At 38.9% G+C, this 250357-nt stretch overlaps 13 protein-coding genes and 1 long non-coding RNA gene across 21 annotated transcripts; 8 read left to right on the forward strand and 6 right to left on the reverse strand.

Moving 5' to 3' along the window:
• The first annotated feature begins 17930 nt into the window (after positions 1-17930).
• Positions 17931-26631, forward strand: LOC148907117 (solute carrier family 23 member 1-like). Its single transcript, XM_089036386.1, has 13 exons — positions 17931-18026; positions 18188-18256; positions 20789-20872; positions 21411-21568; positions 22170-22264; positions 22352-22425; positions 22864-23020; positions 23422-23446; positions 23788-23908; positions 24163-24304; positions 24637-24890; positions 25200-25473; positions 25798-26631. The coding sequence occupies exons 2-13, from the start codon at positions 18200-18202 to the stop codon at positions 26091-26093; spliced, it is 1737 nt and encodes a 578-aa protein (XP_088892512.1). The 5' UTR covers positions 17931-18026; positions 18188-18199; the 3' UTR covers positions 26094-26631.
• A 770-nt stretch (positions 26632-27401) lies between these two features.
• Positions 27402-29894, reverse strand: LOC116292045 (vitamin K epoxide reductase complex subunit 1-like protein 1). Its single transcript, XM_031699285.2, has 4 exons — positions 29709-29894; positions 29169-29369; positions 28393-28502; positions 27402-28153 (listed from the first exon to the last, which is right to left on the reverse strand). The coding sequence occupies exons 2-4, from the start codon at positions 29348-29350 to the stop codon at positions 27957-27959; spliced, it is 489 nt and encodes a 162-aa protein (XP_031555145.1). The 5' UTR covers positions 29351-29369; positions 29709-29894; the 3' UTR covers positions 27402-27956.
• Positions 29895-30384: 490 nt separating this feature from the next.
• Positions 30385-33140, reverse strand: LOC116292048 (uncharacterized). The gene is made up of 3 exons (XR_004196630.2): positions 33118-33140; positions 32813-33037; positions 30385-30608 (listed from the first exon to the last, which is right to left on the reverse strand). It is a non-coding gene; the product is annotated as an uncharacterized LOC116292048 (long non-coding RNA).
• Positions 31931-35892, forward strand: LOC116292046 (uncharacterized). Of its 2 annotated transcripts, none has more exons than XM_089037132.1 (2): positions 31931-32111; positions 34287-35892. In XM_089037132.1, the coding sequence occupies exon 2, from the start codon at positions 34287-34289 to the stop codon at positions 34971-34973; it is 687 nt and encodes a 228-aa protein (XP_088893258.1). In that variant the 5' UTR covers positions 31931-32111; the 3' UTR covers positions 34974-35892. The 2 variants fall into 2 exon arrangements, with proteins under 2 accessions (XP_088893258.1, XP_031555146.1); XM_031699286.2 differs by lacking the exon at positions 31931-32111 and adding an exon at positions 32413-32575.
• A 4661-nt stretch (positions 35893-40553) lies between these two features.
• LOC116292060 (sugar transporter SWEET1) lies at positions 40554-48550 on the reverse strand. Its single transcript, XM_031699299.2, has 6 exons — positions 48414-48550; positions 44102-44179; positions 42979-43108; positions 42069-42230; positions 41654-41773; positions 40554-41215 (listed from the first exon to the last, which is right to left on the reverse strand). Exons 1-6 carry the CDS (start codon positions 48479-48481, stop codon positions 41090-41092), a joined length of 684 nt encoding a protein of 227 aa, XP_031555159.1. The 5' UTR covers positions 48482-48550; the 3' UTR covers positions 40554-41089.
• A 268-nt stretch (positions 48551-48818) lies between these two features.
• LOC116292055 (5-formyltetrahydrofolate cyclo-ligase) lies at positions 48819-55590 on the forward strand. Its single transcript, XM_031699294.2, has 8 exons — positions 48819-49046; positions 50015-50104; positions 50356-50375; positions 50901-51013; positions 51981-52057; positions 53189-53215; positions 54321-54384; positions 54901-55590. The coding sequence occupies exons 1-8, from the start codon at positions 48930-48932 to the stop codon at positions 54999-55001; spliced, it is 609 nt and encodes a 202-aa protein (XP_031555154.1). The 5' UTR covers positions 48819-48929; the 3' UTR covers positions 55002-55590.
• Positions 55591-55924: 334 nt separating this feature from the next.
• Positions 55925-61294, reverse strand: LOC116292054 (cathepsin L-like peptidase). Its single transcript, XM_031699293.2, has 6 exons — positions 61192-61294; positions 59830-60084; positions 58760-58957; positions 58042-58233; positions 57134-57405; positions 55925-56397 (listed from the first exon to the last, which is right to left on the reverse strand). Exons 2-6 carry the CDS (start codon positions 60064-60066, stop codon positions 56298-56300), a joined length of 999 nt encoding a protein of 332 aa, XP_031555153.2. The 5' UTR covers positions 60067-60084; positions 61192-61294; the 3' UTR covers positions 55925-56297.
• Positions 61295-62395: 1101 nt separating this feature from the next.
• LOC116292063 (tensin-3) lies at positions 62396-109868 on the forward strand. Its single transcript, XM_031699302.2, has 35 exons — positions 62396-62668; positions 65221-65332; positions 65892-65929; positions 66243-66302; positions 66588-66635; positions 66796-66851; positions 67007-67074; positions 67764-67861; positions 68143-68193; positions 68273-68328; positions 69106-69172; positions 69496-69560; positions 69960-70043; positions 70232-70285; positions 70370-70428; positions 70854-70914; positions 71452-71524; positions 71706-71835; positions 72256-72321; positions 72636-72809; positions 92180-92251; positions 94918-96222; positions 98071-98185; positions 98824-99039; positions 99712-99846; positions 100791-100975; positions 101889-101981; positions 102758-102886; positions 103490-103588; positions 104199-104276; positions 105897-105965; positions 106300-106468; positions 107224-107292; positions 108044-108082; positions 108983-109868. Exons 1-35 carry the CDS (start codon positions 62507-62509, stop codon positions 109104-109106), a joined length of 4479 nt encoding a protein of 1492 aa, XP_031555162.1. The 5' UTR covers positions 62396-62506; the 3' UTR covers positions 109107-109868.
• A 1507-nt stretch (positions 109869-111375) lies between these two features.
• Positions 111376-116323, reverse strand: LOC116292064 (uncharacterized). Its single transcript, XM_031699303.2, has 4 exons — positions 116188-116323; positions 114747-114998; positions 113904-113966; positions 111376-113026 (listed from the first exon to the last, which is right to left on the reverse strand). Exons 1-4 carry the CDS (start codon positions 116272-116274, stop codon positions 113000-113002), a joined length of 429 nt encoding a protein of 142 aa, XP_031555163.1. The 5' UTR covers positions 116275-116323; the 3' UTR covers positions 111376-112999.
• Positions 116324-116639: 316 nt separating this feature from the next.
• LOC116292061 (uncharacterized) lies at positions 116640-121238 on the forward strand. The gene is made up of 4 exons (XM_031699301.1): positions 116640-116882; positions 118036-118250; positions 120052-120193; positions 121028-121238. The coding sequence occupies exons 1-4, from the start codon at positions 116702-116704 to the stop codon at positions 121183-121185; spliced, it is 696 nt and encodes a 231-aa protein (XP_031555161.1). The 5' UTR covers positions 116640-116701; the 3' UTR covers positions 121186-121238.
• Positions 121239-124949: 3711 nt separating this feature from the next.
• LOC116292065 (frizzled-5) lies at positions 124950-153230 on the forward strand. Of its 4 annotated transcripts, none has more exons than XR_004196632.2 (3): positions 124968-125056; positions 147116-147183; positions 153093-153230. XR_004196632.2 is itself a non-coding variant. In XM_031699304.2 (2 exons), the coding sequence occupies exon 2, from the start codon at positions 134072-134074 to the stop codon at positions 135689-135691; it is 1620 nt and encodes a 539-aa protein (XP_031555164.2). In that variant the 5' UTR covers positions 124950-125056; positions 133784-134071; the 3' UTR covers positions 135692-136512. The 4 variants fall into 4 exon arrangements, 2 of the variants coding, with proteins under 2 accessions (XP_031555164.2, XP_031555165.2); XR_004196633.2 differs by lacking the exon at positions 124968-125056 and adding an exon at positions 128938-129090; XM_031699304.2 differs by lacking the exons at positions 147116-147183; positions 153093-153230 and adding an exon at positions 133784-136512 and having other exon boundaries at positions 124950-125056.
• On the reverse strand, positions 144459-180345 carry LOC116292066 (alsin). The gene is made up of 29 exons (XM_089036322.1): positions 178161-180345; positions 176868-176964; positions 168394-168471; positions 167566-167678; positions 166252-166509; positions 165679-165791; positions 165095-165284; positions 164393-164516; positions 164116-164223; positions 163504-163635; positions 162820-162948; positions 162011-162151; positions 161515-161579; positions 160695-160838; positions 160158-160223; positions 159782-159878; positions 159019-159185; positions 158553-158664; positions 156704-156781; positions 155762-155886; positions 154824-155100; positions 153946-154103; positions 153075-153335; positions 152289-152337; positions 151944-152008; positions 148447-148510; positions 148114-148202; positions 147422-147518; positions 144459-147036 (listed from the first exon to the last, which is right to left on the reverse strand). Exons 1-29 carry the CDS (start codon positions 180239-180241, stop codon positions 147001-147003), a joined length of 5514 nt encoding a protein of 1837 aa, XP_088892448.1. The 5' UTR covers positions 180242-180345; the 3' UTR covers positions 144459-147000.
• Positions 180346-180841: 496 nt separating this feature from the next.
• LOC116292044 (uncharacterized) lies at positions 180842-183727 on the forward strand. Of its 4 annotated transcripts, none has more exons than XR_004196629.2 (2): positions 180842-181531; positions 182815-183271. XR_004196629.2 is itself a non-coding variant. In XM_089037041.1 (2 exons), the coding sequence occupies exon 2, from the start codon at positions 182986-182988 to the stop codon at positions 183520-183522; it is 537 nt and encodes a 178-aa protein (XP_088893167.1). In that variant the 5' UTR covers positions 180844-181531; positions 182933-182985; the 3' UTR covers positions 183523-183727. The 4 variants fall into 4 exon arrangements, 1 of the variants encoding a protein (XP_088893167.1); XR_016121163.1 differs by having other exon boundaries at positions 182933-183271; XR_016121164.1 differs by lacking the exon at positions 182815-183271 and adding an exon at positions 181741-182482.
• A 6580-nt stretch (positions 183728-190307) lies between these two features.
• Positions 190308-243081, forward strand: LOC148907118 (uncharacterized). The gene is made up of 2 exons (XM_089036621.1): positions 190308-190553; positions 233695-243081. Exon 2 carries the CDS (start codon positions 233695-233697, stop codon positions 236566-236568), a length of 2874 nt encoding a protein of 957 aa, XP_088892747.1. The 5' UTR covers positions 190308-190553; the 3' UTR covers positions 236569-243081.
• The last annotated feature ends 7276 nt before the right edge of the window (positions 243082-250357 follow it).

Here is a 250357-nt window from a genome sequence, read left to right on the forward strand (position 1 = left end):
GTTTTGGCATTGTCAGGACTGTGAGTACGACTACGACGACCTAAAAAGTGCTTGGTATTAGGTATAAAATATTTCCTATTATATAGATGGAATCCCAAAGCAACTTCAGCACGGTGCCAATACCCGGTAACGGTGAGATTGACGTTAGACAGTTTTGGCGTCAGTCAGAAAGGAAGGTTAAAAGGACTCTCCGAAAAGGTATAGAAGAATTAGGAGCCCTGAAAGCGAGCATAATGGTAGAAGTAAGTTTGTCAAAAGACGAGGTAATGACGACAGCAATGTTGCGATCAAAGTCGTTAGTGATATTAGAATCCACGAATCTGGATAGGTCACTCAGTGAAGCCTTAGAAGCAATAATGGAGTCGCTGTCTAACTACACGAAAGAAGGATCGGGTTGGACAGTAGAGGAGGTTGAAGGAATAGAGATAAGTATGGCCAGGTACGTACCCATACGAGGGGGGAGTTACGTACCGCTACCAACGTGGGTAGAAAGGAAGAAGGCTATTGTAAACGTGAAGAATGAAGACAATCGATGCTTTATGTGGGCAATCAGGTCTGCACTGTATCCAGCAGAGAAGGATCCCTGTAGGACAAGTAAGTATCCCACAGACGATTTAGAGTGGGATGGTGTGGAATTTCCCATGCAGTTGATAGACATCCCCATATTTGAGGAAATAAACGATCTAGCAATTAACGTTTACGGAGTCAGAGAGCAGACGATAGTACCGTTAGTTCTGTCAAAAAGTAAAGGAGAGCGCGTACATTTATTCTACCACGGCGGACACTACTCATGGGTTAAACACATTAGCAGACTATTCTACAGACATACTAAGCACAAAGGCAAAAAGTACTTCTGTGACTGCTGCTTGCTGTCATTTACATCCTTAAATACCCTAAAGAAACACGATGAGATCTGCCGCGGAGTCGAAGAAGTGGCGCAACGGATCCAGATGCCCACCAACAAAGAGCTTTCATACGCAGACCATCAAAAGCAGATGCAAGTGCCTTACGTGATATATGCAGACTTCGAAGCGTTGATAACTAAGGAAGAGCAGAAACGTGGTGCCACGAATAAGGTAGGATTACACGAGATCTGCTCCTTTGGTTACATAGTAGTCAGATCAGACGGTAAAGCAAACCCTCCTGTGATTTACCGAGGTAAGAACGCAGCTAATGAGTTTCTAGAAGCATTGCGAGAAGAGGAGGGAGAGATTAGAGAACAATTAAGACGTCCAAAGAAGATGGAATTTACCAAAGAGAACCAGGAGGCTTTTAACAAGGCAAAAAAATGCCGCATTTGCCAACATACGCTTCTTCAGTTTGGAAGACGAGCCAAGAAAGCGTGGGATGAAGATGGAAAGTATCTAGGAGAAGCTCATTTTAAATGCGGGAAGTATGCTAAGAAAGGTGAGAAGCCGGGAAAGCCCTCCACGCACTGCATTCACTGCCACAAAGCATTTGTTGAGGATTTCTATGTGGATAAGGTTAGGGATCACTGCCACATCACGGGTAAATACAGAGGAGCGGCTCATTGGAAATGCAATATAAACTTCAAAGTAAATCCAGACATGGAGATTCCGGTGTTCTTTCACAACCTCCGCGGTTACGACTCCCATTTGCTACTACAAGGAACAGACGGCTCCGACGTCAAGTGCATACCCAACAACAAAGAGCGCTACATGTCCGTAACTGTGGGTAAGCTAAAGTTCTTAGATTCGCAGCAGTTTATGGCGGACTCCTTAGCAAACCTCGTAAAGTATAACACCAACTTTCCCATTTCCAGTCAATAGGGCGCGGAAAGGAAAGGAGTCTACCCATACGAATACATGGACTCCTGGGATCGATTCAAAGAACCCCTACCACCCAAAGATCGCTTCTACAGCACCCTAAACGAGTCTGGTATAAAGGATGAGGAGTACCAGCATGCGTTAGACGTGTGGGAAAAGTACTCCTGTGAGAACATGGGAGACTACCACGACATCTACCTAAGGTCTGACGTAGTGCTGCTCGCAGATGTTTTCCAAAGCTTCAGAAAGATGGCTATGGAATATTACGGATTGGATCCCGCTAATTTCTACACGGCTCCTGGGCTCAGCTGGAGTGCTTTGTTAAAGAAGACAAATGCGCAGTTGGATCTCCTAACGGAGTACGACATGTATCGGTTTATGGAAGACGGTATTCGTGGCGGCGTATGCGGACCCAGCCGACGTTACGCCCGCGCAAACAACCCCTTAGTAGAGCACGACCCAGAGAAACCAACCACATACATTTACTACCTGGATGCGAATAACCTTTATGGTTGGGCAATGTCACAGTACCTACCTGTGAGAGACTTCGAATGGGATCCAGTGAAGCCGATAGACTTCTACATGCAGGTAGGAAAGGAGGAAGACAAGGGTTACGTCTTAGAAGTGGATCTGGAGTACCCAGAGCACCTGCACGACGAACACAATGAGTTCCCCTTAGCACCAGAAGCGATAGAGATACCATTTAAGCAGCTAAGTCCACTGCAAAAGCAAATGTGCCCTGGTTACAAACCGTACAGGAAACTAACTATGAACCTGATGGATAAGAAGAAGTATGTGGTACATTACCGCAACCTGCAGTTCTACGTGCGACACGGAATGCGCGTAGAGAAGATCCACAGAGTCCTAAAATTCACGCAGGAACCCTGGATGCGCCCCTACATTGACTTTAACACGCAAAAGCGTACCGCAGCGAAAAATGACTTCGAGAAAAACCTCTTCAAACTGATGAACAACAGCGTGTTCGGAAAGACAATGGAGAACATCCGCAAGCGCGTAAGCGTAAAAATAGTCAGCACCAAAGAGGAAGCAGAAGCATACGTGTCACAGCCAGGCTTCGTTAGATACGTAGAAATGCTGAACTTCTACGTGATTCACATGAAAAAGGCAAACCTCTTACTAAACAAGCCCGTTTACACAGGCTTTACGGTGCTGGATCTATCGAAGCTGCTTATGTACGAGTTCTACTACGATAAGCTTAAGCCAAAGTACGGAGACCGCTGTCGCCTCCTGTACACAGACACCGACTCCCTAATTCTAGAAGTGCAAACGGAAGACGTTTACAAAGACTGCCTCCCCGACATAGACGAGTACGACACCAGCGGTTACCCGAAGGAGCACTTCCTTTACTCTGCGAAGAATAAGAAGGTAATTGGGAAGATGAAAGACGAAATGTTAGGAAAACCCATCGTGGAATACGTGGGGCTGAAACCCAAGATGTACAGCGTGCTAAAGCTGGACGGTGTAGAAAAGAAAGCTAAAGGCGTAAAAAGATACGTGGTTAAGAAGGACATAACCCACGATTCCTACTTAAAGGTCCTGCGTACGCGTAAGGAACAGCGACATAAAATGAACAGCCTGCGCAGCTACGGACATCAAATACACAACGTTACACAGGAGAAGGTGTCACTGTCTGCATTTGACGGTAAGCGATGGATGTGTGATGACGGAGTGCATACGATAGCATTCGGACATCACACGATAAGCAGTTCTTCTTTGACGAACCCACGCGTGGGACCATCATGAAGATAATACAAGATGGGCTGACCCTTCTTAGCTATCGCACTTCGGATCTGGTAAGTTTCCAAAGACCAATTAGGATCCGTAGCTCTTTTGGATCCTCCTTCTAATTCACCCGGCTCATAGAGATATCGAACCGTGACATTACCTAATTTTTTTTCATGGGGGAAGACCGCCCTCGAACTTCTGACGAAGGACTTGTGTTCCACGTGTTTCTTTTTTATGGCATCCTTGGGTTTTATCCCCGTAGCCCTGGCCACCTCGTTGTTCAAAGCCGCGACGACCTGGGGGAGCCTCTGAGTCCATTCCCTATTGCGTTTGGAGGGATCTTCCAGCTCTTTCCAATACTGGTATCCAAAGAGACGCTCGGCCAGGGTCTTATTGAATCTTTCAACGATGCTCTGACCCCTGTGGTACTCAGCTTCAGCTCTCCTAATCTTAGTGTCGTGGTCTTTCAGGGTTTTGGTAACCACGCCCATAAACTCTGTCCCCGCATCCACTTGCAGCAGCTTAGGCCATTTCAAGACGCGCTTATAAACCCTACCTAGGGCTTCTGCGACTTCCCCAGAATCCTTGCTGGTTATGGGTTCGGCGTCCTTGTATCTGCTTGCGATATCAACTACGGTCAAAGCGTACCTATAGGTCTTCTTTCTCACCTTATCGTGCGGCAAGAAAAGCAAATCCGCCTGATGAACTTCATTGGGGGTATTTACGGTAAAGCTGGGCCTGGGAATGTACTTGGGCACGGGAAGATAAACCTGCCAGAGGGTTTGTTTTTTCAACCAGTTCTTAGCCGTTTCGTCTGATACCCTGGCCGCGGTCGCGAGTTTCTTGATAGCTGACGCTCCTTTCCAATAGCCTTCAGGCCCATAGTAAATCCTTTTGAGTTTGTCCTCTACGCGGCCCATTATATGAATTCCAAAACAAGATTGATTTGACGTCCGTTAAAATCCACCGTCTTTCCGTCCACTTTAATGGTGATGTTTATGCTTTCTACCAAATTAGACAAGTCATAGCTCAAAGAAATGGGAGTGTATTCCACTGGGTCAAATGGATTACCTTTGGGTAGAAACTTGGACATAAGAGAAGACTTTTCTCCATTGTTGTAACTATGGACCAAGTCGCAATAGACTTCATAAGAGGATGCGACTTTCCATTTCACATCATATGTACTGCCGCTATTTATCGTGGTACTAGTAAGACCTAGGAGTTCTACCAATGGACTGCCCATTAAATTAGCGCTCCCATTATTTTTCTTAAATGTCATTTCATGGGGTAATCCTGTGGTAAGAGTATATCCATGCTTTGCTAGCTCCTTAGCCAGTGTTATGGGGGTGTAATGGGAATCTGGTATTTTTGGTTTGGTGCCGGAAGTCACGATGACAAAGCCATTAATTAAATTATACCAAGAATTGTACAAAGAGCAACTAACCAACCGAACCCTTTCCGCGCGGATGGGAGGATTCAGATAAGTGGTAAAGTTATTCTTGTCGCTTTCCAAAAAGACGATCATTATATTAGATACGCCAAGGCCACGCCTCCTGCCAGCCCTGCGACTCCTACAAAGACCAATTCATTGTCTTTTTGTTTCTTAGAAGGCTGGTAGTAATTCTTGAACTGAGGCTTTCTTAACCTAAAGTCGGGGTGCGCCTGTGCATAAAGTCTAAAGGCGTAGTCTGTGTTTTCGAAGTTCTTATCCGCCTGCATTTTGTCTTGGTAGTTCTTGTCCAACCAATCCCTGTAAGCTTGTCTTTTTTCATTCCAAGCTGCCACGTCCCGCTGATATTTCTCCAGCGCTAAGTCGTGTCTTTTCCTTTCGGCGTTAGATTCTGCGTTTCTATCACCGCTAACTAATTTATCCAGATATCTACCACCATAATTAGCCCCTGTAAATGCTAAAGCTGCAATAACTCCACCTGCGACTAAGCTAACCATTATATGTTAGGCAGGTACTTTTCCTTTCGTAGGTAATCCTTTAGCATGATAGCCCCGCCAACGGCAGCGGTCATCTTAGCAAAATTAGCGAAGCTCTTGCTTGGGTCTTCAGTAAAGTCTTCTTTGAGCACTTTCTTACCTACCCAACCAATACCCGCAACAATAGAAGTAATGATAGCTGCCTCTTCAACAGTTTTCAACAACGCGGTCGACATTATATTACAAAGCGAGAAGGTTATTACTCCATTTCAGGGACCTTACTCTTTTTCGTCTCTACAGGTGTGTGATATGTTGCGGCCTCCCACTTTACTTTTGGCTTCGTAGCCCGCCATTGTAAGTAGAGGCTGCCTGCTGCTATAGCGACTCCTAACGCGCCAATGACGTACCCAGGATTGATAAAGGATTCCTCTTCCTCCACCTTTTCCTCCTTCTTTGCTTTGTTCTTTTTATTCATCTCCGCGAGCTTCTTTCCGGCAGCGACTCTGCCCGGAGATTTAGCCTTGGTAATCTTGGTATCTTCTACGGGTGGTTGTTCTTCGGTGTCACTCATCTTATATTAAGGGACTTGAAGGACTTGACAAGTAACTTGATGACGACTTGACAATGACTTGGCAATGACTTGACAACGACTTGACTAAGTACTTGAGAATGACTTAAGGACGACTTGACTAAGTACTTGAGGTGACTTGACAACGACTTGACTAAGTACTTGAGGTGACTTGACAACGACTTGACTAAGTACTTGACTAGGTACTTGAGGCGACTTGATCAGGTACCTCAGCAAGTGCCGCCTGGAAGACCTTTTCGACTTCTCTGTCCTTCTTGAAGTCCTTCCAAGATGTTCCGAAGGAACCTAGTACCTCCTTCAAGTCGACGTGCTGAGCTACGTGCAAAGCCGCAGAGGCGACTGCCATTAACTTACCGCACTTCAAGGACAACCAGCCGCAGGTTATCTTAAGTTCTTGGGATATGACATAGTCCTCGCTTATGTCCTTCCGCAGTTGCTCCACGTCGTCTATGGGCAGTGCAAGTCCAAGCAATTTAGTCGCGAACTTAATAGCGGAGGCTGCTACGGCGTCCGTGGTCTTACTTGCAAGGGCAGCCTCGTACCTCTTATGGAACTTCTTAACTTCCTCTTCCGACAACTTATTAACCTGCTCATGGGTAAGTTCCTTGCCTATCATTTCCTTACACTTCCCCGAGGAAACAAGGATGTTAAGTTGTTCCTTAAGGTTACTTTCGTCTAACTGTGTGGGGACTTCATCTATCAGCTGCTCAATCTCCATATATGTAAACGTCATACGGAAACCTCAAAGAGAAGATCATCTTGGAATGTTGGTGCGTTTTTAAATGCCGCATGTATTCGTGTAACTGTTCCTTGGATATCTCACCGCCGTAGTCGCTTAAGATGGTTTCCAGGTCAGACTTACTTGGAGTGTAGAAGACAACTAGGGAGCCTATGTTTTCCCTAAAGGGCTTAGAGACGCTGGTAAGCTGCTGGGAAAGCAACCAAACGCTAATGTTGTCATGTCTGCCGCTAAAGGCGAGCTTCACTAATTCGGAGGTGCGCCTTTTTACGTCGTCCCCACAGGCAATGTCATCCAGTATGAGTAAAGTCTGCGTACTCGCTCGTCGAGCCTCGTGAGATGAGAACTGCTTGTGCCAGAACTTCAAATGGCTGGATAACTCGTTAGGATCTAAGATATCTACGAAGAAGTCGTCATCTTTCACTCCTATACCCGTCCAGGTGCGGTTGTTCACGTAGGTGGGGCATAATAGCACGATGTAGTCGAAACGGTATCTAAAGGGTCCTAATAGCTGCTCCACGATGAACTGGGTCTTTCCGCAGCCGGTGGGTCCTACTATCAGAGCGTTACAAGGCATGTGATCTGGGTTCATATATAGATGGAACCAGTGGAAGCAGTGCAAAAGATCATCGCCGACGCAAAGGATAAAAGAGACACCATAGAAATACAAAGGGAAGAGATAGACCGGTTAAAAGAGCGCGTACAGGAATTGTACGATGAAATGTGTGGTCTGAAGCGTGCAGAACGGTTTGGCGCGCTTTTGACAATGGCGGGCTGGGCTAAGGAGTCCATTAAGGACTTCATTCGATATCCCCCATAGATATATGGACTGCATTACGTGCGAACTACCTGCTGACTGCATCATCGTTACCCCTCCAACGCCTCGTAAGAAACACAGCTGCTGTCACTGTAATAAGGTATTCTCTGAAGAAGACTTCGTTGGACATTGGTGTCCCGCGGATACTAAAGCACAAAGGACTTTAGACGACGTTCGAGAAGAGTAAGAGGTCGCAAAGAAGATCTTACTAAGCCCCAGCAAGAGGAATTAGCATAGGTCTTTCTTTTTTATTGTTATTTTGTTAAATGCTGCAAAGAGGTCTCAAGTAAGGACCTATTTTTTATTGTTATTTTGTTAAATCATCGTAATCGAAGAATGGTTAACATGATTATCTTTTTGCTGGTTTCAACAATGAGAAAGAATGATACCTCATCTTTTAATGGGGGTTTAACAAAATAACAAGAAATAATAGACCCTATCCTAAAACCCTCTTACAGGGTTTAACAATTTAACAATAAAAAATAAGACCTATATAATGAAGTGTATGCAATGTGATAGAACTTTCAGCTCCAAGCAACGATTACAATACCATCTTTCCAAGAAAGTCTGTCAGAAGACAATCAGCACTGTTTGCGGTGACTGCGGTAAGGAACTCTCCACTGTACAGACCCTACGATATCACCGCGAGCATAGAGTCTGCCTTAAAGGCCATTGCCACCGATGCGATGAACCCCTCTTTGAAGAGAACTGGCATAAATACCGCTGCCGGCGTTACCACCTCGAAGAAGTTGTCTGTGAAACCCACGGCGATTTAGCAGGGCGATGTTGCCCCCTTGAAACCAGCCGGGCGCTCACGCGACGTAAGAAGGAAATAGACCAAGATTTCGTATGCTTTGACGACTACGAAGGAGTAAAATGGGAGAACCGAGAACACTGGGACGGCATCTGCGATAAATGTGGCTGTCAACGCAGCGGTCAACATATTTGGTGCTGCCTGTACGACGGACCCAAGCCTTTAGACCATTACCTGGCGGTACGAAAGGCTTGGAAAAATGAGAAAGATATATGATTCCTCAAATCGCAGCGTTCATAGGAGGAGCCTTGATTACCGTATCCGCTTACCAGATAACAGAAAAAATGAGGTCCGCCGAAGCAGACCAATATCTAATCAATCACATAATGGATTAGCTTCCGGGCGACGTTCGATGTCAAACTTCCATCGACCGTTAACCTTACCATAGCTACGTATGTGAGTGTACTCTTCGCCTTGCAGTACGTACCGTACGCAGTCGGGAGCCCATAAACTGTACTCTTGGCTGCCGTCTAAGAGGACCAACCTTAAACGGTTAATGTCCTCGAAGACGACGTAATTTTTTATTTCGTATGAAATGCCATGTAGCAAGTCGCGCCAGTGAGTTTGTTCAAGAATCATTATATCTATGAAATATCTTTTGGTGCGTTCGTAAGGTCTCATGCGATTTGAAAGCCTTAACACACCAAGGGCAAGGTATGCGAATGCCGTCGACGTAACGGTCGATTTCCCTACAGATCAGATCGTAATCGTTGCTTACCATCGTTAAGTATCCATTCATTTCATATTGCGCCAATACCGCTTTTTGTTTGTCGGACAATACGCCGTTACCCTTTGGCGTCTTCAGTTCCAGACAGAACCCATTGTATTTCTTATGGGAGTTAAGGATTAGGATGTCGGGTTGACCTGCCTGGTAGCCCTTTTGCCAGCACTTTATCCTTTTACTGCTGGTATCTTGCAACTCCCCGAGTCCAGGTGCTAATATCAGCGTAGGGTAAAACCTGCGTATCTTATCGATGACCTTCTTATGTAAGCCGAACTCATCCTCGATCTTGATGACCAACTTATTTGGGCCATCCAACGAGTATTTCCCCTTTTTCCTTAATGTAGGTAGAACGTCTTCAAAGACCCAATCTTGGAACGACTCTGCCGTTGGCAGTTTGGAGCTGAATATCAATTGATACAAACCAGCCTCCGTCACATACAGGGATTGCGGGTGTAAACCAGAAGGGAGGCGATTCACCTCCAACTCGTTAAGTCTCTTCTTATGCTTGTCCCGCACGTGGACTTTAATAGCATCTTTGGTGTCTGCATAACCTAATGCCTTTGCTACCTCCTTTGCTTTAAAGTACAGCTCATCGCCTTGCACTATGCATTGCAGTTTAGTTTCGTTGTTTTCGAATACGCGGAGCATATTATACGTAAGGGATATTTTTTTATCCTTTCGCGAGCCTAGTAGGCAACGCTCTTTAGCTGATTCATTTCTACGCTCAGTTGCGCGTCAGACACGACGAAGATATATGCGTTGATCTTAGTAGTGTCGCTGGCGTCTTTGGTGCGCTTGATCTCCAACGTAATACCGTCCTGGGTATTTACCAGCCGCAATCCCTGTCCATGTAGGTCTTCGTCGTTCGTCGTGCGCATGTCGATCCACAGCGCGTACTTATCCTTAAAGAATTTCTTTGGGTCAATTTGGTCGCCAAACTTACGTGCGACTTCCCGGTACATATCCGCGGGCTTTATCCCTTGTGAGTAAACCTTATTAGGCACTCCGTTGATGCTAACACCTACGTTGGTAATGTTAGGATTAAAGAACGCCTCGGAGTCACGCAATCCTGCCGTGTATGTCTTTGCGAACAGCAACATTATCCCTGTAAGGCTGCGCCTGGGAAGGTTAATGCTTTGGTTGATGACCTCTTCGACGTTATTTGTAAAGCTGAACGTCTTGTACATCACGACGTGATCGTAAAGGAAAGCCTTCCCGGAGCTGTATTCCATACCGGCGCTACGTGCTAAGTCTTCGCTGTATACCGTTTCATACTGCAGCTCTAAGTTAGTAACGGAGTATGGGTGGACGGCTGAGGAACTTACGTCCTTTCCCTGTAGGATGTTCGTAGTGTCTGCTAGGGTTACTTCGAACTGTAGTTCGCTTAGCTGCCTTGGGTAGTATGCACCGTGGTTCGTAATAACTTCGAAATCTAATGGAACGACATATTTAGTGCCATAAGCCGTCTTTATTTCGTCTTCTCCTGAGGCGCTGTCGGTTGCGCTTCTTACCTTGCGCATGGCTTCGCTGGCGATTCCCTGCTCTATCCTTTGCGCGCGGTCAAAGGCTGTCAACCATAAGTCTTTGTACGTGGTGTACAGATCGTACCTGTTTAAGTCCAGCAAGGATTCCCCGGCGAACTTTACGCGCATCTTTGAGACGATGTTCCTGCCTGCGTTATTGACGACGTAACGCGCGTCTGCAGTGCTTGGTTGTATTGCTAGGTCAAACCTTAGCGCCAGGGTGCCAGGAACTAAGACTAGGTTATCCGTTAGGCGGGGCACGCCTACGTACAGGGTTTCCCCTGGCTTAGCGCTGCTGGGGGTAAAGGTGACACGGTGAAAGGTGCGTTCCGCCTTTAGTCCGCCAACCTGCTTAGGTAATACGTTGGGATTTAACTTTGAGCTTATCATATATAATGGAAGTAGAAGGAACAGACTTCGATCCCCTTACCGAAGAAGGTCAAGCAGATATTAACGACGACGAATTCGACGCATGGACTAAAGGCGCGGATACCGACCCCCTAGTTTACGACGCAGCCTTAAGAGACAAGTTTGGTAGTAGGTGGAGGAGGGTCAAGGCCACATTAAATCGTATGTTCACACAAAAAAATCCATATAAACCCATTCCAGAATTTTTGCAGATGGATTACGTAGTAGGTCCAGGCGGCGACATTCCTGAAGCCCCCAGCGCTGCATGGCTTAGTAAGGTTCAGGAACAAATGAACGAATCCATGGAAGAAACCCCGGACGACTTTGATAGGATCAAGGAAGAATTCCCAAACTGGGATCCAAACAAAGTCCAAGTAATGTTTGACACGGATAATGAATGGGGCAGGGAAGTCGTAGTAGCAAGGTTAAATAGGTCTAATGCTCATCCATATGTCATCAGGGACATAAATGGTAAATACTACGCAGATAAAAATATTCCTCCAACCCTTAGAAAGGCATTAGGAGAGCCCAACTTACCCGAAAGAATGAGAGAAAATAGTGAGAATATTGACGAAGCCGTCGAAAGAGTTAAGACCCTAATGCAGCGGCAACAAAAAGGCCTTGAGGCGATAAGGGAAGTAGAAGAGCTAAAGCAAGCGATGGAGGAAAGGGAAGCAGATTGCATGCGGCAAAACCGACTACTCCTTGATGCTCAAAAGAGAGAACTCGACGACAAGGATCAACGCATATTAGAACTTAGAGAACAAAGAGACATTTCTCTTCGCGAAAAAGACAGCGTCCAAAGGGCATTCAATCTCGCCCTGCAAGACCTGGATACTAGTAATGAGGAAGCTAAGAACTTACGAACCACCATAGCTGGTTCTTTGGAGGAACGGCGGCAGTTGATTGCCGAAATCAACACTAAAGAGGAGCAAATCCGGCAAAGAGATCAGGCCATCGAAGACCTGGAGGGGCAAATAGAGCGGCAGCAAGAAGTAATCGAGGACCAAACTCGTACCGAGGAAGAAAGGGAAGCAGCTCAAAAGGAAGTGGAGGCCCTCAAAATACGCCTTGCGGAATTGCGGGCTCAAAAGGAAAACCTGGAAAAGGAGCTGGGGCTTACCACCAAGGAAAAGGTAAAAAGAGCCCTTTTGAAGTATGGCATTCCGCTGGCATTCGCGGTCGCTATTTCAAGCGTAGTAGGAGTTATCCTATCCGCGCTTAAGGCTACAGGTGCAGGCGTAAAGAAATTAGGCAATGGACTAACGGACTTGGGAAAAAAGATGGCAGCCGGTCTTCCTGGGCTGCTGGGTTCAGTTGTTTCCTTGGCGCTGAAGGCCGGCGGCGAACTGTTGAAGTTCGTGGGTAACAACATTTGGATCTTGGTTGTAGCTATTGGGGTGGTCCTCCTGAAGAAGATGAAGGCTTGATCTTATCCTTCTCATCGGGCGGTGCCCTGCTTTGAGGATAATGAAAGACAGTATTAGCACCACCCTGGTAATTTGGAACCAACGGCAACACACTCATGGTAGAAATGGGCTTATGACTCCAGGCTGCATTAGCAGGCCTGCGACCTATGCGATTTATCCCAAACTTGCCGTCATCAGAAGTGACTTGCAACTTAGCATATTTACAATTGGCTAGCATATGAAAAGTCACTGGCGTTAGGTCTTCAGTGGATCTAGTGTAGGGCTCCATCGAAAAATGGGTAACTTTCCTGGTGTTCGTTGAAGTTCGATAAGGAAGCAGGGGCTTATTATTCTCATCGATAAGCCTAAACCCCACATTCGCATGCGTATTTGCATTAATGCTAATAGTGCAAATGACCAATGCAGTGCCCCCAACCTCAACCCACAGTCCAACGTCATGCCAAGCGCCGTTGTCATATCCCTCTTCATCTAAGCGGTGGGTATAACGCGTTTCCCTCGCGTATGGATTCATATATTTAAAGGCTCATTACCGTCAAAGTGCTGATGGTCATGTGGTTATAGACAGTATTCCTTTGATTTTCTATGCTATTTATGCAAACACTCCCGGTGTCATCTACTCTTATCTGCAGCTTTACCTTCCCGTGGCAATCAGCAACCATGTGGAAAGTCCAAACGGAAAGATTCTCAGAGCTATTCGTTGGCGGCTCTACTGAGAAATGCGTAGGCTCCCTGTTGTTTGTCTTCGCGCGCATGGGCTGTAATACTCCATTGTCGTCACAGAAACGAAATCCTACATTCGCACTGCTAACGGCCCCCAAAGAAATGCTGCATAATATCAATTTCTTTCCTGAGTAGTTCAAATTCACGGACATGCCCGTGACATCAACCCAAGATGCCTGGGTGTATTTTTTCTCGCCTGTGTAAGTCGTATAAACGCAATCTACTCCAGTTACGTAGGGGTTGTTCATCGCCATATATAATAGCTCAGACCAATGCTTGCAGCTGCTAGGCCGGCTTTTAATAAGTTATGGTCATATTCCTCAGGTATCGCAGGTAGGACCTTCTTTGATGGTTTCTTAACTGTGGGTAGCTTCGTTTCGTGTGACTTTTTTGGCTTCTCTACGAAGTGAGGAATGTTCCTAAGAGTGTCAGAGTTCACGTCGTTCACCCCAAACTTCATATCCTTAGTAGCTCGCTGCAGTTTGTTGTTGTATCCTACTACAGAACCAGTATTTATAGATAAATTACTAGGCATTAACCAACAACCCGGGGCTACTGCATAGTCCAACCTCGCCTTAGAATTTTGTATGGCTAGTTGGTAACGCTGTACGCCCTTGCTAATGTCGCCCTCCAAGATTGAACTTTCAAATAAGATCAAGGCTTCGGCTCGCGTTTCTTCTGCGGCGCCAGTATTTCCGATTATGCTGGATCGGGTGTTTACCTGAGCTCCAAGGATAGAATACACGTAAGCTTCTATGCTGCGGTTTAAACGGGCAAGGCCGGCTTTGGTTAGTCCTTTACCTTCTGGGGGTATGAAATTAAGATATTGCTTTGTTTGCTCGTCGTTGGTAATTTTGATAATCAGTGGATTAGCCCCTGCATACTTACCGCCCTCGTCTTTGAACAAAGGTCCGTCTCTAACTTCCTTAGTGGTCTTAGCGTTTGGTTCAAAGAAGGTGCTACTGTCGTGAGTTTCTTTGTGATACCCAGTGTTCCATCGTAGATTCAACGCATGAACTTCCTTATCACTTAGCTCGTGTCCACCAATCCCCCAATAAGCCCAAATATGCCCCAGACCATTGTTAGCGCCGGCAGTGCATCGGAAATCCTTCCCTACAACGTCAAACTCCTTACAAAGTCTGTCATAAGCCGGCACGCTGTATTTGTTATCTCTTGGATAAAACGCAGCATCTCCCGGCAGCGCAGTAACGCCCATCTCATGTAGTATTCTCCTAACCGTGAAGTGAAAATGAAACATGAATATCGAATTCTTCATCAAGTTCGCACTTACACCGCAGCCGCTAGTGGCGCACCAAACCGCAAAGTTTAGTTGCTGCGGCCAATAACGCATGTTAGGACCACTTAACCATTCATGAGATTCCTTAGCGGTGGTATGAATAATGGGTACGTCTTTGAAGATATCCCGCACCTTTAACGGAAAGGAATGCTTGTTAGAAATCCGCATGTTCAGCGTTAGGTCCAAGCTTGGGTGTTTATCAAATGAAACTGCGGGTATCGGATAAGTACTGGTACCCAGCAATAATTCCTTTGACCAACCTTGCACGGGCTTATGTTCAACATATGTTGGCTTAGGCTTATGTTCAACATAACCAGAATTCTTCAGTTGATCGTCTATCTGATTAACCAGCGTAGGTTTCAAATCCTCATTACTGTACATTCTGGAGCCGTTATAGTAAATACCATCGGGCCTTCTTTCGAACTTACTAGCATCCGCGTGCGGAAACATCTTCCTAAATGCTCTCCAATTCCAGTAATCTCGATTATCGTGATGTGGCTGCTCCTCTACGTTATTTCCAAAAGCGTCGTACATTAGTATATATAATGGATGTTATACCATCAGCACCTCCACTCTATCCTGATTTACCTACAAAACCCAATGAATTGAATGCCGAGAACTTCCGCTTGAATAAGGCAAATCTAATCCTCGCTTACTTAGAGGGTCAAACGAAGCACTATGAGGAGGTCAGGAAAAAGTATGCTAGAGCCCGAAGCATATTACATAAAATCGCGATAACTTCCGGCTCCATGTCCGTGGCGTTAACAGGCTCTGGCGTTGCTACTTCGCTTACTGGGCCGGGAATAATCGTTGGCGTTCCTTTGGCCAGCGTTGGGGCAGCCTGTGGTATTATTTCGGCTGTTGCTACGGGCATTATGAAACAGTTGTCAAGCAAAATATCAAAACACGACACGACAATAGCTCTGTCAAGGGCTAAAGTAAATACGATCACTGACCTTGTCTCAAAGGCTTTGCGTGACAGAAAGATAGACGACGTAGAATTCTCGCTTATCTTAGCCGAAGAGGAAAAGTACGAGAAATTAAAGACGGACATAAGGAATAAAAAAACAGTCGTAAGAGATCTTTCCGAGGAATCTCGCAAAAAGATCTACCAGGAGGCAAAAGAAGAGCTTCAAAGAAAGCTTGCTCAGTAAACATCTGCTTTGAAAAAAGCAAGACAGGATTCTATTTGCATATTGAACGCCGGCTGTCTGGTTCATATGCAAATTAATTTCACAAATCTATTTCACAAATGTGAAACGTTTTCACAAATGTGAAAGAAAATTGTGAAGGTTTTGATTGGCTGAAAACATATGACGTAATCGTTCACTATCTTCTTGGAATCCATCCTAACAGGGGGTGGTTGGGGTCTATCTTGTAAAATATTTCGTAAATTACGTCAGGGTAATAAGGAATATCCTTATCCAGCCGACAAAACATCCACTCGGCTTTTGTCATATCAGAAACCTCGGGAATAGACTTACCGGTAATTTCAGACAAAAGATAGGGAATAGCTTTGTAATATTTCCCTAGTTTTAATTTTTTCAATGTCTTCCGTAGACTTTGTGGGGTTGGCTCTTCTAAATGGTCTATGATTTTCTTCTTTACTTCGTTGTCTAAATATACCGGTCGATAACCTTGGATATGACTCATCCAGTCCCTAAAGTATTTTATTCTTTTGTATGGCGTCTTCTTACGACCTCCGTTGGAATAATATTGTTCCCTGGTAGCACAAGGCACGGCATTACGAATATTTTTACCGCACTCGTAACACTGTGCTGACGTGTCGTCTTCTATTTGCATTTTCTTACCACAACAAATATACTTATTTGGTTTAGTAGGTACAAACTTGGGTTTCAAGCACTTTACACAGAAATCATAAACAAACTCTTTACAATCTTCGCACTCCATATATAGACTAACATATTTGCGCTGTTGCCCCCAACCACACTTGGAGTGGGGATTGTCCGTAGGTGGATTTTTGACACGGGTCTTGCCCGTGTTGAGATTGCGCTGGAACCCCCATTCCCTATACTACTATCTGAAATGGAATCCTCATGTCCAAGAGATTATTCCCAAAGTCTCGACAAGATTGTACTTCCTGCGACAACTAAAACGATCTAATCTGGACTTTAAAGATCTTTTACTATTCTATATCACCTGTATCCACCCAGTGACTGAATACGCATGCCAAGTGTTCCACAATTCTCTACCAAAATACCTATGTGAAGACCTTGAAAGACTCAAAAAACGTGCCTTACGCATAATCTATCCTGGAACATCGTACTCACTATCACTCGTAATCTCAGGCCTCATTTCTCTAGAACAAAGACGACAACAACTAAGAGAAAACCTCTTTAAAGAAATCATCAATGACAATGACCACAAATTTTCTATGCTTTTACCAAGCAAAGTTTCTAACGATTATATTCTGAGAAACAAACATACTTTCCAGCTGAAGTACAAGACAAGTCGTTGCCAAAACAGCTTATTAATGCTAATAGCGTGAACTTTTACTCCTAATGAACTCTTAAACATGTATACAATTAAATTTTCTAGATTTTATAATGTCCAAATTTTAATACATTTTATTGTCTTGTCTTGACATATAATTTTAAAAATAAATTTTTTGTACATTTTTTGTACATTTATACATATTACACATTAATTTTTTTTGTAAGCTATAATGTATTTCAGTCCTTAGGCTGCAAGGTTTTATTGAGCAATAAAGTATCGATCTATAATCGAGACCTCCCTACGCCCCTGTATCTTAACCAGAGGTAAACGCATCTACGTAATGAGTGTTTCTAATCAAATCCAGTCTCGACTTCATTGTTTTTTGTCAATACGTTCAAAGGGACTATTCGGCCTTCTCTGGGTGAAGTGTGGAATACAATTTACAAATTAATTATACAGCTTCTCATTAATCCCATATAGGTAACTGTCCAATTATTTTCTTAATTGGACAGGTCTTGTTGATATGGGATTAATCAGGCAGCTATATAATTAATAGGTAATGGGATTTCATGCTCCCCAATAAAGAAATAATTAGACTCGAAAAGTTCCTCTGACTACCAAATAGGACTCGGCCTACGGCCTCGTCCAATTTTGTCAGTCCTCGGAATTTTCCTCGTCCAATTATTTCTTAATTGGACAGCATGGAGTCCTATTACATATACCAATTATGTATTGCCCAGAGAAGGAAGTCGTGACGTCAATAGAAAGTTAAAGTTTGAAGATGCATTGATCCTATGTACCATGTTCAAGATATTTTTTTGCGTTTTTCTTTATCTTGTCTTCCCTCAATATACCGGTTTTTCGTTACTAGTCCTGTTATCAAAACCCCCTCCCCCTACCCCTCCTGCTCGCGCCTCGCCTCCACACCCCTCCCCCCTCTGGCGTCAGTGCAATGTACAAGCACAATACAAGTACAAGTACAAGCACGCACGAGGTCGCGAAGCTACAGCCAAAGACAGTGAAAGAAAGTATATTGTTAGGAGCTAAACGTAAGTGACTGTCTCGTTACAAATTTATGGATTCTTTTTATGATATGTTTGGAAAGCCTAACAGCAACAAAGCTGAGCAAAACTACGGGAAACTACGAAATTCTATCTGTGCATGTCTTACTCCAACTGATTTTGACCAAGGAGGTTCTTTTAATTGACAGTAAACTAGAGACATGGCTGACTACGAATTGAAAGAAGACAACGCGTATAAAAAAGACTCACCAGCTCAGGTAATTATGTGAAGTCATAACCTTATTAGATTATTGAGTGCACGCTGTGACTAACTCCTTAATATCAGTAAATAAAATGCTATAAAAAGAACCGACCTACTTAACCAATACTTGTTTTAAAAGTAAGATAATCAAGGCTTGAGATATCGATGCTGTTATTCTAGATCTGATATGAGATGCTATATACATTCCTACAAGGAACATTCCATCAACTTCAGGCGTAGCGAAGCTGTCAATATTCAAATCAATTCGTGTATATTCGGACTTTGGTGTTTATTTAGTTTATCAAACTTAGTTTAGCGAAGTTTATTTTTATACAGAAGTTGTCATTTGAAAGCGAAAAATCTCAAATAACTAAAAAGGCCGTGTGGTCCGTGTACCTTCCGGCCATTTGATTTTTAAAAATAAGAAAATTGAATTTCGTTCACCAATTTTTTTGATTTTGTTGTTTTGAGAGTAAGAAATTACCAAAAATAGCATTTTTTTAATTTTTGATAATAAGAAATTAGCTTTTTTTGATTGAAATCTAAAAACTGAAATCAATTTTCAATTTTCAAAAAAACAAAAATTGAATCGTACAAAATTTACTCTAACGGGGGAGGGGTAAGACAAGTCGTGACTCTGTCCCAGGACCTTATCTGACAATGCATAATGTGCATTCTGATTAAAAATGGCCGCACTGTCGTCAAACAGAGGTGTCATTCGTATGTTTTACTATTTGGCATTAATCTTGGAAAGTTTTTCGTGGATTTTAAACACAGCTGGAACCGAAATAGTTGGCACAATGTAATTCAACGCTGGAACCTGAATATTCTGCCAAACGTTATAATCGTCTCGATGGTTCGGTGAAAGGAAAGGCTTGGTTTTTAACAGATTTTTGTATTATATGTCATTGGCCGGCGAGATACAGCATTGGAGATGCTTCAAGCAAGAATCAAAGCATTTTTTAAAGAGTATAATCGTTGGATTTGGCTTTTTTTGTGTGGGTTTATTTGGAGTATTAGCCAATTTTCAAATCACATAGTACATCAACATTATAATACCCTTAGCCATGAAGCAGGATTTCGTTTTCATGAATCCCTTTGAGTCTTGGTAGATTGATTAGGATGTACTGCATAAAGTTGTAGTACTACTGTAGTAAATGCTAATGAATTTTTTTAAGCATTTTGATATATACCTGTTGCGTTCTTGCCTTGTAAGCTTATATTTCCACACAGTTAATCCAAAATTATTAGCAATAAAAAGGAAATTGTTGTTGTTATAATTTGTCTTGTCTTGTCTTGCGTAAGCTTACTCCAAATAAACCCACACAAAAAAAAGCCAAATCCAACGATTATACTCTTTAAAAAATGCTTTGATTCTTGCTTGAAGCATCTCCAAATTATGCTGCATCTCGCCGGCCAATGACATATAATACAAAAATCTGTTAAAAACCAAGCCTTTCCTTTCACCGAACCATCGAGACGATTATAACGTTTGGCAGAATATTCAGGTTCCAGCGTTGAATTACATTGTGCCAACTATTTCGGTTCCAGCTGTGTTTAAAATCCACGAAAAACTTTCCAAGATTAATGCCAAATAGTAAAACATACGAATGACACCTCTGTTTGACAACAGTGCGGCCATTTTTAATCAGAATGCACATTATGCATTGTCAGATAAGGTCCTGGGACAGAGTCACGACTTGTCTTACCCCTCCCCCGTTAGAGTAAATTTTGTACGATTCAATTTTTGTTTTTTTGAAAATTGAAAATTGATTTCAGTTTTTAGATTTCAATCAAAAAAAGCTAATTTCTTATTATCAAAAATTAAAAAAATGCTATTTTTGGTAATTTCTTACTCTCAAAACAATAAAATCAAAAAAATTGGTGAACGAAATTCAATTTTCTTATTTTTAAAAATCAAATGGCCGGAAGGTACACGGACCCCGTGTGATTAAAAAAAAAATGTACAAAACTTGAACGCAAACTAAAACGTAAAATCATTGAAGTGGGAGATGTGTAATTGAAACGTGCTGACAACGTGCTCATATTATTATTTGACCTTAAAATACGATTTGACGTGTTATACATAGTATATGCACAAAAGTTTAAAATATTATAGGATTTATAGTTCTTCGTTAAATGTGGTCTAGGTGATCCTTAAACGCGAGTAATTAATCCGATTCTTCTTGAGTGATTTAACACACGGGCCATTTCAAGCGGCGTTGTCACACTCTTTGCTTTGCACACAATCGTAAGGCACGATTACGCGGAGCAATTTTCTCTGCAACTTGTCTCGCACTGTTGCGACACAAGTTGCATGAGCGTTTACACGGTTTACACAATTTGCTGCAACTTGTCGTAACTCGGTTGCGAGACAAGTTGCAGAAAAAATGTATCCGTGTAATCGCGCCTTAAGGAGCAACGAAAAAAAATCATAAGTAGCTACAAAAAAACTTCCAATCTTTCATTTTGATAATAAAAAATGGCAGTAAGTACCCAGAAATGGTTTCAGTCTTGTATCTACTAGTATTTGTCAAATATTTTATAGGAAAAGGATGGCAAAGGGTTTGGAATCATGTACAAAATAAATGATAATCCTTCATGGTATCTATGCATCCTTCTGGGATTTCAGGTATGTTTTTGAATATACTAATAATAATAATGAAGGTTTTTGTAAAGGGAATAACAAATTATAAAGATAAACAAAGAAGAAAAATAAAGGAAAAAGTGGATTAGTCCAGAGCAATAACTTTCTAACTGCTCTCTAGCCAATCAGATTGGATCAGGGCTTGCGTAGTGGTAGTAGACGCGCTCCCCACCTCTGAGATCTTGGGTTTACTGTAAGCACACACTAAACCAGGACCACTTGAACAAAATTTAAGATAAAAAAGACCTCAGCTAATCAGGAGAGAGCAAAATTATTATCATATTGACCTCAGCCAATAACAATCACTCATTGGTTGTTGATAAGTTTTTTCTCTGACACCTAGACATCAAGATCATTGCTTGCTCCTGATTGGTTCAAGTTTGACTTAAATTAGATTCCTTTGTTTTCACTCTATGTCTTGATTAACTTTCTTCAAGTGGTCCCGGTTAGTGATACAGATATATGAGGGAGAAGTAGATTGGATGGCCTTGGGGTTAAAATTGTTTTTTGTGTTATTTGATAGCACTACCTAACGATGTTTGGTTCAACTGTGGCTGTCCCGTTTGTCCTTGCTTCACCCATGTGTTTTGCTGACAATCCACTTGTTTTAAGTGAAGTGATCAGCACTATATTCTTTGTTTCTGGACTGTGTACATTATTACAAACTTTCTTTGGGACAAGGTAATTATAATATATATTTTAAATAATTTATATATTTTATTAATGAATAATGAATAACATTAAAAACTCCATATTTCATTATAACCTGAAAAAACTCTGGACTGATCAAATTAAGGGTACAGCTAACCCATAGATTGAACCTGCTCTGGGATGGTCAAAATCAGGGCATGGCTAATTCTGACTGACATATCAAATCCTGGAACAACCTTTGGGCTGATCTAGGTCTGGGCATCGCTGACTCACAGATGGCTCCCTAAAACACCTCTGGGTTGATCTAAGTCGGGGCATGACTAACTGACAGATCCAACTCTGAAACAACCTCTGGGTTGATTAAAGTCAGGGCACAGATAACTCACTGATCCAACCCTGAAACGACCTCTGGGTTGATTAAAGTCAGGGCACAGCTAACTCACTGATCCAACCCTGAAACGACCTCTGGGTTGATTAAAGTCAAGAATTTAGATTCAGATAAAAAAAGAACTTAAATCAAGGTAAATACCCAATGACTCTAGATCTGCTCAGTATTTTATACCTTTTTTTAAATCAGTATAATTGTTGTCAAATATTTAAAAGTTGTTAATAAGGTAAAAAAATATTTCAGGTTGCCAATAGTTCAGGGAGCAACTTTTGCATTCCTTGGTCCAACCTTTGCAATCCTGCAACTTGACAAATGGCAATGCCCAGCAACAGCACAAGGTTTGAATCCATTCAGTAACCAAATTCAACCAAAATGTAATTACATGAAGTCATAATCAAATGAATTAAAAACCATTCATCTTTCAGCAAGTGCCAACTCATCAGTTGCTATGAACTCTTCTAAACATGATCCAGATGTCTGGAAGTCAAGAATGAATGAGGCAGGTTGAAGATTTTCTTAAGTTTGTAGTCTGATTAATCAAGCACTACCTCCAAAATTTAAAAAATGAACTGTACCAGCTTCTTATTTTACATTGTGATTGCACACAGGGTGAGATTGTGCAGTGTCCTGTTCAATCCAGAGTCTAGAATATGAAAGTGAAGATACAAGATTGAAACATAGCTGAGATTTAAATTGTAAAAATAAAAATACGATACTAGGCTGAGAAAATAATATGCAAATCCCCCATGATGAAAAACAATCTCCTTGTAAAATATAAATCCACTCGGAAATTCCAAATTTGTGTGGGGGATCGGAATTTCTGGAACTACGTATTCATAATAGCTTTATAGAACTTTTGCAATCAAACAAAATCCTCCACCAATTGAGACTAGACCACAAAGAGTAAAAATAAATTAATGCTGTATTTTATCAACAGATTCAGGGTGCCATCATGGTAGCCTCTCTCTTCCAGATAATTATTGGGTTTACTGGTCTAATTGGATTCTTGCTCCGGTTTATTGGTCCTCTTACAATTGCACCTACAGTGACGTTGGTGGGTCTGGCTCTATTTAAAGCTGCTGCTGACTTCTCTGGTATGTATTGAATGCTTACTTTGGCTGATATCTTGCTGTGATGCTTAGATCAAAGAATTTTGATACTTTACAGTATTTGTTGCTCAATATGGATCTTTCTCATGTGTCAGTCATCTTGTCTTGGATGATACATCTTTTTCCTACATAGCCTTGCATTGAAGTGCTTCTGCTTCTTCTGGATATAGGTTACAGATATCAAGGTTTTCATTTTCATTTTAATTAACATACTGTGTTATCAAGCAAGGAGACATACATCCCGCACCAGCAAACTGAACCTTTCACAGCAGGCATCAATTCTAACTTTGCCTGAATTACATTTAGCTACATTTTAATTATTCAAGATATTTTTTTCCTATAAATCATTCCACATAAATAAAAGCTATTATTTTTTTCTTTTCTAGGTACACATTGGGGGATATCAGTTTTGTAAGTACATTGCAAATTGTATAGTACTTGGTCCTTTCTGGAAAATGCTACATCAATCTGTAATTTTAAGAGCTTTAGTCTAGTCATTTCAGATTGAATCATTTGAATATTTGAAAATTAAAGGCCCTCTTATTCTATACTCCTACGCTCTGACAATGGCATGAGCAAAGTTGAAACGTGTCTTGGAATAAACCTTTAAGGTTGAAATTACATAATGTTGTCTTGATTCTAAGATTGCTGTCTTCTCTGCTGATACATAAATCATTTGAATATGAAATATATCTTTAGTGGTTATTATTTAATCATAGTAAATATAAATTATTATTATCTGGTTGTTACAGGACTATGGTACTCATCATCCTCTTCTCCCAGTACCTCAGAGGCTTTGAAGTGCCTGTATTTGTTTACCAAAGAAATAGTGGATGTTCCAGGAAGAAGTTTGCTGTCTTCAGACTTTTTCCAGTAAGTAAAATTATTAGACTCTTGGACTGAATGTACTGTGAGCCATCGACTCTTCCTTTGAACCTTATGTCGCCAATAGCTGCCATGTTGTTGGTGTTAAACTTTCTCATTAGAATCCTTTGTAAATACCACCAATATGGCTGCCATGTCTCTTGGGAATGACGTCTGAAAACCAAAAATAATGTATCCCCTTTTCTCTTTTCAGACTATTTTTGAGTACATAATTTATCCCGCTCATTTTTCCTATTTTTTAGATTATCCTTGCGATTATAATCTCTTGGATTGTATGTGTGATCATCACAGCTGCAGATGGATTTCCAAAGGGTTCCAAAGCCAGAACAGATGCAAGAATCTCAGTGCTGCAGCAAGCTGATTGGTTTCGATTCCCTTATCCAGGCAAGTGCAGTGACTATACTTACTGTAATTTTAAAAACAACCAAAAGGTATTTGTCTGGTTGAGTGAAGTCTCGATAAAGACTGTTTTTGTTGGTGACGGACGTTTCCACAACCTGAGCTGAAGTCATCTTCAGTTCCAGTGTGAAAAGGAAAGACAGTATTGTACATCTACCAGTAACGAATATTACAAAAATACCAGCTGTCATCTGCATGCAGTTAGCTTTTGGTGGTGAGCAGCTCTCCATGCGTACATTTGACCAGTAATATCTCCACCCAAATCTCCATTATATTAAGTTAGCTCAATGTGACCTTCTTATCACTGTTACCATTAGGTCAATGGGGCACTCCCACAGTAAGTCTTGCAGGAATATTTGGCATGCTGGCTGGAGTCCTTGCCTCTATGATTGAGTCCATTGGTGACTACTTTGCCTGTGCACGGCTCAGTGGAGCACCACCTCCACCTACTCATGCTGTTAACCGTGGCATTGGAATGGAGGGGGTAGGTTGTCTACTTGCAGGTGCCTGGGGCAGTGGCAATGGTACAACATCTTACAGTGAGAATATTGGTGCCATTGGAATCACTAAGGTATTTAATGATAATGTACTCTTACCATTTCACATTAAAATTCCTTAAAATTTGTCGATATGCTGAAACAATCTCTAGCTGGGCTGATATTAGACAGGCCATGTCTGAACTCACAGATCAAATTGGAATTTAAAATGTTTTGCTGGGGGACAAAAACCTTTGAATCAAGGAATACACCTAACAAACTCTATTCATGTGATGAACACCATCGGCCAGAGGCATGAGTATCATTACCATGCCATCTTGTTCTAGATCTCCTTTCTATTAACCTCAGTGGGTTAAAATTTTCATTGTGCCCTGTCTATTTAGGTTGGGAGTAGGCGAGTGATACAAGTTGCAGCTTTGCTTATGTTGTTGCTGGGTTTATTTGGCAAATTTGGAGCACTTTTCACGACAATTCCAGACCCCATAGTGGGAGGAGTCTTCATGGTCATGTTTGGTATGATCACAGCTGTGGGAATATCAAACCTGCAGTTTGTCGACATGAACTCCTCAAGGAATCTCTTTGTGTTGGGCTTCTCTTTGATGCTTGGAATGGCTGTGCCTTACTGGGTTGAGAAGAACAAGACCGCCATTCAAACAGGTGAGTTTAAAGATTTGACAAGGCACTTTTATTGATGCTTGAAGCCAAAACTTATTCTTACAGACATGGATGTCCTTACTATGTACATATTAATTAGAAATGACTACAGCTATTCAAAAGTTAAGTTTGTGAAGGTTTTGTTGAATGTTTATGTAAAATTACTATGCTTATCACTTGAGTAATAAACGAGACAGTTTTGAAATGTACATTTTGGCATCAAAAATACTATTTTTTAATAGCAGATATTTCATAGATCTGAAAGGACTACGAACCCTGAACTTTACAAAATATTTTATTGATTCATTTTTAAAAATTCCTATGTAGGTAGCAAAGAGCTTGACCAGATTATCATTGTTCTCCTGACCACCAACATGTTTGTGGCTGGTCTTTTTGGGTGCATTTTTGATAACACTGTTCCTGGAACAAAAGAGGAGAGAGGAATGCTTGCCTGGAAGAAACAGAAGGAGGATGATGACGATGGAGAGAGCTTTGACCATGATATCTACAATCTTCCTTTCTGTCTGAGTCGAGTTTCACAATGTGAGTTTGCAAAATATGTGCCATTTCTGCCTTATTATCCAGTACCTAACCCTAAGCCAGCCATTACAACAAAATTTTAGAAAATTTCTTTAAGAAATTCTTAATTCTTAAAAAAACTCACTGTTTTTGATTCGATACATGCTTGTATAATTAACGAATGTAAATTCGGAAATTAATTTTTCTGAATTTATTTCCAAGGGTCTTTCGCCCGGAATAACCTCGTTCCCAAGCACTATATATAACTTATCTATATTTCTATACCTTGTATTTCATAAGTGCTACGGGGTCTACATATTCTCGTCTTTGCATCATAATTACTGCGAACCAACATTTATTTCACCCCGGCCTGCTCTCAGTCTGACCTCTAGCTCAGCCGGTAGTACAATTCTGAAGGTCGTGGGTTCGTTTCCCAGCGAAGTCGGAAATTAATTTTTCCGAATTTATTTCCAAGGGTCTTTTGCCCGGAATAACCTCATTCCCAAGCACTATAACTTATCTATATTTCTATATCTAATGTTTGTAATAGTTGTGCTTGTGAGAAAGATATGTATAAGAAGTGTGTTAGATAATTGTTTGTTCGAGATGTATAATGAAGTTTAATAAAACCTTTAATATGAATCCTAAACTGTGCTCTAATTGGTTGGAATACCATTTAAGATGTCATGGAGTACCTAAATTCATTGAACAAGCAAGCGTGATTGCATGCCAATTTCCCAAAATAAATCCTAAAGATATAAAATATCGGATTTTTCATTTAATGTCTTTTCTCCTCATGGTTGACAAAATAAGCTGGAAAATTGCCTTCTTACTAATATGGAGAATTACAGTAGGTGCTCTTTTCGTTTCTGATTTTCATTTTGATAAAACTTGTCAATTTAAAATTGGTAGAGTCACACAACCAGTTGGTACAAATAGCCTTGTGAGCCAGTCCCCTCAATGGGCTTAATACAAGCTCTAATGTTCTATACACTTAGCTATATCAAGTGTTTCTCATAAGCTAGATAGATTCGAATAAATACGCTTTTCTTTCCTTCAACATGTACGTAATACACAATCGGCACTGGTCTAGAAATTTTATCACGAAAGATTACTGCCGCTCACGGACGTGAAATCAACTCAAACTAGTTTTGTAGCAAACACATGTTGAATACAGTTTGCTATTTCGATGTCTTGTATGGCATATTGATTTAATACTACACTCGTAAGGCTAGCAAGTGGCGAGCAACAAGTCAAAGCGAGTGTCATTGTTTTGGAGAAACTCATTATGCCTTATTTTCACTCGCCACTCGCGATTAATGAGTTGGAAGTGGATGGTACTTTACTCGGTTCCTGTACTGTATGTTCTTGGGGCAAACTAAAATATGAGAGTCTACAAATGGCATATAATATTATTATTCAATTCAATAGTTTATTTTGCACTAAATTTTTTTTTTGTAATTTACAATATATTAAAGAGAAAGGTTTGATGGTACTAAAGGATGACTTTCACTATCAGGTAACCCCGGGGGGGGGTACTCTGCCAGAATTTGGGTAGGGGTGTTCTGCTGGGATTCTGAAAGGGGTACCCTGTCTATGACAAAAAAACTCAAATTTGTAGACCCTGTTTATGACAAAAGATATAATTTATTGCACTGAGTTCCTGTTTCAATTATCATGTCATCTCGCATATCATTTTCTTAACGGCCATAATAACCAGTTTTGGTCAATACAAAAGTAGAAACCCTGAATATGACAGGAAGCTCAGGAAGAACTTGGAACTTTAGTGAAATTGCATACCCTGTTTATGACAAGAAGCTCAAAAAACCATACCCTGTTCAGCGGATCATCCCTGTATAGTCCATATGGGAGTACCCCCCCCCCCCCCAGGAGGTAACCTGATCTTACATACATGAGAGTTTATTTCATTATCAATATATTCTGCTAAATGAATGTGAATAATTTCCCTATGAGGATGTAGCATACATGTATTGTTGGTAGTTCAAAAACAATAAAATACCATTGATGATGTAAGTAGCCATGCACACAAGACACACATCTTTGAGGATGACAAAAAGAACAATGGCAAGATATACAGACCCAAGACATGACAGGATGGAAGTGAAAAACAAGAGGTTGACTGCAAGGCTTGAGTGAATCATGCCTAGAGGGAAGAAAAGATGTGAAAAAATTGCTGTAAGACAACAGCTTGATTTAAAACCATTCTCCTTGAAGGTAGTTTTATCATAATTGTAATATCTTTAGGATGCAAAACCTTATAAGCTCAAATCTAATTCAATCTGAGAGTAAGCAATGCCTTGACTTTCATCAACCCGAAGGTTTTTTTGGGTTCCATTACATTTAAGAAAGCCTCTGGTAACGAGGGTATAAAATTATACCAACCTAATAATAGTTGAAGCGAGTAGAACACAATTCCAAGTATACAATTAGGCAAGTTCAAAAAATGTTCCTTTCCAAGCAGCAACTCAACCATCCCAAAGCCTTTGCTATACCTGCAATAAGTAAAATGTTTAAATAATAATAAGTTTTAAAAGATTACTGTTCCCTACATGAATAAAGGGTGGTGATAGTACACTTGCCTCACCTAGCCTAGGGTCTCCAGTTTCATTCCTGGACTCATTACTATCACTTGTTGATTCAAGTGTTTTTCTCCAGTTTTCCTCCCTCCGCAAAATTCCAATTTGTGAGTAAGCTGTGCCCTGACTTAGATCAGCCAAGAGGTTGCTTTAGGGTTCCATGTGTGAGTTGACCATGTACTGACTTTGATCAGCCCAGAGGTTGTTAATAGGGTGTGATCTGTGAGTTAGCCGTGCCCTGACTTAGATCAGCCCAGAGGCTGTTTTAGGGTTTGATCTGTAAGTTAACCATATGTACTGACTTTGATCAGCCTAGAGGTTGTTTCAGGGTTCCATCTGGGGGTTAGCTGTGCCCTGACTTTTATCAGCTGAGAGGTTGTTTAAGGGTTCAATCTGTGAGTTTATTAAGTGCCCTAACTTAGATTAGCCCAGAGGTTGTAAGGGGTACTAGCTATCAAACCCTGGAGTCCACCTTTACATGGATGTCCTTGGCATTGTGTTTGCTATTATTCATGACTTATGAGTGCACACATTTATTCATTCACATATCTATATTATATTATTCGTATATCTACCACATACTTAGATGTGAGCACTCTGGAACAGCTCATACTCTCACTTAGGTCACAAGCTGCCTTGTAATTCTTGTCCTTTGATTTCCTGACCTCAATATACAATGCGTAAAGAGAAACACTGATGCCTAACACGCTGAACAAAACATGATCCACTGATGGGGAAAGCAACAGGCCAAGGCTGGACTTCATGCTCTTAAGCTAGGTGTGCCTTGAAGAAAAACGAGAGAAGACGTGTTATAGTCCTTTCTCTTTCTGTATTAACCACTAGGAAACGATAATTTTCAAAAAACAAATAAAGAGGGATAGATGGATTCCCATTAATTTTCTTTCGCTTTAAACCTTCAAAATCTTAATTGATAAACTTTAATAGCTAAAATGGCTTCCTTTTTCAATTCATGTTGTGAGCAAAGTAGAAAAGGGACGATCATTAAAGCGTAAGAAAAGTAGAAAAGAGACAATCATCAAAGCGTAAAACTTGAACAAAAATAAACCAATTACAAAATAATAAGGTTACCGCGGTAAATTAAATATGCTCTCAGAAACTCACCTTCAAATAAGCTTTAAGATGAAGGAAAATGTAGGAGTTTTACCACTGAATTGGTTAGCGTTTAGTTGCCTACGTGTCCCTATCTCTTCTTTGTTCTTATCATGGTAATATTCCACTTTACTTAAACCGGAAAATCTTTATTAAAAAATAAATAAAAGGTATCATAATTCATCCAGGCGCCATCTTGAAAAAAGAGAAGGACTGGACGTTTGTAACACAGGAAACCCAACTTCCAGAAAAAGTTTTGAATGCATTCGAGGCGGTAAACTTCTTGATATTTTAAAGCAGTAAGAATTAGATTCTATAAGGGAAATGTTTTGCACACTTTTTTCACTAGTAAAACCCAAGAGTCGATAGAGAGGTTTTTGTCACGCAGATGCAGCCGCCCAATCAATGGTCCTGCGCTGTCATACTATATGTGCATGCCCTGCTCATGCTAGCAATCTTACTGATTGTAGTGAATGATGGGCTACTGACAAGTTGAATAACACTTCTAAACGAATTTATATAGAATATCCGCTTATTTCACGGTGTAAGTAAGTAATTTCTGAGTGAATATATGCACACGACAAAGTCAGATGAAATTAATCAGATCTGAATTTATTACATAATGCACATCCCACATGGAAAGGAAAGCCGAGAGTTGATATCAATTCTGGAAAGAGTGTGCATTTAAAGGAATCAGCGTCACAATTGAAATTTCGAGTTTGCTCTGGTGGGTTAATCATCTTTGGTTTAGGGGCCGACTAACCTCTCCCTTAGGCTTCGGTCGAGCTTCCTGATCAGTCTGTAAATCTTCGGATAGCGAATCTCCGCCATAGCTGTAAATGCTTCGCGCTGCCATACGACGGTTCAGCACTTGATGTCTGGAATTATGGTCTTGGTTTAATGAACTGAAAACTAAATATTCAATTCTGGGCTGTAGCCAGGGGTCTTGCAGGTAGGGTGCACAGGGAATGGAAAATAAGCTATGTCTAAACAAGAGAATATTCATATTCTCTTGGTCTAAACCAACATGGAATTGGTATAATATTCCAAGGATTTGCAGAACAAAAAAAGATATATAAATAAATTAAAAACAAGAAAGAAAAAGTTGAATGATCGACCTAATGACCAAACTACAATTTGAATTGCAGAAGGAAAAAATTTGGAATAATGGGCGAGCGATAATTAAAATGCTACTATTGCAGATGGAAAAAGGGTGAAAAAATCATACAAAACCTTTCATTTCACTGTTTATGAAGACCAAAGGAAAGCTATATATGACGAATAGTATTGGTGAATTGTTTGAAAATAAAGTCTACTTACTCAGCTTTACTTTTGCACGGTAATATGAGATTTGTTTTTTGAGCGATAATTGGTTCCGAAGTTTATTTATTGTCCGAGAAAGAGCGGTCTCTGCGTGACTGCTTATTCATGTTAATCATACATTAGGAATTTTTGGGCTTCCTGTGTAGTGTTCCGCGATGACAAGGGATAGTGGCTAAGCCTGCATTAGGAGGCAGTCTCATTATCACGTCTCAGTGATTAAGTTATGGGGCGAGATCCGCGACTGTAGTGGGGACTGTAGAGGGACACCACCGCCACTAGACTTACGGTACTGTATGAAGTTCATTTATACTGCGCTCCGTGCTAATTAATTTTTAAGTGAGAATAGCCACAAAAACGAATTCGGTGACCTCCCAAGTTTTTATTTAAGGTTTTGAACAAGAATATGAGTTTTAATCTTTGCAAGTTCATTTATACTGCGCTCCGTGCTAATTAATTTTTAAGTGAGAATAGCCACAAAAACGAATTCGGTGACCTCCCAAGTTTTTTTTAAAGGTTTTGAACAAGAATATGTTTTTAATCTTTGAAGAATATGTTTGCTTTAATCATGCACGAACTGAATTTTAATCCCCTTTTTCATTCATTCATTTATTTATTTTTGATAAAAAAGACAACTATTGACTATGCAAATTTGAATGAATTAAATTTTATCGCAAAAGAAAAAGCTGTTTAAACTTGTCACACATCATCACCGATCACTGCAGCGATACCGGTTTAGAAAATGGAAGTTGGATAGTGAAATCAGATAGCTTAAATTAGCTGTTTACCTGAACCGGGGAGTTGGAGCGATATTATTAATAATTTGTTTTCATGATGAATGAAACCGCAGCGGTAGCATAACTTGAACAGCTTGTGCTAAATATTACAATTCATCTCTCATTCATACAGACAGATCCGGGGATTTTCATTAGTAGGCCGGACAAAAGAATAATAACTCCGTAAAAACGCTCCAAACTGGTTTCAAAAAAGTCAAAAGATACAGCAAGTTATCAAGGTGGGAAGAAAAAATAATAACTCGGTAAAAACGCTCCAAACTGGCTTCAATAAAGTCAAAAGACACAACAAGTTATCAAGGTAAGTCCATTTTTTACGAATACTAATTTTACAGAACAAGAAATTGGGTTTCCTGTGGTATTCATTGAGTGGACTCTGAGAAGATTCAGCTTCTACTTGTTATTGCTTTTATGCAAATGCCTAAAAATATAGGAAGTACAGTAACCAAGGAGAAAGAACGAAAAGAAATGGAATGTATATCTTCTTTCTTAATATGTCTATTTATGCAATATTAATTTGTTTTCATGACGAAACCGCAATGGTAGCGTACCTTAACATCTTGTACATAATAAATATAATTCGTCTAGTATTCATAGTCGAAAGGAAACGTTTAGATTTTATCGAATACAAACGTTATGAAAATATAGGCTTACAGTAACCAAGGAGAAAGAAAAAAACGAAAGGAATTTCTTAATATGTCTACTCTTGTGAAGGAAAAGTTGTTGACTTTCTTTGATTGCAGTCGTCCAACTTTTCGCAGCAAGGTAAGAGTAAGGCAGATAGGATTAACTTTATCGACATTTCGCATAATACATGATTACGAGCTCTTTCCAAGGTTGATATTTTCAACCTAAAAGCAAGCTCCGTTAAGCTAATAATCTGTAGGACATACCACAAACCCGAAATAAAAACAAAGTCTTTGGTGGAGCTCAGTTACAAAAAAATCACTAAGCAACCTGTATTAGTCAGGGTAATTTTTTTTACGGTTTCGTCGTACTTACGTTGAGTTTTACTTGGACTGATGATTTGTACCATTGGCCTTCTTCAGGGCTACGCAGCAAGCATGGTATCTTGAGGAAATACTCTTCGCTTTCAAAAGTCTACTACAGGAACGCCTTTTTCAGATCCAGGGGTAAAATTTTGTCGCTCGTTTCTAAGAAGCGAGAAACGAGTGATAGAATGTTAACCCCGGGTTCCAGAGGATGGTGTTTTGTTCGCTCATTCCACTGAAAAAAGTTTTTAAATACAAATAATGACTGCCGAACATATATCGCCACTTTTGTCAAATGAATCTCAACAAACTTACATTTGATGTATTTTCGAATATTTCTTTGAAATTTATTTCGATGAATTTGAATGCACAAATTACGATTCTTGAGATTACACATACAATATCCTTTTTAATCTTATAATTACTAGATTCATTGACAAATCTAGACGAGCTAATTCCTTAACACAAAATATCGCTCCAGTCACTATTCTTCATTCTCGATTCGTTCACGTGCGAATATGCAAATCATTGTCTGTTACGTATATTATAAATTTGTAAGACGGAACTCTCAATTCGGGTCATTAAGCTTGAATTTTTGTCGGCGCATGCAGTTTGATAATACGAGTTTCATTCATTTAGTGTTTTTGATGTTTATATGATTTTTTTCTTTTTTTGTGTGTGTGGCTATCGCATCGTGAATTTTGTATCACGTGGACAAATTTTTAACATCACGTGATCGAATGCAGTTAAATTGTCCACGTGGTACAACATTGGCATCACGTGGTCAATTTAATATACGAAGGCGATTAAAAAAAAAAACACGACTGCCTCGGTCTACTGGGAAGAATAGTATGATCACCAAACGACTTTTATCAGTAATGTCTGAATAGCATTCAAATAAATAGAATCTTCTAGTTCTGTAAGGATTCGAACGGATTGTTACGGTGGCTTGTAAGCCTTTTATCGCGCGATAAAGCGTCTCTGATTATCGCGCGATAAAACAACTTATCGCGCGATAAATCAACTTATCGCGCGATAAAAGGCAAGTTTTTTTTGTATGTGGTTGGCCCTTACAAGCCACCATAGATTGTTTCGGTCTGTCCTTCCCCTTTTAAACCCAACTAAAACTTTTCGTGATTGATGAATACTTCCAGTAATAAATTAATAAACTGACGTTCGACATTTTTGAAGAATAATACGTAGCAACAATGTACTTTTATAGCATTTAAAAAGAACAATAAATCCGGGAATAAACATTGTTTGCAGACAAATGCAATGTTGAGAAATAGCGGGTATCCGGTATATTTTCATTTTTTATCAGACTTAAAAGGTTATTTCTCAATCCTTAGTGAATGGTAAAGTATCCTCTTGCGCTCGTGAGTAATTTATCAATAAAATGTCAGGCAGACGTAACGGGGAAAGCAATTTGAAAACAAAGCAATTTAACACTAAAATAAATTCTTGTGATGCTTCACCCATTTCAGATGATAACCACCTTCAGAAAAGATAAAACAAGTTTGATTGCCAGCCGTGTAAAGCTTTGTGGAACGATTCTTTGGGCTGGAAGCGTCTTTATTGGATTTCTTCTCTTCGTTTCTTTAGTACTGCCATCGCTCGAAAACAATGGATATGTATATTCTATGTGTAACGTCACTAAGTTTCTGGTATTAACAGACTCTTACAATAGACTAAGCTGCAAATGCCCTGTACCGGACAAGAGAGATGTTACTAAATGTGTCATTTATTATCCGTGTTTACAAATCTTTGCGTCCTTCGTGGATTCTTTGGGAGAGCTACGCCAAGGCTTGGTAGTTAAATGCAGAAGACATGTTGGAGAAAACTGTTCTCAAAGAATACCATACTATGACTGCTCGACTGAAAATGCTGTCTACAAAAGGCTAAAAGAATTAAAAGACAAATATGGAAGGCCTGGGACCTCCTTTTCTTGCTATTACAAAGCAAATCAACCTGGTTATATCTTATTAACGAGCAAGCAGTTGTTAAAAACACAGGTGTTGAATTTAATACTGTGGCCTTGTTTGGGGGCAATGGTTGGATTCATGTTGATGATGTACAACAGGGTCCTATCAATGTATTATTGTGGATATAAGCAGAAACGAACAAACGACGCTGAAGATCTGCTACCTTTAGCTGATAACATGGATACGTGATGCCGGTTTCATTTTCGTGTTTTGTTTTCCCGTGAAAAGCCAACAGGGCCCGGTTGTACGAATCCTGGTGGATAGTGCTATCCGGCGGATAAATCCTTATCCAGTGGATAAGTCGATGCTGTTATACAATAAATTTATTCACTGGATAAGATTTATCCGTCGGATAGCGCTATCCTATCCAGGCTTCGTACAACCGGGCCCTGAACTCTAAACTTTATATTTTAAAGAGTTTTAAAATAATACCTAAAAAGCGACCCACAGATCACCATCATTCGCTATGCTATGCAGGCTCGTTTAACTATCGACCGCTGAAAAATCGCTGGCGCATGCTGATAGCTATCGTGAGAATTATCTAGCTGAAGGTTCTCGACCATTGGGAATTCATATAGTGTCTACGATGTATAATAGTGCAGGATATTTGTCTCACCGAAATCAAATTTTCTTCCAAATAAAATGGTCGTTTGTGTGGCCATCAACTCCATATCCTCATTTGGAAGTGAAAAAATATATTTTTGGTGACCTCCCCCCTCCCATTTTTAAATTTTCAAAAAGCTTCAAAAAGACATTTGAAATGTTGAAAATATGAACAAAATCTCCACCTCGTACCTAGGGTCTTCTCGGCCGAGTCCAATTCAACATGACCGCCATGATTTGGAATCGGCTGAGATTACCATGGGTACGATGACAGTCGGGGACGAGGTTGCCTTTTTTTGTCTTGAATCTAGCATAGAAACTGGCCTTTCACAATGGAAGCCCAAAAATCTTGATGAGAAAAACTAACAATCGAAGCTAAAACCTTCTAAAGCAATAAGATAAAAAGATGTATATTGGAATATATGTTTCTGCCATTTCGTTACTAAACATATACAACATTGAGATGATGAGATTCGATAAATAAAGCAACTGATTTTTATAACTATTAGACATTCATTTTGATACCTTTTTTAAAAGAAAATATAACTAGCTAAAAACTAGTGTGAGCTGCGTCGGTGTTTCTAATGAAACAGTAATGATAAAAAGGTAAATTATACACCGTGAAAAGATGAAAAAACTTACTGACGTTTCGGACGCTAGTCCTTCGTCGGAGTAAAATGCGGCTTATTCACCTATTGGGCACTCTTAGTCCCAACGGGATTAATGAACGCTTTGCTTCAGTTTCAACTAACCCTTTCTTTTGTCTTTTGAGTGTTTGTTTTTGTTTCCTTGCCTACCTTGCTCTCATTGGTTTCTTTTGTCTTATTCTATCATATATACACTGGCCTTTCTACCACCTCTTTCTCTTTTACTCCGACGAAGGACTAGCGTCCGAAACGTCAGTAAGTTTTTTCATCTTTTGACGGTGTATAATTTACCTTTTTATCATTACCTTTTTTAAAAGTTACCCTGCCGCTTTGCGCGGGTTTGACGCGCGTGTTGTCTAAAGAATGAGTATTTCTTTCGCTTTATCAAAAATTATGCATCAATATAGGATGGGAATTTTAATTTCTTCTTTAACTAGTGAGAAAACACGAGAAAACTCACTTAGTAAACATTACTGAATATTTTGAAGTGTCTATGACACCTAAATCAATATTTTCAGCATTGATTATACACGAAGAAAATAGTTGAATGGTAAAATATTTTTACATGATTTGAGTGAGCATGGTTTAAATCCAATATGTCAAAGAGTGTGAAATCATAGAAGGCATTTGAGTTTATTTGTCATAATTATTAAATTGAATCACTGATTTCTACATGAGAAAACAAATTTGCAATGTGACTTTTCTATTCTCTACTTTCACATCCCCATAATACTTTGCGTCTTTGGGGGGTAACCAGAGGGTAAACACCCACTTATTTTGCTGAAGCCTGATCAGGCAATGTTGAAAATACCTTGTTTGGTATCCAAAAATAAAATGAAGGAGTAAAAAACAGAAAAAGATAGAAGCTTGAAGACGTTTCAGGTATATTTTAAACATTTTTTCGTAAGTCAATACATTTTCTGTAAGACCAAAACTCTTGATAATCTGTACACGCAAAAATAACTTGGATAAACTGATAATCAGTATTGTACGGATAAAAGCAGGTATACTATAAATTCAATCAAGAAACCTTTCAATTTGGGACAGTTTTTTGATTGGTTACCCCCAAAAGACGCAAAGCATTATGGGGATGTGAAAGTAGAGAATGAACCCTTAGTAAACCTGAGACTAGACGATGATGTTTTATACAGGATGTTTTACTGCCCCAGAAAAGTTTTATAATGGTGCCTCATACATATGACATCACACCCAGGTGTCATGGGCACTTTAAAATATGCACATCAAAGTATATAAGGTATTTTTATGTTATCATGGTTTAACCTTGAGCTTAACATAATCATAACCGGCTATTCCCGTGAAAAGAAATCCAACTGCTTTATACACTACTGTGATATATCCCGCAGTCAGTACATAATGAGAATCAGCCCTCGACCATTTTGACAGTGCTTCTTATTGCATGATCTCGAGTTTTTCTGCGACAGCTATTTGGAATGGACTTCCCTTAATCCACTTCCCATCCCATTTCGCTATCATCCTGTATTCTCCAGTAGACTGTGGACAGAATGATATTTCATGTACATTTTCCTGCTTGCAGCGGAATGAAACTTCCATCTCATTCTGTGAAGAATCCAGCACAGAGATGCTTAGATAAAGTAAATCAGCTGTTGGTGTACGAATCATAAAGGCTACATCCTCGCCAAGATGGATTTCCCTTGGCGTTTTCCCCTCTTCGGCCCAAATTTCACAGCCAGATGCAAAGTCACTTTGCGTTGTTTCTGCTGCGCCTTTGGTTGACGTTTTGTGGAGCTTTATCAGAACGATTTTTCTGTGTAACTCAGAGTTTAGAATATCCATAGTCACTAGATAATCAATCTACAGTGTGTAGAGCTGGGGCTTTTTCAGAAAAAAGAGATCAATACGTGTCTTCCTTTGACCGTCAACAGAAGTGAATGATATACTTTCAAACAAGAAATGTCAACTGGATGAAGAGTTACAACTGACAGACCAATGATGAATACTAGCTCTTTGCAATCGATCATTCACATCACCTCCAAATGTTAATCCGTTCTGCTGTTGTGGTGTCTGTCGTTCAGTGATATTGCGATTAAAACTGATGACCTTTTCTTGAAAGATTCATTACTGAACCTCCACAACTGCATGTACAATATGGCTACGGCATCTTCAGAACGTGACCTCGTAAACCTCTCTTTGTCCTGCCTCATTTGAATGACTGATTTCTTTTCCTTTTCCAATTTTGTGTAAACCAACTTTAATTTTAACTGAGTTTACGAGAAGATTGGATTTATTTTTGTCTTTCATGCAGAATACGCACCTAGTGTGAGCTCATTATTTATGTTCCAAATCTTTTCGACAAATCTATTCTCCTCCCATTACAACACTTATCTTATTACCTTTTACACAAGCCGCCATGTGCATACGATAATAATAATGGTCAGACGCGCGATGATCAACCTGAACGATGATGATATTATTAAATCTACCCGCAGAAACGACAAATACTATCAAACGGAGTTGCTATCTTACAAAAATTCTCATAAATCATCTATTCAGTTCTAGTGTGAAATTAACGATTATAACTTTTAGGAGAAAAGCAATTCGCATAACAGAAATACGTACGATCTTTGATCTAGGTTTTAAATCATTCAATATTGACGTCTTCTCGGCACGTACTTACTGATTATCGTCATATGTTTTGATATAAGTGAAAAATTCCTCCAAAAGCTATATAAGACTATAAGATACCCAGACTGAATGTCCCTTGCTTGGTCTAATATCATCCCATATATTAGTCTTTACAGTATTTAGGAGACAGAAATGCGTTGCCTTGTAGACATAATTCTGTTCATCTTATATAGTACACAATCGATTAGGACAAAGTACTGTGGCCACTATATCTGAGTTTTAAATAGGTTCCGGTAAAAGTATATGGTTTTAACTGTATTAACGCCGGGTGATACTGTTGCGCGCAGCCATACAATAAAATTGCACCATGATTAATTTTTAGTAGTCACGTGATATTATCGGCCAATGAAAACATTTTCGTGTCCCGCTATCCTTCATTCCGACTGGGAGTCATGCAAGGGTGGTATAGTGGTACTGCCCTTGCCTCTCGTCTCTGGGGTTTAGGGTTTAATTACAAGACTCGGCCGGCATCATATTTGAGTACATTGAGTGTGTTTCGGGTTTAATAGATCTCCTCGGCTTGGACGTAATGTTGTCCCATTTCAGACCACGTGTCATTTCCTTGAGAATGAGATTCTTTGTTTGGGTTGTATCCATATTCATGTGTCTTCTCCTATGCAGCCGTTAAACAAAGAAATGATACTCTAGGGAATGATACGTGGTCTGAAATGGGACAACATCACGTCCGAGCCGAGGAGGTCCATTCCAAGACTCGGCATCATATTTGATAGAGTAGACTGAGTGTGTTTGATCCTTCTCCCCCTTGTTCGAAGGATTCTTCTCTGGGTTCTCTGGTTTTCCTTCCACCGCAAAACTTAGCACGCTAATTATGATTCAATCTGTGAGTTACAACCGTGCCCTGTTTTGGTTCAGCACAGAGTTTTTCAGAGAATCGCACGAGATTTAAAGGTTGATGTTCCTATTGATGGTCTTCACGGCGGCCATGTAGGAGGAACTTAACAAAAGAATTGTCAATGAATTATTTTGTTATATCCTCCGACATGGCCGCCGTGTCTTTTGTTATTTAATTCTCTTGGGAATGGTTGAAAACCATCAATACGGTGCTCAATAATTCATTATTATCTTAATGACTGTTAGTGCTGGAGTGACAATGCAAATTTCATTATTATTATTATTATTATTTCCCACACACACAAAATAACTATAGTACATAAAGCCAAATGGAAGGTACAAAAGGATACAAATCGACGTCACATTATGTCTAGTACAGTACGTTTCTAACTCAATAATACTAAATGCGTGCTGTGAGATATTTGATCTTTAAAAATGTTTAGGCCCCATCCACATGTATCCGGAATTTTTTGTATCCGCAAATCATTTTTTGCGGATACGGGTTGCGTCCACACGTGTCCGGAAATTTTTGTATCCGTATCCGGAAATTTTCGAAAACGGTCTCCAGAGTGGAAATGTTCGAATACGCTCCGAATACGGATTTACGTGTGGACGGTCGTATCCGCAAATTTTTGAATACGCTGACGTAAACACGATTTTGCGCATGCTCAATAAGGAAAACTATCTGTCAAAGGGACTAGGCATTAGCGTGCATCAGGGCGGATCAAGAAATTTCCGGATACGTGTGGACAGTGAAAACGATTCGAAAACGATTCGAATACGCTGCGTGTGGACGCAAACATATTCGTATCCGCAAAAAATAATTTGCGGATACAAAAATTTCCGGATACGTGTAGACGAGGCCTTAGACGAAATAAACTGTTCTCGAGGTTGAGTACCAAAAATAAGATAGGATTCAAACTATGGACCTATGGCATAAAAGATAGCGTACCGACCATCAAAGCCATGCTCGTATCGTTCCTTAGTAGTTTTAAACAACAACAACAACAACAAGTATCTTTATTACCAATAATAATAACATATATATGTGTATACACCTGCTTGCAAGAACGTTGACATACGAATACAGAACATTAGTGATTTAGTGGGATAGGAATTACATTAAGAAACAAAAGAAGATCACTGAAGCTGAACATTTTCTTTTGTCTTTTAATGTATTCCTTTTTCACTAAATTACTGTTCTAATATCGTATGACAACGTTCTTGCAAGTAGGTGTATATCAAATTATGCTTTACAACATTAATGTTTATAGCCAAGATTCAGGTAATAGCTGCTCAGTATAGCAAACTAATCGAGCTGAGCAGCCGTTAACTGTTTTTTTCTTCACATTTTATAAGTGCAAAATAACTTCACTCTTTTTTGACTCTTTCTTTTTCACCTGATATATTGATCAACCCTAAGGAAACGAGAAAACCGCGTTTTTTTGTTAAAGCGAGAGCCACAATCAGTTATTTCTGACGTCGTCTCTTAGCATTTTGTCTGATTAGTGATCTCGAGTCCAATCTTGATCGTTTTATTTATATTTCTAGTTTGGAGGGCTTGGTGCCAGGAGTATATGTGATAGTTTTTTGAGGTTTTGATGGATAGCAGATAAAAAGTGATACTTGGATTGTGCTCAGTAGTACTCCCACTCCATTTGGTATCTGAAAGAGTTAAAATATAATGAGTAAGTTTTTTCCCTCCGAAGAGATTTAGGTAAAAAATCAGGAAATGACTCCCTCATGAAGTGGATTGCACCGATGCCAATTTGACCTTATTCGTCGTGGAGTAATGTTGTCCATTTCAGACCACCTCTCATTCCCAAGAGTATCATTTCACATGAATATGGATACAACTCAAACAAAGAATCTTATTTTCAAGAGAGAGACACGTGGTCTGAAACGGGAAAACATTACGCCCAAGCTAAAAAAAAGTCTATTAACAACTTCCACTTTGTAGGCTTGAGTCGGTCGATGACAACGCTGAATGGACTGCTTCGAAGATACGGCGGCCATATTGTCAGGACGCCCCATAACGTCTTGCGATCCAAGATGGCCACCGTATCATCGACGTTCCAATTGACTGTACTCAAATCTACTTACTTTAATAAAGTTATCTTGTACAATCTGTCCGTACATTAGCCATTGCAGGGACACAATAAAGTTTGCAATACAAAGAGAAAATGTTAAGCATTCTGTGCTCTTCTTTCGAATAACTGTTGCCTGAAAAATGAGGAGGACTTGATAAGCAAATGTTTAGGTTAGAGAAAAATTGAAATGAATGGGTGGATAAAATGAATGAATGTATTGATGCATGAATAGACGGATGGATGGATGGATGGGTAGATGTATGGAGTGAATGAATGGATGGAAAGATGGATGAAAGGATTGATGGAAGAATAGATTGATGTATAAATAGCTGGGTGAATTAATGGCTGGATGGGTAGATGGATGGATGGACGGACGGACGGACGGACGGACGGACGGACAAATGCATGGATATACGAACGAATCATACCAGAGATACAAGAGGAGAACCATATACTGCAACAGAGAATCCACTGCATACAAATCCAAGATGCATTGAAGCTGTTTCCACATCTTCAACATAATATTTTATGTAACTTAAAATTGACGTCACTGTCAAGAAGGCCAACAGTAGCTTGACACTGATATTTTTCTGTAGTTAAAATTAAAAAACAAAAGTTATTCTAATGACATAACAATATTGGGTCTTCCTTTTTAATAGTTTCAATATGTATGTATTCTTTGATGCCGTTTTTTGTATTGCAGGGTATTGTTGAGCTTCAAACTTGTTGTTCTTGGCTATTGTTTTATTGTATTCCGAGCTCAGATGCCCTGCAATACCAAGAAAGAGCATGATCAATGAATTAACGAATCAAGTATTCCATTGAATTCTTAACTTTTGATTATCACTTAATTAAATGATTAATGCTACACGTCAAAAGAAAAAAAAGAAATGAAAATCGAATAGACTGCAAGGAAAATCAAAGTTTGAAAAGAGGAAACCATGGCAAGGAAAGTAGAATAAAATAAAGTAATGACAGGGACGGCGGAACTGGGGGGGCTGGGGGGGTTTTTAGCTCCCCCACTTTTTGTGAAATTTTAATACATTTTCACTAAACTTAGCCCCCCCACCTTGCCATACAATGTCACTATTGAGCCCCCCCCCCCCCCCCCAATCAAAAACCTGCTCCGCCTTCCCTGAATAAAAAAAGGGAAAAGATAAAAATTAGGGGAAGTTAGGGAAACTGCAGGGTTAAGGTAGCAATCAAGGTAGAGAAAGGAAATAAGAGAAACAAAGAGCAGAAGAAAAGAAAAATGATTGGATAGACAAAGAGACAAGAGAGAAGATATTAAATGACTGCATGGTCTTTTATGACTAAAATATCTGCTGATATCATTACCTTATCTCTTGCGTTGACATTGGTATAATAAATTAAAATATAAATACTCTGTGAAATCATTCCTGCACAACTAATTAATGTGATTGGGAAATCTTCTTGTAATAGACCATATTTTGTCCATAGGACAGAACTGTTTAAAACAAACCAAAAATATAACATCAAACCCCCGTATTAGTGACTAGTCATTATTCATGCAAAGGGAGGGGGCTGGGAGAAGACTATATTTTCTTGTGCCTGCATGACCCTCTTGGTTCAAGGAATAACCACATAATAAAACCGAGTTTTGTGTTTGATGCATACCACAGATTCATTTGCACAAGCCTCATTTATGCACCTATCAGCGGCTTCCCCTTGGGTCGACCCCTGGGCTGACCAGGGAGATGGTTGGGAGAATATAGGAGGATCCAGTTACTCCCCCTGGGGTTGGAAAAATTTGCGACATTGGTTTTGTGGTTAAAAACTGAGGTGGGGGATTGTAATGGAATTATTTTCATTGCAGAGGTTACCAGGGGGATTGATTTTCCTCTCTAGTTAAAGAAATAGCTCCTGATTTTAAAAATTTTGAGACGTTTTTGGTTGGGCTGGGTAACCTAATGTTTGCCAATACCCAGATGCCTCTTGTCAAGATGGCTAACAACGAGGTGAGAATTCCACTGTAAAGCAGAGACTGTGAAGTATGTTTTTTGACATTCTTTGTTGTTTCACACATACGAATTCGAAGGTAACTTGATTTTTTTTACTTTAATGATGTGATTTCTTCAATTCATGAGAGTTTTCCCCCCAATCTTTTCAATGAAAAAGTACTTGAAATATCGAGCAAACCACATGGTTATGTGTTGAGTTCAGATTTTCAAACTACAATAATAATTTCAACCAATTCAAAATGAGGGAGATTGTAGATTTACTGAATGCCTCGGCCAGGGGACATTGAAAAGAACAACTTCCCTACCCCTGTTGAAAATGATCAACATTGTTTAGGAATTTTTACAATCTCCCTGGTCAGTCGGGGGTCGACCCCACAAAGCCACTTATAGGTGCACTATAAGTCACCTATTAACAGATCTACCATTAAACGTCTGTGGGAGTTCAAAACATTGGCGTGAATCCAACCAAATTTACTAACCTTAAGCAACAGGCAAGGAATGGGAATAATGCCACTTCTCCAGTGCTTCCATTACGTATTATTCTTAAACATGTTTGACTAAATTCAGAAAAGAAAAAAAAAAAAAAATTCTAATAACAGGGTATTCAAAGTTGGGCTCCCTGTGGTAATTGTATGGACTAGAATAGAAATAGAATAGAATAGAAATCCAACTTTACCCCAAAAACAGTGGAAACAAAGAAAGAGAAGAAAATAGGGAATTTTCGACAATTTCTAGCTTAAAGTGGCATACTGGAAATATCGATAAATTACAAAACATTTTAAGCACTACAGAAATGCAAGCAACGCTACGCGAATCAATAGAAAACGCAGATAATGTAGACTCAATGGTTAAGGCATTTACTGAAACCCTAACAAGCATAGGAACAGAAGCAGGTCTTTGTTCCCTAACTAAACAAACTAAAGCATTTAAAGAAAATACAGATTCACAAAAGTGGTTTGATTCAGAATGTGAAAACGAAAAGAAAAATCTTCGATCTCTTGGAAAACAAATTTGTAGGAATCCAAATAATGAACAACTTCGTAGGAATCTACATACCCATAAAAGGTCCTTTCGAAGCATGTGTAGACGTAAGAAAAACAAATATTTCAATTCAAAATTAATGAACCTTGACCTCAAAGATTCGAAATCCACCTGGAAGTCTTTGAAACAACTTTTTAATGTAGGCAAAGCAAAAAATGCAAACTCCTGTCGAGCAAACGAAAAGGACTTATTTAATCACTTCAAGACGCTTAATAGCTCCCAGACATCTGCAGTAAATACTACGGAGACCTTAGAACAGTCGCAAAGTCAAGGGGAATTAGATTTTTCCATTACAGATCAAGAAGTATATGAAGTTCTAAGTAACCTAAAGAAACATAAAGCTCCCGGCCCTGATAATATTCCAAATGAGCTATTGATAACGGGAAAGGAAGCACTAAAAGGACACCTAACGGTAATTTTCAATGAAATCCTAGACAACGGAAAGTTTCCCTCTTCATGGAATCTAGGATATATTGTTCCATTGCATAAAAAGGACGATCCAACGAAAGCTGAAAATTACCGTGGAATAACACTCCTTTCTGCAATTGGCAAAGTTTTTACGGCAATACTTAACAAACGGCTCTATGATTACCTAACTACGAATAATATAATTAAACAGGAACAGGGTGGGTTTAGAAAAAAGCACGGAACAACAGATAGTATTTTTATTCTGAAATCCGTAATCGATAAATATGTTAAAAGTAAGCCACGGAAGAAAAATAATTTCCTTTTTTCCTGCTTTGTAGATTTTCAAAAAGCGTTTGACTGCATCCCAAGGAAAAAATTAATGGCAAAACTTGAAAATGTTGGTATAAATGGAAATTTTCTAAGAGTGATACAATCGATGTACTCCACTGATCAATCAGCAATCAAAGTAAATGGACACATTTCTCCGACATTTTCCTGTTATATGGGTGTTAAACAAGGCTGTATGCTGAGCCCTACGTTATTTAATTTATATCTTCACGATCTGCCTGACTCATTAAATTCGTGTAACAACAATGATGTAATGTTGAATGGCAAACCGATTAGTACTCTTTTATATGCAGATGACCTGGTTCTGTTCTCTAAATCTGCTAAAGGGCTTCAGAAATATCTCGACAAGCTAGAGGCATTTTGTGAACAATCAGGCTTAACAGTTAATATAACAAAGACAAAAGTGATGGTTTTCAATAATACAGGGAAGACAATGAATAACTTCCAATTCTATTTGAACAAATCTAAACTAGAAAACGTTAAATCATATAAATATTTAGGATTAAATTTTACAACCTTTGGAAACTTTAAGTTTGCAAAACAAGAATTAAAAAAAGCTGCATTAAAGGCACTATTTCAGATGAAAAAACAAATGGGTGAATTTTTCACATCCAATATCAAATTAACTATAAAACTGTTTGACTCGCTTGTTACACCAATACTTCTATACGCAAGTGAGATATGGGGTATCGAAACATTAAGCACCAAAGACCAAGAGCCCATGGAACTTGTTCATTTGAAATTTTGCAAAATGCTCCTCAAGGTGACAAAGAATGCTAGTAACCTTGCATGCAGAGCTGAGTTAGGAAGGTTTCCGCTAAAATGCAAAGCATGCAGTAAAAGCTTTAAATTCTGGCATAAAATTATAAAGTCGGAACTACACCCAAAAAAACTTTCAGCCGAAGTCTACCAAGATATTAAAAATGAAACTAAAAAAGCCTTTTGGAGCATAAAAATTAAAACTACTTTAGAACAACTCGGATTGGGGATAATTTGGATGAAACAAAATGAACTTTCTCCAAGATGGTATGAATATGGAAAAATAATAACCCAAAGAATATATGACATTGAGAGGCAAATTTTATGGAGTAATCTCCACAATGATGAAAGGAAAGACGACAGACATAAAAATAAACTCAGAGTCTTTCGTCAGTTCAAAACGGATTATAACTTTGAAGAATATTTAAGTCAAGTCACCAATATTAAGCACAGAGTGGCGCTTACAAAATTAAGAATTAGTAACCATAAGCTTGAAGTAGAAACGGGGAGGCATAAGAGGCCTTATCTCATTTACGATGAAAGGATTTGCCCAGTGTGTAAGTCGGGAGTAGAAAACGAAAAACACTTTCTAGTTTGGTGTCCACTATATGACTCTCATAGAAACGACTTAAGAGAGTTCATAGAAAAAAACACCAGCATTAATTTCAACAATATGAGCGCTGACAGTCGTTTTATGTTCTTAATCAATTCAAAATCAGCGTCTCTACAAAGAGCCATATCAGCATACATTCATCAATGTATGCTGATACGTGAAAATGAATTAAGAAAATTACTTAATACATAGTATATATATATACCTATAATATATTTGGAATCAAACACTCATGTACTATTAGTATAAGGTGCCAAATAAAATTGTATTGTATTGTATTGTATTGGACTGCAGACGGGGGGGGGGGGGGGGGGGGTACTCCAATATATGGACAATACGGGGATGATCCGCTGAACAGGGTATGGTTTTTCGAGCTTCTTTTCATAAACAGGGTATGCAATTTCACTAAAGTTCCAAGTTCTTCCTGAGTTTCCTGACGTATTCAGGGTTTCTACTTTCGTATTGACCGAAACTGGTTATTATGGTCGTAAAAAAAACGATACGCGAGATGACACGATAATTGAAACGGGAACTCAGTGCAATTAATTATATCTTTTGTCATGAACATGGTCTACAAATTTGTTTTTTTTTGTCATAAATAGGGTACCCCTTTCAGAATCCCAGCGGAACACCCCTACCCAAATTCTGGCGGAGTACCCCCCCCCCCCCCCCCCCGGGACTGCAGACCATGAGCCCAGGACAAAACAACCATTTATTAGCAGTTTTCATGCCATATGTCTGCCTTGCCATGACCATGATATTTTCTAGAATTTTGATCGACTGATTTTATTCTCGCTGCAATTTGATTGGTCTGGCAAATGAAAATCTCATGGCACAAATACAATCATGACATGGCAATGGATACGTCAGACTAATCATATTGCTGGAGAAAAAGATCAGTCAATAGCCCTTTCTTGAATTCGCTTGGATGACCACTAAACAATGGTTTGAAATTGAGACTGAACTCGATTCTTTTATTCATCAAGTTCAACCTCAACTTGAAACCATTGTTTTGTTATTCGTCAAGCAAATTCGGGAAAGGTTATATTGTATTTCTAGAAAGCATCACAGTCACAGCACCACACGCTTATGGAATTGTGCCTTTCACAGTCAAGCAAAATCTGCTCTGGCTAGTAATATGGTTCATGGATATATATGATGTGCATTAAAATGAAACGATCAAAATGATACAATATATATAAAAATATACGATCTACAAACTTATGACTTAAAAATCATCTGTATGAAAGTTTGTTTAGTAAAGGTCAGAAAGAAATAAACATATCAAAATTGAAAACAAGTATAAATATCTAAAGTATAAATTTCCCTTTTTTACTGATCTTTCGTAATCTTAATAATCTGTTTTAATAGACGTCAAATAAAATGCAGGACGACCGAAAAAACCTGCTTTAAAACAACAAAATTTGTTTTTAAGGTAATAAATAAATAAGTAAATAAATATAAAACGCTGATCTTTACTGAAAAACGTCTAAATAGAAGTATAGTGTTATTTACGTTGTTATCGATCGAACGTCTCTACAACAAAGGTACACGTAAGCATACATTTGTCGAACGGAAGTACAGTTTTAAAAACATAGTGACAAAAACTCTTGTCTACTTACGCTCCAGTAAGAAGTAGACCAGCCTGTGAAAGGGTTGCTGTCCAGGATATCATAAGTTTTGAATCCATTAGATTAAAGTTATTTTAAAATGTTTGTTAGTGTGAGTTTTCGTTGCTACTGAATCAATCGCATTTTGTATTGTGACCGTGTGTCGAAACGAAGACTAAGTTCTAGTCTGGCCCACTAAAGTAAAAATCATATATCACAGCATCTCAAAATGTTTGTATAAAATAAAAAATATAGTATAAAATAGATGCATGTACTATGATTTCTATTTTTTGAGATAAATAACTGTATTTTAGTCGTTTTGTGGTGCGTTTGGTTTTGCAGTGGGGTTTGGGCAAGGTTTGGGCTACCTTTGGTTTTTAGCAGATACGAATAACGCCTGTCGGTTATTGAATTTCTTACCTAAAATAGCTTGTGGTATGGTTGAGTGGTGAGATTGTTTTTTTTTTTGCATTTTTTTTAGAGTATTTGTTATACTTTCCTTCAGTAATACGGCTACCACACACCAAGATGTCACAAGCAGTCGTTTTTGAAGCCAAGAAGCTACTTCGCCGTGAAATTAAGAAGCGTCTTTCTGCAATGTCTGCAGAGTCAAGAGCTCGGGAGTCGAAGCTAATTTGTGAAAAGGTATTGTGACGAGGGATTAATTTATGATTGCTTTGCCGGCTAGCTGCATGCATGGGTTCAGTGGTATTTTTACATGCAAAAAAGAAAAGAATACGAAAAATTCGGACTGCGTTTCATTTGATTAAAGAGTGAAAGAGAGTTTGGTAAAATACACCCTTTAATTGATAGCATGGATTCCAAAGAGAGTCAAAAGACAAAAATATGGTGGTCATGCATCTTGTTGAAGTTAACAAAAATAATGGATGCTTATGTGAAATATTTTGTTGATTGGCACCGACATGGTCGCAACAATGTAAAAAAATAAAAAATAAAAAATAAATAAAGAAAATACAGAAAAAAGAAAAAAGAAAAACTAGCAATGTGTTCAGCAATAGCAAAAAAATATTAAATTTAATAAAAAACATCACTATTTTTTTCTCTTTTTTTTCCTCAATAGATGTATATTAAATACAAAGTATCATAGTAAGGAAAGAACATATCATACGGAAAACATTAAAAAAACATTCAAATGTCATGTAAATAGTAAAGGAGGAGAGGTCTGTAAAAAAAAAAAAAAAAAGAAGAAGAAAAGAAAAACTAGTAACAGGCAATAACAACAACAACAACAATTAATGAATGCATGTTATTGATTGTAAATTCAAATTGAAAAAAAACCATTAAAACAAACCAGTTTTATGGTTAAGAAATGACTTTGTCTTGATAGATCTCCCCGACCGCCCCACCCCACCCCTCACATGCCCACGCTATAGTTACACATTTTTGAGAAATAGAACAAGTTTCTTTAATCCAAACATGATTAACAGACCAGTTACACATTTATAACATGCCTACTATTCTTTGTATTTGTAAATTTGTAACATGCAACATGTTTATGGTTTTGAAATGACTTTGACTAATCTCCCTGCCCACCCCTCTACATGCCCACACTATACACATTTATAACATGCCTCCTGTTCTTTGTATTTTAGCTTCTCTCTACAGAAGAGTATAAATCAAGTAGCAGGATCTCAGTTTACCTGAGCATGCCATCAGAAGTCAACACTGACTTGATTTTAAAGGTCAGTCCACCTACTGTGTTGGGACTTCAACAACACTTCCCTCAACTTTCAGGGACATTAATTTTAATCACTAAACACCCACAGGTCATGCTATTACTTATGATTATTAAATATTATATACCAACAGGGCACACTGCCATAATAGGGCCTGTCAATAGAAAAACAAATAGTTTCCATGTGCACTGGGACTGAACAAAACATCTTTATGCAATGTAAATAGTGCAGTAATTAAATATGTTTTTGTCTTCCAGGACATATTTGATTCTAAGAGGTGTGTATCAAAATGATCAGTTACCATGATGCTAACAACTGACTGTCTCAATAAGAATTTTCCCTGCTTCTGATCCATTGAATGAAAATAATAGTAAGAGTAAAAGACGACAAGTGATCCTCCCTTTGATTGACAGCAGCAAGAGCGCTGATTCCAGTGTCCAAACTCAGCATTTTAAAAATTGCAGGAATTATCTATTGTTGTTTATAAAATATTTGAGATATAACGTGCGCGCTGATTGGCTGGCTACCATGTTTATATCAGAGGACAGAGACACACTCGCACGAAATCATTCAAAAATATTTCATAAAAGCGATATAAAACGTCCGCTTGTGTCTATATACTGTGATATAAACACTCTAGGAGCTTTAGAGCACTCAAGAAGTCAAAGAAACACAATTGGCTATGCCTCGTGTTTCTCTATGACTTCTCTCTTGCTCTACAGCTCCCATCGTGTTTATATCACAGTATATAGAGAGTCGCGCACCATTTTATGTATGAATATATATTAATTAATGCCCACAGGAAATGTTTTATTCCTCGATATGTTGGTTCTAATATGGATATGTTGCGACTAAATTCCTTTGAAGAGGTGTCCACTTTGCCAATTACACCTTGGAATATTCCTCAGCATGCAGGTCAGTATTTCTGCAACACTTAATAAATTAATATAACAAGAAGCAAAAAAGTATTATTGGTTAAACCAATTTTTTCAAGGTCTATTTTTGTGGAGACACTGTAAGTGACACCAGTTTCAGAAAGTTGACAAATTACGATGTAATTTGAAAACTCAAGCCAATATTGGACAGAGCAGAATAAGAAGCAATTATTGACTTCAGTCAATGTTTTATTGCCAATGTCAGCAATTGATGATAACATCTAAATTGTTTTATAGATGTAGTATTCAGATCTTGATTTTATTGTTTCATATAGCCTGCTGATTGGCTGAAACCTGGTTGCTTTGTTTTCAGTCTACCTTATGAATGATTGTCTAATTTGTTAGAGAGAGTCAGGTCCCAGTTGGAGATTCTGCATGATAAGTTTTTGGATTTTTATGATTTTCAACAGGGCCGGGTTGTTCAAAGCTGGATTAGTGCTAATCCAGGATTAACTCTATAGGTCTTGTTAAGAATTAGCCCACGATTAGCACTAATCAGGCTTTGAACAACTGGGCCCTGGGATATAAAAATTTGATGAATGGACAATTGTCTGTTCAAAAATATACTTTTTTGACTAAGGCATGTTTTCCCATTTCAGACCATGTTATTCCTTTTATAGAGTATGATTCCTATGTTTAATGGTTGCACATATATGAGAAGACACATGATTATGGATACAAATCAAACAATAAAAGAATCTTTATATAATTTCTCAAGAGAATAACACATGGTTTGAAATGGAAAAACATTATGCCCACTCTCAAAAAGTCTATTGGCACTTGTTTGTCCAAAAGTCTCTTCGGCATTGGCTAGCAGTTCTCTCGATAGATTACATTGACTGGTCACATGCATGTCGTTCAGTTTGATGTGACTGTCCATCATGCCCAGCCATAAAGCAGGAGCTCTGTTAACAGTAACTTCTAATGCCAATTTATCATTCAACCAGATGATGATGATAGGGAAGAAGCTTTGTTAACTGGTGGACTTGATCTGATTGTTGTACCTGGACTAGGATTCACTAGGGTAATGCACAAAGTTTATATTTATTTATCTCTATTGGTTTTGAGTCCAGTTGTAAAAACAGATGTATTAAACTATTGCACCCTGCAAATGAAGCCTGGGGTGCCTGGGGGGTACTTTTGCCCGTTTAGGGTAGGGATGTGCCGCTGAGCCCTCTGAACCCTGACCCTGTTCCAGAGTAAATTCGCTGAAATTCAAACCCTGTTCCAGCGTAAGATCACTACCAAAAACCATACCCTGTTTCTGTATTGCAAAAATAGATACCCTGTTCCAGAGAGGAGAGAGCGTGATTTCATTTACCCTGTCCCAGTGCAAGCGCAATTTTATATACCCTGTTCCAGAGCAGAATCGCTGAAAACCATACCCTGTTTGGTGGCACGTACCCATATAGCGAAGATAGGAGAGTACCCCCTCCCCCCCACCCCCCCTGGGCTGGGGTGGGGGGTAAGGGACTCAAAAACACCCCTAAGAGATACCGCAAGTCTTTTCAAAAGAGGGTGGGGGTGATTGGAGGATCTTCCCAAGACTTACAATGAGCATACCTGATACTTTTACTACCTTAGAATAACCCTCACCCCCAAGGACTTGAAGACATAGTTTGAATGGAGATATAACAAGTTAACCCTAAAGAGATTATTTCCAAAGATTGAATTGAAATTTTGAATGAAATCGATTTTTGTGGAGGGAGGAAAACCAACAAACAATGTAAATATATTTTATTACACATTTTAGCCTGCACTATTTTGTAGAGCCCTTCAGGGCAATACAAAATACAAAGACAAGTGTAAAATTTAATATCCAATTGTATGGCAACCTAAGATGTCTAATTAGTTATTTATTATCTAATGGAGTTCACTTTTTCCAAAAAGGAGGCTTTAAAAAGAATATTTTTCTTTGACCTAGTTTTTAAAAACCAGTTTTAACTATACAATGCAAAATAAAATGTAATAAGGTACAAATATGATTGCAGGATATGTAGTTGTACTCACTGCAGGCTTCCTAGTATGATATTTGAACTCTACTGAGTATAATTGGATACTGTAACTATCATGTAGCATAGTTATAAATACTGTGATGACCAAAATGACTATTCGACCAATAACTAAAAAGATTATTTTTTGCTTTTCTACACAGGATGGTCACAGGCTTGGCAGGGGAAAGGTAACTATTTTTTTGGATGTTCAAGATATTTCCTGAGATTGTTCACAAGTTGATCAATATTACATTATTTGATATGTTCTCTATTTCAACATTTTTGTACTTGATTTTATGACAATTAAGGACCTGTTGATAACAGCAGCTGAGGGTCAATGACCTGTATATGTAGCAGCCCTCTGTGGGATGGTCTCGAAGGGGGTCTTGGTAGGAGAGGGTGCAGTCAAGGGCGGATCCAGCCAAAATTTTAAGGGGGGGCTAATTGAGTTTGGGGGGGGGGGGGGGGCTAATTGAGTTTCTTCCATCAACACAATGAAAAACAATAAAAAAAGCATCTAATTCTTCAGTTTTGTTTTGTTTTTCTGCTGAGGGGGGCTTCAGCCTCCCTTTGCCCCCCCTGGATCCACCCTTGGCAGTGGTGTAGCTAAGGGGTAACCACCCCCTCCCCCCCAAAACAAAACCCCTAAGCCTGTGGATATGGCAGGAAACCTATAAAGATGAAATTTGTATGCAAGTGTATTGGTGGGCAAACCAAGACCTTGCTCCTCCCCTGAGGTGCATTACTGTCTTTCCCATTCCCCTTCAGCTTCCAGACCCTACCACACCAAGGGTAGCTCTACATGCTACTGTATAAATGACAAAGTATATACTTACTTCTCATACTCATTAATAATTCATGAGTAATCCAGCCAATCAATGGGCTATCTTTTGGGTCACATGATGTTACTTGAAACCTTATCATGTTATCATGTTAACCTTATCATGTTAAACCTTATATGATGTTACTTACATGAAAAGACTGAATTAATTTTATTCATGACCTTGGACTGGATCAAAATTAATTCAGTTCAGGGACATATCTGTTCCTTAAGTCTTTCAATCCTAAACAAATAACTTCCTGAATAATCAATGAATATGAGAAGCCATTTCAAAGCCTCCAAATCGGACTGGATGGGATATCAAGTCCTTGGAATTAGTTCGAGTACTTGGCTGCGCCTCGGACTGGAACTAATATGTGAGGACTTGAAATCCTTTCCAGTCCTCATTGTCAGCTTTGAAATATTACATGTGTTACTAAGGTATTTCATGCTTTGGTCATGTTTGTTTGCAGGGATACTATGATAAATATATATTGAAATGCATTGAAATGTCCCACCAAAAACCTTACCTTATAGGTAATTATAAATAATGCCTTTTAAACATCTACACTTGGAGCATGAAAAAGGATAGAAACTAGTTATTGCATACTACAGATTCTTTTTTTTTTTTATCAATGATACATCTGTTTGTCCATTGAGTCATTCTCTAGTCTAGGAACAGTTCACTAAATCCTTCCATTTGTCCTTCTTCTATCCAGCTTCATGACCTTCCATCAATTGGTTAATCAATTCAACCATCTATGTATCCACCAACCCATCTGTCCATCCACTTATCCATCCGTCTGCCCATCCATCCGTTTGTAAGTCCACCCACCCACCAAATCATTCTTTTTTAAATCAGCTTCTAAACAACTCATAACCTGTCCTTTTGCTTCTTTAACTATTTATCCATCCATCCTAATCTTTCCTCTATCTATGCATGTTTGCATTCCTATCTTAATAAATCCATCTAGATCTATCCACTTTATCCAATTATTCTTTCTTTTCCTCATCATTTTTGATCAATCTTATCTTTTGTATTTCAATGAACAGGCCTTGGCTTCAGCTGCCAGATCAATGACTCTATTCCAATCACAGACACAGACATGACCATGGACAAAGTCTTATTCTGTCAACCTGATTCATCCACTTAAGACACATCTGTGCTTTATATTTTATAATCTGAATGATATAAAAACATTAGGAAATTGGTTGATTTTATCATTTCAAAACACTCAAGATAAAAAATATTAGCTTGAAATAGTGTTTAGATTTTTCGTATTGTACTGATATATAAAGGTTTTGTCGCCTTCAGAGGTCATTAATTAGAGGTATTTTCAGCAGTGTGAGTTCTCTCATAATAAAAAAAAGGACATGACACTCAGAGAAAGATATTTTTAATTATTTTACATACGCATACAAGTAAATATAGCAATTTTAGCCTCATATTCTTTCCTATTATAAAATACCTTTTGTCAACAATGACAAAATTTTTAGACTTTTTTTTCAATAATATTACTAGAATAAATAAAGAAAAAATGTAATATTGTACAAGAAGATATTCCTTGTGATGGGTTACACTCAAATAATAATCTAATTATCATAAGAGAATAAAACCTGTATCAATCCACGAAGAGAAGTAGAATAGCCAGCAAACGCTCAGAATATTTTTTAGTACATATTAAGACATATTATATCTGAAAACCAGGCCATTTTAGATTAAACTGTTTCGCTAGGAGCAAATTTTGTTGAATTTTCTATTGGATTTGGCAATTCTATCCCCCACATGAAAAAGCAGTGACGTCATAGTGAAATAGGGCAATTCATTTCAAAAAACCGATTTCAAAACCAGATTTTTTGTCCACAACCATGGACTGTGGTTAGATCAAAGGATTAGGGGCAAAGGCTTCTTTTTTTCTCCCTCTCCCCAAAAAAAGGAAAGAAAAATGGTTTTACTACTTATATAATGTGAAACTGCATGTGAAATATCTTTCAACAAACTTCACCAGGGCTCGACATAGAAAACTTTTTTTAGCCTGTCATAGTAAAGGAGCATGGTAAAAGGAGGTCATTCCAGTAAATTTTGCATGCCATTTTATTATTCATTTGGTAGTGCATCGTTATTTTCACCTGGCGAACCTGAAATTTGTCTTATCATTTGGCCATTGGCAGGCCTCTATTTCAAGCCCTGCTTCACATGCATGTGAAAATGCTTTTACAACTACTTACACCATGTGAAACTGCATGTAAAATATCTTATATCAAGTGAGACTGAATGTTAAATAACTTTCAACAAATTTCACATGCAACTGACTGCATGTCAAATACTTGCAGAGAAATTTTTTAATTTATCAAAAAAGAGAAGTCCAAAATGCACAAAAAAAACTTGATACACTAGCATTTATAAACAAAAATATTCAATTAATTAAGAACAGTATTGCAAGAAAGAACTAAACAAGAGGATAACTGGCTTTGCTAGCAACGCCGCACATGTTCTTGTCGTTTCTTGCTATTTTTATGTAACCTTCTTCTCCCCAGCTTGTTCCCCAGCTGCAAGAAAAGAAAAGAAAAGAAAAACAATGACTTAGTTTTAGTAGATTTTTTCATAGGCTTTCTCATTAGGCTATTCATAATAAAAAGAGATTACAGTTTTCACACATTTAAAAATTCTCTTTTTTACATTTTATTTTGTATCAGAATATTCAGGTAGAGTAACGTTTGTTGGTTCTCTCCTGTGTTTCAAGGTTTTTCATCTCGGTTCTGCGGTATTTCCTCCCTCCACAAAAATCAACTTCTAAATTGCCCTATTTCACTATGACGTCACTGCTTGTTTACGTGGGGGATAGAATCGCCAAATCCAATAGAAAATTCAACAAAATTTGCTCCTAGTGAAACAGTTTAATCTAAAATGGCCTGGTTTTCAGATATAATGTGCGTTCCGTTAATATGTACTAAAAATTTTCTGAGTGTTTGCTAGCTCTACTTCTCTACGTGGATTTATACGGGTTTTAGATTATTTTTGGTGAATTTGTGTTGATTTGACCCCCTCCAACAACCATCATCCTTTGCGTTTAAACAATAGATTGTTTTGATGTGACGTCATAGTGAATTAGGGCAATTCTAATTTGATCTATCGGCTGTCATCAACTGTGTTGCAAAACCTGTACTGTTGGGCATTATGCCCTCCACCCAGGATCGGTTAGCATTAGTTGTGGTTTCTCATGCCAGTTGTGCTGAATTTTTCTAAATAATCAATTTATCTATCTATCCTGGTCTGAGTCCTTACCTGTTTTTGACAAGCCAGAAATCCTTTCCATCCTCATTCCCATAACCAACAGCCAGAACACCATGATCTAGTTGAACACTACTACATTTGGGATCGCTGTAGACACCCTTGCTGTAAAAATGAAATGAGCTTTGACTGGCATCAATGGCAATAGACACAGGTCCAACTGAGGCAACAGCAGCTCGGAGTGCAGATTCGTCACCTTCAGGTATGTCAGAAAAACCTGCGTCTTTTGCTCCGATGTCGGAGGAGTTGAAGTGGCAGGTGCCATCCTGTGGAAGCCGACATAAACAGGTATAACCCCTTAGTATTAAGCATTATTAAAATTCTAGACTTGAATATAGAGTTTTGTGGGCTGTGATTGTTCAAGGGACCACTGATTCTGAGACGATAATCAACGCTGGAGCAGTGATTATGAGGTTTTTCAAATTTTCCAAAGCAGAAGTAAATTATACTAAAAGGTTTTTTTTAATCCTGAATTTTGTCTTTTCTCTTATATTCCGAGAATAAAATTATACTAAAACAATTATTCCCTTCAGGCTTAGTGATTATGGTGAATATTTACCTTGCCACTCAAAGACTCGCGGCTTGGAATATTTAACTGTTAATCACTTCCCCTTTGGCAACTAATTGTTAAATATGATTAAGTATATTACAAAACATATACAGTACTGAATCGAATTTGGTTTCTGCATGATATGTGAAACAAAATTATCCAAAAAAATTTTTGTTTATAATAAATGCACATTTTTTCAACCAATAACGACCTTAAATGCAGAAAAATCTACAGATAATTCATTTATCATGTCTTGTAAACAGGAATTGGTCGATCGTTCTTGGCCAATCACAGGAGAGACGAGAGAGGAAGAAAATGTTTAATAATAAGTCTTATCAGATCATGAACTGACCGCAGCTTTGTATGGATAGCTCTGCTCAGTATCAATTCCACCATTAGCCTTGATATATTTGAATGCATTATCCATCAGTCCGCCTTCACAGCCATTGTTACCAAATTTGTGGGAACAGTCCACAAGATTCTGTTCACTCAGAGACACCAGTTTTCCTGTTTTTCTGAAGTGTTGTCCTTCTAGTGCACCAGTCTAGGATAATCCAGACAGAAATTCATTAATTCATTCATGTTTGAGATATTAACTATCCTTGTCCTTATTTTGCAATAAGGGTAGCACTTGATAGCCAAATTACTCGGACTACATTTAATAATAAGGAAGTTCTTTAGAAATGCATCATACAAATGTCTCAATGCTTTTCACAATAGGACAGTAGTTATTTATTCCTGGTAAATTTATGCTAAATTTTGATGGCAACCAATTTGAATTTTACTATTGTTCTGCGGACTGACTAGCCTAGTTAGGTCTTTCCCTTGATTCAAGGATTTTTTGTTTTGCGATGGACATAAACTAATGTCAATCACTAAAATTCAAAAGCATCTCAAACATATATATTTGAAACAACCATGATGTCATTGAGTTCATGAAACTGTACATCCCTAGTCACTTTTACTTTGAAACCCAACCAAATTACAGTCTAAAAAGGAACATTTTCACCATGAATAAGAAATAAGAGTAAAGTGCAAATTATAAAACTTTTAACTCGTATGATACTTACAGAGCTGAATGCCCAACATGAACCACAATGGCCCTGATTCTTGACTGGCGTAACATAGCCCTTGGTTCTCCAATCTATTGACTTCACATCCTTTAAGTTGGAGGGAGCGAGAAACGTAACCACTTTGGGACCATTACTTCCTTGGAGGTTTGGGCTTGCTTTGAAGCCAAGTAACATGTGCTTGACTTCTTTTGATGTCTGAAATACAATGACCATATTAATTTTATTAATAAAAAAATCATGAATTGTACATGGATATATATATAATAAATATTGTAATAAATATTGATTGATTGATTGATTGATTGATATAGTGAAGATAATACAATGGTTTAGAAGATGAGGGATTGTCAATGAATCTTGCTAACTGACAAACCTTTGTCACATGGCAGACAGGTTTATTTGTATGAGAATATACTTGCTTATGTATGCTCGTTCAAACTCATTCCAAAGCACTTCAATACGAGGCTAGCCAGGTAAAAATATATTGTGCCACCCAACATGGCTGCCTCTTGAGGAAGGTCTATTGGTTACTATGAACAAACAGATTTGAATAGGTGGAAGGATTGAAGGGATAATAATTGGACAGAAAGATGAATAACTAGATGTAAAATTGGTACATTGTAGAATAGAGTGATTGAATAATGTAAATAGATCAGTGTCTGGATGAAAGAAGAAATGCATGACAGATACAGCAGTAGGTGGTCAATAAATGGGTGAGATGGATGGAGAGATGTATTAAGGATAACTAATTAAATAGTAGAGAGAGAGATGGACAGCCCTGTATGGGATGGGTTGAAGGGGGAGGGAGGTTGATGGTTGTAAAATATATTGAAGAAATAAGAAACTTGCTTGCTACATTGTGTGCAGTTATAAAGCACTTGGGGATTGGCAGAACACTCCAGAAGTGTTGAAAAGCATGATGAGTAATAAAAATACTAATTACAACAACACTGTAATTTAGATACTGTAGGCATGATGCTACTAAAAGTGCGTTTGCATGCTGTGTGCTCTCATATAGCACACGCTCCCAATCAATCCGTTATTTTATAATATTGTTTTATACATACCAGATCTCCTAAATGATTCATTGCAAGTTTAAAGCTGTGATGTTTTTCATTGTGAGTAACTATCTTCTTAAGATTACTTTTCCATATCATATTTCGCAGTTTCTCCTCCTCATCATTCTTGTATGACTTCTCATGGAATGATTTCCATGCTTTCCAGTTCGCATCTTCAAGAGGATTTGGTGTGGGGAGGCTGTATACAACCACAGCCAATGACAGCACCAAAATAATGCTTTTCATTTTTTCTCTATATAGATTCTAGATGTTAAAAATAAAATTGCAAGTTAATTGCAAATGTACAGTACACTTCACAGATATATAAGGAAATTTAGAGTAGTCTGAAGAGCTAAAGATCATCAGTGATAGATAAATAATTTTAAAATAAACAAGCAATCAAATGAATGAATGAATAAAAGAATAAATTAATGAATGATCAACGAATGAAAGAGCGAATGAGTGAATGAATGAATGAATAAATTAATGAATGGTGAACGAATGAATAAGTGTATGAGTGAGTGAATGAATGAATGAGCGTATGAATGAATGAATGAGTGTATAAATGGATAATTCAGTGAATTTATGAACAAATGGAATGATTTTCTCATATTTTCAAATATACGATTGCTTGATGTTTGGAAAATGAAATTTGAAACAAAAAAGGTGTGGTTGGTGTTAAGAAAAAAATTAAGATTCAATTTTCATTTTTCCTAGAAAAAATGTTGATCCTTATGAAGAATTCTAATCTAAATTCATTTGTTTTTTAAAAGATTCAAAACCATGGAATATGTACAACCTACGCGTGTAGTCGTGTTCATGCAGCACGTGATGTTTATCATGTCCTAAACACACACGTTACTCTAAAAAAATCCTGACTGATGCAATGCTTCAAAATATTTCTTAAAAATTTGGAAAATCAATCTTTTTAAGTTAATAAATGGTCTCAAATTTATTAGTGGAAAAAAATTAAGATTTAGCTCGTTGCGAGACAAGTTGGAGAGAAAATTGTTCCGTGTAAATCGCGCCCTAAGGTTTTCTTTCAACATTTCGGTTTCGTACTGGAACTTTGAAGTTATGATTAATAAAGTCAAAATAAAACACAATGTTATATAAATGAAAAATTATGTCAATAAAACACAGTAAAACTAGTTTTGTGTTTTCGTTTTCTCGATACAGAAAATCTTATAGTAAATTTAAATTAAATGTTTTTGGTTGTTCAATGTTTTGCCGAAAAAAGCCGGTTTTCGCGCGTGAATTTTGATCTTCAAAATATTGACGAAATGTTATAGTTTTGATAAAAATTAATACAATTGTGGTTTATCTTTACAACTAGTAGCCCGTAGGATACTTTTATGTCATAAAACTTACCCTTTTAAGGAGTAATTTTGGCTCAAAAACTACGTTTTCTGCGGATAAACTGAATAAAGTTGAAGAAAATGCACGTTGTTATGTTCGTAACCTTGGATGTGATTGGTTGATTTTGACAAAGCGTTCGCTTATTGGTTAATAAATGTTGCATACAAGATCACGAGACTTTCATCTGACTGCAGGAAATGACGTAACAGGAACCTTGACTACTACAACACCTGACCTGACTACATGACTAGGGAGCTACAACCGCCAACTTTTTAAAGGAATTTCCTAATTTTTTTCGCTTTCTGCTCAAAATAGGTTTCAGAATTAAACTTTAGTAAAGAAGATGGACGCAAAAGAAGAGTAAGTGTTTTTTAAAAAAAAATTATAAGGAACGGGGGGGGGGGGGGGGGGGGGGGTGGTGGAAACGTTTTTAACCCAACTTTTAGCTTTTGGTAATTTTTTTTTTTTGCATTCGTTTTTCTAGACTGATTCCATAAGTCGTAGTTTTCGCTCCTCTGGTTGGGTCGCTGTGTAATCAGTCTATCGTTTTTCACTTCTCTCTCCTTTAACTTGTTTTTATTTTTCCCTTTCCTCTCCTTATTTCATTTTTTAATTTCAAACACCACGTTTGATATCTATCTGATTAAACAATATTTTTTTAATTTCCTACTTTCCAAGTTATTTTTTAGTTACTTTTTTCGCGGACGAAAAAATGCACGAGTGGGCTACCTGTGCTAATTCCTTATTTTCCAAATATCATTAGACAAATAATCAATATGCGCCTACTTGCAAGAACATTGTCATACAAAAGAACAAAAGAACATCTCTGAAGCTGAACTCTAGCGTTTCGTATGTTCCAAAATCCAAGATTCTTAGGTTACTTACGTGCATGCTACGTGCATAGTTTTAACAAGTCGATACTTCCGGGAGATTTTACTTCCTGTGGAACAAAATATCTTTGCCAAGGGGAGGTAAAAAATCAATCTTTTTAGCCTTGAATAAAAATACATTATAGACAAATACTTTAACTAAGAAAATAATATCTGTAATCCTTTTCTTAAAAAAAATTCAATTGTAATTCATTTAAGTAGATTTTATAAGTTAGAAGTATTCTTTATTGTAAAAGATAATGTGTATTATCACCCCTCCCCTGGTGGTGGTTTCTGTCATGAATATTCAAGACAGAGGATGACATACTATATGACATTGAATTAGATGCAGAACATGGATGCAGAATATGGCAATAGGTTTACCGAAGGATTTCCCCTAGCGATGGCAGCCGATTATGATTTCTTCTAGTTTATCCAAATAACAGAATCTTTATGGGATGAGCCAAGTCAATAAAGAACCAGTCTCGCGACTGGAAGGTTTTATTTGTCCTGATTGCTTAGTTGACTTCGCGAGCGCCTCTCAAGTCCATGAACACTGGGTCAACTTTCACTCGACTACCAGCCGGGACAAGCCAAATTCTGCTCCAAATGTTACAAAGGTATAACTTCTTACTATTTATTTCTTTAGGTATTACTATATTTTAGTTATAGGCTTTTGATTTCTAATTTTTCTCGCCTTGCGGCGATTAATTATCATCAAGCTTCAACTCCACTGTTATCATTCAAACTGTGTACACATAAATAGGTGACCAATTTCGAAGCTAAAAACTATTTTTCTCTACTAATATAAGGATTACATATCCTGTAGATTCTCTAAGACTATGCCAGGTTATCTTTTATCATTAATACTGGGATTTCAGACATTCATAATTTAACGTTTCATTCCCAGGTTGGAAGCATGACACAAAATAGGAATTTGTATAAACATTCCTCAGCCATTGTCTAAATAAACTGTTTATTTTTGTATTGTTCTTCAAGTATTTCAAACCTTCTAGTTTAGTTATGAGGGTTTTTCATTGTCAAAAATCATTGTCTCTTAATAGCAGATTCACAGATTGTAATTGAACGTACTATAATATAACTAATATTTACTTGTGTTCAGCACTTCTCAAAGCAGCTCATATTTATCTCTTTATTATCATCGGAAAAATTACGATTCCTCTTTAGTCGTAGACTAATCTTATTCACACATTCTAGAGGAATTATGCTTGTCATTTTAAAGTGTTTTAATTTCCGTATGAATTTGTAAACCTTACTCGCGTCCTCGCAACCAAAGGTCATTCAAGATAAAGAGTACTGTACCGCAAATATATGTATCAGTTAGGTGTTGAAACGTGTCAAATTTGTCGATCTTTTACTGTATTTTTTTTCCAAACTTGTGAGGAATAGATCCTTCCAGAGAAGTCCTACTTATCCTTATTTCTTTCTCCAATGAGAGTTCTCGGAGCATACTGTAGTTTTTGCTAATTTTGTTAGTGACGATTAGTACTATTCTGCACTAAAAGGGTACTTACGTAATTTATACAGCAAATACAACGCGCCAATGGATATATGGTGAATATTGGTTATGAGCCGGTAGCATGAAACATAAACACAGAGTGATTATCACTCTTTCATGTGACAGTATAGTATAAATAAGCCGTCTATATTTATAGGGAGCGTTCATATAAATGTATGTGGTAGGTGCATGGGTCTGCATGCATGGGCGGAAGAGGGGAGAGCCCACATAGGTAGCGCGCAAGCAGTCGATGTAAAGTATCCATAAAAAGTACAATGAATCACACCTAATACATTACTGTACACCACTTTGTTAATGGCAGTTGTTGAGTTTTACAAAGTAGAGGTTCGTATATGATTTTTCTGCTGAGTCCTAACATGTCTTGTATCTTTTTAACTTGAAGAAATTATTGATGCTTTTCTTATGCTGAAATCATGAAGAACTTATGAAAATTAGCGGTGGCAATTTATGAAAGTGGTCTTTATATACAATAAATAGGATGACAATAGAATGCAATAGATTTTTTTAATCCCTATTGACATGAACTGAGTTATATTATATTATTTTATATTATACATGGATTTATATTATATTATTATAGCCATTTTCTGTAGTAACAAGTAGCGGGACTATCAAAAATATTTCTCAAATGTTTGTACCATACCCCACCATGGAGGAAATTGGAAATTCTGGAAGGGAAGAGAGTCAGAGAAAGAACAAAATTACAGAGTTTGTATGGAAGAAAGTTGGTAGTTACTCGGGGTAGGGGGTCCTTTTACAAATTCTAGAACTACATAATTTAAAGATTTGTATAGGGTCTACTAAAAGTCTTTAGTTTGGAGGGTCATTAAAAAATATGAGGGGCAGGGGGAGGGGGCACTTAAATATTATTTCAAAGTGTTAAAGCCCCACTTATCCCCACCCCACCCCACCACCTAACCCCATAGATTATGAAGGCTCCCTTATAACATACTGTTACATTTAACTCTAACTTTCAATGGAGTGGATATAATGTTTCTGTTATTGTTTCCACTTATCTGCAAAACTAGAAAATGTAAAATATCTCAGTCATGATTGGTAGTCTTTAGTTTAAGAGGATACATGTATGTAACATATCATACTGTATGTGATAAGTGAAGTGGCCTATTAACTACTTTACTCCAAACAGAACACCATCAAATTATATATAATTTAAGTATAGCACTGCAACTTAAAGACATGAGTACAAGTTTTAAAATTGGTCCTGTGCGTGTGGTTAACACTAAATGTGAATCGTAGTTAGTTATCAATTTCAATTATCATTTTTTTGCAATCTAAAATTTCAATCTACCTAGCTACACGACCATGACATGAAATAATAGTATCAATCTTTCAAAGATAAAGACTCCTACTCGTTCTTGTACTCTTCCTTGGATCTAAAGGTCTTGAGGGTACCCAGCATGAGGAATGAGACAAGCATACTGATGAATAATGACTACAGCATATTTGCTACATAGTTAGAGTATAAAATTACTTAAGAATTATCCTGAATGGGTAACCATATCATGCAAGCATCACTACCATAATCCTCTAGTTAAGAAATATATCAAGCAATTTACTATACTTTTGGGCTTTGTAATAAGATTTATTTAGACTGGAGTTTATCATTTCCAGGTTCAACGAGCAGAAGCAATTCAACATAATTTCAAGGCTAGATTATTTGAGCTCCCTAAAAAATGTGGTGTTTGCCAAGAGGTAATAGAAAACAAAGGTTTATTCTGTGATGGTAAGTATGCAGAATGAGATATATTCAACAATAAATTATTCGAATATAGGGGAATATTTACCAAGCTGAGATTCTCAACCTGATATGATAAAGATGTGATTATCGTCTCATAATTCACTGGTGGTTTGACCAATCACAGCAAACAAAACTCTATATTCAAGTATAAAAATATGCTAAAATGCTATATATCCAAGTATAGATGATTCAGCACATGTATAATGTGCATAGGAGGTGCCTGAATTCTATTAAATGCATGTATAAATTAGGGTCAAATATTTGCCTCAGGAGATTACTAGGGGTGGTTCAGTGATAGAGACATGCGGCTGTCACTGATTTGCTGTCGCTGATTTGCTGTTTAAAGGTGGACAGGATGTTCAACAATATTGCTGGAGTTTGTTGCATGTGATTTGGCCTTCAGTTTTCCTTTTCCCTTTGGAGTTGGGATTAAGAAGAGTACACATCAAATATTGAATGTGGTGACATAGAGCTTAAATTTGACACCTTACTCTGCATGTACATATCTCACTTTAAACTTGTTTTTTCCTTGTCGTGGTATTAGGTTGTAATTCCGTCTGCCACAAAAAGTGTGAAACAATGGTAAGAAACCTGAATAAGCAGCATTTATCTATGCATTCGTGCATACCTCAAACCTCCAAAATTAAGCCCCTTTGAATTTAAGACCTCCTCAATATAAGCCCATAGGCCTATTTCTAAAATTTTGCTCTAAATACTCTGGTTGTCCTTTTTTCATAAGATTTGAAATCTTTTTTGGTGATATTATTCTATTCTTCTAACTAAAAACATGTTATCAAACCCTTGTCTTCCGTAGCTTCAAAAAATTGTATTTGGATAAAAACCTTGAAGATTGAATTTGTTTCGATTGTGATAATTCTAACTCTTATTTATTTAGGTTAAAGCAAGCTGTGTAAAGCCTTTGGCAATTCCTTCTAATTCCACTCACCTACAAATAGTAAGTTACTGAATTCGTCAGGATAATAAGATACAGTCTTAAATCTTCATTAAATACAGGGATTTTAAAGTGTTAAAGCTTATAAAAATTTCCACCAGAAGTCAATATATTTTCCATATGACATAGCGAAAAACTTCGTTGCTAAGTAGAATTGTTATTACGATTCAATTCAATTGACCTCTAATTGTACATAAATTCTTATAAATGAAATATTTGACAATTTTTTAAGCTACATGATTAAACACGAATGTTTGTAACGTTATATTGTCTTATCATGAACTTTAGGATAATAAGAGTGATAAATACATGGGCTATCGTCTTCCAAAAGGCCAAGTGAGTTTAAATTTTTCGTATAGAATGATTTTTTAGGGCAGAATAGTCAGGGTAATACACATTAGTAGACACGAATTCCATTGTTTTCTTTTGTTTTAGCTTTACTTTTAGTTGCTAGAAAGCTTTTCAACAACTCTTATTTTGTGTTTCATTCAAACAGCAATCTCCTGGTACTCCCAGAGGAATTGTCAAGCATCTTCGTCACATTGTATCAAAGTAAGTTCCATTTTACGAGTTCAACGACACGAGAAATTGTAACTTTCCATAATGTTTTTGGTTGTGTTATCATTTTGATAAATTTTGTCGAGTTTGGAAATGCAAAAGAACCCTTACGAACTGACATCTTTATTCGTGTCCGTTTTCCTCCTCAGGGGTAGAGTACGTCATGTTGACAAGCAGTTTGATCTGGATCTCACCTACATCAATGATAGAGTCATTGGTATGTTTTTAATATGATGCGTTTTTGTTTGAAAACGTATTACTTTTCGATGCATTTTGGGCTCGCGTCCACATTTAAACGATCGAGACGTTTTCTTCGAAGACGCATTCATTTGAAACATCGGTACAGAGTGGACATATTTGAAAACGGAGGCCTATCAGCGTAGACACAAATAGACACAAATACAACATTCATACCGGCACGTTTGTTTTTCGCATGCGCAGATAAAGATATATTGCATAATTCGATAGCAGGTTTCGATGCGTTCTCGATGAGACGAAAATGGAGCGTTCCCAAAACGTGTACGTTGCCTTTTAGGGCCTCTTTAGCTTGGGCTTAACATTTTACCATTTCAGACCACCACGTGTCATTCCCTAGAGAATCATTTCTTTGTTTAACGATTGCACACGAGAAGACACTTGAATATGGATACAACTCAAACGAAGAGTCTTATTCTCAAGGGAATGATACCTTATCTGAAATGGTTAAACATTCATGTAAAAGGTAAAGAGGATCAGGTTTGGCTCGCCTCTCACCTCTGGGGTCTCGGGTTTGATTCCTAGATCCGACATAACATGTGTAAGAAAAGTCTCTTAGGTCTCTTAGGTCCCCTTGGTTCTTCCCTCCTTAACACAATAAATTCAATTCCATCCGAGTTTGCCGTGCCCTGACCTTTTTTCTTGTTTTAGCTATGTCTTTTCCCGCCACTGGGCTGGAAACAACTTACAGGAATAACTTACGAGATGTGGCTAAGCTATTACAAACAAACCATCAAGATAAATATATGGTATGTTATTTTAACTATGACCTCTTGCTTAGCAGGCGGGGTACTGACCAACCAAGCCACACAAGTGTGTGAGGCCATTGGGGATCAAACTATTGACCTCTTACTTAGAAAGCAACACACTAACCAACCAAGCCACACTTGCTCCTTAAAACAAATATCGCGGTGAGGTCACTGAGGATCAAACTATGGGCCTCTTGCTTATTATTATCAGGCAACACCATAACCCGCCAAGCCACAATCCAGTGCTACTGATGTTAGAAGTAACTCTCTGTTTCATTTAGGTATTTAATCTATCGGAAAGACGATATGATATCTCGAAACTTAACAATCAGGTGTGTTTAACAAATGCTTAAATTTGAAATCTGCTTTTGTAAAAACTTTGAACCAACTTATCTTATCATTGGATTTTAGGTGCTTGATTTTGGCTGGCCAGATCACTTAGCACCACCCCTAGAAAGACTATATAGGTAGGTATAACCAATACACTAGTTTGGTGTTCTCTGTTGCTCAGGGCTGGGTTTTGTGGAGAATATTTATGTGTTCCAATGAATTAAAGTCTGTGGAATAGACCGATCCTGGTTATTTTGGAACTCGAGAATGGTCTACTGCATTAGAATTCTATATATAAGTGTGGAACAATAACGTTAGTGACGTTTTGCCATTCCATGACCGTGTCGCTTCCGTGTCTGACGATTTTTGTCCGCGTACTGCGACTTATCCAAAGGATGTCTGGAATCTCGTAGAGTAAGATTGCCGTGTGCCCAGGGGCGGGTCCAGGAATTTTTGAAGGGGGTGACTATTCCAAAGGTTTTACCAGGAATCCGAGAAAAAAATGGAGGACTGTTACTAAAGATATACTGAGGAATTTGAGCAAAATAGGGGTGACTAGTCAGCCCTTTTAGTCCTTGTACCGCCCCTGGATCCGACCTTGGTGCCGTTCACCTTGATTCAAGAAACATTTTGCTATTACAAATCAAGGGACGTTTAATTCAGCCCAAGCGCTAATATATAACTAAACTCACTGAAAAGCATCGAATTTCAGTCCATACATCGGGAAGACAAATATCAAGACACTGTAGAAGTTATGTTGCTTTGTAGTGAAGAAATCTTGAGCAATTCCAAAACTAATAGAATCACCATATATATATATCACTGTAGAAGTTGCCACAAACAGTGCTTGGGCTACCTGTGGCGAAAAAAGCTATTTATTTATTTTGTGATCAACGTGATGTTTTTATTTTCAGTATAATTAAATCTATTGACTCGTGGCTGAAAACCGATCCTCAACATGTCGTTGTTGTACATTGTAAAGTAAGTAATATAATCTCATTTGCTTTTTCATTTTTGCTCACTCAGTGCATTCAACTATAATGAAATGACTCACGCTGCCATTCCCCGTCACGTGATTAGTTCCCGCCATCGCGCGAAAGTGATTTTCAAAAAATGGCGGGAAATTATCATTTTACCAAAGGTTTTGTCGAAATTACTGACTCTTGAGTTTAAAACTAAGGCAGTAAAGCATTTAGAGATAGAAGGAATGAGTGAAAAGACCTAGTCCGTCCGTCCGTCCGTTCATTTGTTTGTTTATTATTTATTTATTTATATTTTTTTCCCCTCAATTACTTCATTTGTAGGGCGGTAAAGGAAGGACCGGTGTTGTTATATCAGCTTACATGCATTTCAGCAAAGTCTGCTCAAGGTGAGACTAGATTTGAACTCTTACCTTTCTCTCCGACAATACCTGCCGATTTTGGTTGAAAGATCAGGGGTTTTAAAGATTGCGAAATTACACGATGACGTACAGTCGTTTTAGATGCCATTTTTTAATGTAAAATAATCTCTTTACTCTTGGGAATTGAATTCTTTAACATGTAAGATGTTCACATTTTCCCGACTATCTGTCATAGCTATCGTCATGTGATCGCTCAAAACCTCTTTGACCTCCTTACCTATGGCTCAATGTTTTCCTATTTTAGACCACGTGTCATTCTTTCGAGAATAAGATTCGGCTTTGTTTGAGTTGTATCCATATTCATGTGTCTTCCCGTGTACAACCGTTAAACTAAGAAGTAATTTTCTTTTTTTTATATATTTTCAGTCCTGAAGCAGCTCTTGACTGGTTTGCTATGAAAAGATTTTACGATGATAAACTTGGAGGCGTCACACAGCCTTCTCAAAGAAGGTAACTGATTGTGAGAACTAAAAGGAAATGAATACGCTGTTCTTTCCATCTCTGTACTCCTTGGAAATCAAGAGTGGCTTAGGGTAGTGCACTCACCTCTGGGGTGTCGGGTTCGATTGCTGGACTCGGCATCACAGAATATAGAAAACTGCAGGAAAGTTTCTTAATCACTGTTTTTTTCTTTCCAGATATGTACATTACTTTAGCGATTATCTCGATGGGAAAATAAAACTAAGTTCTGAGTAAGTAGTCACGTGGTTTCCTGTTTCATTCAAATCCAAGTAACGGATCTATTTGTAACATTTCTACTGTGTTTATTATTTCAGTCCTATATTTCTTCACCATGTTATCGTACATGGAATACCAAACTTCGATGGAAAAGAAGGTAAAAAATGTAAATTTTATCCAAAGTTGCTGCTGAACAAAGATTGAGTTAATGATTTTCTTAATTGTCTTTATTGTCTTTATTTATTTTTTCTATTTTCTTTTTTCTTTTTCTTTTCTTTTTTCCTTTGTTGCATGTTTTTGCAGTCGTTGTTGTTGTCGTTGTTGTTGTTGGGTTCAATTTCCAAGCAATTTTTTTAGCATTAGCAATGACCGCTTCATTTTTTTTCGCGCGCCCTTGCGAACCCGGAAGACGCTAACGAAACACGTGATCCTTTCCCGCCAAAAGTGAAGATTTTATGAGCTTGAAGCCATCATTTTTATTTCGCCGAAATTAGAGCGGTTTAATGATAGCCATGTAAGGCAGAGCATTAAAAAGTTTGTCCTTCGGAAATAAAATAATGAAGTGTGTTATCTTCTTGAAAGGTTGTAAGCCTTTTCTTCGCGTCTACGGAGGGTTGAAACTCATCTACACGTCTGGCGTATTGTAAGTACTGTTTTATACTCAATATTAAAACATTCAAGAGTTCTTCTGTTTGTTGTGGTTGACAAGAAAAGAACGAGTGTGTTGATGCTAAACTTATATTTTGTATTTTTCATTAAATGTTTTGTTACTATTTTTATTTAATGTACAAGTTTTCTGAGTGACTACAGTAAATCCGTGAAACACTAATCGTTTCTTTATATTTGTTGTTTTATATTTGTTATATTTGTTGTTGTTTTTGTATTTTCTTTCGTCCACATAACTATAAATATATGTTTGTAATATAATTAAGACATAGACCCCCTCGATGAGCGTTACGCTCTTGGGGTTAATGTTTCGATAAAATATGTTTAAATAAAAAAAAACACTAATTACTAAATAGTACAAAATAGTGCTAGTTAAACTATAGAAAACAATGGAATTTGCATGAAATTGTGCTATTTAGTATTACTAAAGTTTCACGGATTTACTGTGGTCTCTACTTAATATAAAATTAGAAAAGAACTAATACTTGGTATGGTTTTAATCTTTATTTTCTAGCTATGTAACCCAGGACATGGAACGTATCTGTATTACGATTGAAGGAGGTCTTATATTACATGGCGATGTCATGGTGAGATTTGTTTTACACTTGCTTACTGATAATAGAAATCTTGCATGTGACGTCAAAGTAGGACAAAACAAAATAACTGACTGACTGATTGACTGACTGACCGACCCACCAACCGACCGACTGAACGACCCACCGACCGACCGTCCGACTGACTGACTATATTTCCTTGTTTTCTTATCAGATTAAGTGTTTTCACAAGAATACCTTATCATCTGGTGGTGACATCATATTTAGGTGTCAATTTCATACTGGTGCCATCAAAGACTACAGCTTAGTACTGGACAAGTCAGAACTAGATGAGGCATATAGAGGTAATGATTATATAGAGGTATATGATGATGATAATGATGTTGATATACCATACTGGGGGGCTTCTATCCTCCTCTTATAGACCCCTTGAATGTGACGTCAAAGCAGCTCGATTTGGAGGACGAAACAAAAGTTAATGACGACGATGCTGGTGTTTGATGACTATGATGTTGATGTGATAATGTATTGATGATGACGATAAAAATGATGATGCATGATGAGATGATGATGACGATGAATACGACGACGTTGATGATGATGATGACGATGAATATGACGACGATGATGATGATGCATGATGATGATGATAACGAAGATGTTTGTACCGAAGCTAGGGCACCAATGCACCATGCTTTATATGAAAAAGGTCTATCGTTTACCATGCGAGCTTGGTTCTAATATTTTTTATTTTATTTTACCAGATAAACGTTTTGCAGATAATTGCAAAGTAGAATTCGTTTTCTCTTCGAAAGGAAATTTTGTAGCAGGCAAGTCAAACCCTTTGTTTTTTTCAAAGTCGACTCTTTTTGAACGACCACTCTCGCAAGCGACCATCTCCATTAATCGACCACACGAATTTCCGTTTTGTTTTCTATATGAACATTATTTAAATTTATCGTAATAAGCGACCCTTTGCTTCTCACCCAAAGATGCGGGTCGTTTGAAGAAAGCCAACTGTATCAAATTTTCTGACCACAGGAAAAAAGATCTTATTTTCAACGCTTGCATCCTCCAAGTCAAACTTGCTTACTACAAACACGGCTTCCTAAAGACTAATTTTACGTTTTTGTTAATCCGACAGAAATCAAAAATAATGCCCGTCTTCAATCAATTATAAGGAATTCTTTACAACCGGTGGAGAACCCAGACACCGTGTTGATGATTCCTTCAGAAGACTGCCAAGACGAGGAAGAATGGGGAAACAGTGGAGCGAGTTCTTCAAGCAACCAACAAGAAATGTCAGACACACAACAAGGTACAACAATAGATCAAATGGATGCTCTCTAAGGTTGAACTCAAGAACCCGGGGTATAAGAGGAGATAGAAGCCCTAGTATGGTATATTGACAATTTCTTTTGAAATATTTATAAAATATCTAGTCCCCGGAAGCACGAGTGGCTCTCACGAATGCGGCTTGACTTTGAATTGCGGTTAGCCTGTTGTGTGTGAGTAGAATAGTCCCCTTCACAGTTCCCTGCCCCATCTTGAAAAGTTGCCGTGCCTTTGCATCGAAGCGAGAAGAACGGTGAGCATGCAATGATAGAGACCTTTTTTAACACCTTGGACAATATTCACATGTCTCCATCATTGCAAGCTCACCGTTCGGTCTCGCTTCGATGCAAAGGCGCGGCTACCTTTCAAGATGGCGCAGGGAACTGTGAAGGGGACTATTGGTTGTTGGTTTTCACCTTTTCTTCTGAATGGTTTTTTCTTCAGTCAAGTTCTCCAATTTTCCTCCCTTCTCAAAAGTCAACTTCTAAATTCTAATTCAATCTTTGGACTTTCACCCAATTTCACCCTTTCTAATTCAATCTTTGGAGCTTAGGGTTCTGTTAAGCTCTGTTGTCAGCGATTGTCCCACGCTGTGATACAAGCAAAGCTAATAGTTCCATCTTGTGTGTAGACTTCTTCATATCTACAGCTTCTTTTATTGAAAAATTGCGCAGATTTAGAAGACAGTCGCCTTCAGTGATTGGCATTTTTGAATTTATATTATAAATAAAAGGTTGTGTGTGACACAGCTATTTAAAAAAGCAGGAAAAACGAAAGAAGTCCAATCTTCTGAGAATTGGAAACCTATTGTTATGTCCTCCAGATTGAGCTGCATTCCAGAGTGCTGCAAGTGTTCTGTCAAAGGTTGTGTGTGGCACAGCTATAAATTTTACATTTAGGCATCGTACATGGGCTATTCTAACTTCCTCTTGTACTCAAGTTCTTTTACATTGCTTCTCAATAGACCTCAACGGACCATGATGACGCTTTCATACCTATACACTACTTCCAAAATCCTTTTCGATAGCTTTCTTCTTATGCTGATTTTCATCTGTTGTCTTGGTATTCTCAAAGGAGTTAACAATTGACGGAATATCGCCGGAAGAGAGATTTTGAAAAGGATTGTGATAGTTTAGGTATGAATCGTCTTTAGGGTTATATCTAGGTTCTGTCATAGCACACGCTGTACCGTCGTCGCGATGACGTAGACGTCAATCAAGACGTTTCCATAACATTCTCTAGGAACGTGCTCTTGAAAACATTATTTTTTCCGACAATGTCACATGGAGCTTAACACTTTGGTTCTTCTTCTAGTTCTAAACCCTTATTCGCCTCAACGGCAATTTGTATATAATTTCGCGCGTGTGACTGAGAACCATTGTAAAGCGTTTTTTAAGTCGCTACGACCAAAATATTTCCAAAACGCGGCAGATTTTAGCTTTGGTTTGAAATGGCCTTCTATAAAATTGACATCCGTCGAAGTCCTTTAAATTTTTGATTGATGAAAGTTACTTTCACCTTGAAATATCCCATTTTTTTACCGTCTAAACAATACGTGAGAATTGAATCAAATTATTTATGAATTTATATTTCTACTTATTTAGAAGATGAGAAAGTAATATATGGGGATATAATATTCCCCTCTGGAACTCAATAATATGTGGTGAAATATTAAAAATCAACCACGGCCCTAAATCCATTGTTTGATGTAGGTTCTTAAATCCTTCGGAAAACCAAGGGCGCTAGGACAGACGGATTGGGTTTTGAATATGTGTGATTGTTTCAGTTATTCGTAGATTTCTAATTGAAATGATATATGTTTGTTTCCAAATGGATACTAAATAGTGTTCACTTATCTTTCCATCCAACTGTCTTTCTGGTTCGAATCAGCTGTACGATATGAATATATTTACCAAGTCCACCAACGGTCTTTCTGGTTTGAATCAGCTGTACGATATGAATATATTTACCACGTGTTTTTGATATATTAGATTTGACTATGAGGAGTACTTTATGTATTCGATCAAACGTTGAGCCTTTAGTAAAAACAATAACAGTTATTTCGATAGCAGAATGAACCCGGATAGTATTCGTCTTTTTTGTTTTTGTTTTTTTGTTGTGTTGCTCTTTTTGATGCTCATTCGTTGTTCCAGACTCGTCTTAAATTAGCAAAAAATAACTCAATGAATGAATTCGTTTGATTTCTAATTCCCTGGTTAGAAAAGCCAAGAACATTTTGATAATATCTTTAGATCCCTTCTCGTTCTGTTGCCTTCTTTCTTTGCATTCCCAACATCTCAGTGATCTTGCATGCAGTACATAGCCTAATTCCCTCTCCACTTTTTGTTTATTCACCTAACACTAAACGAACCTTGTGAACTAAATGAAATAAGATAAAATGTGTAATATTACATAAAATTGAGTAAATAAAGTTATAATCATTTTAAGTAAAGATAAATACATTGATTTATTAACGTAAATAAAATGAGTAACGAAAATGACTAAAGTTGTATATAGTTAAGCGTTGTCGTTAAAGTGTATGTCAAGGAAAAAAGAATTTCAAAATCACTTATATGTAAACAGTGTAGTAGTATGGTTGCATTATTTTTGTCATATGGAATTTTCTTTTCAGAGATATAAACATTTGAAATATCAAAATGCAAATGAAATTTATAGTGATATTTAAAATACTTATATCCGTGAATAGAGAAGACTACATACAAAAATACTGCAACCATACTACTACGCTGTTCTTATATAAGTGATTTTGAACATAAATTATTTTTCTTGATATACACCCTTTAAGCGTTCTGGCTGGCTGTTGCAGTAATTAATGTTTTAAATAAATAAAAAACATAATCAAGCAATTTTTTAGCTTTTTTTTTTTGTACGCTGGCTCGTTTTGCCAATAACCCATGTTTTTGGATAGAATGAAAAGAATAATCGACAGCCAAGAGAATATGAATAAGTAGTTCATATTCACTTGCAAGAGTTTTTTGCCCTCTTTTTACGATGTACTACTGGTATTCCTCAGAGTTCTACTCTTGGCCCTTTTTCTCTGCGGCTATTTTTAAAAATTAGGAGCGGCTGAGCCCTCCAAATGGGAAAACTTCAGTTGATTGGTGAAATTTTCAGAGCGAAGAAAATATTACTGTAAACAAAACTTATTGGGATGTATCATTTCGTAGTTAATATTAACTATGCTAAAACATCTTCGGCAGCCATGCAATTGAATCAAACCTATTTTTCCTTAATCTCAGTTGTGTGTTATAATATTCAGCTATTCAACCAAAACCCGTGGCATTCTAATCAATTTGTATTGTCGTACAATTGTGTGTACAATTCTTTATTTTATACAATGGACCTTAGTAAAAGAAAAGAACACATTTGTACAAAATCTGAAGGCTAAGACTGAGCAAATGCGAACTCAAAATGGAATTATTCTCCGTTAACATTAATGTTATCGACACCTAAAAGTAGTTGCCATATTACATCTTCATACTGCTAAGAGACCCCTTGCAGCACTTGGGAATGCAGCTCAATCTGGGGAACAAAACAATAGGTTCCCATTCTCGCAAGATTAGAATTCTTTTATTTTGTCCCCCAGATCGAGCTGCTTTGACGTCACATGCAAGGGGTCTATATCAGAATCCTCTTCGAATTCTTTTTCTTGCTGAAATCCTTTTGGAGTCGCAAGATACAGTGCATACAATATATCCGTGAAAAAGTTAACGAACGAACTTTTACAAAATAGTGCAAATTTTGTAAGTCTCAACGGTCTACTGAGGTCTGATCTACTGAACTTACTAATTTGTGCAAACTTGTGGAATTTCTTCCAAAGTTTTTCACGGATATATGATATGCACTCTAGTGGTGTTATTCAGACGAACGAAAGAAAATATGACAAGGATCCTGACAGTAATGGTATAAAACTTAATAAGGGCAACGGAGATTTCAGGGGCGGATCTAGGGGGTGGTAAAAGGGGTTATCCTCCTTTTCTTTTGCTCAAATTTCTCAGTATGTCGTTAGTAACAATTACCCACTCTTTTCCTCGGATTCTTGGTAAAACCTTTGTAATAGTTACCCCCCCCCCCCCCCCCCTTCTAACATTCCTGGATCCGCCCAAGGATTTATGAGGCAATGGATCAAAGATGCCCACATATGGCATGTGTGTGTCTTTGCTCTAGTAATACTGCCCAAACGTTCTTAAAATACGAATGTTAATTCTTGTAACGATTTTATTAAAATTTATTTTTTTCCGACAAGATTGCCTTTGAAATATTTGGTTTAGTGTTGAACCCTACAAATGAAGGTTTTGCACCATCACGCATTGGCAGCCATGGTGGACGGCAGGATAGTCTCCTCTGCCGCCGTCATTAGTTTTGGACTATTGGCAGGAACGATACGATCTATCGTTTTAAATAAGAAAGTATTCAATTCTCAAAAGTAAAGGGATCTTTTGTTCTGCCTTGTAACGTGGCCGCCAGGCGGGGTCAAAGCCAACGAATTCCATCTTTTTTTAATTCTTTTTTTAATTCTTTGTTTGAGTTTTATCCATATTTATGTGTCTTCTCGTGTGCAACCGTTAAACAAAGAAGTAATACTCAAAGGAATGACACGTGATCTAACATGGGAAAACATTACGCCCAAGCTAATCAGATCTAATTAAAATTTTGATAATATTACTCAGCACCATGGTAGCATATTTAAAAAATCCACTCGTTCAGGATATAAACAGGTATTGCTTACTCTAGCTGAATAAGAAATAGAGCGGTTTTTGAAAACCCGTGAAAAAATTACTAGAATATTTAGCAGTAATAAATTTTATAACACTTTAATTAAATAAACATGTGAACTCTGTAGCTGAAGCCGCACGCTGAAATTTGTTTTTTCGCTGCCGTCAATCAAAAATATGAAAGGTACCGACTGAATAGGTTTGATTGACAGCAGCGAAAAGCATCTCGCAGACACAGAGTTCGCATGTTAATTATGAAAATAACAGTAATACACATTATTAGACATTAATTAAGAGTAATTGTTTCACGGGTTTTTGAAAACCACTCTATTTGTGTCAAAAAATTTAAAAGGCAAAGAGTTCAAGAACTGAATTAATTGTGTGACATTAAAATTCATTCCGCTTTTTTACTAATTATAATTCTAGATTAATTTCTTCTTAATATCAAATCAAATTTTTTTTTTCACCAAATAAACTTTTCAGTTTAGGGGTAATCTTCTAGAGTGCATAGAGTACATACCATATATTCGCGAAACACCTTGTAAGAAATTGCACACATTTGCACAAATTAGTAAGTTCAAGAGACCTGAGCAAAACTTTGCATTAATTTGTACAATTTTGTTAGTTAACTTTTTCACAGTTATAGAGTGGTTTTCAAAAACCCGTGAAACAAAGTGTAATAACTAAGGTTTAATAAATTGTAATACACCGAAAACACAAAAGAAAATCAAAAGAAAATGCGGACAATAAAGTGTATTAAAGTGTAATACGGCGCTAAAGTGTATTTCACGGGTTTTTGAAAGCCACTCTATGGTATGCACTCTATCATTCAGATTTTGTTTTATTCCCTTGAAATTAACTCATTTCAAGTGACGATTGAGAATTAACCTTCATATTGATCTAGGTCAAACAAATAATAATAGTCAAAAGAATGACACGTTTCCTTGAATGTCAAAACATTGCGCCATAGCTGAAAAGGTCCATTACAACAGCCAGCTTTAACATTTGTTAATTCGTTGATCTCTTGTAAACATCGTTCATACCTAAATAAGCCTGAACCACAATAAAGTTGATGTATTTTTTTTCTTACTTGAATAAATTTAATAAAGAGGAACATTTAAATTTTGTTTCAATTTTTATATCGTTTGAACGTATAAATCAATAATTTGACTATATAATAATTTCTTTTTGAAAAAGACTCCTAAATTTCTTTATTTTCAGTTTCCAGTCTGTCTGTCTTTCTGTCTTTCATCCATCCATCCATCCATCCATCCATCCATCCATCCATCCATCCATCCATCCATCCATCCATCCATCCATCCATCCATCCACCCATCCATCCACCCATCCACCCATCCATCCATCCATCCATCCATTCATTCATTCATTCATTCCTTCCTTTTCATTTCTTTTTGTCTTCATTTTCCCCCTTCGATTACCTAAATGTTTGCCGTATTTCATATTCTTATTTATATAACCTTTGCTGTATTTTATATTCTCTTTCCTATCGTTCTCCTCCCTCCTCCCTCCTTCCTTTTCCCTCCTCCCTCCTCCCTCCTCCCTCCTCCCTCTTCCACTATTTCACTGACTCATTGTTCATCTCTCAGGCTCTTCATAACCAAAAATTTGATATGGTCTTCTTTCAACTCTTCTTATATCCATCCCATCTGGGTCAGAGGCTTTTGGTTTCATGAGCATTTCAACTACTACCATATTCTCTCTCTTTCATATCGGTTAAGCCCAGTCCATACGTATACGTCTCCCTTCAGTCGTAAACATATTGTCAGGGGCGGCGGAAGCTGAAAATCTTTTGAGGGGGAGAAGCACTGCATAAAATCACAACAATAACTTAATAACAGTAATAAAAAGTCGAATCTATGCATTTATATTTCATGTGAACCAACGTTTGGGGGGGGGGGGGAGGGGGGCAGAGGGGGGCAGGCCCCCCCTTGGCTCCGCCGCCCCTGATCGTATAGGCATCGAGATTATTTTCAACAGATTAGAGTTTTCGGATGTAAATAGTAAACAGATAGTAAATAGTAAAGTTGGCGGATTCCACTTTTCCCCCAGACAACAAAAAACGTAACCCGGCCTGTTACAGAGGACCTTTTTCAAGGATAAATTCAACCTAATTGCATGGATCCAAACTTTTTCTTATTTGAGAAATAAAGCGGAACGTATAAAAAAATTCTTTGTTTATCATCATATTTTACTGATACCATCAGCACGCATGGACACCTTTTCAAACAATAGACCACTTTACTCTTTCTGATCGATTTTACTACTTCTAATATCTTTGGTCAAAAAATCCTCTTCTGTATTCGTATATAAAAGACTTTTTAAATTGGATAAGTTTTATAAACTTCAATGAAAAAGCCCGCCAAATGCAATGAATAAGTTCACTTAACTACTGCTGTACTCCTCGCCATGAGGTCGTAGTTTAACATATGTACTTTATTGGTATACACCAATTTCAAAAATATAGTTCAACACATGTACTTTATTCTTATGCAACAATTTCAAAAACGTTGTCATCGCCAAAGGCGATAGGCAATAGCAGATAGGTCATTTCAAGATCCAAGAATGGCTGGAATCACTTGTTTCTGCTTCTTATTCTCGTCGAGAACATGGACATTAGTGTAGAGACTGATTCAATGTATTTTGTAGTCGAAGACTGAAACCATTACCGTCTCGGAATGACCTATCGCCTGTCGCCTTTGGCGATGATCAGTTTTATAAACTTCAATTTGCAAAGAATTCATAACAAAAGCCCGCCAAATGCAATGAATGAGTTGACATGACTACGGCTGTGCTCCCCACTAGGAGGTCGTAGTTTTACACGTATTTTATCCCCATGTATATTTTACTTTATTCGTATATGAAATATTGTTCATCTCACTCCCTCAGTTTTATAACCTTCAAACAATTCATAACAAATGCCCGCCAAATTCAATGAATTAGTTCACGTGTCTACTGCTGTGCTCCACGCCAGGGGGTCGTAGTTTTTCACATGTATTTGATAAAATACATTACTTGGGGCCATGTATGTGGTTTGTAAGATTAGCTCAGAGGAGGTCAAGTCTTAGCATCAGTAAGTAAGAATTATTTGGACTTGCAGAGTTTGACTGTTAATTAAGATCTCAGTGAACTCTCAAAGAGACGACGATTCGGAAAACTCGGTGTTCTCTATAGAAAGGATTACCAAACTAGCTCTTGCTATTTCTGACGTAAGCTGTCGTTTCGTCGTTAAAGTAAGTAATACTGTCGCTATAGTTTCTTTGGTTAAACGTGTATGTTATGTGAAATCTTTTATCTGGTTACAGAAGGTCAAATAGTTATTTCAGTTTTTTTCTTTCTTTCTTTCTTCTTACGAAGAAATGGCATGCAACCAAAATTTTTCTTCATTGGTTCGTTGTAAATGAGACAAAACAGAGTTATATAAAGAGTAAAGGTTTCAGGAATACGAAATCTCGATGGTGACTTTTTCTGAATTGTTTTCGAGATTAATGTCATAACACTTGACAAGCTCAACTTGTTTACAATGTAAAGACGTTCATTGCGCGTGCCGTGTGCGGTGGAACGGAGTACAAAACCTCGATGAAGTCTCTTTAGAGTGTGTTTATATTAGGAATCATCGTTGAGTTCCATGTCTCATCACGTGACAAGCTTGGGCTTTTTTAAGCCACTTACCATATGTTGATTCGTCACTAGAAGTCAATTAAATTTCAATCGAGTTTGACGTCAATTTCATTTACCTTGGAAACGTAAGATTAGTCAAGGTAATTAATCCCAGGAATGAATAACAGATGCGTTGATTTGATGGGCTCTTAGTCTGGGGTTGTTCAGACATTCCTATCTTAAGGGCTTTTAATCACACCCGTCAAGATGTTACGCCCGGAGGAACTCAACACGTGACCCATCTTGTTTTTTATGAGGTTGCTACCTCTCGAAACTAGTTTTTAAAACAGCAGGAGAGGTGTATACGTGTTTATACATCCACTAAGTACTGCCACACTGGTTGCAGAAAACCTGACTAGGTCTTTTTTCTTTCGCATGCCGTCTTGCAACATTAACTATAAGCTTGTCTGACAAGAGCGGGAGTTCTCGACAGCTTGTTTGTATTGACATCCACGACTACTACTACCGTTTGAGTGATCAATATGACTGGATTATTCAAGATTATATCAATTCAGAGTGGTATCTAGGAAATATTGGATGACTGGAGTAAGATGAGTGCCAAATCAGGTGAATAATACTAGAATATACTATGAGAATAACAACATCGGTCTGTGACCCACATTCCTACAAATTAACCATCTTGTAACCTCTTTGTAGACATTATACATTTAGTCATCTGTTAATAATGCGCGCGTTGCTTTCAACTTTTCTTTTTGAAAAATCATAATAATTTCTCGCGAAGTACGTCAACATTTTTTTATTAGATACTCTTCCCAACTGCGAAGAATTTGCAAAAGTATTTGTCGTGATTTGAAGAGGAGTTCGTTAATCTTGTTAATCACTATTATGTACACAGTCTTTCGACGTTGGGTCTTCAACAGTAAATAACTGTAGTCGAATAATTGAATTTTGTCTGATTAATATTGACATAAGACTAGAAGTGAAGTACTATCACTACAGTTGTTAGCTTTTGTATTGTGTCTTGTTTTACTTTCTTGTTGTCGTAACTAAAGAATTCGAGAGGAAAAAAAACTATGAAGTAAGACTATATTTGATAAAAAAGTTGTAAAACATTACTTCGTCCAGTAAAGTTTTTGAAACTTTTATCTCTTGTTTATAGTGCAAGAAGTTGATTTAGTTGACTTTCGTGAAAAATCAAAGCAATTTGAATTGTTTTTCAGTGTGTTTTCGTGGTCTTTTGTGTAATAGAAATGCTTGTGTGGTCTGTTCATTCCGGAAAACAATTGTTAATATTGGACACACTTTTCAATGTTTACAATTTCCTGTCAAATGGCTTATAAATTATAAAGTTATTCGATGTTTACAATTGTATGTCTTGCTAATTGTGTATAGAGAAACTTTGACGGATGTTTTTTGTTTTTGATTTTCTTTGAGACAATTCTAGCGTTTTTTTATTTGCTGTTCAGTGAGTTTTTCCAGGCTGCTTTTGCCTTCTGGCGTTCCTATTTAATTAATTAGTGTAGCCAAGTGTGAATAATTCATTTCTTCATTATGACTAGAGTGATTAACGTTTCCTTATCCTTCCTTCCTTCCTTCCTTCCTTCCTTCCTTCCTTCCTTCCTTCCTTTCTTCCTTCCTTCCTTCCTTCCTTTCTTTCTTTCTTTCTTTCTTTCTCTCTTTCTTTCAAGCATACAGGATCTCTTCCTGATTTCAAAGCCCTTCTGAAATAAATAAGAATGGCTTTTACTTTCTTTTAGAGAATATCTCTGTGAGAATAAGCTCAAAATTACAGAAACATATAATGGTAATAGTGCATGATTTCTGTATTTAATATCTCAACAACAAAAAAGAGATATCAAAAAACAAACAAACAAAAAAAAATTGTAAAGGGCATTCTTATTTATCTTATGAGGGCTTTGAAATCAGGAAGATATCCTGTAGGTTTGATAGGCACTTTAATTTTTCATTTCCTTCCTTCCTTCCTTTTCTTCTTCCGGCTACTGACAAACCGTCGTTTTCAACTTCATCTCAAAAACGTAGGCCTTCAGCCAGCGACTCTAGCTATCTTCTTCGTCTTCTTCTCCTTTTCTCTCCAATTGTTTACCAAACCATTAATTTACTAATGTCAGTTTTAAAAATCGTTTTCTATCATTTTCCAAGCCGAACATCTGTAAAGGTTACTTAATGGCAAGCTTATTATGGCTTCCCAGACCGTTGCAGCCGCGTGGCCTTTATAGGCAAGATTGCTTTTTCATTGGCTCCAAGACTTGACGCATGAACTAATCTAAATCTTTTCATGGCGACACATTATTAACACATTCCTTTGGCCTTGTGTTTGATTGTCCAGTGAAGTGGAAAAGGAGTACTCATCTGTGTACAGAACACTGACACGCACAACTCACTAATAATACAGATAAGAACTGAGTCGGGGCGTCATTTTGGCCAAGAACTTGTGTTCTTTTGGAAACTCACTGAAGAAACTCGAAAGTCTTTCTTATTTTCGTCGTTGTTTATCATTTTTTCCCACCAAGTTGTCTTTCCTTCGAGAAAACTACGAATGTTATCTGTCTTGCACGCCATCATCACCTTGGTAAGGTCTCCTTTTACTTTTTCATATTTTGTTTCATGTTTAAGAAAACTTTGCTCCTCGTCTTTGACAAGCAAGGTTGTTGTTTTAAATGAACTTAATACGGTCACTAATCAAGGTTTATTCTGCGGTTTTCCTGTACAAACGTCTGGTCGCCTCGTACCAATATTATTCGTGTCTGTACGTACGTAACCACTATTTTTCTTTTTATCTTAAATTTACCTAAGTTTATAAATTATTGTAGCCAAAAATACAGACTTAATTAACTATGAATCACTGTTTTTCTGAGTACCTTAGTTTTTGATACTTTCAAGGGTAAATTGATAGATTTTAGCCTTTCGTAAACAAGCTAAAACTCGGAAAAAGCTTAACATTATTCATTAGGATGTTCAAAATAACTATAGTTCGTTTGAAACCTTCGATTATTTGCTTTATTATATCATATTTATTCTTTTTCTTTTCAAAACATCGAGTCATAAGAAGTAGAGGTATTTGTTCACTCATTTCAGAACTTTTACAAAACTCCAAGCAAAAGTTTTTATTATTAAGCAATTATTATCCACGATATTTTATTCTGTCTTGCTCGCTCTATTTACACTGACCTCGTGGGGTAAAAAAAAAGCTAATAAAACTATTCCTAGAAAGAATAGACTCCTAATAATAGACTCCTACTTCATACTATCGAATAAAAAATATTTATTTAAAGGATAATTGGAAATGCTAATGAATTGTTGACATGCTTCTATATTTGAAAAAATTGATCTAAAAAAATATAGTTTAAAATTTTGGAACTCGTCCTTTTTATATGGATATATTTTCGTTAGCATTCTAATATTGCTCACTATGAAAATTAGGAGTTGTATCGATTTTTTTAAGGCTTTTGTGAGTTGACGTGAACTGAGTTGGATTATACTTGGAAATTGGTAGCAATATCACACGAAAACAAAGCATACATCTGAACTAATCTGTATTTAGTATTGTAATGTTTCCTTTTTGTCTAGTGTATTTTTTTGAAAGCTTATCCTATATATTTGCCTTTTTTTTATTTTTTTTATTTAAAACTAGAATCAGAGTTTTAATCTTTTCTATCAATAATCCATAATGTTATTAAGAATCTCCTTAGTCAGTTAATTAGTTAAAATTCAACAAGTACATCAACAATCTGTCCGTGTTTTGATTTGTTTAAATATACTTTGCCCTTTCATATCCTTTTCAAAATCGTCTGATAGGATTATATTTTAACAATTTAGACGTCTCTTCAAATAGATATAAATACTGGCTTTGGCAGTCTGATAGACGCGAAAGATGCTGTTCTCTAAGTAGTTTGTCTTATTTGTTGACAAACGACCAAAGAAATTCCGGTTCAAAAATCAATAAGAACAACATCCGATGTAGTCGTGGCTGGAATGCACATATCACAAATGCTCAAGCTGGGATTGTCCATTTTTAGAAGTGTTCCTTTTCTTTCGTAATGATGTTTAGATTCAAGTGTAACTTTAGTGTTTTGTGCTGTAAGAATTCGCCTCTAGGGTCATTGTCCTCGATTTGCCATATAGGGATATTACGTTCTGCAACGGGTTTATGAACGCGAGAACACAGTCACTTCTTACAATTACCATATTTTGAAATTTTTTGAAAATCTCTAATCAAAATATTTTTCATAAATCAAAATTAGTTTGTGTAGTTTTACAAATTTTATTCCCGGAAGTAGTCGAGTTCTGTAGTCTTAATCTTGATACTTTAACCAATCAAAGTCAAGACTGAGATGAGAGCGTAATGCGCATGGTCAGAAAATTGGCGGGAAAACTGTGAACGCGCTTTAATCAACTAAAAATCTATGGCATCCGTAAATAGATTTATTGAAGCTTTTTATCTTAAAATTATGTTTTTTTTCCGGAATTTATTCTGTGCATCTTTTATATGTTTTGTTTTTATATATTGTTTGTTTTTGTTCGTACGTTCATTCATTAGGTCGCAGATTATCGTTATTATTTTAATTCCAGCTTATGCTAACTTGTTTATTTACTTGGCTGATTCTTTGACGTACTTAAATTACAAACCACGTTTGCGACATCTTACGATTGTGACAACGCCAAAGGGCGTTCCTCCCCACCCATCACAATATTACTGAACAATTTCCTGCCACCATTATATTAGTCTTGCCAAGTGGAGTGCTTCCATAAGCATTAATTAGTATCAATATCTATCAGGGAGTGCCATACGTCTATATGTTCATCGAGCAGTCATTCAGCTCGACCCGGAAGGGCAAACTTTTGGTATTCAAAAAGCAATGCATTTACTATTAAAGAAGCCAATCACAGAAGTTGAATTAAGTCAGGATCAGAAGTATTAATACTGTATTTTTAGGTATATGACCGGAGCCAGCCCGTACCGCTCGGAACGAGTTACATGATTTGATTAAAAAACAATAGATTGGTCATCCAAACAATAGCACTAAACCTAACCTTACAAGAGCGGTACTGTACTTAGGGAGCAATGAAAATCCAGCTTTCGAGCGGTACTGGATTACTCTATGACCGACCATTATTTATCACCTGAGGTGGGTCGGGGGATTTTTGCTCCAACGTCGTAAAGATTAACTGATTTATTCCTCCCCCTCCCCCCAGAGGAAGTATTCCTGGGGATGCAACCCCAAAATCCCTTGAGACATAAATAACGATGAAACAGTCGCCATGATGGTTGATTTAACAAGAGAAGCTTATGAGTAATAATTCGTCAACCAATATGGCCGCTATGAAGTAACATGAAACCCAAGAATATTTTTTGATGATCCCCCTTATTAGCGGGTTGCTACTGGGTGTTCCCCTTTTGATTCCTCTGAACATTTTAGCTGAAACATGTGATCTCCTTCTAAATCCTCCGACCCCTAAGGCTCGTCCCTAGAGTGACAATGTTATTAATCCTAGACTAGCCCTTCTACGTATCTCTCACACATTACAACAGAGTTGTAAGTCAAGGGCTCTTGTCTCGATTGGCGTTTGAGAATGCCAAGTTTTCTCGCTCAAGTTCTGTAAGATATTCGTCCGAAGCATTCCATTCAATTGTGCGGTGCTTGTCCAAGAGGGAATCAATACTGAGGTATCATTTTTATCTTTATTTAGGTTTAGCTTTCAATAAGTTTGATATTATATGAACCGCCCTTCTTTGACTCAAGGAAGATTCTACTATCATTTTCATTTAGTCTATTTAGGTTTAGCTTTCAATAAGTTGAGTATTATATAAACCGGCTTTCTATGACTCAAGGAAGATTCTACTCTCAATAAGCGTATCTTTAGATTTATTTTATTAACTTTACTGCTTGCATTTTGACCTCTTTATCATAGTTCGTGTCTCTTATATCAATTGTAAGCCGATGTGAAGTATAGTAACTCAAAGCTGTGTTAGAGTACAGTAACTTTTATTCCAATCAGTTGAGCTCGACCTTGTTTCAGAACCATTCTTTCGCAAAAAATATACAAGATGTTTATCATATTAACGATAGATCATATGCAAGGACCACCTATATCAGAGTACACATCATATCATATCGTGTATAAATATTTGACTCTTACTGTAATGCATCGATCAAGTACCGTGATATGACAACGCCCATATTATGTTCACCGTTCCTTATATAATTAAGATTCATTACATACCTACCGTACAACGTACCCGACACCTTCCCCTCTGGGTTCAAACTTTCTCTCTTTTTTTCACCTGCGTGGGAGGAAGGGGTAAGTCTAAACTCAGGCACAATGTTCGTACAAGAACGATTCGAATTCTTTTCAGATCGCGTTATCGTAAAAGTTACAAAAGCAATGACTTTGCAAAGCATTCAAAGTTTTCGTCCGTTATAAATCGATCGAAAATGGAGAGATGAAATTTCTTTTAATTACATATACACCATGTTGTAGACCTACATTACAGCTGACATGGAATTCGATTCTTAGGCGAAAGATTCACACTCGAAAAATAATATTTTCAAGCTTAGTAAGCAGCATGCAACGCAACTTGTAACAAAAAAATGAAAACAACTGAAAGCTGGAAAACCTTCAATACTAAGCCTTTTAGACAAAACTGTACATTAATTTTTTTCCGGTTAACGTGTGGTCTTGAGCCGGTTCGGTTGCGGTCTCGTCTGTTCTTTTCAATGGTTTACACGTCAACAAAACAACCAGGTTCGTCTCTTGACAAATTGATTCCATGTTAGGAACATCTAGCTGACCTTGTGGTTGACCAGAAATATTGAAAACATACGAAAAATGAATCGTTTAACAAATCTCTTGGCGATAAAAAGAAAGTTGTAAGATTCGCGAATTATTTACATTTTTTACTAGTGCGTGGAATGATTGTTTTTCAACTAAAATCTTTGGAATAGATCATGTAAAGTTAACAACGTTAGTAACGTATTGATTGGGATTTCTACATCCATTCATTCATCCGTCCATTCATCTGTTGTTTCATTCATTCATTCTTTCAAGTCCTCTTTCCATGCCATTGTTTCAGTAATTAGTCTTGCCGGACATCGGTAAATGTCCGACTCTTAATTATTTTATTTAGATGTTAATAGGTAACAGACGTTTTCAGTTATAAATCCCAGGTGAAATCACTCACCGTAGTTTTGTATATGGCTGCCAACCTCATGATTCGATTTGCGTCTGTCTGCCTGTCTACACGAAATCCCATTTAGAAAGATAGAACTCCATATATAAGGTAAATTGGTTGTCTCTGACTTATAATTTTTGAAATTTTCTTTTGAAAAAGTTTCCACACGATTTGGCGTTGAAGCACGATTGCTAATCCTGGGCGCATGAAGCTAGAGTCCTGTCAGGAGCTCAGATCCTGTATGATAGTTTTATATATAGTTCTAGAAGCTTGAGACAGTCATTCTTCGACGTAGGGTTTTTCATTTGATAATAATGATAAATAAATAAATAAATAAATATATATATATATAATTTACCGGCCACGAAGTCGGGATAGGGAAACACTATGCTCGACGTCTTGAATATACGTAGAAGAAAACTGGCTATAGGGCCTTTTTGTTTTGTTTGTTTGTTTGTTTTTGTCCATTTGTTTTTTTGTTTTTTGTTTTGTTTTAGTCCATTTCTTTTGTTTGTTTGTTTGTTTGTTTTTGTATGTTATTGGAACCATTTTCCATTTTCTTGCACAGAACGTTTTTGCTTTTTGCTACTCAAAGTGTATACTCAACGTGGGAAAAAACAAGGATTTTTTTTTCTGTTTTTCACATTTTCCACACCTTTATAAATAATGTGTTATTTTCTAATGTGTTATTATATATGTGTTATATAAATAATGTGTTATTTTTTATCGTTGCAAGATGATGAATGCTTATTTTATACAAACATTTACCAAAGTCTCCCTTCGGTTTTTGTTTTCGGTCGTGACGTCAGAATACGAGCTCGACCCAGGTCTCTGCGCGATCATTGTTTTAGACGTTTGACAACGGTGCTGATAGATTTCGTATGCGGTTTTCCCCCCTCTTTTTAAAAGATGGTATCTTATTTGTTTTGAGCATTATCTTAGATTAGATGGCAGATATCAAAGGACTGTATCACAGACACTCCTTTGACCTTTAAGCTTTTTTCCTGTTATCACTAGCAATGGATCAATCCTATCTTGTTGTTCTCAGAATTGCTTATGTATTGATTGACGCCATGATACTCGTTCTAAAAATAAAAAGTTTTAATCCGAAAAAAAAACTAGAATCAAGAACAAAATTTACTCACATGTAATACTGAGTCCAGGGATCAAACAAATCATTTTGAAAGGAATAAAATAGCAAAAAATAGCCGCCATGTTGGTTTGAAATCACGTGGGGAGGGGGTAGATTGAATTAAAAATATTATTACATTCAGCTAAGACTGCAGAAATAATGTTACGTCAAGCTAATCCTTCCACTAGTTTCTGGATTCGACTTTGGATAAAATGACGCCTTTTAATTGAAAATTTAGGAGAAGTCCTGATAACAGTTTTTTCCATCGGCTTACTAAAAAAAGATATCGCAAAGCCTTGTGGGATCGATATGTGGACAACCTTTTTCAACAAAGTCTTCGGACAAGAAGATAAATATCATTATATATATATAGATGTTATAGATCCAATAAATTTATCCACCGGATAAGATTTATCAGTCGGTTAGAGCTATCCGCCCTTCTTGTAACAAAACAAATACACGCGTGTCTTGGTTGAATGAAGATAGGATTTTTGATTAGAGTCTAGAGCTGCATTCTCTTCATTCAAAGCCCTGACCTTATTTTCTTATCTGTTATTCTGTTCTCCATGAGGTCAACAGCATTAAAACTGGACAGAAACACTTGACCAGTTTCACGTAACGCTTGCCGGATGTCATTTGTGGGCCACCCAATCGAAATCATGGTTTATGCGAAGCTACGAATAAATCCGGCAATCCTAAGTCTTTCATTTTTAAAATATTTTTTCCATTTTCGATCGTCTTAAATTGCTTCCTAAGTTGAAAGTCTTGAAACTAAAATTGCTTGTGAGCGTTGCTTAAGAATGTCTTTAGATATCCTTTTTATAGTGTTCGTAAATATAACCGATCATAAAAGAATTTTCTAGCTTCTCATTGATTAGTTTCGAGGTTGAGCAGGCCCTATGAATTAACAGAAAATTTCCAATAGTTTCTCTGGGAATTTTCTCCTTTTTCGAAAATTTTTACAAAGAGATTTTATAAGACCTGGGACTTGGTAAGCAGTATTGAACGAAACGCGTTGATTGCTACACTCATTAGCCATCAAGGCTTTGTTTTCTTAACTTATATCAGGTAACGTTTTCTATTGGCGAACACTTATTAATACCACAAGTGTCTATGTTCGTCACGGTTCAATCAAACCGACAGAAATTTCCTCAATTGACCTACATTAAGCAAGATCTTTCTGTGCTAGCCTTTTCTGGATAGCTGTAGCAGTACCAGATGGAATTTCCAAGGATCGATTGATAAAAGTCTTGAAAAGAGATTGCATCTTTCTGGCTTATCAGACCCGCAAATCGAGAATCAATAGAGACTTCTGCTATAATCCAAGGTAATGTAAGGGTCATCATTAGATTGACAATGCTTTTGTTGTGATCATCTAAACGAGCTTTTGGTATTCATTGAAGTCCTACTGGTCTGTGATGCTCAATGCACACGAATAACGCGTGGTAGCTGTAACTATAAAATGGCCCTAACGACCAGGCATTCGTTCTGCTGTCCTAGAGATGTGGCTCATTTCTCAGGGTCGCTTTCTGCGGCGTCCCCTCCTCTCTATCGTTTCAATCAAGGCAGCAAGAAAATGGGTAAAATTTCTTATACCAATGCGTATTCGCAGAAACCTTGTAAGCTGATACAGTCGCTTTGCGTTTATTAGCACAGGATATCTTATACGATGGGAATGGTATGAAATAAGTAGTAATATTCAAGCAATGTGCGTAGGGTCAAAAAAAAGCGCCAACAGATTTCGGCTGTGCACTCGTTGTTGAGACGCGCGGAGGACGCTACTTTATCTCTCTGGTATTTGGGAACTTAATGGCAAGCACAGCCGATATTGGTTTGAATTTGATTTGATGTGGGAGGCCTGAATCTGGCGCGTGTTTCTTCGCCTTAAACTAACGTATGGGTAATTCTAGCTAAGCTTATGAGATATCGAGTAACTCAATCACAGACTCTTTGGATCCTCAGTGATCGGTATGGGTGAAGAGCTTCCATGAATTGTGAATCTCTCGCCAACATGGCCATCGTTTGTTGCTTTAATTAGACGCAAATGTGCTGGAATTGCATCAAAACTATTGGCGAGAACCTTGGCTTTTAACCCTGTAATACGCTAGTTTCTGTTTTTACTGGTTAAGTTGCATTCACCAACAGCCGAACTTTGGATTTCTTCTTAAGTCGTGTCTGTCTGTTATCACTTGGTGAGCTATAAGTGTGAGTCATCGATGGAACAACGCGTTTCACATTCCATCTACTCTTTACCTTTCGCGTAGAGTTGCATTCGCTTGGTGAATTTCCTAAAATATGTCATGAATGCTTCAAATTCTACAATCCATATCTTCAAGAATCAACTTGAAACAATTCGTTGTCCATCGTAATCTAAAACTAGTTTGTATCGCTAATCTTTTCGCGCGTTATTTCGATGTGTTAAGCTTTTTCGTAGACAAAATAGCGAAATTTTAAGATACCATGTTATGTGGTTTGCGTCTTTGTGGATAGCAAAGAGTTCTCGACAGCATGGCTTATTTTTACCGAAATCGTACGTATTAATATAAGTTATTTGAAAAAATATTCCCCAAGCATTCCACTCTTAAACCATGGCTAATCTTTACCAAAAACATCCTTTGTTTTCTTTATTCAAGGTATTTGTTTCTTTGTTTCAGAACCTTTGAATTCAAAGCTCAATTCAGAGGAAAGCAAGATAGGATACAGTGGACATTCAAGCAGCTTTTCTGGTTAGTATTTGAAAGGAAAGAATCGACTTCCTAAACTCTTTATACCTTTGAAACCGCGATTTTTTTTAATCGCGCAGTTAACGTATGTATTAGCTTTGCCGGGGATTTTATCGGAGATAGCCGTTCTTTATTCCTTCTTTTCACCAAAACCGTCTCCTTGAACGGGTTTAAACAAACTTACATATCTTGTTCTGTCTTATTTGAAATATGATGAATTACTGTTGACAAACGGTGTTGTTTTGCTTGGTTTTGCTTGAAGATGCTAGTTGTGGAAACTGCAGCATCGCATAGTGATTCTTACAATCCGCTGTACAATCTGTCGTCTCACTAATATTTCTAGTATTATCCAACAACCAAATAATCCATAATTAATAAAATAATAATGGGTCTGTGATATAATTTTTATTCCATTTTAGCCGGACAAGTAGTAATAATAGTGAAATATAAAGGTTCTTGATGCAAAGTGATCTGCAGACCCGTGGCGTGACCTTGCACAACGAATAAAAACAATTCAAGCACACAAAATGTTTGTCGGCCACTTTAAGCTCGCTTTTTTCCTTTCTAATTGAAAGTATGTCTATTATTCTGTTTGCTAATATTTATCATTATTGTTTTTAAATCATTCATGATTAAAATAACTTTGTTGTTTGATAGATTTATTCCCTAATTGGTTAACAGGCAATATGAATACTAGACTCCATCTTTTGAACGCATTGTATACTATTGTAACATTTTTTCACCATTTCTTTTCCAAATATTCTAACTTACAGCGACCAAATAACAGCCAAAATTTCCGAAACGGAACGTTTACTTAACTATATATGACCTAAATGTCCAAGATAGGACAAGATAGTTAAAATATAATAATACAGAATCTTTTGGAGCGAAAATGAGTGTTTTGAAATATTGTATGGCATGTTTGATGTCTGTCATCTTATCTTGGAGTCATTGGGACGATTTATTAAAAAAATCGCTTAGAAGTTGTCCATGAAAAAGTTAAAGGTCTCAACGACAGACGACATTAATTAATGTTGTACATTAAGACCACAATTATCAATTATGGCCATAAAATACCCCAAGCGTTTCTTATTTCATGGTTTTTCCTTACTCAATTTGCTTCTCTGACTTTTATTTACCTTTACAAAATATGCTTTTAAATCTGTTGTTGGACACCATAAGTCACAGCTAACTACAGCTTTAAAAACCTGTTAGAAAACTCGTTTTTAGTAATCTCTATTTTCCTCCCCTTTGTGATACAAGAAACACGATAATTTGTCACGAAAATCAAGCATTTTTTTTTCTTTTTCTCCAAAACATTGTCTTTAACCTCGAGAATATAATTCGCTTCATATTGTTTTATTTGAACTTGACAAGTTTTAGATATTCGTCCATGTATAATTTTTTGCTATTGTCATTGCATAATTATTTTGTACATATATTTTGATACTTTGTACGCAAGAGCTTAACCATGCTATCATAGAGTTTTAATTTCGCTTTTGACGTAAAGGAGTTAAGACGGATTCTTATAGCGGAAGCCAGTAAGGTTAGGAAACTAAGACAAGTTGTTTCTTAAAGACACTTATCGACACCAAAATATGATACAGAAAAAGAAGAACTTAATCTCAACAGATATCGTGCTGTTTATAATGCACTACATCCTGCTAGTCTAAGTGTTTTTGTGACAAACTTCACGATAAGTTAATATTAAATTTTTCACTCTGAATTCACTGAAACAAAATTAATATGCTTAATAACGATCGAAGAGACCCCAGTAATTCCAAGTAGAATCTTAACTCAGTAAAAATGAAACCTAAATGTGTGAAAAAATAAGTAAGGCTCACTTATTTACGTTAAACTTTTTTCTTGTTTTTTGAAACTCGTAGGCTCTTTTTAATTATGCTAAAATTTGATATCGAGATGAAAAGAAGGTCAAGAGTCGTTGTCCAGGTGTTTTGATATATTATTTGTCTATCTTTTCTCATTTTGAAGTGGTTTCTTATCAGTTTTAAAATCCTCTCAGCTGAGAAGAGTGGAAAAACTACACTGTCGTTACTGTCAAATGGCTTCCACTCGTAACTAATCAAAGCGCACGAAAATAATCACCATCCAATCACAATCAAGAAAGAAACCATTTGAGCCGGCGTCATCCTTTCCGTATTTCGTAGTTATAAAGATATCTAAGACTCCTGTTTAAGTGAAAAAAATAAGAAAATCTGGTTGAAATGACGGATATTTTATTACGATTACGAAAATTAAGGTTTTTTTGTTTGATTTTTCTCAAGAAGGGCGTAAAGTTAAAATCATTTTCCCCCTCATAGTTCTGTTGACGCGTTTGCCATTTCTTTTTTTCCCGCTCATTTTCTTGGTCCGACTACAGGGAGCCCAATTTGGACGCAAAAAAGATGACATTGAGATTAATTTGAGATGGGGAACAAATTACAAACTTAGAAAAGTTTTGTATTTTATTATGATTATTATATTATTTCGGGCGGAGAAGGTAATCTAGTACCGAAAAGGATCCTCGAATCAAGGGTCAAGCGATGTCAAATCCAGGAGTCGAACCCGAGACCCCGGAGCAAAGTTCACTACCGTCGCGCTTCCTAATGTACGTAGTGCTAAACTGAAGCCAGTACTAACCAGTTTAACCGGTTTTATTCCATCAACAGGTCCATCATCGTACATACCAGGACCACTTGATGGCAGCTTGTATGCCCAAGTCGACAAGAAACTTAAAAAGCAGATTCGTTCTTACAGCTTAGACAGTGGCATTCACTCAAGGACGTCAAACGGTGTGGAACTACTTGATGGAAATGCTGTCCTAAATAAAGGCTATGAACCAAAACACGATCCACGTATCCCTCAAGAAACAGCCACTCTGAACAGATATCAATACAACAGAAATTCCAACAAGCTGAATTCCAACGGAGACGTCGCCATGGAACAGGATTTTGGCGGGAATATTCAATCAATCGATAAACTTTTAAAAGAGCTTGGAGAGTGCTCTGATCTTTTAGATAGTACTATACAACAAGGAAAAAACAAGTCGACACCGTTAACGTTTGAAGAGCTATCCTCTGCACCGATACAGAGTGCTAAGCCAGAAACCACTAAAAGTCTAAATCCACCAACACCTCTGAGGAGGACTGCAAGCTACGGTGCGACGGAGAAGTACCACGAGCGACATGCAGTGCCGGCAAAAGTGGCGAGAACGCAGTCAAATAACCAGAATGGACTTGATTATTACCGTAGAAATCCTGAACACGGGAATAATTGGAGCCCAAGCTCACCTCAAAATACCAGTACACCGAAAAAGCTACATCAAGCGCCAGCTCTAAAGACACACGAGAGGTCGTTGTCGCCGACGTTCTACGCTTCGAAAGTCGTGGTTCCTTACAAGACTAAAGTAGGCCAGTCCTACGAGGCGGGAGACGAGAAACCTGGAGTAAACGGTTACCAAGACAACGATATCTTGATCGGAAATGCTCCGGTGATGTTTAATGAACATAACGGTAAGGGAGGGGTGGGTGCGGCTCGTTCGGATATTAACAATAACCCACCGAAGTCTGCACAAGCACAGAATGGCACTTTAGAAGACGAGGAACTCAGACCCGAGGATGAGATTCCCAAAAAGGGGACTGTAGCCGCAAAAGTTGCATATTTAACAGAAATAGTTTTTCCTGCCCTGCCTCCGGCGCCGCGCAACCCGCCTCTGAAAGGCACTGTACCAATGCCTGGCCTGGTCAGTAAGTCACCGTCTGATATCTCTGACGAGATTTCTAAGCACAATGCAAAGTCTCTTGCTGTCGGGGAACTAAGTCATAGCTCAAATACATTATATATTGGCGGAAGACCGCAAAAGATCTCAAATACCAACCCTGGACCCAAGGATATGTCGGACAGTGAAATGGACCCGGAGTTTGTCGGGAAACTTAGAGCCGCGAGAGACAGATCTGACTCCATTGAGAATGCAGGTACTGCAACGTCCTTTCCACTTTTCCTATCATTCATTTTCGTTCTTTTTCACTTCATACGTTTCTGGATCATTCTGTCCGTCGTTAGTTTGTTCGTTGGTCCGTTAACGTTCGTTAACGTTCGTTCGTTCGTTCGTTCGTTCGTTCGTTCGTTCGTTCGTTCGTTCGTTCGTTCGTTCGTTCGTTCGTTCGTTCGTTCGTTCGTTCGTTCGTTCGTTCGTTCGTTCGATCGATCGATCGATCGATTCTTTCGTTCGATCGATTCTTTCGTTCGATCGATTCTTTCGTTCGTTTTGTCTTTTTATTCTTTCGATAATTCTCATTTCTTTTCTTCCATTCATTTTCCTACTTTTCTTTTCCCATGACAACTTAACGAGTTCTTTCACTCGCACAGGTTCTGCTTGATCGTTACAAAAAATGTAACACCTAATTCAGTAATAGATAGATAGATAAACTTTATTTAACCACGCTAGCATAAACACCAAAGCTGATTTCCAATACGGGCGTGCATATAAAAATCATAATTATGGCCCCGTCCACACGTATCCGGAAAGTTTTGTATTCGGAATTTTTTTTTTGCGGATACGGGTTGCGTCCACACGTGTCCGGAAATTTTTGTATCCGTATCCGGAAATTTTCGAAAACGGTCTCCAGAGTGGAAATTTTCGAATACGCTCCGAATACGGATACGTGTGGACGGTCGTATCCGCAAATTTTCAAATACGCTGACGTAAACACGATTTTGCGCATGCTCAATAAGAAAAACTATCCGTCAAAGGAACTAGGCACTAGCGTGCATCAGGGCGGATCTAGTAATTTCTGGATACGTGTGGAAAGTGAAAACGATTCGAAAACGATTGGAATACGCTGCGTGTGGACGCGAACATTTTCGTATCCGAAAAAAAAAAAAAAAATTGCGGATACAAAAATTTGCGGATTCGTGTGGACGGGGCCTATGATTTGAGGAGTTTTTTCATTGACACATCTCATTTAACCAAAGTAATTTATTACAATATGTTTACGGTAACCACCATATTACTAATACGCGCACGGTGTCTGTTCCAGTAATACTTAAAATTCAGACTATTGCGAGGCTTTAGTATGGTATAATACTGTACGTATGGTACTTCATGTGTGGTACGAGGACCTCGATCACCAAATGCATTTATTGGTAGGAATAAAATAATGTACAACATACGACGTTCCTACCTTTCTTCAATAGGAAGAAAATTTTGGTAAAAATGCTATCCAGTTCACTACTCGACAACGTTAAAATAGAATCTTCAACACTACATCTACTGATCATTTTGGGGTTGATCATCGAATGCACTTTGAAACATCGTATTCCGGAGAGCCTCAATGTCGTAGAAATTGAATATCTCGAACGTGGTTTATTTTAAAGTCAAGATATCATATTGTCATATTGTGGTCAAACATCCAAGCTTCCACATTTTCTTTTGTTTGATGCATCTTTGGTTTGCACTAAAACAGACGGACAATATAATCAAATCGCATTCTGCTTAGCGTGTAAAGAATGAGTTTAAAATTCAAGTTGTGATGAGTCTATTAGCCCTGCGCGTCAGCGAGGTTTTGTGTATCATTTACTGTGCTTGAAGGTTAGAATTTATGTGATGATGGCAGGTATGAGATAAGAAGGTGTTGTGAACACTAATAAGCGCTATTAATTACTAATAATAATGCAGCACTTTGATTTGCCGTTTACTAAAATATATATAACCTTCTTTCTGTTTCTGTTTGTTTTCGCTTTTATTCGTGCTAACGCCTTACAATAATTCTAAATAATAAATCTTCTGTCGACTACTAACTTGTTTGTGTTTATTGGAACAGAAATCGCGAACAAGATGTTGGCGGATCGTGTCACTGATAAGGAGAGCTCTGATGAAGGCGTTAGTTCAAAAGCAGACACCGAAGAAAGCGAGACAGCTGGAAGTGCACCAGTATTGTATGTATGGTCATTCCTTTATTAGTAATATAATATATAATATATAATTAGCAATTATTCGCCGAAGGCGAAGTGAATATCGGGGAAGAGAGAGTTTTAGATTTACGTTCACGGCAAACGTCAAACGTCAGTTGACCAGTAAAAAATTCTTTTAAATTACTGAAAAAGAATCGCAAAAAAGTCCAAGTAGTAGAAAAACAAAAGAGTATTTGCGCTTGGTCAGAAGGTTTGTAAAAGGTAAAGTAAAATACAGGAAAACTATGAAAACGTGGTCACGTTTGCCGCTTGCGGGGAGAAAAAAAAGTCAATCTAAAACTCTCTAATACTTACCGAGACGCGAGTCTTTGAGCAGCGAGGTCTAAATAATACGACTCGACGCAGTTTTTTCCTCAACCTCAGAATAGCTAATAGCACGTGTGGAATCCTACAATTTGTCTCCACGACAAGATATGGTTGTGATGAATTCAAATCAAAGTGTTTCCATGAAGTCGTTGGTAAACACAAAGTTTTCAAAGGCACGTTCCTATAAAATGTCATGAGAACGCTTCGATTGACGTACTGCAAACCGTGTGCTATTGCGAAGCACTGTATTCACATTTTTTCTTTATCTTTTAAAAAAAATTATTGATTCATTTTAGTGTTCATAACGCGCCAAGAGAATTTACGATCGGCCAACCAATCACCTTCACCATACCGGCTGAGAAAAGCCAAGAACCAGCCCAAGGTGAAAAGACCCTGGACTCGACCACGGGCCTGTTGCGTGAAGGCCGAAAGGATGAGGATGATGGTTATGCTCACGTGGAGGACATACAGGCAGCGAAACATACAGCCAGGATGGAGGAATCTAGACCGAGGTATATTTAATTCTATCGTCCTTGTTTTACAAGGGGAAGGACTAGGGAGAGGATACCTAATGGTTAGCAAACCTGTGGCCCTCGTTCAATCATCGAATTGCAATTTAGTCAGGGGCGGCGGAAGCTGAAAATCTTTGCCCCCCTCCACCAAACATTTCGTGGGGGGCACGTCCCCCCGGTTCCGCCGCCCCTGTTATGGATTTTTTGCGGAAGGAGGAAAACTGGAGAACCAGGAGAAAAACCCTCGAAGCACAGGAGAGAACAAACTAGCACTCTACTCAGATATGATGGCGATTCTGGGGATCAAGGTTATGATGTTAATCTGGGGGTCAAAAAAAAATTAAAAAAGTGCATAAAAGAGTTTGGTTTTGAAATTTGAGAAGAAAAGTCTTTTGAATTCTTTCTTTTTTTCCGATGGCTTCCGCTTAGGTTGTCGAAACGTCAGTCACCACCAACAACAGTCTTTCTCAAGACTACACTCGCCTGGACGATCAAATTTCACAACAAATTTCAAACCATTTACTCTTAAAATTCTTTTATTTTGAGCCCCAGATCTAGAAATAGAATACGGTAAAAGCGAGGGGTCTTTCCCATGACAATGATTTGGAATTCTTTTTTTAGTATGATTCCGTCCATACGCTGCGATCTCATATTCGTGTTTTCATATTGCAGCCCGATAGTCCTATCTAAAGATATTCACAATCAGCCATCGATGGTGGCAGTTTTATCGTCTGAACCCGATCAAGGTGCCCCTCCTGTTGAAGCTCATGCTATCGATGGGATTCTATCAGAGATGGCAGACATGGAGTAAGTGGAATGCATTTTCTTTCTTTGTTTGTTCGTCCGTCTGTCCATCTGAGTTTACTCTAGTCTCCTTAGACGTTTTCTGAGTTCGATAAACAGGATGCATTTGGGTCTAGCTTCGGTACAAACATTATCATATAAGGAATGATGAACAAAAAGTGTTTGTACCGAAGCTACACGACGATGCACCACGTGCGCTATCTCAGAAAAGCTTTTTTGCAGCCGTGCTTAGTGTCGGTCCTAAACTTCATCCCCCAAGAACGGATGCAAAAGGGACAAAGTTCACTCACTACCTATTACATTTAATTTTCTAAGCACACAACTCAACTCACATAAATGTTGATTTTGCGGAGGGAGAAAAAACTTCAGCAGGAATCGAACCCGCCACCCGACCTGTAGGACTCACAGTAGTGAAGGCGGCGGGCAAACCTTTTAACTGAAAAACAAATTTCATTAGAAGTTATTGTTATTTTTAAACGTTTTAGTACTACCTCCCATCTGGCAAACATTGAGAAACCTCAAAATCACCGCTCCGGCAGTGATTATCGTCTCATAATTACTGGTCGCTCGACCAATAACAGCGCGCGAAACTCTATATTCAAGTCTAAAATGATACTAGATAGAAACATACATGGATGGTTAATAAATAATCAATAAAGCGCAGTCACACAACCTATTGTTGAAGTGGTTGGCACACGTGAACATCATCATAGCAATGTTTATATCCGTCCACCTATACACCTAAGTCCAAAATGGCGCACGGCCGGGTCAAAACGTGGTATTTTTACAGTAATTTCTTATGATTTGATGCCGCAAAATTGTTGCGCTCCGAAATGAAAGAAATACAGAAAGAGTGAGCAAGTGTATACTTTGCATTGACACAATATTATTTGATTTGCATTTGGCCCTAGATGCGCCATTTTAGACTAAGCGTATTAATTTTTCAGGCTTGAGATGCCAAGAGGGGACGATATTCCAGGTGATAACACAGGTAGACCAGCCACTCCTCAAACTCCTTCATCATCTGTGTCTGGACCCTTCGATAACACCCCAAGGAAAAAGAGATCCCCATATCACTCAGATAAGGGATATGGATCAACGTATAGCCTGTCTTCTGAGGACTCGTCTAATGGTATGGACCATGGCATGTCATACATTACAAAATATTTGAAATATCCCCCCCCCCCCCCCTGATTGGCTGGTAGCTTTTGTTGTTTTTGTTAATGTTGCTTTTGTTGCTGCTGCTGTTGTTATTGCGGCTGCTGCTGCTGCTGTCTTTGTTGTTGCTTTTGTTATTACTGTTGTTATTGCTGCTGTTGTTGCTGCTGGTGCTGCTGTTGTCGTTGTTGTTGTTACTGCTGTCGTTGCTGCTGTTGTTGCTGCTCTTGATGTTGTTGTTGTTGTTGCTGTCTTTGCTGATATTGTTGCGATGCTGTTTTTCATGACGACATTAAACTGCCTTGTGTTGGTGGCATGTAAATTGGGTGACATGTAAATTGGGTGACATGCACTACTACGGCACTCTCTCTCTAACTGCTTTCTAGATCGATACCCGTCTGAGCAAAATATGTGGTTGTAGTTTGCTGGATGCATTTTTCTCTCCCTTGCCAAGAGATGTTTTCTCCGGGTCCCGTTTTTCCTCCCTCCGTAAAATAAAAATGTTACCTGAGTGTAGTGGTATTTGTGGAGCGAACATCGCGAGGAAGCCCCTTGCGGGGAGTGATGGTTGTAAGATATTACAAGTTTTTTGTACATGCCACTTATAACAGCGGCAACATCGTCCTATAGTGACAACGAAAAGCTCAAAAGTTTGAACGTTTTTTTTTAAGTTTAACATTTTGAAAACTGCACGCATGTCTAAAAGGCATAAAATGACTCAACAAATTCTCAAATTATTTCTCCAGCACGAGGAAAAAATGCAGTGGATAGCTTTAGTTACCGAAGCATTCTTCCTACTGTTTATACTTTGTTTTACGTCACTGAATTTGCTTGTAAAGCCAACTAAATGTTGACAAACACACGATTGCTTGTTTTTTGGATTACAGAGGTGTTTATGGACAGCCCGCCCGCTCATGGAGTCAAGTTTGATAAAGATAACTCACAGTTTTGGTACAAACCAAATATATCCAGAGAACAAGGTATTTAATATTACCTACGACTAGTTTAAAAACAGTCTTTAAAATCAGTCTCTAAGCAAACTGACTTAAGTTAATCTCAAATCTGCCATCTTGTGTTTATTTTACTCTACACCATTGCTTTAACATCGCTTACTATTCAATTTTTGTAAACGTGAAATTCAGGGTAAACCTTCCAGATAATTTGAACTTTAAGTTGATAAAGTTTAAAGAAACCGCTTGCAGATTTAATGAATAGTAATGTCTGTTACTGGCTAGACGAAACATGGTTTTCCTTTTTTAACTTAAAAAAAAGATTATTACAAATATTATCTGTTCGGCTTTTTCTCATTATATAGTGTTTAGAATTAATACTTTTGACTTTCTGATTCGTTGTATACAATGAAATTAAAGTCGGTTGGTCAAAAATTGGCAAAATGTTAAAAATATTAATATATTAAGGTATTTGACACCAACATCCCACTCTACAAAATGATGTTGTCAACAACATCATCAAACAAGCTTTCACGAAAGCAACGAAAACAGCCCAGATACTGAGTACTGCAGAAATTGAATTCAGAGCTAAATTCCAAGAAAAATTGGGGAAAATTGGCTGAAATTGGCTTGAGATGTGAAATGTTTGTTTGCAATGAAAAGACTTTAGATACGGGCACCCTGTGTGCTGAGTGTGTGATGTGATTTCGTGCTATTTGTTTAATTTGTTAACCGCTGACCGTATTGAAGTATGAGCGCTTTCTATTGTTATTTATTCATAACTTGTATTAATATTTGTATTTTAGCTATTAATATACTAAGGGATAAAGAGCCAGGATACTTTGTTGTACGAGACAGTCAGTCGTTTCCTGGTGCTTATGGTTTAGCGGTTAAAGTGGCGGTTCCTCCACCTCACGTGCTTCAAGGAGATCTGAGTAAGTTGTGACTCTGCATGAACCATTCTATTGCGGTGGGCTATTTTATTCCTTTAGACCTTGTGGTAAAAGGAGGGGTTTTGTTGTGTTACCAACTGAAAAGACTACCAAAGTGAATGGACTATTTCGACGATACGACGGCCGTCTTGCCAGGAGGCAAAACAAAACAAAACAAAAAAAAAGATGACGGAAAGTGATTAGCGTTTCGTGTTTTTGTCTTTCTTTTATGGTTTCAAAAGTAATAAGGCAAATATCTGTAGAGTTACAAGCACTTAATCTTATAACCAAACAAGTTTGGATATGCAAATTGAAAATCAAGGGTGGTGTAGCAATAATACACTTACCTTTCACCTCTGTGGTCTTGGGTTCGATTCCTGGACTCATGATCACATGCGATTAGAGTTTGTTAGGTCTCTCCCTTGATTTACGAGTTTTTTCTTCGGGTTCTCCAGTTTTCCTCTCTCCGTAAAACGTAACGAGCTAAATGCCAATTGCATCTGTGAGTTAGCCGTGCCCTGACGTTAGTCAGCCCTGATGTTGTTTCAGGGTATCGATAAATTGTGAAGCTCATTGAGGGAAATCTTTTTTGTGATGTTCTTTCAGCTAAAGTTGATTTATCAAGCGAACTGATTCGACACTTTTTGATCGAATCCACCAAGAAAGGAGTAAAACTCAAAGGAATCACGAATGAACCAGTATTCGGTGAGTAATCTACGAACTACATTCCTACTCAGCCTTCTTAATAGTATATATTGGATGCTAGGCTAACATGAAAACACAAAAGAAATCACACTTTTTCTCGATGGATTTGTTGCATTACTTTTGTATTTCCAGCTTAGCTTTACATGCAAGACAATTTTAAAAAGAGTCCATTACGCTGTGGTAATAAGGCCAACAAAATCGCGCAATTTGTGTGCAACATTTATGCGTTGTCATTGCGTTGCAAGTTGCACAGCAAATATTGCTCGTATATCTGCTCCGCGCGCATTAAATTTGCATTGTTGTAAAAGAGCTATTTTTATGCAATTTTGTTTCACGTGGCAAGTAAAATCACTCTAGTCACGTGTCTCAAAGTAGACGATAGTCAAGAGAATGACACGTGGTCTAAAATGGAATTTTTTTTCTATTTCGCTAATTATTTAAGGGCCAATTTAAAGGCCATATTTTTAACGTGGCCGCCTCTAAATGACGGGGGGGACCGACGTCCCTAAATATTTGATTTGATTTTTTTGATTTTTTAAAAAAATATAGGGTTAGATTTTCCATACTTATTTTCCCTTATAATATCCTTTTTTCACTGTTGTCCTTTCAGGGAGTTTGTCAGCGTTTATTTTCCAGCATACGATCACTCCGCTGTCTCTACCAATCAGACTCGTCATACCCAGCGAAGGTAAACCACCATATATGCATATGTATATATGCCTGTTGTCCTCGACGCAGTAGCGTGCATACCATATATCCGTGAAAGACGCTGTAAGAAACTTGCACAAATTTGCACAAATTAGTAACCTCAGTAAACCGTAGACCTACAAAACTACTTTGCACTAATTTGTACAAATTTGTTTTATTAATTTAGTTAGTTTTTTAACGTATATAGAGTGAAGGCATTTAATCCGTGACAGAATAGATATAAGACTAATACACTTTAGTAGTCCCTAATTCCATTGTTTTCTTTTGTGTCTATTTGACTAGAGTGCAAACAATTAATCCGCTGAAACACTAATTACTAAATAGTACAAAATAGTGCTAATTGAACAATAGAATACAATGGAATTTGCATGGACTTGTGCTTTTAGTGTCACTAAAGTTTCACGGATATATTGTTTACACTCTATTACACGTTGAGGAGTATTTTTTATTTCACGGGTTAAATGCCTTCACTCTACCATATATCAGTGAAAAACTTTGTAAGAAATTGCACAAATTTGCACAAATTAGTAAGTTCAGTAGATCTCAGTAGAGTGCAAACCGTATATTAGTTAAATAGCACAGAAACTAAATAGCACCAAACACATCTATTTCTATTGGTTTCAATAGTTTCATTGGTGCTATTTTGTACTAATTAGTTATTTACGGATTTATTGTATGCGCTCTACTGATTATAAGCAATTTTTCCAAGAACTAAAGCAAAGCAAAGCCAAGCTACTTCATTTAGAGAGCATGTGACTTGAGTGACTTTCACAACTGATAAACTTATGGCCCTCATTGTTGAACGTCTCTGCAATAAATGGGAGCGGTTGCAATATTCTCCCGAGCCAGGGCTCATTTAGGAAGTGCCCGAAGGTGCGCACTTTACTCCCTCAGACTATCAGTGCTCCTTATTACGGGTATTTAAAGCTAAAGCTACACAGAACAGAGAGAAGTTGAAACAGACATGAAGATCCTGAGGACTGAACCGTGGACCTCTAGCTCTGGAGGCTGTGCACTAACCAACTGAGCTACGCCTGCTCCTATGATCTGTGCCTGCTATTGGCCTCCCCCTATCCTATCCTATCCTATCCTATCCTATCCTATCCTATCCTATCCTATCCTATCCTATCCTATCCTATCCTATCCTATCCTATCCTATCCTATCCTATCCTATCCTATCCTATCCTATCCTATCCTATCCTATCCTATCCTATCCTATCCTATCCTATCCTATCCTATCCTATCCTATCCTATCCTATCCTATCCTATCCTATCCTATCCTATCCTATCCTATCCAATACGATACTGTAGCAACTGACCTTGAGGATTGAACCGTGGACCTCTAGCTCTGAAGGCTGTGCACTAACCAACTGAGCTACGCCTGCTCGAATGAGACCGCCATTTTACTTGGTTATCCGAGACATTGCGATTCTAACCATTTGCAAATATGTTTTAGAACAAAGGTGTTGCACCTTCTATTCAGATATTTTAAGACCCTGAGGCTTGACCACGAACCTGAGGCTACCGAGCGGCTATAACCGAGTTAATTAATGTATCACTAGATCAAACAAGCCATTGAAATCATCTTTCTTCCTGCTAGATCTTCTTCCAGGAACAGACCAGCCAGATGGAAGGGTGAGCTCGTCATCCAAGTCACCCACTACCGATAGTAAGTGATAGAATAGACGGACAGCTTAACCTTACTTATAATCCCCAGTATAATTATATTCTGCTACAACTTGAGATTAGGCGTTACTGAACGTCCTTGTATATAACCCGTACAAATCGCCTAAAGAACTGTGAGATAGCCACGCCCTGGCTTGGATCTGCCCAGAGGTCGTTTAAGGGTGTGATATGTGCGTTAGCCGTGCCCTGACTTTGATGAGCCCAGAGGTTGTTTCAGGGTTCGATAACATTTAGTATCCACTTATTCTTAAGGGATTAAAATGTGGTCTGGAAAATGAAAACAATTTCATTAATTCTTTTTAATGCAATCTTCGCAGCCATGAAACTGATGTTCGTTGGCGAGTGTAGTGTGGAGATGTTATCTGGAACATCAGCCATCCAGAAGACAGTAGAAAGTCTACTTGCTTATTCTGCCGAGCCGAAGTTTACTTCAGCTAGTTTTAGAGTCACGAGGGAGGGCATTACTATAACAGATAACGAAAGAAAGTAAGTGCGTAGTGATTATTATTAGCGGTGATAACCATTTCTATGGGAAACCATTTCAATGTTACACCATGTCGTACTGCTGTATATATGTGCTGTAAGTCAGTACCGTACGTTTCCCACTCATACGATAACCATTCCTATGGGAAGCCATTTCAATGTTACACCATGTCGTACTGCTGTATATATGTGCTGTAAGTCAGTACCGTACGTTTCCCACTCATACGATAACCATTCCTATGGGAAGCCATTTCAATGTTACACCATGTCGTACTGCTGTATATATGTGCTGTAAGTCAGTACCGTACGTTTCCCACTCATACGATAACCATTCTTATGGGAAGCCATTTCAATGTTACACCATGTCGTACTGTATCAGGGGCGGCGGAAGCTGAAACTCTTTGGGGGGGAGGGGGGCCGGGGGGGGGGGGGGGGGGGGGGGGCACTGAAATATTATATTTAACGCTATGTGATAATGACCGCTGTTTTGTTTGATTGCAGACGCATGCGCCGTAAAACTATGACTGAGAACCAATATTTTATGGGGGCCAGGCCCCCCCAAAAAAATTTCGTGGGGAGGGCAAGTGTCCCCCGGTCCCCCCGGTTCCGCCGCCCCTGCGTATATGTGCTCTAAGTCAGTACCGTACGTTTCCCACTCATACGATAGCCATTCTTATGGGAAGCCATTTCAATGTTACGGCATGTCTTACGTCACATTGAAGGATTCAAGCGTATGCCATATTTTCTTCTTTTTGCAGGGTTTTCTTTAGAAAACATTTCCCCATGAATAACGTATTGTACTGTGGAATTGACCCCCTGGATCACAGGTAAAAATAGTTTTTAAGGCTGCTTTTACACGGTACAGAACGAATTTTCAACCGGTCAAAAAGTTGTACGTTTAGGGGTTCCGTTCACACGGGACTGAGCTATCCCAACAAAAACTCGTACGCCTAGCTGTGCAAATTTGGGACCGGTTCCGTGCTAACAAGCTTAAACAGAACGTATTTTTTAAAGAGACGGTGTTGGAATTGAACATTTTAGTTAGTGGAGATCTAGGACTCTTCTTAAGAAAAGGGAGAAAGGTTATCAGTCTTTACATTTAGCGATACCAACGTATTTTCACACCATCAAGTAACAAGACCTCCCGAACTCCTAACCTACTTCCTCGTCCGTGAGAGGTGGTAACTGGTAAAGCCGACGGACAAGGCTCTGGCAAACCTTTACTTGGTGCTATCAACCCTAACACAGTGCATATTAGCCAGTCCAAGGTTGAGGAAAACCTGGGTCGAATTGGCTTTGCAGTGCATTGCGGGGCTATTACAAGAGACGTTTTTCCAAGATGGCGTCTATTCCTAAGACAGCCCCAAAGTGCAATGCAAAACCATGCAACTCGACCCAGTTTTTCTCTCAACCTCGGCTAATTAATAAGGAAACTGGTGATGAGAATATTAACCATCTTAAGAAGGCCCCGGTATCAGCCCTATATACATCACGTAGGTGTAACGGGGTGATGCTTATGAAGAAACAAGATAAGAAAAAACTTTTGAGCCTAACTTTACATTTGTCTGTTTATTCCAGGTGGGATCTGAAACTGTCATCCTATAGCGGCAAATCAAGGTGAGGATATGCTACCTGGGGAGGGGGCAAGGGAATTAGATTAGTTAAGGAATATCAAGCACGCACGTCTCCGTACTGTGATATAGTTATAAACACGCTGGAAGCTGTAGAGAACGAGAGAAGCAAGCTTAGGAAAACAAGGAGAAGTCGAGTGTTCTTTCTTTTCAAGTGCTCTACATCTCCCAAGGGTGTCTATATCACAATACACAAACATGAGTAGCAGTTTTATATTGGTTTTATAAAATATTTTTGGAGAACTTTGGCGTGTCTCTGTCAGGGTAGACAGTCAATCAGAGCGCAAGTTATATTTCAAATATTTTATAAATGAGTGTAAAATGGCGCACGTGTCTATATGCTGTGATATAAACGTGCTGGGAGCTGTAGAGCAGGAGAAAAGTCTTAAGCTATGGACACGCATTGCAGCATTGCGCGCAATGTTGCACTGTTGCACCGTGTGTCCGTGCCTTTAAAAAATGTTGCTAAAGTGATTGGTTAACTAATGTCGGAGTCAGAACCATGCATGTGTCTCTGTTCTACAACATCAAAAAAAACTGACTATAGTCAACACGGACAAATCAAGGCGTTTTGATCAGTCTTGCCCAGCAATAGACTTTATATATCTTGGCGCAATGTTTTTCCATTCCAGACCATGTGTCATTCTCTTGAAAATAAGTTTATTTTTTGAGTCGTATCCATATTCATGTGTCTCCGTTAAACAAAGAAATGATACTCTAGGGAATGACTCATGGTCTGTAATGTAAAACATTACACCAAAACGAATAAGGTCATTTGTTATCATCATCATCATCATTCCTCTTTTCCCTGCTTTCCACTCAATTTTTTACGTGTCTTTCTATATTTTTTTCATTATTTAACATTATTATTATGCTACTTCTCTAGGACCTTCGGTCTCGTGGTGCGCAAAATAGGAGAAATAGGCAACGAATGCCACTTATTCGCCGAAATGGACACCAACTTCCCAATCAATTCCGTAGTTAACATAGTGAACAAATTCATATCTTAGTTATGTCAGAAATATTAATAAGGTTATAATCGAGTAATGCTCTATGTATACAGGTAAATATAAAGAAATATTTGAAAATATATAGAAAAGAATTACTGTTAGTAGTAAAATAAAGGGCCAAACCCAAGGCCTTCGAATTATGATACTTTTTCTAAGAAAATGGTTATGATACAGAGAAATTTATTAGAGCTCTAAAATTTGGAGGGAAAAATAAAGCAGATGTATACAAAAATTGTAAGTCAAAGGAAAAAAAATTGCTTCTGTTTGGTCTGATGATATTATATCACTAGTATAGCACATGTTATGTTAAGCAACGTGTGCAGTATATGTAGCCTTCAATAGCATAGCTTGTTGATTTTCACATATTACAGATGATAATTGAAGTTCTCCTTTGAAGCCATTCTTGGTGTAAAGAACGGCTGCAAAGGAGACAAAAAAAGATATTTGTGAATTGAAGGTTCTGTTGCATGTGTTGCATACCAAGCTTGAAATGTATTGTGGATGATGTGTGTACTAAAAAATGCCAGCACAGAAGAGAAAATGCAGGGGGAAATGTGAAGACAAAGTTTGGGGAAATTCCGAGAGTCCACATATTGTTGTGACTTCTGGCAGATTGCATTCACATTGCCTATAGATTGTGCATTTCAGGCTTGGTATGCAACTTGAGCGCAACATACGACAAGGACTTCACACACCCTTTTTTGAAATACCTGTATTGAATTGAATTGCTCACTGGCATAAAAATAGTGTGATCTTGGTACAGCTCGTTTTTTTTGTTTTTTTGTTTTGCCTCTTGAAGGAAAAACAACCCTTCTTTCATGTCAATGTGGCCTTAGTCTGCAGGTAAATTTAAATTTGTGAAATTTCAATGATATGCTTGATAAAACAGAAGTTTTGCCTGAACTACTGGTGCCAGGACAATTAGCCATTCTGAGGTTAAGGGAAAAACTGGGTTGAGTTGGCATTGCAGTGCATTGTGGGGCTGTTATAGGGACGTATTTCAAATAAGATGGTGACCATTTTGTCCCCTTAAACAGTCCCAAAATGCATTGCAATGCCAACTTGACCCAATTGTTTTCCTTCAACCTGGGATTATGGCTAATAGAATCCCTTTACTCTTGGGAATGGAATTTTTTCTCATCTTTAAATAATCAATAACATGGCTGCAGTCAAGTGATCGAGCAAACCTTGAAATATCTATGCCTCCCTAAAAAAGAAGGGAGCATGTGGGGGAGTATGAATATTATAATATGCTGCTAATAATAATTAGATATTATTAGCTAAATGTACATTAATAAAATTTATGTTCACAGGCAAAAATAACTGCTTAGCTTTTTTTGAAAAAAAAAAATCATCCTGGTCTCATAACACAGCAAACACTCTTCTGTTCTGTGGCAATACCATTTAAAAAAAACTTTCTAGCTGTATTTTCAAGAAATTATCTAGAAATTCCTGACCAAACTTTGACGAGGTATAAATATCCTTTTTTAAAGTGGACTTGCCACAAGGTCTACTACCTCCAAATATACTCTCTAGTAAGGTATACATCATATTTAAGTGGTTTATTGGTTCAACCATAGTATCAGGGTTTTCATTAAGTTTTAAAATAATAGGAGATCATGAACTACCTGTGGATGAAGGGAACATTTTACATTATCAGTTATAAAATAATGGTACATGTAGAATTTTGCTCAGTTACCAGAGCATTCTCCAATCTCTTGCCTGCATAGCGGCACTCTAGGGAATTTGGAAGGGAGTGCCGCTATGCAGACTATCCAATCCCTGACCCTTAATTGAAACCCTGTCATGCATGTATGATAGGTAGCATAAGTACTCTCCCACCCCAACATACCACTACCCTTTAGTGCATAGCACCAAACAGGACCATCTAGCATTCTTCATCCCAGGCAGAGCACAAAATAGGCCGCTTGCATGATGGCGTCATTTTACCACCTCTACCAAAATGCTTTGCATATTTTCTTTCTCACTCAAATTTGTATTTCCTTGTGAAAAATACTAAGACAATATTGGTGCTAATTAACTGAGCAAAAGAAAGAGTGCAAGGGAGTCAGGTGAATACCTATTGGCATCCCAAAATTGATCCTATTCTTTTTGTAAAATTTCACAAATCAGATTCTACTCTATTCTTTATGAGCTCACAATCTTTTTTAGAATTCGCCTGTCATGGGCTAAAAAATTCTTGGTGGTCCTGCGTTGCTTTGTAATGAATAATTGTAGTTTTAAGGAGAAAAAAGACTAAGACAAGAAATGAAAAACATTGACTCTCAAATTAAAAACACTTCAACTTCAATACAACTTTGTACAATTTGCTTGGTTAAACACAATTTAAATCTTTGATAATTGTTTAAAGAGGGCTAAGGTACCTGCATGCAGGTCTAAACTTATTGAATAACTTGCACAAGGTGTACAACTTTGCATGTACATATTATATAAGACTGTAAACAAAGGCATTTTCATATAGATATTATATTTTGAACATATATACAGTGCATACGACTCAGTCTATGAGTTGCATGTTGTTATAAAAATCAGCTATTCCGATTTTGAGGGAAAAAGTGGCATTTCAGTGTATTGTGTCTAGCCTGCGCAGCCACAAGGAATGCCTGGCTATGCAGGCTATGTATTGTGGTGCTATTTTAGGGGTAAAATAGACACCATCTTGGAAATATGTCCCCTAAAGCAGCTCCAAAATGGAGTACGATGCCAACTTGTCATAGTTTTTCCCTCAACCTCGGAATGGCTAATTACTTAATATTTCCAGAGGACACAAATATATTATTACAAGTAACTCAATAATGTTATTAAAAAGGCATTCAAATAAAAAACATAAAAATGTGATCTAGATTTCCTCGTTGATTTTTTACACTTAGTCATTAATTATTTGGGTTATATTATTTTAATAAAGTTGGGTTATATATTAATGTATTTATTCAAGGAAGTTGGCCATTCAACCAGAACATTTATTAAACAAAAGACACAAATTGTATCTAGTGTATTTGTCTTTGTGTAGTGAATGTTCTGGTTGAGTGATAGCAACTATTATTTTTCAGCATCAGCTTTGTTTTATGACATAACCACGATATAATATGCGCTCTTATTGGTTAATTAGCGTGCGCAAATGAGAATCCAGAAATAGATGGTGCACGCTGACGTGATTGAGTAGTGCACGCTGTGTAATGAAGATTTCATTAGAACAAAGTTTGAATTTTTTTTGATCAACAAATATTTTTTCACAGTTTTGCTATGTTATAAAAAGCAATGGTCAATGCTTAGCTGTGTGTATATCCAGTTCTGTATGCACTTGGAAACTTGTTTGATTGACGGCAGTCTATTGCAAAGTGCATGTCACGATTTTTGTCTGGGGTGGCCGCGTAGCAATGCAAACGCTGGTAAGCACTCAAGAAGTTAGAGTTGCACACAGCTATGCCTTCTGTGACTCTTACGCTTCTTAAATGCTTAGCAACCTCCTGCGTGCATCCAGAACTGGATATACATATATGCACACTAAGCATTGACCATTCCTTAAATTTCATGGTTTTACTGCATGTGCTCTAGTTGCCCTAATCAAATAAAGTTTATATTATCTACTCATACTGTTACTATAATCATCATCATCACCTCATTATCACTATCATCATTACTATTAACACCATGCAATCATCATCACCACCACCATCACCACCACCACCACCATCATCACCATCACCATCATCACCATCATCATGACATCATTACTATCACCACCATGCAATCATCATCACCTTCATCATCATCAAAAATGTATCAAAAATTAATAATTCACGTATTAAACAAATAAATAAAACTATCTGCATGTATATCACATGTCTGTGTCAAGTCTCCCTGGTAACCATTCAAGATTTCAGATGGCTAAAGTGGGCCTGAGGGGAAAGAAAGCAACAAATAAAATAAGAATAATGCAACGTAGCCCCAAACATCGCTAGTTTTCAAGATTATTGATGGTACAGTTGTAACTTGATCAACTAGAAATGGTTGGGAGCAATGGAAATATTAGAAGCTGTTTTCAAAATTTTCATATATCCAAATAGGCAAATTATAAAAATAGACAGAAGCCAAAACCCAGACATCTGATTGAGTGATTGTTAGGGGTGGATTCAGGGGGTGTCCTGCGTTGCACCGGAAACCCACTAATAATATATTTATTTATCTCCATATACATTTTTTTCATTTGAGACACCCAATAATTGGTTTATGAGTAATAGATCAGTAGCATGGACCTTCAAATTGTTTATCAGTACCCTGAAACTAAGTCAGGGCACAGCTAACTCACGAATTGGAATATAACATGTTTGGTTTTGTGGAGGGGGAAAATCCTGAACAAGTGGAGAAACATCTTCAAATACATGCCTTAACATGTTAGCAAAAACTGCTATATTTCAAAATGGTACATTTGTTTTGGAATTAGCTTAACACTACTTGCTCTTGAATATTTCAATTGTGATTGATAAAAAAATAAAAAATAAAAAATATATTGGTCAATTAAAATATAGCAGTTTTTACAAAACATGATCAGACTTTTTGACCCCTTTGAGCAAGCGCTTAGAGTATGCACTAGCATGGAACTCAATCTTTATGCATGTAGAAATCGAGAGACCCAACAAAGGCTACTCAATGTGATGCTGAATCTGGAAAATGAACCAAAGACCCCAGAAGTGAGAAGGGAGTGCAATACTCCCTCTATGCCACCTTTTTAAAATCCTTGCATGAATAAATAAAAGAATATTGGATGAGACTTACAGATTCTCCTGCACAACAGCGACTACACTTAACAGGACTTCTTCTGAAGGAGCTTGCTACATACTGCAGACAAGAAGAAGGGAGAGCAACAACAGATACATACATTAATGTATACATATGAGAAAAACTTGTGCAGGATATAAGGAGGCAGGATGGTCGAGTGGTCATAGCGTCAGTCTTGCAATCCGGTGGTGCCAGGTTCGAGTCCCGCTGTGGCCACTAGCTGAGACTGTATTTGTCCTGGTTTGCAATTAGTTCTAATTCAGTTTCTTGACCATGCTCGTAAATAGCCCACTGGTTTGCCTCCTTGCCAGTTGAATTCTTAACACACTTTATGTTTCTTTGATTGTTTCTTTATTTCAGTTTATTAATTTGTGGACTACACTGTAAACTAGCAGTTAGCTAAGTGTACTTTCCAAGTTAAATATGTTTTTTCCCCCTAGGATCTGGGACCAAAACTACAGTAATGATGGCTGTGAAGGAGAACATGTGCCAGGGGGATTGTTCAAACTTGAGCTCAACTATATGTTTGCAACTTTGACCTACACAAATTATAATGGAAATGATGGAATTGGATGGATGTACAGTGTATGTATAAATAATTATATGGATGGGTGGATGGATGGGTGGATGGATGGATGGATGGATGGATGGATGGATAGATGGATTGGCAAATGGATGGACATATGGATGTGTGGATGGATAGAAGGTTGAAATTGGATTATGGATAGTATAAATGGATGAAAAAATAGTTTGATGAATGGAATTAGAAGAATGAATGAATAGATGGATGAAATTGGTTAAATGGATAGATGAATGGAGAGAAGATCAACCTTTACTTACTAAGTTAGGGATTGGCTTCTCCTGCTCTTGTGGCCTGTCATCTTTACTCAATTCCACATGTTTCTTGGACATATAAGTATTATCATTATTTTCTGATTGGATATTGCTATCAGAACAATCCATTCGTTCTTCGTTAGGTTGACTAACTGTCTTCTTTGCTAAGGTAGGCATGCTACCATCGGCAAATATCTCATGTGTTCTATAGCAGTTCGACATCTCATGCAAGTAATACTCAGACGAGCAACTTCTTTTCTGAAAGCAAAAAACAAAAATCATATTTTTTACACCCAATTTTTATTTTGAGAATCAAGGTTTAGAGTGGAACAGCACTCACTTCTTACTTTTCCCATTTCAGACCATGTGTCATTCCCTAGAGTATGATTTTTTTGTTTAACAGTTGCACGTGAGATGACACATGAATATGGATGCAACTCAAACAAAGAATCTTGTTCTCAAGGGAATGACACATGGTCTGAAATTGGGAAAACATTACACACCCAATTATTTGCTAAAAAGGTCTAATTCAAAAAGTGGATTTTTTTGGAGGGAGGAAATTAACAGACAAAAACCTGGAGAAAAACCCTTGAAGCACAGGAGAGAACAAACTAGCAGCTCCCCTACTCATTTGTGCATGAGTCTAACCTGGATCAAACCATGCAAGGACTATCATTGCCAGTTAATATTATAGCTATTTACATAAACATGTGACCACAGTGCTCTTGAGTTGCACGCTGAAATTTGGCGTTTCGCTGCCGCCAGTCAAAAATATGAAAGTTACCGACTGATTAGGTTTGATTGACGGCAGTGGAAAACCAAATTTCAGCGTGCAACTCAAGAACACTGAGGTCGCAGGTTTATGAAAATAGCTGTAAGGATTATTGCAAAGATTTTAAACTAAGTGCAATTATTTGGTCTGAAATCAAATTATATATGATGATATGATATAATTCAACAGATAATCAAATATCTCATGCAGGTCTATTAGCAACAAAAATTATCTTAGTTAAATTGTTTCAACCAACGACTACTAGTAAGGACCACCCTAAAAAGTGTGTGTTGTTGTTGCAAGAGACTAGTATAGCTAGGAAGGATTAGGGGGCCAAGACAGGGAAATCCCCCCCCTTTCCGTGGTCCCTGGTCCCGGTCAACACAGCATGCAGTAACAGGGACAATAACAGACGACAAAACTTTCAAATCATTCTTTTAAAACATGCCGAATTCTAGAATTTCACATTTCAAAACCTTCGAATGCAAATCAAAATGACATCCAAAATAGTTTAAAATACTTCCTATTTCTTCTATCTCGTTTTTTAAAGCCAAAAAGAAAAGAACTTATCGAAAATAAGGCGAAGAATTTGAAGCAAGGAAGCAAAGACTCAAAGTTAGATAATTTTACGTTAAGCATCAAAACACGTGCATCTTATAAAATCAAAACCTTTACCGGTTGTTGAAGAAGGATGGAGTCTTCAAGAGGTGACGACGGAGCACATCTCTTCCTCGGATACTCCTGTACGCTAATAATATCCATTAGGTTAAATTTTCAATCCTAAAAACTCATGAAAAATTTGAATCCAGTAAAAAATGTCAAGCGATTCAAATTTGAATAAACAAAGCTTTACTCTCGAGAGAGGCATGGGTATAGAAATTGTAATTCGTTTATGAAAATTCAAATTTGATAAGAATCTTTCATTTTATTAAACTATGAGGTAACTTTTACTTGCTATGAGGAAGATTTTGTATTATTTTGTTATGTTATGTGTTATTATTTAGATTATATTAGGGTTGAAATATTTTAGTCTTAACCCCACCCCTGAGAGACTATAACCGAGGTGGACTTGTACTAGTACTCAGTCTCCGTTCTAGGTGGTTGATCTTTTGATTTTCTGAGTCGCGCGAAGTATTTGCGGCAAAACATCAATCTTTTTAAATACTTTTCTTCAAAATTAATCACCAAAATGACCAAAGGACAAGGAAAAGGTCGAGGTATGCTACAGATGGACACGTGGATGCCGGCTAGAAGACCAGGACAGCCTAGAAATACTAATATTAAGCCGATCATTGTTAAAGAGCTTGTTCAAAACGAACAGAAGCCTGAGACGAATGGGACGTTAGAAAATGGCTCGTCTGTAAAAACAGGTATCTTATAGAAAACCAGCTATAAATACCTCTATTAGTTTGCATTTGTGTATATATTTGGAAATTATTTTACGATTTGTGTGAATGTTTGGGGATATTGTAGGAAGCATGCTCTTTCAGAGGTGTAAAAATCGTGCATCATGGGAAGGTTCCATGGGAAGATAAATTTTCGCGGGAAAATCTATTTATGTTTGTGATGTTTGTGAATATTTGATGACGGTTTTTGGCATCAGTTATCCTTCATTCGAGGTTCAAGAGTCTGTGCATCGTGGGAAGATGTTCTCAGCTAGATTATCTCTTGAAAATCTTCAAGATTGTTATGTTTCATAGATTTAGATTTATCAGATTTTCCAGGGACTTAGGAACATAGTTCTTAGTTTGATCATTTTTTGATCATTGTTTTGTTGTTACTGATATGAATCTGATTACAGCCATTCTCAATCACATGCACCCTCTAGCGATTTGTTCCCTTCACGACAAAGAAGGTTTTGGTTGACGTCAATCACAAGGCGTTTCCATAACATTGTTGGTAAACACAAAGCTATAAGGGCACGTGCCTATAGAATGTCATGGAAATGCCTTGATTGACGTCCACCAAAAGCTACTTCATCCCAACAAAAACAATTGCTAGAGTGGCACGTGTGATTGAGAATGGCTGTAAGGTATTTGTATTTCTTCTATCATTTACGTTCGGGTGCACCATAGCCAAGCAAGCAATCTCTTCCTGCAAGTTGTATCTGAACATTATACAATTACTGTTATAAATCTCCCATTATGATTGGTTGTGAGCATGTGCTTTATGAGAGCACACAACACGCACGCACTTTCAGTTGCATCATTCCTATTTAAAATAACGGTTATTGTAATTTGTATTTTATAAAAGGACTAAAAAACTTACTTGCTGTGCTGTTTGAATTTATAAAGCACTTGAGGATTGCAGAACACTCGATAAGTGTCAAGAAGCACTCCGCTACACATCGTGCTTCTCTTAACACTTCTCTGTCTCGTGTTCTGCCAACTCCGCATACTTTATAACTGCACACGGCATGCATGCACGTTTTCTATTTCTTCAGTACAATATTGTGCAAAGTCTTCGCATAGAGCTGTTTCTATGACATGCCGCTAAGTATCTACGATACTTTTTCTGTTTCAGCCCATCCAACCCCACCAACACCTAAAGGACCAAAGATTTTAATAGCAAAATACAACTATGAAGCAAACAAGGCCAACCCAGGAGGCTTTGAAGAAATGTCTATCACAGCTGGTGAAAGATTGACATTTGTAGCAAGTCATCCAGTTAACCCATACTGGTGGGAAGCGCTGAAAGAAACAGGAGAGATTGCATTTATACCAGCCACTTATGTGATGGTGAGGAAGTAAACAAAATTGACCAAATCCACTTGGGCGTAATGTTTTGCTCATTTCAGACCATGTGTCATTCTCTTGAGAATAAAATATTTTGTCTGAGTTGTATCCATATTCATGTGTCGTGTCATGCACAACTGTTTAATGAATAAATGATACTTTAGGAAATGACACGTGGTCTGAAATGGGAAAACAGTGGGTTAGATATATTATATTAGAAAGTTTTAGATTGATGTTTGTTTCTTCCTGTATATGGCAGAAATGAGAATGTTTTCATTGTTTCCCTGCATTTCATTTTTAAAACCTTTTGCAAAGCTATTTCACCAAAGACAAAATATTCTTTTATTTGTCTAATATTTATAAAAAAAATTGAGAGTGTTTTTCACTTATTTAAAATAATTTTTCACTGGTCAACCAACGTTCCACGTTTGCTGTAAATATGATTCTGAAACTCTCCTGGAAAAAAAGTAACAGTACAAAAGTCACAGTAACTAGATTTTCACACAAAGTAATTTTCATCTAGGCCCTTTCTAGATTGAATTAGAATTTAGAAGTCGATTTTTGTGGAGGGAGGAAAACCAGAGAATGCAGAAAAAATCTCTTGAAGCACAGTAGAGAACCAACAAACAACTCTATTAACTTATGACAAGTCCAAGAAACAAACCTGGGTAGCACTGGTAAGAGGCAAGTGCTCTCACCACTACGCCACCCATGCTTCCCACCCATGATACCCTGGAAGAACCTCTGATCAAAGGTAGGGTTTTAAATCAGAACATGGCATATGTATAACTCGCATATCAAATTGGAATTAAGTGTAATGGATTTTGTAAAGGGAGGAAAACTAGAGAACCTGGATAAAACCCTCAAATCAAAGTAAAGACCTAACAAATTCCAGATCAAACCTACTACCACAGCAGTGATGAAGAAGCTGCACATTTGCAGCACTTATCTACCATCGTTCCCTGTCAAATAAAATGGTGGCTTTTTTAGCATAGAGTGATCAGATCCTGTTTCATGGCGATTTAGTGTTTGGGCTCTATACATACTGTAATATTATAGTTCAATATTTATAATTCCTTTCTTTGTATACATATATTTATATATTATTTTATTGTTCATTTTAATTTTTAGCATATGATTTTCTAGAATCTTATACTTTAATATTCTCTTATTTGTAGTATTTGAAAATCACACATTGTGACATTGGCTTACATGTACTGTTAAAAGAACAAAAACATTTATTTATTCATTCATCCTTCCATCCATCCATTCATCCATCCATCCATTCATCCACCCATCCATCCATCCATCCATCCATCCATCCATTCAATCATTCATCCATCCATCCATCCATCCATCCATCCATCCATTCATCCTTCCATCCATCCATTCATTCATCCATCTGTTCAATCATTCATCCATCCATTCATCCTTCCATCCATTCATTCATCCATCCATTCATCCTTCCATCCATCCATTCATTCATCCATCCATTCAATCATTCATCCATCTATTCATCCTTCCATCCATTCATTCATTCATCCATCTTTCCATCCATCCATCCTTCCATCCTTCCATCCATTTGTTCATTCATCCATTCATTCATTCATCCATCCTTCCATCCATTAGTTCATTCATCCATCCATTCATCCATCTATCCATTCAATCATTCATCCTTCCATCCATTCATCCTTCCATCCATCCATCCATTCATCCATCCATTCAATCATTCATCCTTCCATCCATTCATCCATCCATCCATCCATTCATTCATACATTTTCTACCTTGAATTTTCTCTTTTAGATTTTAGAGGAAAAGGTCACAAGTCTACCATGGCTGGAAGAGAGAAAAGCAGAAAAAGAAAAGGTAGAACAAGAAAAAATTGCAAGTCGATCAACTGGTTTTGGTGCACCTGAAAAAACAGTTTTCAAACCATACTCCTCTGGTAAGCAAATCTAGTATCTGGGCTTAAAATAATGGCCAGACATCAGACAATGTCCGACCAGATCTGGGACTTGTCATGTCCAATCTTTGCCTTTGCAGTCGGTCATTTTGACCAGTAACATTTAGCCAGAAATGAGGAATGACTAAGCTAAAACTAATTTGGCCTATGATCATGATTGGTCCATTAATAGGCCATGATTTTAAGCCCTGAGTATACTGTTCTAATCAATCTATTTTCCTTTTTACAATAAGATACAAATTTCTTGCACACTGATTGACTTACAGCTATGATCTATAAGAGGACAGACACATAGAATGACAATTTGCTCACACACAGAACCAGTGCTCACTTGAGACCATTTTTCTTTTAAACTTTTTCCTTTTTTTATTTATTAACTATATCGTAAAAAAGGAATAATTGATCATAGATTTCTATTGACTGCCCTCTTGTATATTTTGATCATAGATAACATCTTAAAATGTTCAAAACTTTACAGTGAAACCACTTGCTGTTCTAGTGATTCCACTTGAGTTTTGAACATTTTAAGATCTCATCTATGATAATAAAAGGACAGTCAGTCAATGGCTCAGATTATTGGCTGTTAGCATAAATCCCAAAAAAATCTTGAGCAAGCACTTCACTCATGAAAGATATTGTGCAACCTCTCCTTTCAGAAAAGAAATATTGAGCAAACTCGAAGATAAAATGCATTAGGTGTTGTTACAAAAAAATAAATATCGTGCAACATTAATTCCTGCCACTTCCCACCCCCCCCCCCTCAATTGTCAAATTTTCCATCTCTTAACTTGTAACTTATTTTTAATATTTTTACAGCTTACACCAATCCTGAGAAAGATTCCTCTAACAACAAACCAGAATATTTCTGTGAACTATGCAACAAGCAGCTGAATGGTCCAAAACCTTACGAGGCGCATATAGTTAGTAAAGCACACAAGGATGAGGTAGAAGCAGCATCAGCCTATGTTTCGTAGGTCTCCTTTAAAATGTTACTTACAATTTTGCATAATTATTTATAAAGGTTAGGGCTTGTTTGTCATTTCTCTAGGTTTGGGGGGGGGGGGGGGGGTTAAGAATTTTCCTGAATTTCTTGCCATTCTTAGCTGAACAGATCTATTTACAGTACCTTGGGCGTAATATTTTACCAATTCAGACCACATGTCAATCATGAAATAAGATTCTTTGCTTCAAATTTAGCTTTGTAATTGTGAGGCTTACGAAATAGCAAGGTTACCAATTTTTGACCAACCCCCCCCCCCCCCCCCCCCCCCATCCTTCCCTCTTCCACTTGAGTGGAAAATTTGTTCGTTTATGAGAACCTGGCTACCCTATGTTCCAGAGGTTCTTGTCATAATGCAAAACAGATGCAATAGTTTATATATTTTTTGCAAGTTATTTTCCATGAATTTGGTTAATGAGACTGCATTAAGATTGGTTATGACACATACACCTCTAGAAATATAGCCAATGAAAATGCAGGATTCATAATAGTAAGTTGATGATATCATTGCATGATAAAATACTTTCAATATTGATTCTGCATGAAATGAATAGTTGAATGGTGAAATATATTTCTTCAATTGAGTGTTTAAGTTATTATGGTTTAACTTAGAATATTTTAATGACTTTGACGTCATGCTGGTTGTTCGTTAGATATAGAAATGTTAACTTGTGCAAGCAGATTATATCTAAAAAAGCGTCATCATCATACTCAAGGTTTCCATAATGTTTATTGTAAATTTGTAAGTTTGTCTCATAATGGCTAGTATTTAGTATTACATGTTAAACAAATTACACTCGAGAATGCCTGCTATGACATCACAGTCATTAACATATTTACATCTACATCTGCATTTTGTTTTAAAAGTAAAATCGTTAGATATCACAGCAAATAATTTTAATGAAAAATAAATAAGATAAAAAGAATAAGAAAGAAATTATCATACATTTTAAGTATAAACCTTTGTAACTTAAAGACCTGATACTCAAATAAAAAAATACTTAACCATTCAACTATTCACATCATGTACAGTGGTAAATCCATCACAATTTCAAGGGGGGTGAATGTTACCTAAAAAGGCAATATATAGCGTCCTTTTAAGGTCTTACCTTGTCCTTTATTCTTATTATTTTTCAACTCCAAAGGGGGGTGACAAGTCACTCAATTCAATCTGTCCCCTCCCCTCCCTCCTGGATCTGCCCTTGATGTAAAATCAATGCTGGAAGTATTGTATCAGGCATTGGGTATACTACAATCATAATCATTCATACTTGAAAGATGTTAGTTATTGTTGAAATTTTAGATAATTTATAATAAAAGATACAAATAAGAATACAATACATGTGTATACTCTTTATTTACTCTTATCAATGTGATGATAAAGGAATATACTTTACAGGCATGTCATACAAAAAAATGACATTGATTAAAAAGATAGACCAAATTCAAAACTCGCACCGATGTGAGGCTTAAGTTGTGAACAAAAGAATCTGGCGTGATTCGTGACTTTTGAATCACGCCAGATTACTTTGAGTCATGCCAGATCCCTTTGTTCACAACATAAGCCTCACATCGGTGCGAGTTTTGAATTTGGTCTATAGAATCATTTAAAAAAATGTCTGGGAAAAACGTTTTTATATATATTTAGAATATGATAGAGTGCAAACAATTAATCCGTGAAACACTAATTACTAAATAGAACAAAATAGTGCTAATTAAACAATAGAAAACAATTGCAATTTGCATGAAATTGTGCTATTTAGTATTACTAAAGTTTCACGGATATATTGTTTGCACTCTAACCATAAATGTAATTAAATCTAACTAGACTTCTAAATGTTCAAAAAATTTATGAAAGTGTGTAAATGGAAACATCAGTAACAAATCCCACAGTAGTGATGACCACTTTGACCTCGGGGTTAAATCCTTTCTTTCCCCCTCCCCCTTGGTTATTTCTCTCCACAGGAAGAGAGCTGTGAGTTCTGTGGCGGATTTAGGGGGGTTCATTGGGTGCAAATGAACCCCCCCCCCCCCCCCCCCACTGGCTGGTACCTTGGATTGTTTATATTTTTTTGAATAAATAAATAAAAGTATTTTACTAGATAGACATGGATAGGTTATCCTTATCAGGAGCGCCCCTAGGCCAGTGATGTGCCTCATGGGAAAAATGATGATGCAAGAGAACGTTATTGTTGTGCCGAGATTTGCAAAAATGAACCCCTCATCTTAAAGTCCTGGATCCGCCACTGGAGTTTCTCGCATTTTACCTCATTTCTCAACCTTTCATGTGTTACTCTTAGTTTGAATATATCACTGTTTCTTATGACTGTTAGGGTAGGTTTCTTATTATTGTTAAAAATAACTTAATATGTACATTCTGTTTGGATAAGCAGAAACCCTGCAAGTTGTGATAGGTTAAATGGATGCAATAGATTTGCACCGTCACGTGATGGCAGCCATGTCAGGAGGCAGGAACAACAGACCTTTTGCAATAGATTGACACGTGATTGTTACTGGATGGCAAAAAAATTCGGACTTCCTTTATTTAAAGATTTTTTTGCTGGGTTACTAATGTCTTATCCAAAACCTTTTCAAAAATACTTTTTTTCCCCTCATAAGATACTATAATTTAAAGATACGAAGCAGTTTAAAGTTTGTTTGCCATCCAGTAAGCCTTCCGCAAGGGACCTTTGGCTGAATTGATTCGTTATCAAAATGATATATCAGCACGTGACTGTTTGTTGCAAAGGGCCTATTAAATCTGGTCTAATCTAGCTAATTTACATAAAAAAGAAATCAGTTTTCCAGGGGAGAACTACTATTGTTGTGCCTCCTGTCTTGGCTGCCATCACGTGATGGTGCAAAGCCTTTATAGACCTAATTCGTTGCGTTACGGTGTTTTCCCATTTCAGTCAGACTATGTAATATTCCCAAAAGAATGAGATTCTTTATTTGTTTTGTTTTGGGAATGACACGTGGTCTGAATTGGGAAAACATTGTAACGCAACGAAATTTGTTTGGTAGCTAAACGAGGAAACATTGTTTACATGCGTCTTGGAAGCATAAAATGTTCCTGCCGCACAGCAGAAACATTTTTGCGTCTTGGAAGCAAAATTTGTTGCCCGTAGCAATGTTTCGCATGTGGCTAAACTTGGAATCATCGGGGAACATGTGCGCGGAAAACATGTTTCTGGGGCTTGTTTCCTCGTTTAGCCAGGGCTTTAGTCTGGTCAAAGTTAATGATTATTATTTTCCTGGGATTTTTTTTTTTTTCGTTTTTTTTAGTTATTATTTTGGCTTAGTTCTCATTTTCGTAAATTTTGCAAGACGAAACTCTTATGAAAATGAAATTAAGGTTGAGTAAGATTGGGGGAGGGGGCTTCAGAGGAGAGGTTCACAACAAGTAAAGGATTGTCGAAGGTCAAAACCTTTACTGTTTCCTTTTTTAAATAAGATGGTCATGAATTCCTTACTGATTGAGAGGGGGAGTGCGTGCTACGACCATTTTAAAAAGTTAACTGTGAAATCCCAACGGCCCTCACCTTCCCTTCCATCCTCAATAACCCACACACAACGCACCTTCCCTTTTGAGGGCCACACGCCTATAAGCGTTTCACTTTAAACTGTGACCCTCTTAATAAAGAAGAAAACTATAACTGCCCTTACGCACATGACTATAGATGAACACACGAACTAGAATACCGCTGGCCAGCGGTTGAGAGCACTTGACTTTTGACTTGTATTCGTGCTCAATATATGTAAACAAGACGTCGCGGTTTTCTTTTACTTTTTTGAATTCGACTTATAGTGACGATGAGCAGAACGGTGTGGCATATGGATCCAAAGTAAGTCATTTTTCTTATATCTGATACCCAGGTCTAGATTGATTTTTGAGTTTACTTTTTAACTGACAGTTATATCAGAATGTAAACCTAGTCTTTCATGGCTTAGAATGAGGTTAGGTCTCAGACAAATTTTAAGCTGCTTATAGTTCGTTTTAAAATTTAGATAATCTTTTGTTTTTGTTTTATACATGTTAAAGAGTACGCAGTCCTATTAAACCGAGCTAAAGGCAGCCTATTCATTAATCCTATGCAATCTTAGGCCTGTTTAGTAAGCCGTAGTAAAAACATTGGTTTCAAGCGTGCATTCACTGGTGCCATCTGTAACGAGATTCAAGATTTTTCCCCTCGATAACCCCAACGCTTTTTCAACCATAATTATAAATGCTAAATTTGTCTTTCCAACACGCAAATACCTGTGTGAAAAGTATACTTTATAGAAATGTGTAGCAGATTTGCCAGTTTTTAGCTGTCTTTCCTTACAAAAAAGTCAACTTTTGTCAAAAAAGGTGTCAGAAAACAAAGAGAAAAAGATTAGTCTATTAACTATGGTCTAGAAAATAGCGAAAGACGTGATTCATGTATCTTAAGCTTAGCTAGACGAGGTTAAATAGGTGTTTAGGTATTTAGGAAAGATATCGTTTCGTTTTGCACTGGTTAGTTTTAAATCAAGGATTTCTGGATTATTTCACCGATGTACTATGATAACTTTGTAAAGCCGAGCCGAACTTATTTTCGTCCACACCACAGGGTTCCCATCTCAATAAAAGGTATTTTTTAATAATAACTAATAAATATTTTCGATTTTTTTTTTTTTGACAAACACTTGATTCGCTTTATGCGATTTGGGAAAATGACAAAATCATTGTTTGACAAAATACAGCATCAGATTTGGTCAACGGAAGCAATATTTACTTTTTCTGACAACTGTCACCTTATGCCTGTCGGCTTTTACAAAAGTATCAGACATCGTGACGTCCTATCAAGAACATATATTTGTACCAAGTCTTGTCCAAATCTTCTTAGCGTAAGAGGAGGATGAACTCTTAGGAATTTTGGTGCATTCTTGCACGAAATCTAGGAGTTTATTTGTATTGTCGGCAAGCTTTTACATCGACAAGAACGAGAGATATCTCGGAGATTTAATTTGCAATCTTCGTTTCTATCTCCGACAATACCCCAAAAGTCAACTTGGATCAAAAATTGTATATCAACACATAGTATAATTTTCTTGATTTCGTATTTGTGTTTAGATGACTATCAGGCTAAATTATCAATTAAGAAAAATACCGAACCAAGTACGCTGCCTTCATTTTGTCAAAAGTAGCTTCGAAAACCGAACGCGTGCAAATGTCTTTCTTTTTTTCCTTTCAATGAGAACCTTATCAAGGAGCTAGAATTTTGGCCTTGTTTGAGTGTTCGATAATACAATATTAGATATCAAAGAAAACGAGTTCTAGAGTAACCAATATATAATTTTCTTTTTGACAGAGCTATTCTTTGATGATTGCGGCGTGAGTTAAAGGTGACAACGAACCGTGTTGTCAGCCTCGTACTCTTTACTAGTGTTACATTTAGAACTTTCTCCTGCTCCCCGGATTTGCTGTTAAAAAAATATTGAAATTATTGTTGAAATTGTTGAACTGTTGGAGTACACGTTAGCTTCCCCGTTTACTAATCAGTGCATTCACACTGTCGGTTAACTCCCCCGTATCGCCGTGTTGATTCCCCAGGGGTCGGGGGTTTCAATTGGCTAGTGCACTATTTAAGTTTATCCAATTTCTCGCGGTTTAGCTTCCCCGAAAGCCGAAATAGCGTTGTCAACAGGAAAGATAAAAAGGGATAAAAAATGAAAGAAGGAAAGAAAAAATGGAAGGAAGGTCACTAGGAGAGCACGTAGAAGCATACGACTCCCAGATGTGGCTTAGAATTAACACAAGTTGTTTGAGCGGATATTTTGCAAATGATTGCGAGAGGGATTTGATCGTTAACAATATTGTAACGGAAATAGGGTTAGTAACGCCTTCGCTTGCTATCGATTCACAGTTGAGACCAATATACACCATTGTTAATTAGTGCTATTTTCAGAATAGCCCTACTTGTGCTCTGCTTTCGAATAGTGCACGCTATGTATCACTTAGTGATCATATACACGCCACGTAGAATGAGTAAGCTGCCTTACCTTGAATAAAAAGATAGATATACCATACCACAACCACCATACAAAATAGTAAAATACCACTACCCATACACCATACCACAAGCCATACACCACACCACAACCCATACACCACACCACAACCCATACACCATACCACAACCCATACACCACACCACAACCCATACACCATACCACAACCCATACACCATACCACAACCCATACACCACACCACAGCCCATACACCACACCACAACCCATACACCACACCACAACCCATACACCATACCACAACCCATACACCACACCACAACCCATACACCACACCACAACCCATACTCCATACCACAACCCATACACCACACCACAACCCATACACCATACCTCAACCCATACACCACACCACACCACAACCCATACACCATACCACAACCCATGCACCATAGATAACCTTAATCTTTTCAAGTGTCTCTTGTGTTTTTCGTCGGATCTCCAAATCCTAAATAAAATCAGGTATACCTTTCCGCTAATGATAAAGATTCCACAGAAACTATCTGATAAAAGTCATGACCATCCGATACTGCCGTTGATATGGTTTGATGATATACCAGATTAAATTATTTATACAACCGACCTATAAAAATCAATGCTATTCAAACCGTATGTTTGACAACGAGAATTCAAAATGGAAACCTACTAAAATTATAGCAGATTTAAGATAGATGGAAAAAACCTGCTGTTTTCTCAAACCGAGGCGCCAGTTCCTCATTCAAGCACCCTGACTAGATGGTGCGTGTTTCCTCGCTATTTGATTGGCTAAAAGAAAAACTTTTGAGAGAGACAGTAAATTTTATCTATTTATTATGAATTTGATTCAACTTGTGTTACAGTGTTTACAGTGTACATTATATTGATCAACTAATTTTTTTAAACAGTTCATATTACCGTCTTGTTATATAACGCTGTCAAAAAAAATTAATTTGTTTTTCATAGACTTAAGTTTTTGTTTTTGTTCTTTTTATATCGTTGTTGTTGTTGGTAGAGAAGAAAAACTAGTTTTCAGTTCCTTCTTCGTTCCTAGGATATAAGATTAATTTCTAAGTTAAAGCAGGATGTATAACAAAGCGTCCCACAATATGTATAAAGCAAAAAAAGGTTTGAAATATTATTGCTTTCGATACTAAATGTGTTTTAAAATTGTCGTTTTAATGGCTCTGTTTTCTGGTCGAATCAAATAATAAATAAATGAAATAATAAATGGGATCTAGCAGTTGCATTCCTACAGAGTAGCTATTCATCCACTGTAATTCCACTAGGAATTTAGTTGTTGTTTTTTGCGGAGAGAGGAAAACCGGAGAACCCGGAAAACCCTCGAAGCACAGGAGAGAACAAGCCATCAGAGAACAAGCCATCATTTCCTCAGGCCATAATAAGACTGTAATTAGTTGTTAGTTGGTTGTTAGTTGCTTGACCTAATAATTAATGTGCCCACCTCCTAATTAAAGCATGCAAGATTTAATTAAGACTAATACTAACGAATTGTATTACAAACAAAAAGGATAAGATCAATAATTCAAACGAGGTATGAATATTTTAGCCCAGTAAAAAGAATAAGTCTAATGTGCCAGCTGTTAGAATTGGACAAACTGTCTAAAAATTATCCGTCAAACGTCAAAAGAAACAGAAAACCAATTTAAGTAGAAGAAAGAGGATTAGGTGTATTTGATTGGCTGGTACAAAAAGGTCGTTGACATAGCTGGCGTGGAAGCGTTTATTAAGTCAACTTCGTCTTTTTCTACAAGCACGTTGGTATGACAGGATATGATTTTTGTTAACCAATTCATGATGCCTTTTGGTTAAAGTATTTGAATATTAAAGGTAAGTTCATTCGTAATTTAACTACAAATGAGTAAAACTGAAGCGAGAAAAATCTATTAATTTAAGATTTTCAACATGTTGGTAAAAACAACTCGACTTCACTGATCTTCAATTTGTTTGGCGTCTTTTGATACTAAATGAAATGGTAACTTTTTTCTGGTTGAATGAAGTTTATTTAAAAACCTTAATGTTAGTAAGAGATGTTTAAAAGATTTACCCACGAATCGAAACTGCTTTTTTGAAGTTGCATTGCTCTACTTCTTTGTCACGTGCGAATATCTCAGGGAAATTTTTGACAATTAAAAAAATCTTGGTAAATGAAAATGTAGACGTTAAGAACGAGAGTAAAATCATAATTTGTGGTCGAAGCTTGTACTGAAGCTAATAGCGTTAAATACTGATTGTTGATTCAAAATTTGTTTATAGTTCCCTAAGAATTTTACAAGAAAGAATCAACACTCGACAATTGCCGGAGGATTGAATAGATATTACGAGTTAAAAACAGGGTGTGAAAAACAAATTATATTTTAAATATTTGAATTTCTTTAGGAATGAATAATACACATGTATAATGTACAAAGTAAAAGTAATGAAATGAGGCAAGCAGGTCATCGTAGCGGTCAGAACAGAGCATACTTTCTCTGATGCATTTTGCTTCCCAACATCGCTATAGTTGTTTCAAAATCTTTTAAACTTTTTATGTAACCTTCAAATTGACAAAACCACATGTACATGTACGTTTGAGATACCTTTTTTTACCATTTAACGAAAAGGAAAGATGCAAACTTAAGCGTTTAGAATTCATTTTGAAAGGCCTTCGCAAAAGGTCAAGATAAGCTGCTACAAGAGACACGACAAAAGAAAAACAGAGTCTGTATTTGTCTGGGTTTAGCTTTGTGTATGTTGTTTGAAGCTGATACATGAAACCTTGAACTTGAACTACAACACGCTCTAAAACGCTTGGTTGAACGTTTAAAAACGAATTAGAAGTCGAGACTTTTGCATCATCTGCAGAAGTCAACCTAAAACCGAAAACACCTTGATTTGTTTGTAAAAACTTGAAATGAATCACGATTTTGTAGCATTAGTTTCCCCCTCTTTTTTTCAAATTTTACCATCTCTTTTCCTTTTTTCCCGTTTTCTTTTGGTCACCATGACAAGAATGCAAAGCAAAAAATAATGTATTTTAAAGTCATCTCGACGTTATTCTGTTGAAACAAATGTTTTACTCCAAACCAAAAATTAAAAAAACAAAAAACAAAACAACAAAACAAACAAACAAACAAAAACAAACAAAAAACAACAACAAAAACACACACACAAAACACGAGAAGACCTTAAACACTTTAATATATTATCAGCTCTTGCCATGTAAGGAAAAAATTCCGCGTTCGTGTTGAATTTCGCGTTTAAAACCTTCAGATTTTAGCGATTATACCCTGAAACAACCTGTGGGTTGAACAAAGTCACACGGCAACTCTCAGATCGAATTGGAATTTTGCGTGTTAGTTTCAGTTATGCAGGTATAAACACCGAAGAACCCGAAGGTGAAAAACCCTCGAATCGAAGAAGAGACCTAACATTCAAATCCCTCTTACATGTGTTGCCGTGTCAGAAACTGAACCTGAGACCCCAGAGGTGATCATACGATTTCTCTAGGCGCTTTGCACTCAAGATTAGTTAAAGCCAACGAAAAAGAAAAAATAACCTCGTGTAGATATTGATGTAATTCAGCCCTCGATTCCCGTTTTTCCGGGTTATCCTTCCATTTTACCTTTCCATAAACCATACATAGCGAATCAGCACTGTTTTATATTGACCATCGTGTGTACTGTTTTCGACCTTCATTCCCATATACGTGACGTCGGAGGTGTTTATTAACGACCATATATACACTGTTCGATATCTACCAAGTAAATACGTAGTACGACCTCCTTACTTATCGCATGTGTGAACACTGTTCGATACCGACCACTTAAATAAACACTACGACCGCTTTACAAATGCATGTGTGAACACTGTTTTTACCGACCAAGTGAATAAACACTACGACCGCCCTGCTAATGCATGTATAAACGGCACTGTTCGTTACCGACCAAGTAAATAAGTACTACGACCGCCTTACTAAAGCTTGTATGAACACTGTTCAATACCGACCAAGCAAATAAACACTACGACCGCGATACCACGCATATGTCGACAAACTTTAAACGATGACAAATGTCATTTCTTGTATACAAGTACCAAGGCAGTCAAAAATGGCGTCAGAGAGATCAAAATTGATAGCGAGCATAAGTTAAATAGACTTTTGAAAGAGGCTCAGCAGCATTTTGGCATATAAAAAGATATTGGAGAATAATTCTGTTCTGGAAAAAATATTTTGGTTATTCATTTTTTAAACTTTTCCGTTGTAAAATTTTTAATTATTTTGTTGTTTCCTTTTCCTTGTTTTATTTTTTTCTTTTTACCTTTTTTTACGAGTTTCCGATGTACAATATATATCTTCTTCAATATAATTAATTCATTCTTATTATTCCTTGTCTGATTATTGCATGTTCGTGTCTCATTATTGTTAGTTAGTAAAAACCCCTCTTAAAAAGCCACTTAACAAACTTATATCCCATTACTTTCTGTGGGGGAAATGATTCCTTGATCAATCGTAGACCAAATTCTGATTACAAATCTTTTTTGGACAAATTACGAAATAAATAAGGTACCTAAACTCTCGCCAAAATTATATATAAATTTCTGAGCAAGAAACTAAAAATTGAACCTAATTCGTGAGCTTTATAATTAAATGTTTTACTTCGGTTTTAAATTTTGATATTTTGAAGCGCAGACAGTATTCTTAGGCGAAAAATATTGTAAACTTTGATAGAAGTTTCGCAGAAAAAAGAATAATTAAGCTTGACACACATGGCTAGAATAGTAAAAACCACTAGAAAACCGGCAGGTCTGAAAACAGCTCCATTACTGGTTTTGTAGAAAGAACAAACCCCGTTTTCGATTCAAAAAACTTGCTTTCGCTCAAATATTTTTCATCATTTTACAGTACGTAAGTTTTACTCTTGTCATTTTATTTTGTTTTCTGTTTTTCAATATTCCCCCCTCGAATTCACTTAGTGTTTTGGAAATCATGTCTGAAACCACGTCTGCCATTAGGCTAGGGAATAAAACTTTGAAGTGAGTCCTTAAGAATGCATTATGTTTAATTATTTTATTTAGTCGAGCAGAATTTTTAACGATAGTTTCTTGATTTCAAGATGTTTTGAAGCGTTCATTCATATGCGTCCTTTTGCTTAGGCTTTGCTGCATGGCTGAGAGACCAGAGGTCTTTGTTATGCGAATATCTTCACCGAATCGTGGCTTCGTTATTGTTGATAGTCGGAGGCGTGGTCGTTGGGCCAAAATGCTTTGTTTAGCTGACTGAATTACACCATCATTGAAGAGGCTATACAACAGATGTGAATTGATAACACAAAAGAACCTTACTTCACAATTAGACCCTAACCGAGCCCCTATCTTTAATCAACCAAACAACCACTATTACACTTTACTATCGTTCTGCTATTTCAATGTGTAAATGCTCATTAGCACTCTGGTATTTTGGAATCGAAAATTTACAGCTTCATGGCGTCTTTAGAGATTTTAAAAACGGAAGTTTGAAAGTTCTTAAAGACAATTCCCGCCTAAAAGCCTGAAACCAAGCGTTAAATCAAATATTGGTAGCTTTTCTGCTGAAAGTATAAATTTATCTAGCAACAATTTCAGTAGAAAAATAAATAAACTAAGAATAAGGAAGAAACAAAAATACAAATAAAACGTACATGTTGAAAATGGTTATTGAATAGTTGGGCGGCGAAACTACTTCACGAGGGAGGCGGTCTTATAATACTTATAATAAAACCATTATTTCGTAGTATTTTGAATATATATATCTCTCATAGAGAGAGTACTGTAAAACCCAAATAGTCGTTTTAACAAGCATATTTTATTAGTCAAGTCAATCTCTTAGCGCGAGTCAAATTTTTTCCTAGTATTCTTGATCAGTTTGCTTCAAATGAGACCAGGAATATTTTTGATTCAAAATTGACGTCTTTTTTGTCAAGTAAATGTCTTTTATGTCTCTCTGGAAGTCATTAATGCCCGGAATAACTAACATGTTGTCACTCAATGAAATATCGTAGATCAAATCTATTTTGTCCCTCCCATTTTGACAGGCTTGATAACCATCTTATTTGAGATATGTCAGTTCGCCTAGGCAGCTTGAATCCCATTAGATAGCCAAGTAAAAAGGTTTTATGCGACATCTTGGCATAAATATAAAATGCAGGGAAAGAAGGAGAAAAGCTTTCTCTACTAACTATGCAATTATTCAATTTATGAAGCGCATTGTTTGGGGCTTTTGCAAGAACTCCGTATCTTAGAGCGCTTAAAGAACCTTTGTTGTACTGTCATCGCTTTAGACCGACGTTCACCTTAATCTTAGAAAGGGGCGTGAGTTTGAGTAAATGTATTGAAAGACATGTATAGCACTGTGCCAGTTGAGCCTTTAATCTAAAAAACAAATATTTACTGAAGCCAGGTCGTGATTATTTGTGAACTATTTACGGCGGCAAACATTCTGTATTCATAGATAATTTACACCTAACGATTCGCTCGAACCCTAAATTGATTCTCTGTTTTATTTTAGGTTTTTTGTCACAAAGGATTTGAGAATTATCGAAGAATAGGATTGACGAAGCGGTAATTTTCGTGGCTTTAGGTTGGCTTGCTAATGGCTTTAGTTTGAAGCCTCTATTCACCAATGTGAGAATTACACAAAACAATTCGCTAATGAGGACATGGTGTGCTATGATTGGCTGAGCCCGGAATCTGTCAATATCACTAATCTAATGACAAGACGTGACATGCAATCTGCTAAATACTGACAAAACACTGCTGCGAATACAAACAGTAGCAGTTAACCTCGAAGATCGCCATGACTCGTATACCTTCTGCCAGTATTGTGATCGTACTGTCTATAATCTTATACTTCAGCGATGTTTCAAGCAAAGAAATGAAATGCGAGGAAATAACAATACCCATGTGTCGAGGACTAGGTTATAATCAAACCTATATGCCAAATATGTTTAACCACGACTCACAAGCCGAAGCAGCACTTGAAGTTCACCAATTTTGGCCGCTCGTTGAGATACAGTGCTCAGCCGATCTGAAACTCTTTCTGTGTTCAATGTACGCTCCAATGTGTCAGACAGACTACAAGAAAGATTTACCGCCTTGCAAATCGCTCTGTGAGCGAGCGAGAACTGGCTGTGCTCCGCTAATGCGAAAATACGGTTTCTCTTGGCCTGAGAGAATGAAGTGTGAAAATTTTCCTGAACTCGGAGATACGAAAACCCTGTGTATGGGTAAAAATGCAAGTGATGAGCCTGCAATAGATTCATCAGGGGCTGTGACTCCAATTACTCCGTTGAACCCAGATAGCATGGCAATCTCGGCGAACTGCTGCTCATGTCGACCGCCATTTGTCTCGACGAAGGGAAAAAACTTCAAACCTACAGTTCTATCCATTGGCGGTGTTTCGCAGTGTGCTATGGCTTGTAATAGAACGTACTTTTCAAGAGATCAAGAAAGCTTTGCGTCATTCTGGATCGGTCTTTGGGCGATCTTATGTTTTATTTCTACACTAGTAACTATTTTAACGTTCTCAGTCGATATGATGAGGTTTAAATATCCAGAGAGACCGATCATATTTCTATCTGGCTGTTATTTTATGGTCTCTGTGGGCTACATAATCAGACTCATAGTAGGAGCAAAAACTATAGCATGTGATTCCAATGGATTGATGCGTTACGAGACCTCGGGGCCAGCGCTGTGTACGATTGTATTCCTCTTGATCTACTTCTTTGGAATGGCTTCTTCAGTTTGGTGGGTGATATTGGCCTTTACTTGGTTTCTTGCAGCAGGAATGAAGTGGTCAAGCGAAGCCATTACCAATTATTCCCAGTATTTTCACGTTGTAGCATGGCTAGTACCGGCTATTCAGACGATTGCTGTACTAGCTATGTCAACAGTAGACGGAGACCCTGTGAGCGGTGTTTGCTTCGTTGGAAATCATAATTTAGAAAGTCTAGTCGTGTTTGTCATAGTTCCTCTTGTCGTTTACTTGGTCTTCGGGACCTCATTCCTTTTAGCTGGGTTTTATTCGCTAATTCGGATCAGAAAACTGCTACGACAACATTCAGGAACAAAAACAGACAAACTAGAAAAACTTATGATTCGAATTGGAGTCTTCTCTGTATTATATACAGTGCCCGCGACCATAGTAGTAGCGTGTTACTTTTACGAGTATGTAAACAGAGAGAAATGGGAAAAATCTATCAATTGCAGTCAGTGTGGTATTGCGAAAGTCAAGCCAGACCATTCAGTTTTTATAATAAAGTACTTTATGGCCTTAGTCGTAGGGATAACATCAGGGTTCTGGATTTGGTCTGGAAAGACAGTCGAATCTTGGAAAAACTTTTGTGGACGTTTTTCGGGTACGCAGGCGACGCACAGACCCGTTCTGAACAAGAGATCAGCAACTGCTACAGTCTAAACTTACTAAATCAACAATCAACCTTGTTTGTTTTATATGTCTAGAACGAATATTTAATACGCGTGGAGCAAGTGTTTAGAATTTCAGTACCTAGAACGAACATTGTTACCATATACGATTATATTTAGCAAGCTGAAAAAGCTTTTAGGGAATCTAAACTATTTGCTTAATATAAAAGAGGTTTGGTGTTAAGTTCTTGGAATCCTGGATAATCTTTTCCGGGGATGTATCTAGCTAAATTTATTGACTTTATTAGTTTATTCCAGTGCCACGCTAGATCTATTTACCTAAAATATTCATGGACCATGAGAAAACAAAGAGATAATTTGCATAAGCCTAATGGCTGCTGCTACTGTTCAGTGAATCACTCGATTAACCATGGAGACAGAGTGGCTTTTGTGTACGCATGGACTCGAGTATGAACCTTACTGTATTTACTCTCTAGCTTTATTTTAGAAACCTTAAATTGCAATCTTTTAGGCTCCAAAGTGAATTCACTAAATCCTAAAAGTCGTTTTGCTTATAAATGCACTGCTTAAAGAAACAGTGAAACGACAATTACTAAACTAATTACTCGTCCCAAGAGACCTTATTCCTTTGGTATTAACAACAAAGCTAGAATGTGCGCCATTCATTATTCTTTTCTCTACACACATTTGACTAAGATTTAGGGCTATTACTGATGTTGTAGAATCGTTAGGCCTTGACTCCCGCGTTACATTAGGAATCTAAAAACTGTATTTGCCCAAGAGACTATATTGTAAATCTAAAGTAAATTGAACTTTATTCTTTATTAAATGATAGAAGATTATAAAGGTAAATGTTTGCTGTTGTCCTACAAGCATTTTTACACCGCCCCGGAAAAGACCTTGTGTTACTCGTTCACATGGAAGGTTGGTTATGGTGCCATTAAGCATTTTTCCTTCAGATCCACAGTCTTGCAATTAACGCCTCCGATGTTAAATCCTTTGAATGATTTTTCCCAAAGGAGTCGCTAAGAAAGAGAACAAAAAAAAAAAACACAAAAAAACACACTCAGCCCCTAATTAGTGATAATGAAAACCTGAGAGCTAAAAATTTCCTACAAAAAATAAAATAAAATAGTTCTGCGATTTTATGAGTTTTCAGAAGAATTGGCATAACTATATATGGATTTTAATCGCTCCACCACATCCAATATTCAGAGGCCAAGTATTAATAGCAGAACAGCGCCTAAATTGTTTTTTTTTTTGATAGCACAAGCCGTAATTTTTTTCGTAGTTGTTGAAGTACTATCGGAAATAGCAAAACTTTCAGCCTTGCTTTCAGACCAAACTGTCGAAACTGCCATTTCAGTATATTGAAATCTTTGACAGCGCTCAAGAAGGCTTTTGTTCGATATATTCTTAAAGTAGTTCTCTTCCTCTAGTCGGGCGCCGAATATGTGATTTTTATAACAAGATTTTTTTCTTAATCCGTAAAAAAGACTTTCACACGATTTAAAACTTAGTTTTATTTACGAAAATTTCCAGACTGTTTTGAAGTTCACTTATTTAGGCTGGTACTCTTGTCGTTTGAAAATAAGTACACCACGTTGCGAGCGAATATTTTAACACAAATAGCGGACATTTTCTTCTATGCATAGCTTGTGAATGACATTGATAAAGATTTCTGCCAGAGATCAAGTAATCATGTAATTTAAATTTTGGGATTTAAAATCAGTGGGGCGTTGAGCCCTTAAGGCTAAAAGCATGAAAAAAGTCATGTACAGTGAGTAGATTGAAAGAAGACGTCTGATAAAGAAGATAAGAGACAGAATCAGGCAGCTTTTTGAATACGCTTTCTTTATTCAAGCCGTAATCTAAGGATTACCTTGGAAGTAAGCTGTCTGATGGGATATAAATTGCGGACAGCCGAGCTCGACGGTGGGTTTGATTGCGGTCACAGGAGCAACGTTGATCCTAAACGTACTCCGCCCTCTATTAAAGGAAAACAATTATTAGGTTCGAAGGGTCACTAGCATCTAGATACTATCGTAAAAATCAGTGATACAATGACACCATAGAGGGCTTAATAGGCAGAAAAAAAACACGAACACATACAAATGTATACTTTTATATAAATATGATATATATAGGTCAATTAACTTGATATTCCGACTCCAAAAATAAATTTCTGGTCGAATAAATTTTGCATCAGGAATTGGATCGGTTTTACGACGTAAAGTAAAATATTCCAATTGTTAGCTTATATCGTTATTTTCACAAGTTAAGGAATCACTGAATTTGTATACCTTTTTCGTCAACTGTTTTTTTTCTGTCTTTTGACTCACACCACCCGTTAATAAATCCAGGAAAAGTCAGCAAAGAAATGCATGCTCTCGCGAAAAAAAATTCATTAAAGAATACAAGAATTATAACATATTGTCTTTACCAGTGGTAATTTCAATCTAGTGAAATCAACAGAAAGTATAAATATGATATTTCGTAGTGCGGTTTTTGTAATTTCAAAGACGATTTCTGCGTAATCAGAGCACTAAGTTGCGAATCCAATATGTCGATAGAATAGAACAGAATTCCTTTTTTCGATGCCATTTTAAGATTTCATTGTACTTTGGTTGGCAGTTTTTACACCTGTATGAATATTTAAGTGAAAAGATCAAGCTCTTGGACAAAAACATTCTGTAAGATTAAGAGTACAATTAAGTTATGTACATTGGGTTTGCTCAGTGAGTTTAAAGCGGCCTTCATTTTAAAGTCTTTCCTCGTTTTCAGTTCAGGTTTTCAGCCTTCTCGAAGTAAAAAGGAATTTACTTAATTTTATTTTTTGATTGATTCTTCGAATTTCTGGGCGTGATTATCCATCTTTTAAAAGGATTTTGTTGTATAAACAAAATGGCCACTTTGGAAGCCCATTGAAACTGAGTTCGAATTCTCAACACTACGTAACATAAATATCACTCGAACTCTCATAAGAAGGAAGGAAAAAGCCAAAGAATCAGTGAGATGGACTGATAACTCAAATTTGCCTTCAGAGCAAGGAAATATGGAACGAATTCGGATTTTAGGAGGTGAAATTTCAAGTTCCTTGGAAGCTCTTGGCATTCTGTGAAAGCAGCAATGTAACCTTTTGATTAAACCATCTCCCTGATAAACACTTCACTTCTCTTAATTCAAAGTAATCCCTGGAATCGCCAAATTATTGACTCAGTTATTTCAAGAAATTCAAGGTAGTTTATTCGAATTCCTTATAAATAAATAGAAACTTAAAAATCAAAAGACTTCAGAAAGAAAATAATCAAAACGCACCGACTAAAGCCTTGCCCAAGGGATTACATTAACGAGAACCCCACTTGTGATTTTTTTAAAGTTTCAATGCCATGCATTATAGAAATTCCACTTCAAGTACTAGACTACTACATTTCCAATCAAACAACCAAATAATTTCAGGAATATTACCGTTTCTAAAATGTGTAGTAATTTATTGTTCGAAAATTTGGTTGTTTTGGGGTTATTAACTGTTGTATATTATTAGTTCTGCCTGACACGCATTGTAGCTTTTTTATTATCTTGATGGTTCAATACCAGTTCGACACTCATACCACGAGGCCAACTCATATCACAAAGGTCCACCCACACAAGGAAGACAGATTCAAGAGCTTTGCAAGCATTTATTCTCAATCCTTAAAGATTACTAACCAACAATAAGTGAGTCGCCTCAAACAAAAACAAGACAGCGTCCAGATGCTTCCAGATCTAAGCCTATCTACCACAAAGAGACTTAAATCTGAATCCTTACTTGCTACAGATAAAAAACAAACCGGCGCTGTGAAGCTTTGAGGATAAGGCAGTATTAAGTCAAATTCTTAGCCTAAGCTTCTCAGTTCATACCGGACAGGATTAGACCTCCCCAACAGGAGGTTTTAATGCCTTCTGTCAGATCAAGTGGAAACAACACAGAGAGTTTACGATAGAGTTTATAGCGTGCCTTGAGACTATTCAGTGAAATTGTCTTTAATGAAGTGAAGAGAAAAGCTTTGTGTGTGGAGAGGATTTTGCTTTTCAAAGATGAGATCATTTGAGAGGCAATTTAATTTTGCAAACGAAAGAAATCCCCCACTTTTGTTCGTAGGTCTCAAGAGACTGCTCAGTGACCCTAGCATGTGTCTAGAAACTGTTCAGTAGAAGATCATGTAAAGAGTATTACGGGAAGTTATGAAAAGGAAAGGAAAGGAAAGGAAAGGAAAGGAAAGGAAAGGAAAGAAAGTAAGAAAAAAGAAAAGAAGAGAAGAGAAAAGGAATAAAAAATGGGAAATTCATAAAGCAGCATCTTTCATTGTGAAGACTATTTGCAAATTCTTTTTTACAGTGAGGACAATTGATTGGAAATAAGATATATTTTGATCACTCGGTAGTATCTAAGCTCACTGAATATTGAATATTTTCTATTTAAGGTGGCTGACTATTTTGGTAAATAATAGACAGAAAATTGAGAATTAAATCTTTTTTAACCTAAAATTTAATGCTGACTTCAAAAATGTAAAGAAAAAAATTGGGTGACCCGAGCTTGTTTTTGAGATAATCACTCCGGAATGGCATGCGTTTGTAAATTTTGGAAGAAAAAATAGTGAAAATCAAGCTCTGTACAAAGAAAAAAAAAAACCAACATAAAACCGAAACTAAGGAAGAAACATGAATATAATTAATTTTCTCCGAACACGTAGCTTACACTATATTTATAAAATACTGATAAAAGTTATTTTAATAAACTATTGTACACAATGGAAAAACTTGTTTTTGTTCAGGTTCTACGGTGTGCAAGTTCAAAACGTGTATGGTTCTTCAATAAAATCATGAAGATTATTCAGCGGTTTTTGAGCGCGCGCACATTGTGGGCTCGAATGGAATGTTGAAAAATAGTCACCGGTTAAACTTTTGCTAAAAAAAAAAAAAGGAAAAAATTCGGTTGGAATGTACTTACTAAATTAACTAAAAATTTTTAAGGGAATTTTTTAGTTTGGGTTGAGTTATGTATCACGTGCGAATCACGTGTTCTGGTAGTACTTATGACAAATTTTTGACATAAAATACCAAAGTGGTTTTAGATTTGAAGTGTTCTTTTCTCTTAAACCAGTTTGAATAAAAAGATAAAGATTGAAAGAAGTGCCAGTATAAGAAAAACAAAGGAAGCTCTTATCTCTTCCATTTATATTATTTACTGTCATATTTTAAACTGTCAAAGTAATATAAATCACGCAAAATATTCCTGATAAATATGATGACTAGGGCAGTCATTTTGAATTCCTCAGTAAAAGTTTGACTGAAAATAAACGACAAAACAAGAATAAACAACTTTACAGAATTCTAAAGCAAACTATAAAGGCATAAAAGAACTATAAATACAACAGTAAGGATTCAGGGAATGTATAGGAAATATAGAAAACGTGTGCTTAAGGACAAAGAGAAAATATACATTTTTCGGTCTAATTTAAAATTTTCACCACAAAATTTCATGCCGAGGAAATTAAGCTATTTTTGAAAGATAATCTGAATATTTTCGAATGAATAGCTTTTGAATAAGCTAGTTTGATTTCAGCTTAAAATAGCTTTCCTGATAATTAGGAATACTGGACCAACGAAATGTTAGTCAAATCTTTTTTCCTAATGTCAAAATCAATATGGAAAACGAGCATAACCTTGGTAACGAAAACACGTCACAACCACTTACGAAACAGAAATTGACTCAGTCTTAAAAACGTTTTATAAATCACTTTTGTATGATCATAATTTATCCTACTATATATAAAGACTGTCATGTTGTAAAACTTTTGTTTGATAAATGATCCCTTTTATTTATTCGTAAATCGACCACACAGCGAGGGATTTCGATTCGATTTACGACAACAACAAAGTTATAAAAGTACGACTTTTTCCGCATTATAAAATATTTTCTATGGTTGGATTTCTATTGAATTTTTCACAAAGTTATCGATAAATAATTCTAGTTTTAGTTCTTTTTGAGGCTGAATTAAATGTTGGATGAATGAGTGGTCATAAATCTGATTGATTGCTGTAGTCAGTTAGAAGAAAATTCATCAGTCGATTTTAATTGAAATTTTTAAAAGTGGTTTTCAAAAGGCTTGCCATTGTTGAAGTAGGGTCTTATAATAGCTAGAGACTTGGTTATTATGTGAGAAAGGAAACTGAAGATACTGAAACTTAAGGGTTTATTGTATGCGAAAATTTGAAGGCGGACCAAATCAGCTCAAACTGTTGAAGAAAAAGAAAGAAAAAAAAGGAGAGAAAATAAAATTAAACCAGAAAATATATTAGGAACGACAGAGCAGAAAATCGACAAGGCTGCTACTTTCGCAATTTTTTTCTTTATCTCTCATTCATGCTAAAAGACGTTTAGTGTTTCATTCGTGTCTCTTGTGCTTTAAACTTTTAACAAAATTCTGCTAACCTTGAGCAATTCTACTTTGAGGTATTAGCAAAAAATGTTAGTTTTTGCGCTGATCAAAATATCATCTCTCCCAACATTGAGGGCGTTATATCTAAAATACACATTCCTTAAATTTCCCCAAATTTTGGTATGTTGTAAATCAGCCCCAAAAGAGCCTGTTTATGAAATATAAAGCTTATTAACGCATAAACGTCGAAAGTAGAACCCTTATTTCTGCCTGTCATTAGGAACACGTACGAAATAAAACAAAGCAGCGCAAAACCAGCAATGACAAGAACAACAAATAAATGAAGTAGTCGAAAACATCGACAGCTGAATTTGACAACGACTTAAGTGTACAAATGCAAAAGACTTCGTAGCGTTGCCTTAATTGCTTAACGATTGGTTTACAAGCTAGCTACACTGACAATCTAATTTTACAAGTTTTTAATAAGTACAATAACAGTAATAAATCGTCCTTGTCATAGTGTAGGGGTGTAGCACTTTATAAATAGCCAGTGGCTTACAAACACGTGGTCCGATCAATGGAATTAATTTAGAATTTAACGGTTGATTTTTGCGGAGGAGAAAACCCCTCGAAGCACAGGAGAGATAGCGGATATTACATGGGCACGCGGAGATACGAAATTGATCTTCGAGTGTTGAAAAGATCTTTTCAACACGAAAAGATAAATTTCGTATCTCCAAGCGCCCAGGTAATATTCTGTTTATTACATAATTATCCACTAAAATCAACTTAATAAGCTTTTTATTATTGTGAAAAGTTTTTATTTATAAACTAATAGCTTAAATACACATGGTAACGATATTTTTACATGTGAAAATATCAGTTTTTCGAAAATGAGAAATACAAAGGTATAGGTATTTTATGGATGATCATATGATAAAACTAAAGAGCAACTCTACTCACCAACAGTTTATTATGAGATAAAAAATACCAACCACTATATAAAAACATATTTTCGGCTTGTTCCAACAATTATTGCATTATTAAGATGATTTATTAATAGAGGGGCGGATCAAGGGGTAGTAAAACGGGTTATTAGTCACCCCCGTCCCCCCCCCCCATCTTTTGCTCAATTCACAGTATATCGTTAGTAACATTCCCCCCCGTTCTCGAATTACAGGAAAAACCACTGTTATGGTTTAGTTACCCCCTTTTATTATTCCTGGATCTGTCTCTGTAATTGCAAAAACAACTGTTCACGTTTAAGATCAACTGTACTATATTTAGTATAGAAAAGATTATTGAAACGAATAAATAAGACAATCGAATCTTTTACAGGAAAATTTTACACAATAAAATTGTTTTAATATGTGTTGACAGAAAATTCAGCAATTTTCCATCAAGGAAATTGTTCCAAAAAGACCTTTTTTTCTTTACGGTGATCAAAACAATAAACGGAAAGAGCGCTCGCGCGCAAGATAATGACGCACGGGAGTAGGGTAAGGCGAAATTTAAACTGCATCCGGTTACTAAAAATAGCCCAAGAGAATTTACATGCCGCGCGCGTTATTAAGAAGTTTCCCTCTCTTATTTATGCTCTCTTGAGACTACAGACAGTATAATTTATTTGTTTAACGGTTGTGAAGAACATGAATATAAATACCATTCAGACTCAGAACTTCGGTTTTGTTTTTGCGGGAATGACGTGGCTTGAAATGGAAAAACATTACTTTCAAGTGGATTTGGCCTAAGTTAGGGAAGGTAACTTCAAATAATTGAATTATATAATAATTTTATCATTTTAAAAACATTTTTCCTTTATGTATGAGTTATTAGTAATATTAATTAAAGATAAATAAAAATAATATAATAAAATAATAAATGGGATTTAGCAGTGGCATTTCTACAGAGTAGCTCTTCATCCACTGTAATTCCAATTGGAATTTAGAAGTTGATTGGAAAATTACTCATATGCTCAGTCATCTAAAAAGCTACAAGTATTGACAACTACTCAGGGGCGGATCCATGATTTTTTCAAAGGGTGGGTTGTAGCATTGATTGAGGTGGTTGAGAGATATAGCAGACCAAAGGGTTAGTATAGGGAGACGATTATTTGCTGCAGGCGAGCATGGTTGTTTCAGGTCCCACACACGGCGTATAGAAAAAAAAGCTAGCGAAATGAGTTCGGCACCCCTGTTTTAATAAAACTCGCGATGCTGTTGGTGTTGTCATGAAAAAAAAAAAAAAAAAAAAAAAAAAAAAAAAAATTAATAATAATAATAATGATAAATCACGATGGCTCTCATGGGGGGGGGGGTTGCAACTCCCAAAACCCACCCCTAGATCCGCCACTGCTACTCCACTGTGTATGCGGAATGAAATTACCAACTTTATTATTAGAGATAAACACACATGTAGAAGCAGATGAAGTATAAAATAATATATAAATTAATTGCGGATGCAATAGACCTATCCCGAATTCGCTTGACTGACCACGAAACAATGGTTTGAAGTCGAGAATAAACTTGATTCTTTTACTCATCAAGTTCAACCTCGACTTGAAACCATTGTTTCGTGATCAGTCAAGTGAATTCGGGATAGGTCTATTAAACCGTGAAATAAAATCAAACTAAATACTAACTAATAGTATCTATTTAGTGACTAATAGTTGCTATCACTAGAACATTCATCATACAAAGACAAATACACAAGAAACCATTTGTGTCTTTTGTTTGATAAATGTTCTGGTTGAGTATTAGTGATTATTAGTCACTAAGTAGATACTATTAGTTAGTATTTAGTTTGATTTTATTTCACGGTTTATTTGCATCCGCTCTATGTAGAATACACTTATTTTAATAAAGTTAGTCACCAAAAACCTAGAAAGCTGAGACCACTGAGCATCATGGGAAACTTTTCATATCAAAAAAGCATATATATACAAAGCTTTTTTAACACAAACTGCAGCTCGATGATGCTCAGAAGAGGTGAGACTGTAACCGGTAAAAGATTCGCAAGTCCATGAACAGTTATCAAGCGGTTGGACGTGTAAAAATGAATCTACCCATAACCCTTGTCGGCCTCAGCTTTATAGCTTTTCAGGTGACTAACTTTATTGAAATAAGTGTATATGCACAGAATACTGCACTAAATACTATAAGACATTACATCGTACACAACAATATCAAAATGTGATCTGTACATGAAGTATTGTGATGTTGGTCTTGTGCTCAATATTGATGATGGTGATGTTGGTAATGAAGATGATTATTATTCTTAATGTTAAGTAATAAATACTGCAATAGAAATCCAATATAAAAACCTTTTTAACAAAGTTGAACACATTTTCTCTGGAATTTAGAAAGCTTAGAAATGACGCCGAGGTTAAGAAAAATGCTGGGTCGAGTTGGCTTAGCAATGCATTGTGGGACTGCTTTAGGGGACATATTTCCAAGATGGCGTCTATTTCTTGAACTCTAGTTTCCGAGTTTCCTGTGTCTCCGCACACATTTTCTTCATAGTCGCTGTCTATTTTCTCCCCTAAAATAGTCCCACAATGCACTGCAATGCCAACTCGACCCAGGTTTTATGCTCAACATTGGAATGTTAATGATTTAAAGGTTGTCTGTGTACGATTGTTGTAGAAATTATACAGGAAACCCACGCCACATACGACAATATTTAAAACTATTTACAATACGTGAAAAATCGTTCATCAATTCTGACTACAGTATTAATAATAAGTAATAAATTAATAATCAATTGAAAAGCGTTTTACCGAGTACTGAAAACTGCATAATTCTTAAGCAAAAAGTACATCTCAGTAATTCTAAAGTTGTAAATATCTAGGAATTCCCATAATTACTAGTCGACTTTTTACACTCTTTTCCCATTACCCACCACGTGTTATCCTATTTTATTATATAGATATCGATGAAATACCAGGTTTTCTCTAGTGTCGAAAACTTGATATCTTTCACCAGTGGAAGATACCATATCTTTCACACGTGAAGATATCGCTGTTGAATCGGCTTGCAATTTTAATTTAAAAAATTTGAGCTTTTGTTTTGTTTAAGTTTCATCGATATCTATATAATAAACTCACTCGTGAGATATCAATTGAACACTCGAAGATAAAATTCGTATCTCCGCGCGCCCATGTAATAGCCTCTATGAGTATTATCATTCTGTTTACCCATAGATTACATTTAGACTTTATATTAGAGTTCTGTTTAAAAAAGGTTTCATATAAGAAACCAATACGCCCAAAGCACAAGGATTCCTTGGTTCTTGGAACACATTAGTTTAAAACGCCTTCGTGCTATAGACCCCTTGCAGCACGTCGTAATGCAGCTCAATTTGGAGGGCAAAACAATAGGTTTCCAATAGACCATTTCACAGATCTCGCGGCTCAACCTCAGCCTCGTCAGCGTGTAATATATTCTTTAGAAATTGCCTACAACCTGTGAAATTTTTAAGTGTTTCAATTGTTCATTGATGTGTAAATTCCTTTCATTACTGCGGACTGTAGTCAAATTCTAAAGAATAATTACACGCTGACGAGGCTGAGGTTATGTAACGGGATCCGTGAAATGGCCTATTCTCAGAGCCCGGTTGTACGAAGCCTAGATAGCGCTATCCGGCTATACTTATTCAGTGGATAAGTTGATGCCGTTATCCAATGAATTTATCCACTGGATAAGATTTATGTGTCAGATAGCGCTATCCACCCTTCGTACAACCGGGCCCAGGAGATAAAATAAACAAGGGGTCTGTTCTTGGAAAATGTTTTGAAATGCCCGCATGCGCAAACGTTTTAACGGGTGTTAATTTTAGGATTAACTATATACAAAGTAGCTCATCGGCATGTATTTACAGACTTGACGCTTTGGATGTTGGAAGAAAGAAAAGAAAAATCTCATCCTTTTTCGTTTTGGATTTGAAAAAAACAGGCCTGTAGGAAAAGAAAGAAAAGAAAATGTGACCATTTTTATGTTATTTATTTTTATTTAACTTTGCCTACAAAATCACAGGTAGGGTTGGGCACCCATGACATGATACCAAATACGGTGGACCCAAGCTACTTAGTTCTCGTCAAAAGGTAAGAGGTACAAAAATAACTATAGGAACATTGAACTGATATCAATGGAAGCCAACGATGCGCCCTTTATCTCCTTCTTCTATGAATGCTCCGTTTTAACGGTTTTTGAGATTTTCGATTTTTTTGGCGCGAGCTTACACGATACCTCCACTCTCTCCTCCTCCCCACCCCTCCTCTCCCTTTCTCACCCCTCCCCTCCTAACTAATAACCAGATTAAGATATAATATGTTGACTAACCTTGAGGGTAGTAAACATGTGACCTTGTTCACCCACATGCACGTGACTATCCACCATGTCATCAATAAAATGGATTTCTGAGCCCAGGTGGGGAATACTGAAACATATTAGGAACAGTTACTCACGACTGGTAAATGGGCAATAGACTATATCCGTGCTTTGACTTTGATCAGCCCAGTGGTTGTTTCAGGGTTCGATCTGTGAGTTAGCTGCGCCCTGACTTAGATCAGCCCAGAGGTTGTTTCAGGGTTCGATCTGTGAGTTAGCTGCGCCCTGACTTAGATCAGCCCAGAGGTTGTTTCAGGGTTCAATCTTTCAGTTATAGCCATGCCCTGACTTTGATCAGCCCAGAGGTTGTTTCAGGGTTTAATCTGTGAGTTAGACATGCCCTGACTTAGATCAGCCCAGAGGTAGTTTCAGGGTTCAATCTGTGAGTTAGCCGTGCCCTGACTTAGATCAGCCCAGAGGTTGTTTCAGGGTTTGATCTGTGAGTTAGCCATGCCCTGACTTAGATCAGCCCAGAGGTTGTTTCAGGGTTCGATCTGTGAATTACCAGTGCCCTGACTTAGATCAGCCCAGAGGTTGTTTCAGGGTTTGATAAAATAAGAGATTTATACTTCAGGTATTTAAACTGAAATTATCAAAGATTCTTCACTCTTTGGGGTGCCTAGTCCTTCTCAAGTCATACCTACCGGGCTCTGATGGTAACAAATTGAAAGACTGGAAACAAGTCATCTAAGGAAATAAGTTTTTCTTCTCCTTTCCAGAAGGTGTGCACTTCCTGATCACAGAAAGGGGAAAATTAATACATTAAACAACCTTGAATGAATTCGTTTGAATCACCAAAAAAGCTCTATTTCACGCTTTTCAAAAATCGCGAATTTTTAACTTATTTTCTTCAAAATTCAAAATTCATAGTTTTACTGATTTTAACATTCTAACGTGATTTCCAGCTATGCATTTTCCAGCATTTCAAAAACGTTCAATGTGGTGTCGAACAACATCATTTTTCTAAAATATTTTACCTCGTTGATCTTCTCAAATGTTGACTTGAGCACTGCTAGTTTCTCCATTGGACTAAGCTTGGTACTGTACGAAAAAACATAAAAAACACGAATAAACGAGGGAAAAATAAAGAAAAAAGGAGCATATGTGCCAAAATAAAAAGAAAAGGCAAAATGAATACAGGATGGGAGGGATAAATAATGGGAAATAAAACATACATACATACATACATACATACTTTATTCGTCCTCTATAAGGCTTTTCAGAATAAAGGGCCTAATTAATTACAATTAAAATAATACTATATATAATTATATAAGAAGCAAAAAGAAAAGATCAAAGAATAAAGTAAATAAATAAATAGATAAATAAATTGTACATTTAAATTACATTAAGGTTTTAGAAAATCTGAAATAAGATGTTGTTTTAATGTCCGTTTAAAGTCTTTCACGGTTGAGCTCAACTTAAGGGCAGAGTCTAGTGAATTCCACAATTTGACAGTTCTATAGTAAAATGATCTTTGTCCAGTAGTCGTTCTGCAAAGAGGTATCTGCAGCTTTTGCGAGTTTCTTGTCGTACGCTGCGTGATGCTTGATCTTGGAATAAATCGCGAGCATAAGGAATCAGGGGCACACCCAGTCATGCATTTGAATGCCATAATTGCATTACGGTAGTGTAATTGCTGTCTGACGGGTAACCATCGTAGCTCTTTAAGAATAGGCGTGACGTGATCGTACTTTCTTTTGTTGCTAATGATACGGCATGCGAAGTTCTGCACAGCTTGGACTTTGTTCAGGTTACTCTCAGTGGTATTGCTCCACACATTAGAGCAATAGTAGAGCTTGCTGAAAACTAAGGCATTTATCATGGTTTTTAGAGTGTTTTGATCAAAGGCATGTTTTACTCGGTTAATCTGTCCCAAACGCGACATGCAACTAGACACTGTCGATTGTACATGATCTTTATACGTCAAGTTGGAATCAAGGAGAACTCCTAAATCCTTTACTGACTTGACAGGTGTAAGTTCTTTTCCCAGTAGCGTTAGACGAAAATCTTCCACTTTAGCAGTCATCACTTTGCTCCCAAAGATGATAAGTTTAGTTTTGTCGGGATTTAGAAGTAGGTAATTGTCGAGTGTCCAATTAGTTATTCTGAAAAGGTCTTGATTAAGTCTTGAAACAATATATTGTTGGTCCTGGAGATTGAAAGTAAGCAACAATTTGGTGTCGTCAACGTAACATTGAGTAGTACAATGTTCAGGAACGCTTGGGAGATCGTTTATATATATGCTAAAAAGCAATGGACCCAAGATACTTCCCTGTGGTACACCACAGGTCATAGGCAAACGGTCTGAGACTGCAGTTTGGATTCTGACGACTTGATAGCGTGAAGTAAGATAGCTGCGAAACCACTGAATGGCTAGAGGTGACAGTCCAACGTCCTGCAGTTTTGTCATAAGGATTTTATGATCAATGCTATCGAAGGCCTTACTCATGTCGAGCAGCACAGTAGCAGTAAGCTGTTTCTTATCGATGGCCTCGAGAATAGTATCGGTTGTTTGGATGACAGATGTCTCGGTTGAATTCCACTTTTTATTTCCGCTTTGCTTGGATGTTAAGCGTTGATTGGTTGATAAATATGAAGTTAACTGATCATGAGCGACTCTCTCACAAACCTTGGATAACACTGATAATAGTGAAATAGGCCTGTTGTTGTCTGGGATTTCGTGATCGCCATCCTTTGGAATAGGTACGACCTCGGCTATTTTCCAAGCGATGGGAAATTGTGCAGAGCTAAAAGTGGCGTTCACGATCGAAGTAATCGATGGTAAGATGACAGGGAGGCAGTCTTTTATAACGTGGAGAGGAATCTTATCTATTCCAGGAGCTTTGTTTGAAGCCATTGAGTTAATGATTTTTTGCACTTGATTACGACTCACGCGATTATCAAAGAAGAATTGTTCGGACTCGGGATACCCTCGAGGGACGAATGTGCTGTTGTTGGATTCACACTTGAATTGCTCTGCCAAGGCGTTAACTTTCTCAATTGTATTTGTGCCGACATTTGCAAAGAAATATTAAATTCGTTGGCTACGATTTCGTTGTCCTTTGAATATGTTTTCTGAGAGGCAGACTTTTTGGGGATGCAACCACGAATTGCTTTCCACATGCTGTTAGTGTTGTTCTTGTTTTCTTTAATTTGTTGTGCCACAAACTCTTTCTCCGCCATGCGTATTTCTCTTTTGACCTCGCGGCTAAAATTCTTATACGCAGACCAGGCAAATGGGTCTTTAGTTTGCCTGAAATTACGCTTCCAATTATCTCTTGTTGCCATCAAATTGCGAATCTCATCAGTAATGTAGGGATTTGGTCGTCCTCGCATGCGAATTGTTTTCACTGGCGCGTGTTCCTCTAGGATGTTATTAAACATTGAGTTAAAAGCGTACAACTTGTCATCAGGATCGTCGAAAACATCTAGGACTGACCAGGGTGCGAGTGCAATGTCATTCATGAATTTATCCGGGGAATACTCTTTAAAGGTCCTCGTAGTGACAAAGGTAGCTTGAGTGCGCGGCTTTTTCAAGCCCAGCTCAGCGTAAACAAGGTCATGGTCGCTTATCGATGAAGATAGCACTTTGGTGTCGAGAACATGTTTTGCATTTGACACAAGAATTACATCGATTAAGGATTCGGTGGAGTGAGTAATACGAGTAGGTTGAGTGACTATCTGATTCAAGTTGTAGGTAGAACAGAAGCTTATAAGTGCTTGGGAATCAGGCAGGTCGGACTGTAATAGGTTGCAATTTATGTCTCCAAGTATGTAAATTGGTTTATTTAGTAGCAATGCAGAGATTAGGCTTGGTCCTAAGTCGTTGTCAAGGCAAGCAATTGGAGATCGAAAGACGAAGGGAAGAGCGGAATAGAATAAGTAAAGAAATGAAAAGATTTAGAGAAGACGTGTACAATACAAGGTGCTTTATTTATACTATAGATTACGATGAGAAATGTTAAAGAAATAGAAAACGCGCGCGCGTGCTGTGTGCAGTTATAAAGCACGCGGGGGTTAGTAGAACACGAGAGAAGCGTTAGGAGAAGTACGACGCGTAGCGTTTTACGCAACGTTGCTGAAGTAGAAAACCATCCTACTTCAGTAACATTGGCCCAATGTTGCACTGTGCACGTGCCTTTATTCTTCGTGCGCGCATCTCTACCTCAAAGGCTCGCGTTCTCAACAAGATGTCGTTTGCAGCTTTTTCACATCCTCGTCAGAATATCAAGGGTGTAGATAACAGGGTGCGCATGAGAAACCATAGGCAGCCTAAGCAAGTACTTTGAAAAGTACGTCTATTTTTGCGACTGGGTTGCCTGTGGAAAAACAAACTTGTTCGTGTCATCATCTTTCAGAGGTCGCGTCGCTTTGGCAAAATGCGCTTTGAGAGACAGAATGATGCAGGTGAACATATTACGGTAAACAAAGTAAGATAGTAAAGGATAACTTGAAGCCGTAAAAAACTAACCTCATTTGCTGAAGTGCTTCTATGGCCGTGACGTAATGGTGAGCCTCGCGATTCTCTCCCATTATCTGAGAAAAATGATGTAAAACACGTAAACATAGAGCTAGGCACACAGACTAACAGACGAATAAATAAATAAACAAACAATAAATGAACAAACTAATTAAAAGATTGAACCAAAGAAAAAACAACAAACAAACAAACAAACAAAATCCAGAATCGATCTAACAAAGAAACAAAACAAAAAAATACGAAAGGAACAAACGAAAGAACGAACAAACGAACGAACAAACGAACGAACAAACGAACGAACGAAGTCTATTGCTCATAAATTAATAGCTATATTACCTCGTCATTATAATCATTAGTCTCGTCCTCGGTTGCAAGCCAGAACTGTCTACAAAGAGAGACAGACAGACAGACACAGTCAAAATGAAAGCTCTTATTATTACCAGGAAAAAATACATCAATATGGTGCTTATCACTGCATCAAAACAAAAATTTCAAAGATTTTTTGAAAATAGGAAATTTTCTCCCTTTCCTTTGGAGGTTTAGTTTAGTTGGAGTGTCCACTCCTCGCTATTTGAAAAAAAAGTTCCAAAATTTCCGGGAAATAGTGATTTATTAAGGCCCCGTCCATACGTATCCGGAAATTTTTGTATCCGCAAATTATTTTTTGCGGATACGAAAATGTTTGCGTCCACACGCAGCGTATTCGAATCGTTTTCACCGTCCACACGTATCCGTTTTCGTAAAATTTGGGGATACGGACACAAAAATTTGCGGACACGTGTGGACGCAACCCGTATCCGTAAAAAAAATTTGCGGATACAAAAGTTTTCGATATTTCGTGAACTGAGACATTTCAACGGCTTAATGTGAAATTGTTTTTTTGACGCTAGTCAAGAATATAAAAGGTACCGACTGATTATTTTTGATTGACGGCAACGAGCGAAACCAATCAGCGTGCAGCTTGTAACTACCAAGTTCGCAGTAACAAATACATTTAGTGTAATATATGTATACTGGAAAAACAAGCATGGGCTCCCTGTGGTGAATCACACGTTAAATCTGATTTCTTCTGCTCTGTTTTACTGTGCTTTGCATTACTCTTTCCCGTAACCGAACACTTACCTTTTGACCCCGACGTAGGTCATCAAGGCAAGATCCGACCTCCAGTTCAACTGTAATAACCTCTCCCAATAGACGCTGTCAGCGCGCTCGTTGTGGAGGGCGTAGAGGGTAAACAATGGAGGGTATAGCAAAGGAAGGATAATGGGATGAAGTAAGGCACTGCTTGATGTAGAGATCTCAGTGTGGATGTTGGACACACCGCCAAAAGAGTCTTTATCGAGGTGTACGTATTCCTCGTTTGGTAGGTCGACGAAAAGAAGGCTAGTGAGGAAAAAAAAAGAAGGATCAATCAAAGAATAGATAGTTCAAAAAGAAAAAAAGAATAAAGAATAAATGAATGAAATAACGGTTGGTTGGATGGGTGGATGGAAGGAGGTAGGTAGGGAGGGATAGATGGAGGGAGGGAGGGAAGGAAAGAGGGAGGGAAGGAAAGAGGGAGGGAGGGAAAGAGGGAGGGAGGGATGCATGGAAGGAGGGCGGGAGAGAGAGACGGATGGATGGAGAAATAAATGAGAATCAATGTTTTATCCATAATGAATACGATAAAATTTATGCCTCGAAAAAATGATCTCATGAAAGGCTAATTGCTTTAACTAAGCAAACGAGATTGCATACTATAGAGTGTGTGTATGATAGACTTAGCCTCTAGTACCGCATGAGGTAATAATCGTCCATGGGTACCCATACCAACATAGGTAGCCCTGTACATGTCTACAAGATTCATACTCACAAACTCACCGTATAATATTATAGAGTCTGTGTATGATAGACTTAGCCTCTAGTACCGCATGAGGTAACAATCGTCTATGGGTACCCATACCAACATAGGTAGCCCTGTACATGTCTACAAGATTCATACTCACAAACTCACCGTATAATATTATAGAGTCTGTGTATGATAGACTTAGCCTCCAGTACCGCATGAGGTAATAATCGTCTATGGGTACCCATACCCACATAGGTAGCCCTGTACACATCTACAAGATTCGTCACTAGTTGCCCCAGTGGATGATAGTTGATTTCAAAGGCCTTAAATAAATGATACATTGACATTATTGATTATCAGGAGCAGAGGACTTACAGGAAGCTGATGCTTTATTAGCCATTCCGTGGTTGAGGAAAAAACTGGGTCGAGTTGCATTGCAGTGCATTGTGGGACTTTTGTAGGAGACATATTTCCAAGATGGCGGATATTTCGTTCCCTAAAACAGCCCCACAATGCACTGAAATGCAAACTCGACCCAGTATTTTCCTTAACCTCGGAATGGTTGACACGTATCATCATCAGGCAAAGCAGACGGGAAAGCATGGTGGTCCGATCCGATAAAAAGGGAAGATTCGATAAAAAAAACAACCTTGAATCTAGGCAAAGACACAACTAACTCTACATGGAATGCTGAGTTCAGGAATCGAACTAGAGACCCCAGAGGTGAGAGGCAAATGCACAGTACCCTACTCCAGCCTTAATTGCCAAGGCTGTAACGTTGAATGCTCTATCTACGATACTCCAGTTTCAAGTTCTCTGTTGATCAGGGTTAGCCTCGACTTTGTGCAGAATATCCATGTTTTCCAGTGAAGATCTGTGGAATTTCAAAGTGTTTGTATTGTTGAAGTTGTGGAATCTTTACTTACGGTATTTGTGAATATTTAGACACTGATACGAGGCTAACCCTGAGTAAATGAGTCTGCAAACAAGGAACACAGCGGTAACTTAGAACTCGAAAATGGTCCTTGACACAACTAACTGACCTTGGCTAGATAATTCTGTAATGCCTTATTATCAAGACAATGTCTTCCTGTTCTTTCCATCTCATTATTGACGTTTAGTAATTCCTGCATAATGTCTTGTTCAGTCCGTGGTAGTTTGACGTGGTGACCGTTCAGTAATGCCATTGATAAACACTTCCAGACAATCTGAGGGTCAGCGTCACGATCACCATGACAACCAAGTGCCTCCCGACACTGCCTGAACAGAGCTGTCCACTTCCGATCAGGTGACACTATAGGCTTGACCTCAGGAACGACACTGTGCCAAAAATAATGGGGTTTTCCTTATTTTTAGTTTTTTTTACGAGTGGGAAACATGCAGGTACATGACTTGCAGCATGTACAAGGTACGACATGCCGTAACATTTACTGTAAAATGACTTCCCTTAAGAATGGTTATCGTATGAGAGGGAAACATGCAGTACTGACTTACAGCACATATACAGTACGACATGCCATAACATATAAATGGCTTTCCATAAGAATGTTTATCATATGAGTGTGAAACGTACAGTGCTGACTTACAGTACGTACACGGTACAACATGCCGTAGCATATAAATAAATGGCTTCCCATGAGAATGTTTATCGTATGAGTGGAAAACGTACAGTGCTGACTAATTATACAGCACATATACAGTACTACATGCCATAGCATATAAATGGCTTCTCATAAGAATGTTTATCGTATGACTGGGTTTCCCACTGTGCTGACTTATACAGCTACGTACAAAATACGACATGCCGTAACATTAAAATGGCTTTCCATAGGAATGGTTATCGTATGAGTGGGAAACGCAGGGAACTGTCTTACAGAATGCACACCCTTGGCAAGACCCGTAGATACGATACTGCAGTACGAAAAAGTGTGGATCAACTAAAAAAAGTTCTATTTTTCATTATTTTTTCTGTATTATTTACCTCTTGTTTCTGGAATTACTGTCAGACTCTCGCTTCAAGTAAGTGCCATTAATCTTGATACCATCACCCCACTGACCGGTGAAGGCACCATCAATCACATCACCATTAGGTAATGTAAGGGTTCCCTGACAAAGAAATAGAAAGAACTATCTCATTGCATGAAATTTATGCGACGTTTTAATTGCGAAGGTCGGAAGTTTGCGACGAAAAAAAAACAAAAACAAAAACGAACCAGAATTAATATAAAAAAAACACACATTTTAAGTCGCTTTATTTTCGAGATATATTTGAGAAAATCATTCCTAAATTGTTTCCGAATATGCACATTCCTTCAACAACAGCACTTTGTTACGTAACAGTAACAAAAAAACCGTGTTAGTTCCTTGGTTTTGAATTGAGTGTAGTGAATAATGAGAAAATAAATGTTTTAGTAGGAGATTTTCAAAACAATGAAAAAACTCGTGAAATAATCTATAATTTTAATATATAAATGAAATAAATTCATAGAGCAGTTTTCGTATGACTGTGAAAAGCTCAGTGCAGTTAGCTGAATTGGCTGATTTTCTTCACGCGCAATGTGATTGGTCTGGCATTGCCGTGACCGTGTCCACGCCATGTTCATGCCATGTTCCGGGTATTTGATTGGATGGAGAGTAAGTTCTCGTGCAAAGTGATTGGTTTGGCGTATCCCTTGCCGCGTCACGACCGTGTTCGTGCAGTGAGCTTTTCACGGTCATACGAAAACTGCTCTAATCCATACGATTACCAATACTAATCAGTTGCCTTCTTTAACCCTTAAAGACCCTCGCATCATGAAAGTTCCTTTTCTTTTTATATCTGAAGTTACAGAACCTCGAGGAGTACAAAATAGAGTAGAAGGGGGGAACGGGGAGAGACTGAAACTCCGACAGTTGAAGAGCTTTATATAATTGTATACAGTACCTTTCCTGCTAATTGACAATGACCTGCAAACTCGCCATCGAAGAATGTGTTGTCATCGCACACCAACTGTGCTGTACCCTGCAGCAAATGATAAAATGTTAGGTACAATTGCAAGGTTGAATCAAAATTTATCATAAGGGACCCGAGGGTCGAATCAAAATTTATCATAAGGGCCCCCGAGGTCGAATCAAAATTTATCATAAGGGCCCCCGAGGGTCGAATCAAAATTTATCATAAGGAACCCGAGGGTGTAATCAAAATTTATCATAAAGGACCCGAGGTCGAATCAAAATTTATCATAAGGGGCCCCGAGGTCGAATCAAAATTTATCATAAGGGACCCGAGGGTCGAATCAAAATTTATCATAAGGGCCCCCGAGGTCGAATCAAAATTTATTATAAGGGGCCCCGAGGTCGAATCAAAATTTATCATAAGGGGTCCTAAGGTTGAATCAAAATTTATCATAAGGGACCCGAGGGTCGAATCAAAATTTATCATAAGGAACCCGAGGGTGTAATCAAAATTTATCATAAGGGGCCCCGAGGTCGAATCAAAATTTATCATAAGGAACCCGAGGGTGTAATCAAAATTTATCATAAGGGCCCCCGAGGTCGAATCAAAATTTATCATAAGGGCCCCCGAGGGTCGAATCAAAATTTATCATAAGGAACCCGAGGGTGTAATCAAAATTTATCATAAGGGACCCGAGGTCGAATCAAAATTTATCATAAGGGACCCGAGGTCGAATCAAAATTTATCATAAGGGGTCCTAAGGTTGAATCAAAATTTATCATAAGTGACCCGAGGGTCGAATCAAAATTTATCATAAGGAACCCGAGGGTGTAATCAAAATTTATCATAAGGGGCTCCGAGGTCGAATCAAAATTTATCATAAGGAACCCGAGGGTGTAATCAAAATTTATCATAGGGGCCCCCGAGGTCTAATAAAAATTTATCATAAGGAACCCGAGGGTGTAATCAAAATTTATCATAAGGGCCCCCGAGGGTCGAATCAAAATTTATCATAAGGGCCCCCAAGGGTCGAATCAAAATTTATCATAAGGGACCCGAGGGTTGAATCAAAATTTATCATAAGGGACCCGAGGGTTGAAACAAAATTTATTATAAGGGGATCCAAGTACCCACCAGTACCCACCACTTAAATCAATAAAATTGAGTCCCTATTTAAACTATTGCTTTAATAAAAATAAAAATCGAAAAAAAGTAACCGATCTAAGTGACTATTTATTTTTTCCTGGACTGACAACTTACAACGGACCTTTTCGACTTGGTCGTAATGTTTTCCCATTTCAGACCACATGTCATTCTCTTGAGAATAAGATTCTTTGTTTCAGTAGTGTATTCATATTCATGTGTCTTCTCATGCGTAACCATTAAACAAAGAAAGAATACTCTAGGGAATGACACGTGGTCTGAAATGGGACAACATTATGCCCAAGCCAAAAAAGGTCTATTACGGTTGCCATTTACGAATACCTTTCTAAGAATATTCTCTATTCGAGGGCTTCTTAAAGAATGGATTCTAAATTCTAGCACTCTTCAAGGAGCTTAAGAAGTAGCACGAACCCTGTAATAAACCCATGGTAATGCACTATTTTGTAAAAGAATTGTCTTTTAATGAGCAGGAATGTCTTATCAAGTATTAGGACCAAGAAAGTTGGATTCATCTTTATCGCTGATAAAGTCATCTTCATAGAATAGGCTTCAAATATAGGATTGGACCAAAGTCTTATGAATTATTCGTGAACTATTCGTGTGTTTTTGAAGGCTTGCTATGTAACTGTATTTGATTAGTAAATGTTTTTTTTAAAATCAAAATGTTATTTACCATTAGTTTGTTCTGGATAAAGTTGCCCTGTGTGTAGATGCCTTCTAGAGTGACGATGATTCCTGAACCATGTCGACAGTCATTCTCCCACATTCCCATGTACTTCTCGCCCCTGTTACGACAAAAAGCACCAAAAAACCCGAGATAAAACATGTCTGGAGGGTAAAAGTAAAAGAAGAAAGTAAATGGAAGATGAAGGCAAGAAAGAAAAAAGACAAGAAGAAAGAAAGGAAAGAAAAAGAAAGAAAGAAAGAGAAAGAAAGAAGAAAGAAAGAAAGAAAGAAAGAAAGAAGAAGAAGAAAGAAAGAAAGAAAGAAGAAGAAAGAAAGAACGAAGAGAAGAAGAAGGAAGGAAAGGAAGGAAGGAAGGGAAGGAAAGGAAGGAGGAAGGAAGGACAGGAAGGTGAAGGATGTGGACCAGACTAAATGGAAGGAAAGGAAAGGAATATCATTTCATATCTATTTACTTGAGAACATCGTCCAAGGTTCCATAGCCATGTCTTTTGTTGTACATCCACTCCCCAATATACACACTAGCAGCAGAAGAGGATAGTGCGCCGCACTTCATCATACCATGACCGTGCCGCATGTTATCCAACCAGTGACCCGTGTACGTGTCTCCATTGGTATATCGAGTAGAAAATACATTTTGAAATGTGATAGATCTTTGTGATGGAGAATTACAGCACGGCGTTACCGTGTCCGTGCCGCATGTTATCCGGTGTGCGTGTCTCCATTGGTATATCTAGTAGAAAATACATAGTGAATTGTCATAGATCTTTGTGATGGAGAAAGTACAGCACGGGCGTTACCGTGTCCGTGCCGCATGTTATCCGTGTGCGTGTCTCCATTGGTATATCTAGTACAAAATACATATTGAATTGTCATAGATCTTTGTGATGGAGAAAGTACAGCACGGGCGTTACCGTGTCCGTGTTCGACCGACGTAAACAACTGTGATTTTCGTAGCTAATACAAACCGGGTTTTCATCTTTGTCATCCGCGTGCCGCATTAGACAACTTTTAAAAAAGCAAAAGACGACGCGGTCTAATGACAAAGCATAATCACATTCCTTTTCTCACGAGCACGTCTACAAGGTTAGTAAACGAAAAACCTAGAAATGATGCGATGCGAGCCCATGCGGCGAGGCGCGCATGAAAAATAACGCTTTGACAATGTTATCTTGAAGGCCTTTTGTCTCAACTATGTCTTGCTACTATTACTTACCTCATTCTCCCATACCCTGTCATCTTGCCGCTCAACCACTGACCTTCATATCTCTCGGCTGGATTCTCTGGGTTCACAGGAAACACCATGACACCATCCCTACAGAACAATAACAAGCATTAGATGTGCTCTAAATGTTTCCTTTCTTCGGAATGCCGTCGTAACCGGAAATGGGAGATTTTAAGAAGGCTTAAATGTCGATTAGTATTTTCTGTTTTACCCTCGGAATGCACTCGTAACCGGAAATGGGAGATTTTAAGCAGGCCTAAATGTCGATTAGTATCTTTTGTCTCACCATCGGAATGCCGTCGTAACCGGAAATGAAAGATTTGGGTCTAAATGTCGATTAGTAACTATGTTTCCATTTTATTAACTCACCCATCGTGTAATCCCTGGTTGAACTCCCCAGTGTAACGCCTACCATTAGTCCACACCATCTCACCTCTAGACAAAAACAAAGAAATGCTTTTAATATCTTAGATCTTCGCTTGTATGCTTTTATCGCACCTATGCTTGCCTGTAATGAGAAGAGAAAGTAAAGAGGAAAGACGATGAAGGTAAAGGAGGAAAGGAAAGGGAAATAAAGGAAAGGAATGGAAAGGAAAGGAATAAAGGGAGAAGTAAAGAAAGGGAGAACGGGAAGGGATGGGACAACCGTGCCTTCCCACATTCTTTGACAACCCATCCAAACACTAACAGGCTTGGCCTTCTGACACGCCCAAGGTTTTTTCCAATAGACTACGAATTTATTGAATTAACACTACAATGACTACGAAAACATTGCGCCACATAGCCTGAAAAAAAAAATTTACTTCAAATAGTGCAGATAGTGCAAGGGATAAGTTGTAGATCGGGTTACGAGGCCGGCTATCTTACCAGCACATCACCCATAACACCAACACAGAATCAACTCACCTTCCATGCGGTTTACCATTCAGCCACATTCCAGTGTAAGTGGCTGTCTTGTAGCGTGTATCCTGTGTGAATGTGTAGGTGGCTTCACGTGCTGTTGCTGCAGGTAGGTTACCAGTTGTCATGTTCACAGCCTCTTTACCCAGTCTACGAGAAAACATTAAACTATTACATGGGGGTATACCTTTCCTTTGGTAGATGAAAATTTAACTAAATAGTTGTTTACATGCTAATGAAGTCCTTCGTCTCCGTAGTAGTTTCACGCGCGCTCAATAGAGCACAGGCAGATGGCAGGAACGATAAAATCGTTTTACATGAGAAAGAATTCAATTCTAGAGAGCAAAGGGATTTTATAGTTCTGGCATCTAACCACAGGAAGTCCAAGTTGTATTATGGGCGCCGGCACGTGATGGTCCAAACCCTCTACAGAAACAAGTCGACCTCTCTCTATTTCGACCCTCGCTTTTTTTACTTGCTTTGTTCGTGATTCGGTGAATCTCAGAGAGGTCAGCTTGGAGCAAGTCTAGTAGTAGCGGTAGTGTTGTCGTTGGTGGTAGTGGTGGTATTCGTGTTAGGTTTGGTAGTATTAGCGATAGTGTTCATGCTGCTAGTCTTTTGGGTGTTACTGTGAGAGTGTTGGTGGTAGAAGTAACGGAGATGTTGGGATTATGATATGTGTATCAAAGTAGTGCAAGGCCGTAGCAAACACTTGGACAGTGTAATAGATAATTTTTACGAGGGGAAAAATGGTTCTGAAGGTAAAACGTGGTGCGGATAAAACCAGATTAACCGTACTAGTGGCTACGATGACAATAAACTATACCTGTATGTACTGGTCTTTGAGATAACCCTGGCTACTGCTTGATTGATAGTCAGTAGCCAGTCAGCCTACAAAATAAAAGATTTCGTTTTTCATTTCTAGTATTACATCAATCAACAGTAAACGTTAGTACAGTGGAACCTGGTTAATACGGCCACCAATGGAAGAGGCCAAAGTGGCCGTTTTGGCCGTATTAAGCGGGTAAATTTAATAGAAAATGCATGGGTATTTGGTCGGGAACTGTTCGTAATAACTGGTTGGCAGTAATAAGTGGGTGGCCGTTGAGCGGGGTTTCATTGTAATGCAATTTTACAATAACTGCAAAGATTTGACTTATTGTTACTAACGCTTTATCTTGATCGTTATCTATATTAGTGTAGTGTCTCCTCTGGTGATATGATATTACCCCCCCCCCCCCCCCCCCACCATCCATCCACCCACCCATCCACCCTTGACTAGACCCTTGTCCCAGGGATAGTCTATCAGGGCTGTTACTAACCTTGTCCTCAGCACATGGTGCACACACTAGTAGTGTCTCCTCTGGTGATATGATCTTTATAGCATTGATTAGACTCTCTGAGTTCTCCACGCTGACAGCCCATAATGTATTCAGAGGTAGTGCTTGGTAATTCTTGTGGGACTATGAATGAAATGTGGTCAGCAAATCTGTAGAATCAGAGTTCAAAATGACTGAAACTATTGGTGTTCATAGCGAACAATAACCAATATAAGATTCGGGCATTTTGAGCTAATTCTCACAGAGATATTCTCCATTTGATGATTTGCCTTTTTTTTCAAGGATTTACGTCATCATTTCGTGATTTCTTTATTGAACTGATCTCGGCAACGTAAAGAGATATCAAAAAGAAAGTAAAGGCCATTCTTATTTATCTTACAAGATCTTACAAGGGCTTTGAAATCAGGAAGAGATCCTGTAGGCTTGATAGGCACTTTAAAAGCATTTCGTTTACGGAAAAGAAATATTGAAAACACTTCCAAGTAGCCGATAAATAACTAAGAAGAATATTTGCTTTTTTTAAAATTTTATTTAAACATATTGACTCTCTGTGTTCTCTCCAAGAGCTAGGCTCATCGTGGGAGATTACACAGTTACAAGGTTTCTGGAGTTTTAGGAAAAAGAAAAAAAATGGTTAACATATTAACAAAAAACACATATGTATAGAAAAGTACAATAGAGATTATATCATGGGAGATTACATTACATTACATTTGCTTTTTGGAAAGGAGGCTTGAAAAAGGTAAAGTTAAATGCAGGGAACGATGAAAACGTGGTCATGTCAACCTTACCTGGACGTGGACAAAGTAGTCATCGAACAGCACATACATTGGACTAGAAAACCGTGCTGACTTAGAGGGGTAGAGAGGGTGGGTTTTGCTGCTTCTGAGGAGTCGTCGATTAGAAACCTTGAAGATTTCCTAAAGAAATCAAGAAAAATGGCAATAGATTTAAAACTGAAACTACATCCGTTAATTATGAGCATGGGGGAGGGGGGGATGTGGGAGGTGGTGAGATTTAGGGGAGGGGGCACGTAAATTTAAGGGGGACACTCCTGTTTTAACATCGGGGCATGTAAAAAAAATACATGCCCGTAAAATAATGAACGGCCCCTAACACGCTTTCTGATTGGCTAAAAAGCTTGTTAACTTTAAAAAGTCCATAATAATGATGCACAATTGTTCGTATTTTCTTTCTTTTCAATGATCTAAATATATAATTTAATGTAATCTAACATAAAAGGAAATGTGAATAAAGATGTAATGCAATGCAATGCAATGCAATGCAATGCAATGCAATGCAATGCAATGCAATGAAATGGAATGTATCATTCCTAAAGAAAAATATTAAATAATGGCTTCTATTGCTTGAAATACAAATGTAAGCACATATTTCTTTTATGCAAAACTCTTTTTTATTAAGATTGCAGCACCCTTGACCCAAATATCAATATTCATCAGTAAGTGAACACTCACAGTTATTTTAGAGGGACAGTCTTCCCAAAACTGCCTGGTCTGTTCTGCTACCAAGTATCTCTTCTCGTCTTGCCAGATCAGTGTATGCCACATTGATGCAATATGTTTAAGCTTGGAGTACCATGGATGCTCCTAAGTAGGGTGAGAGTACACTGTATTAGTACCAAATGTAACACAGAAACATTATAAACTGCATAGTGTGCCTCCTGCTGAGCAAGAGTTCCATAGTTTGATCCTCAGTGACCTCACACACTTGTTTTAAGGAGCAAGTGGCTTGGTAGTTTAGTGTGCTGCCTGCTAAGCAAGAGGTCCATAGTTTGATCCTCAGTGACCTCACCGTGATATTTGTTTTAAGGAGCAAGTGTAGCTTGGTTAGTTAGTGTGCTGCCTGCTAAGCAAGAGGTCTATAGTTTGATCCTCAGTGTGCTCACAAACTCGTTTTAAGGAGCAAGTGTGGCTTGGTTGGTTAGTGTGCTGCCTGCTAAGAGGGTCATATTCTGCGACCTCACAAACCCGTTTTAAGGAGCAAGTGTGGCTTGGTTGGAGCAGGTATAGACAGAAGGGGGTAAAACATGCACCGTTGATTAAACTGACATTAAATATGTTCCTTACCTGTGTTAAAAGAGTGAGCAGTTTACTAGTAAGAGCAACATAGTGTTGCATCCTGATAAGTGGTACACGAGCAACCCACTGGAATGCATCGATGAAGCCAATGAAGTCCTGTGTGTGAGATATAAAATAGGTTAGGTTTACATCCATCCTAAACATTATTTAGAGCAACACACTGCAAAACAAAGCAAAATAGAACAAAACCGAGGAGAGCAGAGCAGAAAAAACAATAAAATGATAGAACAATGTAAGGTAATTTAACTTGCGAATTTAATCATACTTTATCAGCATCTTCTAACAGGTCTCGTAGAACTGCTTTACACTGTGGGCCAACATCTCCTGCAAGACTGGTGAATAACATGAACACTCCATATGCTACTGCATTGTTGTATAACTCTGAATATCTGATGAACAAGCAATGAAATAAAATATTGAATAAAAGGACTGGCAAAATGTGTCATTTCGAACTTTAACAACCTATCAACAACCTACTTACGGCCTAGCAACATCCTACGCACAAACCACCAACACTCTACTGACAGCCTACCAACACCATATTGACAACCTGCTGAAAACTTACCAATAACGTACTAACAACCTAATAAAACCCTACTGACAACCCACCAACACACTACTGACCACCCTACTATGCCCTACTGAGAACCCACCAAAACCCTACTGACAACCCACCAACACCTTACTAACCACTTACCAACACCCTACTGCCAACCAACCAACATCCTAGTGACAACCTACCAACACCCTACTGACAACCCACCAACACCCTACTGAAAATCCACCAACACCCTACTGACAACCTACCAACACCCTACTGACAACCTACCAACACCTTACTGACAACCTACCAACACCCTACTGACAACCTACCAACACCCTACTGACAACCTACCAACACCCTACTGACAACCTACCAACAACCCTTACCCTCACCCATTCATCCAAGAATAAATACTAAACAAACCTCTCAAATGCTGTAATAAATTCTTCTGACAGACAAGTATCAAATAGTTTATCCATTGACTCAACATCCTGGATGACTTGAGTGAGAGATACCATGCTAGATGACACACATTTCATTAGATGCAGGTATCCCTGCACAACTGGAACCAAGACTGTCCCACTCTCTTGAGGAACCATCAGCGACCAAAATTCTGCACATCAAAAAAACCATTATCAGAGAAATGTAGGAGATGTAGATTTATATGAGTATTATAAATTCAAGTGCCTATAACGCCTAACATTTTCATCGTTTCCCTGTATTTCACTTGACCTTTTGCAAACCTTCTCAGGAAAGATAAGTATTTTTTATATTTATCTACTACTTGGTTATATTTGCAATTATTTTTCACTAGTTTTGAAGAATTTTTTTGCTTGTCAACTGAAGTTTCACGATTGCTATTAACGAGATGCTTTTAAAAAGTGTTTATATCTATTCCCATTGAAACAATTATTCCCCTAAGCCTCAGTCTCTCTGCTTGAAGACTAGTGGCTCAATAAATATTCACCGATAATCACTCAATAATTGTTAAATAATTGGGGCATTACCTGACTGGATAACAGGAACAAATACCGCTTGCCATATCAAAGCCAACTGGTAATAAAACAGTCTTTCCTCACCAGAAAGCTCCCCTAACACATGCAACACACCAGTAGCATCACTGAAAACATGAAATGCTATTAATGAATGTAAATATAGTAAACTAGTGCTACTCAAAATCTCCATAGGCTCCTTCACTACAGTATTGAATTTATTACGCAAAGAGAAAGACAGTTGCTGGATCTAGCAGCACTTTGAGTGGGCTGATGGCGTCAGCACTGTGCTCCATTTACTAATAAAGCACAGTTTTTGACCAATCATCGAGCCCATACCATCCTAGTTATAAAATAAATGTGTTTGTGTGTTTGATTCCTATATCACTGATATACTTACCCTGTATTCATCTATTAAGTGCTTCCCTCGTAAAACACAGTCTATTTATTTATTGCATCTAGTTTCCCTGTAAATATTTTGCCTTCCCACCTTATTCTTAATAATTATTTATCATGCTCGACCTCGTCCAATAAATATATTATTTCCACTTCTAGTAACTAAAGAGTGTCCAACATGCATGTACTCACCCATCGGCAATACAACAGCAATGTTCATTCTGAGCCAGGACACACCTCACACTACCCACTTTCCTGAACATTATTAACCTGACCAACTCTACTCGTACGGCTCCAAATGATCTCTCTTTTGCATCATCAAAGGACCTGGAATGTGTCAGGGGAGGTTTGGATTTGGCTGCAGTTTTGAGGGCAGTATCGTCCTTTGATAAGGGAAAACCTGTTGCCCCTTGCATCTTGTTGAGTGCTGCTGCAATAGCTGGCATTTCACTGCATTTAAGAACACAAATATTAGCTCGATATATAATAGCAACATGTAAACTCATTCACTAAGATGTGACCATCTCAACACTTGAACAAGGTAATATTCGTTTCTCCAAGTGGCCATGTAATACTGTATAATATCAAAACTACAAATTTTCCATTTCATACCACCTTTTATTCTCTTTAGTATTATTTCTTTTGTTTAGCATTGTTTGTAAAGATGCAAAATATTTATATTATTATTATTATATGATTATCGATAGATATTATTTATACGATGGTTTCGAGTGGCATGGCATGGAATATCGAAGAAGTTAATCATACTTTCTAGTATACATATTTATTAAGCTTTTACTGTTGTATTTCAGCATGGGAGAATCACAACAGGGCTAGGCTCCAACTACGTGAAAGCCCAAAGATTGCCATTATAATTTAGTAGTTGATTTTTGCCACCCGTGCTTCCCACATTACAAATTGATATTCTTAGATTATTACTAATTTTTATCCCACACCATTGAAATTACAGCCAATCAGAAGTATATTCAGTGGTCATTCACTGTCCATTCCCATCAGCCAATGCATACTAGATTTATTTTCAATGCAGTGGGATTAAATACTAAGTTATACATTGCTTTCTCACAAAACAACATTGAATACCTAACTCTTGTGTTTTCTTAGTAAACACACTTTACTGAAAGCTCAAGTGTGTACTTGAAAACACAGTGCCTAAAGTGTGATATTCCATGGAATGCAACTTTAAAACATCCTAAACTGGTATGCAAACTTAGTCAAATGCTGGCACCTAGACTAGAGAGACTGGGATAATTTAATTCATTTTCAAAATTTTCCAGGCGATGCATTCCCACAAACCCCCCTAGTTGCTCCCAACCTCTCATTTGCCTCAGTAAACAATTGCCTTGCATCTGGCTACAGTCCTTTCTTGTTGACTTAATAGGAGGGTCATGACTTTCTTACTGAGTAAAAGGGGGAGGGCTGCATTTATTTTTAAAACATTAACTGCAAATCCCCCAATACCTTCCCTTCCCAGGAGTAATTGATTACCTTGGTTGCCTTCCACAGACATAAACATCAGGTCTGTTTAAAGCCATGTCACCAATGAATAAAGAGTAATGACTTCCACAAGCAATATCCCAAATAAGAACATCAGAAAAACACTAAAACATAGAAAGCAAAAAAATAAAAATAAAATAAAAGTAATATAAAGATTTTTGTCAAAATCCTTTCTATGCATTAATGAATGAAATCCATCTTAAACTGTCAAGGTACAAATCAAGGTTGAAATAGTGGGCCGGAGGCTCAAGCAATCATATGCACTACAGTAACTAATGTACTGAAATACCTGTTAGAGTGCACGCATTAAATCCATTAACATTAATTAGTACTAATTAGTACTATTTCATACAGAATCCTTTGTTTTCTATTGTTTATTTATCACCATTTAGTACTAAAAGTTAGTATTTGTTTCACGGGTTTAGTGCGTGCACTCTAGTATCAATTACTGGAAACTTGATTTAGTAAAACATAAATACAAACACAAACAAAGAATGAAACAATAAAGTATTTTTGAGATGCACAAGGACTGTCAAAAGTATGGCATGATCAGATTCAAAATAAGGGGCGAGGCTATTATGCATGCTACTGTATGAAACATAATTATACAAAACTTTGAAAATTATGTTAACTAAGGAATACTTTGAAGATTTTTTAGTTGGGGAGAGCACAGGATAATAAGTTTTTAAGAAAAAAAAAAAAAAAAGAGCTCACTTTAGACAATGGAATAATCTAAAGAGAAATGAGCTCGTGTTTAAGAGTGTGGGAGTCTGAGATACCTGTAACCAGGTGTGAGAGATGGCAACAGTCATGTTTTACCTTAACTTTCCTTGGCTTGACAGTCATGGTCTTCTTATGGCCAAGCTGACCACAGGAGTTATCTCCCCATGAAAACACCTAGTAGTAAGAAATGGAAAAGTGAACCCAAATATAGTGACCAATTCAAATACTGTAACCATTCTTCTACGTGTAGACTGAATAGCTTCATGTTCATGAACAGTAAAGGGGGGGGGGGGGGGGTTCATGTCCGTGTACAGTACGGTGGGATGGGGTGTAAAATCGTTTTCCCATGTAAGAGAGGCTAGTCAATCCAGAACAATAGTTATTCAAATTGGTCTCCATATTTCAATGCGGTGTATTTAGCCATAAGCAAGTGCATGTCGTATTTCTACAGCATGTGGTTGCTTAAGCACTCAAGAAGCTAGAATAGCACTCGGCTATGTCTCAAGCGACTCTTACGCTTCCTTAGTACTTAGCAATCTCCAATGTGCACCCAAAACTCAATGGAGCACCAATCAATGACCACGATCCTTTAGTGCTTTAGAAAAATACATGTACTCTGACCAGTTCACAGCACCCAAAACTCAATGGAGCACCAATCAATGACCATGATCCTTTAGTGCTTTAGACAAATACTCTGGCCAGTTCACAGTTGCTCACCTGCGTGCACCCAAAATTCTCAAATTTAGTAAGAGGGCAAAGTTTTAGCTCCAAATGTTGACTAATAGAAGAGGTTTACGGTCATGACGCCCCCTTGTCATGACGCCCCCAGCCATAACGCCCCCACGTATACCATGACGCCCCCAGTCTGTACTACCATGACGCCCCCAGCATAAACCATGACGCCCCTAGTCTCTATTAACTCTTATTTAATAAGAAGTTTAACAATATTTCATAGTATAAATCCAAGAACGACAAAAAATAACGAAAAAGAAAAAAGTTGACGACAAAATTTCGTAAGACCAATAAATGATTCGTAATTCCAGTTAGTACGCCGTAGTTGCCGTAAGAACGCTTACGCATAAGTTCTGAAACCTATGTCCAAAAAGTTTGACACTGAAAATATACCACAAAAGAAAGAGAGTGCTGGTGAATAAAGTAAGAAAAACATTGCAAAAGAATTAAAACCTTTGACACGACCATTAACTATGCACGAACGAACAAGTGGTATTCGAACGAACGAGTTGTTTTCGAACGATTGAGTTGTTTTCAGCAGTTGTAGTACGCAGACTTGTAATCTAATAGTTCTTAGGCGTAAGAAGTTTTTGACTTATTCGTATTTTTGAAACATGTGTGTTTTTGCTAAATATTTTGGTAAATGATCAAAGATTTCTTACGAAATTCGGGTAGTTTTCCGTTCTCACTTTACAAGTCTTTTCACTGCTGGGTATGTCGTCACGGCAACTATAGTTTACGTCTAAAGTTTTTGACTCATCCCTAACGTTTCTTCTACTTTAATAGCCTCCTTATTCATATAAACTTTCTTGAAGGAGAAACATGTGTGTTTTTAATAACTATTTCGGAAAGCAAGCAAAGATTGCTAACATAAATCGGGTAGTTTGCCATATTCAAGTCGTTACACTGTTGTTGTCACACACTCCTCCGCGTTTGAAGTCTTCGCTTGGTGACGCGAAACACAAACCGCGTCTCAAAAACAATCATTACTGATGAATTTCAGAGTTCACATTAAAATGATATTCTAGAGCTACAAAATGGAAAATAAGTCAAAAGAGCATACCGAATTATCGTAGTTACATGTAACTATGATATTCTCGGTTTTCACGTGACGTCACGAGCGGATTAAAACTTAGTGTCCGCCATATTGGTGCACAGGAAGCTCATTAGCATATGTCAAATCACACACGTGCGCTTATGTTTTGATTCGAATTATGCGATGTCCGAGGATTTACTCGTCGATATTTCAAAAAACGAAACCCAAGAACAGAAAAGAATTGAAGATACCTCTTCAATTGTCTTATCTGAATACGCCAAAAAGCTTGAAAATCACATTCGAACGAGATATTTAAAAAAAATCGAAGGTATTGGAGTCGACCCCGCGTGTTTACAAGGCGAGAAGTTAGATGCAGAATGTCTGCCACCGATCGAAGCCACCGATCTTCTCTCTTATCTTGTGCTGGAAACCAGCTTCTATACTTTAAGGCAGTTCAAGGCTTTCAAGAGTCTAGAGAGTTACAATCAAATGGTATCGGGCTTCATAACGAGCGTTCAAGGAAAAGCCATTGGAAATAAGTTCGTGGTGTTAGGAAAAGTTCGTCATTCGCAGCGAATGAATGAACCGCCAATACCAATTTGGATTATCGCTAATGGAGAAGGAACGATAATATCTGCCCACTGCCTTGGTTGCAAAGCAGGTCTAGCAGAGTGCTGCTCTCATGTAGGGAGCGTACTGTTCTATATTGAGGCGTGGAATCGTATACATGGAAAGTTGGCCTGCACAGAAGTGAAATGTACGTGGCTACTCCCAACTTACGTAAACGAAGTACCGTACGCTCAAGTTGAAGACATCAATTTTAAATCAGCTCGAAAGTTGAAAGATGAATTAGACGTTAAAATTGATGGTGTACAACCTTCGACTAGCACTCCGGTAGGGAAAACGAAGTCCGTCCCAAATGTCACCCCTACAGAAACGGATATGAAAACCTTCTTTGCAAAACTAAATGAGAGCCAAAAAAAGCCTGTCATTCTTTCTCTAGTGGCTCCTTATGCTGATCAATTTGTACTAAAAAGTCGGCGTGTTCTAACGATACCATCCCTTTACAATCATGAGAATCTGAAGCTGAACTACCCAGAGCTGTTACAAAAGTGCTGCAAAGTCGAACTATCTCTTTCTGATTCCGAGATAGAATTAATAGAACAGGAAACAAGGGATCAATCAAAAGGAACTGCGTTTTTTAAACATAGAGCTGGTCGTGTTGGGGCTTCAATGAGTTATTCTGTTGCCAATACAAATCCTGACCAACCATCTATCTCACTTATTAAAAACATTTGCTATCCACAGTTGTTTAGTGTGCAATCTAAAGCAATCAATCATGGAATCAAAAATGAAGGCAAAGCCATAGAGACTTACAACCATCTCATGTCTGCAAACCACAAAGATTTTGTACTGATAAAGTGTGGAGTTTTCATTGATAAGCAACATCCCTGGATGCATGCAACACCTGATTTCCTCTGTTCCTGCTCCTGTTGTGGTGATGGGTGTGGAGAAGTAAAGTGCCCTTACATTATTGAAAACTGGGACTTTGAAAGTTATGTGCTTAAGAAAAGTTCTTGCCTAGAGAAAGTGAATGGAATATTTCGACTAAAGAGAAAGCACCAGTATTATTACCAAGTGCAGCAACAATTGTCTATAACTGGTCGCCAATTTTGTGACTTTGTCGTGTGTGCATTCAGCGAAAACAAACCTCAAGTCTTCATTGAAAGAATTCTCCCAGAAACAAGTCACTGGGAAGCTATCGTTCCCAAAGTTACAAAAGTATGGCAGACATGCATACTACCTGAGATTCTTGCTCGATGGTATACAAGAAAACAGCACTTACCTGAAATAAAACCAGCAAACAAGTCCTCTGGTATTTGTTACTGTGGAATGCCTTCTCAAGGAAGAACTATTCACTGCAGTAACCCAAAGTGCCTAATAAAGGAATTTCACCAGACATGTTTGCATTTATCAGATTCAGTCCTTGATGTTTGGTACTGTCCTAACTGCCGCTTGCTAGCAGAATTTCAATGCAAAAAGCCAAGAAAAGCACCAAAGCCAAGTTCTACTAAGTGCACACATAATGATCAAGCTTTGAAACTGGACAGTATTTGTGTATGTGGCTCATCACCAATGATGAATGAAAGGCTTCTCAAATGTCACAGTGAAAATTGCCAAAATGGAAAGTTTTTCCATCTCCAGTGTCTGGACTATAAAAGAATGCCTAACAATAGTCAAACTACGTGGGTGTGCAGCAATTGCAAGGTGTCTCAAGCAGCCAAAGTAACTGCATCTAGTTCTATTGGTCCTACCACTTGTTCTTCTTCTTCAAAAGCCAACACTGTTAGTGCTGCATCAACAAGCCAATTAAAATGTGAAAACAGTATTCCACAAATGCAAGCAGCTAAATTGGACAAAAAGGAAAGTACAATCATTGGTAATAATGCTAGTGCTGTATCTACTAGTTATTCATCAATTATTGATTCCAGTGATGATGAATCGGATGTCAAAATAACACAAGTGACTAAAGGGGTTTTAGACAAGAGGGCTTCCCTTGGTAGCCTCAATGACAGTCATTTTGACATCATTAATTCACCTACTGGATGGCTGGACTGTACAATAATTCAGAAAGCACAAGTACATCTACAGAAAGTCAATCCTCTGATAGAGAGCTTTCAAAAAACAACCCTTGGCCCCATTAGGAACTTTGATGTTGTCACTTCAGAATTTGTTCAAATATTACATACAGGACATATGCACTGGGTCTGTATAAGCTCTATTGGATGTAGACCAGGCATGGTCAACCTTTATGATAGTCTCTACCATGATATCATTGCCAAAGAGGTTGAAGAACAGGTAGAGAGTTTAATGGCAGACAGCTATGTAGGCATAGAAAATGTAACAGTCCAGCAACAACTGAATGGGAGTGACTGTGGAATCTTTGCCATAGCATTTGCTACGTGTCTGGTTTATGGTTTCAGCCCACGAGACTTTACATTTGACATACCCAAAATGCGCCCACATCTGGCTCAGTGTTTGGAAATTGGTAAAATTACAATGTTTCCATCAGTTTAGAATATGTGTTTAGAACACGCTAGTGTTCACTAGCCATCATCTACTCTTTATTTGAAACAGTAATGTTGTTTTAGAAGAGCAAATGCATTAATACCATGAAAGAAATACAAAGTTGTTAATAATCATAGTAGCTATTTAGCAAATAACAGTTGGTTTCGATCCACTAGAATATTCATTACACAAAAACATATCTATACACCTATTTCATTTAAGAAAGGTTGTCATCGCTAAAGGAGAAAGGTGATAGGTTATTCATAGTTCCAACAATCACTTGTTTTTTTTTTTGTTTTTTTTTAATGAGTTTTGAGATATCCAGTGTTGTTTGTAGCCTGAAAGAACTTTAAAGGCTTTGATTATTTGCGTTTATTTTCATATATTACACCTTCGAATCGACTATTGCCTTTGGCAGTGACAACTGTTTTTTTGAAATAGGTGATACAAAAGACCACTACATTCTATTGTGCTTTAAATGCAACAAAATAGTAGTAAATTTGAGAATTAATAATAAACAATTAAGATACACTAGTTTTCATCAGCAATGTCCAAAAATAAAATAGCTACTCTGACAGGAACAAAGCAGAAAAATATTTCTTGTGTCACCAATACATTATGACATTTTGAATACAAGAATATCCTGGTATTTCATTTTTATCTTTATAAATAAATTCAAATTCTTAAATTTTGGTAATAATTAGTATGTTTATAATCTAGTCAAATGGAATGATTGGTGGACAAAGGTTAACAAGACCAGAACACACCCTTAAAATGATATCAATGACTGGTACCTGTTCCTTATTGCTCATGAGAAAGTCAGTGCTCAGTGTCCCTTTCAGAATTGTGTACTTGCACCTCAGCAAACCGATTACCCTCTCCACATGAATTCTGACATTTGCAATTCCTCGGGTGTTCTCAACATCGATGGGGTCCAGCTGGCTCTTCCCCTTAGTAAACGCTGGTATAACAAGCTCTGCTCTCTTGAATGCCACACTTTCATGAACTGTAAATCCCCTGTCGGCCATTACTAGATCACCAGGCACAAGTTTATTTAAAATACCACAGTTTTCAGTGAGGAGCTTATCAGATGTTCTGCCACCCCAGGCCTTTGATACAAAGGAAATGGTGCCTTGTGGAGTGATTCCAATTAATACCTTTACAGTGTTGTGGTGTTTGTAGGAGCTGAAGGTCTGGGCTCTTGCCAGCAGGTTGGTAGGCCTTTCTATGAAGACCTCAAAACAATCAATAATCACTGTTGTCTTCTTTCCAAACGAAAACTCGAAGCATTGAGGCATTGTTCTCCATAGTTCATCCCGCTCAGGCCAATATATTAGTTGAGAGAGTCGTATGTCCATGATTGTTATCCAGGTAAAAAATATCCTGGAGACAGTTGGTGCAGACACTTCAAAACGGTATGCAAGATCCAAGTATGGCACATTAAGTCGGAGTTTCATCAAGACCATGACAAGTTCCTGGAACTTCGTTAAGCTCAACGACTTTCTTGCCACATGAGGGGCTACATGTTCATATACAGCTTGTAAAATAGTAGCTGAAGGCAATCCAGTGTAAAATAGTACCTTCCCATCTTCCAGCATATCTTCGCGATCGAAAGGGGCTTTCTTTGGCTGAGAAAACATATAATCTAACTCCTCAGTTTGTGTGCTTGACTCGGTCATTTCTGGATTAACTTCGTTTGTTTGTGTGCTAGAGTCAGTGATCTTACAAAGTTCCTCCAGCTTCGAAGTAATCCCGTCCAATAAATCGCCATCTTGGCAGTGCGACTTTGATTTATCACTCGCTGATTGAAGGTCATTTGCGATCTGGCTGATTTCCTCAGTTAAAGAAGGAGAGTCAAAAGAAATATTGTCGATTGTAGCGCCTTCTTCATCCAGTTTCGCTACCTTTGCAGCTGACTCGAACAATGCTCTTTCCTGTTGTCTCTTCCAAATTTAATGTAGGCACCCAATCGACGTTAAACTTATCCCAATTGGCAGCAGGTTTTCCAGAAACGAAGTGACGGCTGCAAATTCTCCCACTGTTGATGATTTCTTCGGATAACCCAACCCTACTAATGGCTAATGGCGGCCAACCACTTTCTACGTCGTTCAATCGACAGCTCTTCTGCCTCCTCTCCTTGACTTTTTCTAACCGATGGAACACGAAAGAGGGAAATTCCCTTATCACGAACACTCCTGGTATGACAATTTACCATTAAACAAAGAACCATTATAGAAAATGTGCTGAAAATATTGACTTTTAGTCGCTCGATTGTGATGAATCTCTTTTGTTTACACTATGTTGTGCACCAATATGGCGGTTAGCAACCGTTGTCATGCACCAAGTCACGTGGGTGAAAACCGAGAATTACTCTGGATATTACTGTAATCTAAATACAAATGATACGTTGACGTGACGCATCGCGTTTGTAACACACCCGGGAATACAGCGAGGTATCACTTTGGATTCCTCGACTCACTGTCTAATTTACTTCCGAGATTGAGTTTATTCAACTTTCTGTTCGTAATTTCAAAACCTATTCTGTAAACAGATGCCTTGAAGAAATATTTTGTCTTTACCGGCGATTGCTGAAATCACTTGAAAAAGCTATCGAAATAGACAAACACAAAGGTGCGAGTCTCAAAAACAATCCTTACAAAAAAGTTTTAACGTTCTTTGTGAAATGATGTTCTAGAATTCCAAATGCACCGAAATGATGATCTTTAAATATGAAGAATTTTTTATAGCTTTCTCGTGCCGATAAAGGCATTCCAAAATGTCGATCACGGGCCGTGTTGAGAGTGCTTCGTAACAACAGCGTGACTTGATCGCACGAAATAAAAGTTTTGATCGATGAACATGTCTTAGAATTATGGTTGGATTCCTAATGCATCTGAATGATGTTCTTTTACTTCTAATTCAGCTATATCATGTTCTGGAACTAACTATTATTAAATGATAAGATTCAAGAAGTACATTGCTTAACTACAGAGATTTAGTGTTCGCCAGCTTGTAGGTATCGGGTAGGTATCGTTTTTAACTCGTGGATACGCGAAGCGTAGAAACGAGTTATTTAAAATCGTAATGACCATGAAACAACTCCAATAGTGTTCGATTTACATGGGTTTGTAGCGCCATATTATTATCGTTAAACTTCTTATTAAATAAGAGTTAATAGAGACTAGGGGCGTCATGGTTTATGCTGGGGGCGTCATGGTAGTACAGACTGGGGGCGTCATGGTATACGTGGGGGCGTTATGGCTGGGGGCGTCATGACAAGGGGGCGTCATGACCGGTTACCATAGAAGAAATGACATTAAATATAGAATCAAATATTTTACAAGGATTTGTATGGGAAAAGTGTTGGCTTCTAAGTTTTTGCCATCCAGCTAATTTTCCCATGCAAATCCTTGTAAAACATTCAAATTCATATCTAATGCCATTTCTCCTGTTTTGCTTATCATGAGCTTAAACTCCATCTCCCTTCTAATGCTGATATCATCTTGTCATTTCTGTTTTTTCAATTTGACAGAACTGCTCATTTTAAGGGAGGTAGGTTCACGTGAGCTGTTAGTGCAGGTTATCTATTGAATATTCATGTGTTCCAGTAAAGGTTCATGGAGTTTCAAATTGCATTGTTCAAAATTTCTGCATTCTTTACTTTACTGTATTTGTGAATATTCCAGATGCTGCTGAAATGAGGCTACAGTAAATCTACCATACAATACCTTACCTGACAATATACAGTCAGAGCTAATGAATGAAATGTTCCAGCAGCAATTTTGATAATTCCTGTCCCTCTAAGTCCATCAACACAGTAAGGTATTGACCTACAATCATTAAAATATCACGTTACATATACCGCCTATTTTGTGCTACCATCACAAATTAGAGACTAAAAACATTACTACTTTTGAAAATAAACTTAAAACACAATAACACAATAAAACATAATAATACTTTACTGACACTATATAATCAATTCATTTCATAGACATTTCAAAAGCACACAAAGATATATTATAAGATATAATATATTAGATATATACTATAGCTTATTTTAACTATTCTTTGTACTGATATAAATAATTTTAAGCACATGTATATATTTTTATGTAGAAATTGTAAAGCGCTTAGAATTTTTTTATAGGCACTATATAAATACTTTTATTATTATTATTATCATTATTATTATTATCATCATTATTATTATAAGACCATTCAAATATACACCTACTGTATTTAAAAAATGTTCATTGGCTATCAGAGGTCTAAAATAAAATCTGAAATCCATCCTAATGGAATTGGGCTTCCTGTGTTTTCCAGGTCTCAAGGTATTTGTTTTAGTGATGGTAAAGTAGGTAAAAACAATGAGAATCCACAAGGACTGTGTGATGGTAATACAGGGCTTAAAATAAGGGCCAGACATCAGACAATGTATAGAAATAAGACTTGTTCAGTCAAATTTTGCCTTGCTGGTCATTTGGACCAGTAATGTTATTTAGCCAGAAATAAGGTATGACCAATCTAAAACTAATTTGACCTGTGATCATGACTGGTAACTAATCGGCCCTTGTTTTAAGCCCTCCAAAGTAATAGCACGGGGTTGTCTTGATAGAAGCCGGCAACCGACAGATTCCACCGTCTACTCTTGCTAATTCGGCCGCATACTCAGTCAATTCCCAATTCTCTTGCTGACTCAGCTGCCTACTCAGCCACTTCCCAAATGTAATGTAGCAAAATGTCTTTGTTGCTGTACTACAAAAACTGCAACGCAAGCGAAACTACAACTTCTTTTATTTTTGTGAGAAGAGTGAGACTGGCTCCAGTGATTTCTGGTTTACCGCCTATTCTAATTTCATAACCGCCTATACCAAAAATTTTATTGAAAACCCTGCTCAAACCAGTTACTTTGGGGGTCTAAGTTTTTCTGAACTGACAGTACAAAATATGTGTCAAGTAAAATTTGTTGGATCTCTTTCCCTTGATTTGAGGTTAATTATTATTTATAAATAAGTTCACTTACCTGTCTTCAGTATCTCCATGACCAAGCTGTCCACACCCACCCCTCCCCCATGTCCAAACTTCAGTATCATATCCTTCGTGACAGAACTTTCTTTCCTTCTTAGTAACTTCTTCATTACAAATACAGATTCCTAGAACACCACAGTTCAAACAACTTCCTCCTTGCGTTAGGGATTTATCACTTTGTGTGGGAATAAAAGTAGATGCTGATGACATAAACATTCCTGTCACTGAATCATAAACAGCACTGGTCAGTTTACCAAGGTCCATTTCTTGTCGAAAACGGCTTGCAAGTATACCGAAGCCCAAGTATGAGCTACCCTGGCTGTTCTTGTCCTCTGCTGTTGGAGACACATCTTCAGGATCAGAGTCTGTTCCCCCACTCTTAACACTAGTAAGTGAGCCAGGCTCAACATTTTCAAACAGTGCTGAAGTCTCATACAAGCTGCCTGATACTTCAGTTGTTACAAATAAATCATTACTAACGTGGTCAAAGTTTTTTTGGTTGAGAAACCCAGGTTGAGGAGGAGATGGTTCTGGAGAGCTTCCTTCAAGATAGGCATATTGGGACCGCTTCATTTCTGGGAAGCTGTAGTGGTTGTCATTGATACTAAGTCGGTTAATGGGTATACTTGCCGATGCCGACTGGGATACGACTGATGCATGATTGTCGTCAGAGAGTAAAGATGTAGTATTATCATCCCCTGACACAATAGAATCTCCTCTTTCTGTTTTACCTCTTGTGGAGATCACATCAACTCTTGTATCATTATCAATTAACTCACCATCATCGCCCTTTGCAGGGCCTTCCTCCAAATCTCTATCATCTTTTACAATTTTATCAGAGTTGCACTCCTTGTCACATCCTTTTCTTTCTAAATTTTGAGAACTTGCTTCATTACCAACATCTACTTTTTGACCATCACTTTTAGAACTTTCATCTTTATCTGTGAGCATGTCCAGTTCAATTTCTTCATTATTTACACTCATGTCCCTTATATCGTTAGTACTAGGATTGGCTAATTCATGTGTTTCTCCTAACCCACTATCTTGCACCAAGTTTTCACTAACTGTTGTCCTATTTTCGCTGCTTAACTCACTGCCAACAGGATCATAGCTGAGATAAGTCTTCGGTGACGTGTTCACATGAATTCGTCTAATTTCTGCTGTGGGGGCTTTTGGACTGAGCTCTGGATTTTCTAGCAATGACTGTGTCTTTTTTAATCCTTTAGTGGATTCCTTAGAGCGGCTGAACCTCCGAAGCCTTTTACTACGTTTCTTTCCTGAAGATCCCTGGAAAAGTTTCTCATTCCTTTGTGGTATAAGTTTTGGATGTATAGATGCATCTCTAACCAGTGCAATACTGTGATATGCACCACACTTGATGGCAGTGACATATCGACCTTTAAGACCTTCAACCTCTCTCGGCTCCCTAATACATTCATTTTGCACACCGTGTCCAGTTTGACTTCCCATGCCCCAAGACCAAACTCTACCACTAGAAGTTAGTGCAAGAGTATGACCATCACCACAAGCAACGTCTCTTATTTTAGGAACATCTTGATCAATGCTTTGGGTTCCTAATGAAGATGAAGATAATTTATCAGTCAAAAGTTTTGCATCTTCAGATTCCACAGGTCGAGATCTTGGCCTTGATGTGGGTGATAATGCAGGATTAAACACTACTAGAGTCGGTACATTAGTACATTTGATATCTCCAATACCACACTGTCCATTCGAAGAATCTCCCCAACAGAAAAGCTCACCATTTTCGCAAACAGCAGCACTATGATAAGCACCACAAGCAATATCAACTACATTCTTCCCTGCTAATTCGGTAAGCCGTGTCGTCTGTGACCGTCGAGTTACGTCCCCGAATCCTAACTGTCCGTAAAAATTCTCCCCAACAGCGAAAACTTCGGAGTTATAAGTCAGAATTAAGGTGTGTTCGTTACCGAGTGCAACCTTTGAAATCCCATGGCGAAGGCTTAATGACGAGATCTGAGGCTCAATACTTGTTGACTTCCAAAAATATGCTGTTCCTTTACCATTTTCTTCTTTCTTTAGCTTTAATGAACTCATGAATGTCTACGTTAGGGATTTCTGAAGCTTAAAGCGGCTGGTTAATGGATCTATGATGACATTTTAGCACATTTGTGGCGAGCTTTTTACCCATGTTTTAACTAAATTTTTTGTTGGAGTTTATTATTGAATACACTGGGGTCCAGATCCCCAGCAACACACGTGCATAAAGGTAGCCCAAATCGCTTTGATATGCCAATCACATTACGTAAGAAATTCAAATTTGAATTATTACGTATTCACGACGTATTTTTTATTTTTGTATCTGGAAAATGGGAATCTTAATCATTACCAAAAGACGCAGAAAAAAACATGATTTTTAGATGAAAAAAGCTAGAAAATTCATTGACAAAGCAAGACAAATTATTAAAAACTTTGGAAAATTATTAAGAAGTTACGAAAAGGATCTTAGGGCAGTTTTATCGAAATAAAACTGGATTTTGTTTCTGGTTTGTGTTGTTTTAATTATTTCTTTAGCGTTGGGGAAGACCCACTTCCCGTCATGCTTTTCTGTGTATTATTATCACGTGATTATGCTATTCGCTATAAATACCCGGCCCTCGTCAGCAAACCTTGGTTCCATTAGTTTGTTTTCTTGATACTTGGTTTGTTATCTTGTGATAATGTCAAAAATGAATAATATCTTAAATACTTCCTTTCCATGTACTATTCTTCAAGTCCACCGCATGCTGACTCCACATGAGCGTGAATTGCGTTTCTTTTACAGAGAAGTGCTGCCGGAGTCTGCTTCTTGCGATAGTTTTCTTGAAGTCTTCGAAGTTCTCATACAAGAACAAGTCATATCGGCTTACGATGTTAAGCATTTGAAAGATTTTGCCTTCGCTATTCACCGTTACGATGTCGTAGAGTTACTAAAACTGTACGAAACGAGAGTCTGTGTACAAATGGTGATTGAAGGATATTTGGATTTCACATCTGGAATCAAAACCAACCCTGTACGTGAGACTGATTTCATTGCACAGTACCCGTTTAACCGAAGAGGAAGCCATTCGAGTGGCGTTAACATTTTACACGAAGATGTACAAAATGGCTTTCCACTACACGTAGTTGTCAATAACCTCCTTCAACAAAAATTTCCAGTTCTGAGAGAAGTGTTAACTTCGCAGACCGTGGACAGCGTTGGAGGTCGTTCAAATTTGCTCAGAGATCGTGTGTGTACGATTCTCATTCACCAGGAACTTCAAACAACTGATGTGGGACATTGAAGAAATGATGGAAAAAGTCCTGATGATCAGTGTTGTTCCTTGGATGGCAGAGCATGGTGGCCTCGTAAGTAGTTTTAATGGTTTATTACTTCCTATTATTATAGCTGCTGCTAAAAGACGTAGCAAGCGCAGTCTATCGAATCCAAACTAGCTACCAAACTTTATTCAAATGAAATCAAATACTTCCTTGTTGGTTGTTGTTACATTCATAATAAGTTGTCTTATCAACCATAGATTTAATACCTATGTTTCCTACGTTACATATTGACAAAGAAAAACGCGAGTGGCAAGTGACAGGAAGAAGCATTTTTGTGGCTACTTAACACATGACGTCATCAATCACGTGACTACAAAAAACTGTAATAACTCTACAAATATTTGACCACTGCCAGTCAAACTTGGACAGACATACATTGCCGGACATTGCTTACACATGGCTGCCAATCATGTGACATATGACGTCATCAACCACGTGACTACATAAAAACTGTAATAACTCTTCAAATATTTGACCACCGTCAGTCAAACTTGGACACACATACATTGCCGGACACTGCTTACACACAGTGCCAATTATGTGACATATGACGTCATCAGTCACGTGATCACATGAAAAACTGCTATAAATTTACTTATAGTACACTCAACAAAATTACTCAACTCTGATTGGTCGAGAGGAGTACAATTATAGCGTTAATTGTACTCCGTAGGAGTACCGAATTAAGTCGCTATGGCAACACGGCCAAAACAATTTCAAAACAATTATTTTCTATCATTTCGTACTTAAAAAACTTATAAATAAAATTTTAAAGCCGTAAGAACTAATCTTTTTTATGCATTTCAGTTGCGCGATGGACTGAAAATCGGCCGCCAAATAGAGAAAGATGAACGGCGTCGCTTCGCATTTTATACTGAAATTTTGTTGAGTGAACTATAAACAAAAAATCGCACGATCTTCTCGTACAATTTGGAATTAATAGACACTCGTAATGTTTTGAAAGTTCTTTAATTGCACTCGCCTAAAGGCTCGTGCAATTACAAGAACTTTCAAAACATTACTCGTGTCTATTATTTTCCAAATTGTACTCGAGATCGTGCGATTTCCTATACAAATATTTGACCAATGTCAGATATACATTGCTGGACCAGCTCTCAAAGCTTGTATGGTCCTCCTGTGATGCCGTTTGGTCTAAAAAAGTAACAGTAGTCACATGCAGGCTTTGCTTCCATTTTTTGAAGAAGTCCCAAAAAACAGTCTGTATCAGTTACTCCTATTGTAGCCCGAGTACTAATTTTCTTGTAAAAATACTGCTTTTTAAGTATTTTTGTTTGTAATTTAATTTTTAGTTTGGCCTCGGGTGTTGCTCTGTCATTGCAAAGCAGTAAATCTTTAATAGAATCGCCCAAGTACTTAATTTAAGCTTCAGATGGAACCCTTATACATCTATTCATTCTGGACGTCCAGTCTTGTAACTGGACTTGCAGGTGGCTGGATGTGAAAGGTGTTTCAAATAAACCATGATTCACATTTCAAGAAGAGAAAAGAAGACAATAAATTGTGTTATCAAGAAAACAAACCAAGTATCAAGAAAACAAACCAAGTATCAAGAAAACAAACCAAGTATCAAGAAAACAAACCAAGTATCAAGAAAACAAACCAAGTATCAAGAAAACAAACCAAGTATCAAGAAAACAAACCAAGTATCAAGAAAACAAACCAAGTATCAAGAAAACAAACCAAGTATCAAGAAAACAAACCAAGTATCAAGAAAACAAACCAAGTATCAAGAAAACAAACCAAGTATTTACGTCATCGCGACTGCAAATGTACCTGCTTCATGCACCAAAGTTCAAACTAGCGACAGACCACAAACCAATACTAATATTCTTAAACAACCCACAAGCAAAGCTTCCACCAAGAATCGAATTATCTTGAAAATGCAGAACCTCGACTTCGAAGCCATCCACATTCCAAGAAAGTCAAACATGACGGACTACATGTCAAGATACCCACTTACAGACACTAGAAATTACAACCTGGAAATAACAAACTAGAAAGACATGGGGAGCAGTAACCCAAGCAGACCACGCGGTAGTTTGGGAAAAGCTTCAAACAGCCACAGAACAAGACAGATAAATGCAAGAACTCATAGAAGTAATTCAAACAGGGAAATGGCGCGACGTCAACCCAGGTTTGAAGCCTTACCAGGACATACGAGAAGAACTGTATGTAACAGATGGAGTAATCCCCGGGGGGGGGGGGGGGGGGGGGGAGGGTACTCCCCTATATTTGCTATACATGTATGTGCCGCCCTATAGGGTATGGTTTTTCGGCTTTTGGGTCTGGGGTAGGGTATAATTTTTTGACATTTTGTCTGGGATAGGGCATCATTTTTGTCTGGGATAGGGTATCATTTTTGTCTGGGATAGGGTATCATTTTTGTCCGGGATAGGGTTAACGATTTGGTCGTTTTTGTCTGGCGCTGAATAGGCTACGCTTTCTGACGGCACAAAAACAATAAAAACGTTAGTAAATATTGATTGCAATCAATTCAATAACCGTCTTTTCCGTCTTTTAGTCTGGGATAGGGTATACAATTCATCTTAGTTTTAGTCTAGGGTAGGGTATGTAAAATCAAAGTTTTAGGTCTGGGATAGGGTCAGGGTTTTGAGGTCCTGGCGACACACCCCTACCCAAGTTGGGGTGGTAGTACCCCCCCCCCTCCCCCCGGGAGTAATCCTATGTATCAGCCAGAGAATTATAAACGTAGCATGCAAGCACCTTTCCTCAAGCAAGACCAAAGACATAATTAGAAGAAAATACTGGTTTCTTAATACGAATACAAGAAAAGAGAACACAAGGAGGCGCAAGGAGATCCACCCATGAAAGTGTTTATAAGAACATAGGATAAGTATACAGACATGAAGTATAACTGAACTCTGAAAGAGAAAAGCACTGAAACTCACTGCCACCGTTATAGAAAGAAATAATTTGATTCGCCGAAGGAGAAATGATTACCGGTGGAATATCGCCGCGAGTCTTCGAGCGCATCGGTCAATATTACACTAGCCTGCAAAGCAGGCGTTCTTGTGGGTTTGGGGAAAAACTGAGGTTTTGGGGGAACTTTGGAAATTAGGAACGAGCTAGTTTTCATTTTTGTCGCGGGCAGGTAGTCGAAACAGGAACTCCAAAACCCCGATTCTTCCTCAAACCCATCAAAAGAACGCTTGCTCTGCCTGTTAATATTCCACCGATAATTATTTCAAAATGTTGGAAAGAATCATATGCGATCAAATATACGAATACTATTTGGCTAACAATATTGTCTTTGAACATAAATTTGGCTTTCGAAGACTATTTTCTACTGCCTCAGCTTTACTGGACAGTACAAAAATAGCTGGTATATTAGTATGGACTGAAAGTTGTTAAATATGGTTGTATTTCTTGACTTCCAAAAGGCATTCGATACGGTTAACCATGAAATATTATAAAATTCTATCTATCGCGTCGTAAATAAATATGTCAGCTAAATTGAGTGTCGTCTACAGGGAGCCAGATTGGCTGCAGAATTCCTCAGAGCTCCGTTCTTGGTCTTCTCTTCTTCCTCTTGTTTATGAATGATTTACCAGAATGTCTGAAGCAAACAACACCTCGCTTATTTGCTGATGCAACAAACTTAACGGCAACTGGTGAAACAATAGAGGAAGTCGAGAGGGCTATGAATAGTGACCTTGAGCATGTCAAAAACTGGTTGTTAGCAAACAAATTGAGCTTTAATGTGGCAAAAACCGACTTTCTAATTGCACAGCCCAGCATAAATATTGGTAAAAACCCTTTAAGACAAGTCTTCCATAGCAGGGTTCTTGGCGTCGAAATTGACCAATCTTTGTCTTGGGATAAGCGTATAGATGGTATAGCAAAAAAATTACATCTGGTATAGGAGCCATGAGGAGAATTAGAGACTTTGTGGATAGAGAAACTCTGGTCGCCATCCATAAATAATGCTATAGTACAACCTCATTTTAATTACTGTAGTGAGGTATGGGACATACTTGGTGAAGGTCTCTTCAAACGTCTGCAGAAATTACAAAATAGATCTGCAAGAATAATAATAAGCTATATGAGTAATGAAACTTCCCACCAAGAAGCTCTGAAGGCTCTATAGGTTGGGAACCTCTCGAAAATCAAAGCGAAAACAAAGGCCAAACACATGTTTACAATACTTATTGGAATGGCCCAAAACTGTCTTGCTAATTTTCTTTCCTATTCAGCTTTTTTGCCTTTCTTTTCTTGTCTCGTGAATAGTAAGACAATTACTGCACCTTTACTGAAGAAAGCAAAGTGTGCAAGGGATTCTGCTAGTGTTATGATCTGCAAAGAGGTTTATTACCACGGAACTCTTGGTGCTATCACCGATAAGTTTTGAGAAAAGCCGGCACTATTTTGCTTTTCGCTTTGGGATGCGTCTTGTCTTGGTTTTGTAAATCAAGACTTCTAAACTAGTGCGCAATCAATAACATACATCGGTAGCCGTAAATCGAGGGAATAAATCGAGCGGGACCGGGTTGAGTACGTTTTTGTCGCATGGGAACTGGGTAGGCAATGCAGGATAATGTTTAAGTTAAGGAATCAGGGGAGAAGCGATACTGGTCCCAGACCGTACCTACAGCTAAGGGACTGGTCAATAATCAGAAGGGGGAGGGCTTGGAAGCTCAAGTTTTTCCCACTGGGCCACGATTTCAGGAAATTAGCACAACAATAGCTATAAAATCAGTTCTGCTGCATAAGCAATGCATATGAGTTGTACTAACAATCTTTTTTCGTGTGTTTCTAAAGTAGTTCTAATATAAGATCATATAGATACTTATTGGATTTGATAGTTCATTTTTTTTAACTTCTCGGAAAATCAACGAAAGCAACCATTTATAATCAACTTGCAATTGGTGAACTTGTTTTTCATTTGCTGAAGTTTCGCTAAAATATAATCGTTCTCTTTCTTAAAAATATCGTAGGCAAGTCATAACGTATAAAGTCACATGCCTCTCACGAGTGGCACGTACGAGCTAAATTTGACCGTGATCTTATGCAACCTTTCGGTCAGGCCTAGACCTGTCCTATGAGATAATTTAGTTCGTTTAGTTGAGTTGTGTCAGTAGTAAAGTTGTAGTTGTAAAAGTTGCTTGGACTTCCAATAAAGACGCTTAAAAGGATTGTTCAAGTTTTTATCACTTCGGTTTTTACCACTGTTTTAATTGATACGCGCTGATCGAGGCAACAGTCCGTCAGACTGTTGAAAGATTACCGTCAGTCAAATAAATCGTTAGAGTAGTTTCCCATGTACCTTTACGTACTCTATCGATTTGTTTGCTAGACGGTAATCCGGCAGCGCGTAGAAAAGAAGCCAAGTGCGAGAGCTCTATTCACTTGTGTAACAAGAAAGAAAGAAAGAAAGAAAGAAAGAAAGAAAGAAAGAAAGAAAGAAAAGAAAAGAAAAGAAAAGAAAGGAAAACCGCACTGACAGAACAGTTCAACATTTAACTACAAAATTCATCTTTCTATGTGGCGTTAATTTTCTTGTTTTTATGTCCAAAATCATCAGTCCAATTTTGCAATTTTTTGATTTGCTGATGATATCATTAAATAGCGAGCATTCAGCATTTTCATAATTAATGAACAACGATTAAGTTAGAATGTAAAGCTGTTTCTTTTATACTCCTTTACTCTTTCAAATTTACCGCAAAAGAAACCTACCCCCCGTCCCCCTCCTCCCCAGCTAGAAGCTTGAGCACATTTTTGTGACCCTTCCTTTAGTTTGCATGAACGATTATAAACCTCCCCACTCATGCTTTTTTAATTGGAACTAGACCCTGATTCCAGGGTAAGCTGGGATACCTGGAGGACCTGGAGGACCTGGAGGACCTGGTTTCAACATGCATGGAGTATTTAGTTGGTTGAGCTTCCAAATCAAGATAACACGTGAACAGCACCTTTGCCCTGATTGGACAGTTGCTTGTCATGGTGTCGAGGGCGCAATGTTGACGTAATGAATTATTGCGCAACTTGTTTATTTTGTCGGACGGGAACCAGCAGGAATCAGAAAAAACAGACGTGTTTTTCCAACTTACTGGTAAACCACAGTTATCCCAGTAAAAAAGACGCTAGGACGGGTGCGGGGTCGTGGGGAGTGGAGGGATGATGGGGTCTTAACCTGGCATTTTTTGCCAGAGGTAGGTGTGTGTAGACTGTTTGTTTTAAACCATAGGATCACTAGAACAACAAATTTATTCACAGGAAGTTACTTCTAGATGAAATATGGGTCTGTGCAGAAATGCTGTTGTTTTGACATGGATCCGAACAATAATAAAGTGAAAATATTTTTTTATTAAAGCTTCAAAGAGCTCAAAGTAGTGAAAATCATTTTGGATAAAAATTTTATGCCAAGAATTAAAGGTATGGATAAAAATCAGTCCAAATTCCAGTTCCGTCATGTCCATTCCATTTCTATCTTTAGCATACGTAATTAAGTCGTGCCTGTGGTCACGCGCTTTACAAAGAGTGTCTCACACGGCAATTTTCTAACTCGTTATTTGTGAATCGAAATTCTTTACTTAAGACGGTAAAAATAAAATATTTTCCTCACAGTTGCTTTAATTTTTGAAGTTTTTTATGTTTACAGATATTTCTAAATCCGAATGGATATATTCTTAAAGTTTAACGAGCTAGAAGTTGAATGACTAAGGCCAAGAAGATAGGCGAAATATATTCGTTTATTTAAATTATTCTTATTACTTCATTTTAAACAAAATATTAAAAGGCCGAATAAACTTCTCTGTACTTTAAGTTTATTCGTAGTAGTCTTTGGAGCCAAAACATTTCATGTAACTTGACAATCAGCTTGAGGAATCTGCAAAACTAGTACGAAAGTGGAATGAAATACGCTCGGTTTGTTTAGATCAAGAAGGCATAATTCTTTATCCTTGGCTTGTTTTTGAAGCGCTGTTTTCCTTCCTTAGCACTGATCTTCGGTTGCAGAGAATACTGCTTTCAGTAGTTGAACCAAAGCATGTGTAGTTCGTAAAAATAAGCTACGGCCCATTACATTAATATTTCTCGGTAAACCTTGACACCTTTTCTTTTTTACAAAGAAATTAGAATTTCTAATCCGACTCAGTCTTAAATAACAGCAGTCAGCAAAATAGAGCATGCGTAGACTTTAATTGTGTCACGTGATAATCTAGCTCCGCCCCCTCCTAATCACTTCGCAAAATATTGACATTGATTAACAGCAAGGCAGATGCTAATTAGTCAGCACATAGACGGTAAACCAATAGCAGAAACCCGCAAAGGTCTTCTGGGTAATAGTTTACGTCATTTTAATCCATCTATGGGTGATATTGCGCAACTTTGCCATTTTGTCGCGGAGAAAAAAAAAATACAAAAAAAGCAAAGGCATTTTATAGCTGGTATACCACAGGTATCCCAGCAATTAAGCCAGCAGCTCAGATAATGACTGACGTCATATCTTCAAATAATACTGAGAGGTAAAATCTTGGGGTTCGACCAGTTCTATGTGACCACAGCAAGAACAAAGATCATGATTTCTCGGACTCTGTTGAGCAACGACGTATTGGGTTCCCTGTTGATTTTTTTACCGCGAGCAATTTGTCAGCGGTTTTAATGTCGTAAATACAAATGGCGTCTGGTTAAATCACAGGTAGCCCAAGCTTGGTTTCTGTGGTGTCCTGTTATAAGGAAATGTATGGAGATTCATCAAAAATTTCAATAAAATCATTGAAACGTGAAATAAAGCCTCGAAATTTCACCCGATCATTGAGAAATAGCACTTCTTTGGCCCTGCGTGGTTATTTTTTGAATTTAGCCCGTTTTAAGATTTTTTCCCCCACCAGTAAAAAAATCTTAAAACGGGCTAAATTCAAAAAATAACCACGCAAAGCCAAAGAAGTGCTATTTCTCAATGATCGGGTAAAATTTCGGGGCTTTATTTCACGTTTCAATGATCTTATTGAAATTTTTGATGAATCTCCATACATTTCCTTATAACAGGACACCACAGAAACCAAGCTTGGGCTACCTGTGGTTAAATACTATTAAATTTTACAATGCAAAGTTTATCAATTTATCATAACCTTTAAAAGACTTTAGACTTCAATATTGACCCTGAAACAATAAGAACGCTTTATAATTATTCCAAAACAAAAAGTTTCAATGATAAGAACCTAAGCTTGACAAGAAATAATTAAAAATGAATGTATGTAATGAAATGAATGGTTTTAGGAGATATTTTTGAAGAGAAAAATCGGTTCAAGGTTTGTCATCTTAGTCGCCGGGTATGTGATTCCAAGCCGATCGGTTTTTGGATGCTCGATGTTCTAGCTCAATCAATCGCGTTTGAATAGAGTTATCAAATGAAATATCCACCACTTAGCAACATTTTGAGGCAAGTAACAGCCCTTATGGTCAAAGGCCACCTTTCCTCATTTAGTTCTCGGATGTTTTGGCAGCCAGGAAACAAAACAATCCTTCGTTCGCGAGGGTTGCCAGTGAAGCTAACGTGGCCCCCAACTAGTTTTATCGACATAAATGGCAGAGACTTCAACGTACAAGTATGTCGAAATTGAAAGTATACACAGTGTAGATATAGGAAATCACCAACTACAAGAAAATCCACACCAAACCGGTGAGACAGATTTGGCATTCATAATACTTTCTCGCCAGGAGATGTTCACACAACGACGGTCAAATGCAAATGAAGCATAATGAAACTTTTACCCCACAATGCTTCACGCGACTTGATCACCCTCCTCTGATTCTGCCGTGGCTTTCTTTATTCTGCCGTGTGTTTAGTTTATTTTGCCGTGGCTTTCTTTATATATTCTGCCGTGAGTTCAGTTTATTTTGCCGTGAATTTATTGCCTTTTGCCGTGAGTTTAGTTTGTTTTGAGGTGAGTTTAGTTTGTTTTGCCGTGAGTTTAGTTTGTTTTGCCGTGAGTTTTTGTTTTGCCGTGAGACTTGTGGGCCACCGTACAAAACTCAGCGTTCAATGTAACAGAAAAGTCGAGCGAAGGTAAGTCATAGTTTAATAGGAAAGTAGTGCGGTGATTTCTGTCATTTTATTCATTGATATCATTGATTCATTGATATTGATATTGGTAGTTCACCTCGTGTTGTTCAAAAAGTGAAACGTGGTAGCTTTCGTTATTGTGCCTGAACTAAGTCAAGAATCGAAAACATTTCACTTTAAAGGTTTCCTCATGATTTTTTTTTTTTTTAAATGAAAAGAAGTCAGTCGTTCTTGTTCAATTCTTTCCCACAATATACTATTAAGCGGCGGGTTTGGAATAAAATAGGTAGACGACAAGGAAATGTTGTTAAACCGAGGTCTTGATCTGGCAGCCGAGTAGTATAGGGAATGGGGGTTCCAGCGCAATCTCAACACGGGTAAGACCCGTGTCAAAAATCCACCTACGGAAACAACCCACTCCAAGTGTGGTTGGGGGCAACAGCGCAAATATGTTAGTCTATATATGGAGTGCGAAGATTGTAAAGAGTTTGTTTATGATTTCTGTGTAAAGTGCTTGAAACCCAAGTTTGTACCTACTAAACCAAATAAGTATATTTGTTGTGGTAAGAAAATGCAAATAGAAGACGACACGTCAGCACAGTGTTACGAGTGCGGTAAAAATATTCGTAATGCCGTGCCTTGTGCTACCAGGGAACAATATTATTCCAACGGAGGTCGTAAGAAGACGCCATACAAAAGAATAAAATACTTTAGGGACTGGATGAGTCATATCCAAGGTTATCGACCGGTATATTTAGACAACGAAGTAAAGAAGAAAATCATAGACCATTTAGAAGAGCCAACCCCACAAAGTCTACGGAAGACATTGAAAAAATTAAAACTAGGGAAATATTACAAAGCTATTCCCTATCTTTTGTCTGAAATTACCGGTAAGTGTATTCCCGAGGTTTCTGATATGACAAAAGCCGAGTGGATGTTTTGTCGGCTGGATAAGGATATTCCTTATTACCCCGACGTAATTTACGAAATATTTTACAAGATAGACCCCAACCACCCCCTGTTAGGATGGATTCCAAGAAGATAGTGAACGATTACGTCATATGTTTTCAGCCAATCAAAACCTTCACAATTTTCTTTCACAATTGTGAAAACGTTTCACATTTGTGAAATAGATTTGTGAAATTAATTTGCATATGAACCAGACAGCCGGCGTTCAATATGCAAATAGAATCCTGTCTTGCTTTTTTCAAAGCAGATGTTTACTGAGCAAGCTTTCTTCGAAGCTCTTCTTTTGCCTCCTGGTAGATCTTTTTGCGAGATTCCTCGGAAAGATCTCTTACGACTGTTTTTTTATTCCTTATGTCCGTCTTTAATTTCTCGTACTTTTCCTCTTCGGCTAAGATAAGCGAGAATTCTACGTCGTCTATCTTTCTGTCACGCAAAGCCTTTGAGACAAGGTCAGTGATCGTATTTACTTTAGCCCTTGACAGAGCTATTGTCGTGTCGTGTTTTGATATTTTGCTTGACAACTGTTTCATAATGCCCGTAGCAACAGCCGAAATAATACCACAGGCTGCCCCAACGCTGGCCAAAGGAACGCCAACGACTATTCCGGGTCCAGTAAGCGAAGTAGCAACGCCGGAGCCCGTTAACACAACAGATATGGACCCTGAAGTTATCGAAATCTTATGTAGCGTACTCCGGGCTCTGACGTACTTTTTTCTAACTTTTTCATAGTGTTTTGTCTGCCCTTCCAAGTAAGCCAGGATTAAGTTCGCTTTATTCAGACGAAAGTTTTCAGCGTTTAATTCGTTAGGTTCCTTAGGAAGTTCAGGATAAAGTGGAGGCGCTGATGGTATAACATCCATTATATATACTAATGTACGACGCTTTTGGGAATGATATTGAGGAGCAGCCACATCACGACAACCGGGATTACTGGAATTGGAGAGCATTTAGGAAGATGTTTCCACATGCAGACCCCAGTAAGTTCGAAAGAAGACCCGATGGTATTTACTATAACGGCTCTAGGATGTACAGCAACGAGGATTTGAAGCCTACGCTGGTTAATCAAATAGACGATCAACTGAAGCATTCGCCAATGCATAAGCCAACGCCAGCGCCAACGCATGTTGAACCCAGTTGGTCAAAGGAATTATTGCTTGGTACCAGTACTTATCCGATACCCGCAGTTTCATTTGATAAACACCCAAGCTTGGACCTAACGCTGAACATGCGGATTTCTAACAAGCATTCCTTTCCGTTAAAGGTGCGGGATATCTTCAAAGACGTACCCATTAATCATACCACCGCTAAGGAATCTCATGAATGGTTAAGTGGTCCTAACATGCGTTATTGGCCGCAGCAACTAAACTTTGCAGTTTGGTGTGCCACTAGCGGCTGCGGTGTAAGCGCAAACTTGATGAAGAATTCAATATTTATGTTTCATTTTCACTTCACGGTTAGGAGAATACTACATGAGATGGGCGTTACTGCATTGCCGGGAGATACCACGTTTTATCCAAGAGATAATAAATACAGCGTGCCGGCTTATGACAGGCTTTGTAAGGAGTTCGGTGTTGTAGGGAAGGATTTTAGATGCACTACCGGTGCTAACAATGGTTTGGGACATATTTGGGCTTATTGGGGGATTGGTGGGCATGTGCTAAGTGATAAGGAAGTTCATGCGCTGCAGTTGCGATGGGACACGGGATATCACAAAGAAACTCACGACAGTAGCACCTTCTTTGAACCAAATACCAAAACCACTAAGGAAGTCAGAGACGGACCTCTGTTCAAAGATGAGGGCGGTAAGTATGCAGGGGCCAATCCACTGATTATTAAGATTACCAACGACGAGCAAACGAAGCAATACTTTAATTTCATACCCCCAGAAGGTAAAGGACTAACCAAAGCCGGCCTTGCCCGTTTGAACCGCAGCATAGAAGCTTACGTGTATTCCATCCTTGGAGCTCAGGTAAACACCCGATCCAGCATAATCGGAAATACTGGCGCCGCAGAAGAAACGCGAGCCGAAGCCTTGATCTTATTTGAAAGTTCAATCTTGGAGGGCGACATTAGCAAGGGCGTACAGCGTTACCAACTAGCCATACAAAATTCTAAGGCGAGGTTGGACTATGCAGTAGCCCCGGGTTGTTGGTTAATGCCTAGTAATTTATCTATAAATACTGGTTCTGTAGTAGGATACAACAACAAACTGCAGCGAGCTACTAAGGATATGAAGTTTGGGGTGAACGACGTGAACTCTGACACTCTTAGGAACATTCCTCACTTCGTAGAGAAGCCAAGAAAGTCGCACGAAACGAAGCTACCCACAGTTAAGAAACCATCAAAGAAGGTCCTACCTGCGATACCCGAGGAATACGACCATAACTTACTAAAAGCCGGCGTAGCAGCTGCAAGCGTTGGTCTAAGCTATTATATATGGCGATGAACAACCCCTACGTAGCTGGAGTAGATTGTGTCTATACGACTTACACAGGCGAGAAAAAATACACCCAAGCATCTTGGGTTGATGTCACAGGTATGTCCGTGAATTTGAACTACTCAGGGAAGAAGTTAATCCTTTGTAGTATTTGCATTGGCACAAGCAGTCACGTCAACGTCGGCTTCAGGTTCCTGGATGACAATGGTATACTACAGCCTATGCGCGCGAAGACAAACAACAGGGAGCCCGCGCATTTCTCCGTAGAGCCGAACACTAACAGCGCTGAGAATTTATCGGTTTGGACTTTTCATATGGCCGCCGATTGCCATGGGAAGGTAAAGCTGCAAATACGCGTAGATGACTCCGGGAGTGTTTGTGTGAATAGCATAGAGGATCAAAGAGATACTATTTACAATCATAAGACCATTAGCACTCTTACGGTGATTAGTCTTTAAATATATGAACCCGCACGCAAAGGAAGATTGGTTTCTACATTTTTTGGAGGACAAGACCTACACAGACGATAATAAATGGGTTGACACCGGGCTGTGGGTAAAGGTTGGAGGTCTAGGGTTGATCATATGCACTATTAGCATATCGACGAGATATACCCCTAACGTTGGGTTTAGAATTCTCGACGAGAACGATCGGCCACTGCAGCCCTACGGGGTAAGTAGCGGCAGCAGGCGCTTAACGCACTTTTCGGCGGAATTAGTGGAAACCAGCGAACCGGCGGCGCCGATAAGCTTCCACGTGATAGCGAGTTGCGAGTATGCGAAGCTTCAGGTTAGTTACGATATTTCTGTGCCGGGTACCGACCAATACTTTTCGATAAACAGGGTCTATTGGGACCCGAATGCCGTTTATAATCATAAGACCATTAGCACTATGACGGCTATACCGCTAGTTCCGCATTATCAGGGCGGTGCGAATACTATCTTTACTTATCCCCAGTCGAGGACGCCTCGGATACCCGACGACGATAAGCCACCAGTAATACACAATGATAAGATTAACCCTTCATCCTCTTCAGGAGTACCACCCCAATAGCGACGACTAAGATCCAAATGTTATTCCCCACGAACTTCAACAGTTCGCCGCCGGCCCTAAGTGCCAAGGAAACAACCGAACCCAGCAGCCCAGGAAGACCGGCTGCCATCTTTTTTCCCAAGTCCGTTAGTCCATTACCTAATTTCTTTACGCCCGCGCCTGTAGCCTTAAGCGCGGATAGGATAACTCCTACTACGCTTGAAATAGCGACGGCGAATGCCAGCGGAACGCCATACTTCAAAAGGACTCTTTTTACCTTTTCCTTGGTGGTAAGCCCCAATTCTCTTTCCAGGTTGTCCTTTTGCGCCTGTAATTCCGCAAGGTGTACCTGAAGGGTTTCTGATTCCCTTTGAGCTGCCTCCCTTTCCTCTTCGGGACGAGTTTGATCTTCGATGACTGTTCGTTGTCGCTCTATTTGCCCCTCCAGGTCTTCAATAGCCTGATCTCTTTGCCGAAGTTGCTCCTCTTTAGCGTTGATTTCAGCAACCAACTGCCGCCGTTCCTCTAAAGACCTAGTTATGGTGGTCCGTAAGTCCTTAGCTTCCTCATTATTAATATCTAGGTCTTTTAGAGCAAGCTCGAAGGTGTGTCTGGCTTGGTCTCTTTCGTCTAAAGCCGTTTCAGCTTCTCGCTTGAATTGCAGTATGACTTCATTCTTACCCTTGATTTCTTTCTTTTGAGCATCTAGGAGCAGTCGGTTCCGTCGCATGTATTCTACCTCCCTTTCCTTCATTATTTCCTTTAGTCTTTCGACTTCCCTTATCGCCTCAAACCCTTTTTGTTGCCGCCCTACCATGGTCTTAACACTTTCGATGGCTTCGTCAATATTCTCACTATTTTCTCTCATTCTTTCGGGTAAGTTGGGTTCTCCTAGTGCCTTTCTAAGGGTTGAAGGAATATTTTTATCCGCGTAGTATTTACCATTTATGTCCCTGATGACGTATGGATGAGCATTAGACCTATTTAACCTTGCTACTATGACTTCCCTGTCCCATTCGTTATCCGCGTCAAACATTACTTGGACTTTGTTTGGATCCCAGTTTGGGAATTCTTCCTTGATCCTATCGAAGTCGTCCGGGGTTTCTTCCATGGATTCGTCCATTTGCTCCTGAACCCTGCTAAGCCATGCAGCGCCGGGGGCTTCAGGAATGTCGCCGCCTGGACCTACTACGTAATCCATTTGCAAGAATTCTGGAACGGGTTTGTTTGGATTTTTTCGTGTGAACATACGATTTAATGTGGCCTTGACCCTCCTCCACTTACTACCAAACTTGTCTCTTAAGGCTGCGTCGTAGATCAGGGGGTCGGTTTCCGCGCCTTTAGTCCATGCGTCGTATTCGTCGTCGTTAATATCTGCTTGACCTTCCTCAGTAAGGGGATCGAAATCCGTTCCTTCTACTTCCATTATATATGATAAGCTCAAAGTTAAACCCCAACGTATTACCTAAGCAGGTTGGCGGACTGAAAGCAGAACGCACCTTTCACCGGGTTACATTCACGCCTTCTAGCGCTAAGCCAGGGGAAACCCTGTACGTAGGCGTGCCCCGCCTAACGGATAACCTAGTGTTAGTTCCTGGTACCTTGGCATTAAGGTTTGACCTAGCAATACAACCAAGCACTGCGGACGCGCGTCACGTTGTCAACGACCTTGGCCGCAACATTGTCTCAAAGATGCGGGTGAAGTTCGCGGGGGAATCCCTCTTGGACTTGAATAGGTACGATCTGTATACCACGTACAAAGACTTATGGTTAACCGCATTTGACCGCGCGCAAAGGATAGAGCAGGGAATCGCCAGTGATGCTATACGCAAGGTAAGAAGCGCAACCTCTGGCGCCTCAGGAGAAGACGAAATAAAGACGGCTTATGGTACTAAATATGTCATTCCATTAGATTTCGAAGTTATCACGAACCACGGCGCATACTACCCAAGGCAGCTAAGCGAACTACAGTTCGAAGTAACCCTAGCAGACACTACGAACATCCTACAGGGAAAGGACGTAAGTTCCTCAGCCGTCCACCCATACTCCGTTACTAACTTAGAGCTGCAGTATGAAACGGTATACAGCGAAGACTTAGCACGTAGCGCCGGTATGGAATACAGCTCCGGCAAGGCTTTTCTTTACGATCACGTTGTGATGTATAAGACGTTCAGCTTTACAAATAACGTCGAAGAGGTCATCAACCAAAGCATTAACCTTCCCAGGCGCAGCCTCACAGGGATAATGTTGCTGTTTGCAAAGACATACACGGCAGGATTGCGTGACTCCGAGGCGTTCTTTAATCCTAACATTACCAACGTAGGTGTTAGCATCAACGGAGTACCTAATAAGGTTTACTCACAAGGGATAAAGCCCGCGGATATGTACCGGGAAGTCGCACGTAAGTTTGGTGACCAAATCGACCCAAAGAAATTCTTTAAGGATAAGTACGCGCTGTGGATCGACATGCGCACGACGAACGACGAAGACCTACATGGACAGGGTTTACGCCTGGTAAATACCCAGGACGGCATTACGTTGGAGATCAAGCGCACCAAACATGCCAGCGACACTACTAAGATAAACGCGTACATTTTCGTAGTCTCAGACGCGCAGCTAAGCGTGGAAATGAATCAGCTAAAAAGTGTTGCGTACTAGGATGATTGAGGATAAAAATATCCCTTACGTATAATATGCTCCGCGTATTCGAAAACAACGAAACTAAACTGCAATGCCTAGTGCAAAGCGACAAGCTGTACTTTAAGGCGAAAGAGGTAGCAAAGGCATTAGGTTACGCAGACACCAAAGATGCTATTAAAGTCCACGTGCGGGATAAGCATAAGAAGAGGCTTAGCGAATTTAGAATAGAGGTGAATCGCCTCCCTTCTGGTTCACACCCACAATCCCTGTACGTGACGGAATCTGGTTTGTATCAGTTAATATTTAGCTCCAAGCTACCGACAGCAGAGGCATTTCAAGATTGGGTCTTCGAGGATGTCCTACCTACGTTAAGGAAGACGGGAAAGTACTCGTTGGATGGTCCAAATAAGTTGGTCTTCAAGATCGAGAATGAGTTTGACTTACATAAGAAGGTCATCGATTACATACGCCGGTTTCACCCTACGCTGTTATTAGCACCTGGACTCGGGGAATTGCAAGATACCACCAGTAAAAGGATAACGTGCTGGCAAAAGGGCTACCAGGCAGGTCAACCCGACATCCTAATTCTTAACTCCCATAAAAAATACAATGGGTTATGTCTGGAACTGAAGACGCCAAAGGGTAACGGCGTATTGTCCGACAAACAAAAAGCGGCATTGGCGCAATATGAAATGAATGGTTATCTTACGATGGTTTGCAACGATTACGATCTGATCTGCAGGGAAATCGACCGTTACGTCGACGGCATTCGCATACCTTGTCCTGGCTGCGTTAAGGCTTTCAAGTCACAGGAGACGCTACAAACGCACCGAAAGATATTTCATAAATATAATGATAGTTGAACAAACTCACTGGCGCGAATTAATACAAGGCATTTCATACAAAATAAAAAATTACGTCGTCTTCGAGGACATTAACCGTTTAAGGTTGGTCCTCTTAGACGGCAGCCAAGAGTACAGTTTATGGGCTCCTGACTGCGTACGGTACGTACTGCAAGGCGAAGAGTACACTCACATACGTAGCTATGGTAAAGTCAACGGTCGATGGAAGTTCGACGTTGAAAGAAAGGCGGAGGCTAATCCATTGTGTGATTAGTCGTCCTCATGGGCTTCTAGGTATTGGTCTGCTACGTCGGACCTCATTTTTTCCGACATGAAATCGATCGATATCGTAATCAAGGCTCCTCCTGCGAACGCTGCGACGTAAGGTAACATCATATATTAGACCATTCTTTTCGTATTGCAAGGTAATGGTCTAAAGGCTTGGGACCTTCGTACAGGCAACACCAAATATGTTGACCGCTGCGTTGACAACCACATTTATCGCAGATGCCGTCCCAGTGTTCTCGGTTCTCCCATCTTACTCCTTCGTAGTCGTCAAAGCATACGAAATCTTGGTCTATTTCTTTTTTACGCAGCACTAAAGCCCGGCTGGTTTCAAGGGGGCAACATCGCTCTGCTAAATCGCCGTGGGTTTCACAGACGACTTCTTCGAGGCGGTAACGTCGGCAGCGGTATTTATGCCAGTTCTCTTCAAAGAGGGGTTCATCGCATCGGCGGCAATGACCTTTAAGGCAGACTCTATGCTCGCGGTGATATCGTAGGGCCTGTACTGTGGACAGTTCCTTACCGCAGTCACCGCAAACAGTGCTGATGGTCTTCTGACAGACTTTCTTGGAAAGATGGTATTGCAGTCGCTGCTTGCTACTAAAAGCTCTATCACATTGCACGCACTTCATTATATATACCTTATTTTTTATTGTTAAATTGTTAAACCCTGTAAGAGGGTTTTAGGATAGGGTCTATTATTTCTTGTTATTTTGTTAAGCCCCCATTAAAAGATGAGGTATCATTCTTTCTCATCGTTGAAACCAGCAAAAAGATAATCATGTTAACCATTCTTCGATTACGATGATTTAACAAAATAACAATAAAAAATAGGTCCTTACTTGAGACCTCTTTGCAGCATTTAACAAAATAACAATAAAAAAGAAAGACCTATGCTAATTCCTCTTGCTGGGGCTTAGTAAGATCTTCTTTGCGACCTCTTACTCTTCTCGAGCGTCGTCTAAAGTCCTTTGTGCTTTAGTATCCGCGGGACACCAATGTCCAACGAAGTCTTCTTCAGAGAATACCTTATTACAGTGACGGCAGGTGTATTTTTTACACGGTTTGGGTATCGGTGTTTTGGGAGGGATTATGCAGTCAGCAGGTAGTTCGCACGTAATGCAGTCCATATATCTATGGGGGATATCGAATGAAGTCCTTAATGGACTCCTTAGCCCACGTCGCCATTGTCAAAAGCGCACCAAACCGTTCTGCACGCTTCAGACCGCACATTTCATCGTACAATTCCTGCACGCGCTCTTTTAACCGGTCTATCTCCTCCCTTTGCATTTCTATGGTGTCTCTTTTATCTTTTGCGTCGGCGACAATCCTTCTTACTGCTTCCACTGGGTCCATCTATATATAAATGGGGTTCATTAGATATAAATGAACCCGGATCACATACCTTGTAACGCTCTGATAGTAGGACCCACCGGCTGCGGTAAAACACAGTTCGTGGTAGAGCAGCTATTAGGACCCTTTAGATACCGCTTTGACTACATAGTGCTGCTTTGTCCCACCTACGTGAATAACCGCACCTGGACGGGTATAGGAGTGAAAGATGACGACTTCTTCGTAGATATTTTAAACCCTAACGAGTTATCCAGTCATTTGAAGTTCTGGCACAAGCTATTCCCTAAAGATACACAGACGCTCCTCATATTGGATGACATTGCCTGTGGGGACGACGTAAAAAGGCGCACCTCCGAATTGGTGAAGCTCGCCTTTAGCGGCAGACATGACAACATTAGCGTTTGGTTGCTTTCCCAGCAGCTTACCAGCGTCTCTAAGCCCTTTAGGGAAAACATAGGCTCTCTCGTAGTATTTTATACTCCGAGCAAGTCTGACCTGGAAACCATTTTAAGCGACTACGGCGGTGAGATAAGCAAGGAACAGCTGCACGAATACATGCGGCATTTAAAAACGCACCAACATTCCAAGATGATCTTCTCTTTGAGGTTTCCGTATGACGTTAACATATATGGACATTGAGCAGCTCATAGATGAAGTCCCCACACAGTTAGATGAAAGTAACCTCAAGGAACAACTTAACATTCTTGTGTCTTCTGGGAAGTGTAAAGAAATGATAGGTAAGGAACTTACCCATGAGCAGGTTAATAAGCTGTCAGAAGAGGAGGTTAAGAAGTTCCATAAGAGGTACGAGGCTGCCCTCGCAAGTAAGACCACGGACGCCGTCGCAGACTCCGCTATCCGACTTGCCACTAAATTGCTTGGACTTGCGCTGCCCATAGACGACGTGGAGCAACTACAGAAGGACATAAGAGATGACTATGTCATCGCCCAAGAACTTAAGATAACCTGCGGGTGGTTGTCCTTGAAGTGCGGTAAGTTAATGGCAGTCGCCTCTGCGACACTTCACGTAGCTCAGCACGTCGACTTGAAGGAGGTACTAGGTTCCTTAGGAACATCTTGGAAGGACTTCAAGAAGGACAGAGAAGTCGAAAAGGTCTTCCAGGCAGCACTTGCTGAGGTACCTGATCAAGTCGCCTCAAGTACCTAGTCAAGTCGTTGTCAAGTCACCTCAAGTACTTAGTCAAGTCGTCCTTAAGTCATTCTCAAGTACTTAGTCAAGTCGTTGTCAAGTCATTGCCAAGTCATTGTCAAGTCGTCATCAAGTAACTTGTCAAGTCCTTCAAGTCCCTTAATATAAGATGAGTGGCACCGAAGAACAACCAGAAAAGGCTCCCGTAGAAGATACCAAGATTACCAAGGCTAAATCTCCGGGCAGAGTTGCTGCCGGTAAGAAGCTCGCGGAGATGAACAGGAAGAACAAAGCCAAAAAAGAAGAAAAGGTGGAGGAAGAAGAATCCTTTATTAATCCGGGATACGTCATTGGCGCGTTAGGAGTCGCTATAGCAGCAGGCAGCCTCTACTTACAATGGCGGGCAACGAAAAAGGTAGAACCACCAACGTATCACGCACCTGTGGAGGTTAGAAAAAGTAAGATCCCTGAAATGGAGTAGATTTATCACCACGTACCGTGGCGACCTGGATTTTCCTTCTCGCTTTGTAATATAATGTCGACCGCGTTGTTGAAAACTGTTGAAGAAGCAGCTATCATTACTTCTATTGTTGCGGGTATTGGTTGGGTAGGTAAGAAAGTGCTCAAAGAAGACTTTACTGAAGACCCAAGCAAGAGCTTCGCTAACTTTGCTAAGATGACCGCTGCCGTAGGCGGGGCTATCATGCTAAAGGATTACCTACGGAAGGAAAAGTACCTACCTAATGTATAATGGTTAGCTTAGTCGCAGGTGGAGTCATTGCAGCTTTAGCATTTACAGGGGCTAATTATGGTGGTCAATATTTGGATAGATTAGTCAGAGGCGACAAAAGCGGTGCCGCCGAAAGGAAGAGACACGACTTAGCGCTGGAGAAATATCAAAGGGACGTTGCAGCTTGGAATGAAAAAAGACAAGCTTACAGGGATTGGTTGGATAAGAATTACCAAGACAAAATGCAGGCGGATAAGAACTTCGAAAACACAGACTACGCCTTTAAACTTTATGCGCAAGCACACCCCGACTTTAGAATGAGAAAGCCTCAGTTCAAGAATTACTACCAGCCTTCTAAGAAACAAAAAGACAATGAATTGGTCTTTGTAGGAGTCGCAGGGCTGGCCGGAGGCGTGGCTTTGGCGTATCTAATATAATGATCGTCTTTTTGGAAAGCGATAAGAATGGCTTTACCACGTATCTGAATCCTCCCATCCGCGCGGAAAGGGTTCGGTTGGTTAGTTGCTCTTTGTACAATTCTTGGTATAATTTAATTAATGGCTTTGTCATCGGAACTTCCGGCACCAAACCAAAAATACCAGATTCCCATTACACCCCAATAACACTGGCTAAGGAGCTAGCAAAGCATGGATACACTCTTACCACAGGATTACCCCATGAAATGACATTTAAGAAAAATAATGGGAGCGCTAATTTAAAGGACAGTTCATTGGTAGAACTCCTGGGCCTTACTAGTACCACAATAAATAGCGGCAATACATATGATGTGAAATGGAAAGTCGCATCCTCTTACGAAGTCTATTGCGACTTGGTTCATAGTTACAACAATGGAGAAAAGTCTTCTCTTATGTCCAAGTTTCTGCCCCAAGGTAATCCATTTGACCCAGTAGAATACACTCCCATTTCTTTGAGCTATGACTTGTCTAATTTGGTAGAAAGCATAAACATCACCATTAAAGTGGACGGAAAGACGGTGGATTTTAACGGACGTAAGATCAATCTTGTTTTGGAATTCATATAATGGGCCGCGTAGAGGACAAACTTAAAAGGATTTACTATGGGCCGGAAGGCTATTGGAGAGGAGCGTCAGCTATCAAGAAACTCGCGACCGCGGCCAGGGTATCAGACGAAACGGCTAAGAACTGGTTGAAAAAACAAACCCTCTGGCAGGTTTATCTTCCCGTGCCTAAGTACATTCCCAGGCCCAGCTTCACCGTAAATACCCCCAATGAAGTTCATCAGGCGGATTTGCTTTTCTTGCCGCACGATAAGGTGAGAAAGAAGACCTATAGGTACGCTTTGACCGTAGTCGATATCGCAAGCAGATATAAGGACGCCGAACCCATAACCAGCAAGGATTCTGGGGAAGTCGCAGAAGCCCTAGGTAGGGTTTATAAGCGCGTCTTGAAATGGCCTAAGCTGCTGCAAGTGGATGCGGGGACGGAGTTTATGGGCGTGGTTACCAAGACCCTGAAAGACCACGACACTAAAATTAGAAGAGCTAAAGCAGAGTACCACAGGGGTCAAAGCATTGTCGAAAGATTCAATAAGACCCTGGCCGAGCGTCTCTTTGGATACCAGTATTGGAAAGAGCTGGAAGATCCCTCCAAACGCAATAGGGAATGGACTCAGAGGCTCCCCCAGGTCGTCGCAGCTTCGAACAACGAGGCGGCCAGGGCTACGGGAATGAAACCCAGGGATGCCATAAAAAAGAAACACGTGGAACACAAGTCCTTCATCAGAAGTTCGAGGGCGGTCTTCCCCCATGAAAAGAAATTAGGTAATGTCACGGTTCGATATCTCTATGAGCCGGGTGAATTAGAAGGAGGATCCAAAAGAGCTACGGATCCTAATTGGTCTTTGGAAACTTACCAGATCCGAAGTGCGATAGCTAAGAAGGGTCAGCCCATCTTGTATTATCTTCATGATGGTCCCACGCGTGGGTTCGTCAAAGAAGAACTGCTTATCGTGTGATGTCCGAATGCTATCGTATGCACTCCGTCATCACACATCCATCGCTTACCGTCAAATGCAGACAGTGACACCTTCTCCTGCGTGACGTTATGTATCTGATGACCATAGCTGCGCAGGCTGTTCATCTTATGCCGCTGTTCCTTGCGTGTTCGTAATACGTTGAGGTAGGACTCGTGTGTAATGTCCTTCTTAACCACATACTTTTTTACGCCTTTAGCTTTCTTTTCTACGCCGTCTAACTTTAGCACGCTGTACATCTTTGGTTTCAGACCCACGTACTCTACTATGGGTTTTCCTAACATTTCGTCTTTCATCTTCCCAATTACCTTCTTATTCTTCGCAGAGTAAAGGAAGTGCTCCTTCGGGTAACCGCTGGTGTCGTACTCGTCTATGTCGGGGAGGCAGTCTTTGTAAACGTCTTCCGTTTGCACTTCTAGAATTAGGGAGTCGGTGTCTGTGTACAGGAGGCGACAGCGGTCTCCGTACTTTGGCTTAAGCTTATCGTAGTAGAACTCGTACATAAACAGCTTCGATAGATCCAGCACCGTAAAGCCTGTGTAAACGGGCTTGTTTAGTAAGAGGTTTGCCTTTTTCATGTGAATCACGTAGAAGTTCAGCATTTCTACGTATCTAACGAAGCCTGGCTGTGACACGTATGCTTCTGCTTCCTCTTTGGTGCTGACTATTTTTACGCTTACGCGCTTGCGGATGTTCTCCATTGTCTTTCCGAACACGCTGTTGTTCATCAGTTTGAAGAGATTTTTCTCGAAGTCATTTTTCGCTGCGGTACGCTTTTGCGTGTTAAAGTCAATGTAGGGGCGCATCCAGGGTTCCTGCGTGAATTTTAGGACTCTGTGGATCTTCTCTACGCGCATTCCGTGTCGCACGTAGAACTGCAGGTTGCGGTAATGTACCACATACTTCTTCTTATCCATCAGGTTCATAGTTAGTTTCCTGTACGGTTTGTAACCAGGGCACATTTGCTTTTGCAGCGGACTTAGCTGCTTAAATGGTATCTCTATCGCTTCTGGTGCTAAGGGGAACTCATCGTGTTCGTCGTGCAGGCGCTCTGGGTACTCCAGATCCACTTCTAAAACGTAACCCTTGTCTTCCTCCTTTCCTACCTGCATGTAGAAGTCTATCGGCTTCACTGGATCCCATTCGAAGTCTCTCACAGGTAGGTACTGTGACATTGCCCAACCATAAAGGTTATTCGCATCCAGGTAGTAAATGTATGTGGTTGGTTTCTCTGGGTCGTGCTCTACTAAGGGGTTGTTTGCGCGGGCGTAACGTCGGCTGGGTCCGCATACGCCGCCACGAATACCGTCTTCCATAAACCGATACATGTCGTACTCCGTTAGGAGATCCAACTGCGCATTTGTCTTCTTTAACAAAGCACTCCAGCTGAGCCCAGGAGCCGTGTAGAAATTAGCGGGATCCAATCCGTAATATTCCATAGCCATCTTTCTGAAGCTTTGGAAAACATCTGCGAGCAGCACTACGTCAGACCTTAGGTAGATGTCGTGGTAGTCCCCCATGTTCTCACAGGAGTACTTTTCCCACACGTCTAACGCATGCTGGTACTCCTCATCCTTTATACCAGACTCGTTTAGGGTGCTGTAGAAGCGATCTTTGGGTGGTAGGGGTTCTTTGAATCTATCCCAGGAGTCCATGTATTCGTATGGGTAGACTCCTTTCCTTTCCGCGCCGTATTGACTGGAAATGGGAAAGTTGGTGTTATACTTTACGAGGTTTGCTAAGGAGTCCGCCATAAACTGCTGCGAATCTAAGAACTTTAGCTTGCCCACAGTTACGGACATGTAGCGCTCTTTGTTGTTGGGTATGCATTTGACGTCGGAGCCGTCTGTTCCTTGTAGTAGCAAATGGGAGTCGTAACCGCGGAGGTTGTGAAAGAACACCGGAATCTCCATGTCTGGATTTACTTTGAAGTTTATATTGCATTTCCAATGAGCCGCTCCTCTGTATTTACCCGTGATGTGGCAGTGATCCCTAACCTTATCCACATAGAAATCCTCAACAAATGCTTTGTGGCAGTGAATGCAGTGCGTGGAGGGCTTTCCCGGCTTCTCACCTTTCTTAGCATACTTCCCGCATTTAAAATGAGCTTCTCCTAGATACTTTCCATCTTCATCCCACGCTTTCTTGGCTCGTCTTCCAAACTGAAGAAGCGTATGTTGGCAAATGCGGCATTTTTTTGCCTTGTTAAAAGCCTCCTGGTTCTCTTTGGTAAATTCCATCTTCTTTGGACGTCTTAATTGTTCTCTAATCTCTCCCTCCTCTTCTCGCAATGCTTCTAGAAACTCATTAGCTGCGTTCTTACCTCGGTAAATCACAGGAGGGTTTGCTTTACCGTCTGATCTGACTACTATGTAACCAAAGGAGCAGATCTCGTGTAATCCTACCTTATTCGTGGCGCCACGTTTCTGCTCTTCCTTAGTTATCAACGCTTCGAAGTCTGCATATATCACGTAAGGTACTTGCATCTGCTTTTGATGGTCTGCGTATGAAAGCTCTTTGTTGGTGGGCATCTGGATCCGTTGCGCCACTTCTTCGACTCCGCGGCAGATCTCATCGTGTTTCTTTAGGGTATTTAAGGATGTAAATGACAGCAAGCAGCAGTCACAGAAGTACTTTTTGCCTTTGTGCTTAGTATGTCTGTAGAATAGTCTGCTAATGTGTTTAACCCATGAGTAGTGTCCGCCGTGGTAGAATAAATGTACGCGCTCTCCTTTACTTTTTGACAGAACTAACGGTACTATCGTCTGCTCTCTGACTCCGTAAACGTTAATTGCTAGATCGTTTATTTCCTCAAATATGGGGATGTCTATCAACTGCATGGGAAATTCCACACCATCCCACTCTAAATCATCTGTGGGATACTTACTTGTCCTACAGGGATCCTTCTCTGCTGGATACAGTGCAGACCTGATTGCCCACATAAAGCATCGATTGTCTTCATTCTTCACGTTTACAATAGCCTTCTTCCTTTCTACCCACGTTGGTAGCGGTACGTAACCCCCCCCCCCCCTCGTATGGGTACGTACCTGGCTATACTTATCTCTATTCCTTCAACCTCCTCTACTGTCCAACCCGATCCTTCTTTCGTGTAGTTAGACAGCGACTCCATTATTGCTTCTAAGGCTTCACTGAGTGACCTATCCAGATTCGTGGATTCTAATATCACTAACGACTTTGATCGCAACATTGCTGTCGTCATTACCTCGTCTTTTGACAAACTTACTTCTACCATTATGCTCGCTTTCAGGGCTCCTAATTCTTCTATACCTTTTCGGAGAGTCCTTTTAACCTTCCTTTCTGACTGACGCCAAAACTGTCTAACGTCAATCTCACCGTTACCGGGTATTGACACCGTGCTGAAGTTGCTTTGGGATTCCATCTATATAATAGGAAATATTTTATACCTAATACCAAGCACTTTTTAAGTCGTCGTAGTCGTACTCACAGTCCTGACAATGCCAAAACAATTTAACCTTAGTCTCAAACTTCTTACCACATCCACAATCATAACTGCTCATACACTTCGTCTTCATTTTCAAATGCTTTTTCAAATCCGCTTCTTTCTTAAAAGTTCTCTTACATTCTTCGCACTCCATATATAGACTAACATATTTGCGCTGTTGCCCCCAACCACACTTGGAGTGGGTTGTTTCCGTAGGTGGATTTTTGACACGGGTCTTACCCGTGTTGAGATTGCGCTGGAACCCCCATTCCCTATACTACTCAGCCGCTTTTCAGATGATCGAATTGAAAATGTTTTAAAAAATTAGCTTTAAGACGGTAGGAAGGCAAGGAAATCGAACTTTAACCTCTTCGTAGTTTAGTTAAGAGAGCGAATGTTTCACGTCTGATTTCGATTCGGCGAAGTAGCAGACTCTTTTGTGTTTTATCTTAGAAATTTGCAGCGTTCGGGTCATGGTGAGCAGCATTCTCTCTGCAAACGTTATTTCCAGTGTTTCCACTCCTTATTGATAAAACTTGAATCTTGGTAGGCTTGGTAATCAACAATGTTGGATGAGCGATACAGTAGAGAAAATGAAATACTGTTAGACACAAGAGAAGGAAAAAAAGTTATAATTTAGGAACGAACAATTATTCTAGTAAATGACTTAATTCAATTCGTATTGTTCGAAGTCGAACCGTGTCAAATAACGTTTGAAAATAGAACTTTAAAATATATACTTTGCTTACAATTGTCTAAAATGTGTTTCATTTTGTCGTCCGATGCGCTTCCAAGAATGCTAGCCGTCATTCCAACCACAACTTACTAATGATGAATCTTCATTTAAAAATTCTTTCCTTGAATTTTCATAAAATTCGCAGAAACACTTACAGCGTCTTTTTGCCACACTTATTTACAACTTTTATCGGGTATCAATCAGGAAGGAAAATTACAGAACCAACATGCTACCCAAAGCGGAAAGTGCGAACGAGACTCTAGGTCCTATGCTAGGCATTTCCTTTTGACTAGTAGTAGAAATTGATAACTAGTGAACCGAGAACGGCCAAAAAATAATCAATGGAGTTCAAACAAACAAAAGTCCCTGAGGTTCAGTTATCATCGAGTACGAAGACAAGGACACTTACGAACTAAAATGACCAAGTACATGTCAGATCAACATCAAATGTAACTTAGGTATCCTCTTGGTGAGCGTTGCAGCGAATTTTGTGAAAATTCGAGGTTAGAATTTTAAGATTCATTACTACATGTATCCGGTAGGTTGGTTCGAGTGACGGCTTGTATTCTTGCATTATTTCCAAGGAGTTATCATAACGGTCAGATCAGATCGCGTCCAGAAAGCTAAATTACGACCTTCGAAAATTATTTTCGTTCTCTTTATTGGGGTGATTTTTCTCAAACTTTGCCAGAGTACTTATCGATTATTGTCCTTCTATGTGCGTAAGACTATGTTTTCGGTATAATTTGAAAAGAATGCGAGTGCGATTGGAGTTCTGGTGGCCGCTACTGAGTTGCCAGCTTTGTGTAATTTTAGTGCAAGAGAAAGCTAGTATTTAAAAAACGCATCGGACGACAAAATGAAACGCATTTTAGACAATTGTAAGTATTAGGCTTTATTTTGGAACGGTATTTGACAAAGCTGAAGGAAAAGAACTCATGAGGATTGCATAGCTTAAAACTACCTCAAAAATAATATAATAATAATAATTTAGCCAATTCTGATTGGATTATGGTGTCACCTTATGTGAATTAGTTATTTTGAATCCCGCCTGAGTCTTCGTATTCTCAGAAAAAAAGTGTTAATTTGTGGAAGAGTTTTTTCCAGAAATGTAAGTTTTTCTAAGTTTTTCTAAATCAAATAATCAAAAATTCAAATAATTGCTTCGTGTTGTTTGACACTTGGTATATAACTAAACACCTATATTGACTTGAACCTCGGAAAAAGCAGTGTGTTTTGTGGTCCCTCGACGGTGATGTTTCTCTACGCTTCGCCCTCTCGGGACCACAAATACCAATGTTTCGCTAGGTCGCAGTCAGTGTTAAATATTCAAATCAAACGCCCTTTGGCGAACTCGTGGATACTTGTTGCACTTTTCGAAGATTGGTCTTCCTGTGCCCTCCTTATGCTTGTTGAAATTCTCAAAGGATTCCAAATATTTCGCTCGATTTAATATTTTGAATACTCAATTTATCTAGTAAGATGAGTAATCGTCCTCTTTATTTTCCTTTTAACACCTAGTTCTTCTCTATTTTGTTTAGTTTGGAAGCGAATTCTGTGATGAATTAATTGTCTGAACTTCAATTTAAATACGAAAGACGACTTCGCGACTTCGACTGAGTCAACTGAGTCAAGTATAGAGTATATTAATTGGAAGAAGATCTATTTGAAAACGCTTTCTCTGTTTTTAATTTCAAAGTGTGTTTTATTCCAGTAATCATTCGACCTACGAGCTCAAAACTGAATATAGAAGATAATCGGCCGATCGGGACGATCACATAAAGCGTTGCGTTATGCGTGTTGATTTAAGATGATAGTATGTGGATTTACATTACTACTTATCTTGACCTTCAGGGGTCACGGCTCCTACATTTGTTTCGAATGAAACTACTTATTTACACTGTGAACCAAGCAAATATTTTACAGAAATACGTTTAGAAAATGCTATTTATTTTGTCTTCATCCAAGTCGGTAAATTAATGATTATTTATTGGGGCGAATTCCCGTTAGACCTTCGCACATTTCAACATACAATCTGAGCATTGCTTCGGCTGTTTGTAATCTTGTATAATGTGTGGCGATCAATCTACTTTTATTCAGAACGGCTTATTTAAATGACAAAACTGGCCGAACTTCCCTCAAAACTTCATTGGAATTGGTCTTTTTTTCGTCTTTTGCTATTTTTTCTACGATTTACGTACATCTACACTGATTGATTATTTTCTTAAGAAGTCACTTAGTATTAAAATACAACTGTTGATCAAACTTCGCTCGATCGAGTTTATGAGATTTTATTGCTGAATACCGCCGTGACTTTGAGCTGTCTCTATGGAGAATAAAGTCCTCCAGAGCTTGAAATCACACTCTCTTCTTGAGTTCTAATTATTTTTTTCGATAACCGGCTCGATGATCTACGAGTCTCAGTCTGAAATCGAAATGTTGACGTTGTACCTAATAAGCGTTTTTGTTTACTTTTTTAAAATACATCAGAAAAAAGGTCTAACTCATTGAAATTTTATTTCAGGCGTTAATTGTATAATTTTACTTCAACTTGCATCTTTCCTTGATTCTTTTATTATGAATAATTCGAAGATAAAACTATGTGCGAGTCTGCGCATGCACAGTGGGCCCCCACGGCGTCGACAAGTGATAGAAATGTATCCCACATGGAACATGAGCATTTCGTTTCCTCATATAAATATCAAAGTAATCTTTATGGTATAAGAGCTTTGTGCTTGTTAGTGTCGTGTAACATTCGTGATCGGATGACGTAAGACGATCGACAAACGTTTAATTATCGATCTGCTAACACTTAGTGAGTGATTGAGTGACACTTTTGCATATTCAGACCCCTCACAATATCTCGTTTCTACGCTTCGCGTATCCACGAGTTAAAAATGAAACCATTTAAATATTAATGGCACCTAGGGGGTAAGCTTGAGCCTTTTTGACTGTAAAACACAAATAAACTCGGCGCTCAAGTAACAGAAAAGTTAGTGAGCAAAGGTAAGCCGTAGTTTGGTAGGAAATTAAAATAGTACGGTGATTTCTGTCATTTTATTCATCGATATCATTGATATTCATTAATATTGATATTGGTAGTTCACCTCGTGTTGTTCAAAAAAAAGTGAAGCATGATGTAGCTTTCGTTATTTTATTGTGCCTGAACTAAGTCAAGAATCGAAAACATTTCACTTTAAAGGTTTCCTTATGATTTTTGTTTTTTAAACATGAAAAGAAGTCAGTCGTTCTTGTTCAATTATTTCCCAAAAATATATCAAGGCGGGTTTTCGGGAATCCGTTGATAACAGAAAATCTGGAATAAAATAGCTAGACGACAAGGAAATGTTGTTAAACCGACGGAGGACTTGATCTGGCAGCTGCTTTCGATGATTGAGAAAATGTTTGAAACAAATGGATTTTATGGCGGTAAGAAGGGAAAGAAAATTGCAACTTTTACCTCTAGATTGTAGCTCTGTTAATTATAGAGCGAATATATTTCACGTATTTCGATTCGGCGAAGTAGCAGACTTTTCTCTGCTTTTTCCTAAACAGAAATTTGCTGCTTTCGGGTCATGGTGAGCAGCATTCAAACTTTAGTTCCAATGTCTCTTCTCCTTATTGTTAAAACTTTTAAAAAAAGCCTGTTTCGTGAATCGCTTCACTCTTCAGGGGAGTTGATCAAATCTTACCGTCCTACCGTCTTGTCTTTAAAAGTTTTCGATCTCTTCGCTCAATTAAGGACGTTCATGGACATTGTCCAAAGGGAAGGAAAGGGGAAGGGAACTCAGTTGGGAGCAGCAGGTAGGGGGACTTGCGGAATCCAAATCACCAAGCATCGAATTTCACGGGTATTGCCCGCGTTTCAGGCCCCTCCGAATGTATGCGTCCGCATCGGGTATTACCCGCGCGACGATTCCCTTACTGCTGCTGTGTTTGCGTTGTAAACAAAGGTTAAAACATTTGTCTTATATACGATGCATGAATGTGAAGAGTTCGTTTATGACTTTTGTGTAAAGTGCTTGAAACCTAAGTTTGTTACCCCACCGCCAAGAAAGATTGTTTGTTGTGGTAAGAAAATGCAAATAGAAGATGACACGTCAGCGCAGTGTTACGAGTGTGGTAAGAACATTCGTAATGCCGTACCAAATGCTACCAGAGAGCAATATTACGCCAATGGAGGTCGTAAGAAAACACCTTATAAGAGAATAAAATATTTTAGGGCCTGGATGAGTCATATCCAAGGTTTACGACCGGTATATTTAGACAACGAAGTAAAGAAGAAAATCATAGACCACTTAGAAGAGCCAACCCCACAAAGTCTGCGAAAAACGCTAAAAAAATTAAGACTAGGGAAATATTACAAAGCTATTCCCTATCTTTTTTCTGAAATTACCGGTAAGTCTATTCCTGAGGTTTCTGATATGACAAAAGCCGAGTGGATGTTTTGTCGGCTGGAAAAGGATATTCCTTATTACCCTGACGTAATCTATGAAATATTTTACAAAATAGACCCCGACCACCCCCTGTTAGGATGGATTCCGAGAAGATAGTGAATCTTATGGCATAAGATGAGTAATTACGCGTAATTCTTGGAAAACTACTTAATTTGCATATGAACCAGACAGTCGGCGTTCAATATGTAAATAGAATCCTGTCTCGCTTTTTTCAAAGCAAATATTTACTGAGCGAGTTTTCTTTGAAGCTCTTCTTTTGCCTCCTGGTAGATCTTTTTGCGAGATTCCTCGGAAAGATCTTTTACGACTGTTTTTTTGTTCCTTATGTCTGACTTTAATTTCTCGTATTTCTCCTCCTCGGCCAGAATAAGCGAGAATTCTACGTCGTCTATCTTTCTGTCACGCAAAGCCTTTGAGACAAGATCGGTAATTGTATTTACTTTAGCCCTTGACAGAGCTATTGTCGTGTCATGCTTGGATATTTTGCTTGACAACTGTTTCATAATACCCGTAGCAACAGCCGAAATGATACCACAGGCTGCCCCAACGCCGGCCAAAGGAACTCCAACGATTATTCCCGGCCCAGTAAGCGAAGCAGCAACGCCGGAGCCCGTTAACACTACGGATATGGATCCTGAAGTTATTGAAATCTTATGTAGCGTACTCCGGGCTCTGACGTACTTTTTTCGGACTTTTTCGTAGTGTTTTGTTTGCCCTTCCAAGTAAGCCAGGATTAAGTTCGCTTTATTAAGCCTGAAATTCTCCGCGTTTAGTTCGTTAGGTGTAGTATAGGGAACATCTGGGTACAACGTAGGTGCTGATGGTATAACATCCATTATATATAGTATGTACGACGCTTTTGGGAATGATATTGAGGACCAGCCACATCACGATAATCGAGATTACTGGAATTGGAGAGCATTTAGGAAGATGTTTCCGCATGCAGACCCTAGTAAGTTTGAGCGTAGACCTCATGGGATTTACTTCAACGGCGAAAGAATGTACAGTAATGCGGACTTGGAGCCAAAGGCGACCGCCAAGCATCCCAAGATTTTACAACCAAAACCTGTGCATAAAGAAAGGCTACCTAATTTTCCAAAGAATCTATTAATAACCAACCAGGATTACCCATTTTACGATGCTGAAGGTGGTATAACCAACTTTGATAAAATAGTAACGCATTTAAAGATTCCAGTGGGTAAGCAAACGTTTGACGTAGTAATAAGGGATATCTTTAAGGATTTTAACCTTACGCACACTTCAGGAAAAGAAGCCCACGAATGGTTAAAGGGGCCTAACTTTAAGTACTGGCCGCAGCAGTTAAACTTTGCCGTCTGGGCGGCTACAAAGGGCTGCGGGGTTGCCGCGGATATGTTCGACATTGCCTTTCTAAAGTTCCACGTTGCCTTTACTATGCGGCGCATATTGAAGGAGCTTAATGTACCATTACCGGGGGAAAAGCCATTCAATCGAATGGATAACCACTACGATTCCGCTGCCCTAGAAAGACTAATGAATGAGTTTAAGCCGCAGCAAAAAGACTTTCGTTATCGGGAGGGCGCCACGCATGGCTTGGGCATTATTTATGCTTGGCATGTTGACGGCGTGCGTCCGGCAGACATGTATCATCAAAAATACCCCGGGATCCTAAAGTTTTACGACTTGGGTGGTCGTAAGAATGACGTTACGCTGATCGATAGGATTGAGACAATTTACCCCAGTCCTTGGGATCCGTTTGTATTATTAAAAGGAAAAGGCCTAAGAAACCTAGCTCGAATTAACCGCAGCATTGAAGCATTTGTCTACTGCATCCTGGGAGCGCAGGTAAATACCCGCAGCCCCATTGTTGGTTCACAAGGTGCTTCGCGGGAAACGCAACAAGAATTCCTTGTCCTTTTTGAGTCCGCAATAATAGAAAATGACATATCCAAGTCAGTTCAAAGGTATCAACTTGCGGTGTAGCAATCTAAGGTGCGGCTAGATTATGCCTTGAGTCCTGGTTGTTGGTTAATGCCAAGTAATTTGGTTATCAACGCTAATTCCGTCGTGGGCTACAACAACAAGCTGCAGCGAGCTACTAAGGATATGAAGTTTGGGGTGAATGACGTGAACTCTGATACTACCAAGGGCATTCCTCACTTCGTAGAGGAGCCAAGAAAGTCACACGAAACGAAGCTACCCGTAGTTAAGAAACGAAAGAAGGCCCATGTTATGCATACGATACCCGAGGAATATGACCATAACTTATTAAAAGCCGGCCTAGCAGCCGCAAGCATTGGTCTGAGTTATTATATATGGCGATGAACAACCCCTACGTAGCTGGAGTAGATTGTGTTTATGCGACTTACACAGGCGAGAAAAAATACGACCAAGCATCTTGGGTTGATGTCACGGGCATGTCCGTGGACTTGAACTACTCAGGAAAGAAGCTAATAATATGCAGCATTTGCATTGGCACGAGCAGCCATGCTAACGTGGGCTTCAGGTTTCTAGATGAGAATGGCATACTGCAGCCTATGAGAAATAAGACAAACAACAGGGAGCCTGCGCATTTCTCCGTAGAGCCCAACCCCCAGAGCGCCGAGAATCTATCGGTTTGGACTTTCCACATGGTTGCCGATTGTCATGGAAAGGTAAAGCTGCAAATACGCATAGACGATACGGGCGTAGTAACGATAAATAGCATACATGACCAAAGAGATCGACCTTATAATCACGCTACCATTAGCACTCTTACGGTGCTTAGCCTTTAGAAGCAAATTTATTTGCTGAAATATATGAATCCACACGCGAAGGAAGATTGGTTTCTCCATTACCTGGAGGAAAAGGAGTACGTGGGCGACAAGTGGCAAGACGCCGGATTGTGGGTGGAGGTTGGAGGCCTGGGATTGATCATGTGCACTATTTGTATTTCGGCGGGGTACTCATGCAATGCCGGTTTTAGGATCGTTGATGAGAATAACCACCCATTACCGCCATACAGGGTAAAAAGTAATACCAGGCATCCAACTCATTTTTCGTCGGAGCCCGTTCCTCCGCAAGCGGAAGACATAACGCCGGTAACTTTCCATATGATAGCTAATTGTCAATATGCGAAGCTTCAAGTTCGCCCCAGCGATGCCGGCCGCGTACGAATAAATGCCGCCCCGACCGTTAACCCTTCGACGGATGCTACTTGGAATCATAAGCCCATTAGCATCATGAGCGTGCTGCCGCTAGTTCCGCATTATCAAGGCGGCGCGAATACTATCTTTACTTATCCCCAGTCGAGAACACCTCGGGTACCCGACGACGATAAGCCCCCAGTAATACACAAGGATAAGATTAACCCTTCATCTTCTTCAGGAGTACCACTCCAATAGCGACGACCAAGATCCAAATGTTATTCCCCACAAACTTTAACAGTTCTCCGCCGGTCCTAAGCACCAGGCTAAGAACGCTACCAAGCAGCCCAGGAAGACCGGCTGCTATCATTTTTCCCAAGTCCGTCAGCCCATTGCCTAATTTCTTTACGCCCGCGCCTGTAGCCTTAAGCGCGGACAAGATCACGCCTACTACGCTCGAAATAGCGACCGCAAATGCCAGTGGAACGCCATACTTCAAAAGGGCTCTTTTTACCTTTTCCTTGGTGGTAAGCCCCAGCTCCTTTTCCAGGTTTTCCTTTTGCGCCTGTAATTCCGCAAGGCGTACCTGAAGGGTTTCTGATTCCCTTTGGGCAGCCTCCCTTTCCTCTTCGGGACGAGTATGGTCCGCAACTACTTCTCGCTGCCGCTATATTTGCCCCTCTAAGTCTTCAATAGCCTGATCTCTTTGCCGGATTTGTTCTTCCTTAGTGTTGATTTCGGCAACCAACTGCCGCCGTTCCTCCAAAGAGCCGGCTATGGTAATATGCAAGTTTTTGGCTTCTTCCTTGCTCATGTCCAGGTCTTGCAGGGCAAGCTCGAAGGCCTTTTGGGCTTGGTCTCTATCGCGTAGGGCATTGTCTCTTTCTTCTCTTATTCGTAGTATTACCTGATTTTTGTCGTCAAGTTCTCTCTTTTGAGCATCGAGAAGTAGTTGGTTTTGTCTCATGTAATCTGCTTCCCTTTCTTCCAACGTTTCTTGTAGCCCCTCGGCGCGTTTTTCTAGCGCGACCCTTTCATTTAGGGTTTCCAACTTGTCTAAGTCGCTCCTGGTAGCCTCCTGAAAGCCCTTCAATCTTGCTACGTCGCCCCTAACTTCACCGTTTTCGTTAAAGAGATGTTGTGGCCTGGTCCAACGGTTAGCGTCAGGATATCTCATGTCTTTGACGCTTATAAGGACCTTGTTTCCGCGTTCTGTGAGTTTCACGTCGTTGGCCTCAAAGCGGGGATAGCGTTGCCTTAGCTCTTGCGCTGCCCACTCTATGGTTTCCTCATTAGGGTTTTCTTCGATGGGCGGTGATGGCGTCTGCTGTACGTTTAAGCTTTGTTGATCGTCCATGTGATACATTAGTTCCAGCCGCCCCTGATACCGTTCAAGGGCGGGTGGATAGGGGCGACCAATGGCATTAAGTAGTGTTTTGGGAAAGTCCTTATGATCTAAGTACGCAGGCTCGCCCTTGTCATCAATGAACGTATGCCAAGCGGAACCCTTCTTAGATAGTCTAGCTTGAATCTCGATGCTCCTAGGCCCATTGGAGACGAAGCGAAAGGCGACGCTCTTGCCAGACGGCATTTCGCGTAGTATATCCCAAATGATTTGGTATTCACTTTCGTTCGCGGGAAGTACCGTTCTTCCTTCGGTGGCAGTGCGGCTCCTTAAGTCCGCAAGGCGGTTTGGTAGTTGTCGATTATCCTCGCTAACGTATGAGTCGTCATATTCTCTTAGTTCATTGAGGCGCCTTTCAATTTCGTTATCTATGGGATTGCCGCCAACGTTTTCCATTTGCAAATATTCCGGAATGGGTTGGTATGGATTCTTAGACCTAAATTTCTCTCTTAAGGAGCGCATAGCACCGCGGGCCCTGCTGCCATATTTGCGTCTTAGCTTGTCAAGGAGGCCCCGCCCGTCTACGTTGTCATCACGAAGCAAAGACACGTATTCTTCATCGTTAATATCGACTTGGCCTTCTTCAGTGGTGGGGTCAAAATCCGTTCCTTCTACCTCCATTATATATGATAAGCTCAAAGTTAAACTCCAACGTATTACCTAAGCAGGTTGGCGGACTAAAGGCAGAACGCACCTTTCACCGGGTCACATTCACGCCATCCAGCGCAAAGCCAGGAGAAACCTTGTATGTAGGCGTGCCCCGCCTAACGGATAACCTAGTATTGGTTCCTGGCACGTTAGCGTTAAGGTTTGACCTAGTAATACAGCCAGATACCGCAGACGCGCGTTATGTGGTCAATAACGTAGGCAGGAACCTCGTCTCTAAGATGAGAATCAAGTTCGCCGGGGAATCCCTTTTGGACTTAAACAGGTACGATCTGTACGCCACGTACAAAGACTTATGGTTGACTGCATTTGACCGCGCGCAAAGGATAGAACAAGGAATAGCAAGCGTAGCCATACGTAAGGTAAGGAGCGCAGCCTCTGGCGCCTCAGGAGAAGACGAAATAAAGGCGGCCTACGGTACTAAATATGTTATCCCGTTGGACTTCGAAGTTATCACGAACCACGGCGCATACTACCCAAGGCAGCTAAGTGAACTGCAGTTTGAAGTGACCCTAGCAGATACTACGAACATCTTGCAAGGAAAAGATGTAAGTTCAGCAGCCGTGGATCCTTATTTCATCAAGAACTTGGAGCTGCAGTACGAGACCGTATACAGCGAAGAGCTGGCCCGTAGCGCTGGCATGGAATACAGTGCAGGGAAGGCTTTTCTTTACGATCACGTAGTAATGTACAAGACGTTCAGCTTTACGAACAACGTCGAAGAGGTTATCAACCAAAGCATTAATCTTCCCCGAAGAAGTCTCACGGGGTTAATGTTGCTGTTCGCAAAGACATACACCGCAGGATTGCGTGACTCTGAGGTATTCTTTAATCCTAACATTACCAACGTAGGTGTTAGTATTAACGGAGTGCCTAACAAGGTCTATTTCCAAGGGATAAAGCCCGCGGATATGTACCGGGAAGTCGCGCGCAAGTTTGGTGACCAAATTGCCCCAAAGGAGTTCTTCACGGATAAGTATGCGTTATGGATTGACATGCGCACTACCAACGATGAATCTATGCACGGTCAGGGTCTGCGGCTGGTAAACACTCAAGACGGCATTACTTTGGAAATTAAACGCACCAAACATGCCAGCGATTCGATTAAGATAAACTGCTACGTCTTCGTGGTGTCTGACGCGCAGCTAAGCGTAGAAATGAATCAGCTAAAGAGCGTTGCTTATTAAAATATTTGTCTAATATATCATGTTACGCGTATTTGAAAATAACGACACCAAACTGCAATGCATAGTGCAAGGCGAAACTTTGTACTTTAAGGCGAAGGAAGTGGCTTTGGCGTTGGGCTATGAGCTTCCCAGAGATGCAATTAGAGCACACGTATCTGAGAAATACCAGAAAAGATGGGTCGATCTGCAAGGGGCTCCAAATCGCCGCTCCCCAACTACTCCCCACTACGCAACCACATTCCGTGTTCATTTCTGAGGCTGGTCTGTATCAGCTGATATTTAGCTTCAAACTACCCAAGGCCGTAGAGTTCCAAGATTGGGTATTCGAAGAGGTCCTTCCGGCATTACGTAAAGCGGGTAAGTATGAAATAGAAAGGCGCTTTGACGGCCCAAACAAGTTGGTCTTTAAAATCGAAAACGAATTCGACCTGCATAAGAAAGTGGTTGATTACATCCGCAGGTTTTACCCCCCAAATGCTCGTGACCCCTGGTCTAGGCGAACTGCAGGACAGCGACGGCAAGCGCATAAAGTGCTGGCAGAAAGGATATCAACGGGGGCAACCCGACTTGTTAATTCTTAATGCACACGTGCGATACCGTGGCTTCTGCTTGGAGCTGAAGACTCCAAAAGGCAATGGGGTATTATCTGAGGACCAACGTCGCCTGTTGCACGAATACGAAAGAAATGGTTATAAAGTAATGATCAGTAACGACTACGACGACGTCTGCAGAGCCATCACGGAGTATGCACAAGGAATGCGTTTACCATGTAGGTGGTGCTGTAAGCGCTTTAAAAACACGGACACTCTAAAGACGCATCTTAAAATGTTTCATAGAATATATGGAGTTTGAGGCTGTAAGGCAGATACACTGGAGAGACTTAAAGGAGGGCGTTACGTATGAAATAAAAAATTATGTAGCCTTTGAAGATATTGACAGGCTACGGTTGTTGTTGGCGCATGAGGGTGTTACGTACAGCCTGTGGGCGCCGGATCGCGTCCGATACGTGATAGAGGGGCAGGAGTTTACGCATCTGAGGTCGTATGGGAAGAAGGATGGTCGCTGGGCGTTTGACGTCGCAAAGTGCGTCCTTCCTTCGCCTCTATGTGGTTAGACGCGTCTAAAGCGTCGTTTAAGTGGGGTTCGTCGAAAATGAGGGTCGGCGACTCTTTTTTAACGATGCAGTCTGCAGGGGGTTCGCACGTAATACAGTCCATATATTGAAAGGGTGATTAGGAATCCTCCTAAGAAGGCGGCTGCGTAGGCTAGCATATATTAGAAACTATTTTAGAAAATGTCTTATTATTATTTATTAAGACCCCGGAAACTATTTTGAAAGGAGTCTTATTTTTATTCATTATTTATTAGGGGTTACGGAAACTATTTTGAAAGAATCCTAATTCTTATCGTTTTATCATTAACTGCCCAGGAAACTATCTTGAAAGAATTGGAATTCTTATTGTTTTATTATTAACCACCCTGAAAACCATTTCCTAAGGAATCCAATTTTTATTATTTTATTATTTTTGAAAGGATCCTAATTAATGAATAAAAAATAGCTTCCACAATAATAAATAAATACGAATCAGACTTTCTTTGAAATAGTTTCCGAGTACCGTAATGATAAATAAATAAGAATTGGATTCCTTAGGAAATAGTTTCCGGCAAGTACAATAATAAATAAATAAGAATTAGGATTCTTTCAAAATAGTTTCCGGGAACGCTGTTCTATCACGGCGTTATCATGTCGTCTCCTAACTCCTTCCATGTACTCTTCGAACGTAGTGGGGTTTGCCTGCACGTACAAGCACTGCCAAATATGTTGTCCATCCCTTCTACAACCGCAGCGGCGGCAGTCCGCCTCCCAATATTCCCTATCCTCCCACCGCACGCCTTCCGCCTCGTCGAACATGGCAAAGCTCATGTCTATTTCCTTCTTTTGACGTATCAACCGCGTTATGGTCTCCTTTGGACAACAGCGCGCCGCAATATCGCCGTGGTCTTCACATGCTATGCCGTCTAATTCGTACCGCGTCAAGCAGCGGAAGAAGTGCCAATCGTCTTTCTTATCCTCCTCGCAGCGCTCACAAATGTTCTTCAGACACACCCTCTTATCCACGTGGTATTTTAACATCTGCCTGCTGCTAAACTCCTTGCTACAGTGTTTGCAGCGTTTCTCCCGCGTCTTTTGACAAACGTTTGGTTGCTCTCGCAGCAGCTTACCAGCGTCTCTAAGCCCTTTAGGGAAAACATAGGTTCACTTGTCGTATTTTATACTCCGAGCAAGTCTGACCTGGAAACCATCTTAAGCGACTACGGCGGTGAGATAAGCAAGGAACAGTTGCATGATTACATGCGCCATTTAAAAACGCACCAACATTCCAAGATGATCTTCTCTTTGAGGTTTCCCTACACGGTTGGAATCTATGATTCCTAATGTATATAAAGATTGAGCAGCTCTTAGATGAAGTCCCCACACAGCTAGATGAAAGTAACCTCAAGGAACAACTTAACATCCTTGTGTCATCTGGGAAGTGCAAGGAAATGATAGGCAAGGAACTTACCCATGAGCAGGTTAATAAGTTGTCGGAAGAGGAGGTTAAGAAGTTCCATAAGAGGTACGAGGCCGCCCTTGCAAGTAAAACCACGGACGCCGTAGCAGACTCCGCAATTAAGCTGGCAACTAAATTACTTGGACTTGCGCTGCCCATAGACGACGTGGAGCAACTGCGGAAGGACATTAGCGAGGACTATGTCATCGCCCAAGAACTTAAAATAACCTGCGGGTGGTTGTCTTTGAAGTGCGGTAAGTTAATGGCAGTCGCCTCTGCGGCACTTCACATAGCTCAGCATGTCGACTTGAAGGAACTTACGACATCTCGGAAGGACTTCAAGAAGGACAGAGAAGTCGAAAAGGTCTTCCAGGCGGCACTTGCTGAGGTACCTGATCAAGTCGCCTCAAGTACTTAGTCAAGTCGTCCTCAGGAATTACCCAGGTCGCCTCAAGTACTTAGTCAAGTCGTCCTTAAGTACTTACTTAAGTCATTCTCAAGTACTTATCAAGTCCTTCTCAAGTACTTACCCAGGTTACCTTAAGTTACTTATCAAGTCCTTCAAGTCCTTAGATATAAATGAGTGAACCAGAGTCGAAGGTAGAGCAGCCCCAAGAGGAGCAGAAGATTACCAAGGCTAAATCTCCAGGCAGAGTCGCTGCCGGTAAGAAGCTCGCGGAGATGAACAGGAAGAACAAAGCCAAAAAAGAAGAAAAGGTGGAGGAAAAAGAAGAGGAATCCTTTATTAATCCTGGGTACGTCATCGGCGCGTTAGGAGTTGCTATAGCAGCAGGCAGCCTCTACTTACAATGGCGGGCTACGAAGCCAAAAGTAGAACCCGTGCATGTGACGCAGGAGCCCCGAAGCAAAATACCCGTGATGGAATAACCTTCTCGCTTTGTAATATAATGTCAAATTGAAAACTGTTGAAGAAGCAGCTATTATTACTTCCATCGTTGCGGGTATTGGTTGGGTAGGTAAGAAAGTGCTCAAAGAAGACTTTACTGAAGACCCAAGCAAGAGCTTCGCTAATTTTGCTAAGATGACCGCTGCCGTGGGTGGGGCTATCATGGTAAAGGATTACCTACGGAAGGAAAACTACCTGCCTAATGTATAAATGGCTACCTTGCTTGCAGGCGGAGTTATTGCAGCTTTAGCATTCACTGGAGCTAATTATGGTGGTCAGTATTTGGATAGATTAGTTAGAGGTGATCGCAGCGGAGAATTAGCCGCCGAAAGGAAGAGATACGACTTAGCGCTGGAGAAATATCAGCGAGACGTTGCGGCTTGGAATGAAAAAAGACAAGCTTACAGGGATTGGTTGGACAAGAACTACCAAGACAAGATGCAGGCGGATAAGAACTTCGAAAACACAGACTACGCCTTTAAGCTCTATGCGCAAGCACACCCCGAGGCATCGACGGGGTCGAAAAGGCCTCAGTTCAAGAATTACTACCAGCCTTCTAAGAAACAAAAAGATAGTGAGTTGGTCTTCGTAGGAATCGCAGGGCTGGCCGGAGGCGTAGCTTTGGCGTATTTTCTTGGTATAACCTGATTGGGGGCATAGTCACTGAGCATACAGGAGGATCTAACTATCAAGCCGTAATGCTACCCGATGGACATTACACGCCAATCACCCTTGCTAAGGAGCTCGCCAAGCGCGGTTATACTCTCACCACAGGGCTGCCGCACGAAATGACCCTCAAACATAATATGCCAAACTATTCAGTAACTTTTGGAAAGTCTGACCCACTGGGATCTTTATTATGTGCCTCAGGCAAGACAATTACCGACACAGCCATACCCGTGAAATGGAAAGTCGCATCCTCTTACGAAGTCTATTGCGACTTGGTCCATAGTTACAACAATGGAGAAAAGTCTTCTCTCATGTCCAAGTTTCTGCCTAAAGGTAATCCATTTGACCTGGTAGAATACACTCCCATTTCTTTAAGCTATGATTTGTCTAATTTGGTAGAAAGCATAAACATCACCATTAAAGTGGACGGAAAGACGGTGGATTTCAACGGACGCAAGATCAATCTCGTTTTGGAATTCATATAATGGGTCGAACTGAGGACAAACTTAAAAGGATTTACTATGGGCCTGAAGGCTATTGGAAAGGAGCGTCGGCCATCAAGAAACTCACGACCGCGGCCAGGGTATCAGAAGAAACGGCTAAGAACTGGCTAAAAAAACAAACCCTCTGGCAGGTTTATCTTCCCGTGCCTAAGTACATTCCCAGGCCCAGCTTCACCGTAAATGCCCCCAACGAAGTTAATCAGGCGGATTTGCTTTTCTTGCCGCACGACAAGGTGAGAAAAAAGACCTATAAGTACGCTTTGACCGTAGTCGATATCGCAAGCAGATACAAAGACGCCGAACCCATAACCAGCAAGGATTCTGGGGAAGTCGCAGAAGCCCTAGGTAGGATTTATAAGCGCGTCTTGAAATGGCCCAAGCTGCTGCAAGTGGATGCGGGGACAGAGTTCATGGGCGTGGTTACCAAGACCCTGAAAGACCACGACACTAAGATTAGGAGAGCCGAAGCTGAGTACCACAGGGGCCAGAGCATTGTTGAAAGATTCAATAAGACCTTGGCCGAGCGCCTCTTTGGATACCAGTATTGGAAAGAGCTGGAAGATCCCTCCAAACGCAACAGGGAATGGACTCAGAGGCTCCCCCAGGTCGTCGCGGCTTTGAACAACGAGGCGGCCAGGGCTACGGGAATGAAACCCAGGGATGCCATAAAAAAGAAACACGTGGAACACAAGTCCTACGTCAGAAGTTCGAGGGCGGTCGGACTGAAGGAAAAAAAGCTACCCCGCGACATAGTGGTCAGATACCTCTATCAGCCGGGGGAACTCGAAGGTGGCAGTAAGAGAGCCACGGATCCTAACTGGTCTTTGGAAACGTATGAGATTTCGAAGTCCGTCACCAAGGAAGGGCAACCCGTGTTGTATTACCTAGATGGCCCAAGTCGTGGATTTGTCAAGGAAGAACTGCTCATAGTCCCCAAAGACTCAGAGTAGTGCTGCTCCACGCGCCCGATTACACTCTAGGCATGTCAGTCTTACGTTACCTCTGCAATGGCCGCGCTTGTTGTTGATACGATCCACGGAGAACTGCTGATCGTCATTTGGGTCAAACCTCCATAGTAGAGGTATGTTACACTTGGCACACCGTGCCCCTTTCTTATAGACGTCGTCCACGCATAGGTCGAACGTCATATTTTTTTCTTCGTCGTGCCGCTTGTAGCGAAGGAGTTTCTTAGCAATGTTCTCCTTTGCTATGTCTTCTGGGGTGCGGTCGTAACGCAGTTGCGGCCCCCAGGCTCTTTTTAACTGTTTGGCATATTCTACGCGGCTTACGGCGGTGTAGATAAGGTTACTCCAACACAGCCGCTGGTCTATGATCCATAAGGTTTCTTTTATGGTAAGCCCTTGCGCGCTGTGGACTGTCATGCAATAGCCCAAGCGACAGTCTGGATGGGAGGTTATTTTTTCCACCTTTTCTATGGGCACCCAGGCTTTATCATGCGTTACCGCATTTTGCAGTTGGATGTCGGTACCGGGTACGCAGACGTCGCGGCGCTGCATGCGGGTGTCGTGGGGTTTATAACAAACGGGCACGGGATGTGTAGGGAAGCGCTCTTGGTGTATTTTGAGTAAGTCTTTCTGTATGCGAGATTGTGCCGCGCGCTTACTACTTAGCACCAGATCCTTAGGGTGCCAGGCGTATAGAAAGTCCTCGTAGGACTTCGCTCGTACACGTTTGCGCAGCGTCTTGCATTGCTCGGCGTCACTGAGGCCCCTCAATTCGGCTTTCAGGTTTCTTATTTGATCCTTGCTGCGGTAATCGGTGTTAATTTCCTCCGCATGGTCTACGAAATCTTTCAGCCATTCGTGGGGCATCTCTCCGGCTATTGGAGGAGGCTGGCAGGGATCTCCGGCGAATATTACTTGACACTTTCCACGGAGGAATTCTACGAATTCTTTGAGGATTTCTAAAGGAACGGTGCAAATCTCATCCCAAAGTATCACCGGAGGTATGTCGTGGATGGCTTCAGGTACCCACTTTTGGCCATTCCAACGAAAGAAGCTGTGGTAGGTCTGCGCGTCGTAACCCATTTCGCAGAGTTCTCTTTCCAAACGATGCGTTGGCGTTAGCACTTTTAAGGCCGGAAAGAGTTCTAACACACGCGTCGTCTTACCACTGCCGCCGGTACCATAGAGTTAAGAGAAGCGTTGGTAGGAAATAGGGTCCGCAACTGAGGGCAGTGGCTCTTCCGTCGGCGTAATGGAACCGCGGGTGTGTTCTCCGTGATATTCTACACGTGCCCTCCAGGCTCTTATCTCCTCATCTTTGACGCGCCATTGGCCACTTTCTGCAAGTTCATCGGCAGTGTAGAATTCCTTCATCTTTTCCAACGCGCCAGGCTTTACGTATAAGGAATCCGTGGCTACGCGGGGGATATCTTCTTTGTCAAACCGCAGGAGCATTGCGAGAAGGTTGATATGCGCGTAGGCAAGCATGCTGGCGCGGAGATGGTAATATTGCGGTCGATGATCTTGGTAGTAGCATAAAGCATTCCATTTGCGTTCTTTTTGCTCGGCTTCTATGAAATAGTCCCACTTCTCTACGGAAACCATGGTTCCTTGGTCATGGGCACGCTTGATGAGGAAACTTAACTCACCTTCGTCTGTTATTAGGCGTCGCTGCATATGTTTTTCACCCTCCTTAGCACCTTGCGTGAACTTTCCTATGACAATCCTCGCGGTGGGGTTGTGTTCTGGCAACCATTTAGTAAAGGCGCTATGGCAAAGTATGGCTTCATGCGCTGTGTATTTCAGGAGTTTACGCTCTTCAAGGAACTTTAACAATGGCACTGGTATCCATTCTTTCTCTTGTAGATGCTTCCCGTACCATGCGTAAATTATGGGATGTAAGTCTTTAGCCAACTTCCAAGATGTTAGCCTGACGAACCCCGTTGCTGGCGCGTCGTAGCTGCCGTCTAAGGACACACGAAAGAATTGCGAGTCTGGATGCCCGTATCTATCATAATATTCCTTACAATCGCCAAGACCTTTAAATGACGCAGGATAGCAATGCTTCATGTCTAAGGAGACGTATTCGTCTTCGTCGTACTCCATATTCCAAAGACCTCCATGACCGTGTTCTACGCACGCTTTGGAGATATCTTTGAACTCTTTTGGGGTAGGTTTCCAGCCGTTTCTCTTCTTGGCAGCTAAGAAGTCTAAGCTGCGGGAGCTAAGGACCTCGTCTGAGAAGTCTTTCCCAAGGGTTTCGCAGGCGCTCTGGATGCGCAGATGTTCGATTTCGGGGCGGTAAAGAGTACCATCTTGAGTCATAAACTGGCTTCCTTCGGGATCCATCAGCCAAACGGAGTTCTCATGGATTAACTCCGCCAATGGAGAATTCTCGTAGACCTTGGTTTCTTTCTTCTTAGGGAACCGAAGTTCTCGCCAAGCGTGTCCGTTGTGTTGGTAGATGACTATAGGAGCGCCTCTGCCGCCGTATTTATGCGTCCCAGGGTAAATGTACCCGTCTGTGATATCTTTTACGTGTATGCGCCTTTCTAAGGCAGTTTCTAAATTTTTGATGTTGTCTATCGTTGCTCCGGCCCTACGAGTAGCATCTTCCCATTTTCTGATGGCTTCTCTTCTTTTCAACGTAAGCTTACCACCACGAGAGAAATCCTCAAAGAACTCCCTCACCAACTTACCCACGCAGTTACCAGGATGCCGCATTGGCTTAAGCTTTTTAACATCCGGCTTCTTGATCTCATAAGCAGCATAAATAACTACGGTGACTGGATAGGCAACTTCGTAGAACAGCATGTCGATGCCCACCAACGCTCCGGGGCGGGTGTGCTTGTTTAAGACAAACAGGTTCTGCTTACCAGACGCCCGGATAGAATTAAGGCCCCTTTCTATTACCCAGTCTAAATACTTTATGAACGTTAATTCCAAGCGGTAATTGCCTTCAGGAATTAAGTCAATTATTTTTTCAGCCCTTGCGTCGTCCATAGTCTCGTCCGTATCTCCCTCCATAAAAGTCGTGAAGGCGAAGTCAGCATCCAAACGATCCAACACCTGGGTTCGCAGCTTGCGTACAGTTTTGTTTTGAATGTTTTGGATGGCGTCCATCTATATCTAAGAAATATTTTAACCCTCGTTTGCGACACAAATATTTTTAACCTTCGCAAACACAGCAGCAGTAAGGGAATCGTCGCGCGGGTAATACCCGATGCGGACGCATACATTCGGAGGGGCCTGAAACGCGGGCAATACCCGTGAAATTCGATGCTTGGTGATTTGAATTCCGCGAGTCCCCCTACCTGCTGCTGTTGGGAGAGGAAGGGAGGAAAGGTAGGGCCTGCAATGAACCGCCTCGATTTTTCCTTTTGCCCCCTAATTAATATGCAAACTCTCAACCAATCAGATCAAAGAATAAAGTATCTGAATCAACTCCACTGACATCTGATTGGCGTATCGAACTTACCAACCAATCAAAATTAACGTTCGGATTCTGAACGTTCGAACGTTCCCTTCCTCTCCCCAGTCCCCCTCCCCTCCTTCCCCAGTCCCCAATCCTCTTCCCTTTGGGCCGCTATGCAGGCTATGTATCCTATTGAAAAAAGGATATTTCCTAACATTTTTCTTAGCATGTTCTCAAAAAATTGTCAATTTCACTCCTATCCCACTAGGCATTGTAACAACTTTAGACCAAATTTTTGTAGTTCAAATATCAAACAATTCACAGTTGCTAGTCAGGGAGCAAATGTTTGGAACACTCTGCCCTATCAAGTGAAATCAGCACCCTCATTATCATCGTTTAAAACTAAACTAAAACAACATCTGATTAGCTTGCAGTCTTGAGTCTTGTAATTAATTTATACAATATTTAAATTTTACTCCAAAAAATTTGATTAACTCTCTAACTCTTGCAATAAAACTAAAAAACTGCCTTAATAATGATAATTTAACATATATATATCAAAACTATAACTATCATAATTACCATTTTTAATATATGCTCTCTATACACCCTTTTATAATGGCTGACGAGCGCACAAAAACGAGGTCACCCAGTCATCTTGCAGGGCTGAGCAAGGCTGCTCATTGAGCCAGTAAAGGTGGATAGCGCGAATACAGGTCAAAACAAGAGTTAAATTTCTCTACTTTTCTCTTATAAACTCATGTAATGTACTTTTATATCTTGTATTGTGAACTAATGACTGGGTGACATCGTTTTTGTGCCCTTTTCAGCCATTATGGGAACGGTGTATAATAGCTACTCAATCTATACATTCTTGCAATTTAATTTATATGATTATCGTTAGTTTATATCAAAATCTGTCTAAGTATATTTGCCTTTGTGCTTCTTTGTTCATTGCAATTACCATAATGTACATTAATTTTACTTTAGCTATACATAGGCAGCCCAAAAATATAAGCCTTTGGTTTCTCTTTTGAGCTGGCTACTATCCTTGAGAAAGATATTTTACACGAAATTCATATCCATTGTATTATAGATATTTTGTAATTATCTTTTATATTCCTCTTTATACTCAATTTTCTCAATATGTAATTTAGTGATCTGTTCTGCCTCTCGATTTCGCCGTTTGACTGTGGCCACAAGGGTGTGACTCTTCGATGCTTGATGCCATTATCCAATAAATACTGCTCGAATGCCTCTGATACGAATTGTGGCCCATTGTCGCTTGATATTGATTGGGGTAGGCCATGACTGGAGAAGATCTCCTCTAATCTTTCGATGACTTTCTCAGTTGAGGTCGACTTCATTATTGCAATCTCGTAATAACTGCTGTAGTAGTCGATCACTGTCAGCACAGAGTGCCCTGATGGCAAGGGTCCTAAGACCTAAGACGTCTAACGCTAGGTCTTGCCATGGTCCATCTGGCAAGCGTGTAGACTTAATAGTTTCAGGTTGAGTGGGCTGCCATACTAACTGATACCCATGGCAAGCTAGCTAAGTCTTACAAAATTTTTCAGCGTCCTTCTTGATGCCTGGCCACCATACCTTTGTTCTTAGCCTATGCTTCATACTGACCACACCGAGGTGTCCTTCGTGGGCTAACGTCAAGACGCGGGGTCTAAGCTTGTGTGGAACTACAATTCCACGCACCTCTCAGTATAAGCTTTCAGACGACACAAAGCTCCCCATTTGCCGGTATGTAATCTTTGCACTGAGATTTTCCACACTGGCCAGTCTTAATGCATTATCCCAATTCACGCATCTCTGCCTCCTCTTCTGATGCTTCTTCTATTTCTCTCGTGGTCAGTGCTCGAGGGGTAGCATTGAACGCCACAAATCTGACGAATTGCTCAGCTCCTACCGACTCTGGTGACAGCTTGTCTTCTACCTGTGTCAATCTTGACAGAGAGTCTGCAACATTTTGCTTTCCCGGAATGTATGCAACCTTGAATCTGTATGGCTGTAGCTTCAAAACCCAGCGCTCAATCCTGGCACATGGCTTTGATTTGGATGAGTAAATTGTTTCCAGTGGCTTATGATCTGTGCACAGTTCAAATTCAAGGCCATACAAATATATGTTAAACCTCTCACACGTCCATACAATAGCAAGTGCTTCTTTTTCAGTCTGAGAATAACGCTTCTCTACTGCAGTCAGACTTCGGTTTGCGTAGCTCACAACTCTGTACTCACCATCATGTGGACCAATTCCTCTCTTTGACAACATGAACCCCATGAACTCTAGCCGCGGCATATGTAGCTTGCATTTGTCCTTATTTAATGTCAAATTCTTCTCTTTCAGCGTCTTCAGAGCTTGTTCTAACGCACGTTCGTGCTCTTCCACGTTTTTAGCATGCACAATAATATCATCGGATATGTTTGCAGCATTATCACAGTTTTGCAACGTCTGCTGGGTAATATGGTGGTAGATCTCGTAGGCAGCGTTTATGCCAAACATCAACCGCTCATATCTATACAAGCCAAAGTGGGTTACAAAAGTGGTGATGGTATCTGATGATATTCCCCATTTTAGGTCCAACTTGCTGAACACGGCACTTTGGTTTAGGCTATGAAGCACTTCATCTACATGTGGTATGAGATGCCTTTCCCTGACAATGGCTGCGATTGCTCGCCTCATGTCTACACATAGACGAATGTTTCCGTTGGCCTTTGGTACAACCACAACCGGACTAACCCAGGGGGTGGGCCCTTCCACTGGTTCTATTATGTCTAGCTCTACTAGCTCATCAATTTTCTCTTTTACTTTATCCCTGAAACTATAGGGTATCCGCCTTGCCTGTTGAGCTACAGGCTTGACGTTGGTATCAATATAAAGTTTAAGCTGATAATCTTTTAGCTTACCCACTCCTTCAAAGACTTCCTTTTATTTATCCATGACAGGAACGGCTTGGTTGATGCTCATCACATCAGCTCCGACCTTCAGCACTCCTAACTCCGACGCTGTCTCTCTCCCTAGGAGAGGTTCGCCAACACCGTCAATCACAATAAACTCTGCTTGCGTCTCACTATTCCCAATCCCAGCCTGCGCAGTAAAGCTTTCCTAGTAGATTAAGTGGTTCGTCACTACCATAGGCATACAACTTCTAGTTTGATTTCCTGGAAATGCACTTTATCCTCTTTTCCTTCAAGCTCTTCCATGATGTTCCTTGTCTGTGATGTTGACACTCGCTCCAGAATCAATTAACATTGGAATCACTTGTACACCCACTGTTACTTCCACTTTCTCCATGCACCCCTTTCACTTCAAGCAAAAAACGTAATCATCATCTTCCAAGCCAACCACATTTACCTTGTCTTGATTCTTCTCCCTACACTTGTTTGCAAAATGGCCAGGATTTCCACAGTGGTCGCAGGTCTTTCCTTTGGCCGGACATTGCGGGTCCCGGCTATAATGACCTTTCCTTTCACACCTGCATTCAACGTTCCTTTTGTCATTCCCGTCTCCCTTTCATCCTTGCGGTCGCCTTTAACCTGGATTTCCCTTGCTTGAACAGTATTAAAGTGCACATGAACCCTTCGACAATACTTTCAGTACTGATTCTGCATAAAGTAAATAGTTGATTGGTAAAATATTTCTTGATTTGAGTGATGCGTCTTTAAGTTATGAAGGTTTATACTTCCAATATGTTAATGATGATGACGTCAGGAAAGGTATTTGAGTGTTTTTGTTGTAACTAGTAATACTAAATGCTGGCCATTTTGAAAATAAAAATTGTAAATAGCTTTCATGTAAACCATGAGTAAAATAAATATGCTTTTTAAATACTGTTTCTATGAACCAGTTCGATTTTGTATATTTGATTAAGCCTTAATAGACGTCACACTCATTAGCATATTGGAAGTATAAACCTTCATAACTTAGAAACGCATCACTCAAATCAACAAATATTTTACCATTCAACTATTTACTTCGTGTAGAATCAGTACTGAAAGTATTGTCGAAGGGTTCATGTGCACTTTAACTGTCTCCTCAGATCTTGTGGACATGTCCTTCATGCCTCTTAACTGACTTTCGACTGCTTCCTGTTTCGACATTACTTCAAACATCCGCCATCTTTAATCTCTCTTTTACAACCGCTAACCATGCATACAAATATATCGTAATACACTAGAAAAATGGGTTGCCATTTGTTTTGATTTGTGCCTCACTGGGCTCTACCACAATAGTTAGATCAGCATTTGTCACCATAATAGGTGATTGATTCTTTTTTGCCTCAGAGGGCAATCGGTGTGATATATTACGTGCGTCAATGACCGACTGTTTTGTTTCGTTTGCCTCAACGGGCGAGGACCAACGAGCACTGTCAGGCAGAAAGTTGAGTGACAACCTCTCGGTATCTGGGACTGTTTGTCTTTTAAGTGCACTCAAGTACATGGCGTCTCCTTTCGTAAGGATCTGATCTACGATGGCGGCAGTCCAGTGTTCGATTGGCAAAGTCTGAGCACATAACAGCGCGGAAAAACTCATGAAAGAACATTGTCTTCCCCGTAAAATGTCATTAAATCGTTCATGTACTTGATGAATGCTTCAAGCAATAAATAAGTTTGACATAATTAGAGTACGAAAAAGAAAGCTTATTTTATCTTTAAGAAACGAACCTCGGTAAACAACAAATCGACCAACGTGCTTTCAACGTGACACAAATTCATGATAAAACCCGCTGAACAAACATACTGAATACTCCGAAAATATATCTCGACAACCAAAAATCGTATCTCTTAAAAACGCCTGAATGTCCCTATTTTTTCTTTGTTTAAATTTTAAAGTAAATGCCAAATTAACCTTGTGAAAGTGAAAGTTGTTAAAAATAATTGGTTTTGAAAAGAATATGGACACAATCTCTATGTACCTAATGATCGAAAAATAGGGAGCACGAAGCTTAAAAAATATGTACTTTATAGCCAACTATTAGAGTCATGATAGGGTATATTTTAGTAAAGAACCAAAGTTTAAGTCATTTAAGACTTAAAATAAAAATTTATCGAAATCTTTTGAAAGAATTTTTTTCTGGTGTAAATAAAATCATGACGTCATCACTTTTCAACGATTTAGGAGTATCACTTACCTATAGGTAAATTAGGAGTATCACTTATTTATAGGTGTTTTATGATTTACAGGATAAAAACAACAGCGCGGGCTTCCTGTATTTTCATGCGTTTAATTTTTCAAATGTCCTCAATTTTTTTATCTAATCTAATTTCGGGAACATATCGTTTATTTTATAAATTAGTTGTCTTCCTTTGTTTCTTTAAAAAGTAGTTTTCACGTTCATTTTAGTGTTTTGATTGGAAAGAAGGAAGAAAAATAAAAATAAAATATTTAATGCAAAATTTAACATGGGATCCCTGATTTTTCACGTGAAATGCCCTCTTGTATATGCCATATATAGCCAATCAACGCGCGTAGTTATGTTCAGATATGAGATTCAATACTGAAAATAGCTTTGTGACTATAAATATATAAATATATATTTTTATTTATATATATTCAACAAAAAATGAAAAGCCTGAAAAATCGATACGTAATTAATTTTAATTTTATATATATATATTTTTTTTACTGTTTCGATTATGTTGTGTTTACAGATGGCTGCATCCAAAGAGTACTCGCCAGAGCAACTAAACTACTTCCGGATTTGTCACGTTACTACTGATATCATTGCTTCTGGCCTACGAAAGGTGTTCAAGAAGCAATGGAACACTCTTTATAGTAGTACTTACGGTGAGTGGAAAGACACGGCACAGAATGGAGTCGATTTTTACAACATGGAGTCAACAAAAAGTAAAAAGAATAAGTCTAAAAAACGTGCGATTGTGAAAGATGGGAATACACTTGAATGGGACTGTACCCGTCTTTTCTTCGCCATTCTTCACTCGAATGCTATTGGGAAAGATCTCGATTCCGGTGTAAAGAAAGCCGTGAATGATTTACGTTTAATCCGTAATGAAGTCTTTGGCCATTTATCATCTGGCAAGTTAACTGAACACAAGTTCCAAACGTCTATGAATACGGTTAAAACTGCGTTTGCTACCTTACATCTTGATACAGCTGATATCGAGGAAGTTAGAAACCAGAACACGTTTCCTATAGAGGAACTTCGTGTCACTCAGGAACTGCTAGAAAAGGAAAAGATGCGTAACGAGGAACCAGAAGCTTTTTGCGTTTTGCCACCCAAACCCAGCCATGAAGTTTCCTACCGTGAAAAAGAAACCAAGAACATATTACAGGAAATGGAAAAGTTGAGAAATACTAAACCTAATGAGATAACTGTAATATATCTGTCTGGGAATCCTGGCTGTGGCAAAAGTGAAGTAGCAAGGCAGATTGGTGAGAAAGTGTTTGATGATGTTCCTGATAAGGAGACAGAAGTAAAATTTGTTTTCACTCTTAATGCATCATCTATCGACAGATTAATAGAATCGTATGTAGAGTTTGCTGTAAGCCTAAAGTGCGATGAGAATTCTACAACAAATATTGGTACATCAACGGATCTCTCCCAGGAAGACAAACTTTTTCATCTTAAACGTCTTGTAGCTCCAAAATTGCGAAAGTATTCCTCATGGCTCCTGATCGTGGATAACGTCACAGATCTGAAATCGGTTTTCAGATATTTGCTAGAGGCAGGAGAAAAGACTGACGGCAAAGGTCAGATACTGGTTACCATTCAAGACAAAAGATCCATTCCTGATGATTCTTACACTTACCATATATCTCTTAGTCGCGGTATGAATCTTGATGAAGCGATGGGTACGCTTTTGGTGATATCTGACATGGCTGCTGATGACGAAGTCACAACTCAAGTTGCCAAAACTCTTGATTTGCAACCTTTAGCACTTGCATGTGCTGCAACTTACATGAAATGTGTACGCAAGACCACACCAAGGTTCTCATGGCAACAATACCTGCAAAAGCTTGAACAAGGCAAGAGAGAAGCGACTGAAGGAGTATATAAAAAAATCAGCAGAACGTATACCCAAACGATGACAGCAGCAGTCAAGTTGGCCATAGAAAGAGAACTGGCAGAAGATGCGGTTATGCTACATGCTTTTAAATTCTTGTCTGCCATGGCTCCCGAAACGATACCACTAGAATATATCGTCCAGTACGTAACACGGAGTATGCCGGATGAAGACAAAGAACTTGTGGCTGCCAATGTAACCTCATCTTCACTCATTCTTTCTTTTGAAGGTCAATCACAAGAAATATGTGTGCATCAAGTAGTGCATGCATGTCTAAATACTATCCTACGACAGCAAAGTATGGATGAAATTGGAAAATTGTATTTCTTGTTGAATGTAATTCAAGCCTTTTCGACACTTTTACTAAATTCCTTTGACGAGAACAACTGTAATGATATAATGGCAACAAAGTCCCTAGTAGTTCATTTCGTGCACTTCTCAAGCAAACTGAACCTTTGTCTCAAAAATCCAGATTTGAAACTAAAAATAAAATTTGGTGAGGAGGACAATGGACTGTCAAAGTGCCTGTTGTCGACCGGACACATCTGTAAAATACATGGTAAATATGAAGAGGCGCGCAGTCTTTTTCAGGTATCTTTAATGATAGGAGAAAACATCTACGGTAAAGATCATCCAGCTTTGGCTTCTACATTGAATGGTTTAGGAAACAGCCTCCAACATCTTGGTAAACAACAAGAAGCAATAAAGTACTTTAAGAGGGCATTGACTATTCAAGAGAGGTTTCTCGATCCAAATGATCCAGGTTTGGTTTCTACATTGAATAATTTAGGAGGCAGTCTCGGTAAGCTTGGTCAACATAAAGAAGCGAAAACTTATTTTGAAAGGGCATTAACTATTCAAAAGGATTTTGGTCGAAATCCTAGAGCTATGGCTTCTACATTGAATAACCTTGGATTAACGCTAGGTGATCTTGGTCAATACAAACAGGCGAAAGCTTGCTTAGAGGAGGCATTGGTTCTTGAAGAGAGTGTTTTTGATTCGAATAGTCCAGCTTTGGCTTCGACATTGAATAATCTTGGAAACATCCTCGATTATCTTGGTCAATACAAAGAAGCGAAATCAAATTTCGAGAAGGCGCTGGCTATTGAAGAGATGGTTTTCGGTTCAAATCATCCGGCTTTGGCCTCTACATTGAATAATCTGGGAAATAGTCCCGGTAAACTTAGTAAGCACAAAGAAGCAAAAGCTTGTTTCTTAAGGGCATTGGAAATAGAAGAGAGAGAATTTGGTCCAAATCATCCAGATTTGGCTTCCACATTAAACAATCTAGGAAAGACACTTGGTGATCTTGGTGAACACGAACAAGCAAAAGCTTGTCTCTTAAGGGCATTGGAAATAGAAGAGAGAGGTCCAAATCATCCATTGTTGGTTCGTACATTGAACCATATGGAAGTTAGCCATCGTGCCCTTGGTGAAAAGAAAGAAGCAAAAGCTTGTTTCGAGAGGGCAGTGGCTATAAAAAATAAAATCAAAAATTAAAAAAACCAAGAAAAGTCAAGTAGAGTAGCCTGTCAAATCGAAAAACTGATCAGACTGCTGTTTTTCGCTCTTATCTTCAAGTAGTGTTCAAGTAGACGTATTATTGTCTGGCCTAATGTACCTGATGTATAATGTCTTTCATTATAAAGTGGTACCTGTCGCTCTAGGCGGAAAGCCACTATTTCGATCTTGATTAATTGAATAATTATATAATGAGCAAAGCTTTGAACCAATTGGAGCGGCCATACGCGTCACGTGCATGGACCTTTAAATCCGCTAAAGTCCTCTTGGAGGAACGTAACGTGTTCGTTTTATCGTGTGTGGTTTTTATAGATCCTCTGGGAAATGCAAATAGACTGACTTCATTGCAGCTTTAATCAAAAGCCACGGACATTATGTATAAAGCTAGAAATAAGCTCCATCTATACATTTCAACTTGGACATGTATGGTAGGGATGATAAACTCCAAACAAAAATCTTCTTGATTTCTGTCAACGTTTTAGTATTGAAAACCAAATCAAGGATCCTACTCGTGTAACGGAGAATACAAATGACGCTGATGGATGTTATTCTCACAAGTTACATGTTATTCTCACAATGAAATGTACACGAGGATGGGAGACTTACATCTTGGACTCAACGATCAGGGTTTGAATTTCGCTATTAGAAGAAACAAATTAACTAGAACAAAGCCATGCAACATCACAACAAAAGAATTTCAACAGAGCTGATTTTCTAAATGATTTTTGAAAAACGTCCCTTGGTATGCAGCCTATGCTTTTGAAGATTGTGATGACATATGGGACCGTTGGGCGAGTAGTCTATACAAAGATGTTATCGACAACCATGCTCTAATTAAGAATAATCAAATAGAGGCGATCAGCTACCCTGGATTACACCAGAGATACAACGTCAGATATTCGTCAAAAACTATTCAAATTGTACAAAAATAAGCACGTGGGAAGGTTACAAAACACAACATAATAAAGTAACTTCAATGAAAAGGAAAGCACTTCATTCTTTTTGTAAAAACACTTCTAACGATACGAAACATGCTGGCGAATTTTGGAAAAGAATAAAGCCTCTGCTGCCAAACACCATGCAGTGGAAAGACTCATGAGAACATCATTTTAATTGAGGAAGATCATGTCACTAATAAAGCTAAGTCCGTAGCTGAGTGTTTTAATGAATATTTTTGTAATGCAATCAATTAAGACACTCAAGATCTCACAATCGATGATATGGACACTCACTCTATTGTTTCACCAATACGTGACAGGGAAGACTTAAACGAATTTTTCTTTACTCCGGTCCACACAAAATATGTACAAAACATCCTGGAGCATTTAAATCCGAGGAAATCTGTTGGAATGTATGGCATATCATCGGCAAGGTAACTAGACTTATAAATCACCTAAAAATTACTTAGTCCCTGCCTAGAGAGTGGTAGAGCAGCAATATTACGCCAATACACAAAAAAGGAAGCAAAACCGATAAAACCAACTATAGACCTGTCTCCATCTTAACCACGTTGTCCAAAGTGTTTGACAAAGTTATGTATGATCAGATATATAATGCATTGTCTCCTCTGCTGTTTCAAAATCTATCTGGATCTATGACTCTCTTGCTCTACAGCTATTCTAAAAATGATTGAAAACTGGCGTGCCAATTTAGACCTAAAAGAAACTGACTGTCGTAACTGTCGCAGTAGGTCTAAGCAAAGCTTTCTACAGTGTCAACCATAATCTTCTTTTGGCTAAATTACAAGCTTACGGGTTTTCAATCACGGCAATAAAGCTTCTTCTGACGAATACCTGAAAGATCGTCGTCAGAGGGTAAAAATAGATGGCACTTACTCATACTGGAGTACAGTTACAGTGGGTCTGCCACAAGGATCCATTACTATTTAACATGTACATAAATGACATCAATTACTTTGTGTCCCATATCTCGTTAAGATTGTATGCTGATACAACCAGTTATGCCTCAGACGTCTCCTTAATAGCATTACAGTTCATAGTCAACAATGATTTGCCAACTTTATCTACATGGCTAGAGCAAAACTACCTGTCCATCAATAATACGAAGACGCAGGCGATGGTCCTTGGTCCTTCAACGTATAAGTACGATTTCATAGTCAATAACATCGTTGCAAAGATCAAACCTACTCTGAACATTTTGGGCGTCACTTTTGGATAAAAGGCTTACCTTCAAGGAGCATATCACAGAGCAGCTCGAGAAAGTTTATGCAAAGGTATCTGCCTTAAAAAGAATCTCACGCATTGTATCGGTGATCACAATGACTTTATTATACAAAACATTTATAGTTTCACACTTAGAATATTGTAGCATGCTACATATTGGTCTTGGGAAAATTCAGGATAAGACTCGTAGATGCTAATTGTTATGTTTTAAGAGAAGATGTCAGTAAAAATCAAACAAAATCGAAATTTGGCGGCAACAGCCAAAAAATCGATTTCGCACATATTCAAGTATAAGGTAGACCTATAGCCAAACCAAATCGTGGTATACTTCGTTTTTCGAAATATCGCTTTATTTCCAAGAAAAATGAGAAAAACAAAATTGTCATGAATGACCCTCTGAGAAAGCCAAAATATCCTCCATCTTCGAGGGCCTCGTGTGCCTTCTTCTTCTGGCTCCTTGTTCAAAAACTGTTTTTAACATTGTCTTGGCTTTAATTCTATAGAATTTTATTATCTTCCAATAAATTTATGTTGACGGAAAATATTTTATTACCAAGTTACTTTGGCGCGTCATGAAATACAAAGAACTTTCAAAAAATATTTCAAAAGGATTATTGGTTGTGGCTTTTGATGCTATCTCGTCACACCTTTACATGTCACACTCGTACATACAAAGACGAATTCTACTGAAAATATCCTTATACGTTTTAGCTTCTTTAGGGGTAGGCTTTATTGGACCATTAAGGATATTTATATACAGTCATTATCAATCATTAGACTTTTAGAAAAAAGATAATATAAAGGGAAAATCCGTATACCACGAGCTGATAAATGAATTTTAAAACAGTCACCATAAAAGTATTGTAAAGTGTAGCAAGTTTCTCCAACTTTAAATCTTTATTACTCTAGTTAACACATGGTTAAATTTGTTTTTTTGAAAATTCCTCGCTTTTGATAAGGCGTTAAAGTACCCTGGTAATAGGCCCTTTGCAGCTAAGCAATGACGTGCTGATCAATTCACTGAGAGCAAATGAATGAACATTTTGATATATAATAAACAGAACATTACATGGCCGCTTGGAGATACGAATTTTACCTTCTCGTGTTCAATTTAGATATCTCACTCGTTCGCTGCGCTCAATTGAACACTCGAAGATAAAATTCGTATCTCCGTGCGCCCATGTAATATCCTCTATATAGAAGTGCAGAGGAGGTTCCACTAGTATCCCAGAATGCATTGTGTTTGATACTATATTATCACTTTTTCGTGACGTCATCACTTTGGTTTGACCGGCTTAGAGTGCACAACAAGATGGCGGTGTTCAGACTCGGCAAATGCTTTTCAAGATATTTCATTATTGTATGTTCATTGTGTTTCAAAAGATGATTTTTCTGTTTGTGTACCCGGCCTTGAAGGAGTACAAGTCGTTTTTAGACTCGTTCACGTCAGTTTTTTGGAGAAATTGAGAGAGAGACGTGTCGCTCTTGTTCCAACAACAACGAGTGACAACTCTTCGATGGATTACTTGTTCAATAACGTCCGTAGCCCAGCTCTTATTCGCCTTACTTTAACATTTAGTATAGGAGTAAGTAAGGTTTATTAAATATTTTTGTTTTGTATGAACAAAAAATATCACACCTTTTACGAGTCGCGTTTGCGATAAATTCTCGTAAATATACCTCAATTGTGACTGTCCAAAAGACTATAAATCATGGGTCACTTTTGGTCATTTCAAGGTTTTGCTTTTCCTAAATATCTGAATTACACATATTTGTTGCTTAAACTTAAAATACTCAAATATGTGAAAAGCAGCATTTACTTGAAGTACCATATAAAATCCAATATGACATCAGGTATGACACCGCGTGACAAAGTGAACTCGAGCGATATAACTCTTACAATTGTCGCAAATCCAAACAAATATGTATGTAGATTAAGAGTATTATTAATAAACAATACAAGTTCATGAGTTTTTGCCTCGTACAGGTCACGTAACAGCTGCTACGGAAAGTGCAAGTCGCACACCGCTACACACGAGTAGAAAGCGACGCCATATTGGAAAACGAAACTCGCAAAGTAACTTGGGATACTAGTGTATCCTCCTCTGATAGAAGTGTATAGGCCCTTTGCAGCTAAGCAATCACGTGCTGATTAATTCACTGAGAGCAAATGAATGAACATTTTGATTCCCATGGGTGAAATTTATTGGACTGCAAACAAACTTTCTACAACCTGTTTCGAGAGATCGTAATAAAACTGAATTTCGTGACACACTGGATACACATGTCTTTATTCAGTTCTTTACAAGTAGCTAAAAAGAATCACCAATTTAATATAAAAACAAAATTTTTGCAGTCCAGTACAGACACGTGACCGTTAACTGCAAAGGGCCTATTAATTTTTTTTCGCAACCATAAATTTATTCAAATATTAAGAAATATAGCTTTTTAAAGCTAAAACATTAATTAACTCAATTTTTAAAGAATTTATTCTGTACATGCTTTTGCAAAAACATGCGATACCCCCGAAGTTGAAGTATATTTTGGCTCTCTCAGAGGGTCAATTATGCACGAATTGGTTTTTCTCGTTTTTTTTTCGGAAATAAAGCGATATTTCGGCAAATAAAATATACCACGGTTTATTGCCTCAAGGTCTTCCTCACACAAAAGTATGAGCGATTTCGGTTTTTTCACTGTTGCCGGCGTATGTTCGATTTTTGCTGACATCCTCTCTCTTTAACGTCTGTTAAAGTTAGTACGTAAGGACACTTTCAGACATCGTAGGTATTATCAGGCATTGATCTTGATATGTAAATGCCTTAACTCCATTGGTCCACACTATATTAATTATTTTCTAAATTTAAGAGGAGTTAGCTATAATTTAAGAGGGAAGGGAAGTATATATAATCTGGATCAACCTCATTTCAACTCAATGGATGCATAAGTCGTTCTCCTGCATTGGTTGTGTAAGTCGTGGAATAAGCTACCTATCATTAATAAGGTCAGAATCTTTGGGGAATATACAAGAATTCAAGAGGGCTTTAGGAAAATTAAACTTTGAATCGTAATATTAGGCATAGATATGTAAAATATATACCTTAGTCTTTCTCATTGCTACTTAATTAGTATTTAATAATTCATATAATTTCTTTCTTTAAGTTAGGTTTATATGGTTACACGAAATAGGGGTGGGGGTAGGGTTTAGTGGTCTTTGTCTAACATGGATTTCTATTATGTAATATTTTTGGATGTTTATTTAGGGGAAATAAATTCTAAATTATGAGTAGGGTGGGGTGGGGTGGTTATAGTCTTACACATAATTCTATACTTAGATAATGTTTTTAGACCTAGAATTATATATACAGTCGATCCCAAAAACGTTGTCCAAGTGAAAAGAGGTTTATAGGACAATAAATGTCACGTGTCTCATTAAATATTCAGTTTTACGCGCGTGTGGAAATAGGAATCTGAACGTGCTGCATCACATGCGTGGCAGAAAATGTCGACGGCGGGTAATTCAAAACAAGTTCTTTCGACTTTAGAAGTTCGGGTTTTGGACTCCAAGAAGAAGTCTAGCTACGTTGTAAGAAGTTTACCCAATTTTCCAGTGTTAGAGACCGTTTCAGAGCTACGTTCTGAGCTAGTGAAAGCCTTACCAGACTTAGAGAACGTTCTGCAAGACTGAGTAATGAGTAATGAGCAAACCAATCTGCACGTACCATACCTTCTTGTGCGTGAATCCAAGCCTGTGGACCGTTCTGCATAATGTTTGGGCACTAAAAGCAGAGCCAGTTGTATTGAATATTTTCGACGCTATTTCATTCAATTGCATTTCAGGATGTTCTAGAAGACACTCCATGACGATATACTCTTCATGTGTTCCTGGTTGAAGAGGTCGACCGACGGGCCAAGGATAAATGTCTCCACTAGTGTAGACGTCCGTTTGACCGTTTTAGGACTTACAAACAGATTAGGGGCTATCTCCTGGTATGTTTTTGCATAAAACAAATGTTGGTATACCATTATCCACCTAAATCATCCGAGAAAGCCCGCGGCATCTTTCAGATTCAGTTTTCAATACTGTAATTTACTTTTGCATCAGTATGCTAATTAAAAAAAATCCACGCGCGTAAAACTGAATATTTAATGGAACACGTGACATTTATTGTCCTATAAACTTCTTTTCACTTGGACAACGTTTTTGGGATCGACTGTATATGTAATATTCAGATTTTAGTTTAGCACTTACTGCGCATGACATTGATGTACGAATGACTATCCAAGTATAAAAGTCTATATGTTCGCGAAATATGTGGTCGCTTTAATTCAACCACTGGTGAGTGAATTATTCTTTAAGTTTTTGATGTAGTACAACAAACTCGAAGATCGTGTTTTATTGGCGATCATTATGTTACGGTTATACTGGGATTTGCTCTGAATCCGACATCGAAATACCGGAATTTGAAGGCATGTATCCCTGTTATTACTCTCTAGTAGCTTGTATGGAATAGTTTGGATTTTTATAATACGGTGGCAAACATATCGAAGAGTGCCTTAGAAAACTGTTCAGCTGTTTCAGTCGTGATGACATGAGCGTTATACTGCAGTGAATGCAGGAATCTACCTCTGAAAGTGTTGAAAGCGCTCAACCACAAAAACGGTAAGAGGTGCACTGTTGTCAGTCCGTCCAGGAACTCCAAATAGACATGGTCTCCACAGTCCCCTAACAGGAAGGTTAGGTCTCTCATGTTGGTGGTGCTGTACTGTGCCATATCTTTTGATGGGGCATCTTGTCCATCTTTATCAAGAAGAACAAGTGCATTGAAGTTGGTTAACTTCTCAATAATTTCATGCTCTAGGGCTGCTTTCCGGCTTAGATGTTGATCCTTGAACTTAGTGTGATATTTTCTTGCAGAATCCCAGAAATTGTTTATAGCATGTTCCTTTTCAACAGAGTGTGTCACATCTAGGATCCCCATGCCAAGACCAAATTCATCAACACAACCTTCGTAGTAGACGCGACAGTCAGCTGCATGTAAACCTGAGATTGTATACGAAGGTTGATCTATCCCTGCGTCCAACAGCATTTTTATGATCGTTGCATTTACTACAGCACAAAAGGCAGTGTGGACAGTGACGCTTTCTTCTTTACATCTAGAAATAAACTTCTTCGTTTGGTCTTTATCAACTATATGCAGAATGCTCAAAGTCTGGGGCTTCAGTTTTGGGGGAACAGGATACGCTTTTTCGAACAACGTTTCCAATGTACAACTGGCAAACGATTCCTTTCTCTCATGAAGTAACTGAGGATCATTCAAAAATGCTTGTTCAATCTTTTCCTTCTCTTTCCTTTCCCAGTCTACGTCGAGAAGAGTCCCAATTTGAGTGGTGTAATCGATATCAGTCCCAACTATCAAATCATTGAACATTGTTAAAATGGAGCGGGCGATGCGCATACAGCTATAACCATCAGTTATGTCGTGGCGGTAGACCATCACCACGTGGCACAAGGTGGGATGTTTTGTTATTTCTTCGTCATTACAGGAGGTTGACTCAACAAAGGAGGCTTGACTTGGAGCCCACGGAAGAAGTCTTGCTGCCCACATCGGTCCTTCTGCATCATTTAGGGTGTAGTTCGTTATTTCATGGAAAACTTTGTTGACATCTGCGCCCTCAATCACCTGCAATTGCATAATTATTTATACTAATATATATATAATATATATATGGAAAAAGACACGAATTCAAAAATATGGCCACTGCTTATGAAGAGTTTACCGCTGGCCACTAGAGCCTAGGGTATCATAGTTAGAACCGCTGACCGGCTCAGGAACGAGTCGGCCATATTGTTTTGTATACAGACGTTCTTGTTACGTTGTTTGGATTTTAATCTGTACACGTAATTCCTGTAAGTCTTTTCGTTCTATTATTATCATCATACTTAGTTAAGTCCCTGTTGTTATCTTAGCTATATGTTTGTATGTAGCGAAATCTTAGTTTTAGCTTATTTCGTTATTTATCGTATCGCTGTAGGACTTCTTCATCTTTGTCATTAAATACAATTTTTACATTAAAGTGCTAGTCTTATGTTAGTGTTAGTCTAGGCATGACTTGGTTTAAGGCTTGTTTTTAAATCAAAAATAGTCGAAATTTGGTTGCAATTACACATTGTGAAAAGCCGCGAATTTTGAAGGGTGGCGCGTATGACGTCACTTCCTTCGAATCACTAAGAGTTGCCAGGAACGCAATCGCTTAATGGCGGACTCAAACGGCCAAACTTTACCGCCTAAATGCAACATCTTCCCAGTGTCGTATCGAAAAAGAAATTGGACAGTAAGCTATATTACATATCTAGTTTTATATGGTACAATTTCCAGGGATGTGTAATTTTCGTAAGACTAGCACTTTAAGGAGTGTATTTCTTCACAAACCATATGTTCCTTACCTGAAAATCTATCTTTTCTTCAGGCATCTGTCGAAACCATAATTCTCCATCTCTCTCTGCCACACACAGTCTTAAATTTGGAGATTTGCTATTGAAAGCGAAGGAAAGCAATTGTTATGAGAGAGAAAATTGATGTTTTTACAGACTAAGCTAGACATCAGTTTTCTCATTACTATTTCTTATCGTATGAAAACAAGATAAAGAACGATCAATTAGTTATTAAAAATACCGATATAAGATTTCAGTAAGGCTACCATCACGCACAAGTTTAGAAAATGGTATGCTTTGAATTTACAAGTAAACTTCTTAGCTCCTCCCATTAGCATGTACACCTCTGGTTACACCCTAAACACTCTACCCCCTTTGCTTAGTTATCTTGGCACTATTCTTTTAAATCTTATGATAGAAATATTCCTCGTAGACCTTTCTATACCTTTACCATATATCCATATATTATCTTTAGTTTAAGCTATGTTTAGTTCTATGATTTTCACTCGTATTATTCTTTAATAAGATATCACACTTAGGAATTTACTATATCCATTAGCCAATCAAGACTCAGCGATAATATCATATTGATTGTAGAATGACACATGTCATGAAGTTATTATAAATAGAGCTCATGTAATTAGTTTAAGTCAGAAGAAGAGCAGAGGGTATAGGTGAAGAAGAAGAGAAGTCAGAACTGAAGAAGAGAAGTAGAATAAAGATCCCGTAGCTCGTACCGAGAGTGGTCCAGCCCCATAACACAATGTTATTATTAACAACAGTGAGCGAGTGTCATTAGAATGTTATGAAAAATGTTGACATAATACGCGATCGTCGATTGTGGTTCTCGTATAATGTTGTAGGGCTGGGTCCAGGAATGGGTAAAGTAGGCATTGCCTATGGGACCGCAAATAAGAGACTCACGAAATCGAAAAACAAAAAATTACAACTGGTCACGGAGCTCTAGGCAATCGTCATGAGGTGAGGAGAAAATCCACGACTTAACGACAGCTAGTTTCCCACACACTATAAGTCCAGGGTTTCACAACGCTAGATCGATCTTGGCCCGCGGTTGTAATACGAAGGGTGGATAGCGCTGTCCAACGGATAAATCCTTATCCAGTGGAAAGATTCATCCGTCGGATAGCGCTATCCACCCTTCGTACCACCGTGCCCTATCCCTTTTAATTTTTTACTGTTCAATTTAAAAATAAGGTTCGCAATTTTAACACCACTCTCACCGGTACAAGCTAGTGAAGACTTTTCTGCCATCCTCTTCAGTTATAACCCTGGACCAAGAGATCCTCAGCACATAGCTGATGTAACAGCAACCTTCTTCGTTGAGACTGTGTATAAAGTTCTCATTTGCTGTCAAGGGACGATGCCACTCCGCATCCGCCATTTCTTAACACTGGCTGCACAGTGTGATGATTAATTTCAAGCATAGCTGTGCTGTGAGAGTAATATAAGATATATTGGTCAAATTCAACTAGTGGTCTATCATCAATGCTGCGTTCTGATTGGATGAGCTACTAATAGGCTATAAGTAATACTAGTAGCGAAAAGTGCCTGTTTTGAAAACCAAAAACATTTAATTTGACTTTAATTTAAAACTCGTTTGCATCTATATCTTTGACCTACTAATTGAATTTGACTAAAACAATTAGTCCTCTCGCCCTCATAGCCTATGAGTCAATAGACCTTACGGCCCTCGGCCTCTTGGGCTATTGACTGACTCATGACTCTGACTCTGATTCGATTGCTAAATATATATGATACGACGACATTACTCGACATGATACGACATTATCGAACTTTATGCTAAATTATTTGTAAAATTCATGAATAATTCATGAGGGCCTAAGCCAATACAGCTTTAGAAATCAGGTCACATGAATATCATGTAAACCCGATACAAACCATACAATGAAAATGCTAATTAGATATAACCACTAGTGGATGTATCTGTTCTGATACAGACTAGTGGTTGTATCTAATTAGCATATGAATTCAAAATGCCCCAAAGGTGTTATAAATTATTTACGGATTTCACAAGTTGTTTACAACATCAGCGTCCGTATTTATCGGCCATACAATCACTCGGCTCTGGCTCGTGATTGTATAGTCGATACAACATTACTTACAATTAACATGGTGGCTGACAATCACCTCATTCATTCATAACTGTCGGAGTTGTTATAAGGCAATCATATATTACATACAGTATGAGTGGCCGTGTTGTATCAGATATACGACCACGAGGCGTAGCCGAGTGATTGTATATCTGATACAACACGGACACGAATACTGTATATGACTTATCAAACGTCTACTGGTTAGTTCCTTTGTGTTGCACTAACATTTTCAAAATTAAAGTGAATTTGGCCAAGAAAATCCATCTTAAAGTTTATGCAAATGAACACAGTTTTGTATCAGATTTACAACACTCTTCACGGTCGTGATTTCTGTTGTGTTTTCCTCATGAATTATTAATGCATTTGATAAAATACAATTATTGGATGACTTGAGCATGATATCGTAATTATCAAGACCAAGGCCGTGTTATCTGTCAAAGCCGTAGGCTGAGGCGGATTAAGATGCCGAGGTCTTGATAATATTTTAGATATCATGCGAAAACCGAATTCAATAATTGTTTTATTATACATTATTATACATAACGTATTTCAATCTCGATTATGACCTTGAACTTGATAAAACCTAATTAAGGTGACTGCCTACTTTTGGAAATTGATTTAAGCTTTTTTTAAAACTTCGATTTTCCGAATTGAAATTTAATGCTGATTCCAAATCTGGAAAGAAAAATAGGGTGTCCCGAGCTCGTTTTCGAGATAATCAGCATTTAATGGGAGCCTACGCACGAGCTTTTGGAGTAAAAATTGCGCCACCGGAAGCAATTAGAAAAGTGATTAGAAGTGATTAGAAAAAAAATTAAGATTAATAAGATAATAGTTATTTGCAGACTATATGATTGCACGAACGAAGGCTAGTCAATCCTTCTACAATAATACATGGATATTTTCGACAAAAAGACAGAGAGATACATTGAGTTGTCATATTTTGTAATTTCGGTGCTCTTAATAAATCTCATAAAGTCGAACAAAATCCCTACAAAAATCTATTTTTTCACGTGTTCCTGATTTAAACTTTTCCTAAAATGTTGATATAACCTTGATTTTTAGGATTTTTTGTCCTTCCCGCACGATCTTTCCATATGAGGAACTCTATCACATCATCAGGTATAGCAGAAGCCAAAGTCTTTTGCGATGCCCGGCTACCCAAAAACTGGCTAAATTCGCACTCCAACGCTGATTTTTGCTTGGTATATCTTGACGAGTCCCGCTGGTTCTTAAGTTCCTGACGTCGTGCCACTATCAGCTCTTCATCAATCGTTAATTTTTCCCCGAGCCGTCGCACCGAGGTGTTTAGGGATGGCCTCTGATAACCACACTGTTGGCAAAACCTGAAGCTTTCATCATTAGGGTAGTTACACCGTGGACACGCCACTGCAGGAGTAAACAACTTGGGCACCCTTGGCAATTCCTAAGCACGTCAATGAAATACGACAATCAGAAGCGCGTTATCCGCAACACCCACATTGTAGCTGGACATGGTATGGGGCTGTAACCAGACTTAGACGCAGCTAGCAGGACATGACTATCTCCCTTTTCTCCTAGACACAATCTCCCTGAACAGCGCGCCATTAGCTCCGGCCACCAATACGGGTGAGGGAGTGAGCGCTGGGACGATTATAGAAAAAGGCCTCTTAAAGTTAGTCAGCAATCGAAGTACAGGGCCTATCAGGTTAAAAGGAGGAAAGACATACGGATTCATCATGTTTGGTGCAGCATGCAGGTCTTGGGCAAATAGGTTTACATCCCTCGACATAGGGCTTGGGGCTGGTGAAAAATGGGGTAGAGGAATGTTGTTCTTGCCTCTCACTACATTAGAATCTAATGCCATTAGATCAAAGGAGTGGCCCGTCTTACCCCCAAACTCATCATCCACTTGCGCAAACGACTCTAGGGACAACTTTGTGTCGCTCCGCGACAACCTTCGGGAGGGGGCATCCGCTTTGTTAGAACAAGACTGGATAAACTGCAAGTTGAGATGAATATTTCGTGAAGAAACTTCCCAAAACAGCTGCTTCGTGACTCTGACTAATTCGAGAGAGGTTTTACCCCTTGAGACTTCCACGCTCCAATCATAACCTGACTATCAACAAGAGCGTCCACCCTAGAATTACAAATGTCATCGGGGAAAGCTCTTATAGCGTACACCAGTGCCTTCATCTCCTTGGCAGAAATGTTGAGCGTCTTGTCATTGACGTCCCAATAATCTCCAAAAGAGATGTCTCCGCACCCACGGTGAATGACACAACCCCAGCCATATCCGGAGGCATCCGTGGACAGAGAGAAGGTATGGTGTTTTTCGTCCCTCCAAGGAATGAATTCATCCCAGTTTGTCAAGAAGCGCCAATAAGACACTTCCTCTCTCTGAATCTCGTTCAAGATGACTGCATCCTTCCCCGCACGCTCGGGCCGAGCTTTACTGATCTCTCTGATAAACAGCTTTGCTGCTGGAACTGCCAATGACAAGGAAATGCATTTGCCTTGGAAACGCTGAAGCGTTTTTAGTGGTATGGGCTGTTTACCAGTGAGAATGAGTTCCCTTAACGCGGCAAAAGACCCTTCTTGCGTTGTGGTATCAGGAATGACTGCTTCTCAGAGTCGACAATAAGGCCAGGATTCTAATGAAGTTGTAGGAACGAGAACAGACTTCTTTATACCAATTGTATAGCCTCAATGCTATCAGCACGGACAGCACCACATAGAGGGCAGCCTCTGCTGCTTCGTAACGAAAAAACTTTTCTCACGCTCTTGTGGCAACTTAGCCCACCGACCGGTCGCAGTAATGAGCTCACCATTCAACCGATCATCTATGTACAACGAGCAAGGGACCCCTTGCGATCTCAAAAACCCTGTTGCTGCCAGACCGATGGTGCCTCTGTGAATATGTAGGGGGAGATTTCCATCCAAAGGGTTTAGCGTTGTGCATACAACCATAAGCCCAAATGATAAGACCTAACTTACCGTTTTGGGAGTTATTGTGACCATCCCTGGTCATCGCCGGA

Source organism: Actinia tenebrosa, unplaced genomic scaffold, assembly GCF_029948245.1.
Source record: "Actinia tenebrosa isolate PJP-AT-01 unplaced genomic scaffold, QUT_ActTen_1.0 PGA_scaffold4__44_contigs__length_22323623, whole genome shotgun sequence".
Lineage (NCBI taxonomy): Eukaryota > Metazoa > Cnidaria > Anthozoa > Actiniaria > Actiniidae > Actinia > Actinia tenebrosa.

What these genes read in the sequence shown, in the direction of transcription:
- LOC148907117 (XM_089036386.1), top strand. Translation starts at nt 18,200, where the DNA reads ATGGCTGACTACGAATTGAAAGAAGACAACGCGTATAAAAAAGACTCA. An exon ending in CATTGGGGGATATCAGTTTT is followed by an intron (nt 23,447 to 23,787) that starts GTAAGTACATTG and finishes TGGTTGTTACAG; the next exon opens with GACTATGGTACTCATCATCC. An exon ending in GTTTCGATTCCCTTATCCAG is followed by an intron (nt 24,305 to 24,636) that starts GCAAGTGCAGTG and finishes TGTTACCATTAG; the next exon opens with GTCAATGGGGCACTCCCACA.
- LOC116292045 (XM_031699285.2), bottom strand. Translation starts at nt 29,350, where the DNA reads ATGAAGTCCAGCCTTGGCCTGTTGCTTTCCCCATCAGTGGATCATGTT. An exon ending in TCCAGAGTGCTCACATCTAA is followed by an intron (nt 28,503 to 29,168) that starts GTATGTGGTAGA and finishes TACTTATTGCAG; the next exon opens with GTATAGCAAAGGCTTTGGGA. An exon ending in CTCGCTTCAACTATTATTAG is followed by an intron (nt 28,154 to 28,392) that starts GTTGGTATAATT and finishes TCTTCCCTCTAG; the next exon opens with GCATGATTCACTCAAGCCTT.
- LOC116292046 (XM_031699286.2), top strand. Translation starts at nt 32,507, where the DNA reads ATGTCTACTCTTGTGAAGGAAAAGTTGTTGACTTTCTTTGATTGCAGT. An exon ending in GTCCAACTTTTCGCAGCAAG is followed by an intron (nt 32,576 to 34,286) that starts GTAAGAGTAAGG and finishes CACCCATTTCAG; the next exon opens with ATGATAACCACCTTCAGAAA.
- LOC116292060 (XM_031699299.2), bottom strand. Translation starts at nt 48,481, where the DNA reads ATGGATTCAAAACTTATGATATCCTGGACAGCAACCCTTTCACAGGCT. An exon ending in TTCCTTGCCTGTTGCTTAAG is followed by an intron (nt 43,109 to 44,101) that starts GTTAGTAAATTT and finishes TGTTTTAAACAG; the next exon opens with TTCTGTCCTATGGACAAAAT. An exon ending in ATGTCAACGCAAGAGATAAG is followed by an intron (nt 42,231 to 42,978) that starts GTAATGATATCA and finishes TTTTAACTACAG; the next exon opens with AAAAATATCAGTGTCAAGCT.
- LOC116292055 (XM_031699294.2), top strand. Translation starts at nt 48,930, where the DNA reads ATGTCACAAGCAGTCGTTTTTGAAGCCAAGAAGCTACTTCGCCGTGAA. An exon ending in CGAAGCTAATTTGTGAAAAG is followed by an intron (nt 49,047 to 50,014) that starts GTATTGTGACGA and finishes TTTGTATTTTAG; the next exon opens with CTTCTCTCTACAGAAGAGTA. An exon ending in ACACTGACTTGATTTTAAAG is followed by an intron (nt 50,105 to 50,355) that starts GTCAGTCCACCT and finishes TTTGTCTTCCAG; the next exon opens with GACATATTTGATTCTAAGAG.
- LOC116292054 (XM_031699293.2), bottom strand. Translation starts at nt 60,066, where the DNA reads ATGAAAAGCATTATTTTGGTGCTGTCATTGGCTGTGGTTGTATACAGC. An exon ending in CATGTTGGGCATTCAGCTCT is followed by an intron (nt 58,234 to 58,759) that starts GTAAGTATCATA and finishes GGATTATCCTAG; the next exon opens with ACTGGTGCACTAGAAGGACA. An exon ending in GCTATCCATACAAAGCTGCG is followed by an intron (nt 57,406 to 58,041) that starts GTCAGTTCATGA and finishes CGGCTTCCACAG; the next exon opens with GATGGCACCTGCCACTTCAA.
- LOC116292063 (XM_031699302.2), top strand. Translation starts at nt 62,507, where the DNA reads ATGAGCCAAGTCAATAAAGAACCAGTCTCGCGACTGGAAGGTTTTATT. An exon ending in CGTGCTTCAAGGAGATCTGA is followed by an intron (nt 102,887 to 103,489) that starts GTAAGTTGTGAC and finishes ATGTTCTTTCAG; the next exon opens with CTAAAGTTGATTTATCAAGC. An exon ending in TCCTATAGCGGCAAATCAAG is followed by an intron (nt 108,083 to 108,982) that starts GTGAGGATATGC and finishes CTACTTCTCTAG; the next exon opens with GACCTTCGGTCTCGTGGTGC.
- LOC116292064 (XM_031699303.2), bottom strand. Translation starts at nt 116,274, where the DNA reads ATGGATATTATTAGCGTACAGGAGTATCCGAGGAAGAGATGTGCTCCG. An exon ending in AGAAGCCAATCCCTAACTTA is followed by an intron (nt 113,967 to 114,746) that starts GTAAGTAAAGGT and finishes TCTTGTCTGCAG; the next exon opens with TATGTAGCAAGCTCCTTCAG. An exon ending in GCTGTTGTGCAGGAGAATCT is followed by an intron (nt 113,027 to 113,903) that starts GTAAGTCTCATC and finishes CTTTCCCCTCAG; the next exon opens with GCCCACTTTAGCCATCTGAA.
- LOC116292061 (XM_031699301.1), top strand. Translation starts at nt 116,702, where the DNA reads ATGACCAAAGGACAAGGAAAAGGTCGAGGTATGCTACAGATGGACACG. An exon ending in TACCAGCCACTTATGTGATG is followed by an intron (nt 118,251 to 120,051) that starts GTGAGGAAGTAA and finishes TTTCTCTTTTAG; the next exon opens with ATTTTAGAGGAAAAGGTCAC. An exon ending in TTTCAAACCATACTCCTCTG is followed by an intron (nt 120,194 to 121,027) that starts GTAAGCAAATCT and finishes ATATTTTTACAG; the next exon opens with CTTACACCAATCCTGAGAAA.
- LOC116292065 (XM_031699304.2), top strand. Translation starts at nt 134,072, where the DNA reads ATGACTCGTATACCTTCTGCCAGTATTGTGATCGTACTGTCTATAATC.
- LOC116292066 (XM_089036322.1), bottom strand. Translation starts at nt 180,241, where the DNA reads ATGAGTTCATTAAAGCTAAAGAAAGAAGAAAATGGTAAAGGAACAGCA. An exon ending in CATGGAGATACTGAAGACAG is followed by an intron (nt 176,965 to 178,160) that starts GTAAGTGAACTT and finishes TAATGATTGTAG; the next exon opens with GTCAATACCTTACTGTGTTG. An exon ending in GTCTGTGGAAGGCAACCAAG is followed by an intron (nt 166,510 to 167,565) that starts GTAATCAATTAC and finishes TCTTAAATGCAG; the next exon opens with TGAAATGCCAGCTATTGCAG.
- LOC116292044 (XM_089037041.1), top strand. Translation starts at nt 182,986, where the DNA reads ATGATTCACATTTCAAGAAGAGAAAAGAAGACAATAAATTGTGTTATC.
- LOC148907118 (XM_089036621.1), top strand. Translation starts at nt 233,695, where the DNA reads ATGGCTGCATCCAAAGAGTACTCGCCAGAGCAACTAAACTACTTCCGG.